The sequence below is a fragment of the Schistocerca americana genome, chromosome 6 (assembly GCF_021461395.2).
Source record: "Schistocerca americana isolate TAMUIC-IGC-003095 chromosome 6, iqSchAmer2.1, whole genome shotgun sequence".
NCBI lineage: Eukaryota > Metazoa > Arthropoda > Insecta > Orthoptera > Acrididae > Schistocerca > Schistocerca americana.
The window spans coordinates 500,277,909-500,566,266 of NC_060124.1; positions in this window are offsets into that span (position 1 = coordinate 500,277,909).

Below are 288,358 nucleotides of genomic sequence, written 5' to 3' on the forward strand. Positions count from 1 at the left end.
CAGTCAGAGATGGTTCAGTATAGCGCAGAGAAGACGCTTACAGACTGTCTGCTATGGAGGGCTATAGTGAGACAGTCAAAAACTGATGTGGCCCGATGACTTAATGTGATCTGTTCTGTTGTTTCTCGGATGAGGCGATAGTTTATGGGGACCGATACTGTATCCCGGAGGCCGGGACTGGACCGACCACGTGTGACATCAAAAAGAGTGGACCATTTTTTGGCTGTAAGGGGACGACGGTACCGCCTTAGTACTGCATTGCAACTGGCATCTCAGCTCACAGCATACCCTGGACGTATCGTATCAAGGCAAACGGTGTACAGAAGTCTTCAACAGAGTGGCCTTTATCGCTGGAGACCTGCTGTCTGTTTACCTCTGGCGTGTCTTTCCAGAAGGGACCGTCTATAGTGAGTCGTCAATATGCCACCTAGACGGTCGAACGGCGAGCCACTGTTATTTTCACGGATGAGTCCCGATTTGGTCTGGAGAGTGATTCTCGACGGATTCCCATCTGAAGGGCACTTGGAACACGATTTCGGGACCCCAAAATTGTGGAAACAGACCGATATCGAGGAGGAGCCCTGATGCTGCGGGCAGGGATTACATTGGCCACTCGAACACCTCTGAACAGGTGAATCGGCAAGATTTAACTGCTGTCAGGTACCGTGAGGAGATCTTGGGATCTCATGCGTTGTTGTTGCGAGGTGCTGTGGGTCCAGACTTGCAGACTTTGTATTGATGGACGATAATGCTCGACGTCATAGAGCACAGGTGGTTGATGTTTTTTTCTAAACGGAAGATATTGCAAGCTTGGCGTGCCCTGCTCGCTCTCCCCGTTTGAATCCCGGAGAACATGTTTGGGATGCATTAGGAAGACGGGTTACATCATGTCAGCATCCAGCGACTACTCCCCAAGTCTTGAGAGGAGCTCTGGGCGAATAATGGGCGTTGTTGACTCAATATGAGATTGATGACATGATTCACAGCATGTGCCGTTGTTATCAGGCCTTTATTGGTGCCAGAGGTGGTCGCACCCCATACCGAGCACCTCAACCAATTGTCAGAATATGTGTGGAAATCCGTTAAGCTGGGAAAAGAAACGAAGAACATTTTTGTCTGCTACTATACGTGTTGAAGCTAATTACGTTCTGTATTTTTTACATTGTATCTACTTTACTATCACCTGTTTATATTGTTCTACGACAAAATAACTGCAACCATGCTAAATTCCGTTTGTGGCTTCAATTTTGGACACCAGTGTGCATGATGAAGAAACGGCGAAGGATGGTGTCAGTGTTGAAAGTTTAGAAAAAATAATGGAGCAATATGAGAAGGGAGGTCAAAGATAAGCTCTAGAAGCACGTAATATATGACCGTTGGCGCAGAAGCGCATGACTTAAACATAGAGACGCGAATTACTAGGATCACGAACTAAATACCTCACAGCGGAGGGAACGATATTTAGAATTTACAGAATAAAATAAGGAAAGAAACTGTCACACGCGATCAAGAAATGTCGAACGAGGGATCATAGTGTTCAAAGCTTAAAAAAATAATGGAAGAATATGAGGAGTAAGGTGCAAAGGTAAATTACAGAAACGAACAATACTGTATACGCCCTTTGGATCAGAGGCGCAAGCCTTAAAAATTGTGAACGAGAATATTAAGATTACGATTTCAAGTGTAACGTTCCCTGGTAGCACACACACTATTAATAAAATGAAATGACATTTAATTGTACTATGTACGCCACTATGAAGCAATTCGTATGTACTGTAATTGTTTAACAAAAAATATTATTTAATTTTCTATAAAGGACATTCGTTATTATCGTAATATTTTCTGTAATAATATTCTCGATGTATTTATGATTGTAATATTTCTATACTCATAATGTAATTACGAAATATGTTAATGTCTGCGATGAAAAGAATGTAAAATACAGCCACAGAGGAAAGTAATGTTGTGGGATTGCAAAGAGACATTCACAATCAGCAATAGTATAAATAGGGATACATAATGTGTATTCTTTGTCGTCTTCCTCGAGAGATGAGAGAGAGAGGAACCTGTGACGCAGTATTTTATGAATGAGTAGACTTCTTTTGTCTGTATCTACCTTTAGCCGCCATTAGAGGAGAAATTACAAAGTAATGTAAGTTTAGTTATTGTTGTGATCTAAATACATTATAATTTATCAAAATTGTGTATTACTAATGTAAATTAGCTTGCCCATGTCATCTGTAATATTTCTTTAAAGAATTTTCAGCATTTTTAGCGATTATCGTTGGTGTTGCTGGGCTGTGCCGCGACCGAACGATTTGCTGCGGCGGCACATTTAAAAAGTTGTTCCGCTAAAAAATTAACCAAACCCGTAAATCGGGAGCAGATAAAATTAGCAGTGAATTACGAAATATTTTTCTTTTACAGCGATCGTGAGGCTGACGCAATTTATTACTGGTTTTACATTTGTTCATTCATAGGCGGATAATTAACGTTGAAGTTGTTAATCTGTTGGTTCTTTCAATTTCTAAAGCAAATAACTTAAACGTATAGTGAAGTGTGTTTTGTCAATGATAATTAAACGTTCAGGTCGGCTTGGCAATATTTAACCATTTTATGCTAACAGAGACAGTCTTGTGTTCGATAGCTAACGCCGGGAAAGAATTCAGTAAATATTTAAAAAACCACTTCATTTAGAAAATGTGTGACAAGGCCGAAATACGTAAAAAAATTAATTTATACAATTTTCAGATAAATGTTCTTAATCTGTTAGTATGAATTTATCAGCATGAGAGGGTTGCTAAGGTTCACGTAATTTTAAATGTGCTTAGTTCTGTCTAAATGAATTTTTATTATCACACGTAAATAAGGGGTTCTACAACAAAGTTCGTACTGAAATAGCAAATAACAAAAATATTTAAAGACATTTCTTCCCCATGTGTTCGATAGCTAACGCCGGGAAAGAATTCAGTAAATATTTAAAAAACCACTTCATTTAGAAAATGTGTGACAAGGCCGAAATACGTAAAAAAATTAATTTATACAATTTTCAGATAAATGTTCTTAATCTGTTAGTATGAATTTATCAGCATGAGAGGGTTGCTAAGGTTCACGTAATTTTAAATGTGCTTAGTTCTGTCTAAATGAATTTTTATTATCACACGTAAATAAGGGGTTCTACAACAAAGTTCGTACTGAAATAGCAAATAACAAAAATATTTAAAGACATTTCTTCCCCATTTTCATCCATTCATTTTCTCATAATAAATATATATATTTTCCTTTTTTTCATTAAACAAGGAAGTAAGCCGGTCCGGCTAGCTGCGTGGTATAACGTGCTGCTTCCCGGGCCGGAAGCCGTGCCGGTCATCCGGCACGAATCCGCCCGGCGCATCAGTGTCGAGGGCCGACGCGCCGGCCAGCCTGTAGATGATTTTTAAGGCGGTTTTCTATCTACCTCGGCGAATGCGGGCTGGTTCCGCTTATTCCGCCTCAGTTGCACTGTGTCGGCGACTGCTGCGCAAACACCGTCTCCACGTGCGCGTACACCATAATTACTCCACCACACAAACATTTGGGGCTACACTGGTCTAGTATGCTACGTGCCCGGGGGGTCGAACAGCACAATAACCCTGGGTTCAGTGTGGGGCGGCGGTGGGGTGAGTGGACTGCTGTGGCCTGATGTGGGGTTGTGAACCACTCAGGGCTACGGTGGGACGAAGCCTCTCCGTCGTTTCTAGGTCAATACATAAATACACACATACATCAAGGAAGTTAAAAATGGCTCTGAGCACAATGGGACTTAACTTCTGAGGCTATCAGTCCCCTAGAACGTAGAACTACTCCACCCTAACTGACCTAAGGACATCACACATCCATGCCCGAAGCAGGATTCGAATCTGCGACCGTAGCGGTCGCGCGGTTCCAGACTGAAGCGCCTAGAACCGCTTGGCCACTCCGATCGGCCATCAAGGAAGTACCTGACAGCGGACACAAGGATATTTAAGATCGACAGAATTAAACAAGGAAAGGAATGATCATAGCGAAGCAGCCAAGCCAGACCCATGGAACAACAACACCTCCAAACCCACAAATGAATGACTTGTCAAGATTTTTGTGCCGCATACTACAGAAGCATGGGTACTTACAAACAAAACGAAAGAACGACAACACTATGTAAATGATGTAATATAGAACGTGTGGCAATACGACAGTAGCTCATATATTATGGAACGATGACAACAAAAGAAAGATGAGAATAGAATTAACATTGACTTACATGACTTACTATCTTTCGTTCTAACCTTTGGACGTAAGGCTGCTACGAAACATTTGCAGTGGACAAGATTTCATGTCGTTGCCATCAGTCCCTCCACGTTCTTCCTGCTTCTGTTGCTTTTCGCTCCACTGTCATTTTCCTAGTTGTCCGCGGTCTTCCTCTTCTACGAAGGCCTTGGTTATTCAAATTCTTGTCTTGACTCTGAAGGGCCGTCTGATTTCTGCTCTTGTCTTTATCTGCATGTGCTCAGGCTTTTGTTTCATACAGTTGCACAGTTCTTCGTTGGATACTATATTTAGACAACATCACCCTCAGGAACCTTCATTAGAAGCGGGTCGTAAAAATTTGTACGAGGACATGCTGAAAAGAAATACTTGCGAATTTTTAATGGAAATACTCTTTAAGCTTTTTAAATAAAATAAACGTTACTAACATTCTACATCTTTACTCTTCATATCTAAATGTTCGCAGCCGTCTGCCGTTAGATGGCTTCGAATTGTGGCGTGTAGCATGTCCGCGTGTAACGTAACACTGGTGGTGGTGAGAAACATCGTGCTATAATGAAGGTAGCGAATTCGAAGAGTTCGTCTACACATGGAGCTCCCTGTCCTTCAGCACGACAATGCCAGATCACACACGTGTGCTGCGACAACTGCGACAGGTCAGTGCTTTGAGTGGACTGTCATCGATCATCTTCCAAACAGTACCGACTTACCCTCATCCGATTTTCATCTGTTTCCAATACATAAGGACATCTTTAAGGACTTCACTCGGATAGTGATGACGCATGTAAAAGAGATGTGAGGTTGTGGGTGTGGCAATATAGTCAGACATTCTATTGTGACGGTGTCAACGGAATCGTGTCTCTTTGGGAGAAATGTGTTAGTCTCCATGGTGACTATGCCGAGAAACAAATACATAGACAGAAAAAATAACCATTTTAAGAGCTGATAACGTTTGTTTCATTTAAAAAACTGTAAGAGTTTTTGCTTAATAACTTCGGAGAGACTACACTACAGGCCATTAAAATAGCTACACCAAGAAGAAATGCAGATGACAAACGGGTATTCATTGGACAAATATATGATACTAGAACTGACATGTGATTACATTTTCACGCAATTTGGGTGCATAGATCCTGAGAAATCAATACCCAGAACAACCGACTCTGGCCGTAAGAGCGGCCTTTATGCGCCTGGGTATTGAGTCAAACAGAGCTTGGATGGCGTGTACAGGTACAACTGCCTATGCAGCTTCAACACGATACCACAGTTCATCGATAGTAGTGACTGGCGTATTGTGACAAGCCAGTTGCTCGGCCACCATTAACCAGATGTTTTCAATTGGTGAGAGATCTGGAGAATGTGCTGGCCAGGGCAGCAGTCGATCATTTTGTGTATCGAAAAAGGCCCGGACAAGACCTGCAACATGCGGTCGTACATTATCCTGCTGAAATGTAGGGTTTCGCAGGGATCGATTCAAAGTGCCGTCAGTGCAAACAAGAGGTGACCGAGACGTGTAACCAATGGCACCCCATACCATCACGCCCCTTGATACGCCAGTACGGCGATGACGAATACACGCTTCAAATGCGCGTTCACAGTGATGTCGCCAAACACGGGTGCGACCATCATGATGCTGTTAACAGAACCTGGATTCATCCGAAAAAATTACATTTTGCCATTCGTGCACCCAGGTTCGTCGTTGAGTACACCATCGCAGGAGCTCCTGTCTGCGGTGCGGCGTCAAGGGTAACCTGAGCCAAGGTCTCCGAGCTGATAGTCCATGCTGCTGCAAACGTCGTCGAACTGTTCGTGCAGGTGGTTGTTGTGTTGCAAACGTCCCCATCTGTTGGCTCAGGGATCGAGACGTGGCTGCACGATCCGTTACCGCCATGCGGATAAGATGCCTCTCATCTCGACTGCTAGTCATACGAGGCCGCTGGGATCCAGCACGGCGTTCCGTATTACCCTCCTGAACCCACCGATTCCATATTCTGCTAACAGTCATCGGATCTTGACCAACGCGAGCAGCAGTATCGCGTTACGATAAACCGCAATCGCGATACGCTACAATCCGACCTTTATCAAAGTCGGAAACCTGATGATACACATTTCTCCTCCTTACAAGAGGCATCACAACAACGTTTCACCAGGCAACGCCGGTCAACTGCTGTTTATGGATGTGAAATCGGTTGGAAACTTCCCTCATTTCAGCACGTTCTAGGTGTCGCCACCGGCGCCATCCTTGAGTGAATGCTCCGAAAAGCTAATCATTTGCATATCACAGCATTTTCCTCCTGTCGGTTAAATTTCGCGTCTTTAGCACGCCATCTTCATGGTGTAGAAATTTTAATGGACAGTAGTGTACTTTTCAGTATGAAGTCGTATTTTCTTATAAGGGAACCTCCCCATCGCACCCCCCTCAGATTTAGTTACAGGTTGGCACAGTGGATAGGCCTTGAAAAACTGAACACAGATCAATCGAGAAAACAGGAAGAAGTCGTGTGGAGCTATGAAAAAAAAATAAGCAAAATATACAAACTGAGTAGTACATCCACAAGATAAGCAACATCAAGGAAAGTGTGCGCTCAGGAGCGCCGTGGTCCCGTGGTTAGCGTGAGCAGCTGCGGAACGAGACGTCCTTGGTTCTAGTCTTTACTCGAGCGAAAATTTTACTGTCTTTATTTTTACAACGTTATGATCTGTTCGTTCGTTCATTGACGTCTCTGTTCACGGTAATAAGTTTAGCGTCTGTGTTTTGCGACCGCACCGCAGAACCGTGCAATAATTATTGAAGTCGCGAGCTATATTTGCTGGATTCATATTGCCCACGGAATACACCTCACGTATTTAATGCACTCTCGTCCAAAGTAGCGAACAGTCAACTGCCAGCCAGGGAGCCTCGTTAGCAGGAATACTGTCTCTTCCGTGCGCTGTAGTCGAGTGACGTGTGTTTCGATGTTTGTTAAGGTGTAGCGCCCCATACTACGGCGCAGTTACCTCGCATCGCACGGACGGATAATAATTGTCTGAAAATAAAAATTTAAACTTTTCACACTCGAGAAGACTTGAATCAAGGACCTCTCGTTCCGTAGTTGCTCACGCTAACCACGGGACCAGGGTGCGCCTGAGCTCACGATGTTCTCGATGTTGCCTATCTTTCACATGGACTACTCAGTTTGTATATTTTGCTTATTTTCTTCAGTTCCATACAACTTCTTCCTGTTTTCTCGATTGATCTGTGTTCAGTTTTTCAAGGCCTATCCACTGTGCCAACTTATAACTAAATCTGAGGGGGGTGCGATGGGGAGGTTCCCTTGTTAGTAATTGATTTTCTCACCTTCGACGTATCACACACAGAGTAACACTGGCTTTACGCAAATGTTAAATATTCGAAGTTTCGTTCGCAGGGAAATCGCTCTGCTTTGAAGATGCGATGTAGTTGGATGAAGGCTGCATTTACTAACTATGCGATGTAGTTGGATGAAGGCTGCATTTACTAACTTGATCCGACGACAGACAACCTCCTGTGCTCGTCCAGTTTTAATCGCACTGATTCCGACATACGTGAAGTATTCAACATCCTCCACATTCTTTATATTTATTTGTAACTTCTTATCAATACCGAGCGACGTGGCGCAGTGGTTAGCACACTGGACTCGCATTCGGGAGGACGACGGTTGAATCCCGCGTCCGGCCATCCTGATTTGGGTTTTCCGTGATTTCCCTAAATCATTCCGGGCAAATACCGGGATGGTTCCTCTGATAGGGCACGGCCGAGTTCCTTCCCTGTCCTTCCCTAATCCGATGAGACCGATGACCTCGCTGTTTGGTCTCTTGCCCCAAACAACCCAACCCAATCTTATCAATAGTGCTATTTGGCCGTCTGGACTTGGAATTTACTACACTTACAGCGATCATAGCACTTATCGCCGGTTCCCGCAGCTCTTTCTGTGTGTAACTCTTATGCCTGCAGTTTGATAGAGGAGATATCAATCACGGGCGAAATTAATATCCTGCAGTTGGTCTGTGATGCTCCAGCTTCATCCTGTGGTTTTATTTATCTTTCTCATCGCTTCGTCCATTAGAGCTGAGACAGGAGATGGAGACAGGACACAAACCTCTTTATCTCCTAACTTCATTTCTCTTGGTGCATAACTTTGCAGTATTTGCTGCATTGTTCTATTCTTATCAGGTATACCACAGGTTGACATGGTTTTTCACAACAATGACTACTAGTCGAACGTCTCTTCAAAGCCTATGAACACTAGATATAGCCGGCCGAAGTGGCCGTGCGGTTAAAGGCGCTGCAGTCTGGAACCGCAAGACCGCTACGGTCGCAGGTTCGAATCCTGCCTCGGGCATGGATGTTTGTGATGTCCTTAGGTTAGTTAGGTTTAACTAGTTCTAAGTTCTAGGGGACTAATGACCTCAGCAGTTGAGTCCCATAGTGCTCAGAGCCATTTGAACCATTTTGAACACTAGATATAGCCTAACCATACATTTCATATGCTATGCCAGGACGATTCGCAGTCCGTTAATCTTGTAAGTAGGCTGTTTAGCGCTCTGTGTGAGAATCACTGGCTGTGCTGTGTGTTCATGAGACCTTGCAAGCTAAATTTGACTCAGTTGCATCTACCGATTCGGTTACGCAACTTGCAAAAGCTCAGGAAAACGTAAAGGACACAGTAGATACTATGAAACTTGGTTCAGAAAAACACACTGAGGAAATAAGTACACTATCGGAGAAGGTAGCCGAACTTTCGGATCAGTTCACTAATTTATCTACGAAGGTAGATGATAATCTGAATGACACAAAACCGGTAGTCTTTAATGACACAGAAGAGTGCGAACAAATTAGGAAACTGAAACAAAATCTGAATCAAATTAATACGCAACACTAAATAGAAATCCGGGAAGTACAAGATCAGCTGACACAGGTAATACAAGAATTACATATTTCAGAGGACACTCGCACTCCAGTACAGGAAGAGGGACATAGAAATACGGAACAGCCACAAAATAATAACACAGCGCATTTCGGAAGTTAAGAAAGAAATTGGCAAGGTGCACCGAATTTTGAAATGGAACCGCCGAAACGACGTAACAATGACCGATATGCGACTCGCCAACATGATGACTTTGACTATAAGCTGTTCATTACTACACGTAAATTCAAAACATTTAAGAATTCTGGCAACGACATTCATCCACAAACGTGGGTCCATCAATTCTCTCATTGTTTTCCTCCCAACTGATCATTAGAGCACAGATTAGAATTTATGTGTGGGTACTTAGAGAATGAACCAGCTGTAAGAATGCGATCGGTCATTCACGATTGCCACAGTGAAGGAGAGTTTTACCATGCCTTCCTCTCAGCATATTGGTCTCAAGCTACACAAGACCGAGTAAAACATGGCATCATGATGATGAAACACTTTGAACAATCTGAATTTTCCAGTCTTGTCAAATAGTTTGAAGACATGATGCATAAGAATCAATATCTTTCAAACCCATACAGCCCTTCAGAACTCATCCGCATTTGCTTAATCAAATTACCTGAACATTTACGACATATTATTTTGGCAGGACGTTGCAAAGACGACACTGAAGCTTTTCAGGGACTCTTACAAGAATTAGAAATTGACACAGACAGTCACGGGATGCGAAAACAGGAAAACAATCACTACAGGTCACATCCGTCACAATTCCGTGACGACAGAAACAATAACTGGACACGACAGGTCTATTCTTACAACGCAATCTGACTTTCAATAATCCCAGCAAAAGAATGGCCCTGAGTAACATTAGACTATACCTTTTAGAAATCACTTACCCCACAAAAATCTTCATTACTCGAACTACTGCAGTACAGCGAGCGCCACTACTGCCAGCTAAATAAAAGATTCAAACTACGGAAGGCACTAACTACTGATAGGGATAGTTAGCAAATGAAAGATATTAATAGAGAACAAACAATGTATTTACCTTAGTATCATCAAGAGTTATAATATATATAGCAGTTCATGACAAATTACAAAACTCCGCCATCTCTCTCCCCACATCCACCACTGCTGGCGGCTCACCTCCAACTGCGCAACGCTACGCGCTGTTCACATCCAGCTGCCGCTGCCCAACACTACAATGGCAGACTACAATGCAAACCAGCCACAGACTGCACACAGCACAGCCAGTGATTCTCACACAGAGCGCTAAACAACCTACTTACATAGCCCCCATGCTCCCCACAAAAAATTTTACAAATTGTTTTGGGCACTGGGCAATACATATTTGTTAAAATTTTTCATAATCGTAATTACAATAACAAAGATATCAAATGCACACACTTATTGATACATTGTTGGTCAAAAGCTAAACTTTCTCACAGTACGTAAAGACAGTCCTGATCATTCATCATAATAGTAATTACAGTTTTTTTTCACAAAGTCTCATTGGTAAAAGAAATTGCACACAGAAGTAGTGGATTTCCGTGCAGTCTTGAAGAAGTAGTGTTGTCCTTCCAGCGTAAAGACAGTGCTGACTCTTGACATGCAGACAGGTAATGGGTCACAACAGGGGAAACCCACAGCAGAGTCATTCGACGTTTTGAAGAATATTGGCAGGCAGGTCATCACAGAGTAGATCCACTTTAGTTCTGGTAGAGATTGTGGTATTGGTGGGCCACCAGAAGTGCAGACCCACTGCAGTCCTTCTAGAAATAATGGTACTGGTGAGTCAGCAAAGGTGTAGACCCACTGTAGTCCTTGTAGAAATAATGGTACTGGTGAGTCAGCAAAGACGCAGACCCACTGTAGTCCTTGTAGAGACGGACAGCAGCCATCTGTTGCGACTGTCCAGGTGCACAATCACCATCGAAGAGTCTTGCGGACAATATAGCAAGTCCATAAACCACCACTTGTGCACTCACAAAGTTTCTGGAATTGTCCTTAGATCCAGCAATGCTGTTACCCAGTCCCTTGCTGAATCATTAACACACGTGCAAACACTATCAGTTCCTACTTCTCACATATTGTCCATGTACTATGACCAACAGAAACGTGTGCAGTGAAATGTTACTTAATTTGAAGAACTGGTAACAATTACAATTTGATAACATAAAAATGCAATAACAAAGGTACAAAATACATCATTAAAGAAGATAATAATACAGATAACATTTGTAGTAATAGGGGCCTTACACAAGAATAGAAATAAACATATACATAAAGATCAGAATAACTTTCGAAACATCAACTTCACACATGAGCATTAAAACAAAACAGAATAAATACTGTCTAAACATCTTTACAAAGTAAATAACATATTATAAATGCAAATTATATTTGAGGATAGCAGTATTCCTCATCATAGTGAATATGGCTTAGTACTAGAAAAATTCTACAACATAAATCATATTAGCTAAACACATAAAGACAGGAAAAACACAAATACACAAGAGTACACACACACATATAGCGGAATAATACAAAAGGAAAGGACAGGGTTTGTTTTACTGCAGTATTTTGCAAACAAAACTTCCTTTACTTCTTGGAGATCTCCCTTCATCTATGTAAGAAGGTTGTTTAGCGCTCTGTGTGAGAATCACTGGCTGTGCGGTGTGCAGTCTGTGGCTGGTTTGCATTGTTGTCTGCCATTGTAGTGTTGGGCAGCGGCAGCTGGATGTGAACAGCGCGTAGCGTTGCGCAGTTGGAGGTGAGCCGCCAGCAGTGGTGGATGTGGGGAGAGAGGTGGCGGAGTTTTGTAATTTGTCATGAACTGCTATATATATTATGACTTTTGATGATACTAAGGTAAATACATTGTTTGTTCTCTATTAATATCTTTCATTTGCTAACTATCCCTATCAGTAGTTAGTGCCTTCCGTAGTTTGAATCTTCTATTTAGCTGGCAGCAGTGGCGCTCGCTGTACTGCAGTAGTTCGAGTAATGAAGATTTTTGTGAGGTAAGTGATTTCTAAAAGGTATAGTTTAATGTTACTCAGGGCCATTCTTTTGCAGGGATTATTGAAAGTCAGATTGCGTTGCGCTAAAAATATTGTATATCAGTTTAAGCACAGTCCTGTATAATTGTTCAAAGGGGACGTTTCAATCTGATCTACACAAGATCTGTCCTTCATTCTGTTCGGGACGTTTCGTGATATTACTTTCTTAGAGATGAGCCACAATATGATCCCTCACCAATTACAGCAATTTCTCGTCTCCCTTATTTGGACGTTTTATTAGGATGCCTGGCTTTGACGCCCTGACTTCCATCCTTCTGGAATCTGTTCCTTATTCCATATCGTCTCATACAGAAGGCGTAACTGGTCTATTGTCTTCTTCTTTCAACATTCGAGGTGGATTATTGGCTGGTCCAGGAGTCTTACCGCATTCCATATGTTCCATTTTATCTGTGGAGACTCCGATCTCTTCTTTGCTAGACACTCCGCTCTTGATTCTTCCAGGTTTACGCACATTTTTAGCTACCACATTTTCCTGCTCTTTGACCATCTGTTGTCCTTCCTGTAACTGCATCTCTCCATTAGCATATCGTCAGAGTGTTCATGCCATTCTTACACTTGTTGAATTTCATTTGTCATTTGTCAGTTGCATTCGCGTGATCTGACAGAGCTCTTTTCAAACCTCCTTTTCTAATGACCCTCGTGCTGAAAGATCATTTGTCCACTTCCTTCCGTCGGATAGGGCAGAAGCGTGGACACTGACAAACAGATATAAATAAATGCCCAACACTATGGAAATGAAATCGTAGAGAAGATGTGAGAATACCACAGTGGCATACAAGTTACAGGATGAAGAAATAAAATGAAACATGAAAATAGATTTAACATTGTTACATTGCAATCGACGCAGATAAACGGGTGGTATGGCCGTATTAGACTATGGATGATAACATTAGGCCTCAGGAAAAAATGGGCATGGAGACCTCCAGGAAGGAGGAAAGCGGTAGCGTTCTCGCTTCCCACGCCCATGTTCCCGGGTTCGATTGCCGGCGGGGTCAGGGATTTTCTCTGCCTCGTGACGGCTGGGTGTTGTGTGCTGTCCTTAGGTTAGTTAGGTTTAATTAGTTCTAAGTTCTAGGCGACTGATGACCTCAGCAGTTGAGTCGCATAGTGCTCAGAGCCATTTGAACCATTTGAAGGAGGAAATGTAGAATGAGGGAGGACGGGAATGTAGAAATCCCAAGGACCATACAGAAAAGAATCTGATGGACAGTTGTTGGATGAATTAAGAGGCGTGGAGACCTGGTTACGGGCGGCCCAGGTGGCCGAGCGGTTCTAGGCGCTACAGTCTGGAACCGCACGACCGCTACGGACGCAGATTCGAATCCTGCCTCGGGCGTGGATTTGTGTGATGCCCTTAGGTTAGTTAGGTGTGAGTAGTTCTAAGTTCTAGGGGACTGATGACCTCAGATGTTAAGTCCAATAGTGCTCAGAGCCAGTTGAACCATTTGAACCTGGTTACGATAGAAGGCTAACGATATTGTAAAACTTCCACTTCGTTCTTTCTTTTGCTGACGTAGATTGATAGCCATTTAATATGAGACAAAAGATGACTCTCTGCCCCTGCTGCATAGAAATACTGTTTCTTCTTTTACATTTCTGATTTTCCAACGCCGAATAAGGCAGGTATTCACGTCTTTAGCTTATAAGAAAGTGTTAATTGGTCTCTATTTATGCTACTGCAAAGTGTCCACTCTTTTGTTATTGCCTCGGTGTCCTTGAGATACGTGTGATGCCTACAGGGTAATGGTTGTCGGAGGTTGTAACCTGCCCACTCCTTCCTTCATCCAGCTATTGTCCACATCAAACAATGCCCAGTCCAAGTAATTAATAAGCAAAGTCTTTATGAAGATTTTGAGAGGAGCGAAGATTACAATAAACTTTCAAGTTTACTTAGCTTGTCATGTTGAGATGGCTCCAGTTATTCTTGTCTAGGGGTCTAATTCTTGAATCTGAAAATCTCACAATAGATTCGCACGCTTGATTTGAAATAAATAAATTTGAAGATTGTTGTTGCAGAAATTTTTTTTCGTAAATATATTTTCTCACATTGTAGTATACCATACAGTCTTTTAATTTTTCACTTTAACAAAACCGAAATTACACTGTTCGCTCCTGTAATACAAAAATAATTCCGATCACATCAGAGGCAAGCTTACGACTAATTCACTCTGAGGAAACCATATTCCTAAAGGTTTACACTTATTCTTAACAAATGAATTCCTACTAGCTTTCGCAACATTTTTAATTTCTGGCGAAGAGTTCTCGGGCTTCCAGCCGGGTGGCGGTGTCTTCAAACTGCAACGTTTCGACGAGTGACATACTCCTCATCTTCTGCCGAGACTTTGCGGATGCCGGTCCCTTCATACCTGGCCGCTGGAGGCTGGATCCAGAAGAACCGGCGGGCGGGGTGTATGGGGAAGCGGGTGCGCCGTTCGTGTCTCCGTCAGAGCATTCCGGTCGCGTGTCGTGAGCTGGACGGTTCTTGGTGCGTTCCTGGCGTATTGCGGCTAATGCTGGATTCCAGGCCGCGCTCAGTTGATAACCTTCGTCCCTGTTCACAAGATTCTCGTGGACCCAAACGCAAATTTCGATTCAAAACCGCAGTGCCTTAATAGTCGTGGATTACATTCCCTTGCTTTGCTCTGGTGGGGTACGCACCCAGATGCAGGGGGATCCACAGCTTAACGTGGACGCAGAGCCACGGTGAAACATGCCATTGCCCATAGTAACAAACGCAGCTAGATGTGACAAATAAGAATCCTAGTGACAGCACTAGTATGTAACCTTCGATCAGTGAGTTTATAGTGTGGTACCTAGCCACTGAGGAGACGAGTCACGGAATCATGACATTAGCAAGAGATTTTAATACGCACTTGGTAATGCCAGAACTGGCAGTAAGTTTGGCATGACTTTACTTTAATTAGCGACTGAGATTTTGCTAGAAGGATAGACCAACCCTTTCATAGACATGCCTATACTTCTCTTTGTCTTAATGAAAACGCAAAGAACGCCTTCTGCAACATAAAAGGCAACTTCGATTTGCATTGTATAACAGTCAAACATAAGGCTCCGTTAACGTCTGTACTTCAAATCAGATCAACTACCCACGTTAAGTGCGCCGTCCTGTGAAGTACAAAGGGTTCCTCCAAAATTGTTTTCATGCGCTTTTTAATAATGAAAAATGATAAAGGCTGTCCTCAGTGGCATCCGATGTCAAATATGACCTGTAGGTTTCTACGTACAAAGTGCTTAAGTGGGATGATAGATTTGTATGGGTTCTTAGATAATATTTTCTTGTCATATAGGTGACGTTCATACACATGCGAATAATTTCAGTAGTGACACTCTTTTGAAAATCTTTTTACTTATCCTAAAGTCGGACAACAAACGAAAAAATAATCTTTTTTCATGTCAAATAACTTAAAATTAACTATTTTCTGATTTTCTCCCTTCAGTTTTACTGTGAAGCCCAGCCTCTAAATAGAGTCCAGAGCTGGCCTACGATGCCTACGGAGTCAGAGTCTCGGTGACGACAGACGAACACTGCAGCTTGCAGACTCGGCGGTAACTGGAGGCAGTACACGACTTGGCGCACTGAAGAGACCTGTCCGTCATAGCTCAGTTCTCTGGTATATTACAGGGCATCGATCAGTCGGTAACCACACGCGTCATGCTCGTGAGTTGGCAACTACAGTCCCTGGCTGACATTGGTGTATTTCGTATAGTCTACCCATAGAGCAGCTTCGCTACGGGTGTTTCGAGTGTAGCTTATCGATTGTGGAGCGGTACTCTCTGAATCGACGCACCATCGTCGAGGAGAGCTATGGGGTGATCGTTGGCGTGGGAGGATGAGAGGGGTGGGGGCACCGCCAACCGCCACCCCGCTTCCCGACCCCGGGAAACCGTCGGCCGTGTGCAAGCCCGGGCAGTTCCTCATGGGCGCTAGGAGACGAGGCATCCCTGACGGTTCTTGAAGGCTGTCGGCGACGGAGATGACGTCAGGGCGTCCAGACCCGCAGGGGCCGGGTCGTCCGGAGACTGCGTGTCCACGTCCATATGGGCACGCAGGGGGAAAGATGGTGCTGCTGGTGAAGTCTGTTCGCAGGCGTGCGAAGGTGGCTGCACCCTGAAGGTGGGAGGAGACGCGTCGGAGACAAAGGGAGACACTGCGGCCCGAAGGCAGACTGAGCGGTCCACTGAAGGCTGGCGATCGGGTGGTAGGCGTTTAAGGAAATCTTGCGGCAGAATCACCGTAGTCATCATAAGAACTAGGCCTCAATTAGATCTGGTGTCGACGACAGATTGCAACCTGAAGCCGTTGTGACGTCGGTAACTTGGCCTAGTTTCCAGGCACATCGCTGATTGTATATGCAGAAGCCTATTTTATCAGACACTGAACTTGGCGTGAAATTGCCGAGGTTATGGTACAGTTCGTGGATGCAGTAGGCTGAAAGGAGTACCGCGAGAACGTCTGTATTCAAGCTCTGCTGAAGACTGTAACACCTATTTTTGACCTATTTTGTATCTGTATCGATGTTTCCATCCAATTTGTAGTATTGCTAATATATATTGATGTACCTGTCATGGAAATTCTTTGGCTATGAATACATATTTCACTTATGTGAATTTTTGAGCGATTTTGTTTAAATTATGTTTGTGAATTTAAATAACAACTTAAATGTTTGTTATGTAATGTACAGTAAATGATTTGGTCTATAATTAGGGAACGTGGGGTTATGTAAAAGATGTGGGGAAGCCCTGCAGCTACGGAAGCAGCCTGGCGGAGTGGAAAAGGTTTCGTTCGCACTAGTGGCAACTCGTCTTTTGTGACGGGTATGGAACGAACAGTGTTGTATTAACACCTCGCTAGCAGTAGGTGATCACTGTGGCTCATATTCCTGGAGTTTCGAGGCCAGAAGAGCTTAAAGGCAGTATTTATGGGCCTCGGATTCAGCATTTGATGATACCATTATCATGACATGGTTTTTGGCCATATAAATATAATTCCGACTCCAAGAAGATACTAACAGGGCGAGGCCAACAGTATCGCTATGACTGCATCGCTGCCAGGTTAACAGCCACTGCAAATAGCGCCATCAGTGCCTTCAGCTTTCCACTAAATTGTTTATATTTGGCACCCTCTACATGGACCAGGTATTTGTGAAATTTATTTGTTCCAGAAACTGAATTATCATCTACATATGTGGCACAACATGGAACATTACACAGTAACTTTCTAAGTACTTTTGAAATAATGTAGGAGCAGAAGAGCAGCCTACTGGTAAATGTTGAAACCGAAAGCTGCCAATGGAATACTGATCACGGTGAACTGTTGGGTTTCCTCATCCAGTGGTACCTGGAGGTAGGCATCCTGCAGATCTATTTTGGAGAAATATGTGCCAGACTGAATTCTACGAATTATATCGTCAGGGTCAGGCAGAGGAAAGGCGTCGCCTGAGGTTTGGACGTTTCCAGTATACCTGAAATCCAAACAAAATCTCCACTAAATTTAGTTCATAAGACGATAGGTGACGCCCACTACACTTGTCGTAGTAGGCTCCAAAACGTCATTGCTTTGCAAGCTATGGTGCTCTGTTGCAACTTTCTCATGAAGTTCATGAGGGACAGGGCGCTCCGTACAAAGCTTTGGACATAAATCTGGGCGAAGGGAAACATGTTCAGCATAATTTTTTGTGCAACACAGAGCTGCAGCTAATAAAATTGGGAATTTCTAACATAAGGCATTACCTTCAGTAAAATATGTATAAGAATCCAGGTGCAGCACATTGCCTTGTATTCACAGTCTAAACATATCCGAACCAAATGTGTTCTGTCTCGAGGCTCCACGAAGGAAAGTACACTGATGTGCCAAAGAAACTGGTACAGACATGCGTATTCAAATACAGAGATAGGTAAAGAGGCAAAATACAGCGCTGCGTTCGGAAACGCATATATAACACAAAAAGTGTATGGCGCAGTTGTTAGATCTATTACTGCTGCTATAAATGCAGGTTCTCAAGCTTTAAGTGCGTTTGAAAGTGATGTTATAGTCGGCGCACGAGCGATGGGGCACAGCATCTTCGAGGTAGCGATGAAGTGGGGATTTTCCCAAGCAGTCTACCAGGAACATGAGTAATCCGTTAAAATATCAAATCTCCGACATCGCTGCGGTAGGAAATAAATGCCACAAGAACGGGACCAACGACGACTGAAGAGAATCGTTCAACGTGACGGAAGTGCAGCCCTTCGGAAAAATTTTGCAGATTTCAGTGCTGGGCCATCAACAAATGTCTACGTCTGAACCATTAAACGGAACATCTTCGATATGGGCTTTCGCAGCCGAAGTCCCATTCGTGTACATACGGCACACCATAAAGCTTTACGCCTAGCCTGTGCCAATCAACACCGACAATGGACTGTTGATGACTGGAAACATGTTTCCTTGTCGGACGAGGCTCGCTTCAAATTGTATCGAGCGCACGGACGTGTACGGGTATGGAAACAACCTCACAAATCCGTGGACCCTGTAGGTCAGCTGAGTTCAAGCTGGTAGAGGCTCTGTGATGGTTCGGGGCGTGTACAGATGGAGTGATACGGGGGACGCCTGATACGTCTAGATATGACTCTGGCAGGTGACACGTAAACATCCTCTGTGATCACCTGCACCCATTCGAGTCCATTGTGCATTCCGACGGACTTGCGCAATTCCAGCAGGACAGTGTGACACCCCACACGTAAACAATTGCTACAATGTGGCTCCAGGAACACTTTTCTGAGTTTAAACACTTCCGCGGTTCACCAGACTCGCCAGACATTAACATTATTGAGCATATTTGTGATACTTTACAACGTGCTGTTCAGTAGAGATCCCACACAACCGTAGTCTTACGGAGTTATGGACAGCCTGCAGGCTTCATGGTGTCAGTTCCCTCCAACACTAATTCATTCCACGTCGTGTTGCGGCACTTTGCGTGCTCGCGGGGGCCCTACATGATATTAGACAGGTGACATTTCTCTGGCTCTTCAGCCTAAATGGCTCTGTTTTTGCGGTGTTCTTATAAGTGGCATTTAAGACACACGTTCTCAGAATGTTAGGCTTAGCACCATAATTTATGTATTTACACGTCAAGTTCCGTAGGACCAAATTGAGGAGCAAATCTCCAAGGTCATAGAACGTGCCAGTACATGGAATTACAACATAAAAGTAATAACAGATATAAGTAAATGTTTATGAATCCGAAAAAAGTCAGTTCAAAAGTTTAAATAAACGCAATCAGCAATACAACAACAATAAGTTTAATTTTTCAAGGAACTCCTCTGCAGAATGGAAGGAGTGACCCATGAGGAAACTCTTCAGTTTCGATTTGAAAGCGCGTGCATTATTGCTAAGATCCTTGAATTCGAGCGGTAGCTTATTGAAAATGGATGCAGTAGTATACTGCACATCTTTCTGCACAATAATTAAGGACGTTTGATCCAAATGCAGGTCTGATTTCTGCCGAGTATTAACTGAGTGAAAGCTGCTTACTCTAGGGAATAATACTGTTAACAAGAAATGACAGTAAGGAATACATATATATGGAGAGACCAATGTCAAAATACCCAGACTCCTGAACAGGGGTCGACAACTTACATCACTTATTGCCCGAACCTCCCGTTTCTGAGCTAAAATGATCCTTTTAGAATGGGGGGAATTACCCCAAAATATAATACCATACGACATGAGAGCATGACAATTAGCAAAGTAGACTAATTTTTGTGTCAAATGCTCGCTCACTTCAGATACCGTTCGAATAGTAAAAATGGCAGCATTAAGTCTTTGAACAAGATCTTGAACGTGGGCTTTACTGTCTATCTGAATACCCAAAAATTTGAACTGTTCAGTTTCACTAGTCACACGGCCATTCTGTGAAACGAAAACGTCAGATTTTGTTGAATTGTGTGTTAGAAACTGCAAAAACTCAGTGTCACTCTAATTTAGCGTTAGTTTATTTTCTACAAGCCATGAACATAGCTCATGAAACGCACTATTTGAAACCGAGGCAGCCGGCCGTTGTGGCCGAGCGGTTCTAGGCATTTCAGTCCGGAACCGCGCTGCTGCTACGGTCACAGGTTCGAATCCTGCCTCAGGCATGGATGTGTGTGATATCCTTAGGTTAGTTAGGTTAAGTAGTTCTAAGTCTAGGGGACTTATGACCTCAGATGTTAAGTCCCATAATGCTCAGAGCCATTTGAACCAAACCGAGCCAGTGTTGCACACAACATCATTTACAACCAAGCTAGTGCCATCAGCAAACAGAAATACATAATACTAGAGGGCGTACCATCTATATAATTAAGGAACTGGAGTGGCCCAAATACTAATCCCTGAGGCCCCCCCCCAACCCTTGACTGTATCCCACTCAGACCCCACATCACAGCCAGTTTCAACATTGACCTCTTGCTTTGTGTTGCTAAACAAAGAGGGGACCCAGTTGTGAGCTACTCCCCTATTCCGTAATGGTCATAAGTCGTCGCACATTTATCTGAAGGAAACAATGGCGGTTTGGCAAGAAATGTGTAAGTGTTTTGATTCAGCAATGTTAAAGATTCACCAGTGTCCAGTTGAAATTGCACATCGTGCTGACCAGTATGCAGTGAATTGAACAATTTATTTGAACTTATAGCAACTTTCCATAGGCTCTGGAAGAGGTTTTCTTTATTAGCAGTAGCAGGTGCGGGGTTAATTTTCGTGGCATTTGTAACATTTACATCCATGCGTTCTACGTGCTGAAGGCTTTTGCGAACGTCAGTTTTTAGAGCAGACTTCCTGTACATGACCAGGTTGTTACAGAAACATACATACAGCGTCATTATGAGGACAAGTTCGTTGCAGAGAAAGCTTTGTGAGCATGACATTAATTTATTTCCGGTGGGTACACCTAATAACTGTTTGTGTTTGTGCGCACGCGTCTCTTGTTTACGAGAACACTGTGCCTTTGCCGGCCTACAGGATCATGGCCGGCCGCAGTGGCAGAGCCGTTCTAGGTGCTTCAGTCTGGAAACGCGCCACCGCTACGGTCGCAGGTTCGAATCCTGCCTCGAGCATGAATGTGTGTGATGTCCTTAGGTTAGTTAGGTTTAAGTAGTTCTAAGTTCTAGGGGACTGATGACCTCAGATGTTAAGTGCCATAGTCCTCAGAGCCATTTGAACCAATTGAAGAGGATCATGGCTGTCCGCGCTTGATGGCAGCTGTTTGCCGCGGCACTTTGTCAACAGCAGCGATTACAGATAGTGTCATGTCTGTGTTTGCTGAATCACAAGCTTCCCATGCTTCGAGAATCTGCACAACATCTGACAGGGTTGGATTCCTGTGCTGCAATATTACAGAACGGATTCTTTTATCTGCAACACTGTGAGGAATTGCCTCTCGGAGCATTTCATCAGCAAATGATTATCCACATGAACCGTGAAATTTGCAATTTATTGTAAGAACACGTAGCTGAGTAAGTCATTCCTTGTAACTTTTCTGTGGTTGTTTCGTACACCGAAAGAACTTGAATCAAGCGTCAGCAGCGTGAATTTTGTTGTCATAGAAATCCGCAAGATATTTAGTAATATGCTGAAAAGTGCACTTATCCGGCTCAGACTCAGGGAAAATTTTGACAAGGAGACTGAACGAGTCCTTGCCAACACAACTTAAAAAGAATGTTCGACGGTCCTCACCTTTGATATTGTAGGCCACAAAGTGCTACTGTCGTTGCTGAAAATAGATTTTCCAGTCTTCTGCCTTCTCATCATAACTACGAAAAGGTGGCACAGCAATTTCCCGTCTTGTCTAAGCAGCAATGTTTGAAGAGCAGCCATGAGCTGTGTTATCTGTTGTCACTGAGACAAAAGCAAGTCATGTAAGTTCACGTTCTAGTTAGGCATCATGATGAGTAATGAAACACACTAACATACATGATAAATAATAAATACTGTTAAATTAAGTTCTGCTGTCCGCCTTCCTGAAACAGCAAACTGCCCACATGCACAGTAAAATATTTGCGTAGTAGCGTTACACATATTTTTCCGCTATCTCCTAGCGACTGTACAGAAAACAGTGCATCAAACAGAAAATACCGACTGCGCCATATCGTTGCGAATGGAGGACGGTGTAGGTCATCGTCGACTAGAAATATTCCCTACAAATAGCAATAAACAGATATTTATTAAATATGAAGAAATACTCAACTTAGCCGGCCTGAGTGGCCGTGCGGTTCTTGGCGCTACAGTCTGGAGCTGAGCGACCGCTACGGTCGTAGGTTCGAATCCTGCCTCGGGCATGGATGTCTGTGAAGTCCTTAGGTTGGTTAGGTTTAATTGGTTCTAAGTTCTAGGCGACTGATGACCTCAGAAGTTAGGTCGCATATTGCTCAGAGCCATTTGAACCATTTTGAAATACTCAACTTAAATGATAGTTTTTCTTGTGAAATGTCCACCACAGTTAAACGTTTGAAATTATTACACGTCCCTTAAAATATTGACGTCCTGTCACTGTGCCTCTGACTCATGGCTACATACAGTGCTGGCCTACGATGCCTACGGAGTCTAAGTACCGGAGACGACGGACGAACTCTGTAGCTTGTAGGCTTGGCGGTAACTGGTGACTCTACACGACTCGGCGCATTGGAAAGATCTGTCCGCTGTAGCTCAGTGCTCCGTTATTTAACAAGGCATCGACCAAGCTCTGCCACATACGTAATTCCCATGGGTTGGCAGCTATGGCCACCGCCGGACCTCGGAATAGTTTGTAGTACCGATCCATACAGCGGCTTTGCTATGAGTTTCGAGCACAGCTTATCGATATGATGCTGTACTCTCTGGAGTCCTGAGTAAAGTCACAACAGTGGGCAAGTATATTATGTGGAATGAATGTATACAAAATTGTACATATCTTTTTTGCGGTTCTAACATCCATTTTTCAATAAACGAATTTTGGAGATCCGACATGATTGGAGATAAAATGTACACGTTGGCATTTTCCCAGCAATGACAAACTAGCCCCAATTTTCCGTGATACCCGCTGTGCTTATTACCTTCTTTGAGGTCTGTGACTTACGGTAATCGATGATTGTCAACCAGGTTGACGATCTTTCACACAACTTCCTCATTTATTTTCTCTGTTGGTCAACGCAAGCATTTCCACCCACATGGTTGAATGTTGTCAAGGAATTAAATGATTCAAAATAGAACATGGGAACGTATGAGTCATGATTAGAGAAGCTAGTTAATTGTGAGGGGCAGTCAAATCGAACACTACTCACAACGGGACCATGGAATGGTTGTATTCAAGAGTAATTTCCACACGCTTTAGGACATTTACCCCTCCGGGGGACAAGATGAGTAGTTATTGTTCCGTAGAACGCTGTTTGAGGCTGACGGACCCAAAATCGCATCCACTCTTGTACTTCCTAGTCCAACAGAAACCGACGTCAACTCTTGTCCTTCCTCAGATCGCTGAAGATGCGAAAATCACAGTGCAGAGGATGCTGCAGTGTTTCTCTGAAGCATAGCCTTCGTCCGACTGGCAGTGTGGGAGCGAGATGATTCCGTCCGACAACATTCAGACAGCCAGAGGGCAAACGGCAGAACCAAAAGTGGGCACATCCCACATCTTCCCCACAAACTAAATCCAAAGCTGGTCACAATAATTCCGGTAACATTTTTTTTGTAAATAACTGGCTCTAAGCGCTATGGGACTTAACATCTGAGGTCATCAGTCCCCTAGACTTAGAACTACTTAAACCTAACTAACCTAAGGACATCACACACATCCATGCGCGAGGCAGGATTCGAACCTGTGACCGTAGCAGCAGCGCGGTTCCGGACTGAAGTGCGTAGAACCACTCGGCCACAACAGCCGGCTGGTAAATAAAAATCGCCTTTTTTTCTGCACTGTAATTTGCTTCTCCCTTTTTTGGACTCTAAGGCTTCTTAGGAGTGATCTAGAACGAAACCCAAGAGGATGAGCCTCATAGTGAACACACAATATTTACGCCTAAAAATGCACAGTTTTCAGCAAATATCTATAAATAGTGGCCGAAGAGTAATACTACACGATAAAAATCAGGATTAAACAAGATGAACGCAGCGAAGGAAAAAGTTCGGGTTATAAAAATGGTGCTTAGGTTTCGTAAACGAAATGGTAGTGCGACCTCCAGACCAGATGAGAGGAAACGTAGATGCCAACCAAACAAGCAAAAACCTGTAAATAATTACTAATTTACATGAAAAACGCTTTATGATCTAAAAATAACACTTATCAGGACAAAACTGTGTCGATCTAGATATTTCTGATGATACCATAGTATAAAAAACAGGCGAAACGCGTCTGGAAGAAATAAGTTTCAGTGCAGCAAGAAAAAGGGATTTTTATTTACAAAACAAACAAGTCTGTACTTGCTGCGGAGGTTGACTACGCAGAAGAACTTGAAATTCCGGTAAGGTCATGATGACCTTCTACTTCAAATGCAAGTGTCCTCTACTCGTCGAGTTCCTCGAACATGGAACCACAATCGTGGCGCAGCGCAATGAAGACACTTTGCGGAAACCGCGACGCGTTGTAAGTAGACTGTTTAGGTTTTTATGCTGTAACGCCACGTATCGCTCTGTATGAAAGTCACTGAGTATGCTGTGTGCAGTATGCGATTTTCATACAGTACGTTACGTGGCGTTACCAACATAAAAGCCTAAACATCTACATCTACACTTATACTCCGCAAGCCACCCAACAGCATGTGGTGGAGGGCACTTTACGTGCCACTGTCATTACTTCCCTTTCCTGTTCCAGTCGCGTATGGTTCGCGGGAAGAACGACTGCCGGAAACAGTCCGTGCAAGCTCGAATCTCTCTAAATTACATTCGTGATCTCCTCGGGAGGTATAAGTAGGGGGAAGCAATATATTCGATACCTCATCCAGAAACGCACCCTCTCTAAACCTGGACAGCAAGCTACACCGCGATGCAGAGAGACTTTCTTGCAGAGTCTGCCACTTGAGTTTACTAAACATCTCCGTAACGCTATCACGCTTACCAAATAACCCTGTGACGAAACGCGCCGCTCTTCTTTGGATCTTCTCTACCTCCTCCGTCAACCCGACCTGGTACGGGTCCCACACTGATGAGCAGTACTCAAGTATAGGTCGAACGAGTGTTTTGTAAGCAACGTGCTTTGTTGATGGACTACATTTTCTAAGGACTCTCCCAATGAATCTCAACCTGGTACCCGCCTTACCAACAACTAATTTTATTTGATCATTCCACTTCAAATCGTTCAGCACACATACTCCCAGATATTTTACAGAAGTAACTGCTACCAGTGTTTGTTCCGCTATTATATAATCATACGATAAAGGATCCTTCTTTCTATGTATTCGCAATACATTACATTTGTCTATGTTAAGGGTCTGTTGCCACTCCCTGCACCAAGTGCCTATCCGCTGCAGAGCAATTTTCTAATGCTAAAACTTCTCTGTATACTACAGCACCATCCGCGAAAAAAATTGTTCAAATGGCTCTGAGCACTATGGGACTTAACATCTGAGGTCATCAGTCTCCTAGAACTTAGAACTACTTAAACCTAACTAACCTATGGACATCACACACATCCATGCCCGAGGCAGGATTCGAACCTGCGACCGTAGCGGTCGGGTGGTTCCAGACTGAAGCGCCTAGAACCGCTCGGCCACACTGACCGGCTCATCCGCGAAAAGCTGCATGGAAATTCCGACAATAACAATGGTCCCATAACACTCCCCTGTGGCACGCCAGAGGTTACCTTAACATCTGTAGACGCCTCTGCATTGAGAACAACATGCTGTGTTCTGTTTGCTAAAAACTCTTCAATCCAGCCACACAGCTGGTCTGATATTCCGTAGGCTCTTACTCACAGGCGTCAGTGCGGAACTGTATCGAACGCCTTCCGGAAGTCAAGGAAAATAGCATCGACCTGGGAGCCTGCATCTAATATTTTATGGGTCTCATGAACAAATAAAGCGAGTTGGGTCTCACACGATCGCTTTTTCCGGAATCCATGTTGATTCTTACAGAGTAGATTCTGGGTTTCCAGAAACGACATGATACGCGAGCAAAAAACATGTTCTAAAAGTATGTATTTATATGAACGTTTTTCACATGTCCGAAAGAACAGACAACTGGGTCAAAACCCCCAGGAATGCTAACTGACGGAATCATCATGTAGCACGATAACGCCAGCCCCCATACTGCCAATCCGGCGAAGGCTAGGTTTCAGCGATTTGGTTGTGAAACAGTGCATCGACCTCTGCACACCTAAGATCTTTCACTGTCTGATTTTCGCATGTTTGCCGATCTGAAGCAAGAGAAAGACATGCATGAACGTCGTTTTCAGTCAGACGTGGAAGTGCAAGAACAGGTGTGATTGTGTCTCCCTCGGCTGCCGACCGCGTTTTACGAAACAGGTGTTGTTCATCTTGTCTTGCAGTGGGGTAAATATCTGTACGCGTGTGGTTCCTACTTTTGAATGGAGGCCCTCCATGGTCCCGTTGTGGCGGGTGTTCGGTTTTCGTTTTACTGCTACTTATGCACGGATTTATTTATGACGCTGTTCATAGATTTTGGCATTTAATACGGCATTATATAACGGATGTTAACGTATCGCTGAGCGGCGTTTGGCCATTAATATAATCCATATTTCAGCACAGTACAAATTTGATGCAGTTGCGGTATTTTCATGCAGATAATCGCGTGGCGATAAGCATATTGGATTTTACATTATAGAAACAGATACGATTCGTATAGAGTATAGGAAAGCTGATTTCGTGTTTTGTCTGTGATTAACTATCGTTCGAAAGTCGTAAATATTGTACTGCCTCGTTGGTGTACTTGTGTCTTTGTTTTTAACACAGAACTGGTGTGCTGTCATACAATTAGGTCGAATGCGTGGATAATATGTGTATAAAAAGCATTTTAGTTTTTAGCTGCGTTTCCGTCTGATCTGCCTTGTCTCTCCTACTGGAATCAGTTATTTTACGTCTAAGTTCTCATTTTTTTCTTAACCTCTACCGTAAACTTGTTGGTGGTATGAGTACTTTTTAATGAAGCGGCTCTAGGGTCTGTTATTCTACCCAGTAGTATGGAGTTTCTGTTTCTAGACGTCCTTCCCCACCCTCCCTCTCTCTCTCTCTCTCTCCCTCTCTCACACACACACACACACACACACATGCTAATTGTTCATTCCGTCCTTCCGCTGGATAAATCGGGTTATTATTTGCTTGATAATCTGGTTTTCTTTTGTCTCTGTTGTAATCTTTTTTCAGATTGCGAGGGTACGATGAATCACTCCAAAAAATTTATACTCAGTCAAATTTAACACACGAATAGACGACATCAAAGACCAAAAGATATAAATTAAATATTAGATATCTAACACTTACTAACTGTTCTGATGTACGTATTCACTATTAATCGTAAGACACGCTTCTACTTTAGACATATCGATAGAAAATAATGTATAAAAATAATTAAAAACTGAAGTGTACAGGTAAGAATATCATCCAAATGGAAGTGATCTGAGCTTGTGAAAGAACCCCCACGTGCTTGAAAGCGACTGCTCCTTATTCAAGTGTTATGCCAAGAAAATTTGAAGTAGCTATTTATCTGTTAATGTTCTTCCAAACAAGCGTATGCCACAACACCTTTAAGTGAAATACTAAGGTAAAGTATAAGATTTAGTAATGGGAAAAGACAAACATATCGAAAGGTAGAAACGTCTTTACGTAAATGTCACTAAAGATCGAAATTATGGACGTTGGGACGTATGCAAACAGTGAAAGGTCAGTCATCAAAACAACTCAGAAGTATTAGCTAGAGACGATCCATTACTGTCGTTGAGTGCCGTGAGAAATTGGTCGTAAGAAGAACAGCAACATATTCTATGCATAACAGCTTGAAGAACGTACTCGTAGATTGCAGAAGACGAAGGGTGGAATAAACTGAAGGATTCAAATTATTCATGATAAAATGAAATTTATGAAAGCAATAAAGAGGAAATTGTGACGCATAGTGACTACAAAGTTAGGCGTCAGAATTTCTTGCCGCTGGCGCTTTGGTGACCGAAGATTTTTGACGGCAGCAGGAAGAGATCCTTTTAAAATTTTAAAAATTTCCGATGTAGCACACACAAGAACTTAAATTGGTTTATATAAAAGTAAAGAATACTTAAGAATATTAATGAACAATAAGTCTTGTAGCTCATTACTGCATCAAGATCAACGGTTGGGCTTATTGTTGTAGGCCTGGAAATGAGAGAACGATAAGGCGACTAGGCAGAAAAACTGTCTCGTTTCTCGCGGTTCTCTTTGGAGACGACATTGTGGAGTCGTTAGTTCACAGAACAGAATGGATGTCTGTTTGAATTACTGGATAGACTATGAGTTGCCATTGGTAGTCATCACTATCTAGGGAAATCTTCATCAATGAATTACTTCTTACAGGGAAGATGCTTAGTTTAAATAACATAAATTTTCTAAACAACAGTCCTTTTGCATCAAAATCCACGCTTATACTTTCCTACTAAAGCCTTTCACTGATTCTACATGGACCTAATCAGTATATGGCGGACACTCATGTATTTATATGAACGTTTTTTCACATGTCCGAAAAAACAGACGACACACGGAATCCGCACTTGTGAAACATATTATGTAGATTGAAGATGGAGTGGGGAGAAAGAAAAGGAAATGGAAGTAACTAATGATATTAGCTGCATCGGGACATTATGCACAGTCAGCAGCGATGAGTAAAAATGTGTGCTGGACCTGCACTCGAACCTCAGATCTCTTGTTTAGTACACAGTTGCGTTAACCACTGCATCACCCGGACATAACACTATGACCAACGTGTGGACTGTCTCGGCACGCTGCCCAGTTGACGCGCACTCCCACTTAGGGTAATCTACACGTAATTCCCGTCCATGTCCTTCACGCTCGCTAATTTTTAATTCTCGCTCTAAGTCTAATGTAAACGTACATCCGCTCTGAAGGTTATGGATTCATACCCATCCAGGCAAATCAATTATATAAATGCATGGTGTCTACTTTTTTGGATCTGTCGGAAAGAGCAAGCAGCTGGATCTGTCGGAAAGAGCAAGCACCAAACAGAATCCATAGCTGTGATAAATATTACGTAAATTTAAGGTAGAGTGGAGAGAAACGGAAGTAAAGGGGGAGGAACTAATGATATCAGCCGTATCGGGACGTAAACGCGGAATCAGCACCCAGAGGTGAAAAATTTGAGTGAGACATGGACTTGAACCTGGGATCTTGTGCTTACTAGACAGTTACGTTAGCCATGTGCTACCCAGATACAGCGTTTGCCACTAATATATGGACTATGTCGGCATTTTCCCCAGCCGATTCACACTGCCAGTTGGCGCCGCCTTTCCGAAACTCCGACCATCTCCTCAATGGACTGAAGTTTGTGGACTCATTGCCCATCAAGGCGAATCAATTACGTGACTGCGTAGCGTCTGTTCTTTCAGAAATATTCGAAAGAACAGACACCATGCAGAAATCACAGCTGTATTACTTAATATTTAAACTAGTGGTATAAGGGGGGGGGGGGGGGGGGGGGAGAAAGGCAAGGGAAGGATCTGATGATGTCAGCTGCATCAGGAATCTATGTGCAATCAGCGGAAATGAGTGAAAATGTACTCTGAGAACAGCGCTTGAAGTCACGGTTTTTTTTTTTTTTTTTTTTTTTTTGTTTTTTTTTTTTTTTTGTTTACACATCTAGTGACGGCTGCAAGTTTGTCTTCTCGAATAATTGGATTCCACTGAGTCCACAATCATGTCCGGATTTTCTGTGCATCGTTTTCCAGATTAAGTTTACTATTGGGGCTTCTCGTAACTTTGAGCGCGCCACTCGTCCGACGGTGCACAATTGAAGTTGCTCCAGATAATGGCTAAGGTACTCTGTTCTTTCTCCTTTTTTAATTCAAACAGAAATGATAGTTTCGGTCATGCCTGTTGCCTAAGAGCTAAATGTGCCTTCATATTTCTCCAAAACACAGAACGTTATTCTAATGGCACTAACCGTGCGCCATGCACTCATAAATAAAACATTAAAACATTCTGAAAGTTGAAACATGGATGTTATGAGAGGATACATATCTTTCATTTAGCATAACAATGCTTGCGTTAAATCTAATTCCGTCTGTAGTGGGACAAGGCAGTAAGACACGACTACATAGACGGCGCTCTTGGATTTGTCTCACCGTGTTAAAAACTGCCGGCAAATAGTCACCCATCTGGGCCTTTCATTGTTTTTGCTGGGATATTTTCGCGTACTCTTGCATGAGGTCGTATTGAAATTCGACTAGAGATTTGCTCTTAGTTGCCAAACAGAATTCTACGAACTTACCCATGAGCCAACAGGTTAAAAGTCGTTTCTAATTTTGATACGGCCATCTTGTGGGAGCGAGCAATTCTTCAGGATCTACATCGTCGTCAGTCGTGGGATTCATGATTGCCAGTTTATGTCGTGTCCATAGCCATACCTCGTTAGCGGCGCCACAAGTAAAACAGTGAAGTACAGTATCAGTCGTCTGACAGTGCAAGCAATGGTCAGTGTTTGACAAGCCGACCTTAAAGAGACGCTCATTTGCGCTTATGGTGTTGAATAAAGCGCAATACCTTGTATCTCTTACATGGGACGGTAAGGGTGTAACAGGAATGTTTTGCCAAACTCGATTCCAAGTGACTGTGGGGAATTTCTTCGCTTATTTGCTTATACACTTATCGTCGGACCTTTATAAACTTCCTTGCTTTTGTAGTTCCTTACCCTTTGTCGGATGTAGCTGTTCTCAATAATATATGTTTTAATATGCGACAAGCTATAGTTTATATGGCAGACCGTAACTGGCACCCTGTTGTCTGGAGGAGACACTGCATTCAGTACGTAAGCTGTGAGATTTCCATCAACTGCTGCTAGGGCCTTTGCCGTCTGACACATCAACAGAGCTCAGCATTTGTTTCTAACGTTGGGGAGACCTAAACCACCTCTCGTCTCGGGTAGAGTCACGGTCTGATAGTCTACACGAAGGGTTTGCCCTGTCCATATGAGCCACGCTAGAGCAGATTCAATTCGTTTCTGTGTTGTTGAAGGCAACGGGAAAATATTTGCGAGGTAGAACACCTTAGGAACTATAGCGAGATTTATCAGGGTGATTTTTTGTATTATATCTAGAGAACGGGTGGAATTCTCTCGTAATACCTCCCGGAGAGTGCTGAGCATCATTTTCCAACTCCAGGCCCCTGTCTCGACGGGAAATTTGCTAAACCGTATCCCCAGAAGTTTGATGGAATCCGCTAGTTCAACTGGCCTTGCTTCTAGGAATCCTCTGCTTAACTGTAAAACGCTAGATTTACTTAGATTAATTTTAGCTTCAGAAGGAGAACTATATGTCTGAATTACGTCCTGCATCTCCACAACATCAGTCGGATCAGTCAGATACACGTCTAGGTCATCGGCGTAACATCTGCAGACAAATTTGTTGCCTCCAATTTCAGTTCCAGGGAGCCTGACAAGTAGTGATCGTAGAAGAGGCTCGATTGAGAGTACAAAATAAATTTCCAGACTTTGGAGGCAGTAACATCTGTCGAGTATCTGGGTGTGACTATTCTAAATGATCTCAAATGGAACGATCAGATTACACAAGTAACGGGTAAGGCCAACTCTAATTTGCGGTTTATTAGTAGAATCCTGAAGCGATGCTGTCCTTCAATAAAGGAAATTGCTTACAATACTTAAGTTGTCCAGTATAAGAGTATTGTTCGTCTGTATGGCACCCTTACCAGTTGCGTCTGATTCAAGAGATTGAAAAGGTCCAAAGAAGAGCGGCAAGATTCGTGACTGGTACATTTAGCCATTGCGAGAGCGTTACAAATCTCATAGAATGTTCGAAGTGGGACACACTTGTAGATAGACGACGCGCTAAACGGAAGGGTCTGCTCACTAAATTCCAAAATCCGATCTTCGCCGAGGATGTAGAGCATATATCACTACCACCAATGATCACTATTCAAGGATAAGGGATATTAGACCTCGTACTAAGGCGTTCAGACAGTCGTTTCTACCTCACGCGATCCGCGAGTGGAACGGGGTGGGGGTGTGGGGGGCGTCATATGACTTTGGTGCAAATAGTGCCCTCCGCCACACACCGCTGATTGACTAGCGGAGTTTATATGTAGATGTAGATGTATACTGATAACGAGAACAGCTGCATCGAGAGGGGGCAGCCTTGTCGTATCGACGCTAAGATGGCAATTCTCGCTGTCCATTGTCCATTGACTAGAATTCTTGAAGTTGCATGGGTGTATAATCGCCTGACGAAATCCACGATAGAAGGTTTAGTTCCCATTTTCGACATGACACGCAGCAGGTAGTTGTGATGGATCCCGTCAAACGCTTTATGTCTAACGACATTATGGCCACTCTGCATTTCGACGCCGAGGCGCCAGCCGTTACATTCCGGTATTCTTCCAGCGCTTGCTGTATTGTCCTCCTTGAGACGGCAACCACTGATATTGAACGATGAGGCGACCAGCAATGGTGTTCAATCGACGAAGCAACACCCTAGCAACTATCTTGAAGTCTGCGTTTAGGAGCGATATGGGACGCATGGTTTTCAAATCATGAGTACATGCACTATTAGGAACCAACATTATGTTGTTGTTGGTGTGGTCTTCAGTCCTGGACTGGTTCGATGCAGCTCATGTCCTACCAACCGATCCCTTCTTCTGGTCAAGTTGTGCCACAAACTTCTCTTCTCTCCAATCCTATTCAATACTTCCTCATTAGTTATGTGATCTACCCATCTAATCTTCAGCATTCTTCTGTAGCACCACATTTCGAAAGCTTCTATTCTCTTCTTGTCCAAACTCTTTATCGTCCATGTTTCACGTCCGTACATGGCTACACTCCATACAAATACTTTCAGAAATGACTTCCTGACAATTAAATCTATACTCGATGTTAACAAATTTCTCTTCTTCAGAAATGCTTTCCTTCCCATTGCCAGTCTACATTTTATATCCTCTCTACTTTGACCATCATCAGTTATTTAGCTCCCCAAATAGCAAAACTCCTTTACTACTTTAAGTATCTCATTTCCTAATCTAATTCCCTCAGCATCACCCGACTTAATTCGACTACATTCCATTATCCTCGTTTTGCTTTTGTTGATGTTCATCCTATATCCTCCTTTCAACACACTATCAATTCCGTTCAACTGCTCTTCCAAGTCCTTTGCTGTCTCTGGCAGAATTAGAATATCATCGGCGAACCTCATAGTTTTTATTTCTTCTCCATGGATTTTAATAACTATTCCGAACTTTTCTTTTGTTTCCTTCTCTGCTTCCTCAATATACCGATTGAATTACATCATGGAGAGACTACAACCCTGTCTCACTCCCTTCCCAACCACTGCTTCCCTTTCATGTCCCTCGACTGTTATAACTGCCATCTGGTATCTGTACAAATTGTAAATAGCCTTTCGCTCCACATTTTGCACTTCCAGTCGATCTCATTTTTGAGACGTTTGTATTCCTTTTTGCCTGCTTCATTTACTGCATTTTTATATTTTCTGCTTTCATCAATTAAATTCAATATTTCTCCTGTTACCCAAGGATTTCTACTAGCCCTCGTCTTTTTACCTACTTGATCCTCTGCTGCCTTCACTATTTCATCCCTCAAAGCTACCCATTCATCTTCTACTGTATTTCTTTCCCCCATTCCTGTCAATTGTTCCCTTATGCTCTCCCTGAAACTCTGTACAACCTCTGGTTCTTTCAGGTTATCCAGGTCCCATCTCCTTAAATTCCCACCTTTTTGCAGTTTCTTCAGTTTTAATCTACAGGTCATAACCAATAGATTGTGGTCAGAATCCACATCTACCCCTGGAAATGTCTTACAATTTAAAACCTGGTTCCTAAATCTCTGTCTTATTATTATATAATCTATCTGAAACCTGTAAGTATCTCCAGGCATCTTCCATGTATACAGCCTTCTTTTATGATTCTTGAAACCAGTGTTAGCTATGATTAAGTTGTGCTCTGTACAAAATTCTACCAGGTGGCTTCCTCTTTCATTTCTTAGCCCCAATCCTTTTAACCTACTACGTTTCCTTTTCTCCCTTTTCCTACTACCGAATTCCAGTCACCCATGACTATTAAATTTTCGTCACCCTTCACTATCTGAATAATTTCTTTTATTTCATCATACATTTCTTCAATTTCTTCCTCATCTGCAGAGCTAGTTGGCATATAAACTTGTATTACTGTAGTAGGCGTGGGCTTCGTATCTATATTGGCCACAATAATGCGTTCACTATGCTGTTTGTAGTAGCTTACCCGCATTCCTATTTTACTATTCATTATTAAACCCACTCCTGCGTTACCCCTATCTAATTTTGTGTTCATAACCCTGTAGTCACCCGACCAGAAGTCTTGTTCCTCCTGCCACCGAACTTCAGTAATTCCCACTATATCTAACTTTAACCTATCCATTTCCCTTTTTAAATTTTCTAACCTACCTGCCCGATTAAGGGATCTGACATTCCACGCTCCAATCCGTAGAACGCCAGTTTTCTTTCTCGTGATAACGACTTCCTCCTGAGTAGTCCCCTCCCGGAGATCAGAATGGGGGCCTATTTTACCTCCGGAATATTTTACCCAAGAGGACGCCATCATCATTTAACCATACAGTAAAGCTGCATGCCCTCGGGAAAAATTACGGCCGTAGTTTCCGCTTGCTTTCAGCCGTTCGCAGTACCAGCACACCAAGGCCGTTTTGGTTATTGTTACAAGGCCAGATCAGTCAATCATCCAGACTGTTGCCCTTGCAACTACTGGAAAGGCTGCTGCCCCTCTTCAGGAACCACACGTTTGTCTGGCCTCTCAACAGATACCCCTCCGTTGTGGTTGCACCTACGGCACGGCTATCTGCATCGCTGAGGCACTCAACGGCAAGGTCCATGGTTTATGGGGGGAGGGGGGGACCAACATTATAAGCCCTTCTAAAAACTCACAGGGATTAGTGTCAGACGCACGCAGTTCGTCAAACACTCCAGTCAGCGTACTACCAATTAAATTCCAGTAATTCAGGTAAAACTTCACAGGTAACCCACCGGGTCCAGGGGATTTGTTCCTCGAGCATCCTTTCAGCGCTTCGTACAGTTCTTCCGTAGTGATAGGAGCTTCCAGTTCTGCGTTTTCTGCATCCGTCACTGTCTTGTCAACGCAGTTAAAAAAGGCCTCACAATAGTCGTTGTCGCCAGTTCAAAAATGGTTCAAATGGCTCTGACCACTATGGGACTTAACTGCTGAGGTGATCAGTCCCCTGGAGCTTAGAACTACTTAAACCTAACTAACCTAAGGACATCACACACATCCATGCCCTAGGCAGGATTCGAAACTGCGAACGTAGTGGTCGCGCGGTTCTAGACTGTAGCGCCTAGAACCGCTGGGCCACTCCGGCCGGTGTTGTCGCCAGTGTCCCCTTCAGCATACAGTCTTGTGAAATAATCATGGGTAAACTTCTTCATGTCATGCTGGTGAATAAGTGGGATTCCTTCACTATTTCGGAGAGAACTTACGTGCAGCCGGCGTCCTCTTTTGAATTCGGCCAGAAGGTGGAGAAGAGCAGTTTTTTTCATTCGCAATGACTCTTTTGTCTCTCGTTCTTATTTTAACTCCCTCTGTTTGCTGGCGTTCCAGAGCGATTATTTTGGACTTGATTCGATTTATTCTCGTGGTGTGACGTGATACATTGGCGGTATCGGCGTATAGTTCCTTTGGGCACTGGAAGTAGATTTCCACTGTGTGTCTTTCCCACTGTTTCTTTTCAAAAGCGTAGCGTTTGGGTAAAGTTCGTATATTAGGTTTCGCATGTGTTACCCACCATTCCATTTTAGTTCTGCAACTCCGTATATTCCTTAAGCACATTTTCCAACCTCGCGTTAACTCGTGGTCAAGTCCAGTGTCCATCAGGTGCGAGGTATTGATTTTCCAGACACCCCTAACCTGAAATGTCCTTTTGCTTGTTCATGTTAATCGTAGCCACAACTGCCAAATGTTCAGAAAAACTTGCTGGAGACGTTTCAACAGTGAGAACAATTTTTGGGTGACGAGAGGCGTAGATGCGGTCTGTCGTACTCATGGAATGGCTAGTAATATAAGTGAACCCTGGGTTCGCTCTTGGCTGGCTTTGCCAGGTGTCGATGAGGTGCATTCCGTTCACTAAGTCTCCCAGTTCCAGCCATACGATAGGATAGGGCGTTTGGACGGCGGCGAAAAGAACACAGTTGAAGCCACCAGCAAGGATGATGTTCTCGTTTGCGGGAGTGATTATCTTAACTGTACTCTCCTGAAAGAAGGTAGATCGATCCAGACTCGCTTGCGAACCGGACAGAGCGTAAATATTAATAAACTGAGCTGTGTCTGTTTCGATAGAAATTCCTCCTCCACTTGCTAACGTTTTAACGCCCCTAGTTATTAATCCGTCCTTGAATAATGTGGCAGTGCCGCTTTCAGGTCCTCCACTGAGGATAGCATTGTATCCTCTGATATGTTCCACTCTATTCGTACACACTTCTTGCCTCATGACTAGGTCTGTATCGAAAGCATATATAAAATCACGTAGGCATTTAATTTCCGTCAAACTAGTGACTCTGTTAATGTGAACTGTAGCTATACTATACGATTCTAGATCAGCACTACTACACATTTCTGTCAGGCTTCGATTCACAGTTGTGTGCTAATACAAGTTTCTTCCATGTCTACATCAGTTCCACCGAGCTTGAACGGCTCGCGTCCGCCACCGTGTGTTGCCGGAGGATTACAATCCACCATATCCTCATGACAAGGTGAGTTGTAATGTGGTGTTGCAGACATGTCCATATTATTAGGAGGAAGATTGTCAGTATGACGATCTCTATGTTCTGTGCAAAAAGTCGCGGATTCGCCGCTTTGGGATTTGTTATGAAAGGTTTCTCCAGAGACGGTAGATCCAGCGTGTGCTGGTTGCGATGAGGGGGTCTCGTGTTGGACGGAGTCCTTCTCCTCCTATTCTTCGTGCCTTGCCTTCAGGTGTTGCTGTCATTGCTTGGTTTTGAATACCGGCTTCCTTATCCTCCTCCCATGCATCTAGATGGTTGGCTCTCCGTGGTTATTTCTTCCCCGTCGGTGCGTCTGTAGGTTGGTTTTTCGTGTTCGCTGGGCCTTTTTGAATCTTTATGGTATTTGTGGTTTCCTCTAATTTTGTTGTTCCTCGATCTGATAGCACCTCCCTTCTTGATTACTTCGACAATTGTTGATGTCCTTCCTGGCTGTCCGATGGCATGTCATGTAGTTTCTGTCGTACCTGGCTGCACTTTTTCTCTCAAGGTGGGCACAATTTTTTCAGCTCCTTGATGGGCGATCGTGCGTTTTTGTGTTCATCTTCGTTGGTGGAGCTTGCTGGTGTTTCGTCGTTTGTCTTCTGTGCTTCAGTTTCACCTGAAGACTGCTTCTCGTTGTTCGGAGCTACGGTCGTTCCAATGTCTACTCGCTGCCTCGTTCAGTGTTCAAATGGTTCAAATGGCTCTAAGCACTATGCGACTCAACATCTGAGGTCATCAGTCCCCTAGAGTTAGAACTTCCTAAACCTAACTAACCTAAGGACATCGCACACATCCATGCCACAGGCAGGATTCGAACCTGCCACCGTAGCAGCAGCACGGTTCCGGACTGAAATGCCTAGAACCGCTCGTCCACAGCTGCCGGCTCGTTCAGTGTCAATGGGATGAGCTGTAACTGTATCTCCTACAGTTTCTTCTGCAGTGGTCGTTCTCATTCGAGTATCCTCTTCGACGCGGCCTGTAGTGTTATCAGTAACTGCATCTGATGTCGTAGCTGGGGTTCCACTAGCTGCTGAAACGTACGTTACCGGTATCTGTGACACACTGGGTGGAACAGGTGCCTTACTCCGTCGGTAGTTGTGCCACTCGGTGCAGCAGGCACTGAGCGCGTCAGTGTCCTGTGGAGCCACATCCAGTGCATGTTCTAGGATGCCCCTCATAAATGACAATGGCCCTATACCAACAGACATTAACATAGGAGGGAATATTTCCAGAATGAGATTTTCACTCTGCAGCGGAGTGTGCGCTGAAATGAAACTTCTTGGCAGATTAAAACTGTGTGCCGGACCGACACTCGTACTCGGCCAGACACACAGTTTTAATCTGCCAGGAAGTTTTATATCAGCGTACGGTATGCTGCAGAGTGAAAATCCCATTCTGGAAACTTCCCCAGGCTGTGGCTAAGCCATGTCTCCGCAATATTCTTTCTTCCAGGAGTGGTAGTTGACCAAGGTTCGCAGGAGAGCTTCTGTTATGTTTGGAAGGTAGGAGACGAGGTACTGGTGGAATTAAAGCTGTAAGGACGAGTCGTGAGTCGTGCTTGGATAGCTTCGTTTCTAGAGCACTTGCACGCGAAAGGCAAAGGTCCGGAGTTCCAGTCTCGGTCCGGTACCCAGTTTTAATCTTCCAGGAAGTTTCCGGAGGGAATATGTTTTATCAAGTCAATTTTAACCTGCTGCACGCCATTTAATACCGGGAATTTATGTGCATCGGACCACTTCTCAGCAATTTTACTTAGAATGGTGCTATAAGGCTTCAACACTGTATTAATCTGTTCTGAGATTATTTCAAATGGTAGTTCGAAAACTCTAATACTTCTGATTCCAAGTCCAGCGTAAGTAACTTTAAGGTTAGCGACAAGGCCGTCGGAATGTTTGAACTTTAAGTTGTTCCAGTATATTTCTACAATTTGCTCACATTTTTTGTGATTCTTTAACTTAAGATAGGCGGCACTACTAACGATCGATAGATGAATTCCAATTATATCATCAGCTGTTAACTTGACTACTTCTTCCAGAAAGTCCTCTACTCAAAATGATTTAGGTCGTGCATAATTGGTGTCAAACATAAGCTTCAGAGTATGTATCTGCCATTAGAAAACGAATCTGCTCTGCGCGAATAAGGAACGAACGCTCTACGGCATTACAACGACAGCGCACGGCCTCTAGCAGCGAAGACGTAAACACGGCTCACTTTCGCACGCCACGGCCGCCACGGACCGACTGCTTTCTAGGCAGTTGCGTTAACCATTGCGCCAACCAGACACAGTGCTCACTGCAAATGCGCCATCTATTCTCCATCCTCGTCCGTGTGCTCCATACACGCTGATTTTAGATTCACATTGGGGATCGAATGTAAGAGTACATATGCACTTATTTTTGGGGATTCATTGCCCATTGAGACAAATCAGTTATATGAGTAGGTGGTTTCTGTTCATTCGTACATATCTGGGGAACGTGCTGAGATAGTCAACGCGATATACACAGTGTCCAGGTGGTATAGTGATTAACGCAACGCAGAAGTTTCAGAGTTTGAGTGCTGCTTCGCCACACCTTTTCAAAATGGTTCAAATGGCTCTGAGCACTATGGGCCTTAACTTCTGAGGTCATCAGTCCCCTGGAACTTAGAACTACTTAAACCTAACAATTCTTAGGACATCACACACATCCATGCCCGAGGCAGGATTCGAAACTGCGACCGTAGCAGCCGCGCTGTTCGAGACTGTAGCACCTAGAACTGCTCGGCCACCCCGCCCGGCGCCACACCTTTTCTTCCGTCTTCTCTGATTCTGCATTAAGTCCCGACGCAGCTGATGTCATTAGTTCCTTCTCTTTCATCTCGATTCTCCCCTTCCACCTCCAATTTACATAATACACTGATCAGCCAAAACATTTTGACCGCTGCCCACCGTCACGCTGGATGCTGCCTGGTGGCGTTGTGGGCATTAAAGTATATAAGCGGAACAGACACGGATTGGTCACCACCATATGGAAGGTATGGGCTTCAGATGCAGAAATCCATTGAGACAGGTGACTTTAACAAAGGGCAGATCATTACTACGCAGAGCTTGCGAATGAGTTTCTCGAAAACGGCGAAGCTGGTCGAATGTTCACGTGCTACTGTCGTGAGCATCAACGGAAGGGCGAAGACGGACAGTGAAACTACCACTAGGCAGTAAAAGCTGGACTCCACGACTCTACACAGAATGCAGGGTACGGAGGTTGGTTCAAATGGTTCAAATGGCTCTGAGCACTATGCGACTTAACTTCTGAGATCATCAGTCGCCTAGAACTTAGAACTAATTAAACCTAACTAACCTAAGGACATCACACACATCCATGCCCGAGGCAAGATTCGAACCTGCGACCGTAGCGGTCACCCGGCTCCAGACTGCAGCGCCTAGACCCGCACGGCCACTCCGGCCGGCTACGGAGGTTGTCTGCTGCGCAAAAAGCAAGTTAAATGATGATCTGTGGCATCTCCGCCGGAATAACACTATGCTGGCGCACGCACAAGTGTTTCGGAGCACAGCGTTCATCGCACATCGTTGAATAAGGAGCTCTGCAGCTGACCACTCCCACTTGTTCACATGGTGACTCAACAACCTCGTCAGTTACGATTGCAGTGTATTCGGGCTGTCGGGATTCGATCGTCGATAAAGGACACGTATCCGCTCTTCACGTGAATCACATTTTTTGCTACCTTTCGTCGATGTTAGTCTCCACAAACGCCGTCATTTTGGTGAATGGTGGCTCTAAACGAGCAGCGCGCCGTTGACACAGGCTGGTGGAGCAGTATGAAGCTACGCGAGACATTCTCCTGCGCTTGGATGGCATCTACGCAGTACTCGAAGACACGCCGACAGCTGCGACCCATCTGCACTTCTTCATAGTTGTTGTCTTAACCGGCGGCGATGTCGTCCTTCAATAGAACAACTGCCCGTGTCTCGGAGCCAAAACTGTGCTTCAGTGGTTTCAGAAGCATTATAGACGACTCGCGTCGATGTCTCGTCAGCCAAATTTGCCTGATGTAAAAGCCTGGATCGCATCTGGTTCGCTATCGGGGGCCATAAACGCATACGCAAATCAGTGGTCCGTTCTTTACGAGGAGTACACGACATCTAATGCCACCTACCTCCACAAACCTACCAACAACTGTGGGATCCCTGAAACGCAGAATTAGTAATGTATTCAGTTCCAAAGGCGGACAAACAAGACATTAAGCGGGTAGTCATAATGTTTTGTCTCATCAAGGTATGTAACGCAGCCACTTGACAGCAGTTCTTTCGGACCTGTGCAGATGAAGGGACACCACGCATTCATATAACTGTTCCGCCTAGACGAGCAATGAAGTAATAACCTTTAGGGTGGATGCAAATATACGTTCGACTTCCTATGGAAATCTAAGACTAGCGAGTATGAAGGACATTGACGGGGTCTGCGATAGGAGACGTTAAGTGTGAGTGTGAATCGTCCAGGGATCATGCTGAGATAGTTCGGCATTTGCGATAAAGGTTGTGTCCGGGTGGCACAGTGGTTAACGCATCTGCGAAGTACGCAGGAGATCCCGGGTTCGAATACCAGTCAGGTACACGTTTCCACTCTTCGCCACAGATCCCGCATAATCACCTGATGCAGCTGATGTCATTATTTCGTTCCCTTTCATTTTTCGCCCTTCACCTTCAGTGTGGATAAAACTCAAACGTTTATCTGCATTTCCACAACCATATCTTCCAGAAGAGTAATTTGCAAAGAACAGATCTCTGCAGTCATTTTGCCTGGTCATGGTGTAACATTCATGACCTACTTGTTGCAATGCCCAAAGAACAAATCGCAAGTGACGACTCAGAGATTTTAAACACACAGCTATATCTGAACTTAAATCTGATGCGTATGATACTTCTTGGCAGAAAACGGTAGAAAATACCTTCGACATTAATAATGATTTATCAAATTTTACTGCGAGCCTCAATTAACTTATACGATAAACATGCTCCTCTAACACAATGAGAGAAAGGAGTAATCCTGCACCATGGCTTGCACACCACATCAAACTGCTTATAAATGTCGGAGACGCAGCACACACGGCATGGAAATGATACTCGACCTCTGATAACCACGTCTCCTACTAGCAACTAGACAACCGAGGTGGTACAAAAGCACAACGCAGGAATGCCCACACGTCACTGTGGACATTCACAGACACGCGACCCTGTGGGAAAATCTGGGATGTCTAGGAACGGCCAGACATAGATCTCCTGCTGAACCTCTGTTCCCCATAGGCGATCTAAATGACTCTTTCGCGCTGCCGATATTTCGAACTTCACGACCGCAAAAGCAGGCAAACTATCGATTCCATTATAGTATCCGTGTCTCTCTTTTGAGTCGGTCAGCCTTAACACGGTCAGGAAGTCCACTTTCTTCGGTCGCCCAAAATAATGGATGTTTTTATCAGTCTCTGTCCTCCAGCATCTTCTCAACAGCGTAGAATCAGGGACTCATAAAACCATTTAACATGAAGAAATCTGCCGAACAAGCTTTCGACTACATACCCAATTGTACTGTACGGGCATTATCCTAGATTTTAGAATACGTAATCCCCAAGCACTTTACTAATCATTTAACAACCAAAAAAACATCGTATGTTTTTAGTCATAATTCTGTAACCATGTTACAGAATATAGACCATTCATTGATTTAAATTCTGATGGAGACACTCCTAGCATTGTTGAAACCCCGTTAATTCGTTAAAAATAGTGACCGAGGGCTGTTTGTCTTTCAATTGCATCTATTCACGGTCTCTGAACTTGTAGCCACGTACAAAACTTTGCGGTTCTTGCCTGCCCAAGCATCCAAGGCTGCCACCAAATACAAAGCTTTAAGAAAGAAAATACTAAATACAAGTATGGCTATTAATTTTAATAAACAATGTGAAATAAGGGGTTTAGTCCCTACCTACGCGAAAACTTATATGAACTTCGCTGTTTGTAAGAAATATCCTTCAGACCTATCATGAAATATCGCATATCTGATAGAAGTAAAAGGCTATATGCCAAAAAACATCTTCTTAACGATGAAGCTTATTACCTATATTTAGAGCTGACAAATATTTTTCATATTAATTACAATTTTAATGTTGAGTATCTCTGGATGATAATCAATGAACATTTAGAAACTTGTAAACTAGGCATAATACAGAAGCATGAAAAGAAACTCAGCAAACTTTTCTGTCTGTTTCCTAGCGAAAACCGTCATCAGAGTACGTTTAAAAAGCCTTTTACAAAAGAATTCTGACCAAAACTAACATTATTTTTAGACAAAATGAATCTGTCTTGCTGTACAAACGGCTGAAGTATAATGTCTCGCCCAACTTGTCAGATAGATATGTGATTGATAAAGTGCTTGTAGATCTTAAAGTTGCTCTCGATGGTAAAGAAAGAGATAATGCTTGTCAAACTCGTATTTCTTGTGACGTTGCTAACATTTTCATGAAAAATACAGCACCGATTTATAACGTTACGCATAATGATAGAACATTGGTCGTTTCCATTAATAATAAACTTAAAGAAACAAAAGCCCTAATTACTAAGTCAGACAAAGTTATTGCTTATAACTCTGGATATATTTCCAAAACCTTAGATTTCTTTAACGAAAATAATATTTCGGAACTGGACGAGGATCCGACTCCAGTTTTACAAAAAATAGGTCAGGTCAGCTATCAACAGCGCAAATTTCCTAGTTAAACCGTTTGAGAAGAAAATGCTCACTAACATGAACCCTCAGCCCCCAAAACATCGGTCTCAATTTAAAATCCACAATCCTAATCATCCGATACGCCCGATATCTAATAGTATGAATAGTGCATACCATGATCTGGCTGAATTTCTACATGAAACTCTGAGAAAATCATTCGTTTTTGTCACACCTTAGTTCAAAAAATAAAGGATATAGAATGCAGTTCAGACACCAAGTTAGTTTCTTTCAAAATGCAAAATCTTTATACTAACGTCCCCGTACAGGAAACGCTTACAATTGTAGAAAAAAATTTATGGCGGTTTCGAAAAAGATATTTCAGATGAACAAATGACAGACTTCATTAATCTCATCTCGGTCGTAGTCAAGTACAACTATTTCTAATTTAATGGACATTTGAAACAGCAATCCGACAGTCTCGCTATGCGAAATCCATCAACTGGTATGCTTGCTGATATTTTCATCAACTCCCTAGAAGAAAAAATTTTTAGTTGTTTTCCAGCTGCGTCACTAGGCATTCTTTCCTATCCCAGATACGTTGATGATGTTCTAATCATCTACGAAGGACCCGCTGACGGTGTTGATCGTATCATTAACCTATTCAACGATCTTCATGAGAAAATTTCTTTCGCTATGGAATTTGAAAATGAGGCCCGTCAATTAAATTTCCTTGACTTGACGCTTACTATAGGAACAAATAATATTTCTTTCAATATTTTTCGTAAAGTAACATATACCGACCAGATCGTTCCTGCATCTTCTACTCATCAACAATCGCATAAAATAGCCTTCTTTCATACTGCTGTTTACCGAGCCATTTCCATCCCACATTCTAAAGAAAACTTCAACGACTAAATCAATTTACTTAAAACAATAGCAGTTAACAACGGGTATAAACCTAACATAGTAGATGACGTCCTTAAAAAGAAAACTGCTAAAAGACACTACGCTAGGCACTTCTGTTATCGAGTCTAACTCAAAAAGGTATTTCTCTGTTCCTTTCGTGGGGCCTATCTGTTATCAGATCCAAAGCATTCTTCGAAAGAAATGCGATTGCAACGTTGCTTTTTATACTAATAACAATTTGAAAAAAAAATTCATTCATAATTTACATTGTATGCGTTCCCCTTTAGAAAATTCTGGTGTCTACAAAATTGTCTGCTATACTTGCTCTTCTTACTATATAGGACAAACAGGACGTGCCTTCACTACCAGATATAAAGAACACTTGCTACGAAAAAATGGCACTAGGCCCCAAAATTCGTGTTTTTCCGACCATCTTCTAATTAAAGGTCATTCACCTAAAGCCATCTGCGGTAGACATTTTGTACACCGAAAAGAAAGGGCGTAGACTAGATATTCTAGAAGAATTAGAGATTTTCAAGGATTTTGCTCGAAAGGATAGCCTCATCCTTAACGAACAGCTACAGCTACGTAACAAAAATTTTTTCAACTGCTTAAAGCCGTTACTCGATATATGATTTCGTGTCTCCTTGTGCAGGTTGCCGAAATGTTCTTTTCCTTCTAATGTAGTCCTACGTTTTTCAATTATCCGATGTTTCTTGGATGCATTTCACGTCAATATTGCTTTCTACAAGTTGTCATTCAGTCGCATCTACAGTTTCATAATGATGTTTTCGTGTTTTATCTTACTGATATAAACTTTGATGTAGAGAAAATGTTATGTTGTATGCTACTATCAAATAAACATTGCTTTCCATTATGTAGCAAATACTGTTTATTTATAATCATTTCTTCCTATATTTCAATGTGAAGTAGCCTAATTGTATCTACGGCTACTAAATGGCGCGCTCGTTGCAGTGCCATGTTCACCTGGCCGCATTTGTTAACGCGGGCTGTTTTCTTTCAATTGCATCCAGCATGTAATTGCTGATTTACTTGCCTTATCACAGTACCCAACACATCCTAATCCGTAGCAAACTTAGTCGTCCAAAAAAGACTTATTGTAACGCAGATCATAGAATCTCTTCCACTTTTAATCCTAAACGGCACAGAAATATCGTTTTCTTCTTCTGCAAAGAACTTGGGGGCAATTCTGGACCATCACTTAGACTTAACTGAACATACAAGTGCAGCCTGTAAGACGGTGTCAGCGCGGCTTCAGTCACTAAGGAAATGTCCTTTCGAGCTTAGAAAGAAGCTCGTAGAACGACTAATATTTACCATACTTGACAAAGATTATGCTGTTCTCTAAGACTGTCGTACGACAACCCGTGCAGTATCGAACTGGCTATAAGTGCGTGTCTATGATACATTTGTGACCTATGCCGTTTAGCCCATACAACTCCTACCTACGAAAAAGTGTTATAGCTACGTACCAGTAAGCGTCGAGACTGTTATACTCTATGTCTGTCCTAGCATCTTCTCAATCACTGCGCTCATCGTACTTACCTTGAACTCTCACACTCCTACCTGAACAGCACAGCAGAAATACTTGTTCTGAACAGAACAAAATCCCCTCTGTAGCATCGCGTGACACTGCCGTGTTCTCCAGGTAATTTTCTGTATCAGGAAACCAACTTTGGAACAATATTTCTCAAAGCATCACATCATAATAAATTACTTCCAAACTTCCGAAGACAATAAGTGGTCCACTTTTTATGCCAATTGCGATCTCTCCTATATACTAGTCTGCTGCTCACTTTTGTCAAATACACTTGCCCCGCAATTTTTCCTTCCCTTTTTTTTCATTTAAATTTTGTTCTATCTTAGTAGCCACTGTCACTGTCATTTCAGTCTTCTTTCCTTATCCGTTCCGCTAGTTATAATAATAAACATGGCTTCAAATGTGCGGAACTAACCTATATCAATTTTACTGCACTATACTACTACGGCTACTAGATGGCGCTATACTACTATTATTAATGCTGACTGTTCTTGTTATTCAAAAAAATGTTCAAATGTGTGTGAAATCTTATAGGACTTAACTGCTAAGGTCATCAGTCCCTAAGCTTACACACTACTTAACCTAAATTATCCTAAGGACAAACACACACACCCACTCCCGAGGGAGGACTGGAACCTCCGCCGGGACCAGCCGCACAGGCTACGACTGCAGCGCCTGAAACCGCTCGGCTAATCCCGCGCGGCTCTTGTTATTGTTGTCACTATTATTAATACTACTCTCGTGAGTGATTTTATAATAGTTTTGGAATAAATGATTCCTGATGATATATAAGAGAGGGCGTTAAAGCCATATATAATTACGCTAAATAACCAGTAAGAAAAGAAATAAGTAATAATAATTTGGAACCAGTACATGGTTGATGTAGCATTACGAATGGAATATAGTGTTCTCATATTCGCCAATTACGTAACTATTCGTTCATCTCCTTTGAACATGGAATTAAAGTTCACGAGTATGTGAGAACGTTGATTGAAACCTGGAAGCCTGCGTGGATCGTTTACCCCTTTGATTCTGAATCGTATTCATTTGGTTAGTAATGCTTTTATTAATATTAAATGAGTCATTCTTTCAATTAAGTTGTAAGTCAAATGTTCTCCACATTAAAGCAGATGAAATTTTAAGTGGAGGTACTCTTGAAAGTGATGTTAAATTATGTGTGGACATAAAGGATGCTAGTGGATGTTTGCTTGGATTTAATAAATATATAATTTAAAGAAACGACTGTTAATGATATCCCAAAAATTATTCCACTTACATTCATAAATATAAATTTTAGTTAGACTGATGCAATGTTTCTAAACTATACTGATCACTTTCCTTGAGAAACTAATATCACTGCAACATTCAAGTGTAACGCTGAAATTGGTGGACCACTAATCTGTGAACCACATTGTTATTGTTGTCGTCGTCCTCAAACCAGAGACCGATTTGATGCAGTTCTCCATGTCACTCTATCCTGTGCTAACCTCTTAATCTCTGTGTAACTACTGCAACCGACACCCTTCTGAATCTGCTTAGTGTATTCATCTCTTGGTCTCCCTCTAAGACTTTTACCTTTCACGTTGCCCCCTAATACTAAATTAGTGATCCCTCGATGCTTCAGAACGAGTCATACCAACCAATTCCTTCTTCTACTCAAGTTGTGCCACAATGCCCCAATTCTATTCAGTATCTCCTCATTGCTTACATGATGTACCTGTCCTATCTTCAGCAGTCTTCTGTAGCACCACATTTCAAAACCTACCATTCTCTTTTTGTCCAAACTATTTATCGTCCATATTTCACTTCCATACATAGCTACACTACATACAAACACTATCAGAAAGGATTTCCTGACACTTAAATCTATACTCGATGTTAACAATTTCTCTTCCTCAGAAACGATTTCCTTGCCATAGCCAGTCCACATTCTATATCCTTTCTACTTCGATCATCATCAGTAATTTTGCTTCCCAGATAGCAAAACTCGTCTACTACTTTTAGTGTCTCATTTCCTAATCTAATTCTCTCAGCGTCAACTGACTTAATTCGGCTATATTCCATTATCCTACTTTTATTGCTTTTCATATTATATACTCCTTTCAACACACTGTCCATTCCGTTCAGTGGCTCTTCCAAGTCCTTTGCTGTCTCTGACAGAATTACAATGTAATTGAAAACGTCAAAGTTTTTATTTCTTCTCCATGGAGTTTAGTTCCTACTCCAAATGTTTCTTTTATCTCCTTGACTGCCTGCTCAAATAACAGATTGAATGAAATTTGGGATAGGCTACAATTCTGTACCACTCCCTTCTCAATCGCTGCTTCCCTTTAGAATCTCTCGAACGTATAACTGCCATGTGGTTTCTGTACAAATTGCAAATAGCCTTTCACTGCATGTATTTTACCCATGCCATCTTCAGAATTTCAAAGAGAGATTTCCAGTCAGCACTGCCAAAAATTGTCTCTAAGTCTACAAATGCTAGGAACTTAGGTATGCCTTTCCTTATCCTGTCTTCTAAGATAAGTTGTCGTGTCAGAATTGCCTCGCGTGTTCCAATATTTCTACGGAATCCAAACCGATCTTCCGCAAGGCCAGCTTCTACCAGTCTTTCCATTCACCTGTAAAGAATTCGTGTTAGTATTTGGCAAGAGTGATTTATTAAACTGATATTTTGATAATTTTCACACCTGTCAACACTTACTTTCTTAGGGATTGGAGTTATTACATTCTTCTTTAAGTCTGAGGGTATTTCTCCTGCGTCACTCATGTTACTCATCGAAAGGAAGAGTTTTGTCATGGCTGGCTCACCCAAGGCTATCAGTAGTTGTAATGGAATGCCATCTACTCCCGATGCCTTGTTTCGACGTACTCTTTATCTACGATCTTTTGCATATCCATAATACTGCCCACAAGTACATCGCCGTTGAAGAGACTCTCTATATACTCCTTCCTCCTTTTTGTTTTCCCTTCCTTGTTTAGGACTGGTTTTCCATCTGAGTTCCTGATATTCATACAGGTGGTTCTCTTTTCTCCAAAGGTCTCTTGAAATTTCCTGTAGCAGTATCTATCTTACCCATAGTGATATATGCTCCCACATCCTTACATTTGTCTTCTAGCCATCCCTGCTTAGCCGTTTTCCTCTCCCTGTAGGTCTCATTTTTTAGACGTTTGTATTCCTTTTCGCCAGCTTCATTTACTGCATTTTTATATTTTCTCCTTTCATTAATTAAATTCATCTTTTCTCTTAACCAAGTATTCCTACTTGCCCTCGTCTTTTTACCTACTTGATCCTCTTCTGGCTTCACTACTTCATCTCTCAAAGCTACCCATTCTTCTACTGTATTTCTTTCCCCAATTCTTGTCAATCGCTACCTAATGCTGTCTCTGAAACTCTGTATAAGCTCTGATTACTTTAGTTTATCTAGGTCCCATCTTCTTAAATTCCTGTCTTTTTGCAGTTTCTTCAGATTTATTCTAGAGTTCATAACCAATAGATTGTGGCCTGAGTCCACATCTGCCACTGGAAATGTCTTACAACTTAAAACCTGGTTCCTAAATCTTCGTCTTACCATTATATAATTCATCTGAAACCTTCTAGTGTTTCCAGGCCTCTTCCACGAATACAACGTTCTTTCATGATTCTAAACCAAGTGTTAGCTATGATTACGTTGTGCTCTGTGCAGAATTCTACAAGGCACCTTTCTCTTTAATTCCTTACACCCAGACCATATTCGCTTACTACTTTTCCTTCTCTTCTTTTTCCAACCATCGAATTCCATTCCCCAATTACTATTAAATTTTTCTCTCCCTTAACTGTCTGAATCGCATCATACATTTCTTCAATCTCTTCATCATCCGCAGAAGTGATTTCGGAAGGTGATATTAATGTAATTTTTACTTGGAGTTCTTGCGCAAATGGTACCAATCTTCAGTCAGCTAACCACAAGGTGCTAAAAATGTGACCACTCTTCCTAAGTAAGGTAACATTGTTGATCAATCCGTGGAAATCTCTGTCCCTGTTTGTAGATATGAACCAGAACATTCACTCGAGCTAGAACAAGAAAGACTAAAGGATTCGAAGATTTCCATTTCTTTCTTTGAATCATAAACCACAGAGATTGCAAGACTAAGTGGAAAGAGAAATATCAGCTAGGCGTCAGCAGTTACTATAATTCTGTTGAATTTGATATGCCTCATTTTGTTTTTGCCGTGTTTCCAACAAATCAAGACCACAGTCAGAGAACTGACTTTTCCCTGCTCGATCATATCAAACTATAGAGTATCTATCTAAAGAATGGAAGAAATGAATTTTATCCTCAAGAAGTGTGGAACATAGATCGACCAAACAATTATCTGGGGGTTCGTGATGAGTTTTGAGATTTTGGACAAGTTGCACAATTGAATAGTGATGTTAATGTAAATTAATACGATTTCATAAGAAATTATCCTACCTATGACAGAAACATGTGTGGGAAAATCAATGCCATCGCCACCTAGAAGACTGTTATCTAAATTTTTGACACTTTCAACAAGAAAATTCCGAATAACACACTTGCCTTCATAGTCATCTATGGTAAGAAAGATATTGACATATAATACTCAGCATACGCTTTTGAGTTAAATTCTTTAACTGTAAAGCTGTTAACTTTGTATTTACATTTTATGGAACATAGAGCTATTTCTCTGTATAGGCCTTTTCATGTGCATTATATTAGGTTTTTTAATTTTTGAAATCACTTAGTATTTGGCTCAGACATTTAGGCAAAGTGATCTATTTGGATACAGATAGGCGACAGCTGCAGTACATAGATTCTGCATGCCTGAGAGAACAAACTAGAGTGACTGATCCAGGATGTGGGCACAACTAATACAACAATCCAGTCACGCCTTCTGCTTCACTCCACCTACTTACTTTAACTCGCTTGCTCTGTCTGTACCGTTCACACAGAAGTTAAAGGCTTCACTCAAAGATGGCACTGAGCAGTCTGTAGTCAAAACAGCATGGCAATATACTTGTTTTTTATTTAAATATTATTTTAAATCTTCAGTTTAGTGTTTACATACATATTTACTTGTTGTTTACAATTTATCTCTTCTGAAATAGCGCAGTAATGTAAATAAAACAATGCATTTGCTTCCAAAACAAATTGATGTAAACTTTTCGATTTGAATGAAGTTTATCACTGAAACTACATATACAAGCTTTGAGATGCTTAATTCTGTCAAACTCTACATGAGTACATCGACTGAATAATTTTGCCCATTATCTGATGGAGTCTTAACTGCGTCACATGTGGAGAGAGCTAGACATTTCATAAAACTTTTCCATCTTCGCTTCTTTATGACTCATCGTCATCCGTGGGCAGGTTTGATACCTGTCTTACTGAGGGGAGTGGCATATTCCAGCCCTAACTAAAAAAGTGCTTCTATTAATTCAGGACTCCGTGATGCATGGATGTAGAGAAGGCTGGAAGCCAGAAGTTCAGCCTATAGATATCACGGAGTGGAAGTTGTTCGATACGGAATGTTTTGCACTTTTTTAGCGTGAGGCATGCCACTCTCTGAATAAAAATTTTAGCTATACAAATGGAGGCTCTACTCAAGAAGCTCAATTATGCTAGGAATTCTAATTTCTTTAAAAAATTATCAAGTTAGAAATATGAATTATACTGCATTACAGAACCTGGAGATCCAATTAATTTACACTACTCGACTTTAAAATTGTTACGCCACGAAGATGGCGTGCTACAGACGCAAAATTTTACCGACAGGAAGAAGAGGCTGTGATATGCAAATGATTAGCTTTTCAAGGATTTCACACGACGCTGGCGCCGGTGGCGACACCTACAACGTGCTGACATGAGGAAAGTTCCCAACCGATTTCTCATACACAAACAGCAGTTGACCTGCGTTGCTTGAGGAAACGTAGATGTGATGCCTCGTGTAAGGAGGAGAAATGCGTACCGTCACGTTTCCGACTTTGATATAGGTCGGATTGTAGCCTATCGCGATTGCGGTTTAGCGTATCGCGACACTGCTGCTCGCGTTGATCGAGATCCAATGACTGTTAGCGGAATATGGAATCGGTGGGTTCAGAAGAGTAATACGGAACGCCGTGCTCGATCCCAACGGTCTCGTATCACTAGCATTCGAGATGACAGGCATCTTATCCGCATGGCTGCAACGGATCGCGCAGCCACGTTTAGATCCCAGAATCAACAGATGTTGACGTTTGCAAGACAACAACCATCTGCACGAACAGTTCGACGACGTTTGCAGCAGCATGGAATATCAGCTCGGAGACCATGGCTGCGGTTACCCTTAACGCTGCATCACAGGAGCGTTTGTGATGGTGTACTCAACGACGAACCTGGGTGCACGAATGGCGAAACGTCATTTTTTCGGATCAATCCAGGTTCTGTTTACAGCATCATGATGTTCGCATCCGTGTTTGGCGACATCGCGGTGAACACACATTGGAAACGTGTATTCGTCATCAACATACTAGCATATGACCCGGCGTGATGGTATGGGGTGCCACTGGTTACACGTCTCGGTCACCTCTTGTTCGCATTGACGGCACTTTGAACAGTGGACGTTACATTTCAAATGTGTTACGGCCTGTGACTCTATACTTGATTCGATCCCAGCGAAATCCTACATTTGCGCAGGATAATGCACGACCGCATGTTGCAGGTCTTGTACGGGCCTTTCTCGATACAGAAGTTGTTCGATTGCTGCCCTGGCCAGCACATTCTCCAGATCTCTCACCAATTGAAAACGTCTGGTCAATGGTGGCCGAACAAATGGCTCGTCACAATACGCCAGTCACTACTCTTGATGAACTGTGGAATCGTGTTGAAGCTGCATGGGCAGCTGTACCTGTAAACGCCATCCAAGCTCTGTTTCACTCAATGCCCAGGCGTATCAAGGCAGTTATTACGGCCAGATGTGGTTGTTGTGGGTACTGATTTCTCAGGATCTATGCACCCAAATTGCGTGAAAATGAAATCGCATATCAGTTCTAGTATAATATATTTGTCCAATGAATACCCGTTTATCATCTGGATTTCTTCTTGGTGTAGCAATTTTAATGGCCAGTAGAGTACATGGTGAAATAATTTGCGTGGAGCACGACGGTAAACTTAACTTTATTTTCCCAAACAGGTATCAAATATTAATTCCTGCCTGGGATTTTAAGTTTTTTGGAGATGGTAATTTGAGGCTGTGATATAAAGGTGGTAATAAAGTTAAAAATAACGATAATAAATTTCACAATCGTGAATTAATTTTATTATTTTTTATTTATGAATACACAGTTCTAAGTCTTGCATGCTAAATTGTAAATATTTTTTTTTAAATTTAGTACCCTAAGCCTCCACCTGATTCACAGAAAGTAGGGATCTTATTTTACACCTTGAGTGCACCCAACGTACCCACTTGGTAGTCATGGTGGCGACCTGGTTAGAGTTACACTGATTGGTCCAGAGGTGCATTAGGAGGCAGCGCTCCTACTCTCGTGACTTGGCCTATCCTGACCCCAGCAGTAGGTGACTGAGTTGCCCTGGGTCTGGGCTGATGACCAGACGGTGGTGACAGGTGACGGCGGGCTCCAGAGACTCGGACCTGAAAGGAATTCTGTGGTCACCCTGAAACGTTGGCAGCCTCACAGCGTAACCAAGCACACAGTAGACATCGATTTGCAGTGCATATGTGGCAACATGTTCAGCCAGGCCAGATGGGCAGGTTTTCTACATTGCAGGACAGGTCATGTTGTGGCTGAGGCAATGTTTTCGGTCTACCAAAGCCATTAATATATCTTGAAATATCAGATATTACCCTAGTGCTCAATGTGCAGTTACAGAGTCACTGAGAAACGTCCCCTTTGAAGAATGAAAAATGACAGTGCTGGAACACTTCTTACGTTATTTGGTTTTCAAACAGCTGAGCAAAACTGACCGTACTCAGACATTTCTCTCTTTAATTATTGTGATCATCTCTAAACTGACACACAATATTTTTAGCGGAACCCAATCTGACTTTCAATAATCCCCACAAAAGAATGACCCTGACTGACAGTATCCTATACCTTTCATGAATCACTTACCTCACAAAAGTCTTCGATACTTGAACTACTGCAATACAGCGAGCACCAATACTGCCTGCTAAATAAAAGATTCTAACCACTGAAGGCACTAACTACTGACAGGCATAGTTAACAAATGAAAGATTTAAATAGAGAACAAACAATGTATTTACGTTAATAATGTTCAAAAGTTATCATGTATATATATATATATATATATATATATATATATATATATATGACCTCCATCTTTACAAATTTCCTTTTTCTGGCGGACACACGTCCAGGTCGTCCACTTATAGCAACCTCTCAAAACTCTGGCATCTCTCTCCCCACATCCACCACTGCTGCTGGCTCACCTCCAACAGCACACCGCTATGCGCTGTTCACATCCAACTGCCCAGCACTACATAAGCGAATATTCCAACAATGCCAACCAGCCACAGACGGCCCACAGGACAGTCAGTGATTTTCATACAGAGCATTACGTGGCGTTACCAACATAGAAACCTAAACAGCCTACTTATAAGTGGTACAGCGTAAAAGATGCGGTTGCAGGTGGCTGCAAAAGCTTAGGTTTTAGCATCGGGCTCTAACTTATGTTTATGTCGCTACAAAAAAAACCTTATCGGCTTCTATAGTTCTAAAAGGAATCAGTGCACAGTACTATCAATATTCAGCTTTGCTGAGAAATAAATTGGTAACAGGATTAATAATTCCAGAGACGTGACAGAGAAGAATGTGTGGGATCAGCACTACAAACACCTACTGCAGCAGCAGAAAAAGCAAGATTGGCCAGAAGAGAAAGAATACTAATCTGAAGAATTTGGCTGCATTACAGTGAATGAGCTTAAGAAATCCCTAAAAGAAATTAATAGAAGAAAGCAACTGTAGAAGATAAAATAAACATATGGCTGTTAAAACATGTGGGCATCATGTTATATACAGAAGGTTGTTACACAAATTCGATCAGTTCTGGCAAGCAAGAGATATACCCGAGTCATACAAAATGCGGAAGTAATAACCATGTAGAAGAAAGGTGACAGGGAAGATTGTAAAAGATTGTTTCATGCAAAACTAATAAACAGCATTCTTAAAACAGTTTCGGAGATTTTCATTAGTGGAAAGAAGACTGGAGTTAGAAAAGGAAAATCAATCATAATCAACGCATCTAGTCTGAAAAATGTAATAGAAAAAGACGAGAACGCAACAGACGAACAGAATCTGCATTCCAAGAATTGGTTAAGGAATTTTACCACGTGAACAGAAATATATTTCGGACAATAATGGAAAACAATGAATGTCCAAACATATTAATAAAGGCCGTATGAAGCCTATACAAAGCACAAAGTAATATTTAAATAAAGGTCAATCAAGAACAGGAAAAATTTTAATAAATAAACGAATTCGACATGCATGCCAGCCATCATTCTTAGTGTTTATATGAATGACGTATCCCAAACTGAAGGCAACGCATAAAGGAAGGTATTAAAACATCAAAAGACACAATGTTAAATGTGTTTCATTATGCTAATGATTTTTTGATATAGAAAGAAAAAGAACACGACATGAAACGTGCGCTCTACCACCTGAATTAACTTCCTAAACAATTCGACGTTGACTTCTTAAAAACCAAGACTGAAGTGATAGTTTTCTGGAGGTAAAGAACTGATTAGATCTAAAATCATTGTGCACAATGTGACCCTACAACAAGAGTCACCTTTTATTTATTTGGGATGTCATATTCGCCTAGAGAGTTGTAAACATATACATGTAAAATTGGCTAGATGCTAAATATATAGAGCACCATTGATAATGTAACCAAACACGAATGCAGGGAAGAAATGAGAGTAAAATTTTGTAAAACTTATTTTTCCAGCAATGTTGGGTACCTACGAAAAGGACATTAAGTAAAACACACAGTACATAAATGAAATTTCTAAAAAGAGCTACAGGCTATTAAAGAACAGTTCACACAAAAAACGAAACTGCGACAAGAATAAAAGTAGAGCAAATTAAGACCAGAATACCCATTATCCCAACACTTGGTACGATCATGTCTAAAGAATGGACGGCATACCTAGTCCCAAACCAACCTTGGCTTACAAACCGGCAAAAGAAAGGATGTTAGAGGACATAAAAATGGATGGATTTGTGAAAACGAAATAGACTTAATACCTAAACCATTAAATGTAGAAGAAGAAGATTAATTCGTTGTTGAAGGATTTGGATAACGGCTGTAAAGTAAAGGGCGATCAAAAAGTCAGTATAAATCTGAAAACTTAATAAACCACGGAATAACGTAGATAGAGAGGAAAAAATTGACACACATTTTTGGAATGACATGGGGTTTTATTAGAACAAAAAAAATAATTCACAAAATGTCCAACAGATGGCGGATGAAAGATCTCTTGCGCGTGTCGTTTGGTGTGATAGTGTGCTCAGTCACCAATTTCGTCATGCTTGGCCTCCCAGGTCCCCAGACCTCAATCCGTGCGACTATTGGCTTTGGGGTTACCTGAAGTAGCAAGTGTATCGTGATCGACCGACATCTCTAGAGATGCTGAAAGACAACATCCGACGCCAATGCCTCACCATAACTCCGGACATGCTTTACGGTGCTGTTCACAACATTATTCCTCGACTACTGCTGTTGTTGAGCAGTGATGGTGGAAATATTGAGCATCTTCTGTAAAGAACATCATCTTTGTTTTGTCTAACTTTGTTACGCTAATTATTGCTATTCTGATCAGATGAAGTGCCATCTGTTGGACATTTTTTGAACTTTTAAATTTTATTTTGTTCTAATAAAACCCCATGTCATTCCAAGCATGTATGACAATTTGTACCTCTCTATCTACATTATTCCTTGATTTATTCAGTTTTCAAATTTATACTGACTTTTTGATCACCTGGTATATGAATGTCTCTGTTTTTGAAACGTAAGTTTCTACTCCAATTTAATCCACTGGGAACATTGAAAATTTTTTTGTTACAATCGAAAGAAACTCTCTTCTTCATTGATGCACAAGATGTTCGATACCGTTCCTTGACTGAATACTTTAAGAAGAGGAGGGATGTGTACTTCGTTTTCCGGTCTTCTTTAAAAACAGGGTCAGCCTCACGGAAGTAATTTTACACAAGACAGGACTGTGGATCGGAATTCTGAATCACTTGTGACTATATCTCACATACTTGCCAGTTATCTCTCGGCGCTTTCGTAATTTCCCAGCGCTGCATCCTGCAACTGAAATTCAGTCCTTTAACGTTTGATTTAATTTGCTGCAGGCTGGAGGAGTATGTACATAAGGATCACCACAATTATCTTATAAAGCTCCACGTGAAATAAAGGAAAGTAATTTGGGCTGCACCTTTCTTACACTGCTCACACAATAGACGCAAGTTGTAGTTAGTACATCAGCCTGAGTGGTCTACTTGGAAGACATTCAAACTGTAGTCACTTTCTTCAGACACACTGTTCTCTTACAGTTACCACAATCACTTACCAATCACTCTGCAGATAAATGTTAATTCGACAATCAGTATAGTTTCTTGCGGTTAACAGTAATTAATCCTAACGATGCTACCATTCACTTTCACGAGCGTGGACACAATGGTTTGGAGACGCGGGTGGCTATTAATCTCAACGTACAAACGAAAGTATCTTCAGTAGTATATTTTTCGTGCGGATAGTTCATAGGCCTCTATCTCAATTACAGTGGATTATGGTGAAATCAACGTTGACTGATTCTATAAACGTCGCGGTGCGTGTGATTGTTACCTCGGCAACATCCCACACGAACGGAGCTAATTTTAACCTCGACGAGACGCCAGACGAATGAGGGAAGTAAATTTTTCGGAGTAACTTGCAAACGCCTTTGCTGATGAATACAGATATACTCGCGGCGCCCACAACGAAAGCTCGCACACGACCTTCAATCTACCACAATCCGTGCTCTCGAGAGAGGCAACTATTGACTCCCAGGTGGGCAGTGATATTACAGTACGTTTACAGAATCCCATGTAGATGTAGAAGTAGGTGTAGTTTGAATATCTGAGTCGCGAAGGAAAAATGATTATTAAATGAGCTCTTGTGCGAAATAAGACGTTCCATTGAGTTCATTGTCCCAGTAGCCAGTAGTGAATATGAGACATAAATCTACATCTACATCTACAAAGATACTCCGCAAGCCCCGCTACGGTACGTGGCGGAGGACACCCTGTACCATTACTAGTCATTTCCTTTCGTGAGCACATAGACCGAGAGTAAAACTAGCCTCTGTATGAATCCGTACGGGCCCTAATTATTCGTATCTTATCTTCGTAGTCCTTCCGCGCAACGTATGTTGGCGCCAGAAGATTCGTTCGGCAATCAGCTTCAAATGGCGTTATCTTAAATTTCTCAATAGTGTGTCTCGAAAAGAACGTCGCCTCTCCTTCAGAGAATCCCATTTGAGTTCCCGAAGCATCTCCGTAATGCTTAGATGTTGTTCGAACCTTCATTTTTTTTTCTTTTTCTGGTTTGATGCGGCCCGCGACGAATTCCTTTCCTGTGCTAACCTCTTCATCTCAGAGTAGCACTTGCAACCTGCGTCCTCAATTATTTGCTTGACGTATTCCAATCTCTGTCTTCCTCTACAGTTTTTGCCCTCTACAGCTCCCTCTAATACCATGGAAGTCATTCCCTCATGTCTTAGCAGATGTCCTATCATCCTGTCCCTTCTCCTTATCAGTGTTTTCCACATATTCCTGTCCTCTCCGATTCTGCATAGAACCTCCTCATTCCTTACCCTATCAGTCCACCTAATCTTTAACATTCGTCTATAGCACCACATCTCAAATGCTTCAATTCTCTTCTGTTCCGGTTTTCCCACAGTCCATGTTTCACTACCATACAGTGCTGTACTCCAGACGTAAATCCTCAGAAATTCCTTCCTCAAATTAAGGCCGGTATTTGATAATAGTAGACTTCTCTTGGCCAGAAATGCCTTTTTTGCCATAGCGAGTCTGCTTTTGATGTCCTCCTTGCTCCGTCCGTCATTGGTTATTTTGCTGCCTAGGTAGCAGAATTCCTTAACTTCATTAACTTCGTGACCATCAATCCTGATGTCAAGTTTCTCGCTGTTCTCATTTCTACTACTTCTCATTACCTTCGTCTTTATCCGATTCACACTGAAACTATACTGTGTACTCATTAGACTGTTCATCCCGTTCAGCAGATCATTTAATTCTTCTTCACTTTCACTCAGGGTAGCAATGTCATCAGCGTATCGTATCATTGATATCCTTCCACCTTGTATTTTAATTCCACTCCTGAACCTTTCTTTTATTTCCATAATTGCTTCCTCGACGTACAGATTGAAGAGTAGGGGCGAAAGGCTACAGCCTTGTCTTACACCCTTCTTAATACCAGCACTTCTTACTTGATCGTCCACTCTTATTATTCCCTCTTGATTGTTGTACATATTGTATATGACCCGTCTCTCCGTATACCTTACCCCAACTTTTTTCAGAATCTCGAACAGCTTGCACCATTTTATATTGTCGAACGCTTTTTCCAGGCCGACAAATCCTATGAAAGTGTCTTGATTTTTCTTTAGCCTTGCTTCCATTATTAGCCGTAACGTCCGAATTGCCTCTCTCGTCCCTTTACTTTTCCTAAAGCCAAACTGATCGTCACCTAGCGCATTCTCAATTTTCTTTTCCATTCTTCTGTATATTATTCTTGTAAGCAGCTTCGATGCATGAGCTGTTAAGCTGATTATGCGATAATTTTCGCACTTGTCAGCTCTTGCCGTCTTCGGAATTGTGTGGATGATGATTTTCCGAAAGTCAGATGGTATATCGCCAGACTCATATATTCTACACACCAACTTGAATAGTCGTTTTGTTGCCACTTCCCCCAATGATTTTAGAAATTCTGATGGATTGTTATCTATCCCTTCTGCCCTATTTGACCGTAAGTCCTCCAAAGCTCTTTTAAAATCCGATTCTAATACTCGATCCCCTACCTCTTCTAAATCGACTCTTGTTTCTTCTTCTATCACATCAGACAAATCTTCACCCTCATAGAGGCTTTCAATAAATTCTTTCCTCTGCATTTAATAGTGAAATTCCCGTTGCACTCTTAATGTTACCACCGTTGCTTTTAATGTCACCAAAGGTTGCTTTGACTTTCCTGTATGCTGAGTCTGTCCTTCCGACAATCATATCTTTTTCGATGTCTTCACATTTTTCCTGCAGCTATTTCGTCTTAGCTTCCCTGCACTTCCTATTTATTTCACTCCTCAGCGACTTGTATTTCTGTATTCCTGATTTTCCCGGAACATGTTTGTACTTCCTCCTTTCATCAACCAACTGAAGTACTTCTTCTGTTACCCATGGTTTCTTCGCAGCTACCTTCTGTGTACCTATGTTTTCCTTCCCAACTTCCGTGATAACCCTTTTTAGATATGTCCATTCCTCTTCAACTGTACTGCCTACTGCTCTAATCCTTATTGCTGTATCTATAGCGGTAGAGAACTTCAAACGTATCTCGTCATTCCTTAGTACTTCCGTATGCCACTTCTTTGCGTATTGATTCTTCCTGACTAATGTTTTGAACTTCAACCTACTCTTCATCACTACTATATTGTGACTTGAGTCTATATCTGCTCCTGAGTACGACTTACAATCCAGTATCTGATTTCGGAATCTCTGTCAGACCGTGATGTAATCTAATTGAAATCTTCCCGTTTCTCCCGGCCTTTTCCAAGTATATCTCCTCCTCTTGTGTTCGAACCTACTGGTAACAAATGTAGCACCTCGCCTCTGAATTACTTCGATGTCCTCCTTCAATCCGACCTGGTACGGATCCCAAACGGTCGAGCAGTACTCAATAACAGGTCGCACCAGCGTCCTGTATGCGGTATTATTAACAGGTGAATCATTCTTACCTAAAATTCTCCCAATAAACCGAAGTCGAATATTCACCTTCCCTACAACCGTTCTCACATAATCCTTTGATCTCATATCGCTTTGCAACGTTACGCCCGTGTATTTAAACGACTTGATTCTGCCAAGCATGACGGTAGTAATACTGCAATCGAAAATTACAGGTATGATCTTCCTACTCAGCCGCATTAACTTACGTTTTTACATATTTAGGGCTAGCTGCCATTCATCACACCAGCTGGAAATTTTGTCGAAGTCGTCTTGTGTATTCCTACATTCACTCAACTTCGACAACTTACCGTACACCACGACTGTTACGGAGTAAAGTGAAGCACCGGTACGTCAGTGGGGAAGAACAGGGAAGGTAAAGCTGCAAGAAGAAGTCAGCCAATTGCACGCTAACCGTATCTCCCTCCAGGACGACAATGTGAAAGCAGCGGCTCCTATGTGAAGAGAATTTAAGCTGGTGACGGCCCAGCTGGATAGCAGCTTCGAGATACCCACTTAGATAGCAGCGTCAACTCGAGGCACTTCGCCAGCAGCTGCGGAAAATTTTTCGTCAGATAGTGATCAGCAGTCACTGAAAAGACTAATTATTTCGTACGTCGCCCTCTGCTTTGGACACATCTCTGTAATTGCCAAAGTCAGTTATTGTAATTGATCTTTTTGTAATAAAATTCGTTAATACGACTTGTTTTATTGTTTGTTTAGCGAAACGAGTATGCAGGCTTACTAGACACTATAAAAGCATCATCAGCAAACAACCACAAATTGCTGCCTACCCTGTGAGGCAAATCGCTAATGTTTATAGAGAACCACAGCGCTCCTTTCACCCTTCCCTGGAGAATCTCTGACGATATCCTTGTCTTTGATGACCACTCACGGTCGAGGACAGCACACTGGGTTCTGGAACTTCCTGGCAGATTAAAACTTTGTGCTTGACCAAAACTCGAACCCGGGACCTTTGCCTTTCGCTGGCAAGTGCTCTACCATCTGAGCTACCCAAGCACGACCGACGCCCTGCCCTCAAGGCTTTACTTCTACCACTATCTCGTCTCCTACCTTCCAAACCTCACAGAAACTCTTCTGCGGACCTTGCAGAACGAGCACTCCTGGAAGAAACGATATTGCGGAGACATGGCTTAGAGGAGTGAGATTCTCCTTTGGGAAACATCCCCCAGGCTGTGACTAAGCCATGTCTCCGCAATATCTCTTCTTCCAGGAGTGCTAGTTCTGCAAAGTTCGCAGAAGAGCTTCTTTGAAGTTTGGAAGGTAGGAGACGAGATACTGGCAGAAGTAAAGCTGTGAGGACGGAGCGTGAGTCGTCCTTGGGTAGCTGAGATGGTAGAGCACTTGCCTGCGAAAAGCAAAAGTCCCGAGTTCGAGTCTCGGTCCGGCACACAGTTTTAATCTGCCAGAAAGTTTCATATCAGCGCACACTCCGCTGCAGAATGAAAATCTCATTCTGGATACACTGGGTTCTATTAATTAAGAAGTCTTCGGGCTCTCACATATCTGTGAACGTATTCCACACGCTCGTGGCTTGGTCAAGAGCACCGTGTAAAATGCTTTCCGGACTTTAGAAATATCGAATCTGGCTGTTGCCCTTCATCCATAGCTCGCAGTATATCATGTGAGAAAAGGGCAAGCTCTGAGTTTCGCACGAGCCGTGTTTTCTAAACCCATGCTGATTGGTGAACATAAGCTTCTCAGTCTCAAAAAAGTTTATTACTTTCGAACTGAGAACATGCTCAAGGATTCTGCAGCAAATAGAAGTTAGGAATGCTGGTCTGTAATTTTGCGGGTCCTTTCCTTGTTCATTCTTATATAATGGAGTCACCTGCGGTTTTCTCCACTCGCTTGCGACTTTGTGATGGGCGAGAGGTTCACGATAAATTCAAGCTTGGTAAGGCGTCAGTGCCATAGCGTACTGTTTGTAATATCCAACTGGGATTCCATCCGGGCCTGGTCATTTATTTGCTTTCAGAATTTTCAGTTGTTTCTCTACGCCACGGACGCTTATTTCTACGTCGTGCATACGGGAGTCTGTCCGATAGCCAAATGACGGTATGTTTGTATGATTTTGTTGTGTGAACGAACTCCTGATCGTGTAATAGATAGCCGTACAGCAGGTTTTAGGACCTGTAAATAAAATGTATGTTTCTTTGATAGCTGGTTGTTTTAATAGTGTGCATTTATTTTATTATTTCTGTTTATCAAACAGCTTTATAACGAGGTATTAAACAATAGTCTGATCTCCCTTCCAGGATAAGCGTCAGTTCCAGCGGAGGAGTTTAAAACAACTACGCTAATAGGACGATTTCTCTAAATAAGCAAAGTAGCCGGCCGTGCTCATTGCGGAAAGGCAGGGAATGCGCCGCAGGAGTGGTTTATCCGCCGAGGAGCAAATGAAGCACAGGCAACCGGCAATACTCCGCTCTCACCGCGGGCGCAACTTTGTTCGCCTTGGAGCCGCGCGGCCTAACAAGCTCTATTCAGGGATTTGTATCGTCTCGGGAGGGTTTTACGAGACAAAGAGCACGCGGATAATTCAGAGCTCTAGAAGTTCGCTAATTATCCGCCATAAAGAGAAGGGTAATGAACGTGGCGCCGCGCCGGCGAGACGCGGTGCGCACTCCATCAGGAGCATCGAGCAGTTCGCACGGGCGCACAAAGCCATTTAGCCGCTATGGAATTGCATTTCGCTGCGGCTCCTTCCACCAGACGGCGGCCCAGTTCCCACCTCTCATACATCTTTCTTCCGAAGCATTGGCACTGACGTGCAGCAACGCACACGGAGTGGTCTGCTTGCTATTCCCATGTACGCACATGCGGCAGTAAGAACGTACGTTAACTTCCAAAAGTTAATTGCAGTGAAGAAACGGAAGCATATTTCTTAATAACATTGTCGAGCTACGAAGATTTACCTATGAAATTGTAGACTGGAGACGTAATACATAAGAGTCACCTGTGTACTGCCGCTAATAATTTGTGGAGCAGCTCGGCCCTCTTTGTCAGCTTTGTTATCTGACGGTTTGATCTCCTGGTGGCACGACGGAAACTTAAGTAAAGACCACCCGCGTGCCCTCGAGAGGTAAGTTCATCAGCGCACCTCATCGTAGTTGGCTTGATATCAAGTTATATTCATTACGTGGTGGCAGTGTGGTACGATTATAGGATGCTCACAACTGACGACCGAGACATCTAATAGTGAATGTAATCGTGTGCAACGAATGGCTGTCTTATCCGATTAGTACACACACCCTGAAGACGCTGTAACCAAACAAATGACTCCCGTAATATGGCCGATATTAGATATAAATAAAATATTTTGATCGATCTGTCACTCCATAAGATGTAGTCCCCATACTAACAATATATGTGTCAAGGCAAAAACTACACCTAAGAGCACTAGAAGAGCCTGTGGTACAAACAGGAGTTTAAACCCTAGTAGTATGTAGAGTATCCTCTTTCTGCGGCGTTAAAATTCTATTAATAAAACAAAAATTCAGTTATGATGCCGCTGGATTGATATAAATACAGCTACATACAACAGAAATGTCTGCCGGCCGGTGTGGCCGTGCAGTTCTAGGCGCTTCAGTCTGGAACCGCGTGACCGCTGCGGTCGCAGGTTCGAATCCTTTTGTGATGTCATTAGGTTAGTTAGGTTTAAGTAGTTCTAAGTTCTAGGGGACTGATGGCCACAGATGTTAAGTCCCATAGTGCTCAGAGCCATTTGAACCATTTTGAACAGAAATGTCTCTCCTATGACGTTCTTGTGATGTGCCTACACGAATAAACCTATGGTCGTGGTAAACGGGAACGTGAAGACCTAGGACATTACTAAGCCAGTACTCAAGGCGTGAAACGGCTGACGTGCTGCCGGTGCAGAAATGGACAAACTGGGCCTGGTCTGCGGGCGAGACACGTTGAGGCGAAACTGCTCGTATTGCCAACTTGTAGCGCTGCAACTGAACTGCTGCTGTGACCGGACGGAACTACTGGTACTGTCGATTTGAGGCGTAGGGCGTAACTTACTTAGTTTTCCTGTGTGTGGTCTAAGAGAAGTGCTGCCACTGTGTGGCTGGGCCTCCTGGATGGAAAGGTAAATGGGTAACGTTCTCCTTCTTTACTTGCAAGAAGGACCGCGGGCTCTGCGTCAATAAGCCCTTCTGTGATGTTGCTTTCTACACTTTTCTGTTGGTTAGCCGGCCGGTGTGGCCGAGCGGCTCTAGGCGCTTGTCTGAAACCGCGCGACAGCTACGGTTGCAAGTTCGAATCCAGCCTCGGGCATGGATGTGTGTGATGTCCTTAGGTTAGTTAGGTTTAAGTTGTTCTAAGTTGTAGGGGACTGATGACCTCAGATGTTAAGCCCCATAGTGCTCAGACCCATTTGAAACATCTGTTGCCGCGGGGGATTAGCCGAGCGGTTTCGGGCGCTGCCGTCATGGACTGTGCGGCTAGTCTCGGCGGAGGTTCGAGTCCTCCCTCGGACATGGATGTGTGTGTTTGTCCTTAGGATAATTTAGGTTCAGTAGTGTGTAAGCTTAGGGACTGATGACCTTAGCAGTTAAGTCCCATATGATTTTACACACATTTGAACACACGTTTTTGAACCATCTGTTGGTTACTGACGAGCTTCGACGATGGCCTGTGCCAGGCGAATGCGGTGCCAACGTCGTGGGACAACAGATCCGACGTAGTCCAGATGGCGGATGGTTGGCCAGAGGTCTTGACTGGTGGCCAGGAACTTACGTGTTGCCTTCCTGACGGCGTTCTGGGTGGGGTCGACGTCCTGTTCTTGATGAAGATCCCTGCCCCGAGCGCATCGAGAGACTTTGAGAATGAGCGGAAGATTGAGATTTTGCAACGCCCGTAGTTGATTCATGTTTGTGCTGCTTGTGACGCCACATGATGAGCAGCCATGCAGCATGGAGGGTAGGACCGTTGTCCGGTAAAGTTTAAGTTCTGTGCTAACATATGAGTACTAGTAACGAGAGGGTACAAGTAATAAGTCAGGTGCAATATTTTATCATTTTTAGTTTCGACTAGTCCCTTGAAAAGTAATTTTTTATCGATTATGACTGCCAAACAACGGTCGTGATCAGTGCAAGTGACTGGAACGTTAACTAGGCTGTCACGAAAGCTGGACGTCGGCACTGCACCGAATTGCCCTCGATTTTTCTGCACTATGTTTTGAACGATGTGTCATTGCCCAGTGTTCTGAGATCTTCAGCTGCCGCTATGAAGCAGCAAACTGCCGCGGTCATGCGCCGACTATTTGCTAATGACGTGGTGCCGATCTTGAACTGTCCAAGGACTACCTGTGGGAGTACCGGCATGTCATTCACGTACAATGTAAAGAGCATTGGGAAGAGGACGGACTTTTTGGTGAGCCCTTTTGTAATTGTAGCGTGTTGGACCGTTTTCAGTTTATCTTGACATATATGCGCCATCCTTGGAGAATATTGTCGACAGTTTTAATAGAATATCCCGGTATAGAACCTAAGGCGTTAAGTTTGACAACCAGTTTCTCCTTCCACGATCGGTGGTAGGCTTTTCGATATCTAGGAAATCAGTGGCAATGGACACTATGTGATCAAAAACATCCGGACACGTGGCTGAAAATGATCTACAAGTTCGTGGCGCCCTCCATCGTTAATGCTAGAATTCAATATGGTGTTGACTCACCCGTAGCCTTGCTGACAGCTTCCACTCTCTCATGCTTGCGCTTAATCAGGTGCTGAAAGGTTTGTTGGGTAATGGCAGCACATTCTTCACGGAGTACTGCACTGAGAAGAGGTATAGACATCGGTCGGTGAAGCCTGGCACGAAGTCGGCATTCCAAAACATTCCAAATGTGTTCTATAGGATTCCGATCAGGTCTCTGTGCCGGCCAGTCCATTACAGGGATATTATTGTCTTGTTACCACTCAGCCACCCGTGCATTATGAACAGGTGCTCGATCGTGGTGAAAGATGCAATAGCCATCCGCCAATTGCTCTTCAACAGTGGAAAGCAAGAAGGTGCTTAAAACATCAATGTAGGCCTGTGCTGTGATGGTTCCACGGAAAACAACAAGGAGTGGGACCCCCTCCACGAAAAACACAACCACATCATAACACCACCGCCTCCGAATTTTACTGTTGGCACTTAACACGCTGGCAGATGACGTTCCTACCCACACCCTGCCGTCGGATCGCCACATTGTGTGCCGTGATTCGTCACTTCACACAACGTTTTCCCACTGTTCAGTCGTTCAATGTTTACGCTTGTAATGGTTCTTTATTTACGTGACCATTATGGTACTCTAACCCCAGTTCTCGATACCAGTAATATCGTACTACTTTTCTGCGAAGTAACAGTCATATATTGCTGACAATATTCACATTTGGTTTTATTAATGTATAGGTACTCCGATGTATCGATATCTTACAGTGATATGGTTCTTGTGTGTATTCATATCTGTGAGACTGTCATAATCTTTAACTTACTTGTAACCGTCTTGACGCGAATGCGCACAGAGCTGTCTTTGTTTCACTTTGCAGAAGTTAAGTTGCTATTTCGCTTTGTAAAAGAGCAGTCAAGGCTCTTGTTTGGTTAAAGTGGAAATTAAATATATGAAGATTGATGCAAAACTGTTTTCTTGACGATGTGACAATTAAGAAGAAGTATATGTGAATTTACAAGAAGTTTAATAGAAATGTGCATCGTGAACAGCAAGTCAAAAATTATTTCTACCATACAATTGTTCTGATCTGGGATTGTTTGATCACTAAGAATTTCATGAAAAACGCATTTGTTAGGTCTTCAAATGTTGCTAAAATACAGATCTGGACCTTCTAGCAGTCAAACTGGAATCACCCTAGAATCAAAAATACAAGCCATAACAACTTCGACGAAATCTACGTGGGAAAACATTCAAGATAAGTGCCAAAATTAATGACTTTCTTACAGTGACTTCATTATTTCCGTTCTGACGATATCATCCAACCGAGCGAGGTGGCGCAGTGGTTAGCACACTGGACTCGCATTCGGGAGGACGACGGTTCAATCCCGTCTCCGACCATCCTGATTTAGGTTTTCCGTGATTTCCCTAAAATCGCTTCAGGCAAATGCCGGGAATGTTCCTTTGAAAGGGCACGGCCGATTTCCTTCCCCACCCTTCCCTCACCCGAGCTTGCGCTCCGTGTCTAATGACCTCGTTGTCGACGGGACGTTAAACACTAATCTCCTCTTCCTCCTCCCCGATATCATCCACAGTCAATAACTGTGTTGTTGCCCGATAAAGCGAACATATGCTGCGTAAGCAATATTATTAATCTGATTTGTAACCTACTGTGCAAGTGGTGGTATTGTTAGACGCTGCTTACACCAAGCGAGGCGTCGTTTGGCATATATCGGCGTGATGTGTGGCTTATGAGCAGCCCCTCGACCATGAAATCCAAGTTCTCTCACCTTCCACTTAACTGTCATAATACTTGCAGTGGATCCTGATGTAGTTTGAAATTCCTGTGTGACGGTCTGAATAGATGTCTCCCTATTATACATTACGACCCTCTTCAAATGTCGGCGGTCTCTGTCAATCAAGGTCAGCCTGTACGCTTTTGTGCTGCATATGTACCTTCACGTTTCCACTTCAGTATCATATCGGAAACAGTGGACCTAGGGATGCTTAGAAGTGTGGAAATCTCACGTGCAGACCTGTGGCACAAGTGACATCCAATCACCAGTCCATATTCGAAGTCAGTGAGTTCTGCGGAACGCCCCATTCTGCTTTCTCACGATATCTACTGAGGTCGCTGATGTGGAATACCTGGCAGTAGATGGCAGCACAATGCACCTAATACAAAAAAGGTATGTTTTTAGGGGTGTCCGAATGGTTTTGATCACATAGTGTAGTTCGATCGATTCATGATTGTATGCTGAATATTCCGTAACGCGCAGTTGTTGAAGTTCTGTTGATAGTCTTGGTTTACAGGCGAAAGGATCTGGTCTAATCATGTCCTGCATGGCGATGGGTTGTCGAAGTCATTTCCAGATTATCATTTAGAGGACCTTTGATAAAGTAGGTAATAAACTCGTTCATATGGCTCTAAGCACTATGGGACTTAACATCTGGGGTTATCAGTCCTCTAGACGTAGAACTACTTAAACGTAACTAACCTAAGGAGATCATACACATCCATGCCCGAGGCAGGATTCGAAGCTGCGACCGTAGCAGCAGCGTGGTTCCGGACTGAAGCGCCTAGAACCGGTCGACCATAACGGCTGGCAATAAACTTGTTGGCCGATAGTTTGTCGGTAGGCTGAAGTCCTTTCCCGGCTTGGGAGTCGGCATAAGGTGAATTGACTTACCGTGGCCTGGCAGTGGCGTAAAAAGTCGGGATCGGATGGAAATCCGTGTGGCGCTGCGAGGTTACGTGACCTGGCGTAGCGAAATTGTGCCCCGTTGGCAGCGCTCTCTGCTGCGACAGGCACTCTGCCTGTTGGCGGGACCGACATCCCCAGATGCTGTGAAGGAACACGTGTAACTCCGTGGTACGAAGGAGAGCCGTGCAAACGAGTGTGTGAACGCGAATACGCTGCGCGAACGTTGGAGGAAGTTGCCGAAGATTACTGATGTTAATTACAGACGTGTGCTCCCTGCCACATGGCTGGCACTGCCGTATGGGTACTTGCCCCCCCACCCACCCCCCCCCCCCCCAGCCAAGCAGATTTCATGTGCCTGCACTCACTTCCACATGGGCTGCGAATTTACAGTGTGTGCATGCGTGTTGAACATCCCTTACCAATAGAGTTCGATACGAATGACGAGTTACGAATACAGTTACAATAATTCGTGCCGGCCGAAGTGGCCGTGCGGTTAAAGGCGCTGCAGTCGGGAACAGCAAGACCGCTACGGTCGCAGGTTCGAATCCTGCCTCGGGCATGGATGTTTGTGATGTCCTTAGGTTAGTTAGGTTTAACTAGTTCTAAGTTCTAGGGGCCTAATGACCTCAGCAGTTGCGTCCCATAGTGCTCAGAGCCATTTGAACCATTTTTCAATAATTCGTGAATAACAAATGATATTCTAAACTTTATTCACTTACAAGAATAAAAACACTTATTCGTCAACTGTAAATAAAATGTGTTAAGGATAACAGGTAAGTTTGAAATCCAATGGCATTTATTGCTCCAATTCTTTGTCATTTATTAAACGAACGTACGTATTGTTTGTTTTTGATACGTGGCGCCGTTGGCGCTAGTCGCTTCTCTGTATTCATGTAAGGTCTCTGTGATCGACTCTATATCGCGTGGCCGCAGTTTTCCTCTTTGGTCGCTTCTGGACTATTTAAGCTCAGCTCGCGTGGAGATATGGGTGGTTTGGTCGTTGCCTGGCGCTCGGGGGTGCAGTCCGGTTGTCGGTGGTCAGTCTTTGCCTCTCCCTGCCTCTTTCTGTTACCTGGGCAGTGAGCCTGCGGATGGAGACGTGTGTGAGGTCGAGAGTGTGTACTGCCTCTAGCGAAAGAGCGATGGTCTTGTCTGTGCTGCTAAACGATGTGCACACGCAAAAGTGGCTTTGGAATGTATCAGCATGCAACCGGATACGCTACAGAATCAAACGGTGGAAATTATTCACGTTCTTGAAGTGCTGCTCTGTATATGTGTGTTCTTGAAGTGGCCAAAGTTGATTTTACACTAATGCGGCAACAGGAAACGAAACTATAGACGACCGGCCGATTGGCTATTCTGAGTCTCTAATTTTCAGTATGGAATCCTGTTATGGAAAAATTTTGTACCGCGCTTAACGGCTTCGCTTTCTTCTGGTTTTGTCTTTTCGTTACTACTTTTGGAATTTATTATAAACCAAGTTTCCGACGAGCTAGAGACTTCAGACTTTCAACATATCTCATATATGGTTGACAATGAAGCATTAACTCGCTTTCTTCTCCAGGGTGTGGCGAAGTTTCTTTTGTTTATTAACGTCATTTCCAATGAGTTACGGACTTGAAATTTTCAACACAGGTCAGAGATATATAGCAGTGCAGTATTTTCTCGTTTTCCTATCTGCCGGTAACCACTACCATTTCCCCCTTTTTCTGTTATAGTTTCGAATGGTTGGCGGAATGAACGACTGCTGGTAAGCTACCGTGTGAGGCCGAAGTCTAATTTTTACCCTTTGCAAGATATTCATAGGAGAAAGCAATACACTGAAAATAACTGTAAATCTATCACATGTCTCAGTAGTGATCTCATCGAGATATTCAAATTGATTGAAAAATTTCACACACACAAGACTTAGAGGCAGAACACAATTCAATCGTTAAGTTGGAAAAGAGGCCATGTCCCAGAAAGCAAATATTTCAGGAGACACAAAGACTGTTATACTACACAATGGGTTTAAGCATGGTGTAGCGGTGTGGCTGAGAGGTTCTAGGCGCATCAGTCTGGAAACGCACGACCGATACGGTCGCAGGTTCGAATCCTGCCTCGTGCATGGATGTATATGATGTCCTTAGGTTCGTTAGGTTCAAGTAGTTCTAAGTTCTAGGGCACTGATGACCTCAGATGTTAAGTCCCATAGTGCTAAGAGCCAAGCATGGTGTTGTGTAGTTGTCGTGTAGAAATTCGCCCCCGAGTGAAACAAATTACATCATTACAATATACATTAGCCATCAAGTGTTATCAGTAATCCAGTTGAATGAACTGGAGATGATCCTTTTTCGTACCCGATGACACTGATGAGGAAACTAACGTTCTGTTTGCAGCAGAAGATTTATGTTCTGCAGTTTCATATTAGTCATCTTTATTACAACAATAAATTGGTGTGTTTTGAGCGTAGAGGTTAGTTCACAATGCATCCAAAACATAATCGAAATCAAAATACAGCAAAATAGACAATGGTGGATTTTCTTCAATCATCTTTATCTTATCCATGCTCCGCTAGCCACTGGTAGATACTGTTATAAAATGGTTTCCGATCGTCAACTACGTATTGTAGAATTATCTTAATATCGTCAAATTTCTTTTCCTTCTTGATTAGAATGGATCTACTACATGCTTGTTTCTTACTTAAAGGGTGGCAATATGAGGGTTGCGACTATTGATAAATACAAATAATACAACTTTCTGCATCATTCATTTGTTTATTTCGATGGTTCACACCAACATCTTCGGCAGGAGAATTGTTTATTTACGTAGTTTCAGTGAAGAGTACAGACATATTTTCACAATCACAGGACGCGAGCCGTGTGGGTTATGTTACGTCCTTTGCCAATGATAAAAACTGTTTATTTAGAAAATACACTTTTGAGGTTACAAACATGGGTTTATGAATGTGAATTGTAAGATGGTAGAGTCGTAAAATGTCTGGATACTGCCGCGTGTTCTAAGTCCTCTTCACTTGGAAAATGTTGTTCATAGTACAGATGTACTTGTTTACACTGGATACAAGCTTAAATAACAGATGACTCTTCATACATACGTTTTTCTTTCAAAAAATAAATGAGCTGCAACAGTGTATGGACATGTGCACAATTTAGTTATTACATTAGATCCTAATATATACAGGAATATGTTTCCCCTGTATTTTTAAAAAGACAAGATAAAAGACTGTACGCTTATGTGCACAAATATGTTTTCCTTTTATTTAAGAAAATATGAATTGGCCTCACCAGAAAATGGATATGTGCAAAAATTAAATTACTATATTTATTACGCACATATAGAAACATTACATCAGAAGATACATATATGATGTAGGTTGAACTTACTGAGAAATCATTGCGAATGATTACATTAACTGATGTTCTTTGAACTGTAAATTATCAGCTTAGTTAAAGCTTTTGGAAACGTGGGTAGAGCCTGTTTCATTATGGTCGTTGACTAAATGTTCCCCAAGTTTCTTTCTGTGGGTATGGATTTCTAGTTCTTCATACAGAGACATTCCCTGTCCTCTGTACAGTTTATGTAGCATTTTAAGGTTGATATGTCCAGTGTCTTTTACATGGGAGGATACTGCAGATACTGCAGATTGGGTTGTACCGGCAACACTCTGGTGTAGAAGTTACGGCCAGAGAACGAAAATTTACCTTGATTGTTATTTTAGGTTATGAGGTAGTCTTTGGAAATCTTTATGGTTTGTTTGTTATGCAATTTTTATTGGGTGTCACTTGAAGATACTGACAATTTGAAAGAAAGACACTGGCCTCACCAGAATATGGATATGTGCACAATTCAATTATTACATTAATTTCTCACATATCGAACATATGTAAACATTACATCAGAATAAGTTGAACTTGTTGAGAAGTCATTGGGAATCATTACATTAACTGATGTAAAGATATTACTCCGGAAGGGAATTAATGTTGTTACTGTATTTTCCTGTTGCTGATTTTGTTCATTCTTCTTATTTTCTTAAATGATTTGTGTCTAATTATCTCGTAGTGTGGATTTATTCCCATTAGCGGCAGCTATCGGTTTCATGATTCTTGTTTCTTTTTGAATGTTCTCATCACTCAATGGGATTTTTAGAGCTCTATGACGCATTCAGCAGTATGTCGATCGTTTGTGCGTGTTAGGGTGGTAGGATGTAGCTTGTTGTTTATGACAGTGGTGATTGGTTTCGTGTAAATGTGGAAGATATATTTATCTTGTTTGCAGACGATTAATTCAAGGAAACTAATTGTGATATTTCATTCCTGCTCACAGGTGAATTTAATATTGTTGTGCATTTTCTTCGATGTTTGGAGGATGTCTTGGGCAACATCTTTGTTTACCCCATCAATGATCAGAAATTGAGGAATATTTCGGCTGTAATTCCTGATATGCTGACACCCATAAGTTCGGCCGGGAACCTCATTGAATGGAGCAGAACTGTCCTAAGTGATGATTCGCGCTTCGAAGTTACCCCCGATGACCAGCGAAGGTGTGTCTGAAGACGTCCCAGACAGCAGTGGGACACCAACCTGCTTGTCACCAGTCATACGGCCCGACAACAGGGAGCGGTGGTCTGGAGGCTGTTTCTTTTCGTAGCAGGACTCCTTTGGTAGTCATCCGCGGTACCCTTACAGCACAGTGGTAAGTCGCCGTTATTCTACGCCTCATTTAGATGCCATTCATGTCAACCCAACCTGGGCGAACATTTCGGCAAGATAATGTCCGCCCACACACGGTGAGAGGTTCTGCAACTTTCTGTGCTTTCCAAACCCTATCTTGGACAGCAATTTCGCCGGGTATCTCTCAGATTGAGAAAGCTTGAAACGTTGTGGACAGCGCCCTCCAACGATCTCGGGATTCTTACGATGTAACCCTCCAATTGGAGAGAATGAGGAGGGCATACGACAGCTCTGGTAATCAATGCCATGCCGAATAACTTTCTTCGTAAGGGACAGAGGAAGATTAACGCGGAACTGACTTGCCCACTTTGTGAAACTGTTTCTCTTGAATAAATTATGCAGTTGTTGTGAAATTGTAATCATTTGTTTGTCTGGAAATGTACATCACATCTGCCGAGCTCCATCCAATTCGGATAGTTTCTTCATGGTGCATATTTTTTTAGAGTGTACATTACCACAATAAACACGTGTGGTAGATGCCAAAACTTAAGGGATCTTGGAAGCATGGCATCTGCGTCGCTTTAGTACACATCTGTGGTCCAGAATGGTGGTTATCAGACGCATTAGACCATACTTTTCAACGGAGTAATTAGTAGGTGCTGCTTATTATCAAGATTTGTCATACAATTACCTGAAGCAAAGGATATTTGAACACCTCAATGAATGACAATGAATGTGGTTAATGCAAAGCGGAGCAATGCCCATTTGGCTCTGAGCACTATGGGACTTAACAGCTGTGGTCATCAGTCCCCACAATGCCCATTTCCTACGCATCTTCGGACTAGGGATACCTTAAGACCCAAGCGACGTAAGACGCCGATCGGGACGCCAAGCTGGGAGGGGAACCAGAGGCACCGCAACTGTGGGATTTTCCTGCGGGACTTACCAAAATCAGTAGCGGTCACTTGGGCGCAAAGCAGAGAGTGGCGCCAACTGAAAATTTATTAATACTGCATTTGATTATTAGTGGCTAAAACTGACTCGGGTGGAAGTGAACGAGTAAAAAGAGGTAGTTGGAGGGAGGGGGGAAGGAGGAGAGGTAAGCGCCAGATAATAAGTCGCTTGTGCGGAAAAGTGCTCTCCCACCGGGTCTCCTTACGACAATACCTAACACAAATAAATAATGCGCGATTTGTTGGAAAAGGAAGGCCAGTGATACTGCCTCCGTGTTTACCTGACCTGAATACCATACACTTCTTGGAACAAGGCCTCTTAAAGACATTGGAGTAATCCACACACACCGAAAAGTGCACACGTTTCATCACTGTGTCACCAGTGGACGTGACCAAGTCCAAAGTCAGTCAGCGGTGCTTTCGCGAGACGCGATTCTTGTGAGTATCGACGAACCTGTAAACATAATTGGTAACCACAATAAGAACGTCTTGTAATGTTGTACAATAAGATACACTGACCCATAGACGACATTATATAGAATTTTTCATAAAAGTTCATTTTTTTCTTTTGGACTAGTCCCGTTACATGGAACAGTAGTTTTAAAGACTCTATATAGATTTGTATGGAATAAACTTCGGGAACTGGACGTACTCGCCACAACTGCCATTCAATAGGACAGCTGGATTAGTAGTACCAAATTTAAAATGTCTGCCACATAATTTTGGTTTCCCAACATTCGTAGAAAGGAAAAGTGGACCGGTTCCACAATATATTAATTTCTCCTCTGCCATCTTAATTTTGTGCTACTGAATTATTGGTGTACTATATCAGAAGACGTTCGTTGAATTTGATATGGAAGTTATGGCCTGTATTACGTACGTATTGAGCAGGGCACTTAATAGATATGACTTTGTACATGCCAAAGGATGAAATTTATATTGACTGTTTTTTAAGTTACGAGGCAGCCTTTGGCAAATTTCATGATTGGTTTCGAATGCAATTCTTTTTGACATTGTTCTCACAAGAGAAAATTAATTTCCCATCTGTTACGAAGGGTCAGTGACATTTGTCTACCATCGTGAATATCTATTTTAGCACAGATGAGTTAGTTACGCCATCTTGTACTACTGTCTTTCAGTTTTCTGGAAGCAACGTCTTTAGTGTAAGGAATTTGAAATAATGGGTCCACAGCCCCTAACTGAACCACTTTCTTTGTTTTCGTTTAATTTCATTTACAGACAATTCTGCTTCATCGTCACAGACATCGACTGCATTATTTAACGTAATTCATTTTATCCGTAATGAAATTCAACTTCTCATGTTTCAAAATAATATGGTCTTCGCATTTACAAGTCTTCTTTATTCTAACGGCAAGCAGAAGTAAAGCTTTAAGGCACTAGTATGACACTATGAAACACACAGACAAGTGCCAAAACTTTATTGCCACCTGCCACCTTGGCGCCTTGAACCACAGTACAGCAGTTATGCTTTGTGCAGAGAATACGGAAAGTCCTTGGTAGGTTTCCGCAATATATAGCACCAGATGTCTGTGCACAGGTCACAGAATTCCCGTAAATTACGGACGGTTACTTCGTGGGAGAGGATACTGCGGCCGATATGGTCCCAGCTGGATTTCATCTGATTCAGGTCAGTCCAATCTGGCGGGCAAAACATCAACGCGAGTTCACTACTATACTCCTCAAAATGCTATATCATGAAAACAGCAGATGGACACAGAAGGACACCATTCTGCTGCAATATGCCATTTCCGACGAGGAAGACATCAAGCATTAGAATACAGGTGGTCCGCATACTTCTCAGGAAATTCGAGGACAAGGCGCCGTTCATTACTACAACAGTCCCTTGTGAACCCAGCGTAATATACCCCATAGAAGAACACCGCCCACACAGACCAGCCTCTTGAGGGCGTTGCGTGTTCCGAGCGTGCGTTCGACAGCATAACGACGTGCGCGGACTCAACCGCCGAGCTGGTATAACAATAATTTTCTGACCAGGCGAAACATTTCATCGATCTATAGCCCAGTCTCCATTATAGAGGACCCACCGCAGGAGTAACTGACATCGTCTGCTGCGGAGCTACATTTTCAATAGTGTGCGTTGAACGTTGTGCTCCGAAACACTTGTGCCCGTACCAGTATTGAACTCTGTCACTAGATCTGCAACTTCACTGAGCAGGTAAACTTCATGGCTCAACGGTTCGTGATGGGGCGTGGTCCAGCCAGGTCTTGCTTATTCGTACTATGACAGTCTTTGAACCACTTTCCATAGATGCTCACTGTAGTGCAGCAGGTTATCGATAGTGTCAGAGCCAGCGCCTCGAATATAACTGCATACACTGCGCCGCCAATGTAGAACCTCCAGGTTTCCGACCAATGAAGAACGCCAGGACGTTACAATAAGCATCGGCCACCAGGGTACCAGTCTTCGGCTTGTAGTTCTGTGCTTGTAGTGAAAGTTCTTAATATATCCGCCGTGCGCGGATAGGAAAATCTCAGAGTGTGAGTTACAGCGGTTTTATTTAAACTAAAGTCTTTCTTCAAAATTTACAAAACAATATTCGTGAGGTAGGACTGACCCTCCAAGCCTACCAATAACTAAATCAGAGATTCTTCCGAACATAAACTGTCTGTAGTAACCATACAACTTCACCAAACCAAGCCCCGGGCGTCTCGTGAAGAGCGGCGCGGAGTCCACGTTGCCGTCACCTGAGTCCGAGGACGAGTAGAGGCCATGCGAGGATGGCTCCGGTACGCTGGCGGCGGAGGACGATGACGCGGCGGCTACGATGACACCAATGGGCTCGCTCGGCGTGCACTGCCTCTCCAGGATTTTTTTTTTTTTCTTTATTGTTATTTTGATCACCCTATACAAAGACGGGCTGTCAGCAGCATATTACGCCGCTCTTCACCCTTGAGTGGTACAATAAGTATTGCATATAGGTGGCACAGATAAAACAATAAAAACGGCGGGCAAAAACTGTAGACACGAAAAACAAAAAACATGGAGCCAACCACGCTGGAGGAGAAAAATTACTAACACTAGTTGACACGGCGCACATAACATGGAAGACGGCGACGGCACACGTGAACAGTGGTGGCGTGACGGCGAAAGAACACTAAACACAAAACGAAAGCACACACACGAGACACTGATGGCGATGATCTCCAGCGCGCGAATGTTCACTGAGCGTGTGCGAGTCCGGGGACCTGCCAAGAGAGGAGGAGGGGGGGTGGGAGAGGGAGAGTGGAGAGCAGAGATGCCACGGGCAGGGGAGATAGGGGGAAGGGAGGAAGGGGGAGGGGAAGCCCGGGGGAAAAGGGTGGAGGAAGGGGAATGGGGGGAAAAGGAGAGAAGGGAGGGAGGGTGCCTAAAGGAAAAGACACAAGAAGTGGGAGGAGGATCAAAGTTGATAGGAGGGGTAGATGGAGGGGAAGAGGACATCATCAGGGAGGGGGAGCTGGCGGAAGCCACCTTGGGAGAGGGTTAGGAGGGTGGAGAGATGTAGACCAGGTGGAACGTGGGAATACAGGCGCGGCAGCGGGCAGGGGTGGGAGAGGATGGGCGAGACAAGCGGGTGAGGAGGATCGAGTTTACGGGTAGTGTTCAGGATCCGTATCCTTTCAAGGAAAAGGAGGGGGTGGGGGAACGGAATGAGATGGTACAGGATCAGCGTGGGGGAGAGAAGACGGATGTGATACGCGAGGGGGAGAGCATGGCGTTCAAGGATTTGAAGGGATGTATAAAAGGTAGGGGGGGCGGAGATCCAGGCCGGATGGGCGTAACAAAGGACAGAGAGAATGAGGGATTTATAGGTGTGGAGTATGGTGGAGGGGTCCAGACCCCACGTACGGCCGGAGCCTCTCCAGGCTCCTGAGCCAGCCTAAATACTGCTTGGCACATGGATATGGCTGGCTCTATTTGCAGTCACGTGTCGAGCGGAAGGAAGGAGGTCCGCGGCTGTAGCGACCTCTTGCGGCGCCGTGGACGTCCTGGTGGTCTCTGGGAAGCGTTTGTGTTTCCCGGACGACCGGCCAGGCTGATCCCTACTCGGTCCGGGGCCCGCTGTACCGGTCTGCTTCGCGGGGAGTGAGAATTGCAGGCGCTTAGTCTGGACACAGTAGTTCGTTGTTGCTAGTTGGTGCCGAACATTACACCCAGTTGTTGATTTTTAGCTCTACCAGCAAGTATTCGCTGTATACAGACGCACGACCATTTCAGTGCCCTGTTTATTTCTAGTCGCGGCTGCAGCAAGTTGTCAACGGTGCAGCAGTTCTCCAGAATGAGTCCAGATTTCTACGGTGACAGACTCTTTGACCACTTTCCATTCATTTGCCATTAGCAGCGAGAGCATAACCGTGGCCGATGCGCAGCACAACATTTAAGATTCGTAATTTCACTGTCATTCAACCACCTTCCTTAGGTGCTCATGACAGTGGCACACGAACAACCAATCAGCTTCGCAGTTTTGTAGATGGTCGTCTCAGGCGCCGGCCACAAGTATCTGTCCTTCGTCAAAGCTACTTATGTTAGTGGCTTCCCATATTTGCAGCCTGTCTCGTCGCTGAAATGATTACCAATTTCTCACTGCTCGCCCTATATATCGTCTGGACGTCCCACATCGTCAACAGGACGCATTCAACAAATTCAGTTTAGGATGCACTCTTAAACGTCTTCATTCATAAGCGTACCCTTTCACAGTCATATTCCATGCATTTCTGTTCCAATATGGACGCTTGAAACACTTAATTGTAGATTAAAACTTCAGTAAAGAAAAATGTTACGGTACGTAAGGTGTCGAATACCTCGGAAATTTGTAGGAACACAGGGTTGTGGTTCCTCTTTAGACAACATTCAAGACTGTTAGAAATCTAGCGACAGCCCAACTAACAAAATTCTGGGTGTGTAACATATAACTGGCCAGACGAGTATTTATAGCTCCTGGAGAGATATTCGGCCTGTGAGAATCAGCAAAGTTTCAGATATTACACATAATTCTCATTTCTCATTGCGTCTCAGGTGCACACTTTTAATACGATCACACGTTTCGATCACGCAGGATCATCTTCAGATCTACGTAGTCGAGTCAACAAAACGTCCTGTTTACGCATAACTACGTATCAAAATTCTGTACTCTATTACGCGTTTCTGAATAAACAAAATGAGTTTCTGAGGCATTTATTTAGATCCAAAGATTAACCTGAGTGATCAGAACATGTAATCTATACTGAAGGACCTACGAAACTGGTTTAGGCATGCGTATTCAAATACAGAGAGATGCAACCAGGCAGAATACGGCGCTGCGTTCGTCAACAAGTGTCTGGCGCAGCTGTCAGATCGTTTACTGCCGCTACAATGGCACGTTGTCCAGATGTAAGTAAGTTTTAACGTAGTGTTATAGTCGGCGCACGAGCGATGGGACACAGCGTCTCCGAGGTCGGAATGGGGATTTTTTCGTAGAACCATTTCGCGAGTGCATCAGGAATCCGGTAACACATCAAATGTCCGACATCGCTGCGGCCGGGAAAAGATCCTGCAAGAACGGGACCAACGACGACTCAAGAGAATCATTCAACATGACAGAAGTGCAACCCTTCCGCAAATTGCTGCAGAATTCAATGCTGGACCATCAACAAGTGACAATCTGCGAATCATTCAATGAAACATCACCGATATGGGCTCTCGGAGCCGAAGGCCCACTCATGTACCCCTGATGACTCCACAACACAAAGATTTTCGACTCGCGAGGGCCCGTCAACACCGATATTGAACTGTTGATGACTGGGAACATGTGGCCTGGTCGGACAAGTCTCGTTTCAAATTGTACTGAGCGGATGGAAGTGTACGGGTATGGAGACAACGTCTTGAATCCATGTACCCTGCATGTCAGCGGATGACTGTTCAAGCTGGTGGAAGCTCTGTAATGGTGTGGAGCGTATGCAGTTGTAGTTATGAGGGACTCATGACACGTCTAGATACGACTCTGACAGCTGACACGTAAGTAAGCATCTTGTCTGATCACCTACACCCACTCGTGCCCATTGTGCGTTCCGACGGACTCGGGCATTTGCAGCAAGACAATGCGACACCCCATACGTCCAGAATTGCTACAGAGTGCCTTCAGGAATACTCTTCTGAGTTTAAACTCTTCCACTGGCCAGCAAACTCCCCGGACGTGAACATTATTGAGCATATCTGGGATGCCTTGCAACGTGTTGTTCAGAAGAGATCTCCACCCCCTGGTACTTTTACAGATTTATGGACAGCACTGCATGATTCATGGTCTCAGTTCCGTCTGGCACTACTTCAGACATTAGTCGAGTCCGTTCCCCGTCGTGTTGCGGCACTTCGGTGTGCTTGCGGGGGCCTTACACGATATTAGGTAGGTGTACCAATTTCTTTGGCTCTTCAGTGTAATTAGAAATGTGCAAATGAGATGAAACAAGAGATAGGGTAATTATTTATAAGTATTTATAAGACTATTTCGGAATGTATCATCGGTAATGAAAAGAGGAACTACACATCAGAGAAAACACTGGAAACGTTCATTTCAAAGTACGATAGACTGCTATCATATGTTTGTGGAAGCGCATCTTTGGCGTACTCTGTACCGACTACATCGCTGTCATTATGTCTGAGGGATACAAGTAGACATACTTAGTGAGATGCAATACAAACTTGTGCCCACAACCAAACAGTGCGTGCGCATTATCGAGTATTATGAGAATTAGAACTGGTGGAAAATGTATACGGAAGTCTTGCGATAGAGCTTAAGGGCAGGAAATATTGAGCTTACGACCAGGAAAAAACCTCAACCGAAAGACATAGCGTAAAAATGGTGTGAAACGGACTTCTTAGCGAATAAAAATCGTATCCAAAATGAGTTTGAGATCTCAACGTAATTTATCTGAGTAAGTGGGAATTGAGGTTGTCGTCTCGAAACATTATGGAAATATACCTGCACATGAATCCTTAAAAAATTAGTGCAGTGCATTAATAAAAGCGTGCAGAGGTAATGTTGCATGTTGAATCTGCCGCTGGTGTGAGAGTTAAATGGAACTGGAGTTTCTGGGTCCTGTAATTTTCATTTCTTCAGGTGAGGCCTGGTTCACCTCTCAAGGTATGGTAAATCATAGAATATGCATCATTAACACATCAGAAAAACATCAATACTTTAAAGAACCACTGCATAATTTCAAGATATAAGTGGATCAATTCGCAGAAGATGAATGGCTGCATGGATATTTTTAGTAACACGGAGAGACTGCAGACATCCCCCCAACCCCCTAACAACCTTGTTACGAGTGCATAAGGTGTTCGGTGAGGAGAGGACAATCGGCAGTGGCAATGCAATTTCCTGATCGTTTGATTCCTCTTTCAGTAATTTTTACATATGGGGCAATCCTAACGTTCAGGTATCTCAAATAATCCTCACACTCTAGAAGAGCGCGCCTGTCACACAGTTTGATAAGTTCAGCACAGTTTATCGCTGTCGGTAGTGATCATTTCTACCGTCTTTTGTGATGCTCATTATCAACCCTCAATCCTGCCTCAGTCACAAACTTGCGACCCACTCTGCCTTATTTTTCTTTGCTGTTATTGCATGTCGCACCCCCCTTCACCTACTGGGGATTCGGGCAAAGCTGTCAGCGATAGGAAATTACACCCTCTACATCTACATCTACATCTACATTGATACTCCGCAAGCCACCCAACGGTGTGTGGCGGAGGGCACTTTACGTGCTACTGTCATTACCTCCCTTTCCTGTTCCAGTCGCGTATGGTTCGCGGGAAGAACGACTGTCTGAAAGCCTCCGTGCGCGCTCTAATCTCTCTAATTTTACATTCGTGATCTCCTCGGGAGGTATAAGTAGGGGGAAGCAATATATTCGATACCTCATCCAGAAACGCACCCTCTCGAAACCTGGACAGCAAGCTACACCGCGATGCAGAGCGCCTCTCTTGCAGAGTCTGCCACTTGAGTTTATTAAACATCTCCGTAACGCTATCACGGTTACCAAATAACCCGGTGACGAAACGCGCCGCTCTTCTTTGGATCTTTTCTATCTCCTCCGTCAACCCGACCTGGTACGGATCCCACACTGATGAGCAATACTCAAGTATAGGTCGAACGAGTGTTTTGTAAGCCACCTCCTTTGTTGATGGACTACATTTTCTAAGCACTCTCCCAATGAATCTCAACCTGGTACCCGCCTTACCCACAATTAATTTTATATGATCATTCCACTTCAAATCGTTCCGTACGCATACTCCCAGATATTTTACAGAAGTAACTGCTACCAGTGTTTGTTCCGCTATCATATAATCATACAATAAAGGATCCTTCTTTCTATGTATTCGCAATACATTACATTTGTCTATGTTAAGGGTCAGTTGCCACTCCCTGCACCAAGTGCCTATCCGCTGCAGATCTTCCTGTATTTCGCTACAATTTTCTAATGCAGCAACTTCTCTGTATACTACAGCATCATCCGCGAAAAGCCGCATGGAACTTCCGACACTATCTACTAAGTCATTTATATATATTGTGAAAAGCAATGGTCCCATAACACTCCCCTGTGGCACGCCAGAGGTTACTTTAACGTCTGTAGACGTCTCTCCATTGATAACAACATGCTGTGTTCTGTTTGCTAAAAACTCTTCAATCCAGCCACACATCTGGTCTGATATTCCGTAGGCTCTTACTTTGTTTATCAGGCGACAGTGCGGAACTGTATCGAACGCCTTCCGGAAGTCAAAAAAAATAGCATCTACCTGGGAGCCTGTATCTAATATTTTCTGGATCTCATGAACAAATAAGGCGAGTTGGGTCTCACACGATCGCTGTTTCCGGAATCCATGTTGATTCCTACATAGTAGATTCTGGGTTTCCAGAAATGACATGATACGCGAGCAAAAAACATGTTCTAAAATTCTACAAGAGATCGACGTAAGAGATATAGGTCTATAGTTTTGCGCATCTGCTCGACGACCCTTCTTGAAGACTGGGACTATCTGTGCTCTTTTCCAATCATTTGGAACCCTCCGTTCCTCTAGAGACTTGCGGTACACGGCTGTTAGAAGGGGGGCAAGTTCTTTCGCGTACTCTGTGTAGAATCGAATTGGTATCCCGTCAGGTTCAGTGGACTTTCCTCTATTGAGTGATTCCAGTTGCTTTTCTATTCCTTGGACACTTATTTCGATGTCAGCCATTTTTTCGTTTGTGCGAGGATTTAGAGAAGGAACTGCAGTGCGGTCTTCCTCTGTGAAACAGCTTTGGAAAAAGGTGTTTAGTATTTCAGCTTTACGCGTGTCATCCTCTGTTTCAATGCCATCATCATCCCGTAGTGTCTGGATATGCTGTTTCGAGCCACTTACTGATTTAACGTAAGACCAGAACTTCCTAGGATTTTCTGTCAAGTCGGTACATAGAATTTTACTTTCGATTTCAATGAACGCTTCACGCATAGCCCTCCTTACGCTAACTTTGACATCGTTTAGCTTCTGTTTGTCTGAGAGGTTTTGGCTGCGTTTAAACTTGGAGTGGAGCTCTCTTTGCTTTCGCAGTAGTTTCCTAACTTTGTTGTTGTACCACGGTGGGTTTTTCCCGTCCCTCACAGTTTTACTCGGCACGTACCTGTCTAAAACGCATTTTACGATTGCCTTGAACTTTTTCCATAAACACTCAACATTGTCAGTGTCGGAACAGAAATTTTCGTTTTGATCTGTTAGGTAGTCTGAAATCTGCCTTCTATTACTCTTGCTAAACAGATAAACCTTCCTCCCTTTTTTTATATTCCTATTAACTTCCATATTCAGGGATGCTGCAACGGCCTTATGATCACTGATTCCCTGTTTTGTACATACAGAGTCGAAAAGTTCGGGTCTGTTTGTTATCAGTAGGTCCAAGATGTTATCTCCACGAGTCGGTTCTCTGTTTAATTGCTCGAGGTAATTTTCGGATAGTGCACTCAGTATAATGTCACTCGATCCTCTGTCCCTACCACCCGTCCTAAACATCTGAGTGTCCCAGTCTATATCTGGTAAATTGAAATCTCCACCTAAGACTATAACATGCTGAGAAAATTTATGCGAAATGTATTCCAAATTTTCTCTCAGTTGTTCTGCCACTAATGCTGCTGAGTCGGGAGGTCGGTAAAAGGAGCCAATTATTAACCTAGTTCGGTTGTTTAGTGTAACCTCCACCCATAATAATTCACAGGAACTATCCTCTTCTACTTCACTACAGGATAAACTACTACTAACAGCGACGAACACTCCACCACCGGTTGCATGCAATCTATCCTTTCTAAACACCGTCTGTACCTTTGTAAAAATTTCGGCAGAATTTATCTCTGGCTTAAGCCAGCTTTCTGTACCTATAACGATTTCAGCTTCAGTGCTTTCTATCAGCGCTTGAAGTTCCGGTAGTTTACCAATGCAGCTTCGACAGTTTACAATTACAATACCGATTGCTGCTTGGTCCCCGCATGTCCTGACTTTGCCCCACACCCGTTGAGGCTGTTACCCTTTCTGTACTTGCCCAAGGCCATCTAACCTAAAAAACCGCCCAGCCCACGCCACACAACCCCTGCTACCCGTGTAGCCGCTTGTTGCGTGTAGTGGACTCCTGACCTATCCAGCGGAACCCGAAACCCCACCACCCTATGGCGCAAGTCGAGAAATCTGCAGCCCACACGGTCGCAGAACCGTCTCAGCCTCTGATTCAGACCCTCCACTCGGCTCTGTACCAAAGGTCCGCAGTCAGTCCTGTCGACGATGCTGCAGATGGTGAGCTCTGCTTTCATCCCGCTAGCGAGACTGGCAGTCCTCACCAAATCAGATAGCCGCCGGAAGCCAGAGAGGATTTCCTCCGATCCATAGCGACACACATCATTGGTGCCGACATGAGCGACCACCTGCAGATGGGTGCACCCTGTACCCTCCATGGCATCCGGAAGGACCCTTTCCACATCTGGAATGACTCCCCCCGGTATGTACACGGAGTGCACATTGGTTTTCTTCCCCTCTCTTGCTGCCATTTCCCTAAGGGGCCCCAATACGCGCCTGGCGTTGGAGCTCCCAACTACCAGTAAGCCCACCCTCTGCGACTGCCCGGATCTTGCAGACTGAGGGGCAACCTCTGGAACAGGACAAGCAGCCATGTCAGGCCGAAGATCAGTATCAGCCTGAGACAGAGCCTGAAACCGGTTCGTCAGACAAACTGGAGAGGCTTTCCGTTCAGCCCTCCGGAATGTCTTTCGCCCCCTGCCACACCTTGAAACGAACTCCCACTCTACCACAGGTGAGGGATCAGCCTCAATGCGGGCAGTATCCCGGGCAACCACAGTCTTAGTCCGATCAGGGGATGCGTGGGACGAGCTGGCCGTCCCCGACAAACCCCCATCCGGACCCCCACAGTGATGCCCATTGGCAACAGCCTCAAGCTGTGTGACCGAAGCCAACACTGCCTGAAGCTGGGAGCGAAGGGATGCCAACTCAGCCTGCATCCGAACACAGCACAAGAGTTTTAAAACATGTAACAAAGACGAAGACAAATATTACTAAACGGTGAAAAGTTTACAGATGCTCTTAAAAACTATAAAAAGGATGAATTTTGTTGGCATTTACATAAAATCAAAAGCCTGAAATATAAAAACGAACAAAGAAACATAAAAATTAAAGAAGGACAACAGACAGTCAAAAATATTCGTAATCTATTGCGCAGATCTAGATTTCGACTGTAACATATCATCGGTGGAGTACCAAAGAGTGATGTAGCTCCCAATGTGTCAGAGCAGTAGCATATTTCACAATGAGACTAACCTTAACATGGCGTAAGCAAAAGTTTTTCTGTGTCTGATATACAAAGGATACTGTGAGTTTGTCATATCTTTGTGCTCTGACACATTGGGACTTATATCGCTGTTCAGTAACGCTCCGATGATGACTATTCTATAGTCTAAATCTAGATCTGCTGCAATAATTTACGGATTTTTGCGGCTGGCTGTTATCCTACATTGAATTTAAGTATTCCAAGGTTGCTGCGCACACAGGCAGTCCAATGCATTCCAATATGGTTAAAAATGCATAAATTCAAACACACATAAAGAAACATGACATTCTTCTAAGAAACAGCACTACACATTCACGCAAAAGCTGAAGCATCCACATAGGGAAAAAAGAAATAAGGAGAGGGATGCTCTGACGTAGGATTGGGATGGGTGGGGAAGAATTATAGTAGGTAGGACAGGTAAATTTCGAGGCAGATATCGATGTCTGGGAGAGGGAGCTGCGTTGACTTAGGATGCGGCCTCAGGGATGCGGGTATAAAATATATTGAGGTGAACGTAGGTGTTGGGTTCTATAGCGAGAAGACACAGGTTGGGCATGAGTTTGCTGATTGGGGAGGGCAGCAGATTAAAGAGGAAGGGAAGAGCTAGAAAAGGAGAGGCATGCTCTGACGTAGGATTGGGATGGGTGGGGAAGAATTATAGTAGGTATGACAGGTAGATTTCGAGGCAGATATTGATGTCTGGGAGAGGGAGCTGCGTTGACTTAGGATGTGGGATGTGTGTAGGTGTAGGGACGGAGTAATGTGTTTGTAAAGGCACAGCAGCACACAAGGATTGGTAATCAGGAGGAAAACGAAAAGATTGTTGGAATCTAGATTGTGGATAGTGTAGTATATGTGCAGATGTTTGATGTGGGCGAGGAGGAGAAACAATTCGATGAAATGGTAGAGGATCCGCGTGGGGGAAAGGTAAACGGGTACGAAAAACACGCGCAGAGTGTATGACATTGAAGGATTTGGAGGGACATAGGATATGGCATATAGGCCTACATACGGACATTAGATATTGGGGGGAGGGGGGGGCAAGATTTCCACTGTGAAGATGGGTTTGGATGAAGGTTTTTCAGGCTTGTATTAGAGAGGTGTAATCCTGAAGTTAGAACAGTTAGTAGCTTTAGTAGTTCCAGTATGTTGTGGCTGCCCTTGCTTCGAAATGGTAGTACCCATGATCGAACCGTTTGTCTGGCATAGCGTAAGAAATTATGTCTATATAAACACGAAGCATTCTCGTCACTCACTCTATTAGAGAAAACCGTGTCAAAATCAGTACAGTAGTCCGCGAAATCTAGCTTCACACAGACAGAAAAACGCCCCAGAGAACTATAATTTAAAATTTGTGAATAAAATACGTATACGTATATATGTATGAGACGACGGAGAGGCTTCGCCCCGCTGTAGCTCTCAGTGGTTCACAGCCACACAACAGGCCATAGCAGCCCACCCAAGCCACCGCCGCGCCACACAAAACCCAGGGTTATTATGAGGTTCGGCCCCTAGTCGCCCCCCCCCCCTCCCTCCCCCCCCATCCGTAGTGTTTCATACCAGACGAGTGTAATCCCAAATGTTTGCGTGGTACAGTAATTATAGTGTACGCGTACGTGGAAACGGTGTTACAGCAGCATTCGCCGACACAGTGTAACTGAGGCGGAAATGGGGAACCAGCCCACATTCGCCGAGGTAGATGGAAAACTGCCTTAAAAACCATCCACAGAGTGGCCGGCACACCGGATCTCGACACTACTTCGCCGGGAGGATTAGTGCTGAGGACCGGCACCCCTTCTCCCTCAGGAAAGTATGCATAGGTGAATAGATTCTCCACAAGCTCCGCTGCTATATTGAGTTGCAGTGATTTACAGCGTTTCCCGCTAGATGCCACCTCCTTCGTAGCCGGTTTGCCAGTACCTTTGATCTCTCTCACGAGATGACACTCCAAAATGTAAATATGGAACAGAAATAGTTCAAATGGTTCAAATTGGTCTAAGCACTATGGGACTTAACATCTGAGGTCATCGGTACCCTAAACTTAGAATTACTGAAATCTAAGTAAGCTGAGAACATCACACACATCCATGCCCGAAGCAGGATTCGAACCTGCGACAGTAGCAGCAGCGCGGTTCCAGACTGAATTGCCTAGAATAGCTCGGCCACAGCGGCCGGCAACAGAAACAGTACATACATTTCACACTCATCAGTACTATATAAATTACATTCATAAAATTTTCTCATGAATGAGTCTCTCTACAAGCGATACCCGTATTAAAAACTCTGAAGTAGTTCCTGAGATTAATATTCTCATACAAACTGAAAAATGTGATTTGTGACTTTATGAAAGTAATAAGTATCGATGACACCATGGCGTGTTTTATTTCAAGCACCCAGTACAACAGAGCAGCTGTCCGACGGTATTTTCTACCTCTGTTCGTCACGAAAGAATTCCTGTTTCGTTCCTGGCAGAGTGTATGGGCTCTGCAGCGACAAAGCGACAGGGAAATTGAGGATGGTGGTTTCTTTCTGTGGAACAGGCTGCCTCGACAAACACCAGTCCATTCCAGAGGACAGTTAATATTTGACGAGATCGTTCGCGGCGGCGGCGCCGATTGCGCCCCCTGGAATTTGTCGTGGCGGCGTGTAGTTAACCGGAACCGGAATGTGCCGCTTCCTCTACGGACGACTGTGTGGTATACGGGCTTTTGTGGGTGGAGTGGAATTCTGCACACCGCAAATAAAGAGAAATCATATTTACGGCTCGCTCATAAAAACAGACAACGAGGGATTCTTGCGGCAGCGCCCTGTACATATCGGTCTTCCACTTGTGACGGGGACTCGGGAGAGGAAGAATGGAATGGTTAGCGGAATGGGGCCGAAAAGGACGCAGAGGAAGAAGAAAGCGGAATTAGTGGGGCCGAGAAAACCGCCCCTGCGAGTCTTCTAGCGCATTCTTTTGCCGGCGCGAACTTGGTGGCTGTTTATTACTGCTGTATTTATAATGAGGACGCGCTACCGCCGTAGCGATAAATTCTCGGCAAGTTTAGCCCAAGAATTTCTGCAGAGTAATGATGAAGTCCGTGGCCTCGCCTGTGCGCCCTGCCACGACAACCAGCCGCTCTCCGTGACGTTCGGCTCACGGCCGCGGATGTATTTTGTACAAAAATTCGCAGATAGAGATTCGATACAGCGCTTGGGATTCCACAGCGATGTTGTTTAGTATTCAGCCACTAATGGTTTAGCTCCAACCATACCGTGAGAGACTAAACAGACAGGGAAAATCTGGAAAATGAATGGCATCCCAGAAGAGATAAGTTTAGCATTGTCACTACTAATGTGTCATTACTCACGTATATTTTTTATTATTCTTTTTCTGTCACATCTGTCACGACCCTCGCTGCAAACCCAAGAGCATTATCTAAAGAAGGAAACCGGTAATGAAATGTTTGAAAATCCAATACCTTCTTTTTAGCCCTTTAGCCGTTCAAGATGTGCTCTTTCCATACCGCGCTAAGCTGGCTTTTGTTGTGGATGTACTGGTCGACAAACGCTGGGACCGAGAGGCGGCGTTCTGCCGATATGAAATACTTATCATTGAATTTTTCGAAAATTAGTACGTGAAAAAAAAATTAATTTGGCGCATCTTACAGTTTAATATATTCGCTCGACAAATAACTGAATTTGTTTGCGCTATCCATCATACTTACTGCGCTACATCACATTACGTAAAATGTTGCACAGAATTTTAAAAGGGTTCGCACAGGTATAAACGCAGAGCGGAAAATTTGCGTATCAGTGGTTTCAGCTCGTTGTTGTTGTGGTCTTCAGTCCTGAGACTGGTTTGATGCAGCTCTCCACCCTACTCTATCCTGTGCAAGCTTCTTCATTTCCCAGTACCTACTGCACTGTATATCTTTCTGAATCTGCTTAGCGTATTCATTTCTTGGTCTCCCTCTACGATTTTTACCCTCCACTCTGCCCTCCAATACTAAGTTGGTGATCCCTTGATGCCTCAGAACATGTCCTACCAACTGATCCCTTCTTTTAGTCAAGTTGTGACACAAATTTCTCTTCTGCCCAATTCTACTCAGTACCTCCCCATTAGTTACGTGATCTATCCATCTGATCTTCAGCATTCTTCTGTAGCACAACATTCCGAAAGCTTCTATTCTCTTCTTGTCCAAACTATTTATCGTCCATGTTTCACTTCCATACATGGTTACACTCCATACAAATACTTTCAGAAGCGACTTCCAGACACTTAAATCTATATTTGATGTTAACAAATGTCTCTTCTTCAGAAACGCGTTCCTTGCCATTGCCAGTCTTCATTTTATATCCTCTCTACTTCGACCATCATCAGTTATTTGGCTCCCCAAATAGCAAAACTCCTTTACTACTTTAAGTGTCTCATTTCCCTCAGCATCACCCGACTTAATTCGACTACATTCCATTATCCTCGTTTTGCTTTTGTTGATGTTCATCTTATATCCTCCTTTCAAGATACTATCAATTCCGTTCAACTGCTCTTCCAAGTCCTTTGCTGTCTCTGACAGAACTACAATATCATCGGCGAACCTCATAGTTTTTATTTCTTCTCCATGGATTTTAATAACTATTCCGAACTTTTCTTTTGTTTCCTTCTCTGCATCCTCAATATACAGATTGAATAACATCAGGGAGAGACTACAACCCTGTCTCACTCCCTTCCCAACCACTGCTTCCCTTTCATGTCCATCGACTCTTATAACTGCCATCTGGTTTCTGTAAAAATTGTAAATAGCCTTTCGCTCCCTGTATTTTACCCCTGCCACCTTCAGAATTTGAAAGAGAGTATTCCAGGCAACATTGTCAAAGGCTTTCTCTAAGTCTACAAATGCTAGAAACGTAGTTTTGCCCTTCCATAATCTAGCTTCTAAGATAAGTCGTAGGATCAGTATTGCCTCACGTGTTCCAGCATTTCTACGGAATCCAAACTGATCTTCTCCAAGGTCGGCTTCTACTAGCTTTTCCATTCGTCTGTAAAGAATTCGCGTTAGTATTTTGCAGCCGTGACTTATTAAACTAATAGTTCGGTGATTTTCACATCTGTCAACGCCTGCGTTCTTTGGGATTGAAATTATTATATTCTTCTTGAAGTCTGAGGGTATTTCGCCTGTCTCATACATTTTGCTCACCAGATGGTAGAGTTTTGTCAGGACTGACGCTCCCAAGGCTGTCAGTAGCTCTAATGAAATGTTATCTACTCCCGGGGCCTTGTTTGGACTCAGGTCTTTCAGTGCTCGGTCAAAGTCTTCACGCAGTATCATATTTCCCATTTCATCTTCATCTACATCCTCTTCCATTTCTTTAACATTGCCCTGAAGTACATCGCCCTTGTATAGACCCTCTATATACTCCTTCCATCTTTCTGCTTTCCCTTCTTTGCTTAGAGCTGGGTCTCCATCTGAGCTCTTGATACTCATATAAGTCGTTCTCTATTCTCCAAAGGTTTCTTTAATCTTCCTTTAGGCTGTATCTATCTTACCCTTAGTGAGATAAGCCTCTACAACTTTACATTTGTCCTCTAGCCATGCCTGCTTATCCATTTTGCACTTCCTGTCGATCTCATTTTTGAGACGTTTCTATTCCTTTTTGCCTGCTTCATTTACTGCATTTTTATATTTTCTCCTTTCGTCAATTAAATTCAATGTTTCTTCTGTCACCCAAGGATTTCCACTAGCCCTCGTCCTTTTTACTTACTTGATCCTCTGCTGCCCTCAATACTTCATCCCCCAAAGCTACCCATTCTTCTTCTATTGTATTTCTTTCCCCCATTCTTAGCTCATACACTGCAATTTATGAAAAGATGATAAGATGTTGTTGTTGTGGTCTTCAGTCCAGAGACCGGTTTGATCCAGCTCTCCATGCTACTCTATCCTGTGGAAGCTTCTTTATCTCCCAGTACCTACGGCAACCTACATCCTTCTGAATCTGTTTAGTGTATTCATCTCTTGGTCTCTCTCTACGATTTTTACCCTCAACACTGCTCTCCAATACTAAATTGGTGATCCCTTAATGCCTCAGAATATGCTCTACCAACCGATACCTTCTAGTCCAGCTGTGCCACAAATTTCTCTTCTCTCCAATTCTATTCAATACCTCCTCATTAGTTATGCGATATACCCATCTAATCTTCAGCATTCTTCTGTAGCACTACATTTCTAAAGCTTCTATTCTCTTCTTGTCTAAACTATTTATCGTCCACGTTTCACTTCCATACATGGCTACACTCCATACAAACACTTTCAGAAACGACTTCCTGACACTTAAATCTATACTCGATGTTAACAAATTGCTCTTCTTCTGAAATGTTTTCCTTGCCAAAGCCAGTATACATTTTATATCCCCTCTACTTCGACCATTATCAGTTATTTTGCTTCCCAAATAGCAAAACTCAAGATACCCGTATTTTATTTGAGACAGAAAGGAGAACGATACCTCAATTCGTTTAAGATTTATTGCGTTTTACGTACCATGGAAGGTTGGGTGCGATGCGTGCAGTTCCGTCTATGCGGACCTGGCAGCTGCTATGAAATTGTGGGGCGGCGGGTGGAATTATGTCAATTTTATGTTGTTTATATAAATGTTAGGTTTGTAGAATGTTAAACCAGTTCCTATTATTTAGAATGTTATTTATGATGTCCTTCGCCGTTCTCAACACTGACTCTCTAACTACAATATTGGCAACCACAAAGTGATTAGCAAAATGGGAAGCCTGTAATTAGAACTCCTAGTGCCCACTTCATCTGAGAATACACTTATAGTTACAGCCTATAGCTCTGATGAATTAGGAGATTGTCAGGGATTTATTAAAAAACGGTCGTGAAGAACGTTCTGTATTCGGAAAGTCACAGATGAAAACAAAAGAATCCACACAATCTAACTAACAGAGCAATTCAGAGTCTAATGCGCTGATGCAACTATAAATGTCCAAATTAAATGTTTAAATGAATGCTCGCCATAATTTGATGATTAGGTTCATCAAACGCCACGCTAAATAATGGTAGAATGTTTGTCCCGCGGCGGCACGTGAAAATACGACAATACGCAAACTGAAGATCGATAATTAAAGTCATCCCAGAATTAACACTTCACTCGAAAATGATTTCATGGTTACGCGTATCCCGAGTAACTTAATACGGCATCCGAGCCTGTTTGTAGCAATGATACCGACGCGACGCGACTCCCGACACAGATGGCGTGCTATTCAGCATCTGGAGAGAACTGGGGCCTTCCTCTCTCGCGCAGCGTTCTTATATATAAAGCCGCGGTGCGGACGGCTAAGGGAACGCCTGATCAAATCGGCTCTCCCGACTAGCTGCTGGACTAGTAATGCACCACATTAAGTTATTGAATAAATCACAGCTTCTTTTGCTGATGGCAAATGAAGCTCTCAACTTAAATGCACATTCAGCACCCAGGTAAGTAATCATAATAAAAATTTGACGTGGCTAAGTTAAATATTTTGGGCGAGAGAATTAATTTAATTACACTGCACGCAGTAGACGAGCCCTGAACTTGCCCTTTGGAAATACGCTATCGCTATAATTTTATAGTTATTCAAATGAAACTTCTCACATCTTTGAGGTTATAGCGGATCTCCATTCTACTTAAATATAAACATCCTAGCCTTATTTATTAGCCTACTTAATCTATCTTGCTTCCTTAAGTTTTAATACAAAAACCAGAAAATTATGAATTTCGACTAAAATCTTAATTTGTGAGATCCAAAGTACTGTTTCTATTAAATTATTATTGAAAAGGAATCTAAGTATAAATTTTTAAATCTCTAGCTCTTTTCTGTTACGCCAATGATTTTTACAGAAAAACGTCCAAATTTCGAAAATGGTTAAAGTTATTGAACTGATATTCAACACATATTAATTTAGTATTACTCCTGACATGTTAGAACCGTTTCAGGTTATTTGCTTGATTTTTAAAGTGTTGCGCAACATTTATGACGTCAGAGCTAGTTACGGCGAACTAGGCAGGCACACAATTGAAAGACTGATGTGAATTTACTATGGCGTGAGTAGGCTGCTTCCCTACAAAATCCTTAACACCCGTTTTTCGGAAAACTACTACGTGAACAAAATTTGATTTTTGCACGTCATATAGTCTGATATCTTCGCTTCATAAACGACTAGGTTCTTTTCGCTGTAGCCCATAGTTACTGTGCTTCTTCAAATTAAGTTAAACGTTGTGCGAAATTTTAACGATTTTGTAGAGGTGAAAATGCATGGAGTAAACTTTGTGGACGGTTGAAATGGTTCAAATGGCTCTGAGCACTATGGGACTCTACATCGTAGGTCATAAGTCCCCTAGAACTTAGAACTACTTAAACCTAACTAACCTAAGGACATCACACACACCCATGCCCGAGGCAGGATTCGAACCTGCGACCGTAGCAGTCCCGCGGTTCCGGACTGCAGCGCCAGAACCGCTAGACCACCGCGGCCGGCTGTGGACGGTTGATTCACGTCCTAGCGCATCGCCCTAAGATAGCATCATACTTCATAAACGATTTAAGATATCGAAACGACGCTTTTTACAAATGGATGAATGCAATGAGACGCATACGTTGAGGCACATACGTTGTATGATAAATACTAGAAAGTTATTTATTCACTGAGATTTCGGAGGGAACTCGTCCACAGTAGTGAGATGTCGGCTGCTCAGCACACCTTCTGACATCCTTATCACTGTAGGAAAACCCAAATGGCGCTGGTATACGCGTCCACAACACCTGGGGAACGGCGTTTCAGGATGTGTATACACCAGCACTGCAGAAGAAGGATTTAATGAATATTATTTTTAAATTCATAATGTCGAAGAGAACTGTAAAACACCAACTTTACATTCCGAAGAATGTATGTCTAAGTGATTGGGTGATTAAATTTTATGGTTTCAGGTGTAAACAGAAAAAAATTATCGTAAACCAATAAGCTTGAGAATGTCGGGCATGCACAAACTTTTCCAGCTGTTTTCGTAATCCCCCTATGTTTTGATGCTGTATCACATGTTTCTTAGCGAATTCCTTCAGTGGTATAACCTAGTAAGCTGTGCAATTAAAGTATCATTAAGATTGCTTGTTTATTCTCGTATGTTGTTTACCGCTCCCTGCTACCACTACCTCAACACTAGTGCCGCAGTTCCGCACATTTCCCTCGTCTCTCTGGTTGATTGTCTTTGCACTGATGCCGTTACAACCGGACTATACCGTATTTACATTTGTTAGGTTATCATTCATAACTATTAAGTTAATATCTGGGCCGACTGAACATGATATGCGTCCTGTGATATGGTTTTTGAACGAAAAGAATGTTAGGTCAAAAGAAAAACATCGTCAACTTATAGAGATTTATGGTGAAAATATGAAAACTGATGGATGAGCCACTGTTCTCCACGAAGCACGTAGGGGGTGCCCTTCGGTTGCCAGCGATGGTTTGTTTGAGATAAGGAACAAGACAATGAATGAAAACAGACAGTTCACAATACGTATGCTTTGTAATGAGTGTTCACAAATTTCAAAAACTGATATGCTCGAGATTATCACAATCAGCTTAAATTTTAGTAAATTGTCTCATCATTGTGTTCCTAAATGCCTGTGAATGTCAACAAAACAAAACGACTTGGCAGTGCATTGACATATATTACTCGGTGCCGTGATAATGAAGATAGAGTCTTAAACATAAATGTCACCGGCGATGAAGTTTGTGTTTGTTATGTCACTCACGATCCCACTAAAAACAAAAATACCAACATTGTCTGCTGCACAGAAAATCATATGTACTATGATCTAGGACAGACAGGGCATTCTGCTTATTGAATTTCTTCCCAGCGGTGAGAGTGTGATCGCAGTACAATATTTTGAAACACGGGAAACTTCCTTTTTCTTTTTTGTATTTCGACATAACTGTCGTCAAAGAGTGTTAAAGGATTGTGACTGAATCGAATTTAAAATGTTTATTGGATACCTCAAACGACTGTCAAGCCACTTTACTAATTTCGACGCACTGAGTCTGCATTTTGAAATTTAATCACAAACCTGGAGAACTGCATTAATATTTACAACCACACTTCTTTCAAATATTATGAAGAAAACGCTAAAGGCAGTAAACTGAAGCAAAGGCAGCATAAACGTGTCACAAGATGCCATGACAGTTTTTTAGTTCATCAGTCATTTGATTTCTTAATGCAGCGTAGATAAAAACTGTATCGGTATGAAAGATTTTATATAGCCTTGGACAAAGTCCTGCGCTGATACAACGATCATTTTGCCAACAAAGACTCACACATCTGAAAATGAAAACATACGTATATTTAACTAACATCATGGCGAAAGCACCCTTGAGATAAGTAGATATCATTCCCTCACCATAATCGTATAAAGTACGGCAAGCCGAAAATTAGAACACAGCACACAATCTTATTGTGTTCTATTAATGAAATCTTAAGAAGACGTTGCACTCCCATTTTGGGCTAAAACAAGGCTAAGCTGCAACCATGATATCGCTTCAGTTGCCTGGTTGCACATCAGCTCACTAGAGGGCATAAGTGAAGCATTCAAAAACAAAAGACAAAAATAGACCTACACAGAGTTTACATTAACAAGCACCAGAAGGAGCCACTGATGATGATTATGATATTTGGTTTGTTGGGCGCTCAACTGCGCGGTAATATCGTCTTTACAAAGCCCCAATTTTTACACAAACCTGGTCGGGAATGGAACCTGGGACTCCGTGATCCAGAGGCAGGAACGCTAGCCACTAGATCACGACCTGCGCACAGATGGTGCCACTGTCAAATTTCTACGAACATGTCTCTTGCTAAAACGTAAACACTATCAGAATGTGATATTCATATTTTACAACCTACAAAGACAGTTAACAGAGTGCGTGATTATAGTAGAGTAATTGCAACAGCTTAGAGAAAGAATTTTTCTTAGAGTGCAGCACTATGGCAACGCAAACATTGTTATAAAGACAGTATATAGTGATAATCCTACATTCAATAATATGATGCCACCTGTTACTCATTATTATACTGGTATGTTCAGAATAAGCAATTAATAAAAATGAATGATATCTCTAATGCATCTGTTGTTATTAAGCTATTGTCTTTGGTTTTAATATCACTGATACTGTATTTGTTGTTTACCCTAATAGTTGTTGTACAAATATGAAGATGAATATTGTCCTGATAACTATAATTTTGGAGATTACGTTGCATGGTGTGACACTGGTTATCTGTATTCACTTATTATTCATAAAAATATGTAGGTTGAGTAGCATGTTTGTAAATGTTAAAGTTATATGGCGTCGTGTACTGTGTTGCACAATGTACTTATACAACTGCCTTGAGCTGCCTACCATATGAATTGTTGTTGGATGTATGACCTACTTTTTGAGAAATAATGTTTGCTTGCGTTGCTTATAAGTATTTGTGTGCTATATTTGTACTTCGATATGGTTCTCTATTATGAATCAATGGATTATTACTCATTCTGTAACCACTGTCACAGGTAGTTTGTCCTACTTTAGAAGATACACTGGTGGTCTGCCTTATTTACAAGTGGTATAGTTATGTGTCACTTGTCTGTCCTACTGTACATGGTGCTGGTGTTCTGCGTTGCATGTAAGTGTTGTTATGATATGTCATATTGACACAGTTGTGTATTAAGAATCAATATTTTATTACATATTTAGTATTAACTATCAGTGAGTTGTTTTCTTCAGTTCACTTTTACTGCCATCGTACATCTTTATTTGTAGTTGTAGTTATTCGTGGCAACAAGAGAGATCAATATTGTCAAATAACTTATAATGTTTCACAGTATATTATGATATGCAGTTAATTAGACATCTAGCTACCTACAATACACAAGCAATAGCATAGACCTACTGCTTTTTGGTCTTCACTTGTTTTTATGTATAAAATATCAGTTTTCTACCTCATTTGTGAATGTTGTAGTTATATGCTGTTTTTAGACATAGTAATTTATTTTGTGTAGAATTACATATGCAATAGCATAGACCTTGAGCTTCCTACCACATTCATTTATGTCCTTACATATTTTTGTATTATTGTAGAACATATAGGTTCTCTGGTCTGTTTTGTATCCTCTGCAATATAGCGCAAACGAGACAGTGTTCTGTACTGGCTACACATTTGTTACACCTTAGACCAAACACAAAAAAATCCAATATGTATTACTTATCAACGCCCCCTTCCCCCCACCCCTCTACTTTCCTTTCACACTCTCTATAATGACTGTAGTTTTGTATTGCCACATCGCATTACACATATAATAAAACTGTATTGCCTGTTTATTCTGTGCATAATTATGTAATAGTGAGTAATAGACAGTATTTCAATGGTTACCACAGCATTTTACTCTGTTTACAACAATATTCAGGCTGTCATAATGATGCACTGTGATGAAATCCTACTGTCGCATTGTTATGTGCTTGCTGTACATTTTTCAAGTTCATTCAAAGATAAAATATCGAGTATGAATTAATTGTTTTCTCCCCCACCCCACGAATCCTTCCCGTCCTACTACCTGTGATAGTGATACTTTTGTATTAACATAGTACAGTAGAGATGTAATTAATTCGTACTAATTGCTTATTCTGTACATAACTACATAACAATGAATAACAGATGGTATCATAATAGTGAACATAGGATTATCACTTTATACTGTACTTATAAGCCGGCCGGAGTGGCCGTGCGGTTCTGGGCGCTACAGTCTGGAACCATGCGACCGCTACGGTCGCGGGTTCGGGTCCTGCCTCGGGCATGGATGTGTGTGACGTCCTTGGGTTGGTTGGGTTTGATTAGTTCTAAGTTCTAGGCGACTGATGACCTCAGAAGTTGAGTCGCATAGTGCTCAGAGCCTTTTGAACCATTTTTGTTGTACTTATAACAATATTCAGGTTGCAAAAGTGCTGCACTGTCAGGAAACTTCTTGCTGTAAGCTGCTACAATTAGTCTACTACGATCATGGACTCTGTCAGTCGTCTTTATAGGTTGTAATTTATAAATAGTATCTTCTGAGTAGAGACATTTTGACAGTGGGGTCTTCTGTAGCTTGTTATAGTAAACTCTGTGTAGGTTTCTTTTTGTCTTCTGTTTTTATATACTACACTTATGCCCTATAGTGAGCTGATGTCCTACCAGGCAACTGAAGCGATGTCATGGATGGAGATTAGTCTTGTGTTAACCCGAAATGCGAGTGCATCGTCTTCGTAAGATTTCATTAGCTGAACACGATAAGATTGCGGGCTGTGTTCTAATTTTCGGCTTGCTGCACGTTATAAGATTACGGTGAGGGAATGATAAGTACTTAGCTCATGGCAGCTTCCGTCATGATGTTAGTTAAATATACTCATTTTTTAATTTTCCGATATGTGAGTCTGTTTGCAAAATGATTGTTGCATGAGCGCAGGACATTGTGCAAGGTTATATAATATCTTTCATCACGATACAGTTTTTATCTTCGCTGCGTTAAGGAAATGAAATGAATGATAAACCAAAAAACTGTCATGATGTCTTGTGACACGTTTATGCTGCCTTTTTCTTCAGTTTACTGTTTTTAGCGTATTATTCATAATATTTGAAAGAAGTTTGATTGCAAATGTTAATGCGGTTTTCCAGGTTTGTGATTACTTTTCAAAGACTCAGTTGCTTTAGTGACTGCGGCTTGACGACCGTTTGTAGTGTCAACCATCTGAAACTGAAAACTTAGGTGTGAAATTCAAAACAAAAGGCGTCGATTTGTCAGTCAAGGCACTGTGTTGCTTCATGACAATGCACGTAGATGTTACGCTGGTGACACTCAAAATGTTACTCAGCAATACGCTTAGGAGCAGTCCGATCACCAGCCTTACAGCCCCGATCTCGCACCCTCTGACTAACACTTGTTCTTGAACTTGAAGCATGATTTTGGAGGAAGGCGCTTTGACAGCGATTAAGACGCACAAAATCACGTTCAGCAGTTGCTGTCTTCACAGGCGTTGTCTTTCTATAAAGAAGACACAGAAACTTTCTCAGTCAGAATCCGGAAAACCGCTGGCAAAATATAGAAAAACGTATTCCGATGATTCACTATGAACTACTGTACAACTGGCCAACATGATTGCAATGTAAGAGATAGCCCAATGAAAACGAGAGAGATGGAAAATAGTAAGTAAACTGTTTATTATATCAATAAAAATCGCCGTAAGTGTTAATAGCTTTATCCCACTTTGAGAGAAGAAAATTGTCTGCGGTTGCCTACACAAACACGTCTAAACCATTGACTGTTTTGGCTCCCAGTAGGATTAAGGTATAAACAGTTACAGCGATTATTTTTGAAGTACTAATCAGTCCACCTACTTTCTCATATCTGTCTCGTTTTCATTCACTGCCCAATATAGGAATCATGGGTAATCTATTACAAAACTGCACCACAATCACGCAGTTACAAATAATCATTCATATGAATTGCCCGTTCTTTCGGTTATGTCCAAAAGAAAAGACACAGTCGGTGATCATGCAGCCTTTAGATGACAATTAATCAAAGGAATAATTGCATTTGTAGGCAACTACCACTGAATTAAATCAGTGGAGAAAGTTGAAAATTTGTGCCAGACTGGGTCTCCAATCTTGATTTTTCCGTTTCTAGAGAACCGTCGCTTTGACCACCGCGGCTATCCAGAAACAAACCCCCACCAACCCACATTCCAAACTTATCCACACACTACACACATGAAGTGCTAAGTAATACTGACAAGGGATTTCAGATCGATTCCGTATTTCTGGATTTCCGGAAGGCTTTTGACACTGTAACACACAAGGGGCTCGTACTGAAATTGTGTGCTTATGGAATATCGTCTCAGTTATGTGACTAGATCTGTGATTCCCTGTTAGAGAGGTTACAGTTCGTAGTTATTGACGGAAAGTCATCGAGTAAAACAGAAGTGATTTCTGGCGTTCCCAAAGGTAGTGTTATAGGCCCTTTGCTGTTGCTTATCTATATAAACGATTTGGGAGATAATCTGAGCAGCTGTCTTCGGTTGTTTGCAGATGACACTGTCGTTTATCGATTAATAAAGTCATCAGAAGTTCAAAATAAACTGCAAAACTATTTAGAAGAAATATCGGAATGGTGCGAAAAGTGGCAGTATGAGGTCATCCACATGAGTGCTAAAAGGGACTCGTTAGACTTAGGTTGCACGATAATTCAGTCTAGTCTAAAAGCCGTAAATTCAACTAAATACCTAGGTATTACAATTACGAACAACTTAAATTGGAAGGAACACACAGAAAATGTTGTGGAGAAGGCTAACCAAAGATTGTGTTTTATTGGCAGGGCACTTAGAAAATGCAACAGACCTACTAAGGAGACTGCCTACACTACGCTTGTCGGTCCTCTTTTAGAATACTGCTGCGCGATGTGGGATCCTTGCCAAATAGAACTGACGGAGTACATCGAAAAAGTTCAAAGAAATGCAGCAGGTTTTCTATTATCGCGAAATATGGGAGAGAGTGTCACAGAAATGATACAGGATTTGGGATGGACGTCATTGGTGATTAGTATGGGCCCTAATGACCATTGTAGTTGTGCACCCTAAAACCACAAACAAACAAAAAATCATTAAAAGAAAGACGTTTTTGGTTGCTACGGAATATTCTCACGAAACTCCAATCACCAGCTTTCTCCTCCGAATGCAAAAAATATTTTGTTGACACATAAGAAGGAACTATCACAAAGATAAAATAAGGGAAATCAGAGCTCGTACCGAAAGGTATAGGTGTTCATTCCTTCCGCGCGCTATACGAGATTCAAATAATAGAAAATTGTGAAGGTGGTTCGATGAACCCTCAGACTGGCACTTAAATGTGATTTGCGGCGTATCCACGTAGATGTAGATGTAGATGTAAGGACGTTTAACGGGAACAGGCAATACGTTGACTAGATGCCATGTAGCCGGATTGGATAAATTTTGCTGTTTCATAATAATAACTAAATCATTGCCTTTGTTAGTTATCTAAGTTTCAAGTGCTTGAGACATATCAGAATAATAGAGACATCTTAAAGTGTTAAGTGCATCCAGTGGGTTCTTTACCTCAAACTGATTTGCAAATTGTAGCCGATATATGAGGGAGTTAACAACAACTTACACCTGACGTGAAGGAAGTTCTGTATGACAATAAGCGTGCACAGCTAAAGACACATCGCCAATTCGTTCTTTCCAGGAAATTCCAGTAACAGACTGGAGTTTGACCTACTTTCAGTACTGGGACGGCTCTCGACTATACCACGACTCTCTTGGCGTCCACTCATATCTGTCTGGGCGTTTAACCGTACTGCATGATTCCCTGTGATGTTACTCACTCAGTCGTATCACTGTTCCGCCTGATGTGTTCAGCTAGCCTTGCACGCAGGCTCGCACCAGCACCGTTGTCACGGCATCCTCGCTGAGAGCCCCCCGTGTAGTCGCTGCTGCAGTGACAACTCTGCTAGCAAAATTTTTCAGACTTCCATGGCTGAGTGATATCTCGTGACGGCACATCCTCCGTACCACGGTCTTCGAGGCTGAGTGTAGGAACGAAGCTGGAAAAGTCAAAAGCGTCATTTAGTAACATGAAGGCTCCTATAAGGTCCACAGTTTAGAAAACTTTATATTACAGAGAACAAACGAACTGGCACAGTGAAAATTTTGTTTTTAACAAAATAAAACCATGAGAAACTCAATATCATATGGCTTAATCTGGAACACATAAACGTTAAAAACACATCTGTTCTTCGGACATCTGTCAGTAAGGAATGGTAATGAAGCATACAATTTGGACCAGATCCTTGATAGGAGGCAAAAATTTGTCCATGGCCTTATCGATACCTTTACTCACAGCACGAAACCCTTTAACAAAAATCTGATCCTTGGCTTCAGTGACATTGGCCGTCTCCCTAGTGCTGAGCGATTCTTTCATCATTTACTCTTAAATTCCCCCTAACCAGTTTCTAAGTGTCTCGGATTTTTCCAGCGTCAACATTCTGCGTCAACGAACCATTCAGGAACCACAGATTGGAGAAGAGTGAATTAGGCTTCAATGTAAATATGGGATTGATTAGGATAGACTTTTGCACCTAATTGTCAGCGTTGTAAGTGGTTTCTTTAACACAACGATATATAATGATAGAAAGATATATAATGACAGAAGGCAATGAACATTGCTAATAAGTTTTGGGTAACGCGGTCTGTGAATCAGGGACTTAGGTACTAATGTGTTATAGTAGTATATTCCGATCGCGAAGCGGAAGTGTATAATCGCAATTGACGTAAAAGTGGTAACACTGTCCGACACTAGGGTCCTACTGGGTCCTAATTTTCCAACAGTACTCTTCAGATATTTGACAGCGGTCGTCGCGTTAATGTTCCTAGGGGAGAGAAGCCAGCGAGCGCGTACTCTCCTCTATAAACATGAGCCTTTATTTAGGAAATGGAGTGACGTAATCTATGTGCATCCCGTGCAATACGAGTATGACTTGAACGACGTCGGAGGATATTATACCTAATCGACTGTTCAACACCGGTTTACTAAGGCAACAATTGGACTGTACCAGCTTGTGAATCTGATTGTCCATCCTCTTCCCGACAAAAGTTTATAGGATCTTCATCCTGGTCTTAAAGTTACCTATATGTCCTCCTACACGTATTTCGTTATAATTCCTAAAGAAGCACAGTCCCAGTATCGATGGCAAAACGATTTTATTCCCAGGAGTCCCAAGCAGGGCAACAAGACATTACCGCTCATAAAATAAGGCTTGACCGTCTTCCCTTTCCACAAAAACTCTTTACTGGGAGCCAATTCACGGTGTCTATCTCGTTGCTAGGCAACGTCCTTAAAGGGGGGAAGATGCCCTCTCAAAATTGGGCAATTCACTTCACCAACTTAAGTACCTGTAGGAGAAGATTCCCTGTCAAAATCGGGCATACCACTTCACCGAGTTCAGTGCCTGTCACCCGCGTGTGTTCGTTTTCCTGCGTATCTCCGCACTGTCGTCGCAGAACATGCGGATCAGACCATCGGCGACAATGTCCTCCGTTTCTTGAATACGTTTAACCATAAAATGTAAGAATGATATCCTGAACGCCCAACTACAGATCTCGTCAGCCTCTGCTACACGAGCACCAAACTAGGGATATGGTTAAGCGTTTCTAGCTGAAAGGTCCCGTGCTCCAAATATATTTTTAACTTTTCTAAATAATATGGAAAATGTTTCAAGTTTCGCCATCACAAGAGCGCCTGCCAGACCCGATTTTAGACCTTCAAACGACGCCTGTTGGGAGGAATCCCACCTTTTTTTCCATTCTTTCCTCAGCTCTTTAACTGGGGCTGCCAACTAAGCTAAACTGCGGACGAACTTTTGGAAGAAATTCAACATCCTATGAAGTAGGAAACTACGTTCAAATTTGTAGGCGGTGGGTACGTTTAAACCGCTTCCAATCGAATCTGATCAATACCAACGCCCACTGAAGACACTGTATCTCCAAGAAAAGAAATCTCTGGCTGGAAAAATTTCGCCTTAGATGGTTTGACACTAAACCTTAATGTAAACGTTAAAGGACTTTCCTAACATGGACGAAGGTTCAAATGGCTATGAGCACTATGGGACTTAACATCTGAGGTCATCAGTCCTCTAGAACTTAGAACTACTTAAACCTAACTAACCTAAGGACATCGCACACATCCATGCCCGAGGCAGGAGTGGTCGCACGGTTCCAGACTGAAGCACCTAGAATCGCTCGGCCACCCCGGCCGGCAACATGGACGAAATACGCCTTAAAATCTCAGCTAAATATAACCAAATCAAAGTAGTGTTGAACATAACTATGCTCCAAATAAGAAAACAAAACATTACCTAAAATACAGGACAATACTTAAGTTCTGGTTGAGAGCCCAGAGAGAACATGATTCTAGTCAATCAGGTTCCCGTCAGTTACAAAGCGCTGTTACCGGTTTCGGCTTTTCCGCTAATAATAGATGGAAATAAGCCTCTTTAAGATCAAAAGTGGGGAACACATTAGCCATTTAAAATAACAAAAAGCAGGAGTGCCAATACGGCAACAGAATAGACTGCAAGACTATTTTGTTACCGAGTGTGCAGAACTCAGCCACAGGTCTAAACCCCACCCTGAGGATTCGGAACGAGAAAAATGGGTGGGGGGGGGGGGAGGGGAGGGGAAACTTAGATGGCCTGATTACTCATTCCCTCACCATATCTCCCACGGTGACCTACAGTTCCTTCGTGCAGGGAAGGGGGAGGGGGGGAGGCAGATGATATGGAAGATATCTTAAATGGAACAACATCATTTCGTTCTGTTTTATACTGCCTGCATTTCCCCGGCACTTACCAGTTACTGACGATATTCCTAAATTTTTCACATATATTCTGTAGCTGTTCCGACTGAATATGTGCAGCCTTGACGATGCCACTGTTATTTAATTTTAACCAGAAACGTGAAATATTTTCAGAAGAGGTTTTGGCATCATATCCTCTACAGCTCTACATATAGAAGCCAAGGTATGAATTATTTAATTTTCATTATTACAGTGTCGTTCTGTGACCAAGTGCCGGCCGGAATGGCCGTGCGGTTCTAGGTGCTACAGTCTGGAACCGTGAGACCGCTACGGTCGCAGGTTCGAATCCTGCCTCGGGCATTGACGAGTGTGATGTTCTTAGGTTAGTTAGGTTTAAGTAGTTCTAAGTTCTAGGGGACTGATGACCTCAGAAGTTGAGTCCCATAGTGCTCAGAGCCATTTGATTTTGTGACCAAGTGTGTTTTGCTCATTGTACTGATACTTACACCTACAAAGTATTACCGTTAGATATCAGAATCAATTTCATTTTTCTTAAATGTTAGCAGCGGCTACAGCAGTGGCAATGTTTTTTTAAATTTAAATTGTCAGAGTATCGCTTTTTTGCATCACTTGAGTAAAATCGATTTAGAAAAAAACGTTTCATTAAAAGTTTCAAGAGTATATTACTTTTATTCAAATGACAAGTATTATTTTTAACAGGATTTTGAAAAGACATGTAGTACTTGAAGCAATTCAATAAATATCTTCTGAGGTTCATTCTGATTTTCAAAATCAAATTTTAATCTTATTAAAAATTAACTTGCGTAACCATTCCCAATTGAATGAACAGATTTAACATTCAAATTCGTTCCTCCAGAACAAGGGAACCCACATAGTAAACAGAGGCTTCAAATTTAGGAAGGAATGTCTCAAGGTAAGCGTAGTGACAGTCCCCGTTTCAGGGCTGTGTGAATGTCACACTGTTTAGTGTATGAGTGTGTGTGAATTCATAACGGACCAAACTGCTGAGGTCATCGGTCCCTAGACTTACACACTATTTAAAGTAACTTAACGCTAAGGGCAACACTTAGACCCATGCCCGAGGGAGGACTCGAACCTCCGGCGGGAGGGGCCGCACGATAAGTGACATGGCGCCTCTAACCGCGCGGCAACTCCGCGCGGCAATGTTTAGTAGAAAGCAGATATTAAGATGAGTAGCGAACTGCTCTGAACACTCTCTTGCTAAATATAAAGACCCAACGGTATGTCTATTAAACAAATCAGAAGATGTTCGATACTAAAATTAAATTTTAATCAGTTAAACTTGCTGTCAAGAACAGCCAGAGAGTACACAGTACCTTGATATACTGTTAAAAGTGCTAATTTTGTTGTTTGGATCCGCTATCACCCTTGCTTAAGAGAGACACGGATCGTAGGAAGGTGAGAGAGCTACGAAGTCGAAAATAATGTAAAGCGAACGCCATATTTGGCTATAGGAATGGAGCTGATGGGATTGTTAAAAGCCATTTGGCACGGTGTTTACCACGTGGAAGTTGTAATCTACTCGCATGTTGGCTACTGCATGCTTGTGTCCAGTCAGGTGTAGTGCAGACGTAGTTTTGTTCTACCAACAAGTATGCTCCCTAATCCTAGTATTAAAATTTGTGTCTGTCTGTCGAATGTAAAATTATCACTATCATAACACTATGTTTAATAGACGCTCGAATTTGAAAGTTTATTACGCTGGTCACCTATCTTGCACCCGCCAGGTTAACCGAGAGCGCTGATACGCTGCTTCCTGGACTCGGGTAGGCGCGCCGGCCCCAGTTCGAATCCGCCCGGCAGATTAGCGATGAAGGGCCGGTGTGCCGGCCAGCCTGGATGTGGTTTTTAGGAGGTTTCCCAAATCCTACTAGGTGAATACCGGGCTGGTCCCCATGTCCCGCCTCAGTTCCACGACTCGCAGACATTTGAAAAACTTTCGCACTATTTCACGGTTTACACCAGACGCAGACAGCTGGGGTACACTTATTCCTTACCGGGAGGTATAGGGTGCTGACTGGAAAGCCATCCGGCCACCCTGTGAAACTAACATTGCCAAAACCCGTAGTAACAACCCCAGTCCGGCAGTAGTGGGAGCGGGCTCCGGATACGATGATGACCTATCTTGGAACTAAGACGCAGTTTGAAGAGTATTATTTATTTGCAATTCCCAATCTGACAACTGTATTCTTCAGTTGCTTCTCTAGCTGTTGAGAGACATTGTACGACCACTAATACACTGTAGAGCCTAACATTGCACATGGCCCTCGTGAGCACGCAGAAGTGCCGCAAAACAATGTGGCATGAATGCGACTAATGTGTGACGTATTTCTGGAGGGAATTTACACCATAAATCCCGCAGCGCTGTCCATAAATTTGAACAGCATGTTGCAAGGCATCCCGGATACGCTCAATAATGTTTATGTTTGGGGAGTTGGCTGGACAGTGGAAGAGTTTAAACTTAGAGGAGTGTTCCTGGAGCCACTCAGCAGCAAATTCTCGACGTGTGGGCTGTCGCATTGTCCTGCTAGAATTGCGCAAGTCCGTCGAAATGCACAATGCGCATGAATGGATGCCGTTGATCACACAGGATGCTCACGTACGTGTCACCGGTTAGAGTCTTATTTAGCCGCATCATGGCTCCCATATCATTCCAATTTCACACGCCCCACACCATTATAGTGCCTCCATAAGCACAGTCCCCTGCTGACATGCAGGGTGCATGGATTCATGAGGTTGTCATCTTACCCGTACACGTCTATCCGCTCGATACAATTTGAAACGAGACTCGTCCGACCAGGAAACATATTTCCTGTCATCAGCAGTCCAATATCGGTGGTGACGGGCTTAGGCGAGGCGTAAAGCTTTGTGTCATGCAGTCATCAACGGTACACTAGTGGGACTCCGGCTCCGAAAGCCCATATCGATGATGTTTCATTGAATGTTTAGCACGCTGATACTTGTTGACAGGAAAGCATTGAAATCTGCAGGAATTTGCAGAAGAGTAGCCTTTCCGTCACGTTGAACGATTTTCTTCAGTCGGCGCTGGTACCGTTCTTGCAGTACCTGTTTTCCGGGCGCAGCGATGTCGGGGCCTTTTGTTTTACCGGATTCCTGATATTCGCGGTAGACTCGATAAATGGTTTTTGTTGTTGTGGTCCTCATTCCAGAGACTGGTCTGATGCAGCTCTCCATGCTACTCTATCCTGTTCATCTTCTTCACCTCCCAGTACCTACTGCAACATACATCCTTCTGAATCTGTTTAGTGTATTCATCTCTTGGTCTTCCACTACGATTTTTACCCTCCACGATGCCTTCCAATACTAAACTGGTGATCCCTTTATGCCTCAGAACATGTTATACCAAGCCATCCCTTCTTCTAGTCAAGTTGTGACACAAATTTCTCTTCTGCCCAATTCTATTCAGTACCTCCTCATTAGTTATGTGATCTACCCATCAAATCTTCAGCATTCTTCTATAGCACTACAATTCGAAAGCTTCTTTTCTCTTTTGTCTAAACTATTTATCACCCATGTTTCACTTCCATACATGGCTACACTACATATAAATACTTTCAGAAACGACTTCCTGACACTTAAATCTATACTCGATGTTAACAAATTTCTCTTCTTCAGAAACGATTTCCTTGCCATTGCCAGTCTACATTTTATATCCTCTCTACTTCGACCATCGTAAGTTATTTTGGTCCCCAAATAGCAAAACTCATTTACAGCTTCAATTCCCTATCTAATTCCCTCAGCATCACCCGATTTATTTCGACAAAATTCTGGAAAATCCCCACTTCATCGCCACCTCGGAGATGCTGTGTCCCATCGCTCGTGCGCCGACTATAACACCACGCTCAAACTGATTTAAATCTTGATTACCTGCCTTTGTAGCAGCAGTAACCGATCTAACAACTGCGGCAGACCTTTGTCTTATACAGGGGTTGCCGACCGCAGTGCCGTATTCTGCCAGTTTACATATCTCTGTATTTGAATACGCATGCCTATACCTATTTCTTAGGCGCTCAGTGTACGTCAAATTATTTTACTTTGTCTCGTTGTATGATCGCATAATGGATCTCACTGTGTAAAAATTTTCCACAGTTGTCTCTCCTAATATGTTTAGGTCTTTAGGCATTTCTTGACTGTGTAATGGCAGGCGCATACATGAACAGGTGAATGTTGAAAAGGAATACAACTGTAAAGAAGACTAACCAGCAACATCTACTGCCTTTTGCAACCGTCTCTTACCGGAAAGGCAAGCAATAAAGATAAACGTAGGATAAAACAGTGGAACCCACTGTCCACATCATAAACCCAGATGTGGTTTCGGAGGGGTTTATGTCACTTGCAAGGTGAATTCTAGGCTTTTACAATGCTCCTCAAAACCCAAAATCAAGACAAAAGGCGTAAGGTTTCCTTATCACCTGAAAATAATTGGAGTCCAAACAGGTAACAAGCATTTATGTCCACTTAAGAGAGATTACGAAAAGTTCGGGAAAATAATTCCCCTTTATTATGCGCAGCAAAGATATCGAGTGAGTCATCGCATCTACTGATTGGTCACGTTAGCAAATACGCCTTTACATTCGCTGCGTTCTGTAATTTTTTGTCTGGTATGTACAGTAATAGAATTAAATAAAAAACTAATGCCTTCATCCAGATTTGACTAACTATTCAGAAGGTTCCCTTTGACTCTGAAACAAATGTGGATATTGGAAATCCCTTTCCAGATGCGACCTGTAATGCCCCGCCCCCAGTTCACCTGGAATTTGGCTGACAACTCCCTGACCCTTTAGAGGAAGCAAGAGCGGCCTATGCTGTCCCGGGGACCTGATCGCATACTTAAGCTTGCTGGCCGCCTCGTCGTGTGACGTGAGATTAGTGCTTCTAGTGCATGAAGTCAGAACTAGAGCGACGGTGATGTTTTTCGTGAACTAAAGAGCCGACATGTGTGGCACTCCTTTCCTGATACACCACGCCAACAAACTATGGCTCATAGCCCGCGGTTTTGAGTGTACGTATATTTTACGTTCACTTCGTCTTCAGACGTTTGTATTTACGCGTAGCGAACATTTTATCTAGACTTACGACGTTTCCCAATAGCTTGCTTAAAATCTTAAGTTTGTTAATTTCTGCAACGCCTTTACTAAAGAAACAATTTCACGACATGTTAGTAAATCCAAACATCTGAAGATGGCACCAGGCATCTCCAGATATCATCATGAAGAAACAGGAACCAGCAACTCGTCGCTGCTAATTCGTTATATTATTATCTTCAAACTCAAAAGTTGTAGTTTTGATACGTCCATAACGGACAGTAGAGCCAACGGCATCGCCGCAGTGGTAACACAGGTTCCCGTCAGATCACCGAACTTGAGCACTGCTGGGCTTTGCCGTCCGGTCTGACCGAGCGGTTCTAGGCGCTTCAGCCTGGAACCGCGCGACCGCTACGGTCGCAGGTTCGAATCCTGCCTCGGGCATGGATGTGTGTGGTGTCCTTAGGTTAGTTAGGTTTAAGTAGTTCTAGGTGACTGATGACCTCAGATGTTAAGTCCCACACTGCTTGGGTAGCGCTCGGGTCCGCCGAGCACTGTGGGCAAGTGCGGAGCACTCAGCCTCTTGAGGATACTTCACGAGTCACTTGACTGAGAAGAATCGACGCCGCTCACGAAAACTGACAATGGCCAGGAGTGCGATGTGCTGACCACATGCCCCTCCGTATCCGCATCCGGTGACGTGTATAATGTGTTCGAACATGATGAATTACCTCGAAGAAAACTATTTATTGGCAAATAGTCAGCACGGATTCAGAAAACGACATTCTTGTGAAACACAACTAACTCTTTATACTCATGAAGCAGTGATATCGACAGTGATGTCAACTTGATTCCATATTTTTAGATTTCCAGAAGGCTTTCGACACCGTTCCTTACAAGCGTCTTCTAACCAAACTGCATGCCTATAGCTTATTGCTTCACTTGTGCGAGTGGAATCGTGATTTCCTGTCAGTTCGTATTAACAGACGGAAAGTAATCGAGTAAAACAGAAGTAATCCAGCGCTTCCAAAAGAAGTGTTATAGGCCCCTTTGTAGTTCCTGATCAATATTAACGATATAGGAGTCAATCTGAGTAGCCCTGTGTGGTGTGCGTACTGTAAGACCTTCGGTACACACACCAACAGATTATTTAACTTGTCGCTCTAACGAAGTAGGCGAATGTCAGCAATATGTCTCGTGGTCTTATTGTGGCGTGTTTCTCTTCTGCCGTTAGGTCAGACGACAGGAATGCCACTTGCACGCTTAAAGTAGCAGATTGACGGTGACTAACTTTAAACACAACTTGATTAATTTTCACACACATTTATTAAAATATAACAAGCATAAAATTGACAATCTGAAGTTCCCTTGGTATTGGTACGTTAATCTTATTCTCACATATCTCTGATACTTGACAAAAGTGTCTATACATTTATCTTCATGGCTATGTACAGGAACATGATAATCTTATTAGGTGCAGACTGAAACTTGACTGTAGACTGGTACAGACAATTGTAGACTGGTACAGACTAATGCAGACTAATGCAGACTGACTAATCGGAGGTCTGTACACTCGTTATAATACCTCGCGCGTTCAGCTGCCACTGCACGAGTGTGATCTGCGAGGAGAAAAGGCTCTACGTTAGCAGCAATCTCATAGGCTGCGTTACATATTAATACGCGGATCGGCGGAAGCAGAATTTGGTCCGTCTCTAGGGCAGCGCCATCTCGTAGTGCGGACATGGACGAGCGCTGCGCCTGCGCTGTTGATCTTAGCGGGGTGCGCGCTAGTGGGAAAGCTGTGTGCGCGCTGACTACACGGAACTATGTACACAACACCCTGTTAAATCGTTTGCAGATGATGCTGTCATTTACCGTCCTGTAAAGTTATAAGATGACCAAAACGAATTGCAAAATGATTTAAACAAGATATCTGTATGGTGCGAGAAGTGGAAACTGCCCCTGAAAAGAAAAGTCTGAAGTTATTCACATAAGTACCAAAAGAAATCCGCTAAATTTCGATTACGCGATAAGTCACACAAATCGAAAGGCTGTGAGTTCAAGTAAATACTTAGGGATTACAATTACAAATAACCTTAATTGGAACGATCACATTGATAATGTTGTGAGTAGAACAAACCAAAGACTGCCATTCATCGGCACTTAAAAGGTGAAACATGTCTACTAAAGAGACTGCTTACACCACGCTTGTCCGCCCGATTCTGGAGTACTGCTGTGCGGTGTGGGATCCACATCAGGTGGGACTGACGGATGATATCGAAAAAGTTCAAAGAAGGGCAGCTCGGTTTGTACTATCGCGAAACAGGGGAAATAGTGCCAGAGACATGATACGTTAATTAGAGTGCCTATCATTAAAACAAAGAAGCCTTTTTTTGGGACGGGATCTCCTCATGAAATTTCAATCACCAATTTTCTCCTCCGATTGCGAAAGCATTCTGTTGGCACGTACCTACATAGGGAGACAAGATCTTCACGATAAAATAAGAGGAAACAGGGCTCGCACAGAAAAATTCAACTGTTCGTTTCTCCCGCGCGAAATTCGTGTGTACCGAGACAGCTTGAAGGTGGTTCATTGAACCCTCGGCCTGGAACATTATTGTGAACAGCAGAGAAATCACATAGATGTGGATGTAGTTGTAGGAGGGCTGAGGATGACACGGCGGCCAGTTGGCACCGTTGGGCCTTCATGGCCTATTCAGGCTTGTTTGTTTTGCTTTTATAACGGACGAAAACATTTACTAATGTTAATATGAGAAACGACAGGAAAACAAAATATGGTAATGAAAACAGGGAATCACAGCCGACCAACATTTAAAGGTAACTTCGGGAATTTTTTCCGCCGGTCGAAATGAAAACAGTCCCAAGCTTCATCCGGCCCGCGGGCAGCCGGCTACCCATCCATTCTTTAAAGGGTCATTATTCGAACAAAACTGTGTACTCTCCGGAGTTAGGGAGAACAAGTAATGACAGGAACAAAATGGGACAGTGCGACTAGGACTCTAGCTATGACGGGTCCATACAAACTTAGCTATGTATATTCTTTGGCGTCCAAAAGTAAAGCAATAAACCTAATTTAGCCCCTCCAGTGTAATTCACGATATAATCATATAAACCGTCATCAGATGTCTGTAGGGCCTTGTGCACGGATGACGGCATTCCTGTAACGGTCAAATGCGCCATCGCTGATGTCAGGGCACCTATCGAACGGGATAGTATTTGACCGGTAGTCCCACATCCACAATCACAGTGTGCGCTGCCGCAGACGGTGTAATATGGCAAAGAGATATCGCCTACCAGGCCCTCTGAGGTGGAGGGCCATAGGAAGAATGGAAGTTGGACTGATGCGGACCGATAGCTTAATGTGAAACGTTCTGTTGTTTCTCGGATGTGGCGACAGTTTGTAGAGACCGAAATTGTGTCCTGAAGACCAGGGAAAGACCGACGACACGTGACATCAGAGAGAGTGGAGCGTTATTTGGCTGTAAGTGTACGACGGTACCGCCTTAGTACTGCACGGCAACTGCCGTCTGATCTCGCAGCATTGAATGACGTGTTGTTGCGATCGAACGGTGTACAGAAAGATTCGGCAGAGTGGCCTTTATTGTCGCAGATCTGCTGTATGTGAACCTCTGAAGCGACTTCATAGAAGGGAACGTCTAGAGTGGAGCTGTCAACATACATGGACGGTCAAAGATTGGCCCAGATTTGACCTGGAGAGTGATTCTCGACGAATTCATCCTGGAGGGGACCTGGAACACGATTTCGGGACCCAAACATTGTGGGAAGGTAGGAGGATCCCTATTGTGTGGGCACGGATTATGTTGACTGCTCACAAACCTCTTCATGTTACTGTACGGGTGAAGTGACAAGGTTTAAATACTGTAAGGTATCGTTACGAAATCTTGTGACTCATGTGAGGCGAATTAGAGATGCTGTGGTCCTAGACTCTGTAGTGATGGACGATAATGCTTGACCTCATATAGCATTGGCGGCTGATGTGTTTTAGGAAACTGTAGATACCGTGGCCTGCTCTCTCTCTCGATTTGGATAACATCAGGCATGTCTGGGACGCACTAGGGAGGCGAGCTGCATCACTTCAGGATCCACCAACCACTCTCAAAACTTGCGAGCAATTTTGTGGAAAGAATGGTCGTTATTGACTCAACATGAGATTCATGACATCATTCGCATCATGCCCCGTCGTTGACAGGCCTGTATTGATGCCAGAGGTTGTCACACCCCATATTGAGACATTAAGCGGTTGTGCGAATGTGTGTCATATCCATGAAGTTGGAAAAAAATCAAGCACTTGTTGTCTACCATTATGTAGGTTTCAGTCGTTAATGTTCTGTATCTTTACGATATTTCAACTTTATTATCAACTATTTATACTGTGTTGTGCTAAAATACAAGCAACCTTGCAAAGTTTCCGTTTGTTGCTTTACTTTTGGACACAAGGACAGATAGAAATAATAATTTCGTGTGGCTGAGTGCACCGTTAGCGAATCTTTACATCCGGAATGGAGAATCCGCTACTACAGCTTTACGATCCTGTCGTCATAGGTGACGTAATCGTACGGGTAAAAGTCCTGTGACAGGTGTCGCTGTGAACAAAACGATCAGGAAGTTAGAAGCCCAGGATTATTCAGACGAGCGGCCTCGTAGTGTATGACGGGACTCGCATGCTACTGCTGCTCAGACGCTTCAGGAATGTATGGAGGCTTCGGGGGTTTATCTCCGAAAGGTGACATCAGTAAAAAAATTGTTCAAATGGCTCCGAGCACTATGGGTCTTAACAGCTGAGGTCATCAGTCCCCTAGAACTTATAACTACTTAAACCTAACTAACCTTAGGACATTACACACATCCATGCCCGAGGCAGGATCCGAACCTGCGACCGTAGCGGTCGGGTGTTTCCAAACTGAAGCGCGTAGAACCGCTAGGCCACACCGGCTGGCTGTGACGTCAGCACTCGTCGGTTTCCACTTCCAACGGGATTTAGCGCACTGTTTGGAGAGCACTAAGGAGAACCTTCAAATGCTCCAATTTCAAAATTCAGCGACATCATCAGCTCGTAGGTACCGATTTTGTGGCGCGGAGATGGTTTCGGGTGTGGGCACTGTAACAGTAGAGGAAGAAGACGATTCGTTGGCTAACGTGTTGACCTTATCACACTCCGAGAATCTGTCAGCACCCAAAACTGCAGAATTTGGGCTTCCGAAAATCCCAGAACTCTCGTGGAATACCTCGCGCGATCAGAGAGTGGAACAGAGGGGGGGGGGGGGATATGACTTTGGCGCGAATTGTGCAATCCGCCACACACTGCTTGGTGGCTAATGGAGTATATATGTAGACGTAGATGTAGAAAGCGTGGTGATGGGACCATTTTGCTTCGAGGAAATGGGGGTGCTGCTTTTCTAAGTATCAGCGCGATAAGTGCAAGGTACGTCGGTATGTTACAGAATAGCTTCATCGCTACCCTGGCAGCTAAACACCTGCTGGAAGATACGACTTTGATTCAGGATGATGCTCCATCCATATTGCTCCACATGTGAATGATCTCTTGCCGACTTGTTTTGGTGAGGTTCGTATGCTGAACCAGCACATCCGTCAAGCGTGATTTTCCAGGTCCCCAGATATAATCCGCTTGATTATGGGGTTACCTGAAGTTGCAAGTCTTCCACTATCATCCTACATCATTAGAGCTGCTTAAAGACAACATCCGACGACAGTTTCTAACCATACCTACTTATATTGTGTTGAGTGCTGTTCATAATATTGCCTCTTGACTAGAGATATTGTTGATGAATGACGGCCGACATGTTGAGCTTTTTCTTATACAGAACGTTCTCTTTGCCCAGAATCAGTTGTTCCGGTTTCCAGAATGAAATTCAGTCTGAAGCGGAGGGTGCACTGTTATGAAACTTCATGGCAGATTAAAACTGTTTACCGGATCGAGACTCGAACTCGGGACCTTTGCCTTTCGCAGGGACGTGTTCTATGGGGCCATGTGGATGAAGGCAGCATGTATTTCGAAAATATCATTTTACAATGGTGCGACAAGAGGTGAGAGGTTCTGCTGCTTCACTTGCCCATTCCGCAACCCTCGTGATGCAGAAGTTATGTTATCTGAAGTGGGAGACCTTCGAACACACACCCTATAGACCTGATGTTGCTTTCCCCCCGCCAAGCGATTTATAAAAGGCCTTGGGGCGTCGAAGATTGATATTAGACAGAGATGTGCAGCAGCAGTTCCGACTACTTCACGGAGAGCAATTACAAAGTACTTTACCAGACAGGTGTATTCAATTTGGTGCGTCGAAGGGACGATCGTCTCAATCAAGACGACTTGGTCTGACTGGCTTACCGAATCTGGACGGTACGGCCTTCGAATGGAAACGACAGTTTGATCGTCCCTTATAAAATACTCACCTTCCCAGGCAACAGACTTAACTCTCTATTTTTATATAGCTTACTTTGCATAATCGTGTTTCTTGTATTACTGATGACTATTGTTGGTTCATCGTTCGCATTACACCAGAGTCTATTTTAACAGCTATCAGCCAGTTCCTGAGAAACGGTTTGTCGTAGATATATACATATTCAGATGGACACGTACTCGAAACTTTCTCCAAATCGATAAAGTCTGTATGTAAACCTAAACGGTTGTCTGTCAGCTGTTTTGGTGTGAAAATTGTGTTTAGGTAATGGCATTTGATGCTGTATACAATTAGCAACTCATTTTGTAATTTCGGTCTTTAGGGCGTGTCTGAACAACGTGACTAACGAACTGTTTTTGCAGAATAACGCTTTTCATCTACTAAGTAGTTTGGGCTCATTTACTTAATAGTCTATTCGTACTGCGTATCATACAAATCTCAGAAATATTTAAAAAAACATATCGGCCCAACCACTTGTTTATATTGTAAAACACTAAGAATGAGACGTTTCGGAAGTCAAGCTTCCATCATCAGAATAATAAAAAGTAAAAGAACCTGTTAAAACTCGTTAAAATGGAACATGCACCAGGCACAATACAATTGATAATAAAATTAAAACAACGTGACTACTTCCCTTGTTGCAGCCGTGTCTTCCAATGTGCATCTCCACATAGTCGTCAAAATATTAAACACTCTAAAATGGTGCCGCCTATGGTGTTCAACATCTAACCACATGGCTCTCTCCTCCATCGTCGTAAACCGCCCGTGCGTCTTCGTTGATACCACACACCACGCAGCCAAACTCGACACTGAAACGCGAGTCAACTCTCGCGCAAGTAAACAAGGAAGTCACAGAGATGTCTACACAAACAGATAAGATATATATGTTCAAAGGACCTCATGAAATGATGGTATCCTGCCAATTGCTAAAAATGTGGTTACTAAAAGAAACCAGTGAAATGTTTGAAAAAGTTATTTGTGTCACCAGTTAGCTGTTCATTCAGTGTGTTCTGATTATCCACGCTATGTATCGTAATTTCCAGCTGTTCAAGTAGATCCAGCTTTTTGCCTTTGTCCTTCTATGTAAAATAACGAGATCCTGATCTATTCCCAACATGGGGTGTCCCGCTTCCCAAATATGCATGGCTACAAATGACTTTTCGAAATTTTTAAGCTGGAAAGCATCGCTATGTTCTTTATAACGTACTTTAAACTAAGAAATAATTTACAACAGGAAAGCGATAAATATGAGAGGGTTGGGATCTATAAAATTCAGAGTAACACGTGCAAGGCAAGCTATGTAGGCCAAACTGGTAGGTCCTTTAAAGTACGTTACAAAGGACATAGCGATGGTTTCCGGCTTAAAAATTTCGAAAAGTCAGCTGTAGCCACGCATATTTGGGAAACGGGACATCCCATGTTGGGAATAGATCAAGATCTCGTTATTTTGCATAGATAGGACAAAGGCAAAAAGCTGGATCTACTAGAAGAGCTGTAAATTACGATACATAGCGTGGATAATCAGAAAACACTGAATGACCAGCTAACTGGTGATACAAATAACTTTTTCAAACATTTCACTGGTTTCTTTTAGTAACTACATTTTTAGCAGTTGGCAGGATACCATCATATCATGATGTCCTTGGAACATGTATACGTTATCTGTTAGTGCAGACATCTCTGTGACTTCCTTGTTTACTTGCGCGTGAGCCGACTCACGTTTGAGTGTCGTGTTTGGCTACGTGGTGTGTGGTATCAACGAAGACGCACGGGTGGTTTACGACGATAGAGGAGAGAGCCATGTGGTTAGATGTTGAACACCATAGGCGGCATCATTTTAGAGTGTTTAATATTTTGACGACTATGTGGAGATGCACCTTGGAAGACACGGCTGCAACAAGGGAAGTAGTCACAATGTTTTAATTTTATTATCAATTGTATTGTGCCTGGTGAACGTCCCATTTTAGCGAGTTTTAACAGGTTGTTTTACTTTTTATTATTCTGATGATGGAAGCTTGACTTCCGCAACGTGTCAGTCTTAGTGTTTTACACTATAAACAAGTGGTTGAGCCGATATATTTTTTTACATTGACATTCACAACCACGACCTCTCATCCAGTATGGATAAAATCAAAATCTCAGAAAGTCTGAACGCAGCAGCTTGGAGAAGGTACGTCACTGGCTCAATAGGAATATCTCCAGCCCTTTAAGTTTTTCGATTCATGGATACCTTCGATGTTTGCCTTACTTGTAATTGTGATAACCTTTCGGTTTATTCCCATTTTCGCATCGAAAATGAACTCACTGCAGTCTCTGATTCTGAAGTCATATGTACGGTCACATGTGCAAAGATCAGAAATATGTGTACCACTTATGATGGTAGCTGGTGATTGCAATATGTAAATAACCAGAGTGGAGGTACTGCACTCGAGTTCATTTCAATGCTTTTGGCAGTAACAGTATAAGACTCAGCAACCTCACCCATACGTCATCACTAAAGCGATGAAGAAAGCAACCACAGAAGCTCGAGTGAGACGTAGAACTACACTGACTGGAAAAATCGCAGCATCTCAAAACAGTTTCTTTAGAGAAATGAAATTTCAGGATCACATTCGTCTTGATTTGATATTTCACTGATTAACATTGCAAGATCACAGATTAATGAAAGTGAAAGATAAGACATTTTAAATGTGGAATGGTGGTATGTTAATAACTATTGTAGCCGAGGAATGCTGTTCGAGAACGGCAGCACAGCACATCGAATCACCAGAATGACTTACAAATTTGCAATTGCGGTGAATGGAAAAATCACGAAAGTGCTGCTGCTGTCATACGAAATCGCGCACCAGACCATAACATCAAGTGTACGTCCAGTGTGTCTATCACGCAGACAGGTTCGCTGCAGGCCCTCAGCTCTCCTCCTCCTAACCGACAAACGGCCTTCACTGGCACCGAGGAAGAACCAGCTTCCATCAGAAAACCCAACACATTCCACCCTGCTCTCAATGGGCTCTCGTTTGACACCACTTTAGTTGTAAATGGCGGTGGTTTGGACGCAGAAGAAATCACGCTACACGTGTCTGGCTCGGAGCTGCCCTTAAAGTAACCCTTTTGTAACAGATCGTTGTGTTACTGTGGTGCCAACTGCAGCTCATGTTACTGCTTTAGACGCATCACCATGCGCCAGAGGCAGATACTGATCACAATGATATTCCCTCTCGGTAGTGCTTCCTAGCCATCCGGCGCCGGATCTTCTTGCGTCAGTACATCCTCGTGACATTCGCTGTTATATTCCTGGCAAGTCTTTCTGCAGTGTCACAGAAGAAATATCCAACTTCTCGTAGCACTATTACACAACCTCATTCAAACTCGCTGAGATGTCCATAATGGCATCTTCGTCATCTTAAAGGCATTGTTGACTAACATCAACTCACCACGTCCTATGTCAAAGGTAACTAACGCACACTACCGTTAAAAGCATATCTTATTTGCATCCACACAGCTGCGCTGCTAGCGCCGCTCTTATGCGGCTTGCGCGAAATTTTGATAGATAGCTTGCTTCAGATCTAGAAATGCTCCTACCAACTTTCGTTTCCGTCGCAGAACTCGTTCTTGGCGATGCGATTTTTTTCTCTCAGTGTATTTACAAATTTTTAATAGCAGATTCGGAGAAATTTAGAGGCGGAAATTCGTGGAATCTTCCCGTATGGCAAGCTCGAGATTTGGATATTATACTCAAGTTCTTGTCAAAGTTTTAGACCCTGATCCAACGTGAGACAGTCGAGACAACGCCTTATACCAGTTGACTCCATAGACTCTAGAGACTCGGGTGAAGATTGCACCAGAGGGGCTTTGATGTGCCAAGGAGCGCAATGGTAGCAGACCTACGCAGGTGGAAAGCGCACTTCCTCAAAAAGAGGAAAAAATAGTAAGAAGAACACTAGAATTTGTCACATTTCAGCAGACCTTTCTTTCCACTAACCTGAAGCATCAGTAGAATAAAGGCCGAGTTCATACTCGTCGCCTGTTTTGTAAAAGCATTGTCACTACTGCTGTGGAGGCCGAATTGACACTGTTGATATGGCAGGCCGAGTTCAGGAGTTCGTGAAACGGCTTCTGGTGCGTACACTGCTAACTTAATTTCTCCCTGTCACTATTACAAAGCTATGCCACAAGGTCAGGTAACCGGGTAGCAGAACAACATTCCAAAAAATTAATAAAAAGGTCACAGAAATGAGATATAAAAGTTTACTTACCTTGAGACTGTTTGAATAAGGAAGTCTGCAACTCTGCTTGCAATATAACGCAAAAAGGCCCTCAATGGCTAGGCGCAAATAATCGTAGGTACACTTCACAGTACATAGTGAATGCAATGGACAACAACTGTCTGTTCACTTCTAAGAGCTCACTACACGACGTGACCTACCTAAGTCAGCCCTGGACGATGATGTATAACCAAGTGGGAAGGAGCTGCTCTTCTATCTTCCGAGTAGGCTTTTGTCCGTTGTCGTCCGCTCATTGGAGGCTTGTACTCGCCAGCAATTGTCCGACGCGTGGTCGATATCTTCATCCTCAGCGCTGTCCATGGCGCTGGTGGAACTCGTGCAAGTGGCGAGTCTCTATCGCACTGGCACCAGCTCGCATCTTTGCGCCTGTGGTGCTTTTGCCCTGGCTGTGTCTCGTGCGGACGACATAGCACATAATGAGCTACTTCAACCCCGAGGCCACGCAGAAAACTGATATTGAACTCCATAACGTCACAGATTCTACAGCTAAGGGTGGTGTCTCCCATCAGTAATATTAGTGAACGAATGAATTGGTGCAAACATAACCTATATAACTTCATCTGGCTGGAACAATTTGCATATGCTTTCAGTGGTTTCGTGAGATGCAAAAATGACTGTAAAAAGGAAAATTTATAGAACGATGGGGAGACCAGTGCTGGATGGCAGTGGCATCATAAATGAGTTAGTAGCAGAAGGTCCATACAACAGTAATACGATGAGTGGGAAGAGTAACAATGAATGACAAAGTGCACAATGAAGCCGTGTGACGTAATTTTACATTCCAGCAAATTAAAAATGAAGCAGGAATACATTTAGAAATAGCTTCTAATATAATATGTGTTATGTCTCTTCTTTCGGACGTGTCCGTAAGAAGAGACACCAAGCATACACGTAACTTGATTGGCCTAGCTGGGCAATGGCTCCACCTTCTTCGCTGCGGAAGTACAAGTACATCCGATCTACTGTGGGAATCTCAGAGTAGCGAAAGGGAGTATAATGGACAGGGACTGCAAATAGGTGACGCTAGATAGTAGTGTGGATCGGCCGTGAGGCGTGCCGAGATATTCCGAGCAGTGACGATAACGCTTAATGCATCTGCCTAGTAAGCAGGAGCTCATACGTTCGAATCCCGGTTCAGTGCAAATTTTCTCTGGTCACTGTTGATTTTGCGTAATGTCCCGCTGGAGCTGGCAGCAGTGATTCACTTCAATTTACGTACCTCTAATACTCCCACTGGGACTGTAAAATCAACTGAAGGAGGTATTTAAGATATAAAAGATATCTCCCTGTAATAACTCTTCACAAACCTGTCATTCGAAGGTGTGAATTCCTGTAAGCAATAGACTGTTAGCGATATACTGATACTGCTGTGTGTACTTTAAAACTGCAGATGGCTCGGAGCACTATGGGACTTAACTTCTCAGGTCATCAGTCCCCTAGAACTTAGAACTACTTAAACCTAACTAACCTAAGGACATCACACACATCCATTTCCGAGGCAGGATTCGAACCTGCGACCGTAGCAGTCGCGCGGTTCCAGACTGTAGCGCCTACAACCGCTCGGCCAGTCAGGCCAAATTTAAAATTGCAGAAATCCCCTTAAAAGTAATATGAAGTTCACATGTCAATGTATTTGTACTGGAGTGAAAGACAGCAGGAATACTAATTATTGGTAAACGTCTTGAGTAACCGTTGGTGGCCCATCGTCATTCCATAGTAAGATAAGTTTTCTCACACTAATACCGAAGGAGGGGGTTATTGGTTAAAATTCCTGTTGCTACATTTGGTGAGACAATGTCATTCGCCGTAGGTAGGAAAGCAAGGCCCAGGGGCTGCTGGAGTAGAAACGTTGAGTTCTATAGGGTATCCACTTTTTACTTCATTCCAAAAGACATAAAACAAGCTTCACTGCATTTAACAGCTTCACTGGTATTAACAGCTTCACTGGTATTAGCTTAAATGTTGTCTGTCTTAATGTCCAACATGATGAACTTATTACAGTTAATCAGCATTAAGTAAAACTACAAGGCAGAAGCCTTACGAGAGAGCACACTCTTGAAAAAACATTCCCGAATTTAAAAAAAAAAAACTTTAACTGCTATTAAACAAGAATATTATTGCTCCTACATTCTGTTCTTGCCACTAGCATTTAGCTAGATACCATTGTTGCTCAATTTTATAAAAATAGTTTTAGACAAGTAATGGCATGAAGTTATCAGGTAACAGCAACAAACGTTACTACTTATCACTCTGTTTAAGACAGACATTCGTCCTGGAAGATGTGTGCATGACAATTTACAATGAACTGCAATCATCGAACAAACACTGCCTCGTTCTCATTAAAGTCAATGAGACGTCCTGCTAAACCTGGTGGACAGGACAGGTTGTTTAATTTGTTGAAAGAGGCCAAAATAAGCGGCTCTCCGTTACACCCTAACATACAACCTTTTATTTGATCAAACATTACAAGAGCTAAGAAAAATTCTATAAAAACAAACACAGCTTTAGTTTTGGAACTTAATTAAGGGCTCAATGAGCCGTATAATCTCATGCATTAAGGGCAAGGCCACTTTAATTTAAAAACGGTTGATGGCCAATAACTTAATAACTTAAAACTCAACCAACATCAGAAATTTAAAAGGGAAAGCCTAATCTTAAAACAGTTCCTTAACTAGGCTGAAGGCGCAAAGAATCTGACACTTTAAGAGCAAACAACTCAAATTCAAAATCGGCTGAAGGCCCAACACTTAAGTCTCAATAACATTAATTTTAAAATGCCAAAGATTTTACGTAAAAGAGTTCTTAAATTAGGCTGAAGGCCCAAACCATCAGATGCCTTAAGGGCAAAACAACGTTAATCAAAAAATCGGCTAGACGCCATACAAGTACAAACAACAAGAACCAACAAGAAATAGCAGTACACCCAAGGGCGCTCAGAAGTTCCGAGGGTTGGCCCAACCATTCTCGATCCGACGACAACCCAACCGACAGACAACGGACCCACCGACAAGATAACCTCCGCTTCACCCAGCCAGCACATAACAGGAGTTCGATGGAAGAATGTAAAACAATGTAGAAGGTATTGGCGCCCACAACCAGTTATACCGGTTTTGTCAAACTACACACCATGCTGGACGGCCACAACACGATGAGGGAAATACACTGCCTGAATTTACGTCAACAGCCAGGACCGGTAACCAGAATGTCAACAGCCACAAGGCAGAAGATTCCGCTGGAGCACTTCAGTTCAAATTACCAGGTACAGTTAAACGCCACCGGAGGGTGGCTAAAATTTGCCAATTTGAAAACACACATTGTTGCTCGCGGGAATATCCCAACAGATGACAACGAACTCCAAACGACCCAATGTCAAGTCGTGACTTGCTGGTAGATTAAGTCTAAGCTCAACTTTCATGTGCAGGATCGGTGAGTCACGACACTCATAGCAATGGGAACAGCACCACACATACCGACATGCCCTAGAGGCCGCCAGCAGACCTGGCCAAACTACGCACCGCGGAGATTTTCTCGCTGCTCCACGTCAACCGACCAACTGCCCAGGCCCGGAATTGGTGAAAGGACCAAGTATACGGCAAGTAAGGCAGGAAGTTAGTGATGCCCGTAAATGAAATAAGAAAACGAGGCGGTAGTACCGTAATAGAAGATGACACAGAATAAATAGGATAAACGCGAGCTGTGCACAGCTCAGTCAAATTAAGAAGCGGGGAAACAACCATTTTCCAATTAGGCACGAACTAAGTGCTAAAAATTTTCCTGATTTCCATACATTAAACAAATTGGCGTAAAATAAGTTACAGTTGAATAGGGAATCTAGACTCCCACCATTTGCTGTTAATTAATTTCTTCTTTTACAAATTTTTTGTCTTAGGGACATTCTACAATTACTAGTCACTGTAGCAAAAAAAAAAAAAAAGAAAAGTTCTTAAAAAACAAATAGAATAGAGGCTCTCTGTGCGTGGCCAGTTAGACAGCACAAGATGTTTACCAACTTAGCCCCACAACCGAACACTGTGCCCTAGCCAGGACAATTAGACTATGAACAGCTAGATCTAAAACATAAGAACACAATATTAACACACTGATGTTGCTTAAGTATCTAAGTCTTGCTACATTCAGTCTACATTCTTGAGCGAACGAGTGGTTGAATTTGAAACGTCTCCTTCGAAAAATTTATTGATTTACTGTGCTGGTAAACCACTTACGTTATTTGATTTTCAAACAGGTGAGCAGAACTGAACGTACTCACACATTTTGCTCTTTACTTACTCTGATCAACACTAAACTGACACACAATATTTTTTAGCGCAATGCAATCTGACTTTCAAAAATCCCTACAAAAGAATGGCCCTGACTAACAATAACCTATTCCTTTCATGAATCATTTACCTCACAAAAATCTTTGTTACTCGAACTACTGCAACACAGCGAGCGCCACTACTGCCAGCTAAATAAGATCCTAACTACTGAAGGGACTAACTACTTATAGGCATAGTTAGCAAATGAAAGATTTAGATAAAGAACAAACAATGTATTTACCTTAATAGCGTTCAAAAGTCATAATACACATATATCAGTTCATGACATCCAGTCTTACAAATTTACTGTCTCTGATGGACACATGTCCAGATCATCCGCTCTCAAAACTCTGCCATCTCTCTCAACACATCCACCACTGCTGGTGGCTCATCTCCAACTGCGCAACGCTACGCACTGTTAACAGCCAACAGCCCAGCACTACAATAGCAAACAACAATGCAAACCAGCCACAGACTGCACACAGCACAGCCAGTGATTTTCATACAGAGCGCTACGTGGCGTTACCAACATAAAAACCTAAACAGCCTACTTACAAATTGTCTGCACAATTGTAGCTAGTTCTCGTATTCCCAATTATTTTTCAAGGGAACAGAGTAGCAAGAACTTTAAAGGTGCCACCGAATACAAATTTTGCACCTGTAACTTTGAAGTATGTTTTTCTCCGCGATTTTTGTACATGTCTTACACGACCATTTGAAATATTAACCCTCCGAAAAGTTTTGAACTCTGCATCAACAGTATTTGTTTAACATATTAACTGGGATGGTCTCACTGTAGCAACTATCAAACGCAAATTTTCACAACTCTCAACAGAAATATCATAGAAAGATATAGGTGCTCTTAGTACAATAAGAAAGCACAGTCAATTTCCTTTCTGTATTCTTAACGATTATTCACCCTGTTGAGACAACAACCCACGTCTAATTCTTCCTGCTTACTGACACCGTAACTACACTGAAGAACCAAAGAAACGGGTACACCTGACTAATATCGGGTACGGCCCCCGAAAGGACTCGAATAATGTCTGAAGTAGTGCAGGATGGAACTGACACCATGACCCCTGCAGGGCTGTCCATAAAACCGTACAGTACGAGGGGGTGGAGACCTCTTCTGAACAGCACGTTGCTAGCCGTCCCAGATGGGCTCAATAATGTTCATGTCTGGGGAGTTTGTTGGCCAGCGGAAGTTTTGAAACTCAGAAGAGTGTTTCTGGACCCACTCTGTAACAATTGTGAGCGTGTGGGGTGTCGTATTGTCCTGCTGCAAATGCCCAAGTCCGTCGTAATTCACAATGCACATGAATGGATACAGGTGATGAGATAGGATGCTTACTTACTGTCACCTGTCAGAGTCGTATCTTGACGTATCAGGGATCCCATATAACTCCAACTGCACACGCCCCACACCATTCCAGAGCCACCACCAGCTTGTTGACCTGCGACAGACACTTCTTGCCTTATATAGGCGTTGCCGACCGCACGCCGTATTCAGCCTGTTTATATATCTTTGTATCTGAACACGCCTGCCTATACCAATTTCTTTGGTGCTTCAGTATAATATTTTCAATTCTGACCGATAATTTGCCTAAGTCAGTGAAACACAATGGCTTCTCATAAAAGAGATCCCTGGATTTGTCTTCTGGTCACATCCCTTCCAGGATAGTAGCCACAGCCACAGCTTCAGAAATTTCTACACACAAGGCTAAGATGGCAGAACGTAGTTCGCTAACATAAAGCGCTAAGTATTCGTTATTGCCTTTCACTTGATACATTTTTTTTTTCAATTTGTTATCTTCGCGAGTCCTAAACCATAGGTTCAAAAGTGACTTCCGTAAATCCCATAACGTTTCCTTATTCTCTAGCACCTCTACAATAACCCTGGCCAAGCGACCGGTGGATAATGGGTAAACCAGTTTCAACACCATACTATGATCTACCTGCTTCACGTTCTCCTGTTTATGTAACTTAACCAATAACGACAAACCTTCCATTAACTGGTTAGCTCTATCAGCAGATAATCTTATCTCTACTTGGAGAGTAACCATTATTGGATTAGGTATTCATCCGAACTGACTCTCGAGTTTTAGTTCACGGCTACCGTCACTGAAACTAATACCAGAGTTTGATTTCTCAGCATACCAACTTCACAATTATATCTGCTGTCGCAGAGAGAAAATTTCATCGTGCAGTTTTTTTATTTTGTTAACACCGCGGGGTCTCTCCTCATACTACGAACATCACGGACTATGAGCCAAAAGATCAAGGAGGGACTGTACTCGGAAAATTTTGTTACGTGAGAGGGAGGCAACTTCGAATGCCGACTCATCATCCTGGAGATCCCCTACCAAATTTTTACAAAATGGCATCGCGTCACTCACTTCTGTGACTGATTTAGCCATAATATTTATGTGCAAGTTCATGGCAGACAGGCAGCGTTGACAGGAGTCACTAACGCTCCCTTCTTCATCTTGTTCACGTTTACGCAACTCATACTGGAGATGTACTGGAGACTTGGTTTTCGATGGCTGGAAACACTGATAACTTTCCTTACCGCAAGGATACCCACACTGACACACACAACATTTCAACAGACCTAGAGGTCGGCAAGAAAAGAGCAAATATATCATACAACAAAAACTATACCGACCTTATACTAGTGCCAGTGTAGAATTTTTTTTTCCTAATTCCCACGAAATGCAACAATGCGCTCTGATACAAGTGATAGGTAGAAAAGTAGGACACAGGGTCTGCTGGAGAGAACACACTCAGTCCGTTAGAGGATACATGTTTTAATTTTATATTTCTTTCAAAAGACATAAAAGAAGCTTCTTTGGTATTACTATGAACATTGAGTGACTAACATCCATCATGTTATAGGTAAGTCAGCATTAAATAAAGCCGAAACCCATTAGCCTTTCTGGAGGCTCCACTCTTAAAAAAATCTCTCTTTTATTTCTTTAAAGAACATTAACAGAAGTTAAACAGCAGTATTACTTACTTTATTTTCCCTTGCGCCAGCAGCATCGTGGATGTCATGCAATGACATAATAAAAAACGGTGATGTTCAAAAATGCTAATTGTTAACTGCTAGAGGTTTTAGATTAGCACTAAGCCTATTTCGGCATTATTGCCATCTTCAGACTATCTGTAACCAAATATTGTTTTGTTACAAATTGTGACATTACAACGAACGAAAATTTTATTTTACTCTGTGCTAGCGCTTACTTTCAGATTTCATCGTGGTGCTGTCGCTGTCTTTTAATGTTATTGCTGCATATGGCAATTCCAACTGCAGCCGAATTTTTAAATATTTAACTTAATTATCTCTATTACCACTCTTGCTCTCAAAAGTACGCTGGGTCTTTTATCGCTTGTATACACTGTTGTGATTTTGACAGCTACGATTGACAGCAAATCTAACGATGCAATATGGATAAAATATGTATTTTCATCTGCCTATGTATCGTAATTATCACTGGCGTGATATTAAAATGTTATCTTTTTCTTCCATTAGCCTTTAACTAAATACAGTTGTTGCCCAATTTTCCAAAAATAATTTCAGACAAGTACTATCACCAACTCTTAGGCGACAGCAACAAAAATTACTATTGAGCACTCAACTCAGCGAGTCATTCGTTATGAAACATTTGTGCATGGCAACTAATAAGCGATAATCGTCACACGAACATTGCCTTGCTCTGATTTTAATCTGAGTAATGTCAAATTCAGGAGTGTGGAAGCAATCATTCTACAACTAGGCCCAAACTCCTAAAAACCCTTCTGATTACTGTAGGTTAAAGAAATTGGTATAAGGGAAGTTACAGGTGAACAGTCTGTAATAACTCCCACCACTTACAGTTAATAAAAAACAATAAACTCCTTTCCCATTTTACAAATTTTCATCTTATGGACAAACTACAATTACTAATACTATTAGCAAGAGCAAATAAACTTTCTTTTTCAACCCTTTACCTACCATCAGGCCTCTGAGATACTTCCGTCATTGTTTAATATTTATGGAAAAAAGTTATCATAATATATATATATAGCTTTGTGTTAAAGTGTTGGTACACGATTCCTCCCACACGGGTCTAGCAGGGCCGTGCTGTTAGAAGCAATTTTTCGACAACCAGATGTCAGCCTGCGCAGCGTCTGTTACGTCATTTGTCACTATTAACTCGCGCTGTTATTCTTTCAGCGTTCAACAGTCATCCTTGTGATGAGCACATGTTTATTTTGGTGCAATATTTCATAAAAGTTGTCAGACCTGCAAACATTGTTTTCTCGTAAAGGGAATGAAATACTGGCTACAGCTCCTGAAGCTGGAATTTCTGATAGGAGGAGCAAAACGTATGTATTGGAAGAAGACCAGGTACCTACGAGTTATTAGGTTAGGAAATGTGATAGAGAAGAATCTCATGTTGTTCTCTCGTGTACACCTCACTGAGAAAGTTTGTTGTGGACCAACAAGGAAAGTCCTATCGTTTATGGCGGGGCTGGTCCCGGCGGAGCTTCGAGTCATCCCTCGGGCATGGATTTGTTTGTGTTTGTCCTTAAGAGTGGTTCAAATGGCTCTGAGCCTATGGGACTTAACATCTGAGGTCATCAGTCCCCTAGAACTTAGAACTACTTAAACCTAACTACCCTAACGACATCACACACATCCATGCCCGAGGCAGGATTCGAACCTGCGACCGTAGCAGTCGCGCGGTCCTTAAGATAATTTAGGTTAAGTAGTGCGTAAGCTTAGCGACTGATGACCTTAGCAGTTAAGTCCCATATGATTTCTCACACATTTTAACATTTTTGTTTATGGCGGCTGGATGGATATACACTCCTGGAAATTGAAATAAGAACACCGTGAATTCATTGTCCCAGGAAGGGGAAACTTTATTGACACATTCCTGGGGTCAGACACATCACATGATCACACTGACAGAACCACAGGCACATAGACACAGGCAACAGAGCATTCACAATGTCGGCACTAGTACAGTGTATATCCACCTTTCGCAGCAATGCAGGCTGCTATTCTCCCATGGAGACGATCGTAGAGATGCTGGATGTAGTCCTGTGGAACGGCTTGCCATGCCATTTCCACCTGGCGCCTCAGTTGGACCAGCGTTCGTGCTGGACGTGCAGACCGCGTGAGACGACGCTTCATCGAGTCCCAAACATGCTCAATGGGGGACAGATCCGGAGATCTTGCTGGCCAGGGTAGTTGACTTACACCTTCTAGAGCACGTTGGGTGGCACGGGATACATGCGCACGTGCATTGTCCTGTTGGAACAGCAAGTTCCCTTGCCGGTCTAGGAATGGTAGAACGATGGGTTCGATGACGGTTTGAATGTACCGTGCACTATTCAGTGTCCCCTCGACGATCACCAGTGGTGTACGGCCAGTGTAGGAGATCGCTCCCCACACCATGATGCCGGGTGTTGGCCCTGTGTGCCTCGGTCGTATGCAGTCCTGATTGTGGCGCTCACCTGCACGGCGCCAAACACGCATACGACCATCATTGGCACCAAGGCAGAAGCGACTCTCATCGCTGAAGACGACACGTCTCCATTCGTCCCTCCATTCACGCCTGTCGCGACACCACTGGAGGCGGGCTGCACGATGTTGGAGCGTGAGTGGAAGACGGCCTAACGGTGTGCGGGACCGTAGCCCAGCTTCATGGAGACGGTTGCGAATGGTCCTCGCCGATACCCCAGGAGCAACAGTGTCCCTAATTTGCTGGTAAGTGGCGGTGCGGTCCCCTACGGCGCTGCGTAGGATCCTACGGTCTTGGCGTGCATCCGTTCGTCGCTGCGGTCCGGTCCCAGGTAGACGGGCACGTGCACCTTCCGCCGACCACTGGCGACAACATCGATGTACTGTGGAGACCTCACGCCCCACGTGTTGAGCAATTCGGCGGTACGTCCACCCGGCCTCCCGCATGCCCACTATACGCCCTCGCTCAAAGTCCGTCAACTGCACATACGGTTCACGTCCACGCTGTCGCGGCATGCTACCAGTGTTAAAGACTGCGATGGAGCTCCGTATGCCACGGCAAACTGGCTGACACTGACGGCGGCGGTGCACAAATGCTGCGCAGCTAGCGCCATTCGACGGCCAACACCGCGGTTCCTGGTGTGTCCGCTGTGCCGTGCGTGTGATCATTGCTTGTACAGCCCTCTCGCAGTGTCCGGAGCAAGTATGGTGGGTCTGACACACCGGTATCAATGTGTTCTTTTTTCCATTTCCAGGAGTGTAGTTTTGTATGAAATGAAATAGTTTGTTGGTTTTCTGATCGTGACTGTAGTTTGCCGGTCAAAAACCGACGACATCAGGCAGCCTTCGAGTGCTGGGAGTGGCCAACCATCGATCAATTAAATTATGTTTCGTAAGCTCTTCGATGCTATTCTGAGAGTGCTGCGCTCTGACAATGTAGCAGCCCCACGTGAAGGTAGGTCACATGACAAATTGGAACCAATCAGAGACGTTCTTGACATGTGGGAAATTACCTTGAGGGATGCCTACATTTCAGGATGGTGCGTGACAGTGGGTGAGCAGTTGGTCACATTTCGTGGTCGCTGACCATTTCGACAATGCATTCCACTAAAACGTGGCAGATATTAATTTTTTTATTCGGAAATAGTTACAACATTATGATATTGCTTATTAAGTTGACATAGGCCTGAAGATAATCTTCCACATTACTGGAAACTTTCGCGAATACAAAATATTGTTCAGCACAATTTGTGACAGTGCAACAAGCTACTGCTCGAAGATGAAAGTATTTGGGGATGGAAGTATAAACCAGAGCTGTGCGACTTGGAATGAATGCTGTAAAAATCCTTGTGAGTCTCGACACGTTATCGCCTGTAGTAATTTTTCAGTATCCCTCCATTTAGCTTACAATTAAATGTTTCCCTGAGACATTTAAGTCTCTTCGTTATCTACAGTAATGATCGAAGCAGAAGAAAAGAATAATACTCTGTGCTGCGGCCGGGACTCGAACCCTGGTCTTTTTGCTTGTTGGGCACAAATGCTAACCATTACACCAACACAACACAATGGTCAACAGTGCTGCTGAAAGTACCCAAGTTGATTGGCCTCCCTAACATGAACTTCAGTTCATATCTTCAGTTTATTTTTCCGTACATTGTCTTCTGCTTCGATCATTATCGTAGATAACGAAGAGATTTAAATGTTTCAGCGAAGTATTTAATTAAAAGATCTATAAGACCACCTATGGTGGAGGACTTTCCCATTACGTCCAACACTGGGGTGTTATTCCAATGCTGGAGTCCCCTGGAAGTTATGTTCGCGGTGTATCTAAGAAAATTAAATTTTGACCAAAAATTTTTGCCAGGAAACTACAATACTAAGGGCCAGTTGTACAGCACTCGGTTCGCAGCCACTTAAGTTCTATTCTCGGAACAGCGCTTTGAACAAACAAGTAATAACGCCTAACCGGAGGATTAACGTGGGATAACTAAACCGGTGTTTCTGGCAGGGTTAGCGAACTTAACAGGAGAATTAGTTTTGACAATGGCAGGATTAGTTCCACAATTATTCACGAAACGTTTGTTGGGTAGAGCGAGGAAGGAGAAGAAACGGGGACATCACACAAATTATGTAGAAGAAAATAACGATTCCCAATTTATATATAAATTTCGTACTGCTATTTTCCGATTTCATGCTTGAGAAACTGGAGCGTATGAATGAAATGTGAAACTATTTCCTAAGATAAGACATTTTCCTTCAAGTAGGCCTAAAGGACATTTGATATTGGTACTTCATGAACTATATTCTGTCGTGTTATTTCTGTAAATGAGGTACATAAAAATGACCACTTGCGCCAAAACAGTCTCGCTTATTTGGTGTACGTTACAATTGTTGCAGTATTAGAAATGCCTATTTCGTTTTATCTAGCAGACCCTGACAATATAGAGGTAATCAAATCGAGAAATCACACTAGTCTTGGTTAGTACTCATATTAACAGCTTTATCAGTTTTACACAAGGAAATTTTTATTTTCTCGCAGCAGAACGTTTGACGGACTTCGATGAGCCGATACGGTTGCAGGTTCGAATCCTGCCTCCGGCAAGGATGTGTGATGTCATTATGTTAATTAGGTTTAAGTAGTTTTAAGTTCTAGGGTCTGATGACCTCAGAAGATAAGTCCCATACTGCTGAGAGCCATTTGAATTATTTTTTTCTTCAGAAGGATGTGCGCTACAAAATTGGAGAATTTTTGAAAAATCGTTTTTTTTTAATTTTTGGCGTCCTATCTCCAACACCCGATGGGGTGGTGGCGCGGGGGGGGGGGGGGGGGATGGAGGGAGGCGGGAAGCGTCACTTCAAAAATTTTGGCCCGGTTTGGAAATGGGGTAGGTCTGGGGCTGGCGTAGAGCACAAGCCCGCTATACAGTGAATGTCGCTCAAGGCAGCAACTGCGCCTGTTTCCTGGGCAGGTTACGGTGAGCGCAGACACTGACATCCCTTGGCAGCAACCACGTCTGATTCATGCCCAGAGTCAAACACAAGTTCCGCTATCAGGGAGACGCCACAACACGTTGTCCGACAGAGCCGTGCTGCCGAACTTACGACCGGGCCACTCGCCGACCAATGCTCTGTTCCGATTGCCTCTTCGTGAGCCGCCGCGCCCTCTAAGCTGCCGCCAACCAACCACAGCGGTTGCCAGCAAACTCTACGTTTTCGCAGACAAACCAACGCGAACCAAGGGCATCGGCCGTAGTTACGGCTTAGTTGGTTAGAAAGGGATTTCTCCTGCACTTATGCTGATGAAGAGTTGTTGGTTAAACTTCCCTCTGCTGCTATTGGTGGGCTCACATCATTGGCTAGATGTGAAACGGGCAGACGACGAGAGAGAGAGTGTTTGTCCGCAGAGATGGTTTCGCGGGCGTTGTTTGAATCACTCGCACGCCGTAGCTGCGTATTCACTTCCTCGATGGCGAGGAGCTAATATGTCGCATGCCTATAGCCGTCCTCTCTATTGAGTTATGTATGCACTTAGATACACTCCTGGAAATGGAAAAAAGAACACATTGACACCGGTGTGTCAGACCCACCATACTTGCTCCGGACACTGCGAGAGGGCTGTACAAGCAATGATCACACGCACGGCACAGCGGACACACCAGGAACCGCGGTGTTGGCCGTCGAATGGCGCTAGCTGCGCAGCATTTGTGCACCGCCGCCGTCAGTGTCAGCCAGTTTGCCGTGGCATACGGAGCTCCATCGCAGTCTTTAACACTGGTAGCATTCCGCGACAGCGTGGACGTGAACCGTATGTGCAGTTGACGGACTTTGAGCGAGGGCGTATAGTGGGCATGTGGGAGGCCGGGTGGACGTACCGCCGAATTGCTCAACACGTGGGGCGTGAGGTCTCCACAGTACATCGATGTTGTCGCCAGTGGTCGGCGGAAGGTGCACGTGCCCGTCTACCTGGGACCGGACCGCAGCGACGCACGGATGCACGCCAAGACCGTAGGATCCTACGCAGCGCCGTAGGGGACCGCACCGCCACTTCCCAGCAAATTAGGGACTCCGTTTCTCCTGGGGTATCGGCGAGGACCATTCACAACCGTCTCCATGAAGCTGGGCTACGGTCCCGCACACCGTTAGGCCGTCTTCCGCTCACGCCCCAACATCGTGCAGCCCGCCTCCAGTGGTGTCGCGACCGGCGTGAATGGAGGGACGAATGGAGACGTGTCGTCTTCAGCGATGAGAGTCGCTTCTGCCTTGGTGCCAATGATGGTCGTATGCGTGTTTGGCGCCGTGCAGGTGAGCGCCACAATCAGGACTGCATACGACCGAGGCACACAGGGCCAACACCCGGCATCATGGTGTGGGGAGCGATCTCCTACACTGGCCGTACACCACTGGTGATCGTCGAGGGGACACTGAATAGTGCACGGTACATCCAAACAGTCTTCGAACCCATCGTTCTACCATTCCTAGACCGGCAAGGGAACTTGCTGTTCCAACAGGACAATGCACGTCCGCATGTATCCCGTGCCACCCAACGTGCTCTAGAAGGTGTAAGTCAACTCACCTGGCCAGCAAGATCTCCGGATCTGTCCCCCACTGAGCATGTTTGGGACTGGATGAAGCGTCGTCTCACACGGTCTGCACGTCCAGCACGAACGCTGGTCCAACTGAGGCGCCAGGTGGAAATGGCATGGCAAGCCGTTCCACAGGACTACATCCAGCATCTCTACGATCGTCTCCATGGGAGAATAGCAGCCTGCATTGCTGCGAAAGGTGGATATACACTGTACTAGTGGCGACATTGTGCATGCTCTGTTGCCTATGTCTATGTGCCTGTGGTTCTGTCAGTGTGATCATGTGATATATCTGACCCCAGGAATGTGTCAATAAAGTTCCCCCTTCCTGGGACAATGAATTCACGGTGTTCTTATTTCAATTTCCAGGAGTGTATTTCAATCGTTTCTCGGACTGTTCTGCAATAAATTTTGGTTTAAATATTAACGTGAGATTCCGTGGCCATTGTCACCGTCAATAAAATATTTCTGAGTCTCTGACCGCATTGTCAATACGTAAAATTACCGACGTTTCGGTCACTGTTTCTTGTTACCTTCTTCAGCGTGTTTTTGTATACTCACCCCGAAGAAAGTCGCTTGCAACAGTGACCGAAAAGTCGGTAATTTTACTTATTGACAATGAGGTCGCAAAGTCAGAAAAATTTTGCAAACTGAACTGTTGTTTTCCTTGGCCACCAGTTGTTTGTTACTGAAATATATGTGAAGGCCGCAGTTCTAGTGATGTTTCGCTACCGCCGATTTCGTACTTTGTTTCAACTGCCTGTAGCGTTCGTGTTCCTGACAGCCCAGAAAATTTTTAACTTCGACAGCATACATATTTTAGAGCGATTCGTGTCTATACTACACAAGGCGTAATTTGTCAGTTCCAAGGAGAGTGAAGGATGTGGAGGAAGAAACGAAGATTAATCCCATTAACAACGAGGTCTTTAGAGATGAAGCAGAAGCTCTGGCTAAGGAAGGAAGGAGAAGGCTGTGGGCTTTGAAAGGAACTATCCCAGAATTTCCAAAATGAATTTACTCTCTGGCAAATTTAAACTGTATTCCGGCTCACGACGCGAACCAAGGACCTTCGCCTTTTGCAGGTAGATGGTATACCGACTGAGCTAACCAAGCACGTCTCATAACCCGCAATTTCCCGTGAAAGAAAAGGTCCTATGTTCGAGTCCTAACCCAGCAAACAGTTTTAATTTGCCAGTAAGTTTCACATCCCTCAATTTGCCTTAAGTGATTTAAGAAAATAAAACTTAAAAACTAAAAAACGTTTTAGTGTCTCCATATTCTGATTCTGCAACTGGTTGTTCAATTAATGAAATGCCACGCAAGTAATCTTGAGAACTTTATTTATTTTACTACCTGTTTCGACCTTTGTATTACGCCATTTTCAACTGGTTCTGAAAACTGCTATGAGTGTGAGGTATCTCGGACAGCAGAATAACAGTTCCACATTCTGCAATAATATCAAAGGGATATTAGGAAAGGATGTTCCTCATCATACAAAATTTTTACAGTAAGATATCTGATGGAATAGAAAATATAATTTAATCATGAAACTTGCATCAAATTTATAGAATTTCAAAATTCCTTTCGAATGAGTTGAATTAAATACTTTATGGGCAACAATAAATGACAGTGGTTAGGCAGCATACCTTAAAGCCTACGAAAATCTTACATCTTGAAAAAAAGAATAGTATTAATACGGCACAGAAAGGACCAATGAACGAAAATTCAATCATGGAGTGATACTCTGTTCTTATCTTTTACAGGCTCTTTATAACATTTATATTATAATAATCGTTAGAAAGGGATCTTTGGATCTCAGCACGTAATCTGTTTTGTTGCTGTGTTCATTTTGATCATGTCCACTCATATGTCCACCATTGTTCATTAGCACCTGTAGTGTTGTGAAATATAAAGGACTCTACATTCATAATCTGTCTAATACCTAGACACATAATCAGTTTTTATTCTGTTTCGGGATACGAAATTAACATTATTTTGCTTAGTTTTCTTACACTCACTCACATGTCTATCAAGGTGCATGTAGGTCTCAAATGGTTGCTAAATGAATAGATCTCAACTTTCTGAGTAAATACCTAATACCTGGACACGTTATTAATTGATATTCATTTCTGAGATATGAAATTAACATGGTTTTTCTTAGTTTGCGGATTTCCACCCACGTTTCTAGCAAAGTACACATACAAAGAGTACTAGAATATTTCACAGTTTTATTTACTTAATTTCTCGAAGTAATTTTCGCGACATTGAGTACACCTCTGCGTCCTCCGAAACCAATCCCTAAACCATTTCCCCCAAGTTTCTGTAGGGAGTAAGGCATAGTCGTTATCCCAAGCCCTCATGAGGTCCTCATCCCTTGGAAACTTCACTCCTTGCAGCTTCATTTTCTCATGTGGGAATAGTGAAAAATCACGAGGAGAAAGGTCTGGACTGTTAGGAGCGTTCTCAAGTAGTTTCAGTCCCGTATCCCGCAAACATTCGGTGCATGCTTTGGTGCGCTGGGCCAGAGAATTGTCGTTATGGAGCAACCAAGTGTCCATTTTTGACTTGACTTGACAAAACAGCTATGATTTTATTCTTTAGTGATCGGGGTTTTCTAACAGCTACTGGTATGTCGTCATTTTCAAAGACCAAAACTTTGTTTTTCTCTTGGTCGGCACGTCATAGTAGTGTGGCCAACTCTCGTCAGCAGTGACGATGTGATTCATACACTGATATTGTCCCTTGGAAAGCTTGTGTAACATCTCCCAGCACCAAGTCGCAAGTCGTGTCATCTGATCTTCCGTCAGTCTATGCGGCACCCGAGGACAACAAAGTTTCGTAACTTGCAAAAGATCTTGCAGAATCGAACGACATGCTGGTACATTCAGATATAAGGTATTCCAATCTGCTTGACGTCACTCACCTGTCTTCGTCTAACATTTTCCTCACAGCATCAATGTTTTCCTCGGTAACTGATGATCGTGGCCTTCCCGTCCTCTCAGCCTCCTCTAGAGTGAAATTTCCTCTTTGGAATTCTCTGCACCACCTGAATGTAGTTGTACGATGTAGACACGCATCTGTGCAACAGTCATATTTTCAAGTGTCATAGTGCAGAACGTCCCTAGTACACTTTGCATACAACTCAGTTTTCTGTGTCATCTAAGACCTGTATGTATGTACAATTGTTATTCAGTTTTGAGACACCAATTTATCGTCATTTTCTCCGTTTGGTTACGTCCATCCATACTGTGTTAGCATGCACAGAGGGTCCAGTAGTAGTGATAAATGAATAAAACTTCAGTTTCTGAGTATATCTAATACTTATGCCCATTGTCAATTTTATTTAGTTTACATATTTTCGAATTAATGAAATTTGTCGCGTCTTGCCACCTCTTCAGAAACACAGTCCAACTTCTCTACCAAACATGCTGTGTAGTTTTATTGAGTTTGATTTGTCGTAGAGAAACATCCCTTCTTAGTTCTAACTGTCTAAAGCAGGTATGAATGAGAATTTTTCTTCTGTGGACTAGGATTATATATTACCACCTGCCTGTCTTGATATGCAACTGCACAAATGATTATTTTATTCGATGTGTGGGCCGACTCAAATTATTCACAATATTGATGCTTTGTGTTTGACATAACCCACCCTTTTATTGTTTAATAAATTTAACGTGTAATTTCTCAGATATCTCTGTATACTTTTTCACAGTCACACACGAGACCCTACTGATTGTACCCAGTACGCGTACTTTGATAAGGATGTCTAATCACTGGATGCCGTTCAAAAGAAAATGACTTAGGAGGACTCAATATCTGTAATTTTGAGGTCCTTATCTAGGTCGTAGGCTGTTCCCAGATTTAAATTCATTTAACAGTCATCTCATTTACTTAAACAAGATATCCTATTAAATAATACTAGACATGCATTTGGTCCAGTAACTGTGTCAATAAGTTGACCCTCCGGGAAGACCACTTATAATCAATATTCACCCATAGAATCAATCATATCAGCTCCAGAACGTTTTTCGGTCGAGTCATACCTTGAATAAAATTCTCATTAAAATGAAAGTAAAAGTCACAATTTTCCTTCAATTTTAGAAATCAGTTACTCATAACTGAAATTAGTTAACACATTAACGTAAGTGAATTATTATTTGGAGATAGTAAGGTAACAATACAAGAATATAAGGACAAACTCCAGATAGCAATGCATCAGCTAAAATGAAAAATAAACAGAATACAACCCTAAAATTTCATAACAGCGGACGAAAGCTCTGGTCATTCAAGGGAAATTGGCAGTACAGTAGAAAATACTAATTAATAACGAAATTCTGAATATGTGGATAAGTACAATACAGAAGGTAGTTATGCCGCTGAGCGTGGACGAAATGAGAACAGAAAAGAACTGCTGACAATAGTCATGAGCTTTTAATGATATGGGCTAATAAGTGCATTGGCATGAAGCGGTGCCGTTAAAGGCACGTTCGCATCAACCGCATCCATAGCAGCTCGAGCATACAGTTACAATGGCGTCTCACCAAATGACAAGGGACGCCAGCTGGAAGTTGAAACGACTTGAGTTATTCAACGAGAGACGGTGATTATTCCAGTCTGACACAGATCAAATCTGTAGATCTGTAACTATGACCAGCTTAGTGCTGTGTGTTACACCGTCTGGTACGTATATGTAAGAGCTATGTAGTAAGACCGTAAAATAGAAGAAAATATTTTTGCAGTAACTATATTCGATCACTCTAAATGGGGAGTTTACGCCAAGAGCTAAATAGTGTCTCAAGGACACAGTTTCTTTCCATTATTTTAAATATTCGTATTGTAAAATTACGATCATGTACAAATACAGTTACTCTTATACCTTTGCCACCTACTATTTTTTTTAGTACTCCTTCATTAACGCATATGTTGTTATTTTCTTTCTCCTGTGCATGTTGTTCCTGTTTCCTTATTTCTTCTGCCTTCAAAATATTTTGTTCACTCTAAAAATTTTGTTTCTATTACTTCTGATTCTTTGAAGTACTAGCCCTTTCCTTATGTCTGCAAGCCATGTTATTGGCTATTTCTTTTGCTATTAGTGCAGAAATATTTGCTTCGTTAGTTCAGTCTCATACACGCGGTCTGATATATCAGTATGTCTCCTTGTTACTTCTGATTGTAAATACGTGTGTGGTATGTACTGCACCCAATATATTTAAAGTATCGTAAGTTTCAACTACCTCCAGCGTTTAGTACATCGCTAAGTATTCACATGCGCGTAAACCTTCTCGTCTTACCATTGTGGCATAGTGCTCCATTTTGTATTACTAGAAGTGAATTTGTTATTAAAGATATTTTTTGTAGAACCATATGCCCTTTTTTTATGAACTTCAACGTCTACTGCAAAATTTTGTAGTCCATTCTGCTGTATGGTTTCTCTAAGACATCTACATTTTCTGACTTACTCTATTTTATCCATTTGCGTTTCCATGCATTTAGGTACATTTTTTTTATATTTGCATGATTCCTTATAATTACTATTTATAATAATAATTATAATTGTTATTATTGATATAATAATAACAATTATTATTATTCAGCTGGGATTCTGAAACTGGTTCTGTTGGCTATAATTTTAAGAACTTTTATCTGAGGTAGTGATTCTATCAAATATTCTGAAAGTACTCTAAAATGGTCTGAAAAACGCAAAGCAGTCCTTTAATTCCACTAAATTTCCTTCCCAGCAATATTGGTTCAATTTTGTGATGTTTTAGCTCCAAGGTCTATTTACTTATATTTTTGTCTAAATCACAGTTACGTTGTAAATGTGCCCTTTCCGGAAACAAATTTTCACTCTGCATCGGAGTGTCCGCTGATATGAAACTTTCTGGTGGATTAAAACTGTGTGTTGTATAGAGAATTGAACTCGGTACCTTTGCCATTTGCGAAAACGTGGTCTACAGACTGAGTTACTAAGTACGACTCATGACTTGTCCTCACAAGACAGGCAGGAGCGAGATACTGGCGGAAGTAGAGATGTGAGTGCGGGGCGTCAGACGTGATTGGGTAGCTCAGACGGTAGAGCACTTACTTGCGAAAGGCAGATGTCCCAAGTTCGAGCCCCAGTTCGTCACATAGCTTTAATCTGCCAGCAAGTTCAATGTGTACTTTTCTCTTTAGACATCGTATTTCATCTGCATCTATATGGATACCCTACAAATCACATTTAATGGTCTGGAAGAGGATTCATCTACCCACCTTCACAATAATTCTCTATGATTCTAAACTCAATCAGCGTGCGGAAAAAGAGAACACCTGTATGTTTCCGTGCGACCTCCAATTTCCCTTATTTTATTATGATCGTTTCGCCGGATGTACGTCGGGGTCAACAAAATATTTTTGCATTCGGACGAGAAAGTTGAAGACCCGCAACGAAAAATGCCTTTGTTTTAATTATGTCCATCTCAAATCCTGTAAAATGTCAATGACACTATCTCCCCTGTTTCTCGAAAATACAAAATATTCTTCTCTTCTTCGAATTTTCTCGATGTACTCCGTTAATTCTGTTCGGTAAAGACCCCACACCGCGCAGCAGTACTCCAAAAGAGGACGGACAAGAGTTTTAGAGCGTAGTAGATCAATTGCATCTTCTAAGTATTCTGTCAATAAAGTGCAGTCTTTGGTTTGCCTTCACCACAACGTTTTCTGTATGTTCTTTCCAATTTAAGTCGTTCGTAATTATAATTCCTAGGCATTTAGTTGAATTTACAGCCTTTAGATTTGACCGATTTATCGTGTACCCTAAGTTTAGAGGATTTCTTCTGGCACTCATGTAGATGACTTCACACTCTTCACTATTTGGGGTAATTTGTCGGTTTTTACACCGTACAGATATCTTTTCTATATCGTTTTCATTTGTTTCGATCTTCTGATGATTTTACTAGACGATAAACGACAGCATCATGCGAAAACAACCTAAAACGTCAGCTCAAATTGTTTCCTCGATCGTTTATATAGATATGAAACAGAAGATGTTCTATGCCGCTACCTTTGGAAACGCCAGAAATCACTTCAGCATTACTCGATTACTTTCCCTCAGTTACTACGAACTGTTACCTCTCTGTCAGCAAACCACGCATCCAGTCACATTACTGAGACGACATTCCATAACCACACAATCTCCGAAATCCCATGTCGATAGTACTCAACACTTCGTGTGTGTAAAGAGCTAGTTCTGTTTCAGAAGAACGATGTTTTCTCAATCCGTGTTGACTGTGTATTAATAGACGTAATTCATAAAGTTCGGACACAATGTACACTATGTGATCAAAAGTATTCGGACACCTGGCTGAAAATAACTTGCAAGTTCCTGGCTCCCTCCATCGGTAATGCTGGAATTCAATATGGCGTTGGCCCACCATTAGCCTTGATGACAGCTTCCACTCTCGCAGGCATACGTTCAATCAGGTGCTGGAAGGTTTCTTGGGAATGGCAGCCCATTCTTCACGGAGCGCTGTACTGAGGAGAGGTATCGATGTCTGTCGGTGAGGCCTGGCAGGTCAGGAATCAGTGCAGGCCAGTCAATTACAGGGATGTTATTGCCGTGTAACCACTCCACCAGAGGCCGTGTTTTATGAACAGGTGCTCGATCGTGTTGAAAGATACAGTCGCCATTCCCGAATTGCTCTTGAACAGTGGAAAGCAAGAAGGTACTGAAAACCTCAGTGTAGGCCTATGCTGTTATAGTGCCACGCAAAACAACAAGGGGTGCAAGCCCCCTCCATTGGAAAACACGACCACGCCATAATACTACTGCCTCCAAATTTTACTGTTGGCACTACACACGCTGGCAGATGAAGTTCACCGGGCATTCGCCATACCCTCACCCTGCCATCGGATTGTCACATTGTGTACCGTGATTCGTTATTCCACACAACGTTTTTCCACTGTTAAATCGTCCAATGTTTACGCTCCTTACACCAAGCGAGGCATTTACCGGCGCGAAGTGTGGCTTATTAACAGCCGCTCGACCATGAATTCAAAGTTTTCTCACCTCCCGCCTAACTGTCATATTACTTGCAGTGGATACTGTTGCAGTTTGGGATTCCTGTATGATGGTCAATGACACAAGTGACAACCGATCACCTGAGCACGTTCGCGAAGGGCCCCTTTCTGCTCTGTCACGATGTCTAATGACTACTGAAGTCACTGATATGGAGCACCTGGCAGTAGGCGGTAGCACAATGCACCTAATATGAAAAAGTATGTTTTTGGGGTGTCCGGATACTTTTGATCACATAATGTATATTCCAAAATCCAGCTGCATATCCACGTTAATGAGATAGGCCTGCAATTTAGTGAATTAGTCCTACTAACGTCTTGGATATTGTTTAGTGCTATGGTTCATGCTGTTCACGTAAACTAAACTGATTTCCTATTCTTCTCTTTTTGTATATGTCTGTGTTGTTATGTTAAACTGAAAAATGCAAATGGTGTGATGAGGTAACACTATTTGATACAAAGAGTCGTAAAGTCCAATTGAAAGTGCATAACGGTATTTCAGTTAACATTTACTAACAATAATTAAAATCGAAAAACTTTGTCCTAAATGAGATATCCTGTGACACAGTGTATTTAGCTGTGCAGTGAACAATGCTACAGTGTGTGAAGCCACAGCAAGTTATTTGCAGTTCTAATACAGAAAATTAACAGGATAAAAATTCTACATAAGAATTCTAAATGTCAAAAATGATTTTATTAAAATGCCCTGTAAATTTGCATACAGAAACTGACTGAATGAAATTCGAAATTGTAAATGATGCACACGCAAATATAACATAGCACTATAAGAATAACTGCATCCACATAAGAAATTAAATATGAACTGTACCGTACCTAATCTGAACATGATAATAATTCTGAAACGCAATGCTTATTTGTGAATGATATAATTAGGTGCTAGCTGATGTTAAGCTGGAACTAGCAAATTTTGATGAGTTACCTTATGGCAAAAGAAAATCTCTGCTGCTCGCAAGAGGTAAATATTAAATTAAAACACTGCAGCACATCCGGCTAAAGGAAAGAAACTTTGCCCCGAACAATGCAAGGAAAAGCAGCTGTGCTAACCTGATTACGCTTTACTTTGTTTCTTGAGAAAACAGTGATAGAAACTCGACTTACCAAATGACAGAAAAGGGACTGTCATTCAAAAACTGCTGCAAAATTTTGATTACTTAACAATTACAATAACCTTTTCAGAAATCACTTCTTACTGAAAAAAATAATTGCTCTCCCATGTAATACATTACTGAATTGTAAGGGAGTGGTGGGAGTAGAACTCTGAGTGTGCTCAGATAATTTTATTTAGTCACGTCTTTACCATCAAACTAATTGACCTTAACATACAGAGAGGAAGTTGTCGAGTATTTGTCTTCCGTAAATTCGTGATAAATTAATGGCGAGAGAGCAGTGCAGCGACAAAATTACCTGACAGTCTTTACACGTCTCAAGTAATTCTTTCCAAATTATTTTTCCTAAAAGAAACATCCTATGCATCTGTATTTCTGTGTTCTACACGTTATTTCCATACCGCACAGCAGAGTAACCAACACTACCAAAACTTGACTTCGCGTCTTACTTCTCACTGAATCTTACTGGAAATGACAATGCTACTGATAGCTAAAGATCTCATTGCGTGGACTCAGAATCTCTGTGGCGTAACATATCAACTACTGAAAACATTTGTTTCAAAAAAACGAATGTACAAATATGAGCTATGACACATAGAATAAAAGTAGAGCTCACGTCGCTTTCATTGAATACCAAAACATAAGGTAGTGCTCTTACAAGTTTCACAAATTACGTTTTCTAACCTTGCTTTAAGAACAAGTAACCTACTGTTTTCCGTCTACAAAGTCAGATGCTTTCATCTAACACATAAACGATACTATTACACGTTTTGTGGTTAACATTTTTCGCCAAACCATTGATTTTAAGTTAGAAATCTCTTCTATGCCCGATATTACCTTTTTAAAACCACAGTGATATTTTCTGATTTCCTTGTCTGAAATTCCTTCCTTTCCAATCAGGAGAATTTTGGATAATATTTTGTACTCCACTGGCGGAAGTGAAACCTCTTTGTTTTCTCCCTTTTTATGTAAAGAGTGCATTAATGCTGCCATTCTTCTTAAACGATTACTCTTTTCCGCATCTCAAAAAGCAAGTAAAGATCTCTTGCAACCTTTGGTTACGAGCATTTAAATAATTCTTCTCTAATGGAGTAATCGTCATTTGGTTTGCTGTTGTCTTATGGTTATTATTAGATTATTATCATTTTACGCAGTGGGATGGCATTATAGAACAGACGAAGTGTTCTTACATTAAACTACTTAATACTTACGCACATCCACTGACGCTTACATCACTGAGTCAAAGACCAATGTTTCCGGTGGAAACGACCAACTGACTTTGACTATTAGTATCTTATCAGCCATAAAATCTCGTTCTGTGTGATCCACATCCTAAAAGACCACGACCATCTGTTCGTAGTCTCCTTCTAATATTACAAAGGATTTCAAACAATTATCTCTGTGTCCGGAATCGTTTTGCAGTTATTTGCAACAATATGTTAATCAAGATTTATTTCTCTGTTCTCTTTTGTCTCAGTCTTCTTCTCTAGCATGTAACAATGTTTTTTTCTGTCACAGGATGCAACAAAATGTACTTTCTGATATTCCGTGATAGGAAAACCAGAATTTTTCATTTTTTTGGTCCTTTGCACATCACGTTTTAGTTTTGTACAACTTTGATGAGAGCTATATGTCCCATGTAGTTGGAAAATATGTGAACTGCTTCCCCTCAAAATAATGTATATGTAACTTTCGGAGAGTAATGTTCCAGGGAAATAGTTATGGTTGTCGTAGAGTGTGTAGATTGTGGACGCTCTACTGATAGTGTTTCACCTGACACCCAACCATACGAAGATGAATTGTATTGATGTAAAACTGCGTAGCACATTATGAAAAACAAGAAAAAGTTATATTACATTGAAAGGGTTGGTGCTGTTTGTAAAAGTGATCGACGGTTGGTATTGAGCCGGAAAGCAGTGACAGATGCTCGGATGAGCAACAGAACAAAATTGGTGCAATATGCGAATGCAAGGGGAAGGGGGCACTTGCCCTTCCTGGAATTGGCGTGCTCGAACTGTTTCTTCATTGCAGAGATATCAAGCATTTATAGATATTATTATCTGTGATTGCTGTAAACCACGGATCTGGCACTGCCTAGCACCTTGAGAAATACACATTAAGAAAGAGAAACGAAGGAATTGTCCGAATGGGACGGAAATCGCTAGATGTAGTGTGCGTGTAGAAACAAACAAATGACTACAGTTTCAGAAAAACTGGTCATTTATCCATCAGCAATGGCTTCTAAACTGAGCAAGTCAATAACGCGTTGGTCTACCACTAGCACTTATGCAAGCAGTTATTCGGTATATTTACAGAGTTGATGTATGTTCTTCTGAGGGATATCGTCCCATATTCTGTCCAATTGGTGCGTCTGATCGTCAAAATCCAGAGATGGTCGGAAAGCCCTGTCCATAATGCTCCAAACGTTCCCATTTGAGCAGAGATCCGGCGAACTTGCTGGCCGAGGAGGGGTTTGTAAAGAACGAAGAGAAGCAGTAGAAACCCTCGTCGTATGTGGACGAGAATTATCTTGCTGAAATGAAAACCCAAGATGGCTTTCCGTGAAGGGCACGAAAACGCGCCGTAGAGAATAGTCGGTGTAACGTTGTGGCTCGGACGACAACCAAAGCAGTCCTTCCATGAAAAGAAATGGTACGCCAGATCATCATTCCTGGCTGCCGAGCCGTATGGCTTCAGACCGGGGCGTTTCCGGACACGTTTTCTACCTGGAATTTCATTGCCTCAAGTAGAATCGTCATAAGTGACAGGTCCCACTTCCAACTGAACCCCAGTAAAAAGATGTCGCTGGATTTGCGGCCATTCGGAAATTTCATTCATTTTTGTTTTTGTTTTGTTTCTTTGTCTTTGTGTACTGTGGCTTTACAGTCCTCCATAGGAGTGTTATGCTGTTGACGCCAAGTTATGCCTTTGCCTTGGCGCGGTAGTGATTTTGGCGCAGTCCTGAACTCAAAGCCGATACCCATTTTAAGAAAACAATGCCGAAGCCGTATTCTGTATCTTTTCCCTCTCGTATTCTTACACAATTCCCGGCGAGCTGCAGGAAGTACCGGTCCAGCCGCCTGTGGCTCAATGCGTCGTAATTTCCCAGGACGCTCTTCTGTAGAAGAGAGCAAATAAAAATTGTCAACATCGAAAATACGTCCTCCTCAGAAGTTGACTCCTTTCATCTTTCTCCGAAATGCAACCGAAAGCAGCATGGATTTTACTCTCTTCCACCGCCAGAAATCTCATTTATTTTTTAGAATGCTGCATTTGTATCCGTAGATGCTGCATACAGGAATGCGCTTCAGTACAGTACCATCACCAGTAAAAGTCACAAATACAACAAAAGTGAGCATTTTTGTGAGAATTTTACTCTTTTTCAACGTAACGTTATCCATGTCAGTAGTGCGACATTTAATTTCCAGAAATAAGAACTTTTATCATCATTATCCTTTAATATTGTCGACAGCAAATATGTTATGAGCAGCGAGCAGCGAGGTATTACACACGTAAAAAAAGTTTTGCATTACTCCAGTTCCCAGAAGTCCTGAAGACAGACATTAACTGTGGATACTGTATCACAGACACTGGCCCTTTGACTGTTCAGAGATGTCACTAAACCGGCCAAAAGATGTAAACAACCATGCATGAGCAGCGCCTATTACATAGAGGGGCCCAACACCAGGAAGGAGGAACACGGCTCGTGTTGTCTGTAATTCAACTATGCCTACACGGTCAATATAGCGGTTCGACTGCGTCCGCATTGTTACTTCGAGCCAGGAAGGGCTCTCAACAAGAGAAGTGTCCAGAAGTCTCGGTGTGAACCAAAGCGATATTGTTCGGACATGGGGGAGATATAGAGATACAGAAACTGTAGATGACATGTCTCGCTCAGGCCACCTAAGGGCTACTACCGCAGTGGATGACCGCTACCTACGGATTATGCCTCGGAAGAACCCAGACAGCAACGCCACCATGTTGAATAATGCTTTTCGTGCAGCCACAAGACATCGTGTTGCGACTCAAACTGTCCGCAATGGGCTGCACAATGCGCAACTTCACTCCCGACGTCCATGGCGACGTCAATCTTTACCACCACAACACCATGCAGCGCGGTACGGAGTGGCCCAACAGCATGCCGAATGGACCACTCAGGACTGGCATCATGCTCTCTTCATCGGTGAGTGTTGCACAAGCCTTCAACCAGACAATCGTCTTAGACGTGTTCGGAGGCCACCTGGTGTGGCTGAATGCCTTAGACACACTGTCCAGCGAGTGCAGCAAGGTGGAGGTTATTCTAGGGTGGCATTACGTGGAGGCGACGTACCCCGCTGGTGGTCATGGAAGGCGCTGTAAATGCTGTACGATACGTGAATGCCATCCTCCGACCGACAGTGCAACCATATCGGCAGCATACTGGCGAGGCATTCGGGCATTCGCGCCCTCATCGTTCACATCTGGTTCAAACGGTTCAAATGGCTCTGAGCACTATGGGACTCAACTGCTGAGGTCATTAGTCCCCTATAACTTAGAACTAGTTAAACCTAACTAACCTAAGGACATCACAAACATCCATGCCCGAGGCAGGAATCGAACCTGCGATCGTAGCGGTCTTGCGGTTCCAGATTGCAGCGCCTTTAACCGCACGGCCACTTCGGCCGGCCGTTCACATCTGGTGAATGACTTCCTTCAGCATAGCGACATCGCCCGACTACAGTGGCCAGCATGTTCTCCAGACATGAACTCTATCAAACTATGCCAGGAATAGATTGAAAAGAGCTGTTTATGAACGACGTGACCCACCAACCACTCTGAGGGATCCACGCAGTATCTCCATTGAGGAGTGTGACAATCTGGACTACCAGTGCATTGAAGAACTTGTGGACAGTATGCCACGACGAATGAGGCATGCATCAATGCAAGAGGGCGTGCTACTGGATATTAGAGGTACTGGTGTGCGCACGGGACCACCATCTCAGAATGTCTCGCAGTATGGTGGTACAACATGGAATGTGCGGTTTTCATGAGCAATAAAAGGGGCGGAGATGATGTGTATGTTGATCTCTATCCCAATATTCCGTACAGCTCACGACAACATTGGGATATAGCGTCTAAAATTGGGAAAGTAGAAATAAATTCATCTGTCTAAAACATGGCTGATCTACTGTTTCTGTATGACTCACAGGTACAACTTAGTTACACATATGCGTGGATATACAAGGTTTGTTTTATCAATACACACAAAAGCGTTACTCACGAACTTTGCCAATTTATTGAAATTTATTTTTCTACTTTCCTTAAAATTCAAGTAATAACAGGTCTGTCCCTACTGAACCGAAATACGAATGCAAAAAGAAGATAACCTGTCTTGAAAAAGTAATTAACTTTTTCACACTTTTTTACGGTTCTGTTTAGCTGAATTCTGTGAGGAAAAAAAAATCGCGATTCTTAGATTTAACAGAACATCCTCTAGGCTAAATGATTAGTTCAGACTGTTAGACAGTTACACGTTCAGTGATACAACGAAAAAGGGATGTCATGACACATGTATTACAATATTAGTAGTAATATTATGTTATTTTTGGAAGCAAAGTTATAATGCGAAATAAAGCTTTGTCTTTTTTACCAAAGCATTCACAGAAGTCTCTAATTTCATAAATGAATAAATGAGACTTGTCAGTTCCAGTTGTCACTGCAGTAGTGGCGCCTCCCCTCCGCACACCTGCCCCCCCCCCCCCCCCCCACACCACCACAACCACCAGCCCGCACGCTGTTGGTTCGTCAGTCGACTCGACTGCAATGAGTTATCGAGAAGTTGAATCGATTTATGGAGTAATTGTACTTTCCTTTGTAGCATTATCATTTAAAATTGAACACACTTTTGCCCTGCCACTTACTGACACATGAAGGTAATGATCTGGAACATAAATTGAATCAGTGCCTAACTGAACTACCGTTCCTTGAAGAAGAATCACTGTTTGTGATTAAAAAGAGACTAATGAGAGAGATTCTTCAATACAAGCAAACGAGCATAATCGCCCTCAATGATCGTGATTCTATTATGCAAGTGGTGTCTGTTTGTCCTAGATCTGACTATCCTACTTTGCGCACGCTGTACCAAATAAATGCTTATCTACCTCCATCTATTGCTACAGTAGAAAGACGTTTTTCAATACTGCAGCGTACAAAGACATGGCTGAGGTCGACAATGAAGGAGGATCGACTTAATGGCTTAGCTCTGTTGAATACTCACCCTGACATTGATTGTCCTATTGATGACGAAATTAACCAGTTTGCCAGGAAGAATAGATGCATAGAATTCATCATTTAAGGAAGAGAACCACAATTGTAACTTTTTTATATCATAAGATGGCATTGTCTCGAATATGTGTATAGTATGTTTAAATAACACTTTCTTAAACTTTGCATGTTACTTGATTATTTTTTATTACAGTAAAAGTAATGGTAGTTCAAAGTATCTTTAGTGCCCCCTCTTTGAGGTTTTTCTGTATCCGTCACTAAGATTCTGGTTTGTGTACTGTCACAAAGTTATCTCTATAATCTACGGAAAATTATTTCGCTTTCCTAAGGCCAAAGTAGTTATTCGTAAAATTTAACTCCTATATGGAATGAACTGCACAAGTAACTTGTTTATATCAATTTATCTTCAGCTAGTGAGCTCTTCAAATTTATTGGTGGTAGCAGAGAGATTCCAGTTTATCAACAAACACGTTTTTCTACGCGCAAACTAATTCGCTTAGTTGGAAGCTCATGAGTAATGTATGTACATCTAGCTTGCATCACTAATGGCAGCACTATGCAACGACACACTTCAGCTGAGGTATATTCTGAATGTAGACGCGAGTTAAAGTACTTAAAGGTAAACAACTATTGTGCGCTGTTGTCACAGCGTAACAGATTATCCAAGTCACAAAGCTGCCAACTTTTACCGTAACATTACCAACAACCGAGGACTGACAGATAAACAATATTAAATATGAAAGGATGTACTTCGTTTATACTACTGAAATGTGTTTACATCTACATCTACATCTACATCTATACTCCGCGAGCCACCTTACGGTGTGTGGCGGAGGGTACTTATTGTACCACTATCTGATCCCCCCTTCCCTGTTCCATTCACGAATTGTGCGTGGGAAGAACGACTGCTTGTAAGTCTCCGTATTTGCTCTAATTTCTCGGATCTTTTCGTTGTGATCATTACGCGAGATATATGTGGGCGGTAGTAATATGTTGCCCATCTCTTCCCGGAATGTGCTCTCTCGTAATTTCGATAATAAACCTCTCCGTATTGCGTAACGCCTTTCTTGAAGTGTCCGCCACTGGAGCTTGTTCAGCATCTCCGTAACGCTCTCGCGCTGACTAAATGTCCCCATGACGAATCGCGCTGCTTTTCGCTGGATCATGTCTATCTCTTCTATTAATCCAACCTGGTAAGGGTCCCATACTGATGAGCAATACTCAAGAATCGGACGAACAAGCGTTTTGTAAGCTACTTCTTTCGTCGATGAGTCACATTTTCTTGGAATTCTTCCTATGAATCTCAACCTGGCGCCTGATTTTCCCACTATTTGTTTTATGTGATCATTCCACTTCAGATCGCTCCGGATAGTAACTCCTAAGTATTTTACGGTCGTTACCGCTTCCAATGATTTACCACCTATGACATAATCGTACTGGAATGGATTTCTGCCCCTATGTATGCGCATTATATTACATTTATCTACGTTTAGGGAAAGCTGCCAGCTGTCGCACCATGCATTAATCCTCTGCAGGTCCACCTGGAGTACGTACGAGTCTTCTGATGTTGCTACTTTCTTGTAGACAACCGTGTCATCTGCAAATAGCCTCACGGAGCTACCGATGTTGTCAACTAAGTCATTTATGTATATTGTAAACAATAAAGGTCCTATCACGCTTCCCTGCGGTACTCCCGAAATTACCTCTACATCTGCAGATTTTGAACCGTTAAGAATGACATGTTGTGTTCTTTCTTCTAGGAAATCCTGAATCCAATCACAAACCTGGTCCGATATTCCGTAAGCTCGTATTTTTTTCACTAAACGTAAGTGCGGAACCGTATCAAATGCCTTCCTGAAGTCCAGGAATACGGCATCAATCTGCTCGCCAGTGTCTACGGCACTGTGAATTTTTTTAGCTTTCATACAACAAATTAATCTACGTTCAAAAGAATATTAGAATGAGTCCTCTGAGAAACAGTATATTTTGTGGAAGTTCTGTCATATCCATTTCTTGGGGTACGACAGGCCCTGAAACAAACTGAATAAGCAGTGCAACAAATGAGTTTTAAAATCTTGACCGTTGCCCCCCTCCCATTTAGAAAATTTCTGTGAACGCCCAAAAGTACTGCGGTTCTAATAAGGATTTAGAATAATGTGGTGTGGTTATGCTTTAAATAATTTGGTCTTTTCCTGTAGTCCAATAACTTGGTATTGTAATATATGGTGGTCCATTGATAGTTACTGGGCCGAATATCTCACGAAATTAGCATCAAACGAAAAAATTACAAAGAACGAAACTCGTCTAGCTTGAAGGGGGAAACCAGATGGCGCTATGGTTGGCCCGCTAGATGGCGCTGTCATAGGTCAAACGGATATCAACTGCGTTTCTTTTTAAATAAGAACCGCTATTTTTATTACATATTCGTGAAGTACGTAAAGAAATATGAACGTTTTAGTTGGACCACTTTTTTCGCTTTGTGACAGATGGCGCTGTAATAGTCACAAAGGTATAAGTACGTGGTATCACGTAAAATTCCGTCGGAGCGGACGGTATTTGCTTCGTGATACATCAACCTTGTTAAACTGGACAGGAAACAGGAAGTGTTCAGCCACATGTGATACGTCTACGACGACCTGTAACAAATGATGATGCCCAAGTAGGTGTCTTAGCTGCAGTCGCGGTTAATCCGCACATCAGTAGCAGACAAATTGTGCGAGAATCGGGAACCTCAAAAACGTCGGTGTTGAGAATGCTAGATCAACATCGATTGCACCCGTACCATATTTCTATGCACCAGGAATTGCATGGCGACGACATTGAACGTCGTGTACAGTCCTGCCACTGGGACGATGACAGATTTTTTCCACGCATTCTATTTAGCGACAAAGCGTCATTCACCAACAGCGGTAACGTAAACCGGCATAATATGCACTACTGGGCAACGGAAAATCCGCGATGGCCCCGACAACTGGAACATCAGCGACCTTGGCGGGTTAATGTATGGTGTGGCATTATGGGAGGAAGGATAATTTCCCCCCCCCCCCCTCCCCCATTTTATCGATGGCAATCTAAATGGTGCAATGTATGTTGATTTCCTACGCAATGTTCTACCGATGTTACTACAAGATGCTTCACTGCATGACAGAATGGCGATGTACTTCCAAAATGATGGATGTACGGCACGTAGCTCACGTGCGGTTGAAGAGGTACTGAATGGCATATTTCAAGGCAGGTGGATTGGTCGTCGAAGCACCATAACATGGCCCGCACGTTCGCCGTATCTGACGTCCACGGATTTCTTTCTGTGGGGAAAGTTGAAGGGTATTTGCTATCGTGATCCACCGACAACGCCTGACAACATGCGTCAGCGCATTGTCAATGCTTGTGAGAACGGCGAACTACTCGCTGTTGAGAGGAATGTCGTTACACGTATTGCCAAATGCTTTGCCGTTGACGGACATCATTTTGAGCATTTATTGCATTAATGTGGTATTTACAGGTAATCACACTGTAACAGCATGCGTTCTCAGAAATGATAAGTTCACAAATGTACATGTATGACACTGGAACAACAGAAATAAAATGTTCAAACGTACCTAGTTCTGTACTTTAATTTAAAGAAACCTACCTGCTACCAACTGTTTGTCTAATATTGTGAGCCATACGTTTGTGACTATTACAGCGCCATCGATCACAAAGCAAAAAAAGTGGTCCAACTAAAACATATATATTTCTTTCGTACTACACGAATATGTAAAAATGAATGGGGGTTCCTATATTAAAAAAAACGTAGTTGATATCCGTTTAACCTACGTCAGCGCCATCTAGCGGGCCAACCATAGCGCCATCGGATTTCCCCCTTTAAGCTAGACAAATTTCGCTCTTTGGAGTTTATTCGTTGACGCTTATTTCGTGAGATATTTGGCCTGGTCACGATCAATGGACCACACTGTATATATAAAATTCAGCGTGTAAACCGGTTCCAAACTGAAAATGATATTATTGGCGAGGACTAGGGAGCTTCATCCGGAAAAATGGGAGACCATATATCGAGTCTGAAAATGGACGGAGTATTTTGTGTAATAAGTACAATATTCGAACTGTAGTCCACATTCTAGGGAAGAGAGTGCTGGTGCTGTTGCCTTTGATAATACGTGACTGTGTAGACTACTCTCCACTGTTGAGAATAATATACCTCGACATTATATCCCGCAGGCAAATACCTGTGTATAAGTTTGCAACTGGATGTGAGTGGAATGACCAGCGGTTAGACGTGCAAGGAACTACGAACGGAAAGACTATCTCTTCTTTGGAATTGTCAACATATTAACCATTTCCAACCGTATCTGCTGCGCATATTGATTGTAAGAAGGAGACCCATATTACGTTGCCATCTTTATAGAAATATACATGTAATTTTCTACGAATGGAATGACTAGTTCCTTCCTTGGAATTGTCAACATATCAACCATTTTCAACCGTACCAACTGTATAGATTGATTGTGAGAAGGAGACGCATGTTACATTGGCATCTTTATAGAAATATACAAGTAATTTTAATCATCGTAACAACGAGAATAAAGACATCGCAGTTTGTATTTGTTGGTGTAGATATGAATTTATTACCAATGATGCCGTTCATCAATATGATTCAAGTCATTTCGTAATATTCTTTAACGATGAAGTGGCTGATAATTATTTCTAATGACGGCAGATGAATCTATGTACGGTGGAGGTTAGTGGATTCATTTTATGACGGTGCGTACCATACGCTGATCAAAGCTATCAACCGGCATTGTTGTTGTTGTGGTCTTCAGTCCTAAGACTGGTTTCATGCAGCTCTCCATGCTACTCTATCCTGTGCAAGCTTCTTCATCTCCCAGTACCTACTGCAACCTACATCCTTCTGAATCTGCTTAGTGTATTGATCTCTTGGTCTCCCTCTACGATTTTTACCCTCCACGTTGCCCTCCAATGATAAATTTGTGATCCCTTGATGCCTCAAAACATGTCCTACCAACCGATCCCTTCTTCCCGTCTAGTTGTGCCACAAACTTCTCTTCTTCCCAATCCTATTCAATACCTCCTCATTAGTTACGTGATCTACCCACCTTATCTTCAGCATTCTTCTGTAGCACCACATTTCGAAAGCTTCTATTCTCTTCTTGTCCAAACTGGTTATCGTCCATGTTTCACTTCCATACATGGCTACACTCCATACAAATACTTTCAGAAACGACTTCCTGACACTTAAATCTATACTCGATGTTAACAAATTTCTCTTCTTCAGAAACGATTTCCTTGCCATTGCCAGTCTACATTTTATATCCTCTCTACTTCGACCATCATCAGTTATTTTACTCCCTAAATAGCAAAACTCCTTTACTACTTTAAGTGTCTCATTTCCTCATCTAATCCCCTCTGCATCACCCGATTTAATTGGACTACATTCCATTATCCTCGTTTTGCTTTTCTTGATGTTCATCTTATATCCTCCTTTCAAGACACTGTCCATTCCATTCAACTGCTCTTCCTAGTCCTTTGCTGTCTCTGACAGAATTACAATGTCATCGGCGAACCTCAAAGTTTTTATTTCTTCTCCATGGATTTTAATACCTACTCCGAATTTTTCTTATGTTTCTAATACTGCTTTCTCAATATACAGATTGAATAACATCGGGGAGAGGCTACAACCCTGTCTCACTCCTTTCCCAACCACTGCTTCCCTTTCATGCCCCTCGACTCTTATAACTGCCATCTGGTTTCTGTACAAATTGTAAATAGCCTTTCGCTCCCTGTATTTTACCCCTGCCACCTTCAGAATTTGAAAGTGAGTATTCCAGTTAACGTTGTCAAAAGCTTTCTCTAAGTCTACAGATGCTAGAAACGTAGGTTTGCATCTTTCTTCTAAGATAAGTGGTAAGATTAGTATTGCCTCACGTGTTCCAACATTTCTACGGAATCAAAACTGATCTTCCCCGAGGTCCGCTTCTACCAGTTTTTCCATTCGTCTGTAAAGAATTCGCGTTTTAATAAAAAATTAAGTCTATTGTCAGATTATTTTTTTAATCTTTGTCTCAACTTGTTTTATGTTTTTCGAAGCAGAAGTGGCCTCTGGCTTTAATACGCTCACAGCACAAGAGAACTGACTAATACGCTCACGGCTACGTCCGTGAAACAAGAGTTCACTGAAAGAGCATCTTAGTTATTCATCTCTGCAAGGGTTTATTTGATGTACAATTGTGTCTTACTTATGTTGTCAAGGAATTGTGGGAGATATCACGCAGAGTGACACAGTCAACCAACCACTACTCCTTAGAGCTGTTTCGCACGGCAATTGACAGCAGATAATAAGACAGCAGAGATAGAGAGATCTTTTAGCTTTTTTCTACCCTTTAATTTACATACAACTCAGATAAAGTAACCCACAGGGACACATTTCCGGAGTAGAGGTTAGTCCTTTTCCGCATATCGTGAGAACAGAGCTGTTCCTTACTTCTTTTGAGACAGTTTCTTTTCCCTGAGTGAGTCACAGTTTTGTTCCCCACCTAGCGATAGATTATTGTTCACCATCAGTTTCGTATCGTTATCATTTTGGGAAGCACTAAATCGTCACATTCAGATGAGATGATCATAGTCCTACAGTTCGTCAAAGTCTGCTTCTGCAAGTCTTGTGCCGCACTTGAAAGCCATTCCCACTGATAGGCTTCATCATTTCGCTAACGGCTGCCATTGTCTCTCGGAGCACCACTTCCTGAAGAGCACGAACGAAATTGCACTTCATCGACCGCCTCCCTGAATGGCTGTACTCCGCCGCGGCTTCGGGCAGACACTCGACAGACGGCAGCGAAACGCGCCCCTCCAGTTCCTCGTCTGCTTCTGAAATATCCTAGCAAATTCCGTAATTAGGCGGTAGAACACGAGGAAATATCGAATGTGTGTTATGCACATTATATCCACCTAGATAAAGTTGATTACTGTATGTGACCATGGTAACTTGTTCATTCATGTACGGGTCCCTTGTCTTAGACAATTTCAGTATCATTCCATATATACAATTTGAAACGGTCATTTGGAAGAGGGGTATGTCCACTTTGTTCTCAAATTACTCCGTTTACCGGAGTTACCTGATATTTAATTTGGTATAACAAGTGGTTGTATCTCATCAATAGAAATGCTCGTTAAATGGTACTGAGATGCAGAAGCGGCCATGTCCGCAGCTGACTCAAGGGAAGTATGAAAGCATGATAAGGTCGTCGTCTCAGAAGCAATGCTTCAGCATCACAACTTGGAAACAGAAGGTATTCTGCACTTCAAGACCTGGTGGCCTAACTATTGCAAAATGCATGCTGCCTCATTTTGCTCTTACAGTTTCAGTTATCTATATACAGACACTCCATTTTCCTTAGTGATTCTCATGGGATTATTGAAGCCAGGATATTCATTGATGTAGTCACTGCTTTCCTGTTTCCACTGCTCAAAGTAGGATGCAAGACAGACCTTCCAGATAAACAACCATATAGTGGACCTGTCTCAAAGAAAAAAGAACAAACTAGAAGATGTAAAGAAAATTGTAAAATACATACCCGAAGCGTAGAAATCATTTTATGATGGTTTCTGTGAGTGACCAGCGATGAAAGGACGAGATGATTGAAGCGTATCCCCCTTTGTCTGCTTCGCTGTGTTTTGATTGTGGTTATATTTTGAATGCATAGTGAGTAAACCTGTAAGCTCATAACTCACTCTTTTATTGTTATAATAAATACGAATAGTATGAACTTCTACAACACAATCCTTCTGCTGGAAACAGAACGCTAGTTGCCTCAGCAACATTATCAAGTTTTTAAAACGGTCGTTTCCAGTAAATTCAGACTCGATCGCTGACTACACTGTACGGCTAATGTTGTAATTGTGTATATTGTTTCACCTGGGGCCAATTGGTACACGGCAGCTCCTCAACACCGTGTTTAAGCTCGTTGTGTGCTAAAACAGAGTTTTTTTTCTTGAAAAATTCACTATCTGGGACATGACCCATTTTTCAACACACAGTTTCAATTCGGTCTCCCACTAGCGCATTTAGACGATCACAGAAATAGAATGTAGTATTGAAGCTACTATATCTACATTATAATCCGCAAGCATTAACAGTGTTTGGTGGAGGGTACTTCTAGTATCACTAAGTGATGCTCCCTTCCCTGTTGCACTCGCGAATGGCGCGTGGGAAGAATGATTTTCGACAAGCCTCCTCATTAGCTTAAGCCTCTCGAATTTTCTCTCCGTGATCTTATCGCGAGATGTATGTGTGAAGAAGTACTATGTTACCCGACTCTTCCCGGAAAGTGGCCCCTCGAAACTTCAATACTTCTCCGTGGTGCAAAACACGTCTCTTCTCTGCCACTGGAGTTTGTTGAGTGTCCCTGTAAGCTATCACACCGCCAAAACGATCCCGTGACCGAAAGACGCTGCTCATTGTTGCATTCTCTCTCTCTCTCCATCCCTCTCTCTCTCTCTCTCTCTCTCTCTCTCTCTCTCTCTCTCTCTCTTCTATCAGACCTAACTGGTAAGTATCCCAAATTTGCGAGCAATACAAAAGAATCGTTCGATCAAACGCCTTCTAAGCCACTTGTTTCGTGGATGAGTTACATTCCCTTAAGGGTACTCCTATGAATCTCAGTCCTAGCATCTGCTTTTCTACTGCTTGTTTTATGTCGCCGTTCCACTTAAGGTCGCTATGGATAGTTACCGCCGGCTAGTGTGGCCGTGCGGTTCTAGGGGCTTCAGTCTGGAACCACGTGACCGCTACGGTCGCAGGTTCGAATCCTGCCTCGGGCATGGATGTGTGTGATGTCCTTAGGTTAGTTAGGTTTAAGTAGTTGTAAGTTCTAGGGGGCTGATGACCATAGATGTTAAGTCCCATAGTGCTCAGAGCCATTTGATAGTTACCACTAGATATTTTACGGTATATACTGTTCCCAGCACTTCGTCATCAATTTCACGTTTTTACAGTTCGGGATTTCTTTTCTTATGTATGCACACTATATTACATACATTTACGTTCATCTTCAACTGCCATAACCTGCATTTTTCATCAGTTCTCTGCAGGTGATTCTGAAAATCGATACTGTCTTTTGGCGTTGCTGCTTTCTTACTGACATCGTCTGAGAACAGTCGTAAAGAGCTTCCGACACGTTCTACTGGTTCATTTGCATGCATTGTTAATAATAACGGTGCCATCAAATTTCCTCAGGACACTCTGCAAATTACCTTTACACGTGCTGTTTATGATCCATTAAGGGTGGCATGTTGAGATCTGTCTGCAAGGAAATCTCGGATCCAGTCGCAAATGTTGTCCTATACTCGGTGGGCTAAACTGCAATATAGGACGGTGTACCTACTGTCAAGGAACACTGCATCATTTTGAGCGTCGTTGTCTTAAGCGCTATGGATCTCATGGAGGGACAGACGGAGCTGAGTTTCGCAAGATCTCTGTTTGCAGAAGCCATGTTGATATTTATACATGAGATTTTCGTTCAGTAAAAAAAGTCATAATTTTGAAGCATAAAACGTGTTTCATAGTTCTGCAACAGATTGACGGTAACGATACAGGTCCATAATTATGTGCATTTGTCGCACGATTCTTCTTAATAAGGGGCATGATCTACGCTTTTATTCCACTCTCTAGGTACCCTTCGTTGCTCCAGCAGTTTTTTCACACAATTTTCAGCAGTCATTATATGGTTCAAAAAACTCATGACACTGAACTGCAGTAGAGCACTACTGATTCCGGCCGTAAATCATCATCTGATACGAAAATCATCCAAGACAAATCAAATGTTTTAAGTGATTTTCGTACCAGATGGTGGCTGACGGCTGAAACCGGTAGCACTAATAAAATCCAGTTCATACGGTTCACTGTCATGATAGTTTTGCTTTCATAAACTGCTTCTGGAAGCGGAGAAAGTTCTTCCGCGTAATTTTTTAAAATCTTATAGGTATCTCATCTAGTCCTGATGTCTTTCCACTACTAAACAGTACTACTTGTTTTTCTGTTCCGCTATCGGTTATGTCACTATATTCCACTTCGAGGTCTGTACGACGATTGAAAGGAGGGATCATGTTATGATCTGCCGTGGTGAATATCATCCGCGGTGAAACAAGTTAGCTGAATTCGGTATTTCGGCCGTCCCTCCATCATATTTCATTTCGGTGCCAGTGTGGTCACTGAGTGAGTGAATAGAGGATACCGAACCGTTTGAAGATTTTACGTAAGACCAAAACTTGTCTGGGATTTTTACGCAAATTATTTGACAACCTGTTACTTTGAAAATCATTTGCGCTTCTCTCATTTCTCTCCTTTCACCCACTTTGTCTTGGCTCAGTTTCTGTTTGTCAGCTAGGTACGGACTTCTCGCCAATCTCCTTTTTCCCTCAAGGTTTTATTTTTATTTCAAGAGGTGGAACCTCTCGACGCCCACGTCGGCATGATGGCCAACACAAAAGGTCTACTGCCATCGCTGCATAATGGATAGCTTTCACTAAAGTGAGGTCTTGCTGGTTGGCCGGCCAGAGTGGCCGAGCGATTCTAGGCGCTACAGTCTGGAACCACGAGACCGCACAGGTCGCAGGTTCGAATCCTGCCTCGGGCATGGACGTGTGTGATGTCCTTATGTTAGTTAGGCTTAAGTAGTTCTAAGTTCTAGGGGACTGATGGCCTCAGAAGTTAAGTCCCATAGTGCTTAGAGCCATTTGAACCAATCTTGCGGGATGTGGTTACTGCGATGTTCGCGTACGTCTGGTTAAGATTAACCATTAATACGCGCTCATGCGGAGGTAGATTTGGTCGAAAGTTGAACAAAGGGTGGCGGAGGGGTAAAAAGTGCCAAGGCAAGAGCCAAGGGAAAAAAACGTCTGTGATAGTTGGGTCGGGTTGTATAAGCAGTAGCGGTTTTCTTGCTGCCTGCGACAGGTCATGAAAGGTCGGCTTTAATAGTAGTGGGTATTATGCAGGTAGATAGCTTTGACGTTGTGCCGTGGTGTTACTCTGGCGTCTGTCGCTGGGTGCCGATGTTGATTGCTCGGTCAGCGTCAGCACACCTGTATTAGTTAGGTTCATCGTTTTGTGTCCGATAGGTCATATATCGGATTCACGGTGTAGGGTAGTGATTGCGGTTTGTTTGTGCGTTAGTGTGCGAGCTTGTCGGTTTCCCTTCTGTAGCTTGTTGGTCGGCTCTAATAGCAGCTGGCATATTCAGTAAATGTTGCTGATATGCAGGTGCTTGCCGGTGTTGTCGCTTGTGGATTTATGTTAGCTTTCCATAGGTGGTTATGCCCTTACTAGTAGAGTCTGCGGCCGCTTATACTTCCCCCTGTGGTGGTTGTTGTAGTAGTTGTTGTGGTCTTCAGTCCTGAGACTCGTTTGATGCAGCTCTCCATGCTACTCTATCCTGTGCAAGCTTCTTCATCTCCCAGTACCTACTACAACTACATCCATCTGAATCTGCTTGGTGTATTCATCTCTTGGTCTTCCTCTACGATTTTTACCCTCCACGCTGCCCTCCAATGCGGGTGATCCCTTGATGCCTCAGAACATGTCCTACCAATCGATCCCTTCTTTGCCACAAACTTCTCTTCTCCCCAATAATATTCAATACCTCCTCATTAGTTATGTGATCTACCCCTCTAATCTTCAGCATTCTTCTGTAGCACCACATTTCGAAAGCTTCTATTCCAAACTATTTATCGTCCATTTTTCACTTCCATACATGGCTACACTCTATGCAAATACTTTCAGAAATGACTTACTGACACTTAAATCTATACTCGATGTTAACAAATTTCTCTTCTTCAGAAACACTTTCCTTGCCATTTCCAGTCTACATTTTATATCCTCTCTACTTCTTCGACCATCATCAGTTATTTTGCTCCCCAAATAGCAAAACTCCTTTACTTCTTTAAGTGTCTCATTTCCTAATCTGTGGTTGTGATCATAGTTTTCCAGAGTAAGGATGATAGGATTTTTCAAGTGTCTCGAGTTTCTGTATAGCCGTGTGGCTTGTTTTTTGAATAATTCCCGGGCATGGATGGATGTGACGTTATTAGGTTAGTTATGTTTAATTAGTTCTAAGTTCTAGGCGACTGATGACCTCAGAAGTTAAGTCGCATAGTGCTCAGGGCCATTTTTTGAATACTTCGTTGAAGGTTTCAAATGTTCAAATGTCTGTGAAATTCTATGGGACTTAACTGCTAAGGCCATAAGTCCCTAAGCTTACACACTATTTAACCTAAATTATCCTGAGGACAAACACATACAGCCATGCCCGAGGGAGGACTCGAACCTCCGCCGGGACCAGCAGCACAGTCCATGACTGCAGCGCCTGAGACCGCTCGGCTAATTTTCACGTGGCAAGGGTTTCAAGGTGGTATTCATTGTGGAGGTCCACGGTGCGTGTGTAGACGGAGCGTTGCCAATGATATGTAACACTTTTTCCTGTATGGTCTGCAGGCGGCGCAGGTGTGTAGGAGCTGCGTATTCCCAGATGGAAGCTGCGTACGTTATCAGAGGCCTAATCAGTGTCATGTATATGGATGTCGACACGCTACAATTCAGTGAACTTCCCTTGTTAAGAGTTGGCTAGAGTTGTTTGAGCCTCGCTTGCGCTCGGTTGGGTGCGTATCGATGTGGTCTCCCCATGTAAGTTTCCGGTCCAGCCTGACACCGATATGTATGATTTTCCCTCGGAATCGTATGGGGCCTTCATGTAGTGTTACCTGTCGACAGCGTTGATATTGGCGCAGTAGCTTTGGTCTGCGTGTGTGCATGCGAATAGAACTGTTTCGCACTTATCGACGTTTGCTTTAATACGCCATCGTTTCAACAAAGGCTCTACAGTTTGTAAAACTTATACTAATTACGAGTCGGTTTACTTTAAGTAACTGTGTATCTGCAATTTAAGAAGTGTACATTCTCTGTTGTTTAAGCTCCTTGATGTATGAAAAGAAAATTAGAGTTTTGCGATGTATGTATGAAAATTGGAAAATAATATGTTGAAATTTTAAATTATTATAAAACGGATATGTTTCTGAACGAAGTATGTTTGTTAAAAGCCGGTTCATGCTTAGGGCACCAGTATTTGTAACATGTAAACGTTGTAGGGAAGTCCCCCTCCCCCCGCAACCACAGTAGCATGGCGCGATGTAAAAGGTAGGTTTGGCGGTCGAACTGAGCAGCTCCTTTGTGTGAACGGCACGCAGCATGTGGCTAGGCTTAGTACGGTACACCTCGACGGTGCTAAGAGGGGCAACTGGAATCTGCATTAGAAGGAATTGGCCTCGGATTTATTTGGTATTCACGGAATAATGGAATGCCCTAATTTGTTGGGAATCCGACGCTAAGAAAAGATTTTATAGAGTATTCGCACATCAAGAGCCGTGCATACAGTTAGCCACCATTTCGCCTGCTACTCACCTTCTCCACTGCTTCACAAACTTCATACAGTCAGTTATGTAATGCATATTGGCATGGACCAGTTAATTTGTGTGTTGCTTCAATAGTAATCACACAAAACCTCAATTCGTGTTCGAAACCATAACTTCAATCCTGATCATGAACCTACGCTGGGTCATCACCTATGTGCTACTAAAACCGAGTATACTGATTCAAGTGAACAATTCTGGCAATCATGTGTTTAGAAGCAATTTCTGTCTAAAGTAAAAGGAGTACCAAAAGTTAAAGTAAGAGTAAAATTTGGATGCTTTGTTTATGGACGATTCCAAGTGAAACTGTTAAGGTAGGAAGAAATTGGTTCACATGGTTCTGAGCACAATGGGACTTAACATCTATGATCATCTATGGTCATCAGACCTACTTAAACCTAACTAACCTAAGGACATCACACACATCCATGCCCGAGGCAGGATTCGAACCTGCGACCGTAGCAGTCGCGCGGCTCCAGACTGAGCGCCTAGAACCGCTAGACCACCGCGGCCGACTAAGGTAGGAAGTTCAAGTACAAAAATTCAACGATCAATCAACAGGAAAGTGAAAACCTTAATTATCTCGAAGCTATAACCATAAAAGTGAAGTTGGATGGACTTTTGCTATAGTATTCTTAGGTTATTATAGTATATAATTTTGTAGGGTTACAGTGCAAGATAGTGTAAATATTATTGCCAAGAATAACTGTTTCACAGGTGATTAAAGCACAAGTACATATTAATTGTTAATGAACCGATTTGCGGTAGTACTGCAAGAAGTGAAGTTATGCACAATTTCGAAGATAGTGCAGTTTTGGTACTCATATGGATGGTTTCTTTTGAAGTTAATTAAGCCCAGTTGAACTGTGCGTTACTCACGGTTCGATTCCTCTGCTTCTTAATGTCGCTCGCAGCGTTTATTTCAATTCGTGCTACGTGCCACTTTTTGTTTGCTAGCGATTCCAAGGGAGCGGTGTGTGCTCCGAGCGGGGCGGTTCCTCGTGGCACGCGCAGCATGGGGGAGCGGAGGGCCGCCAGAGTGGCGAGTGGTCACGAGTAGTGCGACGGTTGTCGACGCTTGATGCCCAGTGTGGACGTGGCCTCGATAAGTTACTGGATCGGGTCGTAATAGAGGTGTCTGATTCAAGACGTTATGGAAATTCTATTAATTCTGTTTCCTCTATGTTCACAACATACTTTGAGTCTCTTCTTTTCCCGTTTTCCTGCATTACATGTTTCACTACCATACAACGCTGTTCTCCATAGGTACATTATCAGAAATTTTTTCCTCACATTGTCTTTGTCTGACTGTTGTGTGCATTGTTCCGCGTAGTCAGCGCGTACACAACTTTCCCAATAGAGCGCGCCCTGCTAAGCACAACAGCGCAGGCGCAGCGCTCGTCTGTCTCCGCACTACGAGATGGCGCTGTCTTAGAGACGGACCTAATTCTGCTTCCACCGATCTGCGTATTAATATGTAACACAGCCAATGAGATTGCAGCTAACGTAGAACCTTTCCTCCACGCGGATCACACTCGCGCAGTGATACCTGAACGCTCGAGGTATTATAGCAAGTGTACAGACCTCCAATTAGTAAGTCTGCATCAGTCTATAGTCAAGTTTCAGTCCGTGCCTAGTAAGATTATCATGTTCCTGTACATAGCCATGAAGAGAAATGTATACACAATTTGTCAAGTTTCAGAGGTATGTGAGAATAAGATTAACGTACCAAGACCAAAGGAACTTCAGAATGTCAATTGTAAACAGCATCCAGAATCAAGTTACATAATATCTATGTTTTTTATTATTTTAATAAATGTGTGTGAAAATTAATCAAGTTCTGTTTAAAGTTGGTCACCGTCAATCTGCTACTCTAAGCGTTCAAGTGGCATTTCTATCGTCTGACCTAACGGCAGAAGATAAACACACCACGATAAGACCATGAGACATATTGCTGACACTCGCCTACTTCGCTAGAGCGACAAGTCAAATAATCTGATGGTGTTGGTACCAAAGGTCTTACAGTACGCACACCACACTGATATTAGTAGAATTCTATTGGCCAGGAGTGTCCATTTTACCAGTGCTGGTCCGCTTCTTAGATCTTACTTGCGCTATCAAACATGGGTTATTGTTTTGCCCACGTAGCCCGGAATTCCTCAACTCCATATACTTCGTCATAACAAGTGCTAATAATAAAAATCTTCTCAGGTTGACAGCCGAGTCAATGCATTATTCTCTGGCAACGTTTCAGCATAGTTTCTTGCTTGCCATCTTGGCATCTTTCTGCAGAAGGCAAGTAAGAAACTTGCTGAAACGTTACTGGAGAACAACACATTTACTCGGTTGTCAATCAGAGCAGATTTTATTATAGAGATTCGCCGAGAAAGCCTGTATTCTTTTATACCAGTGGTGATGTTTTTTTTTCTCACTGTTGTCATTTCTGATACTTCTCATTACTTTCTTTTATCTTTTATTTACTCTATACCATATTTTGTACTAATTAGTCTGTTCCCTCCATTCCGCAGATACTGTAATTTTTCTTTACTTTCACTGAGAATAGCAATGTCGTCAGCGAGTATTATCGTTCATATCCTTTCACCCTGAATTTTAATTCCACTCTTGAAGAGACTACGTCGCTGTCTTACACACTTTCTACCTCGAGCACTTCGTCCTTGGTCGTCCACTCTTATTACCCCTCTTGGTTCTTGTTGATATTGTATATTGTATATTGATTCTTCTTTAGTCTTGTTTCCAATATCAACCGAAATGTGAGTATTGCCTCTCTGATGCCTCCATTTTCTAATGAGAAACTGATCGTCATCTAACACATCCCCAATTCTCTTTTCCATTGTTCTCGATATTATTTTTGTCAGGAACTTGGATGCATGAGCTCTTAAGCTTACTGTGTGGTAATTCTCGCACGTGTCGACTACTGCAATCTTCGGAATTGTGTATATGATATTTATCCGAAAATCTGTTCCTTCTGCCTTGTTTGATTTCAAGACCTCCAGAGCTCTTTGAGATTCAGATTGTAATACTGATTCCCCTGCCTATTCTATATCGACTGCTGCCCTTTCTTGCATTAAGCCTTCGGACAAGTCCTCCCCCTGATAGAGACCTGCAATGTATTCTTCCCATCCATCTGCTCTCTCCTCTGCATGTAACACTGGTATTCCCACTCACACTTAATGTTATCGCCGTTGCTTTATTTTCAGCGAACATGGTTTTGACTTTTCTACATGCTGAGTCAGTCCTTTTGACAATCATTTCGTTTACGATTTCTTCACATTTTTCATCCTGCCATTTGGCCTTGGCTTTCCTACACTTCCATTTTATTTCAACCCTAAGTGACCTGTATTTCTGTATTCCTTAATTTCATGGAATAGTTTTATACGTGTTCTTTCACTGATCAACTAAAGTATATCATTTGTTAGCCATAGTTTTTTCGCAGCTACTTTCTTGGTACTGGCGGTTTTTCTTTCCAGCATCTATGACTGACGTTTTTAGGGATGGCCATTCGCCTTCAACTGAACTGCCTAAAGGGCTATTCCCTGGGGCAGCATCTATAGCCTCAGGGAATTTTAGGCATGTCTGTTCATTCCTTAGCACGCCTGTATCCCACTCCTTTGCACATTTATTCTTCCTAACTACTGCGTTAAACGTCAATCTACTCTTCATCGGTACTAAATTGAGATCTAAGTCTATATCTGCTCCTAGGTATTCATTACAATCCAATATCCGATTTCGGAATCTCAGTCTGAATAAGATGTTATCTTCTAATGTACTCCCACGGTTGTTATGACTTGTTCTTACCACTTGCCATGCACGGAGATATCTGATAGCACTAAAGTTCTGTGAACCTAGGTCCTGCAAGGTAAGGAGATCCCACATGAAGTCACGATTAGACATCAGAATAACAGCTGTCGTACATGCCCTACAATATTTCAGTGAGGATGGGTAACCTCTACTCTAGAACACAGGGACAACTGTTACCTGTACTAAATCTTTTTATTACAGAATCACCAAGACACTGGGTTCAAATGTGTAGTTCGTGACGTTGGAAAATCCTGTACAATTAGGAAGATCCTTGAAACGAATTCACAAACTAAATGAAATTAATCGTGACAGTCATTAACACATAACAACATTTCAAAAGCTCTCCTACATGAGAAAAGAACCCCTACCATAACTTACGCTTGGCACAAAATAATCTACCCGACAAAATATTACACTCACCACACTTCAATATTCCATATTTGTCTATGTTATTTCAGCTGGACAATTACGTATATTAACCGATACCTATCTCAACTTTTAAGCCGTATTAACACACACGCGATGTGTGGCTAGCATAGACACGAGGTAGTAGGAAGAAAATACGTAACACAACTCCAATCTCCAATAGAACTGATGTGCACATACAAGCCAGTGACTCCCTTACTGAGCGCCTGAGCAAATGCGATATTGACCGTGCTTTGTCGGCGGCTGCTGTGGCCGGCAGTGGCGTATGATGACACCGGCTCGTCGACGCTGTCAGCACCTGTAAACCTCGATACTATTCTGGCCTTGACTGTATCAGCAGTCGGAAACCGCCCTGAGCTTTCACGAGGCGAAAAACAGAGTTTTCCTCTAGCTAAACTATTGGCAATGTCCGCTCGCTCTGATTTAGCGGCTTGTACACCTCTGCCCTCTTTAATTGTCCCGCAAAATGTAAGTAACTCGGGTCTAAATCCGTAATCTGCACTCCAGAGATGTTATGAGATTTTCGAACCCTGTGAACGTATGTGTTCACTAATAAAGTCTTCTAGGCCGACAGAACAGGAAGTGTACCGTCTACCTATGGCCCTGGTTTGAAGAGATGTCCTTCTTCTACCCACGGCCCCGGTCTTTATATCCTTTTTGGTTTCCCTCCACTGTACCTTGTGTTCGTGCCCTACCACAATTCGTAGCGGCCAATGCTGATTGTGGTAGACCTGCGTCGTTTCTTCTCCCAATGAAGGTTGAGAAGCTCATTAGTGTGGAAACTACTCGTATTTTCCTTCTGGCCTATCGCATTCATGTTTGGCTCCTACACACTCAGTCTCCGCCCATAAATGAGTTGTCCTCGTGGACCCTCGTGTTCTCCACGCCATCATCACGTGATATGCGATTATTTGTTAAATATATCGGTGTCGTCCACTATGGCCTGTTTCCTGTTTTGTAGAAAAGAAACAAAGCAACAATGTTTTTCGTGCTTTTCAAAGACCTCCCATTATGATTATGAAAGAATTACTTCCCTAGAAGCTTTCCCAAGCAACAGGTGTGGTCCTTCTACGCGTGTTCTGTCCTGTCGTCACTGCCCCGCTGTTAACTTCATTTTGTGCGACTTAACATTTTTCGTAAATGCGAATTCCGTGTATTGATCCTCTTTCTATTGTGTGCAGGTGTGTCAGAGAAGCTCGCTTAATGGCTTATAGTTAGCTAATGGAGCCTGCCTTTCGGCTGCGAATCGTCGGCTTTTATTGCCCCTCTTGAAATGCGTTCCATGTTCTACTTCTCTCTACGGCTGGAAACTGACTGCGTCCAGCTCAGTTCAAAGTGATTGCGTTACTACGTAACTATTAACACGCAGTGTAGGGAATGTCGGCCACGTGTGAAAGATTACTCTCTGTGCTATGTAAATTATTATCACTTTACTTGAAGTGGAGCATGTGTGGTATCAAACTCCTTGGCTTGGTAAGTAGATTATGTTTCTATATTTAAAATAAATGTTAAAGGGCTAAATTAAACCGTCACCTCACAGTCTTACTGAAATCTTCCCGTATCTCCCGGTTTTTTTCAAGTGTACTTCCTCCTCTTGCCATTCTTGAACAGAGTGTTCGCTAGTACTAGCTGAAATTTATTGCAGAGCTCGGTTACTCTTTCTCCTCTCACATTCCTATCACCAAGCCGATATTCTCCCGTAACCCTATCTTCTGCACGTTCCCTAAGACTGCATTCCGATCTCCCATGACAGATTTCCATCTTTCTTTTCGTATTGAATTAGCAATTCAATATACTCACACACTTCGTCCGTCTTTTCATCTTCGGCTTGTAACGTCAGCATGTATATCTGTTTTATTGTCCTCAGTGTTGGTTTGCTGTCGGTTCAGAAGAGAACCACACAATCACTGAACTGTTCACTCACTCTCTACCCTACATTCCTATTCATAACGAATCCTGCTCCCGTTCATACCATTTCCTACCGCTGTTGGTATTACCCTACACTCGTCTGACAAGAAATCCTTGTCTTTTTTCCATTTTACTTCATTCACCTCCACCATATCTAGACTGAGTCTTAGCATTTAACGCTTCAGATTTTCTAGCTTTTCTACCGCGTTCAAACGTCAGACATTTCACACCCCGACACGTAGAACGTTATCTTTTCGTTGGTTATTCAGTTTTTCTCTATGATCATCTCAACTTGGCTGTCCCCTCCCGGAGATCCAATTAGGTAATAATCCCCAATGTTTTTCCAATGGAAAGATCATTACGATACTTTTTCAATTACAGGCCACATGTCCTGTGGATACACATTGCCTCTTTAATGCAGTGATTACCATTGCCTTCTGCATCCCATGCCGTTGACCACTGATGATTCTTCCACCTTTATGGGCAGTCTCCCACAGCCCTGGAACTCTGTCGGGTACTCTGCCCTCTTTGACAAAATGCCGTTGGGTGAATGGGACGTGCCGGCCGCGGTGGTCGTGCGGTTCTAGGCGCTGCAGTCCGGAACCGCGGGACTGCTACGGTCGCAGGTTCGAATCCTGCCTCGGGCATGGATATGTGTGATGTCCTTAGGTTAGTTAGGTTTAATTAGTTCTAAGTTCTAGGGGACTGATGACCTCAGATGTTGAGTCCCATAGTGCTCAGAGCCATTTTTGAATGGGACGTGATTCCCTACGGCGGAAATCTTCGGCCGGCACTGCTGATAATTTTTATTCAGATTTTAAGCGTTGGTGGTCTTCGAACACCGGACAGAGGATGCTTTGATGATTAATCAATGGTGCTACCCCTAGATAAGTAATGATTCGTATGAGTTGTTTCTTTCAGTGTTTCAACAACTGGTTCTGAACCATCGGCATGTTTTGCCTGCACACCGCCAGGTGTGGTCGATTGGACTACTGAATCTTGCAGCGGCTGCATACGTCAGCTTCATACAGAGAACAGGGCAGTGGCCTGCGGACTCGTCACAGCTTAACTGCAGGACGCGCCTCCTTGAACATCCTGCGGAAATATGCTCCGCGGAGTAACGTCCTCCGTTGGCCACCATACAAAGTAAGAGCACAATAACTATAAATGTTAAGAAATGGGGATATGTTTCTGCAGTTCTATATAAATTTTTCAAACGCTGTTCGGGACAGGGAAATATATGTGCTTCGGATCGTTTATTACTCTAACGTAAAGTCGGAGGGCAGTATTTTTTCTTCCGGCGGACTTTCGAAAGGGAGTATTCCAAAGCCAGTATGGCTGACTTCACTGACATTTCTGTCTGAGGGATTAAGCTTCACTGATGTTTCACATCTATCTACAATTAAATAACATAACTCGGGACTTTTAATTTTAAGATACAGAGCATTGGTCACAAATGATAGATATACTCCTACAACATCATCCTCATTTATCAAAACTTTTTCCATGAACCATGATTTTATCCCATAATCGATCCACCGGAAACTTTGATTGAATCTTCCATAAGGTTATACGTAATATTCATTCTAGTAACTCACGACTGCACTCGTCAGTCGAATTGCAGTGTAATGAATAGTAAATGGGGAAAGATCTGAAACAGTTGCGGCGAATTATTAATTCCGAGAATAGTATGAACTGCCTACGAGAATTGGACGTTCCGTGCTACGGACTCATCTCTCCGGAATAAGTAACCAAAAATGTATATCGGAGGATTCTGTGTGAAGCGATTGCACAAAATCGGACGCGTTGGAGAGATTTTGTTATTGTTGTGCGATGCCATTAAGCTCCATTGAGAATGTTTACTTAGTCGTTGCCAAAATAAACAAATTCAAGAAAATAATACTCCTTCGAAATGTGTATTTATGAATTTATAAAAGATTTGACAAACATTCTTCAGATATCACGGGACGTGGATCGATTGAAGGTGCAGTTGGAATGATAGTGCGAGCCTGTATATTTTCACGGTCAATATTCTTCGAGAGAATATCTCAGAAGCAATAAACTTTTCGTTTATAAAAAGTTAGACACATCAGTCCATACGCATCATACAACTTAAAAAAAAAACCAGTTGTGCCGAACGATCTTCGTAGCGAAATAAAATTTTAGAGATTTCTGTTGGATCAGTTCCGCCGAGGCGTATCAGCGAAATCGACGCTGCAGGACATACTGTATATCTAGCTCTCGTGTGGTATTTAAAACCAGAGACTTATATTGTTTAGCTTTTAAAAGACTAAAGCTAAAACCTAAATAAAACCATTGGAAATAATAACTAAAAATACCAAAAATTAATAAGAAGCAGAGAATTTTCTTAAACAAATTTCCTAAATAATTAAATTGATTACTTAAAATATAATAAAATGGCCGTCCTGTTCTCGGACACCATTTTATTATATTGTACGTAATTAATTTACTTATTTAAGATTATATATACATATATATATATCCACCGCAGAAGTTCACATCGCTGCAAGCTGGATAAGGCAAGCACTCACAAATGTCAGCAATCTCACCTCAATCTGGTCTTTTAAGCTGAATATTCTCAATCTGTATAGTGTAATATAGTTCTATATTTTCATTTCATTTCCGTATTTTCTTCAGAAGTAGTTATGGGCACTTAATTGGTGCATTCTTTTCAGGTGGAATTTTTATATGAGATAGTGCAGTTAAATGTGCACAAACATATATGTATTTTGTGTTTTCTAATTTTCTTATGGACAAAACTAGATCACAATTTAAAATTGTTAAGAGGTAGTGTTAGATGTTCAGGAAATTGGTGAAAATACGAGTGTAGAGGAGATAGCAGCTTCGTCTGAACAGGAGACAACTCCTATGACTCAAATCTTAGAACAACTAAGACTTTTGTCAGTAACGATAGCGACTATGTAAGGTGTGGTACAAGCAGTGTCACAAAAGCAAGAAGACATGTCACAGAATCAAACTGATATGTCATTGGTGGTACAAACAGCATCACAAAAGCAAGCAGACTTGTGTCAAAAGCAAACAGACATGTTAGCTGCAATTCAGGCATTAGTTAGCCAATAACAATAAATCTCATATGAGATAACCGAGTTGCGAGATGCGCAAAAGCAGTTTCCTTTGGAAATCGAAAGCATTACGAAAGAAGTGCAAAAATGAAATTGAAGCAGGTGGAAGCAGAAACTTCCGAAGTCGAAGTAACAGGAACTGTGACTACCAGAGCTTCTGGATGTGATCAACTGATACGAGAGAATTTAAGTAAACATCAAAAGGATTTCTCAAATAAATTAGGTGAATGGGCGTCCGCTACGGAAAACCAGGTGATGCTGTGTGTAGATGCAAGCATAAAAGAAGCGGCAAGCAGATTGCTTATTGACAGCTTACCAATTGCAGAGAATATTAAAGAAGATGTGAAAGAGGTAAGAGAACAATAAGGGGCGAATTTTAAACAATGGAAGGACGAAACAGTCCATTATGTTGAAAATATGTCCAGAGATATGGAACAGATGCGAGGGGCTGTAAAAGACTGTAGAAACGGGCTGCGTGATGTAGAATGAACGCAGCGCTCAGGGCATGATTCATGTTGTGGTAACGGACATGATTCTGCCGATGGAAATATTAATTATAATGGAATACACGCAGCGCCGCGAGGTAACAATACCTACGCTGCAATGCTAATGGAGGAAAAAGTTTTGAAAAATAGGCAGTTTCAGGCGTTCTCACCGAAAATCTACAAACCCAATGATATTTATATGAAGATTTCATGGAGTACTACCATGAGCATGGACTAAAGCGCAAAAGATCAGTTACGTTTCAGGATATATTAAAGATGATGGTACGTTATGAGACACGGATATGAATGATACATGCGAAACGTTCGAGGAATCTGAGAAGGCGTTTCTTACTAAATATTGGTCTGCGTTATGGGCCATAGATTGATGGATATATGCGAAACGTACAAGGAATTTGAGAATGCGTTTCTCTAAGTATTGGTCACGGGGTGTCCAAGAACGATTAAGAAAAGAGGTCTCTCACCCGGAGCCGTTCTGTGTAGAAACAGGAAGTCTACGGCGATACTATGAGAAATAAAGCAAGATACTGGGATGAACCTATAACGCACGAGGTTATTCTGCGGATTTTGAAGGCGAAACCTCTGGGTGAGTCGAGAGAGGAGTTAATAACGCATCAGAGCAGAATTTAGAAACGTTTATATCAGTCTTCGACTCCACTGATTTGATCCAAGAAGATGTTAAAGCAACACCAGACTGACACAGCACGTACTCGCAGTCGAATAATGCTTACGGCAGCCGAGTGAGTGATCAACTGATTCAGGAGACAAATGCAAATCGCGCTCCGTCACACTGCAATAATAACGACCAACATCGTAATTCGCGTAGCAGTAACGGAAACAATTTCAGATACGGGAAAAAAACAGACAAAAGCGATACGACGGAATGTAAATTCCAGGTTACAATGTGAACTCGAATTCTACGAACTGGCAAAACAGCAATAGGCAGACACAGTCGTCTGTGCCGATGGATAATGATTGGAGGCAACGAACACCAGTTGCTACAGAAGTGAGAGTGGCTGCAGTTCATGGAAATGAATCGCGCTCGGAAAATTAATTCCGACCAAATCGTGCCCCGGAGTTGCGGTCGTGGGAAGGTATAGGGGCTATGAGGAGAATGTAAATATTATTGGATGTGAGGTCCGCCAGTTACGCAAAACACCGTGTTTCTCAGTACCCAAAAATGTTTCGGCACCATTGTGCTATCATCAGTGGGTTCTCGTTTTTATTTATTATGCAATGTGAACATTTTTGTTAAATGATTATAGAATTATGTACATTTTTAGTTCAAATAACAATTCATTTCTTTTTGTAAATACCTTTACATTTGGTGTGCATAAATTTTCTGGATCACTTGTGTGTAAATTACTACAGGTAATGTGTCATCTGCAACCAAACGATGTTGATGAGATTTTTTTTTTCTAGGAGTTAACCTATCTTTTAGAATGTAATTCAGTTTTTCGCGCCGTTTTCGCGCCTATATTCGTTTTTACTTACTTTTCCGTTTGGCAAGTACTTCCATTCTCCGCATAATGCTGAGGTGTTGTGATGCACACGTAACTATAACAACTATTTTTCACAAATAACGTAGTAAGACACCTATCACTTCACCAGAATACAGTGTGATTGTGGTTTGTTATGTGTCCCCGCCCAGTCAGTGTTCATTTGTTCACCAGAAAGTTCGGAGCCAAATTTGTATTTTGTTTGCATTTTATCTTTGTGTGTGTGTGCGTGCGTGCGTGCGTGTATGTGTGTTTTCTGTGCGTTTCTTAGCTGTGTGTGTTGACTTTTATATAATATTCCTTTTGTGTGCAAATGGTGCGTCTTTGCAGATTTGCAGATTTTAGTTTATCTAGTTTTCTTGTGTGTGTGTGTGTGTGTGTGTGTGTGTGTGTGTGTCTGTGAGTAGACTTTATCCGTTTGTGCAGTTTTTATTTGTAAAGTTCCTTTAATGTGTTAAATAATGCGCCCTTGGAGAATGTAGTGTATTGGTATAAGACCTGTTTTCCTTTTGCTGTTGCCGGCCCGAGTGGACGTGCGGTTCTAGGCGCTACAGTCTACGACCGCTACGATCGCAGGTTCGAATCCTGCCTTGGGCATGGATGTCTGTGATGTCCTTAGGTAAGTTAGGTTTAATTAGTTCTAAGTTCTAGGCGACTGATGACCTCAGAAGTTGAGTCCCATAGTGCTCAGAGCCATTTGAACCTTCTGCTATTGCCTTCTGTATACGGAAGTTTTCTTCAATGGTCAGTTTGCTGTATAGGCCGTGGCTGGGTTTTAGTATTCTTAGGTCTGTTTCTATTGTGGTTGGGTGGTGATTGTTGGCTACAGGGTGGTCAGCAAATGTGCTCCGGGAGCTGTTGCTTTTTAAAGCTCTGAGATGTTCTGAATATCTTTTTATGATGTTTCTGCATGTTTGTCCTATGTACATTGACTGGCAAGTGTTGCATGTGAGTTCATATATTCCAGATCTGTTAAATTTATCCATCGGTGTTTCTGGTGTTCTGATCTTTTTCTGTGTTGTGTTCTCTGTCCTGTATTCAATTTCGAAAAATAGATGGCAAGCCCACGTTTTACCCAATAGCTTTCGCTAGCAGGACACTGTCAAGTTGCGAGAGATCGTATACTACCATGGAGCAAGAGGCTCTTGCAGTAGTGTGAGCATTCAAGAAGTTTTATTATTATTTATATGGAGCAAGAACAGCATTCAAGAAGTTTAATTATTATTTATATGGAGCAAGAACCACTGTGTATTGTGACCATCAAACTCTTTGCATTTTACAAACTTGTAAGCTATTACATGTAAGTTCAGGAACATGGACAGTCACTCTTCAATAGTACCAATTTTGTATTGTGTACATACAAGTGAAGGAGAATGTGATAGCAGATGCATTATCTCGTCTTCCAGAAGGATTAGAAGAAGGCATCTTCTTGGATAAAAATAAAGACAAATTTCCAATATTATTGATGAGAGATCAAGTAAACCGGAGATACTATTTAGAGTTATGTAGTGATATGACGAGACTCCAATAAAATGATCCAAGATGGATGAAGATAAAATCAATCAATACTATAAGGTAGTGAATGATGTACTGTTTCATCGTCAGAGTAATGTGAGTCAGAATTGGTTTGTATGTATACCCGAAGATTATGAGGAAATGTTAATAACTTATTCTCACAACACTTTGGGACACTTTGCTCTTGCAAAATGTGTGAACAAATTGAGAATGTACGGTAAGTTCCCAGATTTACGTAGACAAATATGGAGGGTACAGAGAAAATGTGTAATATGTTAGAAAACCAAACCAAATAACAGACGCAGTAAAGGCCTATTAAATTCCATTATTCCGGAAAAGCTGGTAGCTATTTTATCAGTGGATGTATGTGGACCATCACCGAGTGCTAGAGGAGGCTGTAAATACGTTGTAGCTTTCTTGGACATATTTACAAAATATGTAAAACTCTATCCAATGAAAACTTCTACAGCAGCGCCAATTATGAAGAGTTTATTCAATGACTACATTCCGCACGTTGGAAAGCAGAACGCAGTGTTGTTTGAATATGCTACAAATTTTATTGGATATAGGTAGAGGCTTGCATTAGCTCCAGCCAACATCACACAAATATTAACATCCAGATATAAACCGTGCGCGAAACCGATCGAGAGAACTTTTCACGAATTCAGTAGATTTATGCGAATATATTGCCAACTGAAGCAGACTAGAGGGATAGAATATTTGAGGAAATCATGAACAATTTGCCTCATATGACCACAAACTTTACACCTGCTGAACAAATGTTAGAGAGAAGAGAAAGAAATGAATGAAAGATAATGTTCCAAACCCAATGGCAGTATAAGATATGAACAGCTTTAATAAATCTGGCCCAAAATGTTAGAAAGAGGAACGTAGATTTTGACAAAAGAATATTACTCAGACAATCCTTTGGCGTTGGTGAAAGAGTATTGTTACGTATACATGCTCGTGCGTTGCTGCTAAACAATACAAATAAAAATGGCAACCGATGTAAGAAGGACTATTTGAAGTAATTAGGATACCAAATCCTGGAGCATATGTCTTAGTACATCCTGAGAGCGGATATACACTCCTGGAAATGGAAAAAAGAACACATTGACACCGGTGTGTCAGACCCACCATACTTGCTCCGGACACTGCGAGAGGGCTGTACAAGCAATGATCACACGCACGGCACAGCGGACACACCAGGAACCGCGGTGTTGGCCGTCGAATGGCGCTAGCTGCGCAGCATTTGTGCACCGCCGCCGTCAGTGTCAGCCAGTTTGCCGTGGCATACGGAGCTCCATCGCAGTCTTTAACACTGGTAGCATGCCGCGACAGCGTGGACGTGAACCGTATGTGCAGTTGACGGACTTTGAGCGAGGGCGTATAGTGGGCATGGGGGAGGCCGGGTGGACGTGCCGCCGAATTGCTCAACACGTGGGGCGTGAGGTCTCCACAGTACATCGATGTTGTCGCCAGTGGTCGGCGGAAGGTGCACGTGCCCGTCGACCTGGGACCGGACCGCAGCGACGCACGGATGCACGCCAAGACCGTAAGATCCTACGCAGTGCCGTAGGGGACCGCACCGCCACTTCCCAGCAAATTAGGGACACTGTTGCTCCTAGGGTATCGGCGAGGACCATTCGCAACCGTCTCCATGAAGCTGGGCTACGGTCCCGCACACCGTTAGGCCGTCTTCCGCTCACGCCCCAACATCGTGCAGCCCGCCTCCAGTGGTGTCGCGACAGGCGTGAATGGAGGGACGAATGGAGACGTGTCGTCTTCAGCGATGAGAGTCGCTTCTGCCTTGGTGCCAATGATGGTAGTATGCGTGTTTGGCGCCGTGCAGGTGAGCGCCACAATCAGGACTGCATACGACCGAGGCACACAGGGCCAACACCCGGCATCATGTTGTGGGGAGCGATCTCCTACACTGGCCGTACACCACTGGTGATCGTCGAGGGGACACTGAATAGTGCACGGTACATCCAAACCGTCATCGAACCCGTCGTTCTACCATTCCTAGACCGGCAAGGGAACTTGCTGTTCCAACAGGACAATGCACGTCCGCATATATCCCGTGCCACCCAACGTGCTCTAGAAGGTGTAAGTCAACTACCCTGGCCAGCAAGATCTCCGGATCTGTCCCCCATTGAGCATGTTTGGGACTGGATGAAGCGTCGTCTCACGCGGTCTGCACGTCCAGCACGAACGCTGGTCCAACTGAGGCGCCAGGTGGAAATGGCATGGAGAGCCGTTCCACAGGACTACATCCAGCATCTCTACGATCGTCTCCATGGAAGAATAGCAGCCTGCATTGCTGCGAAAGGTGGATATACACTGTACTAGTGCCGACATTGTGCATGCTCTGTTGCCTGTGTATATGTGCCTGTGGTTCTGTCAGTGTGATCATGTGATGTATCTGACCCCAGGAATGTGTCAATAAAGTTTCCCCTTCCTGGGACAATGAATTCACGGTGTTCTTATTTCAATTTCCAGGAGTGTATAAGGGGATTATATCCTCATCACGATTTAAAAATGTTTCATTCCTGAAGGGATAAAAAATTATAAGAAAAGGAAGATAATTTTTCTAATAGTAATATAAGCAATTTTTTCATAATTTCAGATAATATTATGGTGGGTCGAAAGGGGTCCATAAGAGATGAATTAAAATTATTATGTAAATATATATGTTTTCTTTCAGCAACGTGATTTTGTATATTCTTAAGGAAAGGTAATTATGACGTTTTTTAATTTCAGTAAAAATTTCATGTAATTGTTAGTAATAGGTATATGGGAATATTCATGTTGAAGGCATATGTAGCTGATTAATTATTTTAAAGAATAAAGTCAGTTCACTGGGTGGAGTTTCAGGAAATTGCTTGACCTGATTGAGAGGGATATGTGTGATCGTTGTGGGGTGTTTGGTATTAAATTGTTATTATTTGAAGTATGACAAATCATGAAGAGAAACGACTGGGCTGAATTTGTGTAGCTTTGAGGGAAGTAGATAAATGTAATTACATTCCGTAAAGGTTAAAGCTAATTTCGCAGACTGATAGAAGTGCGGAGTAGTGATGGATTCCGTGAACAGCAACGAACTTCACGTGAAGTATTGTGTGTTTCCAGGTATAAAATAAACTATGAACACGTGCTGGTGCAGTGTCATAAAAAGTAACTAGCGTTGAGACACAAGAGTTGTTATTTGTGTGCTAATAAGTAAGGATATACTCATATGCGTCATTTTCGAAAACTATTATGTGCTTCATTGCAGAAAAAGGTGAATTATCACAAGAGTTTACCAAGGACAACGGGTGTGGACATGGTATTCTGATATTAACAAACAAATGTATAAAGGAGAAAAGAATTGACAGTGGTGGCGAAAGATTACCCGAGTAATAAAATGTATATTACTTCTCCCGAATCAGTAAATTCAGACCACTAGCGTGAGAATGAAGAGCATATGTACTAACCCGTTCTCTTACAGTGCTTTCCCATCAGTAATGATTAGCATTGATACTTGTCCCTCGTTATGTTACATGTTCACATACCACTGCCCTGTGAATGGCATTATGAGGGTATGATTCAGCCGTTATCTACCTGAGGGTCAGCCTTGTTCCTGATCTTCCTTACGATACCACACACACTAGCAAGAGGGTCATCCTCCGTCTCTACACACACCTGTCCTGCACCTTCCATCAGACGTCGTGCTGACGTAGCTACCAGGACATCTGCACATGTACCTGACTCCACCAATGCAAAAACACCCTATATAAAGACAATGTCAGACATGTTATTTAAACATTTAATTAAACTTTTTAAATTACTGGGTGGAACATAACGTTAAATTTTACTTGTACCAGAATTTCCATGGTTTGCGTCAGGAACCCTTGCCCGAATGGGAAGGCTCTTCTGATCGAAAGTCCAAACCTTATGACAAGTAGCGAGTGATTATGAAAGCTGCACAAAATTCATTAGCGGCGAAAATTTAGATCAGCCACCAACATATTCCACTTGATAATATTGCAAGCAACAATAGGACCAATTTAATTAATTTTAGCCCCGTATCCGCCCATCAAGAGATACTATGATGGATCCTAATTAACAAAAGATTTTGTCGCAGAGTATGAACTACCTGCAAGAATTGGACGTTCCGTTCTACGGACGCATCTCTCTGGAATAAGTTACCAAAGATGTATATTTGAGGACTCTGAGTAAAGTGATTACAGAAATTGCACGTGATTCATGTTGGAGAGATTTTGTTATTGTTGTGCGATGCTATTAAGCTCCATTGAGAATGTTTAGTTGGTCGATGACAAAGTAAACAAATTCAAGGAAATAATACTACTTCAAGCTGTGTATTTATCAATTTTAAAGGATTTGACAAACATTCTTCAGATATCACGTGACGTACATCGATCGGAGGTGCAGTGTGGAATGATAGTGCGAGCCTGCATCTTTTCACGGTCAATATTCTTAGAGAGAATGTCTCAGAAGCAATAAACTTTTCCTTGATAACAAAGTTCAACTCATCAGTCCATACGTATCATACAACCTAGTTGTGCCGAACGATCTTCGTAGCGAAATAAACATTTTAGAGATTTCAGGTGGAGCAGATCAGAGAAGGAGTATCAGCGAGATCGACGCTGCGGGACATACTGTATATGTAGCTCTCGTGTGGTATTTAAAACCAGAGACTTATATTCTTTAGCTTTTAAAAGACTGCAGCTAAAACCTAAATGAAATCACTGAAAATCATATCAAAAAATACCAAAAATAAATAAGAAGCACAGAATTTTCTTAAACAAACTTCTTAAATAAATAAATAAATTAATTAATTAATTAAGATATAATAAAGCGGTCTAACAGCTCACTAACATCGAATTAAGAGAATTCGCCATTGTTTACATCAGCTAGACGTTGAACTCCGCTACACATTATTCCCGCTCAGCGGCTTCTACACAACTAAGAGCTGAGGGCTAGAGGGTTTGCGTCTGACGTTTATGCTCGCTCGAACTGCACGGTCCACGTAGTTCCGCGTAAGTCCGACAGGTGTCGATGTCACCGTTTGGGACAGGGTGGAGCAGCTGCGCTTGAGTTCCATGCAGATAGTTCGACCATTCCACGCTCGAGTTACCCCATTGTCTGCCACAATTTCTCGAGCGACGCTCAGTCGCCCGCTGTAAGATCACAGCGCGTGAAGGAGAGTGACTAAATGAAACGTAACTGTGAAGAATACATGCTGAGTGCAAAAGACGCTGGTCGTAACAACGTCGCGGAGAGATATGCGTTAGTGACTAATAAGGATGTAGACTATATGAACTGTAATAAGTGCTCTGCTCTCCTCCCTTACAAATGCGCCAAAAGATAACTGAAGACATATATCTGCAGAATACGACAAAGTGTGTGTTCTGAAGCATTACCGGTTATGTTGAAAGCTATGGTAGTGAAAAAGGTGCGTTTATGTGTGTCAAAAATCTTCGTTCATTTACATTAATATCAGGTGTAACTTTTCTCATTACTTCAGGAACTTGTAAAAGTCGGTTCATAATTGGAACATGTAGACGTCCTCAAAATTTTGGTTCATTCTACGACAGTATCACGGAACAGTGGAAACTAAGTATCTGAAATATGGACCAGTATGTTGCCCAGTATTATACAGGCCGTAGACGTAATTGAAAGTACAACGGATGTATGAACTGATACACATAGGTAAATGTGTTACATATCTACTACTGCGCACTTTGTATATCAAGTTTAGGCACCGCGAAGTACGACGTATTGACTACTCTCTTTTCTGAGAAGATAAAACTCTGGGAAATTTGTTGAGAGCTACATTAAAGAAACATTTATCAAATTGTTTGGCGTAAATCCCCATTATTTCAGTAAGAGGTCAGTCTCACTGACCGAGGCTGTAATATATGCAAACAACAGTATGCATTACACATGCTATGAACATTGTCCTGAAACATATTTTCGTTGACGATTATTTGATAAATAACGTTGCAGTAGTTTATTCCACTACTTATGAGATATTGTCCGTTTCATGGAGACAACTGGTGACCTGAATTCGATACAGACAAGAATGAAGCAAGTAACGGAGTACAGGCTTTAGTGTGCTGCACTCTAATTAAACAGGACGTTAAAATGCGGAAATGCTTCCAGAGAAAGGCGTCTATCAAAAACTTACTGCTTACGACAGCAACATTGCAAAGAACTCGTGATACTTTTGGAGCCACCAAAAGATGCAACACAAGTGTTGGAATGTGATAGGTTTCCGACAGTTTAGTTTTTGTCATGCGTGCAAAAACTGAGAAGTTATTGTAATGCTGGTCACGAGATAGAGAGGGATGTTTAAATTACTGTAGGCCCAGTTTTCTTGTTTAATACATACAGCGTGTCCAGCAAATGAAAATTGTAGTTCATTGCAAAACGCCAGCTTCAGTGTCACCGGTATTTAGAAAATATATTGTCGTATATTAGCTCTAGATACTACGAGTACTGAAAGGGCGCTATCGCAGTCTCACAGAGGACACAGCCGAAATTCGGACGTTGCACAGAACAGTAACATTTTTGTGGTCGCCCATCCGATTACTGAAAATGTCTGTGTCAGACAGAAATGAGACGGTAAATAATGTGCGTCAAATATGTGATGAAATATCTGTAAATATTAGTTTCTGACCGTTAAGCGAATGTCAGACGCACTCATCAGACCTCAAGCGAAATCTTTGTTTTCGGAGTGACTTGTCTGTAGGCCATACCATGTTCTACGTACCGGTGGTGTTGACCTGTATTAAACCCGAATGGATAGTGCTGACGACGATGATTGGCTTGAGAGGTGAAAGAGTAACTGCAGTCTCTTTTCCAAGCTATCTAGCTTAACGAGAAGAATGTTTTGTGTTCCAGCCTCAAATGCGACAGACAAAGAAATTTCCGTGATACGTGGAACCTTATCTCGGACAGAAGAAGCAGACTTGATTTAAAAGGAGTTGATTCATTATATTACGGCTCCAATGGATAATTTGGAGATAATTTTGCTCGCGTTAGATTTCTAATTTCTTAGGTGATCAAGTTCACATATTTCTACCTAGATCAATAAATCAGATGCTGTTACAAACAACAGCAGTGTGATATTTAATTACCATCACTACAAAAATTGACACTTTCATAATTTCCTGTAAAATTCGAAACTATTTCCTAATTTTCGTTACTGCATATACATTGATCAGCCAGAACATTATGACCACCGATCTAGTATCGATACAAACCCGTCCAGGCGAAAGAAGCCTTACTTGGCAAGGAATGACTGCGAGTCAGACATACGCACGGTGCCTGTAGTATCAGTAATCGTGCTGGCAATGTGTAGAAAGGGATGGCCAAATGATCTATCTGAATTTGATCGAGGGCGAGTTGTGATGGCCCGGATGCTGGGAACTAGCATTTCGGAAACTACAAGACTTGTCAGATAGTCTAGGAGTGCTGTTCAAATGGTTCAAATGACTCAGAGCACTATGGGACTTAACCTCTGAGGTCATCAGTCCCCTAGAACTTACCAAACTACTTAAACCTAACTAACCTAAGGACATCACACACATCCACGCCCGAGGCAAGATTCGAACCTGCGACAACAGCGGTCGCACGGTTCCGAACTGTAGCGCCTAGAACCGCTCGGCCACATCGGCCGGCGAGGAGTGCTGTCGTGAGTGCTTTCAAGACTTGGTGAAACCAGGGTGAAACCCCGTCCAGACGTCGTGGGGTTGGGCGGCCACCCCTCATTGTAGATGTCGGTTGTCGCAGGGTGTGTAGAGTCGTAAAATAGCACGAATCGCAAACTGTGGCTGAAATAATATCAGACGTTAATGTTTGGCAGAATACAAGTGTGTCTGGACACACAGTGCAGCAGACACTAAAGATAGGCCTCTGTAGCTGATGTTAGCACTACGACATTGGCAACTACGACTGAAATGGGCACGTGACCATCGGCACTGGACGTTTGCACAGTGACTAAGTGGTGCATAGTCTGATGAATTCTGATCCCTTCCTGTGTAAGCGGAGGCTTCCGTGGCCGTTGTCAAGGTCAATGAAATTCTTCTGGGCTTCAGGCCGCATTGTGTTGCAGTTAGCAATACACCCTGAGGAAGGCGTCTTGCAATTGTCGCCGAAACGTCGGAATTTTATAGTTGACAATGCGGCCCCAAACCCAGAAGAATTATATTGACCAATACCTTCTTCATCATGCCGATAGGAGGGCTTGAATATCGCCTTCCAGGTGTACAGCTCCTTGACAGGTGTACCTCGGGACGGAGACGAGCTGACAGCGGCTACATTATTCCCTGAGGAACATTCACGTGGGCGTCCATGGATCCAGTGGAGCTCGTGCAGGGCACCATGAAGGTCCAGGAGTATCGCACACTGCTTACAGACCACGTACACACCTTCATGACGATCATATTTCCGTTCAATGGCATTTTTCAGCAATACAATGCGTCGTGTCACACGAACAGGAGTGCGATGCAGTGGTTCAAGGAACACAGTGGCGTGTTCCAGTTGATGTGCTGGCAACCAAACCGGAGTGATGTGGAACCGATCGAACACTTCTGGGATGGGACTGAATGTGGCGTCGGAGCTCATCGCCCCTTCCCCCAGAATTTACGGGAATTAGGTGACTTGTGTGTGGAGATGTGGTGCCAACTCCCTAAAGTGGCATCCATGCCACGACGTGTCGCCGCTGTTATCCGTGCAAAAAGTGGACATATCGGCTGTTAGGTAGGTCTTTATAATGTTCCGGCTGATTAGTATACATCTATCGCGTAACTTTATTGATGTGAGTGTAGTTCCGACAGCAGGTGATAGTATGACAGAAGAAACACCAAGCTGCAGGCACACAGAGCTGCTAATAAAAAGATCGCAATAGCTGCGCAGCGAACGCCCCTATGGCGTCTCGTTCGACAACAACCTGTCGCTTCGAGCATTCGTTCTCGAGCAATCCGAGCCTGAGCGCGGTGGGCTGGAGCTAGTATGAGCCAACTAGATGCCCTATTCGCGATGTCTGTGCGATTTACGAATGAATTATGGTAGGGCTGCCGACATTAAGATACCTCTTACCACTATTGACTCCACATCACGAAATGACACGCCTTTATAACGCTACATATTACACTGCGCAGTTTTCTTGATTGTTTTTAGAAGAAGCATACGCATGCTAATGGTGAAGAAGATGTTAATCCTTCCACTACACACCCAATGTCAATGCTGAAAAATTTCGACGCTGAGTATTTTATGCGAAAATTCTTACAGCTTCTTCAAAATAGAAACTTTATCAACATTCTACACCTTTATTCTGCATTTTATATTATTTATTTCTCAACGTAGTCACCTGACGACAAACACAGTTAGCTCAACGAGAGATCAATTTGTTCATACCGCCGGCCGCGGTGGTCTCGCGGTTCTAGGCGCTCAGTCCGGAACCGCGCGACTGCTACGGTCGCAGGTTCGAATCCTGCCTCGGGCATGGATGTGTGTGACGTCCTTAGGTTAGTTAGGTTTAAGTAGTTCTGAGTTCTAGGGGACTGATGACCACAGATGTTAAGTCCCATAGTGCTCAGAGCCATTTGGACCATTTTTGTTCATACCGTGACGGTACAATGTCTGACATTGTTGAGAGAGGCGAAACCTCATCTCTACCAGCACCGCTACAACACTATCATAGAAACGTCCTCGACGATGTCCTTTAAGTTTTGGAAACAGATTGAAATCGGATGGGGCCAATCCGGGCCTGCGTGGAGGATGATCGATTACAAGAGATCCAAGGCTACGGAATGCTGTAGAAGTCGCAACGCTCGTATGTGGTCTAGCATTGTCAAGATGAACGAGAGGATACTCCCTGTGTGGGACAGTGTTTTCTGCAATTTGAAATTCGATTACAGCACACTCTTCCTCAAGCACCGGTAAAGTTAAATTACAGAACCCAATGTTACACGATACAGTTCTCCTCTAGCGGCAGAGGGTTGGAACTTATGATAGCGAAGCGGGAAAATCCACCGAGTAATGTACATGACATGGAAATGCCTCAAGCCATATTGAAAACGGAATTAAAAATTCATAGGCAATACTTTTAAGCACGCCTTCGTACAAGTGTTCTCTAATTTTGTAATTAGATCTGTACACATTGCAATTTGATGTGCTTCTGCGCAACATGGTGGGGAATTCAAATTTCAGCCACCGCCATATTTTGTGATACATGAAATGTATTCGCAGTTGCGAATGTGGACCACCATCAGCTGTGTAATGGAATGACGGCACTGAAAATGCCGGCCATTGTGGCCGAGCGGTTCTAGGCGCTTCAGTCTGGAACCACGCGACCGCTACGGTCGCAGGTTCGAATCCTGCACCGAGCATGGATGTGTGTGATGTCCTTAGGTTAGTTAGGTTTAAGTAGTTCTAAGTTCTAGGGGACTGATGACCTCCGATGTTAAGTCCCATAGTGCTCAGAGCCATTTGAACCTTTTCATTTGCACTGAAAATCTGTGTCAGGTCGGGTCTAGAAACCGGATTTCGCGCTTTTCGTGATCTGTCGCCTTACCATTTGGCTATCCGAGCACATGTCTCGGCCAGATCCAAACTTCCGTATGTCGCCAACCATGTGAGTACAACCTGTACTCGCATATCCTTTGTGTATATTCCCATAGAGGGGAGACATTTTACGTGAAAGTCGCTTTCCCAATAACCAATGGCATCGTAATGTGGAATAACACAGGCACTGCAATATCGTATCGCATCGTCTTATCATATTTTGTGATGTCCAGTGAGTGTCTTACGTAACAAGGGTGAAGGGGGGGGAGGAGGAAGGGGGGCAAGTTTCAGAAATGCTTTTACCAACTTATGGGTCAGGTTCATTACACTAAATCAAGAAAAAAAGTCTGGTAAACACGGGCTCTTTGACGTCTATCTTAAGATCTATGAGTGCTCTTTTATCTTCGATACTGTGAAACACATTGTTGTGGCGTAGCAAGACAGCCACGCCACTCGGAAGTAGCCGAAAGGCACGCGTTAAGCTCACGCAGATTGGCGTGAGCTCTGAAACAGGATACGTAATGTATGCTATAAAGAAAAGTACGTAGCTTCTGGAATACTTAACTTTAATCCATCATTTGTATACATCGTTCTTGTTGAGACATGCTTCATACGATAACTATCAATTGCTATGGCGCCTTGCTAGGTCGTAGCCATTGACTTAGCTGAAGGCTATTCTATCTGCTCTGCAAAGGAGCGAGGCTTCGTCAGTGTAGTCGCTAGCAAAGTCGTCCGTACAACTGGGGCGAGTGCTAGTAAGTCTCTCGAGACCTACCGTGTGGTGGCGCTCGGTCTGCGATCACTGACAGTGGCGACACGCGGGTCCGACATGTACTAATGGACCGCGGCCGATTTAAAGCTACCACCTAGCAAGTGTGGTGTCTGGCGGTGACACCACACACATCTCGTCCGCTGCAAGGTCTTTAATTTCAAGGTTTTTGATTTCCATATTTTGGGAGTAGGCAGTGTGGACTACCACAAGAGGAAAACGTCCAGTAAACATAGGCTATAAGATGCATGTCTTAAGAGTTATGAGCACTTGTTCATCAGATGTTTCTCAAAGTATCACTGAAGTTAGGTATCGTCTGCTGCAGTTCGAGTGTTCAGGGCAACATCTTCTAGAGAGAATGGGAGGAATGCAGGACACGTTGTATGTTGTAGCACAAGAGGTCTCCCTGGGGTCATCTTTCTTTTCTTCTTCTACCCTTGCGTTATACGCTTTCCCATTAAGCTCAGGAATGTGTTAGAATGTGTTAAAGCGGGGCATTGCCAAGTGTCCTTTTGTGAATTAAGGCTTTGCGAGAGAGGACATATATCCGTTTGTGTGGAAGTCATGGTTTCAGGGTATCCAGAAAAGGTACTCTCAGGGTTTATATCCATGTAGGTCCACTAAAACATTTACTGTGTTGTTGTTTTCCTAAATATCAGGTTTCCAGAGCAAGCAGTTACCTTAACGAGTCATATAATAGCCGGTGCCTCTGCTGTAAATGCTGTCGTGAGAACTAGATTGTGATCGTTCTCATTGGAGAGAAGGACAAAGCAAGTAGCCACCCGCAGATGGCCATTCTTTTATGTCTTGTAGTTAGGAAGGCGTTTTTACTTACGATATATATGTTGGTTTCTCAACTGCTGTAGTGTTAATGTTTGACCTATTTGGCAGCGGCTTCCACTGGTTAATTCGAGAAATACTGTTTTGCAAAAAGGAAAGAAAAAGTTGTATGGTTGGGAGTCTGAGCCATAGGCCCATTCGCCCAAACGCAAAGTTTTTTCTTCTGCAGGTATAATGACCCACGGAGTGTTAAATTGTATCTACAGGGTGGTCCATTGATTGTGACCGGGCCAACTATCTCACGAAGTAAGCGTCAAATTAAGAAACTACAATGAACGAAACTTGTCTAGCTTGAAGGGGGAAACCAGATGGCGCTATGGTTGGCCCGCTAGATGGCGCTGCCATAGGTCAAACGGATATCAACTGCGTTTTTTAAAAATAGGAACCCCCATTTTTTTACTACATATTCGTGTAGTACGTAAAGAAATATGAATGTTTTAGTTGGAACACTTTTTCGCTTTGTAATAGATGGCGCTGTAATAGTCGCAAACATATAAGTACGTGGTATCACGTAACATTCCGCCAGTGCGGACGGTATTTGCTTCGAGATACATTATCCGTGTTAAAATAGACCGTTTACCAATAGCGGAAAAGGTCGATATAGTGTTGATGTATGGCTATTGTCATCAAAATGCCCAACGGGCGTGTGCTATGTATGCTGCTCGGTATCCTGGACGACATCATCCAAGTGTCTGGACCGTTCGCGGATAGTTACGTTATTTAAGGAAACAGGAAGTGTTCAGCCACATGTGAAACGCCAACCACGGCCTGCAGCAAATGATGATGCCAAAGTAGGTGTTTTATCCGCTGTCGCGACTAATCCGCGCATCAGTAGCTGACAATTGCGCAAGAATCGGAAATCTCAAAAACGTCGGTGTTGAGAATGCTACATCAACATCAATTGCACCCGTACCATATTTCAATGCACCAGGAATTGAATGGCGACGACTTTGGACGTCGTGTACAGCTCTACCACTGGGCACAAGAGAAATTATGGGACGATGACAGATTTTTGGACGCGTCCTATTTAGTGACGTAGCGTCATTCACCAACAGCGTAACGTAAACCGGCATAATATGCACTATTGGGCAACGGAAAATACACGATCGCTGTGACAAGTGGAACATCAGCGACCTTGGCGGGTTATGGGAGGAAGGATAATTGGCCCCCATTTTATAGATGGCAATCTAAATGGTGCAAAATATGCTGATTTTCTACGTAATGTTCTAACGATGTTACTACAAGATGTTTCCCTGCGTGACAGAATGGCGATGTACTTCCAACATGATGGATGTCCGACACATAGCGGTTGAAGCGGTATTGGTTCAGAATGGCTCTGAGCACTACGGGACTTAACTTCTGAGGTCATCAGTCCACTGGAACTTAGAACTACTTGAACCTAACTAACCTAAGGACATCACACACATCCATGCCCGAGGCAGGATTCGAACCTGCGACCTTAGCTGCCGCGCGGCTCTAGATTGTAGCGCCTAGAACCGCTCGGCCACTCCGGCCAGCAAACGGTATTGAACAGCGTATTTCATGACAGGTGGAATTTTCGTCGAAGCACTATATTATGGCTTGCACGTACACCGGATCTGACGTCCCCGGATTTCTTTCTATGGGGAAAGTGGGAGGATATTTGCTATCGTGGTCCACCGACAATGCCTGACAGCATGCGTCAGCGCACTGTCAATGCATGTGCGAAGATAACGGAAGGCAAACTACTCGCTGTTGAGAGGAATGTCGTTACACGTATTTGTCAAATGGATTGAGGTTGTCGGACATCATTTTGAGCAATTGTTGCATTAATGTGGTATTTACAGGTGATCACGCTGTAACAGCATGCGTTCTCAGAAATAATATGTTCACAAAGGTACACGTATCACATTGAAAGAACCGAAATAAAATGTTCAAACGTACCTACGTTCTGTATTTTAATTTAAAAAACCTACCTGTTACCAACTGTTCGTCTAAAATTGTGACCCATATGTTTGTGACTATTACAGTACCATCTATCACAAAGCGAAAAAAGTGGTCGAACTAAAACATTCATATTTCTTTACGTACTACACGAACATGTAATAAAAATTGGAGTTCCTATTTACAAAAACGCAGTTGATATCCGTTCGACCTATGGCAGCGCCATGTAGCGGGCCAACCATAACGTCATCTGGTTTCCCCCTTCAAGCTAGTTTTTTCCTTTGACGCTTATTAGTGAGATATTTGGCCCCGTCACTATCAATGGACGACCCTGTATATCTGTTGAGTGCAGGTGACTTTGGTAATACACAGTGTGATGTCACGTTTGCGTTGGTAGACGGTGAGAGAAGGATGATGGTCAAACTCTACTCTTCTCAAATATCGTCAAACGGTCGCACGTCTTGATGTCCCGAGGACGGATGACCACCAACAGTCTAACATGACCTCACTGCTTTTGAGTTTGGCATCTATTGCAGAAGATTGTTGCAAAGTCTAATGACCCAGAACATTGTGCCACCACCTCTCCTTCTCTTGTAGACCAAATACTAGTGGCGAGATTTCTTCGACCATCTGGAAATCAACCGCCTACCTTCGAGTCCAGCACCACAAAATAAGAGTGCGTTCCTGTGCCTAAAATCCATAACAAGCGAACGCGGTCGCGACCTCGGCTAGGGAGGGTGTTATTTGACAAAGATTTGTTTACAATTCTATACATAGCAGATTGAAATTATTTTTACCTTCGAGATGCTTTCCATTATAACGTAAGCTTCACTTGGCAAGTCTTACATGTATTTCTTCTTGCAACTACGCCGCTTTACGGTTAGATTGCTCAACTCTGTCAAACGAAAATGACGTGAGAATCTGTGATGCCCGACAGCTAATGCTAGACTGTAAACGCAGTTCTCACAACTCGCGGTTAGACAGCTCGGGGGATTGCCGTTAAGTAGTGGAAGCCAGTTTCCATCTGTGACAAATTGCAACTGAGAGTGTTCCAATTAATATTTTAACTTAATATTGATTCTCACAGAATTTATCTCTCAGGGCGCGAAATTTGCACTTTTTACAACCAATAAACGTTTTGACAGTGGTTTAATTTAGAGTAACTGAGTACTGAATATTTGCTATCGTACACGATTTACTTCAGCTTACCCCGTCGGGAAATTATCATGACAGCGGCGAGTTCAAACATAGGGAGTAACCCACGGTTCTCCTACGTCTTTGATGAGCGGCCGCACTCGAATGATGTAGTCTGCCCCAAGAGAGCTGTGTGAAGCCGTGTCTCCAGTGTGGCGCGGCGTAAAAAACTTTACCAACATTGGGATAATTACGTCTGCCGTCCAGTTCTGTCATACACAAGCAAGCCACATGCACTGTGTGACGTTTACATCAAAGAGTGGGCCGTAAACATCTGTAGTTCAGGATATAACAAGCGTAATTAAAAACTTATTACTTATTTCTTTTGTTCGCAGATGTTTCATATATTTATACATGTTTCAATCGTTACTGTAACTCCAATAACAAAAAAAAAAAAAAAAAAACATTCTTGCGTTTTATAAATAAGCTAGACTATTAGAAAAAGTCTTATACCTACATATGGTCGTTTTTTTCTTCTTGTTTTGTTTTATTTTAGAGTCTCAAAATTATTCAACGTTGAAATAATTCACTGTCCAATCATTGTGAGAAGTAAAATGGTCCCTTTCCTTAAAAATAACCGTTCATATAATGATAACATTCTTTCTTTATCGAACCATAGCTCTAACATACAGCAGCCAATTCATTTAGAACAACAGATTTCCTTTTATTGCGGAGAAAACAGCGGATGTTGCGAGATGCATTTCCTTTATTTAACTGAAGAGCGTTCCCTTTTCAAGAACCTCGACATTTCTGTCACACATGGCTATAGAAAGTCTCTTGTTTTTAGGTATTCCATAAATCACACTTCTGCATACATTTTTTTAGGGTAAAACTCAAAAGATTTCATTTACATTGTACGATATTGGTCTTTAGTTAGATAAGAAATCCCCAGACCGGGCTGCTAGTTGACGGCAGCAGTCTGGCTAAAACTACTTCAGACATAGTCGACACTGTTTGAGTCCATTAAAAAGAAAAAGAAAAGGAAAGAACCAGGGGATAGCTGCTGAATAGCTGAATTACTTCTGCCACTTACGTCACATCAAGTTAGATTTTTCAGGTATGTAAAATGATACTTAATGATAGGACAGATTATGTTCCGTGTCTCTGTAGCTGAACGATTAATAATAATTATTATTATTTTCGGTTTGTAAATATTAAATAAATCAAAATTAAATCAAAATTTATATTTTCGGGCTGTTACTTCCTACTTTGTGTGTCAGACCCTATCGCTAGTTTTTTAAATATAAACTGATTTCCCAGGAAAAAAAAGTGACATATTACGGGGTTAAAAAGTCAAGCCTGGTGTGGAAGCTTCCATGCTTCTCAGTGTTTATAATTCCACAACTTCTGAAGTATGTGTCACATAAGCATATAAATTTAGCAGGTACATTCACTAGTAGATGTTGATATTGCCTGAGAAATGTGTTGCAAATTGAGGTAGAAAGAAATATGTAATAAAATAAAGCGTCATGTCTGATACTGCAGATTTTCAAGCACTTCAATACTTATGTCGTCTTGTCTCCTGAACTATGTGTCGTACAATGACGTACATGTATAGCTTTGTAGGTATATTAATTTGAATATGCAGATACATTTGGCGAAACACGTTGTGAGTAAAGTTAGTAGTAAAAATATAAGAAACTGAAACGTTGTGTCTGATGTGGCAGCGTTGCTGCATGAACAGCGAAGACAGAGTAAGCTTAAAATGTTTTAGCCGTTATCATTTTGTGGGTGACTGTCAGTGGGAAAATTTTCTTAGAGCTATGCAATTATGCGTAAAGTTTCTTGTAAGCCGCTAAGTGCTGTCATTCTGAGATGAAAGATGGTGAAGTGTGGGTATTTGAGCGCCGTTCGTTAGACTTCTTTTTCAACCCCATCCCCCACCACTTGGGGAAGTAGGTGGTTCTTACTCCTAGAGAGCTACTTTGCAGATAGCAAGTAATTTGGGTAGCAAGTTTGATCGTGTAGGAGGAGATCTTGAACGTACATATACTCATACATTATTGTAAGGAGTAGTGATACCATTTTTTGAAGGAGAAATATAACTACAGTCAGCGAACCTCTCCTCAAAGTGGCGGGAATGATATAATTTCTCTGGCTATGTACTTAATGCCGATTGTGACATATGTACTTGTTTTAGTGTGCGTTGAAGATTGTTTGTAGATTCACAAATATACTTTATACTACAGTCAATGAACCGGCCGCTGTGGCCGAGGTGTTCTAGCCGCTTCAGTCCGGAAACGCGCTGCTGCTACGGTCGCAAGTTCGAATCATACCTTGGACATGGATGTGTGTGATGTCCTTAGGTTAGTTAGGTTTAAGTAGTTCTAAGTCTAGGCGACTGAGACCTCAGATGTTAAGTCTCATAGTGCTTGGAGCCATTTGAACCATCTACTTGAGTTAGTTCAAAAACGTTCAAAAGTGTGTGGAATCCTATGGGACTTAACTACTAAGGTCATCAGTCCCTAAGCCTACACACTACTTAACCTAAATTATCCTAATGACAAACACAACACACCCATGCCCGAGGAAGGACTCGAACCTCCGCCAGGACCAGCCGCACATTCCACGAATGCAGCGCCTTGACCGCTCGGCTAATACCGCGTGGCACTTGAGTTAGTGTGCACACGCTAATGAATATAGTCTTCCCAGAACGTGTACTGTATCTCTGTGCATACTACAAAATAGTATCCTGTGCACATAGTGGTCAACATCCCATTGTGATTACAGGATCGGAATGTGCACTGCATGGTTCAAATGGTTCAAATGGCTCTGAGCACTATGGGACTTAACATCTGAGGTCATCAGTCCCCTAGAACTTAGAACTACTTAAACCTAACAAACCTAAGGACATCACAGACATCCATGCCCGAGGCAGGATTCGAACCTGCCACCGTAGCGCTCGCGCGGTTCCAGATTGTAACGCCAAGAACGGGTCGGTCACCCATGCCAGCATACAACGCACTGCATGGGTCACTGGCACCTTCCGTAATCCATAAGCTGCCGCATTATTAATAGAAACGCAAAATAACTATCAGATTTCCATATATAAACTGTTATTCTGATAATTAACGATCTTTTCTTCATTTTTAGACTAGAACAGCTCTCTCTGAATTATGTAACATTAGCTCGTGTTGTCGCTCTTTGAGACTCATTTCCGTCCTGTCCTGCACAGTATATTGACAGCGTTAGCGATTCTGCCATGATCTTTGACGTTAATACAGTGTTAGTGGTTTGAATTCGTTCTTCCAAAACAAGCCACATCACATGAGATAGTGACCGGAGAATTTTATGTTTTAAGGGACAAATGGCTGTTCTGTTCTCACCATGAGTACTGGACTAAGAGGCTTTGATCTAGTGACGTGCGGATGTATCATCAATGACGTGTGATTTTCAGACACTAGCGTCGTTAATGTACAGCCCCAACTCAGAACAGTGGTCGTTGTCGTTCATCCTGTCACTTTCCATACAGGTTAAAACTAAAATAGTTTTGGCTGTAACAGATGAAAGAAAGAATGTTGCAGCATCAGGTTACCAGTGTCTGAGCTGGAACGACTTCCAAGTACTAAACTAGGTATTAAAGGCAAACCATGATGGAATTTCGAATGCCTTTCATGTAGACAGAAAACGAAAATGTAGCAAGATTTCTGTTAAACTATCGTGAATCAGAAACGTGGTAATGTAATTTTGATATGGGAAGTGTTGCTACAAATCAAAAGCCCACGTCCTGTGATGTACTCGTATCTTTACTGAGTTACCACGGGAATATTCAAAATTCTGTTTCCTTATTGCGACAGTCACGTAAAGAAACCCGTTTGGGGACTCATACTACAAGGTTTCCATACAATTAACTTAATTATGTACATAGACAGATCTTCCATCCCCGAAATCGAGAATCCCGACAATTTTTGCCTGTTATCGATATCGATACACGGAGATATAGGTCCTGTGGACCCCAGAAAAGTTTAATTTTAATTTCTAAGTTTAAATTTCTCTGTATTTTCGTATTCACTATGGCAATTTTTAATTTACCTTTTTAATTTTGTAGATATGTATATGCTAATTGGCAATTGGAGACGTAAGGACTTCGTCCGCTCTCGTCCCTGAACGAAAACGGTACAGCCGGACATAGGACTATTGTGACATAGGACTATTTTCGTTATGCAGATGTCAAATTGTTGACTTTAATGCCTGACATGATTTTTTATGGGGTGTCGTAACCCCGTCCTAAACAATGGAACTACAATTCTGCGTCAGTTACCAGTATTATTTTCTTCTGAAACATTACAAGGGCTGTACAGGGTGGCAGCCATAGACTGTCAGGGAAAGTTTGTATGTAAACTGAGCTGTTCATAAAGGAACTGTAAAGCTAGAGCCAATGTGGTGCGTTAATCGGGTGGCCTTATGCCTCTCAATGGTAGATGACAAAGACATCGTTCTTACAGCAGTAGGGGAATTCACTTCATCGTAACTGAGACAAGTAGCAAGAAATATTTGTAAATTGTAAACAGGAAGATTCTTCGTGAATCATTCTACGGATTACGAATGCAATGTTAGTGATTGAAAAATTATGTTTCTGGTATCATTTTAAATTAACATTTTTCCGACTTCTTACTTTACTTCTGCTATGAAATCTTAGTTCCCAACAGATTTTATCATTCAGGTCAATGGGAAATATCGTGTGTGTTCTGATGTGTGAGTTTGCAAGTGTTAAAAAACGGCCATATGACTTGATTGCACTGATTTTAAACACCGCGAAGGAAATGTAGACCTTAATATGCGACCCATATTTCAATCTGATGCCTCTACCCTTTCCTGAGGAAATCTTCTTTTAACAGTCGAACGGACACACAGACGGACAACAAATTGTGCCGATAAATATCCCGTTTTTAGCGGTTGAGATAAGGAACCTTAGAAACCCAGTATATACACTATGTTATCAAAAGTATCCGGACACCTGGCTGAAGCTGACTTATAAGTTCGTGACGCCCTCCATCGGTAACGCTGCAATTCAATATGGTGTGGGCCCACCTTAGCCTTGATGACAGCTTCCTCTCTCGCTGCCATACGTTCAATCACCTGCTGGAAGGTTTCTTGGGGAAAGGCAACCCATTGTTCACGGAGTGCTGCACTGAGGAGAGATGGTCGGTTAGGCCTGGCGAAAAGTCGGCGTTTCAAAACATCCGAAAGGTGTTCCATAAGATTCAGGTCAGGACTCAATGCAGGCCAGTCCATTACAAGGATGTTATTTCGTGTAACCACGCCGCCACAGTCCGTGCATTACGAACAGATGCTCGATCGTGTTGAAAGACGCAGTCACCATCCCCGAATTGTTCTTCAATAGTGGGAAGCAAGAAGGTGCTTGAAACATCAAGGTAGGCCTGTGCTGTGAGAGTGCCACGCAAAACAACAAGGGGTGCAAGTCCCCTCTATGAAAAACACGACCTCACCATAACACCACTGCCTCTGAATTTTACTGCGGGCACTAAACTAGATGGCAGATGACGTTCACCAGGCACTCACCATACCCACACCCTGTGACAGTGGAGCTGCCATGGAAACAATAAATCACATTGTTGGTGAATACCCGAAATGAGCCTTCGGGGGATCAATAAATGACAATCACCATACATCACCTGAAGGGCTCGACGGGATCAACAGACTGGACTTAGAAATCTAAGAAATTGTGTAATGTGTGCATAATTTAGTATATTATTTTAGACATTTGATTCTGTACCTGTATTTTGCTTGTCATTTCTTACACCGTACACAATTAAAATTATGTATTTTATCCAAGCTTTGTATCGTAATATGACGAATAAACAAAATCAGATCGCCACATTGTGTATCGGATAGATGTCTGCTTATTACACATAACGACGCTCTTCAACTGCCGGCGGTCTCTGTCAGTTCAAATGAGACAAATGGCTCTAAGCACTATGGAACTTAACATCTGATGTCATCATTCCCCTAGACTTAAACCTAACTACCTAAAGACATCACACACATCCATGCCCGAGGCACGATCGGAAAAAAAAGTTTCAAATGGCTCTGAGCATTATGTGACTTAACTTCTAAGGTCATCAGTCCCCTAGAACTTAGAACTAATTAAACGTAACTAACCTAAGGACATCACACACATCCATGTCCCAGGCACGATTCGAACCTGCAATCGTGGCAGCAGCGCGGTTATGGACTGAAGCGCCTAGAACCGCTCGGCCACAGAGGCCGGCTCTCTGTCAGTGAACAGAAGATGTCGTCCTGTACGCTTTTGTGTTGTATGTGTCCACACTTCACTGTCACATCGGCAACAGTCGACCTAAGAATGAGTAGGAGCGTGGTAATCTCGCGTACAGACGTATGACACAAGTGACACCCAATCACCTGACCTCGTTCGAAGTCCGTGAGTTCCGCAGAGCGCCCCATGCTGCACTCTCACTATGTCTAATGACTGCTGAGGTCGCTGATATGGAGTGCATGGCGGTAGTTGGCATCAAAATGCACGTAATATGAAAAACGTATGTGTTTTGGGGCGTCCGGATTCTTGTGGTCACATAGTGTAAAATGTAGGCTAGATGTGGAACAGAGGGTTGAAGCAGACACTGATTGCAGTACGTTCTGTACACGCAATGGGTAATTTGTATGCTTCATAATACTTATCTTTGTGAATGCGGAGAATGTCGTAATATCTCGCCCAAATTTTCAGATGTCTCAAGACGTAAATGTAGTGTTCCGTTACAGATTAATGGTGCAAGTCTTTTATTACTTTATGGGAGTGTCCTTTCCTTTCAGCCGGCAACAGAGCCGCAGTTCCACCCGGACTCCCTCGCGTATAAAACACGCCTGAGGAGAGACATTTACGACATAAAGATATTTGTGACGTTGTTTATAGCGTGGACGGTACTTGTGAGTGAGCCATTCACTTCACCAGCTACCACCCTAAATTCGTAAAAGCGGCAACATTTAGGAGCATTATGTTGCACTGAAGACGGCATTACGACAGTATTAACAATCTCCGCTGCCTCTGAGGGTGCTTTACCTACCTTAGAGAGAATATTTCCGTCTCCACTGAGACCATCGTCCGTCTTTATCTTGCGCAGATCGGCGGCTGAGGTCGATGTTTCCTTCTCCTGTCCAATATTTCGTCCAGTACGGTAGTTGTTCTGTTTTATCGGTAGTCGCGACGTCTGTCTCCCACGCCAGACGTCGATGTTGCGATCTCCTAGGGCGGTGGCCTGGTTTTTCATTTCTCTGTCTATCCACCCAGCCTGTTCTCGAATATCCTCCCCTTCCCTCCTCTCGTTAAAGCTTTTGATCATTTCCTGCGTTTAAGGTAATCGAATTTAATTGAAACTTCGTCTCTGCAATAATGGGCCTCACAATTTAGCGTCCTCTTTTTTTTCTTTTTCTTTTGTTCATCTGCCGAGTAGCGATCGACATGAAGAGACAGGGGAGGAGAGAGAAACAGAGCGCGAGAGGAATGAATGGTGCGGTATGCAAAAGACAGAGACGGGAAGCGACGCATGCGCTCTCGGTGCGTGCTACTGGCAGAGTTTAAAACGAGGCTATTGAGCGCTCGCTTGTGGGACGGGAGACGGCTTAACGACGCTGGAGGAATTGTTGCGTCTGGCGGCGGGCGGGGGATGTAGTCGCTTCCGTCCGGTAATGGGTGGTAGATACGGGGCCCCCAGGGAGGAGTGCGGTGCGCGCGCGCGTGTGTGTGCGTGTGAAGGGAACAATTTGTGCCTCCCGGTGGCGTTGGACCGCCCAGTCGGTGTCCGCAAGAGAAACCTGGTTACGCACCAGGCACGCGGGAGTTGGAGCGTGGCGAACCACCGGCTCCCATTTCCTGAGCTGTAATAGCTTCTTGAACGCCACAGCCCGCGGCCATGCGGTCCACTCTGGCGGTTACTCAGCTAGAGGACTTCTCTAGTTCATTTTCACGAGCATCTACGAGGGTCAGTCAAATGAAAACGTTAAACATTTTTTTTAAATTTATTGTGCAGAAGTGCCACAAAGCTGTATGACTTTTCAACATAATCTCCCCCACGCTCAATGCAAATCCACCAGCGCTTACAAAGTGCATAAATTCCTTTAGAAAAAAAATTCATTTGTTAGTCCGCCCAACCACTCATACACCGAGTGCCGCACCGGCCGCGGTGACCGAGCGGTTCTAGTCGCTTCAGTCCGGAACCGTGCGACTGCTACGGTCGCAGGTTCGAATCCTGCCTTGGGCAACGATATGTGTGATGTCCTTAGGTTAGTTAGGTTTAAGTAATTCTAAATTCTAGGCGACAGATAACCTCAGATGTTAAGTCCCATAGTGCTCAGAGCCATTTGAACCATTTTTGAACCGAGTGGCGTACCTCTTCATCAGAACGGAACTTCTTTCCTCCCATTGAATCTTTGAGTGGTCCAAACATATGGAAATCACTTGGGGCAAGGTCTGGCGAGTATGGTGGATGAGGAAGACGCTCAAAATGCAGGTCTGTGGTTGTTGCAACTGTTGTATGGGCAGTGTGGGGCCTTGTAAAAGGACACCTGCTGACAGCAGTCCACCTCGGTTTGATTTGATTGCACACCGCAGATGATTTTATAGGAGATCTGTGTATGATGCACTGGTGACAGTGGTCGCTCTATGCATGTAATGCCCCAAAATAACACCTTTTTCGTCCCAAAAGAGAGTCAGCATAACCTTCCCTGCTGATGGTTCTGTTCGAAACTTCTTCGGTTTTGGTGATGAGGAATGGCGCCATTCGTTCAAATGGCTCTGAACACTATGGGACTTAACTTCTGAGGTCATCGTCCTCTAGAACTTAGAACTACTTAAACCTAACTAAGGACATCACACACATCCATGCCCGAGGCAGGATTCGATCCTGCGACCGTAGTGGTCGCGCGGTTTCAGACTGTAGCGCCTAGAACCGCTCGGCCACTCCGGCCGGCATGGCGCCATTCCTTGCTCGCTCTCCTCGTTTCCGGTTGGTGGAAGTGAGCCCAGGTTTCGTCCCCAGTAACGATTCTTGCAAGGAGGCCATCACCTTATCGTTCAAAGTGTCGAAGAAGTTCTTCACAAGCATCAACACGTCGTTCTCTCATTTCAGGAGTCAGCTGCTGTGACACCCATCTTGCAGACACTTTGTGAAACTGGAGCGCATCATGCGCAATGTGGTGTGCTGACCCATGACTAATCTGTAAACATGCTGCAATGTCATTCAGTGCCACTCGGCGGTTTTCTTTCACTATGGCTTCAACTGCTGCAATGTTCTGTGGAGTCACAACTCGTTGTGCCTGACCTGGACGAGGAGCATCTTCCACTGAAGTCACACCATTTGCGAACTTCTTAAACCATTCGTAGACTTGATGCGGTGACAGACATGCATCACCTTACTGAACATTCATTCGTCTATGAAGTTCAATAGGTTTCACACCTTCATTACGCAAAAACCGAATAACAGAACGCTGTTCGTCCCTGGTGCAAGTAGCAAGTGGGGCGGCCAACTTAATACCGATACTGCGACGGTATGTGTGCATCTGCACTATGCTGCCACCTACAGGCCATTATGCACGCTGTTTGTAGTACGAACTCCAATTTACAGGATAACGGCGAGAAATTTCTATTTGTTATTACAAATTTAAGGTTTTCATTTGACTCACCCTCGCACAAATATAGTCTGAAAGTTTACGGTTCTTTGAAGGAACACAGCATAACTTGCGTACAGTGTAGATTTGGTCTTTCATGCCACTGTCGAGTGTAGTGATCTTAGAACGCTGACGTATTTTGCTGTACACTGTCCATCATGACATATGCACAGTGCTCCACATTTGCCTAACATAATATACAGAGTATTCGGAAATCCCCTTTACAAACTTCTAGGGGAGAGAGTACATAATATTGTGAATGGAAAACCAACACTGGAAACGTACCGATTCCCGTCTACAATGGTTTCAGTTTAGATGTTCAACTCATCCATTTCTGCTTGAGGAATTGATTTAGGCATAGCACAGTACAATTTTTAGGTAACAATTCGGAAGGAAGCATAACAAAACACCCATTTATCACTTGAGCAGGTTTGTTTGCATTAACACTAAAACGTTACGTTATGTATCATTCAAAGACAAAAAAGAACTGAGCAGACTATACAATGGAAACAGTGCTGATGCATTACAACAACGGCTCGGTGTGGCGTGACTGCTACGGTCGCAGGTTCGAATCCTGCCTCGGGCATGGATATGTGTGACGTCCTTAGGATAGTTAGGTTTAAGTAGTTCTAAATTCTAGGGGACTGATTACCTCAGATGCTAAGCCCCATAGTCTTCAGAGCCATTTCAACCATTTTTGAACCGAATGGCGTACTTCTTCATCAGAACGGAACTTCTTTCCTCCCATTGCATCTTTGAGTGGTCCAAACAATGCGAAATTAGCGTTGTTACAGACATTGTATGAGAGGCTTGTTTTTGTACACACTGGTGTCTCTTCAGTTTCTAGTGCAGCGGCCAGAACTCGTGCCAATATATCTTCCTCTGTCTCTACAGGAGTCTTATAAATTAAACTTTGCTTACGATTCTGCAAGAAATACACCTCATCCTGTCTACCATACTGCATATCAGGACAAGCAACTCTGAGACTTTTCTGTTTCCCACAGCAGTCGAGGACGTCTTGCGCATCTGAACTGAAACAGTTGTAGAAAGGAAACGGTCCGTTTCGAGACGTATGTTACTTTTCGAAATATTATGTAGTCGCTCCCCTCTATGTTCTAGAAGTTTGTAGCGGGAATTTCCGACCACCACGCGTAACATTGGTGCCACTTGTACCATGTAAAGAAATTGTGGTGAACTGTGTACATGTCATCCAGCACAGCACCCTGCAAAATGATGTTGATGGTCTTAGAACATTTTACTCGACAATGGCGTGAAATTATATGTCATCCCGTACACTACACAGATAAATACGTTAATGATCCAACATCACTGTACTCGAGAATGGCGTGAAAGCCGAAATCTGTATTGTACAGAGGAAATATAGGGTAACATACAGGTAACATACAGTTTATCCCTCCAGGAAGTACTATATGGGTGTGGCTCAGCACCATCGAGAGCTTTTTAGCACCTTGTAGTGTTTTACGGAGGATACATCCTATACGTTCCGCATTCCTCTGTCCCCCTCACTCATCACCCATCTCTCACTGTTTTCCTGATCCAGTTTAAGATGAATCGCTGAAAAAAGGGTTGTTGGTAAGCGTCTGTGTGAGCTTAATATCACTCATTATATCATGATCTTTCAGTGACATGTACGTAACGCGAATCGACACACAGGGTTCTTCATAACTATCTCTAGGGTTTCAGAAGACGGCTGTGCAAAAAACACAAGACATATAGTAAAATTACACACTCCAGTGGATAGGGCATCTCTCCCACGTCCTGGTGTATTTGCGTTAGGGAGAAGGACGGTCGGAGCACATAGACAAATTAAAGATTCTTCATAACCCATCTGGGACATAGCGATCTAAATTCAGTTACTAAAAAAATTCAGTCATGATCGCTAGTCAGAATTGGCTAGTTGACAAAGATGCCTTCTGGCGCAGTCTGATTCCGTTTAAGGCCTCTGCAGATCACTGAGTGCTAACTACATAAGTTCCAACCTGTCACCACCAAAATCATCTTTTCATTGCGAAATTTATACGTTGATTGTGAATTCTTTGACATCAGCAGTATTAAGTATAGATATACTACCAGGAGTCGGGCTTCATTGCTAGGTGGTTGTGAGCGGTCGCCTTAGAGACTTCGGCCATCCGTGCACGCTTCCTGGACCGATCCAGCCCTTCATACGCCGTACTGTGTACGTTTCGTCATGTTCGTAACCGTACTTAAATTCGACGTTATTATCGTCGTTTCTACCGTCTACGTTCCTAATACATTTTTTACAATATCTGTTCCTTCAATCATGCTTCCACGTCTGAAGGAACAGACATCGGCGACGATTCACAACTGCACTAAATATCACAAAATTTATTCGCTGATTCTTTTCTTTGACACAGCTGTATTACGTATAGATACACTATATGTTAGTGATATTGTGGCGTATTGAGCGTTGGATCTGTCTGGGGAGCGTGTACGGATAGCTGATACAGTTTGGGTGACCGCTCGCTGGGGAATCTGAGTTCGAGTCCCTGTACGGAAAAAAATTTTCATGTGTCACTAATAGATAGAGTATGGAAACCTGATACAGCATGTCTAAATGAACAGATATTGTGAAATAATTAACTACTCCATATTGCCGAAACCGAGGAGACTAAGAGAACAATTTTCCAAACCCACGCGCTATACTTGGCATTTCGTGTCAGTAACTTCAATGGATTGCACCCACGTTGTAGTATCTCTTATTTCCGCCTCCAGCTTAACAATAAACCATATTGATATCTACATATTATGCAGATTTCAGCACCTTCAATATCGTAGGCCAAAGGTTCACATTATTCATTGAACATTCCTTTGCCTGCCTCCTTCCGATGATGCAGACAATATCAGGGAAGTTAGTTGTAGTTCGGCGTCGGAAGCAATAAGACGCTGTTTTTTTTTTGGCTCGTCCACCATTATTAGATATTCGCAGTCACAACAACACGTGTGAAAGCGCCAGCTTAAATAATATACTATAAGAAAAAAATACATTTTACAGCAAGTGTATATTTTGAATTACGGTAGGAACCAAGTATAAATACACTAAGACAATTTGAAAAGTTGTTCTGTGTCGTCTTTGTGCAATAAATACTAAGAATTTTTTTTTTTGTTCCCAGTACCATATTCACAGAGAAAGAACGAAGTATTTTCTCGTTATTGTTTTCCAAGTCCCAAGTCAGAGGTGACACAGTACACAATTATACAAGGTGAGATAGATGAGACAGGCCACACCAAATATATCCGGAACGAACAAGTATACCGTGGTGCGGTTTTCGCCAAGTTATAGTAGACAGTAGAGTTGATTTCCTGATATTGCAACTAATTTTTATCGTTTACAGGCGCCATATTACGACATCGTTTCTTTCGGTGGGACTATAAGCTTTTTACTCTGACGTTTGAATGGAGCTCCTAAGAGTTCCAGATACTTTAAAAACTAGGGCAACCACAGCTAAAATAGTTATACGTGATTGATGGAGACTTAACACAGTAAATAAATTTTTAATGCAGGTGTTAGTAATATTAAAATATGAAAGTGAGTGAAAAGTCTAATTACACGATGTAACTGCATTTATTCAAGTCGATTACAGATGCACTCGACCGGTCTCGCAACTTTTAAGTTACCTCTTTCGGTATATAGAAATGCTTTGTCATATAGTATAGGGAGTAGTTTCAGAAGGCCGCAGAGTAAAAGTTGGCGTGGCTAGGCAAATTTGTCATCCCTCGTCAACTGAAAAAGAAAGGATAATCAGTGATGCATGTCATGTCTGTGTTAAAATAACGAAGTGTCGTCACTTTACCGGTTAAAATTTGCACTTGTCAGCCCATGTCAAGCAACACCGTCTCAGTACCCAGACGGCAACCACTGCACACGGCTTCGACAGCACACGGGACGCTCTCAACTTATTATGTCAGCTGTTGTGATGGCGACAAACGCGCTTGACAGTGTCGGCTTTTGGACCCAGTACTTTCCTTGATAACGTGTAAGAGGGGCATTGTCTGTCGCTTGACATAGGCCGACAACAACATATTTCAATCGGTACAATGACTGCAGTTCGTGAATTTAACACAGACATGATATTCATCACTGATTTACCTTTTTTCCAGTTGAGAGGGGCTGAGAAATTTGTCTAGCCACGCCAATTGTTACTTTGCGACCTTCTGTAAATGGTGCAGCATTTACATTCAGCAGAAGATGCAAGTTAGAAGCTGCGAAACCGGTTGTTTAGCTATATAATCGACTTAAATAAATATAGCAACAGCAGACTGTAGGCCATTTCATTCAGATTGGTGTTTTAATGGTTTTAATACCTATATTTAAACAATAGTTTACTGTATGAATTTTGAGAGTTCTGCAACGACTTAATGTCTATGGGACTTGATGAAATAATATCAAAATAATAGCACCGCAAACCACTGTCCTGCTGTCAGGACAAGAGTCTGCCTATTATACCAAATGCAAGGAGAAACGTAGCTCAGGTATGATTCTTCTAATTAACTGCACGCTTGAAGCCGATCAGTCTGTGTTCTGCTGTGGTAGCAGTCACATAACTTTCTCGTAAAGCAATTGAGAAGTTCAAAGTGTATGCGACAAACGAAAAAGCGTATATCGTTAATGGAAAATGTCGGCAAACTATTAGAACGGCGGTGCAATTGTATGCTGAAGACTATCCAGGTAGTGCCAAGCACTCACGATCTGTCTTTGCTAATATTATAAGTAAGTTCTAGAAACAGGAATTGTGGAGAATAAAATACTCCAAGAGAAAAGAAGAGCAACTGATGAAATAAATGAATCAACATTTTAGCAGCAGTAAAACACAATGCAAATATCGCTACGTCACAACACGGAGGAACGAGAGGCATCAACAAAACAAGTGTTCTGCAAACTCTACATTCTGCCACCTTTCATCCTATTCACATATCGCTGCATATACAGTTCCATGGCAATGGCTTTAAAATTTAGCTTCTGTCCTCAAACAGTTATCTATGAAAAATGCAAAGTGATGTGGAATATCTGTGCTAAATGGTTTTGAAGGAAGGAACATTGTTTGCAAATCATGGGCAAGTCAATCTTCGCAACATGCGCCAATCGTCAGTTGAAAATCCTCGGCCGGCCGGTGTGGCCGAGCGTTTCTAGGTACTACAGTCTGGAACTGTGCGTCCGCTACGGTCGCAGGTTCGAATCCTGCCTTGGACATGGATGTGTGTGATGTCGTTGGGTTAATTAGGTTTAAGTAGTTCTACGTTTCTTGGGGACTGATGACCTTAGAAGTTGAGTCCCATAGTGCTCAGAGCCATTTGAACCATTCTTTAAAATCCGCGCTGACTCAAAGAAGTGGATAAAAACAACGTTCTTTGTCAAATTCAAATGTTCAAATGTGTGTGAATTGTTAAGGGACCAAACTGCTGAGGTAATCGGCCCTTAGACTTACACACTACTTAAACTAACTTATACTAAGAATAGCACACACACCCATGTCCGAGGGAGGATTCGAACCTCCGGTGGGAAGGGTCGCGCAGTCTGTGACATGGCGCCTCAAACCGCACGACCATTCCGCGCGGCCGTTCTTTGTTAACCGACGCTTGGCACATGGTTCTTTAGACCCCCATAATTGGTATCTGCTTTATTCACGGGACTCTAAATACAATCAAGTATTTTGAGTTCCTAAAATATGCTGTCTTCGGATTTATTGGGAGGCATCCCACTCGAATTACGGCAGGCAATGTGAAACCAGTATAGTGGATGTCCCTCCCATTCCGCTCATGTAATGATAGCTGGTCTTGAGATAAAATCTGTAGGGCGTTGGAACGGTCTGTGTGCACACTCGCCAAACTTAACAGTTCTGTATCTTCGTCTGTGGTGAATATTAAAAGAAGAAATCTTTACGGAACAACGAAGCGTCCCGTAGCCATGAAATGCCTCATAACGCTGCCCTGTGTTGCCGTTAACTCCAGATGAAATTCAGTGTGTATTATTGATTCACCAAAATCACTTACCAGTGCGTAGCAATGCTCAGGGTAAACAAAAAAATGGTTCTGAGCACTATGGGACTTAACATCTGTGGTCATCAGTCCCCTAGAACTTAGAACTACTTAAACCTAACTAACCTAAGGACATCACACACATCCATGCCCGAGGCAGGATTCGAACCTGCGACCGTAGCAGTCGCGCGGTTCCGGACTGCGCGCCTAGAACCGCGAGATCAGGGTAAACAATTTGAGCACTTAGTAGGACACACGAATCGTGCCTGAGCTTCGTATTTGCTTACATTTGGTACAATATGGCAGGTGTTTGTGGAACCTCTTCTCCTGACGACGGGACAGATGTCTCCGGCGCTGTTATCTTCAAACTGTTTGATCTAGTGACACACATGTTTTGTCGCTAAAGGTCTCTTAGAATCCTCTTTCAAATTCCATAGAAGAAAACTATAATCTATACTTCTAAAATGCAGGGGCTAGGTCGGTGTTGTAATTCCAAAACTACAAGCAGAATAACTACTTGCGAATTTAACCATAGCGTCCGCTATAACTTGGCAAGAACAGCAGCTCGATGTATCTATTCATTCTGGATACATGTATAGGGCGGGCTCTGATTTTGCTGCCTCACCACGTGAAACTTATATGAGACAAGTAAAATGAAGAATATTACGAACTCTTCATATGAAAGGTAACATTAGAGGTAGAGAGTAAGGAGAGAGTACCATAACGTACTGACGTTTGCTGCGTCACACACGGTAGCCATACTGAGCACTTGTAGTGCAAGTTGGAAACTGGAGACATGGTCTGTCCGCTATTTTTGTCGTTGCTCTGTAGGTCTTGTAGTTTCCACTCATTAGTCCTCTGTACCCTTGGAGTAACACATGAATAAAGTGTTTGGCTGATTGTTCTACAAATGACTACTCTCGGAGTTTCAGCACTATGACACTAAACCACACCGCGATGAGAAACGTTTGTCTAGGTTCGTTTGTCGCTGGATACGAATGACCAGCATTTCCATGTTTTCGATTCAGTAGAACCAGCCATGACAAAAATCGCTGTTCTTCGATGTATCTTCTCTGTCTTGTGTAGCAAAACTACCTGATCTAAACTCGGAACTGTATAGGGGACTTCCAATCAAGCATCATTTTTTTTATAGTGGTAGGTCAGGCTTGCACCGTCATGAAGTTACGGCTATGAAACGACAGCCAATCAGCGGTGAGCAAGAGGTGGTGTGTGTATTTAAAAGAAATTGCTCCGGCCAATATTTGTTATGCTATAGAATGCAGCTACTAATTAAGTTAGGTAAAGGTAATTCGTATAGTTGAATAGTACAACCTATGCAAAGTTTAAATTCCTTTACGTTGCTGTTTACGTTATACACGATATTTCTACTTTATTTATTGGGTACAGCTTGTAAGGCTTCTAATTTATTTTTCGTGTTCAGGGAATGTGGTGTGAGCTTTATATTTTCGTTAGGTGTCTCATATTTCATTTTTGTATGATAAACATTTTTCAAACAGTAGTTTTCAACAGTATATTTATTACGCCAAAGAGCTTATGAGTTCAAGCAGTGTAATCTTTGGCCGGCCGTCGTGGCCGTGCGGTTTGAGGCGCTACAGTCTGGAGCCGAGCGACCGCTACAGTCGCAGGTTCGAATCCTGCCTCGGGCATGGATGAGCGTGATGTGTTTAGGTTAGTTAGGTTTCATTAGTTCTAAGTTCTAGGCGACTGATGACCTCAGAAATTAAGTTGCATTTTGCTCAGAGCCATTTCAACCATATTTTTGTGATCTTTGCTTGTCAGTAGCACGGTCGTTCCAGCAGGAATTTTAAGCGAAACTAGCGAGAGAATAGGGTGTTGGCTTTGCTATTGAACGGATGGAAATGACTTGCTGATCAAAGAGACAAAGTTTCAGAGGAGAATGAATCGTGAGTTGCAATTTTGTAAAGATTAATTGGAAAAGTCAAGATTATGAGCTAATGTAGTTGCTGCACTGCATGCTTGCGTTTAGTTATGATGCGTTTTAATGACGGAAGGTTTTAATGGAACAGTTCTTTATTGGCTTGGGTTTGTAGGTTTCATTGTTCAGACGAGGGTAAGTAAAGCGATTTACTTATTAACAGGGCTTGCATTCACAAGTTATAGATTTTACCATACATTTACCATGTCCAAATTTAATTACTTAGCGTAGTAGAATTTATTATAAAGTAAAAATCTGTAAAGATGATTGTAATAGTCAGACAGTTAGTGTCAGTTTTCGCAATTCAGTTTTCCAGTGGTTTGGATCCATTTAATTACTTAGCATGTTCAAATTCCACCGCTGCCCCTCACATCAGAATTTCATTTTTTCTGATTGTGTTTGTCGCCGCATTGCACTCTACCGAACAGAGTGTCTGAAACCAAGACGTGATCTCTGTAGAATAGTTGCACGTCCTTGCACTGCACTGCCTCAAGGCATTTGTCTGATTTAGCTTGCTTGCTGCCCGCCAGCATATTTTTTATTTATCATTTCGAGCAGTACCAAGTTTCCGCTGACACTTGTAAACTACAAAAACTGGTTAGGATGAGTTGTAGTACAGTTAGAATAAAATAAGATAATTCTGAGTTACATGTTGTTTTTCAAATTATTGTCAGATGCAGTTTAGGTTAGCTTCAGTTCAGATTACTTTTGTTACGCAGACAGTTTTTATTCTCACAATAGAGTGGGCATTATTCATTGTCCAGAATTTTGCCAGTCAGATTGTGTACGCAGTTTCATAGAGCATTTTTAGAGAAATATTTTGGCGATTCACTATTTCGAAATTCAGATAGTAATTTTATGTAGTATTTTCATTCTGTATTCTTTGAGTATTGGAACTGAAAGTCACGTACTGTGACTTCACACATTGTAGCACATCATTTTACTGCACAACAGACTTTCAAAGAACAGCTAATTTAATATACAGTTACGTTTTCTAATCATTTGGGTAAAGTTAACAAAAATACAGTTATGCGGTTTTGGCGACTCATTTTAACAGATAGTGTTCCCCTAATTACACTATTTGCATCTTTCAAGATTACAACAGAGACATACACGAATATAAAGAACACAAGTTTACTTTACTCCCTACTGAGTTCACAAAATTAAACATAGAAAAGTTGCAAACTTTACTTTTAAATCAACTACCGTAGATGTACCGTAATGCCAGTAATTCGTTAAGATAATAAGCTACACTGCAGGAACGGGACCACAGTAAAACGGTCCACTAGTGGTACTCTACGGTGCAGTGTTTTTAGCAATGAAACCTAAAGACCATACGTTTAATATTTGACAATATACAGAGACTGTGAACGAACTATTATTCTGCCAAATACACTTTCGATATGCGTAAACTGAGACAATACTGACAAAGAAATAAGAAATAAGATGTCAAACTTCCTTTTTGTCCTCAGATCACATTTTTTAACCAAATGCTTGAAACTGCTGCGTCCAACCACACATCACATCACAGTAGCACCTTAGTCTGAGAAAACTGCACTGTTGAACACACCTAGGCACTTTCTGTTACCACCCGTATTACTGCGCTTGTTGCTGACTGGCTGTCAACATGTGGATGTAGTTCTACACTGGCGTATTTCTGACTTTGCTTAAATTTTACACTTTTCAGTTCACTGTACTACGCTGACCTTACTACCTAATTATTTTTCTCCACCTTCTAAATCCTCTATGGATCACTCCTGGTAATAGATCCAGGTGGACTAGGAACTAGGTTTAACAGGCTACCTTCTTGGCAGATGGACTAAATTTCTTTAGTGTTCTTCCAATGAACCTCGTCTACCTATCTTTCTTTTACTTATTTCTTTATTCAGAAGTTTTTTTTATATTGGGGCCACTAATGTCTATCTTACATCTAACAAGGCAGTTTGCATATTTGGCATTACATTTATACGTCAAGTATGTAATGGAACACATACAGAACATTTACAGTTTTATTTTTCGTTTTATGTAGTAGTGACTTAGAAATAGGTGTTGTAGTTATTTTAGGGGCACCAGATCTGTTGTGCATACATGAGCATTTGAGACGGGTAACAACTTTGAAACAATTATGAACAAGTCATTTAATAAAGCAAAAGAATACTGGAGGCACTGAAAGATATCCCCTGCAGTTAATTTGCGACTTGAAATAACATTGAGGGGCATCATAAGACCTTTACTTTTTCTCGACAAAACTACCAAAGGTGACGTGTACGTCGACTTTCTGCAGAAATCCGTTGAAAACGTGTTTGACGATGATGAAATTTGCTCCTACTATAATGTGGTATCATCCCACCGATAGAGCAAGTGTTTATAGTGATTCATATTCATCAACAGACGAAATAGGCTAAGACGTAGTGTAGAAATCCCTCAACAATCGCAGATCCAATAGCCATTGACTGGCTCACATGAGTATTATTATTACTATTATATTAGCAAGCATCACAAACTCCTGAACTCTCTTCGCTGCTCACATAGTTATATATTGGTATTTTCCAGTTCATCGAAAGTAAGATTTTCATATATTTTCAAATGTCGATGTAGCGTAATCTGCGTCTTCACAGGGACGTTCTTCATTGAGGATGTTCTGTACACATACTCCTCTCTTACGGAGCTCGAAATGTGTGCCCAATCGAATGAAGTTTCATAGCTTTCATTCAGAATAAACTGTCTGGTTATCCATAAAGGGTGATTCTAAATAATGTTCCAGTTTCAAAACGCTTTAAAAAAAGGGAACTATGCTCAAAACGACGTCAAATTTGAACGGAATGCTATCGAAGAAGGAGGAAAACAATATGGGAAGAAGACGAAAATTTTCCCAGTAGATGGGGGCAATGTAATCGGCAGACTACACAAAGAAAATACGCGGGGTGCACGGCTGTTCCTCAGTTTGCGTCTCAGACGGTCGGCAAGACCGTCTCAAGGCGCAATTGTGCGCTGCTGGTCAGGATCTTTCGGAAGAACGGCAACTGTACGCTAGGTTCCAGGCGTTCAGGGCTATGAAAAAAGGCGTAGTTCCAATGTCTGTCAATGGCGTGAAGAAATGATTACGAATTTAAGAAACACAGGTTCGCTTGAAGTGCAATGTGGCAGAGGGACGGAAACAACTGATCTGAGGTCAAATGAATATGTGACCACAGCATTGAAAAATGGGTGAAGCGGCAGTGTGTAAACCTACAGTTCACCGATAATTTCTCGAGCATCGGACATGCCTGTGAGGCGTAAAATCTACATATCATCCTGTATTGCTATCCATACAAAATTACTCATGTTCAGAAGTTGATTCGGGCTCTCCTACCAGTAAGACAGAGCTTAAGTTAGAATCACTCGCTTGTGTGGAAGTGGACAATGAATGGCCATGGAACATTCTGTGGACAGACGAAGCCCATTGCCATCTTCGCGCACATGTCAGTACACAGAACTGCTGAATATGAACAACGGAAAACCTGCTCACGCATCAACCGGTACCACTCCATTCCGCAAAGGTAACTGTTTGGTTTGGGAGCGTCTAGCAAGGGAGTGCGACATTCCTGCATTACCAGAGGGTGCTCTATACTAAAATATAAATGTGGATAGGTACGCCAAAGCGCTGGTGAGGGCGTTTACCAGAGCAGTGAAAGTAGCCGTACCGACAAGGAGGATGGCCATAGCGGCCTTTCCGTCACCATGGTCTGCCGGACTGGAGCATATGGGCCAGTCCAACAGAAGAGTAAGGAGGCACTACCAGCGTAGTGTCGTCTGGTGGGAAAGGCAACGATGGTTGCAACAGTATAGGGAATTAACGGAAACATCCCAGGAGGAGCTTCGAGCTGTTAGAGTTCGAAGTCGAGAGAGGTACGTTATAAATCAACTAACTACTGACGCATGGGGAGTGCCCTATAAGTTGATGAGAGAGAAGATCCGCTCTCCAATGGTGATATCCACAGTCATGCATGGAGACAGAAGGAAGGGGAAACAGAAGGCCAGCGCCAAATTAGAGCAGATGATCGTGTAAGATATACAAATGACAGGGCAGCATTACCCTTCTCTGAAGAGGAGGTGGCTGCCCAGATAAAATCTTTAAAGAGAAGAAAAACTCCTGGGCCAGATGGTTTTGTTGCGGAGGTAGTGCGTTTTCTCGCCCCTCATTTGGTAAAGCAACGTACCAAATTGTTTAACGAGTACCTCAGATTTAAAAAATTTCCCAAAATCTGGAAAACAATAAACGTGGTCGTAATGAAGAAAGGACCTGAGACCAAGCCGAGACCAAGTTCGAATGATCGATATGTTTGTTAGATCTCCTCGGGAAACTATTCGAGAACTTTATGTCTGATAGACTGGCTGCACATCGAGTGCTGTGTGGGTTCAGTGACAGGCAATTGTGCTTTAGGCCCGGGCAGTCGTGGTCGCGGCTGACGCAATCACCCTGGCTGCTGAGGTCTGTGACTCAGCCCCGTACAAGTACATAGTTGGTATCTTCGACCACCTGTGGTGGCCTTCGATCTTCACCTGTTTACGGGGAAGGAATGTCCAGTGCCGCTATACAATTATCTGAGGAGTTATAGCGCGGATCGGGAAGTGTGGCTATCACCCCCTAGCGGGAAAATTAGAAAATCAATATCAAAAGAGGAGTTCTGTGTTGGGCCCCTTGTTTTGGGACATCCACATGGAACCATTACCAGACATCTTGCAACGGAGTGAAGATGTGGTAGAGGTGAAAGAAGGACGTACAAAAATGCTCAGAGAAGAACAAGTCGCTGAGGAATGAAATACATAGGAAGTGCACAGAAGCCAAGACGAAATGGCTGCATGAAGAATGTGAAGAAATTGAAAGAGAAATTTGTTAAAGCCTGCCTAGTCGTCTTATATGGTGTGTGTAGGAAACCTGCTTTCTCGGATCGTTGGACAACATTCTACAGTTAGTATGAGTTTTATTACAAAAGGAAAAGATTACAATACTTAGCTTTGTCCATTACACAGATTGGTCACAAGCAAAGAGTGACATGCAAAATACGCAAAGTTCTGCGGTATAAACAATTCCAAGTCCATGTTACATAGATTGTACAAGGGAATGATTAGAGTTGGCGCTTCTACCCAAGCTGCTAGTTTTGAAGCTGCTGTAGAACTGGGCTGCGACCAGTCGGGCACGGTGCTTATGTCCTCTTCTCATAGGGGCAGCTGATGTCGCGTTGTCGTCCTGGAGAGGGGTGGGTCAACCTGCAATTGGCTGACGGCTTCTTACAGCTCTCTCTGCTTTATCGTTCCCGACTAACGTGTCGGCGCTTGAATTTACGCCGTAACAAAATGATCGTCGGAAGAAGTGACTCACCATATAGGAACTTCAAAAGAACCTTCGGTGAAAATAAAGAAACTTCACAAGAACCTTCGATGAAAATAAAGGAAGGGTGATATCATTAAGAGCTCAACGGGAATTCCACTGATGAATGCCGAGGAGAGAGTGGATAGGTGGGTAGAGTACACTGAAGGCCTCTTACCAAGGGGAGCATTTATCTGTTATGATAGAAGAAGAAACAGGGGTCGATTTAGAAGAGGTAGGGAATCCAATACCAGACTCAGAAGTTAACAGTGCTTTGGAGGACTTAATATCAAATAAGCCAGAAGGGATAGACAATATTCCACCAGAATTTCTAAAATCACGTGGGGAAGTGGCAACAAAACGACTATTCACGTTTGTGCGTAGGATGTATGAGTTTGGCGCTGTACAATCTGACTGTCTGAGAAACATCATGCACACATTTCCGAAGACTGTAAGAGCTGACAATTACGAGAATTATCGCACAATCATCGTAACAGCTCATGCATCTCAGTTGCTGACAAGAATAATATATGAGAATGGAGAAGAAAACTGAGGAGGTGTTGGATAACGATCTGGTTGGCTTTGGAAAAGGTAAAGGTACCAGAAGCATTTCTGATGTTGCAGTAATAAGGGAAGCAAAACCTGGAAACAGAGTTCGACAATGTAAAATGATGTAAGATGCTCGAAATGCTGAGAAAATTAGGGGTTAGCTATAGAGAGAGACGGGTAATATACAACAAGTACAAGAGCCAAAAGGGAATGATAAGAGTGGACGACCAAGAACGTAGTGCTCCTATTAAAAAGGGTGTGAGACAGGCATGTAGTCATTCGCCGCTACTGTTCAATCTATACATTGAAGAAGCAATGACGGAAATAAAAGAAAGGTTCAGGAGTGGAATTAAATTTCGAGGTGAAAGGATACCAATGATACGTTTCGCAGATGACATTGCTATCCTGAGTGAAAGTGACGAAGAATTATGTGATCTGCTGAATGGAATGCACAGTCTAATTAGTACAGGATATGAATTGAGAGTAAATCGAAGAAGGACGAAGAAAGTAATAGGAAGTAGCAGAAAAGAGAGCAGAGAATTTTAACATCTGGTTTGATGGTCACGAAGTAAATGAAACTAAGGAATTGTCCTACCTAGGTAGCGAAATAGCCAATGACGAACGGAGCAAGGAGGGCATCAAAAGCAGACTAGCACTAGCAACAAGAGCATTCCTGGCCAAGAGAAGTCTACTACTTACAGTATCAAACATAGGCCTTAATTTAAGGAAGAAATTTCTGAGAATGTACGTTTGGAGTACAGCATTGCATGGTAGTGAAACATGGACCGTGGGAAAACTGGAACGATGGGGAATCGAAGTAGCTGAGATTTAGTGTAACAGACGAATGTTTAAGATTAGATGGACTGATAAGGTAAGGAATGAGGAGGTTCTCTGCAGAATCGGAGAGGAAAGGAATATGTGGAAAGCATGACAGGAAGAAGAGACAGGACGATAGGACATCCGTTAAGACATCGGGGAATGGCTTCGATGGTACCAGAGGGAGCTGCTGAGGGCAAAGACTGTAGAGGAAGACAGAGCTTGGAATACGTCCAACAGATACTGGAGGCTGTGGACTGCAAGTGCCACTCAGAGATGACGAGTTTGGCCCAGGAAAGGAATTCGTGGAGGGCCGCATCAAACCAGTCAGAAGACTGATGACAGTAAATTCTCCTTCTTCTGCAACTCTATATATCTTCATTTTTTTCTATAAATGAAATTTATGATTCTTTATAAATGGAAATACTTCTGTGATTTAACACAAGTAACATAGTGAACAAGAGTAGTAACTGGACTCGCATTCGGGAGGACGTCGGTTCAATCCCGCGTCCGGCCATCCTGATTTAGGTTTTCCGTGATTTCCCTAAATCGCTCCAGGCAAATTCCGGGATGGTTCCTTTCAAAGGGCACGGCCGACTTCCTTCCCCGTCCTTTCCTAATCCGATGAGTCCGATGGCCTCGCTGTCTGGTCACCTTCCCCAAAAACAACCAACAACCAACCAACCAAGAGTATTAAACTTAAATAAAAGATAAAATATGGGGGACTCGCCGTTTGTTTCTCTTTTTATCTCAGAAGTACGTATACCATACTTCCCCGCAGTTTGGAAAACTGTCTTCATGTTTTAATTTTTCCGCAGTACATTATGTACTGTTTTAATTTACGTCCAGTGTTTATGAAGTCATGAAGTAGCGCTCAAGTTTGCCTGCTAGCCAAATTACCATTATGCTTTTTTTGGTGGCGGTATCGCGTTTGGGCCAATGTCAAAAATTCTTATGTGTTGATGTGTTGCGTTCGAGTCCTCAGTAGTTATATAAGTTATGATGATTCTAGACCACGAATTCATTCCTTGAATTGTTATATCATAAATTACTATCAAGTCGTCAGTATCCGTATAAATAGATACTTTGTAGGCAAGATGCCAACTTAACATGCATGGATGCACCTGAGCAGCTGAAAAAAGTTAGTAAGATCATGTAAACGAAACATCCAACTTGCTGTAGAAGACATCATTAACTTATTCATAAAATGTAGTGCCATTGTGGACAGTCGACTTTTTCTCTGATCGACAGCTTTTAAATGGAGCCAGGAAGAACATCCGCGCTCACCCTCTGTATGGATTTTGCGAAATCGCATATTGTTCTTTCGGTCACACCACGTGGGCCGTTAGCGGAAGCTCTGCAATGGTAGACTTTTCCTGAGTGCAGATGTTACCGTTTCAACGAGCAATCGTTTAGGGTGCGTTATTACTCACTGAATTGCGATAAATTGTTGGGTAAACAACGATGAAATTTTGGCATTTTGGAACATCCAAGACTGCTATTCAAATGACAGTCAAAAGTAACAGTCCAAGTAGCTATTTGGTTTTTAATTCCTAGCATGATGACTGTCATCGAACCAAGACTTAGCACTGTAAGAAGAGCGGGTTATTCGGAGTCGCTGTGCAGTGATATATCCGTCACAATCTGCTGCAAAGTATTTTAAATTTCACCAGATTGACGCAGAAGAATATTATGTCACGCATGACCAAAACCTTGTTATGTGTGGTGCTTTCACACGTATTTAAGAGCAAGTGGTGGTATACTTTTTCAACTTCGTACAGTTCTTGCAACGTACGCGGCTCCTCTTACACAAGAAAAAAATTTTTGTTCGGCAATTAATCAGAGACTTTAAGAGACAATAAAATAACTCACTAACTACGTCTTAGTTGCTCTGTGAAATACTACGCGTGAGCAGTGTCACGCTCGTGATAGCCTGTGTATGAAACAGCAGTTTTCGAGTCCCTCGCCGATTCTGCTTATGCAGAACCGAGCGCGTCCACTATTCAACCTCTGACGGGACTGTCGAGAGAAGCGGAAACTCATCAAAATGCCTATCTGCATTCCAGGTTCACTGAAAGCCGCATTCACAGCACAATGCGGCGCTCGCCCCGGGACTCCAACTTGGCAGCATAGGAGCGCGGTCGCTGGCTGGCTGCATACCCCCGCTCACCCCTGACTACTAGGTCTCACAGGCTGCCGCCGGTGGAGAAACTCGTCTGGTACAGAGAAAGGTTTTTCTATCAACGGCGTCGCTACAGCGCCGTTTGCAAAACGTGACGAGTGGAGTTCACCCTGTGTACGCATGAGATGGCCAATTCGTCACCAATAAGCACTTTTCATAGCAGCAGCGAGCATAAAAAGTGGCAATCACTGGCGTAAAAGTTTTTACCTTTGACGGCGCAGGTGCAGAGCAATTTAGTAATGTTATTTTTGTTGGTGACCCTGCATTAGGACTGATGCCATACGGGCTGCAATAACAGTTTTATGTGCTCTGACGATCATTTCAGTATTTATTTAAACAGCAGCCCTGGCTCTTAACAAACATTCCTTCCAGTTAAATGCTTTCCCGGAGCAAAGGTGAACGTTTGATATTGTGATATTACGGACAAGTACAACATCTTACTTACGATTTGCTCATATGTCACTAACATAGTTATAAGCTGATCCGCGTGTATACAAGATATCTGAATCGCCCAACAAACTTCATAATAATGCGTAAGTCATGTCGCGAAGATCATTTGATGTTGTGACCCCAGCCATGTGTTGTCAAAATAAAAATCTGGCTGCTGGCAATAATCTTTGTAATAGAGTTCATCAGATCATCATCAACGTCAGTCGTTACGGGTGTGGTTCATTGGTGTCATCAGTACTCAGCTGCTGTCTCTTCGTGTCACTCGCTTCTTCCATTTGCTCCGACACCTTATTATTGTCTCATTCAAATTAAATAGGTTTTTTATTTATGTACGGAACTGAAAACCCGTGAAGTCAAAGTCGCACATAATTCTTTTTTTTAAAAAATTAGGATGTATTACACGTTTCGACTGAGAATGTAGCAATCTTCAGAACATAAAACATCCTTTATTACTGTTGGTGACATTGCGGCTTCACACATCGTTAAAATTTTATTAAACTGACAATATACATAGACGAATTAGTTAAAAACAGGTTTTTATCGTTCGTGGCCAACTGACGCAATCAGCATTTACATCATCTCGTTAATACTGACTGTGCCACTTACCAACCTTTAATGGTATAACGTCTTTGTTTTGTGGCCCTCGTTCAATCACACTTGTAAATAATCACTTACCGAATTTTAGTGGTATAACGTCTTTGTTTTATGGCCATCGTTCAATTACATTGATCACGAACGACGAATGATATGTTTAAAGAGAAATTGTAACGATGTATGAGACAATAATGGCCCCAAAGTTACACAAGAATGTTTCATGATCTGAAGAGGGCAAGATTGTTAACCGAAACTAGTAACCCAACCAAATAAAAAAGATTTTATGTGCGGCTTTTACTTCATGGGTTTTCAATCGCTAACATAAACAAAACAAATTGCAACGGATGGTGTATCTCTTGGTTGATCATGCCAAGAAGCGTGATAGAGATCTTCCCTTTTCCAAATATTTTCCTGTTTATTTTCGTTCAATAGTACATACTGCAGCTACGTCATCATTGTTCTGTCTATTCTGAAGGTTATGTCAACAGCTGACATTCATTTTTGTATGGGGGTCGTAACACTGCTATCGTTTTACATAATTTAGGCGTTACCTCCTATCTTCTATTCCCAAAGGTACTCGAATTATTTATATTCTTCTATTAGTGGCATCTTTGGATGTGTATTTCATGCAGTTAAAGTAGATGCCAAGATTTTTTTGGGTCCATGTTAGCAGCAGTAGACTTCCCTGTATTGGTTAACGTACTTTGAAAGGTATTTTTTCAAACTGTTCAAGAAATTTACATTATTCTGCTACGCATCTTTCTTCAGCGTGTTCAGCCTTTAGTGAAGATCATTCTTTGAATTTGTAACTTAGCTTGTCAACAGTATTAAGCATTATACTGTAAGGCCACTGTTAAGTAACTTTGTGTAAGCTGCATATGCTGTATACAAATTTTTGTTCTACCCAGATTGCAGATTTAGTTAACTAAATTTTTATAAACAGTGTTCATACGCAAACCAAATTCAATGAGACAGACTGACTATAGTAATTTACTTTGATGTGCCCCTAAAATCCACAACATGAAGTCATTCGGTGTACTAGTTACAGAGATAATATTTACGCACCATATGGCTATGTACAGGTTACGTAGTTCCCATCAATTACGTGCAGTTGGTTTGTGGGCGCATATCTGGTATGCCGTAGGGTCCCAGATGTGCTCCATCCGGTCCTCATCGGGCGAATTATGGTCGCCAAGATAATTAATGTGGTTTTACTCTCATGCTCCTCAACACAATGTGGCACGATTCTGCCATCGTGGCGCCGATAGCTATCCTGTTGGGAGATGCCATCGTCTTCGCTGATGGCACTTAGCATGTGTGATGCACGTACTTTTTTATTTTCGCAAAAATATATAGTTTCTTCAAACTGCTGATGTCAGTTGCGAATGTTGTTGGACTTTGGAGGTACTTGATTGTATCGCAAACGAAATCCTCTCCTATCGCTTTAGGAAAAAAAAAAGTCTCTGTTGCCTGCACTGTGATGACAGAACGGCAACTGTTACAATCTAATGCGCAGACTGTCGTAGGTACGATTTTAATTCTCGCTTATGACATGGGACTTTTAACTCATTCTTCACCGTGTTCGTGCCTGCTTTCGAATCAGTGCTTCTGCACAACTATAGAAATACTCCCTGTAATTATTTGTAATTTATCGCAAAGTCTTACATAGTAACAGCTGCTTATGATTGCTATAATCAGCTTCAATTGCTATACATGATCTACATTCTCAGAGGCCAAACAGAGCGAAATTTGAATTCCTTAATTATGATATCAACTATACCCCGACTTACATTGATACAGATGTTGAATGACAAGCGCAGTATCCATATACTCCCGATATTATGTGCTTCTACCTGTCACTTACCAACATTTGGTTTATAGGTTTGTTTTGTAACTCACCACTAGAGCTTTTGAGGACGTGCTCAGAGTGAGAGTACAAGATGTGTTCCTGTAGCTTCATTTTCCTCATCTGTCACACAGCCGGTCGTCTTAGTCTTGGTGGATGTGAGTCTGACGAGGGAACCACAAGCGACCGCCAATAAATGAAACGTCGGTGAACAACACGACCAATCTAAAATCTAGGCATTGTATTCAGAAACACAAAGTCTGACTTGCAGGTGGGGCACAATGTGCGGACTTTGTTGGGTCATGAGAGAGAGAGAGAGATCAAGACCCAAACTGATATGTCGATATCCTTGGTATGTAGTAGGCAGACATGGATGACTACTTGCAACAATGCGCCACGGTATCGCAGCTGGCTTGCCATGATACACTGTCTGTATAAATATTAACTGCAGCGCCCACACTTCTGCGAACCAGTTGAAGTTCTAATTTCACAATTACTCCATGTTCTTACGTGAGCCGTGGCTTTCGATTCGGTATATCGCTAGCAGGCTGGTTTCTTGACCCCTACTTGCGGAAATGGCTGGCTGGTAGCATGAGCAAAATGTGAGAGTGGGCTTGAGTGGTACGTCGGCAACGAGTAACGTCGCGGAATATAGAAGAGGCGTCACGCTGTGAAAACGGGAGGAGTTAGCAAGCTGGAGTGGATTAGTGACTGGCGTGTGTAGAGCTGAGGAGAGGGACCTTGCCGTGGTCGATGGGGTTGTTACCTTCATATTGGTGTGTGTGGTGTTTGGACGTCGATATAACAGTTGAGAGGAGTGCCAACCTTCAGATGCTGATATCCATCCAGGACTTCTCAGCAACCCATGTGGCCAACTCCAGTTTCTGAATCTGATGAGACATTTCGTCAAAGGGCATGTTTATATATAAAGGCCAATGTCCTGCGCTGCTTCCAATGTTTAGTGGAACTTGTGAATACGAATCCTATCATTTTTGGGGTGTAATAAGCCGCCACTTGGGAAGACAACGTTCCGAAGCAGTATAATATGTAATAGTTAAAATGTTATATAGTCGTGACTGTTATAAACTTAATACTCTAACTCGAAATTTTTTGCTGTTGTTATTTTTCCGGTAACAACAACAAATACCTGACTTGCATTTGAGTTCTCAGTTTCTTACAGCTTAAATTCAAAGCCATTGCTAATATGAGTAGACACTGTTTGTGGGGAGCAGAGTAGGAATGTCTCTCTCACTTCCCTTAAGCGGAATTGCTTTGTTATCCATCTGTATTCGTTCGTCCTTGTGTTTAACAGTTTTCTGATATAGGATTTTAGTATGTTGTAGTTAAGTCCACAAATGGGACTGTCTCATCTCTCCAGGTAACGGGCGACAACTTACGGTAGCTTTCCACTGCGCTAGTCGGTCACTGGTAAGGCGCGGCTCTGTTATGACCGACTGAGTGTTAGAAAAGGACAAGCCATCTCATGTCGGTCTGCTGACGGTCCGAGATCGGAGCTGTAAGTTAATACTTTCATTGTACACACACCAAAAAAAGTTTCGTGTCACCTCCGTTCCAAGAGTTCCTGTACCTCTAATACCCAGTAGCTCGTCCTCTTGCATTGATGCATGCCTGTATTCGTCGTGGCACACTATCCACAAGTACATCAAGGCACTGTTAGTAGAGATTGTGCCACTGCTCAACGGCGATCCGGCGTAGACTCCTCAGGGTGGCTGGTGGGCCACGTTGTCCATAAACAGCCCTTTTCAATCTATCCCAGGCATGATCGATAGGGTTGATGTCTGGAGAACAAGCTGGCCATTCTAGTCGAGCGATGTCGTTGTCCTGAAGAAAGTCATTCACAAGATGTGCACGATGGGGCGCGAATTGCCGTCCATGAAGATGAATTCCTCGCCAATATGTTGCCGATATGGATCCACTATCGGTCGGAGAATGGCATTCACGTATCGTACAGCTGTTACGGCGCCTTCCATGACTACCAGCGGCATACGTCGACCCCACATAATGCCACCCCAAAACAGCGGGGAACCTCCGCCTTGCTGCACTAGCCGGACAATGTGCCTAATGCGTTCAACCTGACCGGTTAGCCATCAAACATGTCTCCGACGCCTGTCTGGTTGAAGGCATACGCGGTACTCATCGGTGAAGAGAACGTGATGCCAATCCTGAGCGGTCCACTCGGCAAGTTGTTGGGCGCATCTGTACCGCGCTGCATGGACGTCGGGAGTGAAGTTGCGCGTCATGCAGCCTATTGCATACAGTTTGAGTCGTAACACGACATCGTGTGGCTGCACGAAAAGCATTTATTCAACAAGGTGGCGTTGCTGTCAGTGTTCCTCCGAGCCATAATCCGTAGACATCGGCCGTCCACTGCAGTTGTAGCCTTTGGCGGCCCGAGAGAGGCATGTCATTGACAGTTCCCCTCTCTCTGTATCTCCTCCAATGTTAGAACATTATCGCTTTGGTTCACTCCGATACGCCTGGACATTTTCCTTGTTGAGAGCCCTTCCTGGCACAAAGTAACAATGCAGACGCGATCGAACGGCAGTATTGGCCGTCTAGGCATGGTTGAACTACAGACAACACGAGCCATGTACTTCCTCCCTTGTAGACTTAACTGATCGGCAGTTGGACCCCTCCGTCTAATAGGCGCTGCTGATATATGGTTGTTTACATCATTGGGCGGGTTTCATGACGTTTGTGGTCAGTTCAAATGGTTCAAATGGCTCTGAGCACTATGGGACTTAACATCTATGGTCATCAGTCCCCTAGAACTTAGAACTACTTAAACCTAACTAACCTAAGGACAGCACACAACACCCAGCCATCACGAGGCATTGTGGTCAGTCAAAGGAACTGTGTCTGTGATACAATATCCACAGTCAATGTCTGTCTTTAGTAAATCTGGGAAACCGGGTGATGCAAAACTTTTTTTGATATGTGTATGCATTTCACTTTCGTAAACACATCTGGCTGTATTCTGATGGCTCTTAATATTTACTTCACACTGACCTGTTGATATTGAATTAATTACTTATTGAGTGCCATGGTGCGTTTTGATCTTACATATGTTCTAACCTGAGCAGCTATCAGTTAAAATCTTTCTTGAGCATGGTGGTACATGTTTGTTAAATACAACTGTTAATTGGAAGATTATTAATAATGTTTGGTAAGATCGAGGTCCACATATTTCACAAATTGGGAATATTATTAAAATTGTTTTGAAAAGATAAATTGCTATTGCCAGATGGTTAAGTAAGTGCCAGGCACGGCTTTTTCTAAAATTGCAGATTTCTTTTCAATTGTTTACAAGAGATAAATTGTTACCGACAGATAGTTTAGCAAGCGCTAGGTGCATATTTCATTAAATATAAAATTCACTCAAATTCCTATGAACATCTGCTTTATTTGGTGTGGTGACATATTTTTCGTACTTGAAAATTGTTTTCTATGTGACCAGCATTTCATTCAAATGTTTCATGCAGGAAGCAATTTGCTTAGTTATTCCCATGCAGACAGTGGTTAAACTGCACCAATAAATAGTCATCATGCAAACGCTGACTGATGCTGAAACTTCCTGGCAGATTAAAACTGTTTGCCGGACCGAGGCTCGTACTCGGGACCTTTGGCTTTCGCGGGCAAGTGCTCTACCATCTGAGCTGTGGCTAAGCCATGTCTCCGCAGTATCCTTACTCTCAGGAGTGCTACTTCTGCAAGGTTCGCAGGAGAGCTTCTGTAAAGTCTGGAAGGTAGGAGGCGAGGTGCTGGCAGAAGTAAACCTGTGGGGACGGGGCGTCAGTCGTGCTTGGGTAGCTCAGTTGGTAGAGCACTTGCCCGCGAAAGGCAAAGCTCCCGAGTTCCATTTTCGGTCCGGCAGACAGTTTTAATCTGCCAGGAAGTTTGATATCAGTGCACACTCCGCTGCAGAGTTAAAATCTCATTCTCTGACTTGTGTTGCAGTTGCTGGGGTAACCCGCCCACTCCACAGCCTTGTGTACTGATCGTTGTTGTGCAGGAAGGAATTTGCTTAGTTGTTCCTATACACACAGTGATTACACTGAAACAAATAAATTGTCATCATGCAAACTCTGACTGATGTTGCTGTTGCTGGGGTGACCCTCCCCCTCCACAGCCTCGTTTACTGATCCTAGCGGCCTGTATTTATGACAGTCATTTCTTTCCGGTCAGGAAATTGGTGCTTATTCCGTTGGAGATATTGACTATCAAGCAATTTTGAGCTGTCACTATCCTAAGACGTGAGGGACACTTCCTCTGGATTCTCCATAGAGGCTTATGTGAAACTGCTAGCCTGCTGCACCCTCCGTTACTGCTGACGCAGCCCTCAGCGTCATCAAAGCATGCAAATTCAACTGCACAGAAACAGAAAGTTTATCTTGGTTGCGAAAATTATATTCAACAGTCCAAAAACAGACAGAGCTGATAAAATTAGTGGATTCACAAAATTAATAAAAGCTAACTAAACCATACAATACCTTTCGTTGGAATATTTTAGAGTAATACTATAATACTTTTACACATGAGTAAGAATATGCATTGTTTTCTGTAATACCCTGTGGAATTGGCAGGTATAATTCATAATAGCTATCGGTAAGTGTAGAATAACAATTCATTTGGCATGAAGACGATACAATAGACTGCAACATCGACTCTGTGTTAATTGGGTAATGATTTGGTCAGTGCGTTTGTTTTCAGCTGGTAATACGAGCGATTAGTTTTGATAGAAAAGAGTGACAGGTGGCCATTCACCTCGATACTAGTCAGGTGACTGTGTAACATTGTATTTTACGCAACTGGTTTGGCCAAGTGTAGCGCAATAGTTATCCATAATAAGGTAAACGTCCGCAGCTCGTGGTCGTGCGGTAGCGTTCTCGCTTCACACACCCGGGTTCCCGGGTTCGATTCCCGGCGGGGTCAGGGATTTTCTCTGCCTCGTGATGACTGGGTGTTGTGTGATGTCCTTAGGTTAGTTACGTTTAAGTAGTTCTAAGTTCTAGGGGACTGATAACCATAGATGTTAAGTCCCATAGTGCTCAGAGCCAATAAGGTAAATTGAGATCACAATTTTCAAAACACAGACTGTTTGAATCCTAATCTGTGCATTTCTGTTGGCCAAATTTATTATGTTTTGTTCTCTGTACTAACGATCAGTACTCCCTTATTTAATTCTCGGCACAAAACTTAAATAAATGTTAACTTTCAAGTAGGGAAATCTCACACTTCTTACAATATTCCAGTCTATTACGCCATACTCTAATCTTTTGATTCATCGGAAGGAGGAGGTTGTGGAACTGTTTCCCGATGCTGAAGAAGATATGTACCACTGTTATATCATTGGCCGATAGCAACAGCGCCGGCCGTTGTGGCCGAGCGGTTCTAGGCGCTTCAGTCTGGAACCGCGCTGCTGCTACGGTCGTAGGTTCGAATCCTGCCTCGGGCATGGATGTGTTTGATGTCCTTAGGTTAGTTAGGTGACCTCAGATGTTAAGTCCCATAGTGCTCAGAGCCATTTGAACCATTTATTTTTGACAGCAACAGCAGATGACAGAAACCAACTACTACGCACTACTCTCGTGCGAATGGGACCTTCGTAGAAGCTACAACCCTGTCTGAAGACAACATCCTCAGATAGGGACGGAACATTGGGTTTGTCGAATAAATAAATTCGACCACCATTTACTCGCACAGATTTTTGTATTTTTAAACAGTGAAAAATAAGATTCATTATCCCCATTTTTAATCATCTAACTGTAATTTTAATAAGCAGTTTTGAAAAAATACTATCATTAAAGACAACACTTACGTTTAGAACGCTTGTATTGATTGGTACCTTAGTGAATATATTTATCGATGGTATTACTTGATATTTTCACATAGGTTCATCCGTTTCTACACATGTGTTTATAAACCTGTGTTATCTTCAGTGATACAATGGCAGAGAGTGTCCAAATTCTCATGTCTCTCAATTTTTGTACGTTATTTAAGTCCTTTCGGATTTTGTAGTTTCGTTTGGTTCTTGACATGTGCACCAATGCTGAGTGCCCCGTATTTTCATAGTTCATATTTTCTTGAACACAACATAGTCATGTACTTACCAGAAGCACCTGTTCACACAGTCAGGCGGTTGATAGATTGTATGATTTCATATGTATTCGGGTATCTCATTTCTTTTACTTTTGTTATGTGTTGATATCTTATATGAGAAACTTTTTGATGTTAACACTCACGTATTCGAGTTATTTCATTGTATTTGGAATCGGAATCGTATTTCGATTCGTGTGGGTGGATCGGTTCGAGCTTCTACTAGGTGACGCTCTTCAGGACTCTGCGCTCGTGCATATTGGTGTTCTCTTCGGCCCTGTGCAAAGTTTTCGAAGATTGGCTTTGAACGTAGGCGCATCTGCGGCGAGTAATAAGGTGTATGAAAGACCCGCGGCTCACCCCAGCAACGGTTAGCAACGGCTGCAGTTCGGCCCACCTTGACATGTCGGAAATTACCTTGGTGGCAATCATGGTAAGATTGCAATTGTAATGCACATTACCGACATCAGGACTTGCGATTTATTGACGGAAGAGGAGTTTATTTCTGTTTTCTATTTCTTCTCTCTCTCTTTCTAGTTTCTTGTTTTCTTTTTTTGTTTTCCGAACTTAATCTACAGGCTTCAAGCATTGGTACACAGGTTTTGTTTCAATTTAATTCTTGTTTCAAAGGGGATTTTTTTTTTTTCATAATCACTCGTATTTGTTACGCTATTGAGTTAACTAAGTGGAGATCACCTGCCCAGTGAAGTTTCTTCCTGATTCTTCGTTTATTCATTGATATTTCTATGCTCTACTCAATTTCATAACCTTCGTTGAGTAAATTGAAATTTTGCAATCACGGTTGAACGCATAATTTGTGCTCTTTGTGAATGGTCACCATCTCAACCGTAACTGTCCAGCTCATATTGGTGGCGACCGTAACAAATATTCATTTCGTTATCTTCGGTCAATATCAGTTGGTAAATTCATTCTTAAATTGTTTTATGGCGTCGAGGTATGTGTCATGAGTAATTATTACACACTATTTGAATAAATATTATTTTAAAATAGTTGAGGCTTTCGTGACCACTTGTTGACAAACTGCCTGTTGGCTTCTGTCTCGGGTTCTTTGCCTGACGTTTGTCTGCTGATTTTTCTGACGTTTCGACAGCACGAGTGGCTTGCATTGTCAAAGTCCACTACCAGCAATGGCAGGTGAAGCTTCCTCAGTGCCAGCCACTCGTGCTGGAGAAACGCCAGGAAAATCATTAAACGGCGTACTAAGAATTTGTCAATGAATTTATTCACAATGTAATTCCACGTAGTGTTGCTTTGTCGTGCATTGTGCCGTATTCCAAAGATATGCAATGCCTAAAATTCACACACGTTTCTGTGCATTTGCTGTGATTGGAGCACTAGCATTTATTTGCTTATTAAGAGGCATGACAGGATAAACATGTAAATTGAGTTTAGTTCTGATGTACTTACAGTAAGGCAATTAACATGACTTTTCATAAGGTTTCTTAGTGAACAATCCGACTGGTCCCGATGGTTGAATCTGCTGCTTTTTGTCAGACTACCACAGGAAATTAATTTCCTTAATTCTTTATTTCGTCGTCTTAAATGTTTAATTCCTGTAAAAACACAATTTACAAACATAGAGTTTTGGAACTCGTTTTGATTGAAGACGTTCATGACCTTAAGATAAAAGGTCGCCGTGTGAAGAACGGAATTAATTACTCAGTACTGTACATCTGCATCACATGCGTACAAGTCAATCAATATAGTTGTAGGCATCATTGTGCAACCTCCCTATAGACGCTACCTGTTATGCAAAATGGTAACAGATTCGTGGACAGCAGTGAGAGTAAGAATATATTGTAGAAATTTGGTCAACATTACACAAAAATAAACTACAGTTTCTCTGTCCGAACACGTTTCTGGTCATGCAGCTGCATCCTGTTAAAATTGCCTAAAAATTTGAAGTAACGTAACCCCGGTTCGAAACCTCTTTGAATCCATTAAACACATTGGGGGTCATCAGTTTTCCATCTCACTGCATAACGTCGTACCAAGCGTAAGCATAACTTCCAATTTTTAGTTTTGGTGTACTGTCGCACATCCGCAAATATATCGCCTTAGCATTTACCTACACATCCTACTTTTCCTATCGTACGACACGTTTCCTTAGTCTGACACTTTAATCGGTTCTTATGGCTACCCTTCCAATCACAAAGGATTTTCTTCTCCCATTCTACCCTTCTCACATTCGTCCTACTCATCATGACTAATTCTTCTGCTGCATAAACCAGATGCTAATTACTCCAATGACATAATCTTGTTCCTTCACACTGCATGATTTTCCAGCTCAAAGTACTCTTCAATCCGAAAACTTACATCTCTTAGCTAACTCTCAAGCCATTCACATTTCCACATGTCCAAGCAGGAGGATGGTGTGTATAGTGTATTGAACCGGGCACCCTCACTGGTTCACAATCCCACAACAGGCCACAGCCAACAACCCAGGGTTACTGTGCGGTTCGGCCGCCAGTGGACCTCCCACCCCCCTCCCCCATGGCAATGTCTTATACCATACCAGACGAATGTAGCCACAAATGCTTGCGTGGTAGAGTAATTATGGTGTACGTATATGTGGAGACAGTGTTTGCACAGTCATCACCGAGATAGTGTAAATGAGGCGGAATAGGGGGAACCCGCCCGAATTCGCCGAGGCAGATGGGAAACCGCCTTAACAACCACCCAGAGCCTGGCCGGCACACCAGACCTCGACACTAATCCACCGGGTGGATTCGTGCGAGCCGGCAGGTGTGGCCGAGCGGTTCAAGGCGCTACAGTCTGGAACCGTGCGACCGCTACGGTCGCAGGTTCGAATCCTGCTTCGGGCATGTATTTGTGTGATGTCCTTAGGTTAGTTAGGTTTAAGTAGTTCTAAGTTCTAGGGGACTGATGACCTCAGCAGTTAAGTCCCATAGTGCTCAGAGCCACTTGATTCGTGCCGCGGACCGGCACGCCGTCCCGCTCGGGAAACAGCGCGTTAGACCGCGCGGCTAGCCGGGTGAGCTCAGCAAGAGGATAATTACACTCTTTCTGGATCTGACCTCATTATTTTGTTACATTTTAACGAATCAACGTATTTTCATCTAATGAATTCATTGGCATCACCAGTACAATTAAGAAAATAATAAATCATGATCTCACTTGGTTTTGCATAAACATTTATTTTCAATTAATAAGTGCGTGTCGCTTAGTAACGCAGGCACTAGAGATATGGGTTGTCATACGAGCGAATCCTGTTCCAACGAAAAGGACCTCTAGGCAATGTGGCAATTAAGGCTAATCGAAACACAAAAGTGTTTTGGGATTGCGGTAAGTGAGTGGTATGAGTATCGCTGACTATATTATGTGGTAATTCATGAAAACATAGTAGTAAGTATCTATAGCGAGGATGTAGTGTTATGTACCTTAGTCAGCACTCTACCCTTCAGGTATAGAGAGTGGAGCTCAAAGAGACAGTGCTGCGTAGGCGAGAATGACGGAGTTATGAGTGGACGTAACATATCATTAAATTCCCACACTACTCATGGATCTATGCCTAGTGCACCGCCCACCATACTGTCCGCCCTCATATTACCGACTTAGTCTCAATGAGTGCATGTGGACAAGGTGATTCGTAGAAACAGGGGTACTGAGATGTTGCTTGAAGTCCCACAGCCCAGCGAGACAATCATGTGATAATCGTCTGTTACAAGACAGTAACTTGATAAATGTCAGCAACAATGTGATAATTAACCATAAAAAGTCAGACTCAACTTATTATACTGAAAATAGTTTAACTTGCTCGTGGAAATTCAGTATTTTATTTATTCCAAAGTTGTATTTTTCCAGAGCGGAATGTTTCTGCAAGGAATGGAAATGATTATTCTATCTGTGAATAATTTAAAAACATGACAAGAGATAAGTAGACAGAAGAAATTGGATACAGCGTTAATAACAGAGAGAAAAGGGAACTATTGGTTTCAAAAGATTTAGGAATACTTCGTCATTTGATTTGGAGTCCCTCAGTAAACAAGAACATCATCAGGAGTAGCAGTTTTTACGAACAACATGTGGAAAGAGGGGTTATACTCATGGAAGAATGAGAGGATCGTAAGAATTCGATGTAAGGTGGAAAAAGGATCTTTAAGTTAGTATGTACATACTGACACGAAGATGGAAGAAAGAAGCATTCAGAAAATTTCTGTGAGTTCTTGCAATAGACATAAAACACCCCAACCAAAATGACTGTGTCATTCTAGAGTTGGTAACAACCCAGTATTATGTGAAATAAAGGAGAGAATGTGTTAAATACGAATAACAAATTACTAAACAACTTGTCATGATTTAATGACTTCCGTATAATGAATATATTTTTTCCGGCTCACCAGAAAAACCTTTGCTGAGAGAGGACAACAGTAGAACATAAGACTATTTTTCGGAATTGAATGCAGCCCATTATGGGCTAATGGTCAAACGAGTTGGATTGTGCAACAACAAAGCTTGTTCAAAATGGTTCAAATGGCTCTGAGCACTATGGGACTTAACTGCTAAGGTCATCAGTCCCCTGGAACTTAGAACTACTTAAACCTAACTAACCTAAGGACATCACATACATCCATGCCCGAGGCAGGATTCGAACCTGCGACCGTAGCGATCGCGCGGTTCCAGACTGTAGCGCCTAGAACCGCTCGGCCACTCCGGCCGGCAACAAAGCTTGCAAAAGTCATTATTAATTTGCTTTACTTTAAGAACAGCACAATTGAACTGAATTTAACATACATAAACAGTCACGTCTCTTGATAACTGTTAATACACGTTAGCTTCCCAATTACAGCAAAATTACAGAAACCTGACTGAACTGTGCACACTGTACAACTTTCCAATCTGACGTAATAGAAGACAAAGGCGCATTATGTGACACAACATTATAAAGAAAATCTTTAACAGAAAAAACGTTCAAAAAAGTACCTACCTGTACATGAACAAATAATGCCACTAGTGCTTTTAATGAATAATGTTTTCATAACTGCTTGTTAAAAGAACAGTTAGATGAGCAAAAATCGAGCTATCGATTTTACTTTTCATGCTTCCAAAAATATATAAAAAAGTTCTGTGTTATTGCAAGGAGACCGAATGAATTTCTTAGACAAATCCAACTTTCTGTCCTCATCTGAAGACGACTTCTTCAGACGGTGTTGAAGTTTCTAAGAAGCTGCGATTCATCCCCTGGCCCGATTAAGAGGTCAAATAAAATTTCGTTTCTTCATGATCCCTCGATGAGGCGCGATGTCACAAAATTTCAAAACTCGAGTGCAATGCATTGAAGTTGTTTGCTATCACCTATTATTGCTATTCGTTAGCCGATGCATCGTAGTCTCTAATCTCTACGTAGGACAGACTTGTGTATGTCTATTCTCAAGAAGACTGATTATTTTGTATGTCGCCCTTTGCTTGCGACACAGCTATCACATCTAAGTATTTGGACTTGTCTTGTTGTAATAAAACTCATTAATGCAACTTGTTTGGTAGTCTGGCGAACCGAGTATGCATGTTTCCTAGACACAACAGTGAAAAACTTTAATTAATCGATTAAACAATGCAGGATCAACTGTAAAGACAGTCAGACAAGAATAGAAGACGACAGAATACCAAAATTAATGATAAATTATTATCCACTGGGCAGGGGATTATTGGAAAGAGCGGTGATAAGGTGGCAGGATCAGTAATTTCAACCAAGAGTCCGTAACAGGTAAATGCCTAAGACATGCAGAAAGAGGAAGGACATGTCATAAGTCAGTCTTACGCCCGCCACGGAATCCAAAGATTGGATAGTGTCTTCACTAATCAATAACAGCTGAGTTATGTAACTGCTGTAGCAAAACTTCTTCATTTCACTCATTTCGTTTGGGTGCCAAATTTAGTTACTTCCTATTTAATATTTTGTGTTTCATAAAAAATTCTTTCATTTTTTCGCTATGTCTCTTTCTCTTCAAATTATTTCGCAAATGTCCATTCTTTCCAAGCAGTTCTTCCTTATTTCCCAAGACATTTGGCTGGCGCAGCCTACCTAAGTTTCTCTCTCTCAAAACTGGCCATACTAGAAAATTTCACATTTTACACCTATAACCGCATTTAGCATCTGACTACTTTCGTTACTTACTGTAGACGACATATTCATCCTCACAGATTCAGCAACTGCGTTGATATTTAAGGCAATCCTGATTTATTGTTCCGTATCAGTTGCACATTTTTAATTAGGTTACAAGTTTCTATCACTATGGATCATACAGTATGTACTCTGAAACGTGGTTCTGAATAGACAAGACGGGCTACTGACGCAACTACTCAAAGCTGAAGATGATCCTGAGCAATCGAAACGTCTAACATAACTATAAATGTGCAACGGAGACAGAACAATAAATGAATATTTTCATACACTCAACCTATTATTGTTATCATTATTATTACAATTACGACTTTGGCAGTTACTGTTATAATTATTATAATAAGCTGCAGCGATTCTGTTTGTACCACTACTAGTATTATCCCTCCTAATATTTAATTATCTGACATATTTACACAGTCAGTACACGGCTTCAAATCACTTTTCAATCGATTTTCATTTATATTAATACCATTTAGTTAGTAGTCATCATATGGTGAAGAGATGCTGGGGCTGGACTTCAGTTAAATAGTTTTAATTCGACGTGGTACCACGGTACTATAGGATTTAATTTTAATGTTAACTGTGCCTTACTCTGGCATGTTATAGAAATTTTATGCTTCTGAAAAAGGCTAAATTAATTTAGCTGAAACCTGGTAAAGACCAGAAAATTTGCACAACTGAGGCTGACTCTTCAAAATATTAATTTTTTTTCTAGTTTTCACAGAATCCACCCTTTACATCCATATTTCAAACTCTTGCAAACAATTTTTTAATACATTTCTTTCTCGTTCTGATTGAAGGTGGATGTTCATTAACAAACTGCTCTCACTTCAGAAAGGTTGTTTAGCCACTGCAGCGGCTTTATGGTTCCGTACCTTACTCGGTAAAAACAGAACCCTTACAGGATTACTTTATTGTCCGTCTGTCTGTCTGCCAGTCTGTTCGACCAATAAAGACCACTTTTCTCAGGAATGGATTGACGTAGCAAGTATAAATGTATGTCACAAACTAAGACGTACAGTCCACGTGGCGGTGTAAGCAACTGAAGATCCTACATCGATGCAGTCAAACGATACGGCCACTTATGTCCATACTTTGACACTCGCAAACCCACTTATTGAAACCTACAGGATACTTAACTTGGTCTAGAATCATTAAATTAGGCAAGAAGCAGGATTTTACAGTACAAGTGAACGGAAAAATCCTAAAATTGGGTTAGATAGAGCAGCAATCAGTCGTGGAATTACGTTCCTTTAATATGACATTTATAGTCACAGCGCAGATCAGATTTCGACCTGTGTCAGGTGGACTATAAATGTCATTTTAAAGCAACTTAATTCCACGACTGATTGCTGCTCTATCTAACCCAATATAACCACCGTCGTTGCGTGCACCCACACCATGGAGGGCAACCTGATGAATTCTAAAATTGTTAATTTTAAAAACATATTAATTTTGTTATTTGTTATCAGAAGTCGAATTTTAAATTAAAATATTCTGGAAAGATTTGGAACCCTGGGATCGATATCTTTCCATTATCAATGACAATAACAAGGTAAAGTGGGTGAACAGATGAACTGTTTATCCACATAATTTTGTATGAAAACCTTAGTGTGCGATACTTAAACCTGGCTGTTTTTTAACGTACATTGTATTCTTGTTGTCACTGTTACCTCTTAGGAAAATAAATAAACACATGGCACCACGGCAACATTTGTGGAGTGTACGTTATGCACAACAATCACGGGAAAAGCGAACTACATGAGTGTTCGCTTCCGTTGTCTGTTTGTAAACGTGCTCGCCTTACTTGTCACAGTGCTGTGCGCCACTGTGCATATCCACTTGTCCCCAGGGCGCGCAGCTGACGCTGGGACTGGGGGTGAGGGATATCCCGTTTCGGCCCGAAGAGACAGCTGCCCAGCTGCCTGCCGAGGCGCGCCTCGCACCTGTCGCCCCCTCTCCACCACCCGCCCCCCACAGCGTTGCTGGTCCACTGGCCATGGGCACGCCGGCCACGTGCGAAACGTGAGCGGCGGCCTAATGCGGCGCAAACAAGCTAATATCCCGGGTAATGGCCGCCCGTGTCATTACCGAGCGATACTCGACCGCCCCAAACGACTGCGCCCTGCCGTGGCCCGATAAATCCAGCGCGCCACAACGCTCTGCGCTTCCAACACTTGCAGCCATGACCTTCAGCGTCCTCTGTCCTTTGAAGAACAGAATTGCCCTTACCCCGAGGCATCGTTAACGAAAGTTTACCGTATATATCTACCGCACCGTCATATCGTTTTGCAGTCCAACGTTTCATCCATATTATATTCTTATTGGTCTGTTGTGCATTATAAGCCTCTTAAGGACGTTGTATAATAATTATGCCACGGATTTTAATTACCTAAAAAAGAGTGAAATATGCTAACATTTTTGACTTAAAACGTACATAAATATTACCTTAAAATTAAAATATGACTTAACAGAAATTTATTTAAAGCATTCTTGTTTGCTTATTTAATTTTTTATGCACCATGAAGTAATACAAAATTCAGTTCTCAAAATATTGTAAGTATAGTTCTTTCTTTCTGTAGGGTTTTTGGCTAATTTGCACATATTTTTGAATGTCTCAATGTTTTATTTTTTAAACACAACATCATCTGTCGAAACAGTAAAACAATGTTTTTATTTCTGCATAGTATTTAAAGCATTTCACATTATTTAATACCGTATGTCAATCTTCAGTATCTGCAAAGTTGCACTGGATCACAAAGTGCATTTTCAGGTTTTCCATTGTGAAATATCCAAGGTTGTCAGTGTTGATTGTTTTGTACCTGGAAAAGCTCTTCTCCACTTCACAAGACGTTAACGGAGCGTATTTGAAGGCAGCCAGGTCGCTACAGTTCACCTTTGTTTCAGTATCTTCAGATGTTGCGGCATTCCCTGAAAGACTGTCACAAATTTTGGACAGTGTAGAATATCCAGGATTCCGATAGAGAACACTTTGCAATTTGGTTTTCACTTTGTCATCCACATGACCACGAGCTCGACCCAACTAACTCTGCAGATGTTGCACAGTACTCAGGGTCTCACATAGCTGAGTGCCAACAGCTTCCAGTCGTTTGATGGCTTTTGATATGACTGAAATATTGGCGTTGACGTTACGAGACAATTTATCTGTAAAAACTTTTTTCACAATTTTGATAGAGCTTGGTTCATCGCTGTCAAGCTCACAGAAGATTGTCTTTATTTGGGTGTAGTTGGTGCAGTAATACTCAGCAGCATTAAGCCAAGAACCCCATCGTGTAAGAACAGATTTAGGTGGGAGGGGCATTGAAGGTGCTTGCCCCTTGAATTTCTGCATCCGTAGCGGAGCCTTCACATTCATTTTCTTGCCACAGGGAATTTATTTGTCCACGTCACGGTAATTTGATCGCACCTCTTCGGCAACTCCGTGCAACGCATGTGCAAGGCAAGTGGCGTACACCACACTGTGGTACAGAATCTCAAGCCCTTTGGCTGCTTTAGCCATATATGGAGCACCATCTGTTACAAGCAGCAAAACTCTTTTCACACCATCCAGCCACAGTAGCTTCAGAGAGTTGTCAAACAAAGTAGCAATCGTCGAATTGTTAACTCTATCGAGAGCTTCACATGTTAGTAAGAACATATCACCTTTTAGAACAACAACAACAACATCTGCAATACACCACCCACTAGTATCCGTAGTTTCATCTATCGACAGCCAGATCTTTTGTTCAGCAATAGTAATTCGTATTCTGTTAAGCACATCATTGTAGCATAAGGATAAAAAGTTCTATCTCAGTGTAGATTCATCTAGAACTGGATGTGTTGTGTACTTCTCCGAGAACCGTCTGAAGCGTGGATTCTTCAGCTTTTCCAATGGTATGTTGCAGGACACCATCATCTCACACAAATCCTTGCAGAATGATAGCACAGTTGACGATTGACTTGTCTGTTCAAGCAACAGCGTTTGCCTGCTGTTATTTTCAGCACGTCGTTTCACACAGCTGCTGTGTTTAGCGGTATTACAGTGTGGTTGCACATTAAAGCGCTTTTCTGCACAAACTTTAACTGCACACAATTTACAAAATACAATTTTCCCATCAGTACTAAAGAATTTCTCTCCAAATTGGCGAACGTATCCTCGCAGCTTCACGCTGTCGGAGCACTTTGCTTTATAGGCATGTTGAACAAGGCAAAGGCTGTATTCGAACTGGTTACTGGCAACACCTGTGCGACTGCGATGATTATTACGGCACAAGCCGCCTTTGTTGGCTCTGAGAGCGGATTGTCGACTCTTCGCAACAATGTTTTATGTTCGAGAAACGACTGTTGTGGTACACCGATTTTCTGCTACAGTCCTGAGAAATAAAGCTGTGTACTAATTTATTTGTTTATCTTTCATAGTAGCACGTTAAATATTGTCTCGTATGTAACATATTAATTTTCTTATTCGTGTTCCCGTAAGATACGAGAAAAACGGCATATGCATTTCTGGCAAAAGTTGACGGAAATATGACCTATTATATTAATAGTTAACCGCAGTATGACCTATAACTAAAATTTGTTGAAATATGACTTTATACGCACAATCAAAATACATTTTTCGACATTAAAATGCCTAGATTTGTGTATAAATTGTTCTAAAATTCACCCTATAGTTCAGAAAAACATATGACTTGTCATCAAAATCCGGGACTTAATAATAACACACTGAAAAAGCACATACAGATGGCGGTAGTATTGCGTACACAAGGTATAAAAGGGCAGTACATCGCTGGAGCTCTCATTTATACTCAGTTGAGTAGCGTGAAAAAGTTTCGGACGCGATTATAGGGCCACAACGGGAACTGACAAACTTTCAACGCGGAAATGTACTTGGAGCAAGACGTCTAGGACATCCCATGTCGGAAATCGTTAGGAAATCCTGTATTCCGAGATCCACAGTGTGACAACTGTGTAGAGAATTCTAAATTTCAGGCATTATCTCTTCTCACCACAGACAACGCAGTGGCCGCCGTCCTTCACTTGAGCTGGCCGGGTGGATGAGAGGTTCTAGACGCTACAGTCTGGAACCGCGAGACTTCTATGGTCGCAGGTTCGAATCCTGCCTGCGGCGTGGATGTGTGTGATGTCTTTAGGTTAGTTAGGTTTAAGTAGTTCTAAGTTCTAGGGGACTGATGACCTCAGAGGTTAAGTCCCATAGTGCTCAGAGCCATTTGAACCATTTTGAACCTTCACTTGACGGCCGAGAGCAGCGGCTTATGGTTAGAGCTGTCAGCGCTAACAGACAGGCAAGAATTCGTGAAGTAACCACACAAATCAAAGTGGGACATATGATGAAACGTATCCTTTAGGACAGAGCGTTGAAATCTGGCTTTAATGAGCAATCGCAGCAGACGACCGACGTGAGGGCCTTTTCTAAGAATACGACGCCAACTGAAGTGCCTCTCCTGGACTCTAGACGACTGGAAAACCGTGGTGTGGTCAGATGAGGTCCGACTTCAGTTGGTAAGAGCTGATGGTAGGGCTCGAGTGTAGCGCAGAGTCCACGACGCCATGGACTCAAGTTGCCAAAAAGGCACTGTGCAAGCTGGTTGAAGCCCCATAATGGTGTGATGTGTGTTTCCATACAATGACGTAGGGTGTCTGGTGCAACTACACCGATCACTGACGGGAAACTGATACCGGCTACCTGGGGACTATTTGCACCCGCTCATGCATTGCATGTTTCTACTGGCTTTCTTATGGATGAAAATGCGCCAAGTCATTGTACCATAATTTTTCGCGATGGTTTAAAGAACATTCTGGTCAGTTCGAGGGAGTGGACTGCTACCCAGATCGTCCGACATGATTTCTATCGAAAACTTATGGAAATTCATCGAGATCTCAGTTTGTGGGCAAACACCTGCACCGGCAACACTTCCGGAATTCTGGACAGCTACAGCGGCAGCATAGCTCAGTATTTCTGGAGGTGACTTCCAACTACATCGAGCTTCTACACAATACTGGGAAAAAGCACGTCCGACACGAAATTAGGAGGTATCCCGTGACTTACGTCACCTCAGTACAACTCCAGGTACGCTGCTACGTTCGATTGCTTTAATTTTTACAGTACTCCTATTTTGGTTGAATTACCATCATCAGTTTATTTGTATCTAATGGTACATAACTATGGTACATCAGTTTCAAATTTATATGCAGTTATTAAATTGATTTCATTTCCATAGATTTTTACACACGTATCACTTTTCTTTGACATCCTTGTGGTATCGATGGTTTTGTCACTGCCTATTTGCTTCTTAGTTAAGTACCATTGAGGTCAGTGGAGTAACAATGATTGGTCATCACCTTACCAGACTTATTACTTTATATACTGTAGTTGTCAGATTAGCCCTATAATCTTCATATCAGTATTTTCGTGACAGCTCTTTGACAGATAATCCAGCGATATTGTATGGTTACAGACAGCTCAGCTCATCGTTGGTGATGTGTGGATGTAGCTACCGTTACACTTCTTCTCTGTATTATATTATAGCTATACATTTTCATTTTTATTACTGTACTTCTTTTTAACTTTTGGTATTATTTACAATTTTTTAGTCATATTTTTTTAGTTACAACATGAATTACTTATTATTTGCGTGTCGAGATGATGTCTATTGAAAATTACCTATAAAATTACAAATAATGTACTTAAATTATGTATCATTATTTACAGATAACCTAATGATGACGATTCAGCCGAAATTAGCCAACCGTAAACATAAAACCAATCAAACGTATATTGTACTTGAAATTACAATTATACAATGTTTCATGCATTATTGCTTGTGATCTTTGTCAGGGTGGTTTTACATTCTTATTCGCGATGACGACTGAATCATAATCCTTTGCTTTCCCGGAGGAATTGTGGCAGGAGGTGAAAGTAAAGCGGGAAACCAATCTTTTGTTCATTGTTTAAAATTTAATACCGAGAGGTTTCAAAAATATAAGAATGTTACCAGTGAAATGTACGGCGTCAATTGCGGCCGCTGTATTCTCAGATTCAGTTTCAATTTGAGAATAAAAGATTCTGCACGAGACAAGCCCGAAGTCACACTTTATGCTGATTTTCTTGTGCAAAGCTTTATCTCAATATACTCACCTTTAAAATTTATATAATTTGGTATATACTCAAATTAGTAATTTTTCCACTCTGATCGTGGTACCTCAATAATATTTTGAAAGGATTCAATATCATCTTTACGAATGAAATTCACTGCGTACTCATATTTTTGTTTGAATCAAGGGAAAACAAAAAGTCGTTGGGTGATGAATGCGATGAATACCGATAATAATGTGACATTAGTTCGATGTCTTTCTCTCTTAAATAACCGATTGTTGTTTAACGTAAGTTCACACAAATGACACTGACATGATAAAGAATAATGTGACGTTTCTCGCAGATTCAACGATAGGTTGGGGCAAACACATTATTGTGTACCAACCAGTATTACCTGTTCCTCGCTCTTTTAAGGTAATGGTCGTCAAGTGTTCCGTATAACCAAACAAACGCAACTGTTCGGGAAACCCCTATATTATATTAATATATCTAATCGTTTATGGTTGCTTTGTACACTGAGGAGCCAAAGAAACTGGTACACCTGCCTGTATCGTATAGGGCCCCCGCAAGCATGCCGAAGCGCCGCAACACGACACGGCATGGATCTGACTAACGTCTAAAGTAGTGCTGGAGGGAATTGATACCACAACGTCTTAAGTAGTGCTGGAGGGAATTGATACCATACGCCGTAAGAGTACGGAGGGTATGGAGATCTCTTCTGAATGGCATCTTCTAAAGGCATTACAGATATGCTCAATACTTTTCATGTCTGGGGAGTCTGGTGGCCACCGGAAGTATTTAAATCCAGAAGAGTGTTCCTGAAGCTACTCCGTAGCAGTTCTGGACGTGTGGTGTGTCGCATTCTCCTGCTGGAATTGCTCAAGATCTTTGGAATGCACAATGCACATGAATGGATACAGGTGATCAGATTGTATCTTACGTACGTTTCACATGTCAGAGTCGTATTTAGACGTACCAGAGGTTCGATATCATTCCAACTTCACACGCCCCACACCATTACTGAATCTCCACCACCTTGAAGAGTTTCTTGCTCATAGGTTCATGGATTCATGAGGTTGTCTCCATACCCCTTCTCGTCCATCCTCTCGATACAATTTGAAAGGAGAATCGTCTGACCAGGCAATGTGTTTCTCGTCATCAGGAGTCCTATGTCGGTGTTGACCGGCCCAGGCCACCGGGCTTTACGCTTTGTCTCGTGCAGTCATCAAGAGCACACGAGTTGGCCTTCGGCTCCGAAAGCCCATATCGATTATGGGCATTAATATTTTCAGCGTCCATTGTTAGTCTTTATACTGCTTGTATTCTGCAGGGGAAAACTTTAGTGAGGTGTGTGAGTGTGTCTCGAGGAACGGCAGTTCGTTCTACAACAGCTGCTGAAATCAGAGAAGGGAGAGATGTTAGACACTAGCGTCTGGAGCGAAACCGACGTTCTGACCCATCCCGAAGATGCTCCATTGTGTTCAGGCCGGGGCTCTTGACGGGTCAGTCCATTTCAGGAACGTTACTGTCCACAAACCATTGCCTCCCAGATGCTGGTTTATGAGTGGATGCATTGTCATGCTGATACAATAATCCTCCTCGATCTGTACCTCTACTGTACTCAGTACACAATGCTGAAAAATGTGTTCATCGTCATCAGCATTTAGCGTTTCCTTACAACAATAAGAGGAACACACTCTAACCCGAAAAAGACTGCCATACCGTTCACCACATCCTCAGTATTTCACTGTTGACACTAAATACTGTGGGAGGCATTCGCCAATTCCAAACATCTCCACCGGACATGACACAGGTCATTGGTCACAACAAAGCACTCGTTCCCAATCATCCACTGTCACGTGACGTCCCTCATGACTCCCCTCTATCTATCTATCTGTCTGTATCCGGATCCCACTCCAGCTACTGCCGGGTCTGGATGCTGTCGAATCCTCTCCATTTGACTCAGTCTTCCCATCACTTTTCTTCCTCCATTTGCTGCCACGTTTCACCTCTCCTGTCCACAGATATTCTCACTCCCATTTTCCACCGCGTTCTTGGGTGCCCTCTAGGACTTTTCCCATCCATCTTTCTTCCATAATTTTGGGGAGTCTCTGCCCATGCTACCTCTTAATATGCCCACACAATCTTAATCTCTTTTTTTTCAATTTCTTCTCTCATACTTTCTTGTTTAAGGTCCTTTCTAATCTCTACATTCCTTACTCTGTTCATTAAAGTTTTTCCCTTAACTGCTCTGAGAAATTTCATTTTCCCTGCTTATAGTCTGCTCCAGTCCCTTTCTGTCATTGTCCATGTTTCTCCACCATAGGTGACAGTAGGGAAGTAATAATTCTTATACATAAAAAGTTTTGCTTTTTCTGAAACATTCATATTCCAAATCAGGTGTTTTCTTTTTTGGTAGAAATTGTCTCCCTTCTGTAACCTCCTAGATATTTCACTCGCTAAATAAGAGAAACTTTCTACCACTTTGAGGAGTTCTCCATTCAAGGTAATATTTCCCTTGATCCTTTTCTCTCTTTCAAATACCATTACTTCACTCTTATCTTTATTTATTTTAAATCCATACCTTTTCATTATTTCCTTCCAAGCATCAAGTTGTAACTGTGCATCTACCTCTTTATCACCCCATATTACCATATCATCTGCAAAAATCATCTTTTTGTCTTTTTATTTTGCTATATCTTTATCTGCCCTTTTCATTCCCTCCACACAACATTAAAAATTGCAGTAAATAGAATACATTCTTCCTTATTGCCTTGTTTTATTTCGAAGTATTCAGAGTTCCCCAATGGTGTGCTACTTCTACAATTATGTCCTCTGTACACTGTCTTTATTACATTAATGTATCCATCTTCTATATCTATCTTCTTCATTTCTTCCCAGAGTCTTTCCCAGTTAACTGAGTCACATGCCTTTCCTGTGTCTATGAAAACCATTATCACCCTTTTGTAATACTCCCAACTTTCTTCCATCGGTTGACGTATAGGAAATATGAGGTGGCTCGTGCTTCTTCCTTTCCTAAACCAATGCTGTTCATCACTCAGCATCTTTTCTTTCTTTTCACTTATTCGATTTAGTAAAATTCTTTCAAAAATCTTGGCTGTTTAACTCATAAGGGCTATTCCTCTGTAGTTTTTACAAAGTCTTTTATTGCCTTTTTTGAAGATGGGAACAATGTCTCCTGTACCGCGGCTTAATACTGATTGCTGAAATGCCTGGACTATGAGATGGCCCTCGACCATCCTGGCTAGATTGCGGGTAGCACTTTCTAACTCACGACTGACCCTCCTCCTGATTTCCTGTAACTTTATATAGCACTTTCCGCAATGTTCTGTTGTCCACGTCCTTAAGTATATAAGGTCTGTCTGGTCTTGGTTCCTGGTCCACTTCACAATCACATCACCAACAGTCGACGTGGGCAACATTAGGCAGGATGTAATGTCCCTTATGGAGTTGTTAGCCAGTTGGTATCCAATGGTTAGTCCCTGTTCGAAGTCACAATTTTCCAATCATCCCATTCTGCATTTGCTGCTTTTTCTACTGACAAAACAGTACTCCCCGCCACCTTTTACACTGGGGGGTCCGGGTTTCGTGATATCTAGTGTTCAGTTCAACATTAGACTGGAGAGGCCGGATACATTTCATCACATAGTGTAAATGGTTGAACTCTTCTACAGTGTCCCTGGACGAATTTGTAGTAGGCGATGAGGGCGTTAGTACAGCTCCGACTATGACAGATGAAGATTTGGACTCGTATTCTGGAGGACGACGGCTGAAACACGCATGCGGCCATCCCGATTTAGGTTTTCCGTGATTTCCCGAAATCGCTTCAAGCAAATGCGGGATGGTTCCTCTGAAAGGGCAAGGTCGATTTGCTACCCCATTCTTCCGTAATCCGAGCTTGTGCTCCGTCTCTAATGATCTCTCTGTCGACGTGACGTTAAACACTATCCTCCACCTCCTCTTCCTCCTCCTCCTCCTCCGCCTCCTCCTCCTTGACGATTTAGGGGTAGGTCAGGCGTCGAAAGATCTCATCGATAACGGCGATGAAGGTGAATTTAGCAATGAATCCAACGTTGCAGTTCCTCTCGCCATGATATTAGTTCCTCGTTAAACAATTTTCACTTCGTAAACAAGATTCTGCCATTAAGACACAAAATTTTTATTGTTTTCTCGGCTTAAGTTTTGGCATAAACATGGCTAATGACACCAGTGTATTAGCAACATTGTAAAACACTATGACCTCTTCAATAAAATTATTTCATCATATTCAGTCATGTGCTGTCTGGAAAAGTAAACAAGACAAAATTGTCTGTGTAGTCTGAAGTTATGAAAAATGTCAGACTGAGGCATGAAATATATCACCAGTTTGCAAGCGTAACATATTCGTCAGACTCAAATGATCTTGCTTTTGTGAAATTTTTTCGTCTGCAATCCACAGGCATGCTACTGATATACATCTGTTATTTTATTTTGCACGTCTAGTTCCACACAGGAATCAGCTTAATTTGTATCTTATGGTAGCTTATTGAGATTGGATGCAGCTTTATACTGCACACCTTTCTGTACAAGAGACAAGGAAGTGCGATCCAAATGCATACTGGATTTCCCCCGAGTATTAAATGAATGAAAGCTGCTAATTCTTGGAAATAAGCTGATACTGCTAAGAAGAAACGATACTAAAGAATATATACACTCCTGAAAAACGAAATAAGAACACCGTGAATTCATTGTCCCAGGAAGGGGAAACTTTATTGACACATTCTTGGGGTCAGATACATCACATGATCACACTGACAGAACCACAGGCACATAGACACAGGCAACAGAGCATGCACAATGTCGGCACTAGTACAGTGTATATCCACCTTTCGCAGCAATGCAGGCTGCTATTCTCCCATGGAGACGGTCGTAGAGATGCTGGATGTAGTCCTGTGGAACGGCTTGCCATGCCATTTCCACCTGGTGCCTCAGTTGGACCAGCGTTCGTGCTGGACGTGCAGACCGCGTGAGACGACGCTTCATCCAGTCCCAAACATGCTCAATGGGGGACAGATCCGGAGATCTTGCTGGCCAGGGTAGTTGACTTACACTTTCTAGACCACGTTGGGTAGCACGGGATACATGCGGACGTGCATTGTCCTGTTGGAACAGCAAGTTCCCTTGCCGGTCTAGGAATGGTAAAACGATGGGTTCGATGACGGTTTGGATGTACCGTGCACTATTCAGTGTCCCCTCAACGATCACCAGTGGTGTACGGCCAGTGTAGGAGATCGCTCCCCACACCATGATGCCGGGTGTTGGCCCTGTGTGCCTCGGTCGTATGCAGTCCTGATTGTGGCGCTCACCTGCACGGCGCCAAACACGCATACGACCATCATTGGCACCAAGGCAGAAGCGACTCTCATCGCTGAAGACGACACGTCTCCATTCGTCCCTCCATTCACGCCTGTCGTGACACCACTGGAGGCGGGCTGCACGATGTTGGGGCGTGAGCGGAAGACGGCCTAACGGTGTGCGGGACCGTAGCCCAGCTTCATGGAGACGGTTGCTAATGGTCCTCGCCGATACCCCAGAGGCAACAGTGACCCTAATTTGCTGGGAAGTGGCGGTGCGGTCCCCTACGGCACTGCGTAGGATCCTACAGTCTTGGCGTGCATCCGTGCGTCGCTGCGGTCCGGTCCCAGGTCGACGGGCACGTGCACCTTCCGCCGACCACTGGCGACAACATCGATGTACTGTGGAGACCTCACGCCCCACGTGTTGAGCAATTCGGCGGTACGTCCACCCGGCCTCCCGCATGCCCACTATACGCCCTCGCTCAAAGTCCGTCAACTGCACATACGGTTCATGTCCACGCTGTCGCGGCATGCTACCAGTGTTAAAGACTGCGATGGAGCTCCGTATGCCACGGCAAACTGGCTGACACTGACGGCGGCGGTGCACAAATGCTGCGCAGCTAGCGCCATTCGACGGCCAACACCGCGGTTCCTGGTGTGTCCGCTGTGCCGTGCGTGTGATCATTGCTTGTACAGCCCTCTCGCAGTGTCCGGAGCAAGTATGGTGGGTCTGACACACCTGTGTCAATGTGTTCTTTTTTCCATTTCCAGGAGTATATATATATATATATATATATATATATATATATATATATATATATATATATATATTGACAGGTCAATTTCAAAAACCTGGACTAATGAACACGGGTCGACAAGAGGTTCGCGAACTTATTACCCGAATATCCCGTTTCTGAGCCAAGAATATATTTCGAAAGAGGGAAGAGTTACCCCAAAATACAACACCATACGTCAAAAGCGAATGAAAATAAGTAAAGTAGACAACTTTTCGTTTAGAACCATCACTCACTTCAGGCATAGCTCGAATAGGAAAATTTCAGCATGAGGTCTTTGAATAACATCCTGAACATAGGCTTTCCACGACAGTTCTCTATGCTCATTCTGCGAAATTAAAACGTCGGGTTTCGTTGAACTGTGTGTTGGAAACTGTAAAAACTGAGTCTTACTGTGGTTTAGTGTTAGTTTACAATCTACAAACTATGTACTTACGTCATGGACTGCACTATTTGAAACAGTGCCGATGTTGCAGACAACGTTCTTTATTACTAAGTTAGTGTCATCAGCAAACAGAAATATTTTCGAATCAGATGTAATACTAGAGGGCATATCATTTACATAAATAAGGAATAGGAGCGGCCCCAGCACTGATCCCTGCTGAATCCCCCATTTGACCATGCCCCAATCAGACTCCACATAACAGCCATTCTCAGCACTGTGCATAATGACCTTTTGCTGTATGTTGCTAAAAGAGGTGAACCAACTGTGAGCTACTCCCCTATTCCATAATGGTCCTGTTTCTGGAGCAATATTTTGTGATCAACACAATGAAACGCCTTGGTTAAATCAAAAATGATGCCTAACGTTCGAATCCTTTTGTTTAATCCATCCAGTCCCTCACAGAGAAAAGAAAATACAGCATTTTCAGTTTTTAAACCACTTCTAAAATGAACTCTACATTTGACAGCAAATTATGTAAAATAAATTATCGGTTATCCTTACATACACAGCCTTCTCAGTAACTTTAACAAACTCTGATGGAATAGAAATAGGTCTAAAGTTGTCTACATATCCCTTTCTCCCTTACTATAAAAGCGGCTTTACTACTGAGTACTTTAATGGTTCAGGAAACTGACCATTCTTGAAGGAAAAATTACAAATATAGCTAAGTACTGGCCTTACATATGCAGCACAGTACGTTAATATTCTGCTAGGTACTCCAAAATAGCACTCCATCTTACCCATGAGAGTCCTTTGTCTTCAGTGATTTCGTTATTGACTCAATCTCCCCCACGTCAATATCGCAGAGGAGTATTTCAGACATCAATCTCGGAAGGCATTTTTGAAGAGAGTTATACGATTTCCTCTGGAAACTGAGTTTTTATTTCGTTCGCCAGCAATACTCAGAAAGTGACTGTTAAATACTCTGCATATGTCTGACTTATCAGAAACAGAACTATTTTTACTACGAACTGACTTAACATCGTCCACCTTGAGCTACTGACCAAACACTTTCTTCACGACTGACCATACGGTTTTAATTTATCCTATGAATCAGCTATTTTATTTGCGTACCACAACCACTTTGCCTTCCTAATAACATTATCAAGCACGTTATTGTACTGCTTCTAGTGGGATAGCGTAGCTTGATTGTCACTACTTCTGACATTTTGATATGATTCCTGCTTTGTTTTACGTGCTATCCTTATCCCACTAGTCAGCCACCCAGGCTGCCTTTTACTGCTAGTACCCTGTTTAGAACGTTCTAGTGGAAAACAACTTCCAAAGAGCTTGACAAATGTGTTTGGGAAAGCATGTATTAGTCATTTATGTAATTGGCACTACGAACATTCTGCTACTCTTGTTCCTTAACAAGATTTAAAACACACTCTATTACTGTCAGAATACCTTTTTTACATAGTTTGAAATTATATACAACATTAGTTTCAGTACAAAAAACTCTTAGTGTTAAAATTTGTGCATTATGGATTCAAGGACCATTCATCCTTTTGCTAACAGAATGCCCATTTGGTAATGAAGAATGAATAAAAATATTTCCTATCTGGTACTGTTTTCCTGCACCCTGGCTGGAAAAAACACAGTCTGCATCAGATCAAAAGATTTTATATCTTACTTTTTCTTGCACAGTCACATATAAAATTAATATTGAAGTCACCACATATAACCAATTTTTGGCACTTCCTATAAACTGAACCAAGAACCTTCTCTACCTTGAGCAGAATTGCTCTGAAGTCAGAGTTAAGGGACCCATAAACGACAACAATTAGAAGTTTAGTTCCACTAAATTCAGCTGTTCCAGCACAACATTCAAATACCTGTTCAGTGTTATACCGTGGTATATCTACGGACTCAAATGGAATATTGTTTTTTACATAAACGGCCACTCCCCCAATCCACAAAGAACTCCTCGAGAAACAGCCAGCTAATCTGTATCCTAGTAAACGAAGCTTCTGAGTTGTCAAATTATTTAAGTTGTGCTCTGGTATATCAATAATGTCAGAGTAAACATCTATAAGCTGTTCACTAACGTTATCTCTAATGCCTCTTATATTTTCATGAAATATGCTAATTCCTACTCTACTTCGGTCCTGATCTCCTCTGAATTTGATTTCTTTGTTAGAGAGACTTCCTTCAAGCAGGCATGCCTATCAGGTGACTTCAATCTAAAAAATGTCCAGCTCTAACACCAAATACTACAAGAATTTTTCAATGAATGGTCACACCACCGCCCACTACGCTGTCACATGTAAGCTTTGCCAGGCCACTCTTCCCATACCTATTGAGGGAGAAGCCATGTCTAGTGAAACCCGATCTATTGATAGACTCAGCCGCCAACCCTGCAATGTGAACCATGCCCTCCGCTATTAGTGCCCTCTCCAGCCCTATGTTAACATGCCTAACAGCAGCATTAAGGTGAGGTCGATCAAGACGCTGAAACAACTGCACGAATTGCACATTAGTGCCACCAGTTTAATTAGCTATCTTTTCCAGATCACCACCTACATCATACTCCCCGTCCCTATCAAGACCATTCCAGCCTCCACCTACAGTCACAACATGATCCTCTTTCGTAAAATTCCTACATAACTCCCCTACGTGAACATTCACTTGAGCCAACCCAGCACTAGGCTTCACAATGCTGGTGGCCTGGTACTCAATGCCCAACACTTGCTACAACTGCTTGTCCACCCTTCTGCCATGGGAAGTACCTAGCAGCAGAACCCTTTCCTTTCTGTTATAATTTTCACGTTACTTACGCTCCCTAACAGCTGAGGGCGGTCGCATGTTTCCTGCACCAACAGGTAGAAGAGGCTCCTCTCTACTGAATTGTGACAGTTGGTCAGATCCCTTGGTTATAAGCAAAGTACAACTATTTGAATATCTCCTCCTTCTAGCTGCCTTCTACAAACCACCAATTCCCATTTCCCAGCACCCTTCATCCCCGTCAACCTACCTAATTCCTCTCTTGCGTCTTTTAACTGCACCCTTGAGTTCCTCTATCAACTTATTCTGCTACAAATTCTGAGTTTCCAGTAGAGGATCTCGCTAAAATGCTCACTGTCATCCCCAATGCATTCGCCCCCCCCCCCCACCCTTAAGTAAAGACGAGACTTCTCTCTCATGGTAAAATTTTAACAGTTACTGAAAAAACTAAGCGTCTACGTTACCTAAGTTCAGTTACAACAATAGAACTATGTAAAGAACTAACATAATGATCTAGAATTTAAATCTCTACTAAGAAAGCAACCTCTTTTGTTAATAATTCTAAACCACAATTGATACCAGTACCACAAAAACCTCACACAATTTCTTATATAAATCCAAAATTTCAAGCGACCACTGGAACATCAACGACATTAAACCCAGTGAACGGAAGTTTTACTGAAATATTTCGCTATAAACAATAAGAAACGTCAGCTGAAAACTACCGTACTAAATTGAATAAATAACTTCAACGCATCAGATACTGTAAAAATTGCAGTGGGCGAAGGTTTCCGAAAGTTTATTAAACCGCTTTTCCGTCAGAAACAGAACGAGACTCCGTTGAAAATTACTAAATTTAATAAGTGAATAACATTGAGCAAACAACTTTGTCAGGAACTAACTTTAGAGCCGCTACTGCTGTAACCGGACGCCGCGAAATTTAAACACACGGCTAATATTTGGCTAAACGGTTGAAAACTACTAAATTTAATATTCGAATAGAGCACATGTGTTATACACACATTTAAGAGTCTTATAAGTTAAAAATGACTATTAGGTTAATTTTACCATTGTTTTCCAATTAATAACGAAGGTTGTTGGCATACAATTGCAGCTTACGTAAATCAGAACCGGTCTTTTTGGCATTTCGCAACGGAAGTGTGTAATTTTTATGCGTTTCATTAATATTTTTTCCTTCCAAATATTTCTGGAATTCGAGCAAGGCTTTGGTGAATGTGAAGCCCCACAGAGAGAAATCTGTGAAATAAGTTTCAGTTGAAATGGAAAAAGGGATGGGTCCTCAAACATGTTATGATCGTTAACATCAATACAGCTCTATGTTTGTAGTTCCTCTTTCTCTGAAGCGATTGATACTTTAGAAAAGAACTGAAAGAATGAATATTTGTGAATATTTATTCTGCTAATCTGACTGAGACCTGGTACCAAGGATGTCAGGACTGGGTTACGATTGTGTATGGGGCGGTAATCAGTTGCTGTTGATTAGTTTATTTTTCAGTCACGTACACTTCATTTGGAAACAACAGCAAATAAAAGGTGACAGTAAATTAAAAAGAAGGCCTTAATGACAACAAATTGAAAACTATATCTCGGCTGAAGGCCACAACATAGATAATTTAAAACTGTTTCACGGCTAAAGGGCCCGCATCTCGTGGTCGTGCGGTAGCGTTCTCGCTTCCCACGCCCGGGTTCCCGGGTTCGATTCCCGGCGGGGTCAGGGATTTTCTCTGCCTCGTGATGGCTGGGTGTTGTGTGCTGTCCTTAGGTTAGTTGGGATTAAGTAGTTCTAAGTTCTAGGGGACTGATGACCATAGATGTTAAGTCCCATAGTGCTCAGAGCCATTTGAACGGCTAAAGGCCTGACTAGCAATCCTTTAAGAACCAGTTAAACATCCACAAACTTGGAATTACAGTTATTAAATTTTTTTAAATAAAATACAGTCATTAAATCTGACCAACCAAGGAGCGATGAAGGGGGGGAGGGGGCTCAGACGTTGCTCCAAGGATAGACCTGGGAATGTCCCTCAAAACTTAGCAAGTGATGAGATACGCACCCAACAGTCGCATTCACTTCACGAGATGGTGACTCAGGCTAGTGGCAGTTAAAACGCATGGCCAATAATCATTTGCCAAATCGACCTAACGTCCGACGAACAATGCAACGATGGAATAATACAGCCAAGCCGGAAGGGCGGTCAGCACTACGTCTTCAGACTCCGGTGTTCATAGTATCCAGTGGCAGAAAGGAACCACTACTACCAGAGAAGAGAAAAAACACACACACATCACCGGGACCACCAATCAAGCAAGCTGTCGAACTACATGCCTTACCGGAGAGCAGTGGCAACGTGATGAAATGCCCACTACCGTAACATACAGAAGCTCCAGGGCAGGTAACTGGGGCGTTAGCGGCCACTAGGCGGGATAAATACCACTGGTCGAACTTCACCGATAGTAACGTATAGAATGCAACAATTAATAATAAGAAGTGGAGGAAGGCTAATTAGGTTCGCCTTCTCCAAACGCTCCATTTCTGCTCTTTGTCTCGGCGACACTGCGAGCAGCAACACACAAGTAAATGGCGAGATCTTACAATGGTGGAGGTTTCACTACTTGAACTAAGGTCCACTCAACTTAAATTTCTAGTGTCCGATTGACTACGAGGTCCCGGGGTCGATTCCCGGCGGGGTCAGGGATTTTCTCTGCCTCGTGATGACTGGGTGTTGTGTGATGCCCTTAGGTTAGTTAGGTTTAAGTAGTTCTAAGTTCTAGGGGACTGATGACCATAGATGTTAAGTCCCATAGTGCTCAGCGCCATTTTTTTTTTTTTGGGCTAAGAGGTTGTACCCCATGCGACTGCAGTCCTTCCATCTGGCAGTGCACGCATGCCGCCAGTGGTCCCGGGGTGTTCTGGCACTGCACAGTCCTTGCTGCTCATCCGTCCCCAACCGAACTGCCGATTCAGACCACACGGAAACACCACAACGCCGCTCTGAATGTAGTACCACCGTTACTAGATATCGATAACCGCCGCTGCTGCCACTAGCGGCCAGACAACGCTTGCAAATGGAGAGGCGCCAATGAACACAAGAAGAAGAAGAAATCCGTAACTGTACCAACTAAACGATGCCAACACCCCCCCTCCCTTGTCTGGCCACACTCAAATACACACCCGGGGGCAACACAACTAGAAGTCTGGAAAATTTGATTAAGATGGACCGTGTATTGCTTACTGGTATTGCTGCCCTGAATCAGAAGATTGATTGGGCCTTAAACACGCATAATTATACACATACACAGAAAAAGGGTAGTGAAGTTACCAAGGTTGCCAACACGCACCTCCCTCCCGGGAAAACTATGTACATACACCTGATATCCCGCCTCACCTCTGAAGGTTCTTCGATTGGAGTTATAACGATCAGCTTGGCTGTTGTGGGCCCTGAGAATATTGCGCTTCGCGTGGTTCTAATTTTTCTTGACGGCCTGAGGAGTAATGTACACAGGAATAAGGCCTTGTAGTCCAAATAAAACCCGTGGTCTAGGGGTAGCGTCTTTGATTCATGATGAAAACGTCTTCGGTCCCGGATTCGCTCCCCGCCACTGCCTAAATTTTGATAAATAATCAGCATTCGCGGCCGAAGACTTCCGGCATAAGAAGTCAGCCTCATTCTGCCTGCGGCCTTGTCAAAGAGGGCGGAGGAGCGGATAGAGATTCAGGGCACTCTCTTGTCCTAGGGGTGGGAAATTGCCCCTAAAGGCGGAAGAATCGCAATGATCAACGACATGAGGATGCGGAAGGCAATGGAAACCACTGCATTAAAGACACGTAACGTGTATCCACAGGACATGTGGCCTGTAATTGAAGAAGTGTCATGATGATCTCTCCATTGGCAAAAGATTCCGGAATAGTCCCCCATTCGGATCTCCGGGAGGGGACTGCCAAGGGGGAGGATACCATGAGAAAAAGATTGAATAATCTACGAATGGATAACGTTGTACGAGTCGGGGCGTGGAATGTCAGAAGCTTGAACGTGGTAGGGAAACTAGAAAATCTGAAAAGGGAAATGCAAAGGCTCAATCTAGATATAGTAGGGGTCAGTGGTTCAAATGGTTCTGAGCACTATGGGACTTAACTGCTGTGGTCATCAGTCCCCTAGAACTTAGAACTACTTAAACCTAACTAACCTAAGGACATCACACACATCCATGCCCGAGGCAGGATTCGAAACTGCGACCGTAGCGGTCACGCGGTTCCAGACTGTAGCGCCTAGAAACGCACGGCCACTCCGGCCGGCTAGGGGTCAGTGAAGTGAAGTGGAAGGAAGGATTTCTGGTCAGATGAGTATCGGGTAATATCAACAGCAGCAGAAAATGGTATAACAGGTGTAGGATTCGTTATGAATAGGAAGGTAGGGCAGAGGGTGTGTTACTGTGAACAGTTCAGTGACCGGGTTGTTCTAATCAGAATCGACAGCAGACCAACACCGACAACGATAGTTCAGGTATACATGCCGACGTCGCAAGCTGAAGATGAACAGATTGAGAAAGTGTATGAGGATATTGAAGGAGTAATGCAGTATGTAAAGGGGGACGAAAATCTAATAGACACGGGCGACTTGAATGCAATTGTAGGGGAAGGAGTAGAAGAAAAGGTCACAGGAGAATATGGGCTTGGGACGAGGAATGAAAGAGGAGAAAGACTAATTGAGTTCTGTAACAAGTTTCAGCTAGTAATAGCGAATAGCCTGTTCAAGAATCACAAGAGGAGGAGGTATACTTGGAAAAGGCCGGGAGATACGGGAAGATTTCAATTAGATTACATCATGGTCAGACAGAGATTCCGAAATCAGATACTGGATTGTAAGGCGCAGCAAGGAGCAGATATAGACTCGGATCACAATATAGTAGTGATGAAGAGTAGGCTGAAGTTCAAGACATTAGTCAGGAAGAATCAATACGCAAAGAAGCGGGATACGGAAGTACTAAGGAATGACGAAATACGTTTGAAGTTCTCCAACGCTATAGATACAGCAATAAGGAATAGTAGGCAGTACAGTCGAAGAGGAATGGACATCTCTAAAAAGGGCCATCACAAAAGTTGGGAAGGAAAACATAGGTACAAAGAAGGTAGCTGCGAAGAAACCATGGGTAACAGAAGAAATACTTCAGTTGATTGATGAAAGGAGGAAGTACAAAAATGTTCCGGGAAAATCAGGAATACAGAAATACAAGTCGCTGAGGAATGAAATAAATAGGAAGTGCAGGGAAGCTACACACGTTGGTGTGTAGAATATATGAGTCTGGCGATATACCATCTGACTTTCGGAAAAGCATCATCCACACAATTCCGAAGATGGCAAGAGCTGACAGGTGCGAGAATTATCGCACAATCAGCTTAACAGCTCATGCATCGAAGCTGCTTACAAGAATAATATACAGAATAATGGAAAAGAAAATTGAGCCGGCCGAAGTGGCCGCGAGGTTCTGGCGCTGCAGTCTGGAACCGCGAGACCGCTGCGGTCGCAGGTTCGAATCCTGCCTCGGGCATGGATGTGTGTGATGTCCTTAGGTTAGTTAGGTTTAACTAGTTCTAAGTTCTAGGGGACTAATGACCTCAGCAGTTGAGTCCCATAGTGCTCAGAGCCATTTGAACCATTTTGAAAAGAAAATTGAGAATGCGCTAGGTGACGATCAGTGTGGCTTTAGGAAAAGTAAAGGGACGAGAGAGGCAATTCTGACGTTACGTCTAATAATGGAAGCAAGGCTAAAGAGAAATCAAAACACTTTCAAAGGATTTGTCAAAAAAATGGTTCAAATGGCTCTGAGCACTATGGGACTTAACATCTGAGGTCATCAGTCCCCTAGAACTTAGAACTACTTAAACCTAACTAACCTAAGGACATCACACACATCCATGCCCGAGGCAGGATTCGAACCTGCGACCGTCGCGCGGTTCCGGACTGAGCGCCTAGAACCGCACGACCACCGCGGCCGGCTAGGATTTGTCGACCTGAAAAAAACGTGCAAGCTGTTCGAGATTCTGAAAAAAATAGGGGTAAGCTATAGGGAGAGGCGGGTCATATACAATATGTACAACAACCAAGAGGGAATAATAAGAGTGGACGATCAAGTACGAAGTGCTCATATTAAGAAGGGTGTATGACACGGCTGTAGCCTTTCGCCCCTACTCTTCAATCTGTACATCGAGGAAGCAATGATGGAAATAAAAGAAAGGTTCAGGAGTGGAATTAAAATACAAGATGAAAGGATATCAATGATACGATTCCCTGATGACATTGCTATCCTGGGTGAAAGTGATCTGCTGAACGGAATGAACAGTCTAATGAGTACACAGTATGGTTTGAGAGTAAATCGGAGAAAGACGAAGGTAATGAGAAGTAGTAGAAATGAGAACAGCGAGAAACTTAACATCAGGATTGATGGTCACGAAGTCAATGAAGTTAAGGAATTCTGCTACCTAGGCAGTAAAATAACCAATGACGGACGGAGCAAGGAGGACATCAAAAGCAGACTCGCTATGGCAAAAAAGGCATTTCTGGCCAAGAGAAGTATACTAATATCAAATACCGGCCTTAATTTGAGGAAGAAATTTCTGAGGATGTACGTCTGGAGTACAGCATTGTATGGTAGTGAAATATGGACTGTGGGAAAACCGGAACAGAAGAGAATCGAAGCATTTGAGATGTGGTGCTATAGACGAATGATGAAAATTAGGTGTACTGATAAGGTAAGGAATGAGGAGGTTCTACGCAAAATCTGAAAGGAATACGTGGGAAACACTGATAAGGAGAAGGGACAGGATGATAGGACATCTGCGAAGACATGAGGGAATGACTTCGATGGTACTAGAGGCAGCTGTAGAGGGCAAAAACTGTAGAGGAAGACAGAGATTGGAATACGTCAAGCAAATAATTGAGGACGTAGGTTGCAAGTGCTACTCTGAGATGAAGAGGTTAGCACAGGAAAGGAATTCGTGGCGGGCCGCATCAAACCAGTCAGTAGGCTGATGAAAAAAAAAAAAAAAAAAAAAAGTTCGAAAGGAGGACTGAGTATGATAAGCAAAGAACTGGAAAACTGGGTTAGCTTTCAAAGCTTCATGGCTGGTGTTATTAAAGGCCAAGCTAAGCCGAGGGAGAATAGAATCCCACTTACTGAGAGACTTCTGATGAAAGACAATCAAATCGGATTTAAGGTTAGCTGGCCGCAGTGGCTGAGCGGTAGCAGGCGCTACACTCTGGAACCGCGCGACCGCTACTGTTGCAGGTTCGAATCCTGCCTCGGGCATGGATGTGTGTGACGTCCTTAGGTTAGTTGGGTTTAAGTAGTTCTAAGTTCTAGGGGACTGATGACCTCAGCAGTAAAGTCCCATAGTGCTCAGAGCCATTTGAACCGTTTAAGGTTACGACTGACCCTTTCCGCGAAGGAGCTCTGCGGACAATACGGAGTGTTAGTCCCGTGCTTCACACTGATTTGAAAACGGAAGACGTTGAAGGGGGCCGAAATAAAGGAAGGTGCATTATCACAAACGATTTTCTTAGTGGGTCCAAAAACACTAATTACGTTAGTAAAATGCGCAATGGTGGTAGCGGCAGTGACATTACGACTCGGAAGAAGCCAGGCAAACCTCGACAACGAGTCAATAATAATTAATATGTACCGATGGTCGGCTTTGGTTCGAGGTAATGGCCCCACATAATCAATTTGGAGCTTGTCCATGGGGCAGGATTCGCTCTAAGAACTCAGGAGCCCCTGTTGAAGAGGATTCATGAGTTTGGCCACATGACACAACTGAGACCGAGAAACCATATCTCTAGCGTCTCGGTCCATAGACGGTCACGTCAGATGCTCCTCAATCATCTACAATGTCTTATAGGTTCCTAAATGCCCGACAATCAAATAGTTGCGAAAGTATTGGAAAACCGGACGTACTAGGATGGCTAGTAGGCAGATCCTAATATCCCTGGCACGAGTAATTATGGTGTACGTATATGTGGAGACAGTGTTTGCACAGTCATCACCGAGATAGTGTAAATGAGGCGGAATAGGGGGAACCCGCCCGAATTCGCCGAGGCAGATGGGAAACCGCCTTAACAACCACCCAGAGCCTGGCCGGCACACCAGACCTCGACACTAATCCACCGGGTGGATTCGTGCGAGCCGGCAGGTGTGGCCGAGCGGTTCAAGGCGCTACAGTCTGGAACCGTGCGACCGCTACGGTCGCAGGTTCGAATCCTGCTTCGGGCATGTATTTGTGTGATGTCCTTAGGTTAGTTAGGTTTAAGTAGTTCTAAGTTCTAGGGGACTGATGACCTCAGCAGTTAAGTCCCATAGTGCTCAGAGCCACTTGATTCGTGCCGCGGACCGGCACGCCGTCCCGCTCGGGAAACAGCGCGTTAGACCGCGCGGCTAGCCGGGTGAGCTCAGCAAGAGGATAATTACACTCTTTCTGGATCTGACCTCATTATTTTGTTACATTTTAACGAATCAACGTATTTTCATCTAATGAATTCATTGGCATCACCAGTACAATTAAGAAAATAATAAATCATGATCTCACTTGGTTTTGCATAAACATTTATTTTCAATTAATAAGTGCGTGTCGCTTAGTAACGCAGGCACTAGAGATATGGGTTGTCATACGAGCGAATCCTGTTCCAACGAAAAGGACCTCTAGGCAATGTGGCAATTAAGGCTAATCGAAACACAAAAGTGTTTTGGGATTGCGGTAAGTGAGTGGTATGAGTATCGCTGACTATATTATGTGGTAATTCATGAAAACATAGTAGTAAGTATCTATAGCGAGGATGTAGTGTTATGTACCTTAGTCAGCACTCTACCCTTCAGGTATAGAGAGTGGAGCTCAAAGAGACAGTGCTGCGTAGGCGAGAATGACGGAGTTATGAGTGGACGTAACATATCATTAAATTCCCACACTACTCATGGATCTATGCCTAGTGCACCGCCCACCATACTGTCCGCCCTCATATTACCGACTTAGTCTCAATGAGTGCATGTGGACAAGGTGATTCGTAGAAACAGGGGTACTGAGATGTTGCTTGAAGTCCCACAGCCCAGCGAGACAATCATGTGATAATCGTCTGTTACAAGACAGTAACTTGATAAATGTCAGCAACAATGTGATAATTAACCATAAAAAGTCAGACTCAACTTATTATACTGAAAATAGTTTAACTTGCTCGTGGAAATTCAGTATTTTATTTATTCCAAAGTTGTATTTTTCCAGAGCGGAATGTTTCTGCAAGGAATGGAAATGATTATTCTATCTGTGAATAATTTAAAAACATGACAAGAGATAAGTAGACAGAAGAAATTGGATACAGCGTTAATAACAGAGAGAAAAGGGAACTATTGGTTTCAAAAGATTTAGGAATACTTCGTCATTTGATTTGGAGTCCCTCAGTAAACAAGAACATCATCAGGAGTAGCAGTTTTTACGAACAACATGTGGAAAGAGGGGTTATACTCATGGAAGAATGAGAGGATCGTAAGAATTCGATGTAAGGTGGAAAAAGGATCTTTAAGTTAGTATGTACATACTGACACGAAGATGGAAGAAAGAAGCATTCAGAAAATTTCTGTGAGTTCTTGGAATAGACATAAAACACCCCAACCAAAATGACTGTGTCATTCTAGAGTTGGTAACAACCCAGTATTATGTGAAATAAAGGAGAGAATGTGTTAAATACGAATAACAAATTACTAAACAACTTGTCATGATTTAATGACTTCCGTATAATGAATATATTTTTTCCGGCTCACCAGAAAAACCTTTGCTGAGAGAGGACAACAGTAGAACATAAGACTATTTTTCGGAATTGAATGCAGCCCATTATGGGCTAATGGTCAAACGAGTTGGATTGTGCAACAACAAAGCTTGTTCAAAATGGTTCAAATGGCTCTGAGCACTATGGGACTTAACTGCTAAGGTCATCAGTCCCCTGGAACTTAGAACTACTTAAACCTAACTAACCTAAGGACATCACATACATCCATGCCCGAGGCAGGATTCGAACCTGCGACCGTAGCGATCGCGCGGTTCCAGACTGTAGCGCCTAGAACCGCTCGGCCACTCCGGCCGGCAACAAAGCTTGCAAAAGTCATTATTAATTTGCTTTACTTTAAGAACAGCACAATTGAACTGAATTTAACATACATAAACAGTCACGTCTCTTGATAACTGTTAATACACGTTAGCTTCCCAATTACAGCAAAATTACAGAAACCTGACTGAACTGTGCACACTGTACAACTTTCCAATCTGACGTAATAGAAGACAAAGGCACATTATGTGACACAACATTATAAAGAAAATCTTTAACAGAAAAAACGTTCAAAAAAGTACCTACCTGTACATGAACAAATAATGCCACTAGTGCTTTTAATGAATAATGTTTTCATAACTGCTTGTTAAAAGAACAGTTAGATGAGCAAAAATCGAGCTATCGATTTTACTTTTCATGCTTCCAAAAATATATAAAAAAGTTCTGTGTTATTGCAAGGAGACCGAATGAATTTCTTAGGCAAATCCAACTTTCTGTCCTCATCTGAAGACGACTTCTTCAGACGGTGTTGAAGTTTCTAAGAAGCTGCGATTCATCCCCTGGCCCGATTAAGAGGTCAAATAAAATTTCGTTTCTTCATGATCCCTCGATGAGGCGCGATGTCACAAAATTTCAAAACTCGAGTGCAATGCATTGAAGTTGTTTGCTATCACCTATTATTGCTATTCGTTAGCCGATGCATCGTAGTCTCTAATCTCTACGTAGGACAGACTTGTGTATGTCTATTCTCAAGAAGACTGATTATTTTGTATGTCGCCCTTTGCTTGCGACACAGCTATCACATCTAAGTATTTGGACTTGTCTTGTTGTAATAAAACTCATTAATGCAACTTGTTTGGTAGTCTGGCGAACCGAGTATGCATGTTTCCTAGACACAACAGTGAAAAACTTTAATTAATCGATTAAACAATGCAGGATCAACTGTAAAGACAGTCAGACAAGAATAGAAGACGACAGAATACCAAAATTAATGATAAATTATTATCCACTGGGCAGGGGATTATTGGAAAGAGCGGTGATAAGGTGGCAGGATCAGTAATTTCAACCAAGAGTCCGTAACAGGTAAATGCCTAAGACATGCAGAAAGAGGAAGGACATGTCATAAGTCAGTCTTACGCCCGCCACGGAATCCAAAGATTGGATAGTGTCTTCACTAATCAATAACAGCTGAGTTATGTAACTGCTGTAGCAAAACTTCTTCATTTCACTCATTTCGTTTGGGTGCCAAATTTAGTTACTTCCTATTTAATATTTTGTGTTTCATAAAAAATTCTTTCATTTTTTCGCTATGTCTCTTTCTCTTCAAATTATTTCGCAAATGTCCATTCTTTCCAAGCAGTTCTTCCTTATTTCCCAAGACATTTGGCTGGCGCAGCCTACCTAAGTTTCTCTCTCTCAAAACTGGCCATACTAGAAAATTTCACATTTTACACCTATAACCGCATTTAGCATCTGACTACTTTCGTTACTTACTGTAGACGACATATTCATCCTCACAGATTCAGCAACTGCGTTGATATTTAAGGCAATCCTGATTTATTGTTCCGTATCAGTTGCACATTTTTAATTAGGTTACAAGTTTCTATCACTATGGATCATACAGTATGTACTCTGAAACGTGGTTCTGAATAGACAAGACGGGCTACTGACGCAACTACTCAAAGCTGAAGATGATCCTGAGCAATCGAAACGTCTAACATAACTATAAATGTGCAACGGAGACAGAACAATAAATGAATATTTTCATACACTCAACCTATTATTGTTATCATTATTATTACAATTACGACTTTGGCAGTTACTGTTATAATTATTATAATAAGCTGCAGCGATTCTGTTTGTACCACTACTAGTATTATCCCTCCTAATATTTAATTATCTGACATATTTACACAGTCAGTACACGGCTTCAAATCACTTTTCAATCGATTTTCATTTATATTAATACCATTTAGTTAGTAGTCATCATATGGTGAAGAGATGCTGGGGCTGGACTTCAGTTAAATAGTTTTAATTCGACGTGGTACCACGGTACTATAGGATTTAATTTTAATGTTAACTGTGCCTTACTCTGGCATGTTATAGAAATTTTATGCTTCTGAAAAAGGCTAAATTAATTTAGCTGAAACCTGGTAAAGACCAGAAAATTTGCACAACTGAGGCTGACTCTTCAAAATATTAATTTTTTTTCTAGTTTTCACAGAATCCACCCTTTACATCCATATTTCAAACTCTTGCAAACAATTTTTTAATACATTTCTTTCTCGTTCTGATTGAAGGTGGATGTTCATTAACAAACTGCTCTCACTTCAGAAAGGTTGTTTAGCCACTGCAGCGGCTTTATGGTTCCGTACCTTACTCGGTAAAAACAGAACCCTTACAGGATTACTTTATTGTCCGTCTGTCTGTCTGCCAGTCTGTTCGACCAATAAAGACCACTTTTCTCAGGAATGGATTGACGTAGCAAGTATAAATGTATGTCACAAACTAAGACGTACAGTCCACGTGGCGGTGTAAGCAACTGAAGATCCTACATCGATGCAGTCAAACGATACGGCCACTTATGTCCATACTTTGACACTCGCAAACCCACTTATTGAAACCTACAGGATACTTAACTTGGTCTAGAATCATTAAATTAGGCAAGAAGCAGGATTTTACAGTACAAGTGAACGGAAAAATCCTAAAATTGGGTTAGATAGAGCAGCAATCAGTCGTGGAATTACGTTCCTTTAATATGACATTTATAGTCACAGCGCAGATCAGATTTCGACCTGTGTCAGGTGGACTATAAATGTCATTTTAAAGCAACTTAATTCCACGACTGATTGCTGCTCTATCTAACCCAATATAACCACCGTCGTTGCGTGCACCCACACCATGGAGGGCAACCTGATGAATTCTAAAATTGTTAATTTTAAAAACATATTAATTTTGTTATTTGTTATCAGAAGTCGAATTTTAAATTAAAATATTCTGGAAAGATTTGGAACCCTGGGATCGATATCTTTCCATTATCAATGACAATAACAAGGTAAGGTGGGTGAACAGATGAACTGTTTATCCACATAATTTTGTATGAAAACCTTAGTGTGCGATACTTAAACCTGGCTGTTTTTTAACGTACATTGTATTCTTGTTGTCACTGTTACCTCTTAGGAAAATAAATAAACACATGGCACCACGGCAACATTTGTGGAGTGTACGTTATGCACAACAATCACGGGAAAAGCGAACTACATGAGTGTTCGCTTCCGTTGTCTGTTTGTAAACGTGCTCGCCTTACTTGTCACAGTGCTGTGCGCCACTGTGCATATCCACTTGTCCCCAGGGCGCGCAGCTGACGCTGGGACTGGGGGTGAGGGATATCCCGTTTCGGCCCGAAGAGACAGCTGCCCAGCTGCCTGCCGAGGCGCGCCTCGCACCTGTCGCCCCCTCTCCACCACCCGCCCCCCACAGCGTTGCTGGTCCACTGGCCATGGGCACGCCGGCCACGTGCGAAACGTGAGCGGCGGCCTAATGCGGCGCAAACAAGCTAATATCCCGGGTAATGGCCGCCCGTGTCATTACCGAGCGATACTCGACCGCCCCAAACGACTGCGCCCTGCCGTGGCCCGATAAATCCAGCGCGCCACAACGCTCTGCGCTTCCAACACTTGCAGCCATGACCTTCAGCGTCCTCTGTCCTTTGAAGAACAGAATTGCCCTTACCCCGAGGCATCGTTAACGAAAGTTTACCGTATATATCTACCGCACCGTCATATCGTTTTGCAGTCCAACGTTTCATCCATATTATATTCTTATTGGTCTGTTGTGCATTATAAGCCTCTTAAGGACGTTGTATAATAATTATGCCACGGATTTTAATTACCTAAAAAAGAGTGAAATATGCTAACATTTTTGACTTAAAACGTACATAAATATTACCTTAAAATTAAAATATGACTTAACAGAAATTTATTTAAAGCATTCTTGTTTGCTTATTTAATTTTTTATGCACCATGAAGTAATACAAAATTCAGTTCTCAAAATATTGTAAGTATAGTTCTTTCTTTCTGTAGGGTTTTTGGCTAATTTGCACATATTTTTGAATGTCTCAATGTTTTATTTTTTAAACACAACATCATCTGTCGAAACAGTAAAACAATGTTTTTATTTCTGCATAGTATTTAAAGCATTTCACATTATTTAATACCGTATGTCAATCTTCAGTATCTGCAAAGTTGCACTGGATCACAAAGTGCATTTTCAGGTTTTCCATTGTGAAATATCCAAGGTTGTCAGTGTTGATTGTTTTGTACCTGGAAAAGCTCTTCTCCACTTCACAAGACGTTAACGGAGCGTATTTGAAGGCAGCCAGGTCGCTACAGTTCACCTTTGTTTCAGTATCTTCAGATGTTGCGGCATTCCCTGAAAGACTGTCACAAATTTTGGACAGTGTAGAATATCCAGGATTCCGATAGAGAACACTTTGCAATTTGGTTTTCACTTTGTCATCCACATGACCACGAGCTCGACCCAACTAACTCTGCAGATGTTGCACAGTACTCAGGGTCTCACATAGCTGAGTGCCAACAGCTTCCAGTCGTTTGATGGCTTTTGATATGACTGAAATATTGGCGTTGACGTTACGAGACAATTTATCTGTAAAAACTTTTTTCACAATTTTGATAGAGCTTGGTTCATCGCTGTCAAGCTCACAGAAGATTGTCTTTATTTGGGTGTAGTTGGTGCAGTAATACTCAGCAGCATTAAGCCAAGAACCCCATCGTGTAAGAACAGATTTAGGTGGGAGGGGCATTGAAGGTGCTTGCCCCTTGAATTTCTGCATCCGTAGCGGAGCCTTCACATTCATTTTCTTGCCACAGGGAATTTATTTGTCCACGTCACGGTAATTTGATCGCACCTCTTCGGCAACTCCGTGCAACGCATGTGCAAGGCAAGTGGCGTACACCACACTGTGGTACAGAATCTCAAGCCCTTTGGCTGCTTTAGCCATATATGGAGCACCATCTGTTACAAGCAGCAAAACTCTTTTCACACCATCCAGCCACAGTAGCTTCAGAGAGTTGTCAAACAAAGTAGCAATCGTCGAATTGTTAACTCTATCGAGAGCTTCACATGTTAGTAAGAACATATCACCTTTTAGAACAACAACAACAACATCTGCAATACACCACCCACTAGTATCCGTAGTTTCATCTATCGACAGCCAGATCTTTTGTTCAGCAATAGTAATTCGTATTCTGTTAAGCACATCATTGTAGCATAAGGATAAAAAGTTCTATCTCAGTGTAGATTCATCTAGAACTGGATGTGTTGTGTACTTCTCCGAGAACCGTCTGAAGCGTGGATTCTTCAGCTTTTCCAATGGTATGTTGCAGGACACCATCATCTCACACAAATCCTTGCAGAATGATAGCACAGTTGACGATTGACTTGTCTGTTCAAGCAACAGCGTTTGCCTGCTGTTATTTTCAGCACGTCGTTTCACACAGCTGCTGTGTTTAGCGGTATTACAGTGTGGTTGCACATTAAAGCGCTTTTCTGCACAAACTTTAACTTCACACAATTTACAAAATACAATTTTCCCATCAGTACTAAAGAATTTCTCTCCAAATTGGCGAACGTATCCTCGCAGCTTCACGCTGTCGGAGCACTTTGCTTTATAGGCATGTTGAACAAGGCAAAGGCTGTATTCGAACTGGTTACTGGCAACACCTGTGCGACTGCGATGATTATTACGGCACAAGCCGCCTTTGTTGGCTCTGAGAGCGGATTGTCGACTCTTCGCAACAATGTTTTATGTTCGAGAAACGACTGTTGTGGTACACCGATTTTCTGCTACAGTCCTGAGAAATAAAGCTGTGTACTAATTTATTTGTTTATCTTTCATAGTAGCACGTTAAATATTGTCTCGTATGTAACATATTAATTTTCTTATTCGTGTTCCCGTAAGATACGAGAAAAACGGCATATGCATTTTTGGCAAAAGTTGACGGAAATATGACCTATTATATTAATAGTTAACCGCAGTATGACCTATAACTAAAATTTGTTGAAATATGACTTTATACGCACAATTAAAATACATTTTTCGACATTAAAATGCCTAGATTTGTGTATAAATTGTTCTAAAATTCACCCTATAGTTCAGAAAAACATATGACTTGTCATCAAAATCCGGGACTTAATAATAACACACTGAAAAAGCACATACAGATGGCGGTAGTATCGCGTACACAAGGTATAAAAGGGCAGTACATCGCTGGAGCTCTCATTTATACTCAGTTGAGTAGCGTGAAAAAGTTTCGGACGCGATTATAGGGCCACAACGGGAACTGACAAACTTTCAACGCGGAAATGTACTTGGAGCAAGACGTGTAGGACATCCCATGTCGGAAATCGTTATGAAATCCTGTATTCCGAGATCCACAGTGTGACAACTGTGTAGAGAATTCTAAATTTCAGGCATTATCTCTTCTCACCACAGACAACGCAGTGGCCGCCGTCCTTCACTTGAGCTGGCCGGGTGGATGAGAGGTTCTAGACGCTACAGTCTGGAACCGCGAGACTTCTATGGTCGCAGGTTCGAATCCTGCCTGGGGCATGGATGTGTGTGATGTCTTTAGGTTAGTTAGGTTTAAGTAGTTCTAAGTTCTAGGGGACTGATGACCTCAGAGGTTAAGTCCCATAGTGCTCAGAGCCATTTGAACCATTTTGAACCTTCACTTGACGGCCGAGAGCAGCGGCTTATGGTTAGAGCTGTCAGCGCTAACAGACAGGCAAGAATTCGTGAAGTAACCACACAAATCAAAGTGGGACATATGATGAAACGTATCCTTTAGGACAGAGCGTTGAAATCTGGCTTTAATGAGCAATCGCAGCAGACGACCGACGTGAGGGCCTTTCCTAAGAATACGACGCCAACTGAAGTGCCTCTCCTGGACTCTAGACGACTGGAAAACCGTGGTGTGGTCAGATGAGGTCCGACTTCAGTTGGTAAGAGCTGATGGTAGGGCTCGAGTGTAGCGCAGAGTCCACGACGCCATGGACTCAAGTTGCCAAAAAGGCACTGTGCAAGCTGGTTGAAGCCCCATAATGGTGTGATGTGTGTTTCCATACAATGACGTAGGGTGTCTGGTGCAACTACACCGATCACTGACGGGAAACTGATACCGGCTACCTGGGGACTATTTGCACCCGCTCATGCATTGCATGTTTCTACTGGCTTTCTTATGGATGAAAATGCGCCAAGTCACTGTACCATAATTTTTCGCGATGGTTTAAAGAACATTCTGGTCAGTTCGAGGGAGTGGACTGCTACCCAGATCGTCCGACATGATTTCTATCGAAAACTTATGGAAATTCATCGAGATCTCAGTTTGTGGGCAAACACCTGCACCGGCAACACTTCCGGAATTCTGGACAGCTACAGCGGCAGCATAGCTCAGTATTTCTGGAGGGGACTTCCAACTACATCGAGCTTCTACACAATACTGGGAAAAAGCACGTCCGACACGAAATTAGGAGGTATCCCGTGACTTACGTCACCTCAGTACAACTCCAGGTACGCTGCTACGTTCGATTGCTTTAATTTTTACAGTACTCCTATTTTGGTTGAATTACCATCATCAGTTTATTTGTATCTAATGGTACATAACTATGGTACATCAGTTTCAAATTTATATGCAGTTATTAAATTGGTTTCATTTCCATAGATTTTTACACACGTATCACTTTTCTTTGACATCCTTGTGGTATCGATGGTTTTGTCACTGCCTATTTGCTTCTTAGTTAAGTACCATTGAGGTCAGTGGACTAACAATGATTGGTCATCACCTTACCAGACTTATTACTTTATATACTGTAGTTGTCAGATTAGCCCTATAATCTTCATATCAGTATTTTCGTGACAGCTCTTTGACAGATAATCCAGCGATATTGTATGGTTACAGACAGCTCAGCTCATCGTTGGTGATGTGTGGATGTAGCTACCGTTACACTTCTTCTCTGTATTATATTATAGCTATACATTTTCATTTTTATTACTGTACTTCTTTTTAACTTTTGGTATTATTTACAATTTTTTAGTCATATTTTTTTAGTTACAACATGAATTACTTATTATTTGCGTGTCGAGATGATGTCTATTGAAAATTACCTATAAAATTACAAATAATGTACTTAAATTATGTATCATTATTTACAGATAACCTAATGATGACGATTCAGCCGAAATTAGCCAACCGTAAACATAAAACCAATCAAACGTATATTGTACTTGAAATTACAATTATACAATGTTTCATGCATTATTGCTTGTGATCTTTGTCAGGGTGGTTTTACATTCTTATTCGCGATGACGACTGAATCATAATCCTTTGCTTTCCCGGAGGAATTGCGGCAGGAGGTGAAAGTAAAGCGGGAAACTAATCTTTTGTTCATTGTTTAAAATTTAATACCGAGAGGTTTCAAAAATATAAGAATGTTACCAGTGAAATGTACGGCGTCAATTGCGGCCGCTGTATTCTCAGATTCAGTTTCAATTTGAGAATAAAAGATTCTGCACGAGACAAGCCCGAAGTCACACTTTATGCTGATTTTCTTGTGCAAAGCTTTATCTCAATATACTCACCTTTAAAATTTATATAATTTGGTATATACTCAAATTAGTAATTTTTCCACTCTGATCGTGGTACCTCAATAATATTTTGAAAGGATTCAATATCATCTTTACGAATGAAATTCACTGCGTACTCATATTTTTGTTTGAATCAAGGGAAAACAAAAAGTCGTTGGGTGATGAATGCGATGAATACCGATAATAATGTGACATTAGTTCGATGTCTTTCTCTCTTAAATAACCGATTATTGTTTAACGTAAGTTCACACAAATGACACTGACATGATAAAGAATAATGTGACGTTTCTCGCAGATTCAACGATAGGTTGGGGCAAACACATTATTGTGTACCAACCAGTATTACCTGTTCCTCGCTCTTTTAAGGTAATGGTCGTCAAGTGTTCCGTATAACCAAACAAACGCAACTGTTCGGGAAACCCCTATATTATATTAATATATCTAATCGTTTATGGTTGCTTTGTACACTGAGGAGCCAAAGAAACTGGTACACCTGCCTGTATCGTATAGGGCCCCCGCAAGCATGCCGAAGCGCCGCAACACGACACGGCATGGATCTGACTAACGTCTAAAGTAGTGCTGGAGGGAATTGATACCACAACGTCTGAAGTAGTGCTGGAGGGAATTGATACCATACGCCGTAAGAGTACGGAGGGTATGGAGATCTCTTCTGAATGGCATCTTCTGAGGCATTACAGATATGCTCAATACTTTTCATGTCTGGGGAGTCTGGTGGCCACCGGAAGTATTTAAATCCAGAAGAGTGTTCCTGAAGCTACTCCGTAGCAGTTCTGGACGTGTAGTGTGTCGCATTCTCCTGCTGGAATTGCTCAAGATCTTTGGAATGCACAATGCACATGAATGGATACAGGTGATCAGATTGTATCTTACGTACGTTTCACATGTCAGAGTCGTATTTAGACGTACCAGAGGTTCGATATCATTCCAACTTCACACGCCCCACACCATTACTGAATCTCCACCACCTTGAAGAGTTTCTTGCTCATAGGTTCATGGATTCATGAGGTTGTCTCCATACCCCTTCTCGTCCATCCTCTCGATACAATTTGAAAGGAGAATCGTCTGACCAGGCAATGTGTTTCTCGTCATCAGGAGTCCTATGTCGGTGTTGACCGGCCCAGGCCACCGGGCTTTACGCTTTGTGTCGTGCAGTCATCAAGAGCACACGAGTTGGCCTTCGGCTCCGAAAGCCCATATCGATTATGGGCATTAATATTTTCAGCGTCCATTGTTAGTCTTTATACTGCTTGTATTTTGCAGGGGAAAACTTTAGTGAGGTGTGTGAGTGTGTCTCGAGGAACGGCAGTTCGTTCTACAACAGCTGCTGAAATCAGAGAAGGGAGAGATGTTAGACACTAGCGTCTGGAGCGAAACCGACGTTCTGACCCATCCCGAAGATGCTCCATTGTGTTCAGGCCGGGGCTCTTGACGGGTCAGTCCATTTCAGGAACGTTACTGTCCACAAACCATTGCCTCCCAGATGCTGGTTTATGAGTGGATGCATTGTCATACTGATACAATAATCCTCCTCGATCTGTACCTCTACTGTACTCAGTACACAATGCTGAAAAATGTGTTCATCGTCATCAGCATTTAGCGTTTCCTTACAACAATAAGAGGAACACACTCTAACCCGAAAAAGACTGCCATACCGTTCACCACATCCTCAGTATTTCACTGTTGACACTAAATACTGTGGGAGGCATTCGCCAATTCCAAACATCTCCACCGGACATGACACAGGTCATTGGTCACAACAAAGCACTCGTTCCCAATCATCCACTGTCACGTGACGTCCCTCATGACTCCCCTCTATCTATCTATCTGTCTGTATCCGGATCCCACTCCAGCTACTGCCGGGTCTGGATGCTGTCGAATCCTCTCCATTTGACTCAGTCTTCCCATCACTTTTCTTCCTCCATTTGCTGCCACGTTTCACCTCTCCTGTCCACAGATATTCTCACTCCCATTTTCCACCGCGTTCTTGGGTGCCCTCTAGGACTTTTCCCATCCATCTTTCTTCCATAATTTTGGGGAGTCTCTGCCCATGCTACCTCTTAATATGCCCACACAATCTTAATCTCTTTTTTTTCAATTTCTTCTCTCATACTTTCTTGTTTAAGGTCCTTTCTAATCTCTACATTCCTTACTCTGTTCATTAAAGTTTTTCCCTTAACTGCTCTGAGAAATTTCATTTTCCCTGCTTATAGTCTGCTCCAGTCCCTTTCTGTCATTGTCCATGTTTCTCCACCATAGGTGACAGTAGGGAAGTAATAATTCTTATACATAAAAAGTTTTGCTTTTTCTGAAACATTCATATTCCAAATCAGGTGTTTTCTTTTTTGGTAGAAATTGTCTCCCTTCTGTAACCTCCTAGATATTTCACTCGCTAAATAAGAGAAACTTTCTACCACTTTGAGGAGTTCTCCATTCAAGGTAATATTTCCCTTGATCCTTTTCTCTCTTTCAAATACCATTACTTCACTCTTATCTTTATTTATTTTAAATCCATACCTTTTCATTATTTCCTTCCAAGCATCAAGTTGTAACTGTGCATCTACCTCTTTATCACCCCATATTACCATATCATCTGCAAAAATCATCTTTTTGTCTTTTTATTTTGCTATATCTTTATCTGCCCTTTTCATTCCCTCCACACAACATTAAAAATTGCAGTAAATAGAATACATTCTTCCTTATTGCCTTGTTTTATTTCGAAGTATTCAGAGTTCCCCAATGGTGTGCTACTTCTACAATTATGTCCTCTGTACACTGTCTTTATTACATTAATGTATCCATCTTCTATATCTATCTTCTTCATTTCTTCCCAGAGTCTTTCCCAGTTAACTGAGTCACATGCCTTTCCTGTGTCTATGAAAACCATTATCACCCTTTTGTAATACTCCCAACTTTCTTCCATCGGTTGACGTATAGAAAATATGAGGTGGCTCGTGCTTCTTCCTTTCCTAAACCAATGCTGTTCATCACTCAGCATCTTTTCTCTCTTTTCACTTATTCGATTTAGTAAAATTCTTTCAAAAATCTTGGCTGTTTAACTCATAAGGGCTATTCCTCTGTAGTTTTTACAAAGTCTTTTATTGCCTTTTTTGAAGATGGGAACAATGTCTCCTGTACCGCGGCTTAATACTGATTGCTGAAATGCCTGGACTATGAGATGGCCCTCGACCATCCTGGCTAGATTGCGGGTAGCACTTTCTAACTCACGACTGACCCTCCTCCTGATTTCCTGTAACTTTATATAGCACTTTCCGCAATGTTCTGTTGTCCACGTCCTTAAGTATATGAGGTCTGTCTGGTCTTGGTTCCTGGTCCACTTCACAATCACATCACCAACAGTCGACGTGGGCAACATTAGGCAGGATGTAATGTCCCTTATGGAGTTGTTAGCCAGTTGGTATCCAATGGTTAGTCCCTGTTCGAAGTCACAATTTTCCAATCATCCCATTCTGCATTTGCTGCTTTTTCTACTGACAAAACAGTACTCCCCGCCACCTTTTACACTGGGGGGTCCGGGTTTCGTGATATCTAGTGTTCAGTTCAACATTAGACTGGAGAGGCCGGATACATTTCATCACATAGTGTAAATGGTTGAACTCTTCTACAGTGTCCCTGGACGAATTTGTAGTAGGCGATGAGGGCGTTAGTACAGCTCCGACTATGACAGATGAAGATTTGGACTCGTATTCTGGAGGACGACGGCTGAAACACGCATGCGGCCATCCCGATTTAGGTTTTCCGTGATTTCCCGAAATCGCTTCAAGCAAATGCGGGATGGTTCCTCTGAAAGGGCAAGGTCGATTTGCTACCCCATTCTTCCGTAATCCGAGCTTGTGCTCCGTCTCTAATGATCTCTCTGTCGACGTGACGTTAAACACTATCCTCCACCTCCTCTTCCTCCTCCTCCTCCTCCGCCTCCTCCTCCTTGACGATTTAGGGGTAGGTCAGGCGTCGAAAGATCTCATCGATAACGGCGATGAAGGTGAATTTAGCAATGAATCCAACGTTGCAGTTCCTCTCGCCATGATATTAGTTCCTCGTTAAACAATTTTCACTTCGTAAACAAGATTCTGCCATTAAGACACAAAATTTTTATTGTTTTCTCGGCTTAAGTTTTGGCATAAACATGGCTAATGACACCAGTGTATTAGCAACATTGTAAAACACTATGACCTCTTCAATAAAATTATTTCATCATATTCAGTCATGTGCTGTCTGGAAAAGTAAACAAGACAAAATTGTCTGTGTAGTCTGAAGTTATGAAAAATGTCAGACTGAGGCATGAAATATATCACCAGTTTGCAAGCGTAACATATTCGTCAGACTCAAATGATCTTGCTTTTGTGAAATTTTTTCGTCTGCAATCCACAGGCATGCTACTGATATACATCTGTTATTTTATTTTGCACGTCTAGTTCCACACAGGAATCAGCTTAATTTGTATCTTATGGTAGCTTATTGAGATTGGATGCAGCTTTATACTGCACACCTTTCTGTACAAGAGACAAGAAAGTGCGATCCAAATGCATACTGGATTTCCCCCGAGTATTAAATGAATGAAAGCTGCTAATTCTTGGAAATAAGCTGATACTGCTAAGAAGAAACGATACTAAAGAATATATACACTCCTGAAAAACGAAATAAGAACACCGTGAATTCATTGTCCCAGGAAGGGGAAACTTTATTGACACATTCTTGGGGTCAGATACATCACATGATCACACTGACAGAACCACAGGCACATAGACACAGGCAACAGAGCATGCACAATGTCGGCACTAGTACAGTGTATATCCACCTTTCGCAGCAATGCAGGCTGCTATTCTCCCATGGAGACGGTCGTAGAGATGCTGGATGTAGTCCTGTGGAACGGCTTGCCATGCCATTTCCACCTGGTGCCTCAGTTGGACCAGCGTTCGTGCTGGACGTGCAGACCGCGTGAGACGACGCTTCATCCAGTCCCAAACATGCTCAATGGGGGACAGATCCGGAGATCTTGCTGGCCAGGGTAGTTGACTTACACTTTCTAGACCACGTTGGGTAGCACGGGATACATGCGGACGTGCATTGTCCTGTTGGAACAGCAAGTTCCCTTGCCGGTCTAGGAATGGTAGAACGATGGGTTCGATGACGGTTTGGATGTACCGTGCACTATTCAGTGTCCCCTCAACGATCACCAGTGGTGTACGGCAAGTGTAGGAGATCGCTCCCCACACCATGATGCCGGGTGTTGGCCCTGTGTGCCTCGGTCGTATGCAGTCCTGATTGTGGCGCTCACCTGCACGGCGCCAAACACGCATACGACCATCATTGGCACCAAGGCAGAAGCGACTCTCATCGCTGAAGACGACACGTCTCCATTCGTCCCTCCATTCACGCCTGTCGCGACACCACTGGAGGCGGGCTGCACGATGTTGGGGCGTGAGCGGAAGACGGCCTAACGGTGTGCGGGACCGTAGCCCAGCTTCATGGAGACGGTTGCTAATGGTCCTCGCCGATACCCCAGAGGCAACAGTGACCCTAATTTGCTGGGAAGTGGCGGTGCGGTCCCCTACGGCACTGCGTAGGATCCTACAGTCTTGGCGTGCATCCGTGCGTCGCTGCGGTCCGGTCCCAGGTCGACGGGCACGTGCACCTTCCGCCGACCACTGGCGACAACATCGATGTACTGTGGAGACCTCACGCCCCACGTGTTGAGCAATTCGGCGGTACGTCCACCCGGCCTCCCGCATGCCCACTATACGCCCTCGCTCAAAGTCCGTCAACTGCACATACGGTTCACGTCCACGCTGTCGCGGCATGCTACCAGTGTTAAAGACTGCGATGGAGCTCCGTATGCCACGGCAAACTGGCTGACACTGACGGCGGCGGTGCACAAATGCTGCGCAGCTAGCGCCATTCGACGGCCAACACCGCGGTTCCTGGTGTGTCCGCTGTGCCGTGCGTGTGATCATTGCTTGTACAGCCCTCTCGCAGTGTCCGGAGCAAGTATGGTGGGTCTGACACACCTGTGTCAATGTGTTCTTTTTTCCATTTCCAGGAGTATATATATATATATATATATATATATATATATATATATATATATATATATATATATATATATTGACAGGTCAATTTCAAAAACCTGGACTAATGAACACGGGTCGACAAGAGGTTCGCGAACTTATTACCCGAATATCCCGTTTCTGAGCCAAGAATATATTTCGAAAGAGGGAAGAGTTACCCCAAAATACAACACCATACGTCAAAAGCGAATGAAAATAAGTAAAGTAGACAACTTTTCGTTTAGAACCATCACTCACTTCAGGCATAGCTCGAATAGGAAAATTTCAGCATGAGGTCTTTGAATAACATCCTGAACATAGGCTTTCCACGACAGTTCTCTATACTCATTCTGCGAAATTAAAACGTCGGGTTTCGTTGAACTGTGTGTTGGAAACTGTAAAAACTGAGTCTTACTGTGGTTTAGTGTTAGTTTACAATCTACAAACTATGTACTTACGTCATGGACTGCACTATTTGAAACAGTGCCGATGTTGCACACAACGTTCTTTATTACTAAGTTAGTGTCATCAGCAAACAGAAATATTTTCGAATCAGATGTAATACTAGAGGGCATATCATTTACATAAATAAGGAATAGGAGCGGCCCCAGCACTGATCCCTGCTGAATCCCCCATTTGACCATGCCCCAATCAAACTCCACATAACAGCCATTCTCAGCACTGTGCATAATGACCTTTTGCTGTATGTTGCTAAAAGAGGTGAACCAACTGTGAGCTACTCCCCTATTCCATAATGGTCCTGTTTCTGGAGCAATATTTTGTGATCAACACAATGAAACACCTTGGTTAAATCAAAAATGATGCCTAACGTTCGAAACCTTTTGTTTAATCCATCCAGTCCCTCACAGAGAAAAGAAAATACAGCATTTTCAGTTTTTAAACCACTTCTAAAATGAACTCTACATTTGACAGCAAATTATGTAAAATAAATTATCGGTTATCCTTACATACACAGCCTTCTCAGTAACTTTAACAAACTCTGATGGAATAGAAATAGGTCTAAAGTTGTCTACATATCCCTTTCTCCCTTACTATAAAAGCGGCTTTACTACTGAGTACTTTAATGGTTCAGGAAACTGACCATTCTTGAAGGAAAAATTACAAATATAGCTAAGTACTGGCCTTACATATGCAGCACAGTACGTTAATATTCTGCTAGGTACTCCAAAATAGCACTCCAACTTACCCATGAGAGTCCTTTGTCTTCAGTGATTTCGTTATTGACTCAATCTCCCCCACGTCAATATCGCAGAGGAGTATTTCAGACATCAATCTCGAAAGGCATTTTTGAAGAGAGTTATACGATTTCCTCTGGAAACTAAGTTTTTATTTCGTTCGCCAGCAATACTCAGAAAGTGACTGTTAAATACTGTGCATATGTCTGACTTATCAGAAACAGAACTATTTTTACTACGAACTGACTTAACATCGTCCACCTTGAGCTACTGACCAAACACTTTCTTCACGACTGACCATACGGTTTTAATTTATCCTATGAATCAGCTATTTTATTTGCGTACCACAACCACTTTGCCTTCCTAATAACATTATCAAGCACGTTATTGTACTGCTTCTAGTGGGATAGCGTAGCTTGATTGTCACTACTTCTGACATTTTGATATGATTCCTGCTTTGTTTTACGTGCTATCCTTATCCCACTAGTCAGCCACCCAGGCTGCCTTTTACTGCTAGTACCCTGTTTAGAACGTTCTAGTGGAAAACAACTTCCAAAGAGCTTGACAAATGTGTTTGGGAAAGCATGTATTAGTCATTTATGTAATTGGCACTACGAACATTCTGCTACTCTTGTTCCTTAACAAGATTTAAAACACACTCTATTACTGTCAGAATACCTTTTTTACATAGTTTGAAATTATATACAACATTAGTTTCAGTACAAAAAACTCTTAGTGTTAAAATTTGTGCATTATGGATTCAAGGACCATTCATCCTTTTGCTAACAGAATGCCCATTTGGTAATGAAGAATGAATAAAAATATTTCCTATCTGGTACTGTTTTCCTGCACCCTGGCTGGAAAAAACACAGTCTGCATCAGATCAAAAGATTTTATATCTTACTTTTTCTTGCACAGTCACATATAAAATTAATATTGAAGTCACCACATATAACCAATTTTTGGCACTTCCTATAAACTGAACCAAGAACCTTCTCTACCTTGAGCAGAATTGCTCTGAAGTCAGAGTTAAGGGACCCATAAACGACAACAATTAGAAGTTTAGTTCCACTAAATTCAGCTGTTCCAGCACAACATTCAAATACCTGTTCAGTGTTATACCGTGGTATATCTACGGACTCAAATGGAATATTGTTTTTTACATAAACGGCCACTCCCCCAATCCACAAAGAACTCCTCGAGAAACAGCCAGCTAATCTGTATCCTAGTAAACGAAGCTTCTGAGTTGTCAAATTATTTAAGTTGTGCTCTGGTATATCAATAATGTCAGAGTAAACATCTATAAGCTGTTCACTAACGTTATCTCTAATGCCTCTTATATTTTCATGAAATATGCTAATTCCTACTCTACTTCGGTCCTGATCTCCTCTGAATTTGATTTCTTTGTTAGAGAGACTTCCTTCAAGCAGGCATGCCTATCAGGTGACTTCAATCTAAAAAATGTCCAGCTCTAACACCAAATACTACAAGAATTTTTCAATGAATGGTCACACCACCGCCCACTACGCTGTCACATGTAAGCTTTGCCAGGCCACTCTTCCCATACCTATTGAGGGAGAAGCCATGTCTAGTGAAACCCGATCTATTGATAGACTCAGCCGCCAACCCTGCAATGTGAACCATGCCCTCCGCTATTAGTGCCCTCTCCAGCCCTATGTTAACATGCCTAACAGCAGCATTAAGGTGAGGTCGATCAAGACGCTGAAACAACTGCACGAATTGCACATTAGTGCCACCAGTTTAATTAGCTATCTTTTCCAGATCACCACCTACATCATACTCCCCGTCCCTATCAAGACCATTCCAGCCTCCACCTACAGTCACAACATGATCCTCTTTCGTAAAATTCCTACATAACTCCCCTACGTGAACATTCACTTGAGCCAACCCAGCACTAGGCTTCACAATGCTGGTGGCCTGGTACTCAATGCCCAACACTTGCTACAACGGCTTGTCCACCCTTCTGCCATGGGAAGTACCTAGCAGCAGAACCCTTTCCTTTCTGTTATAATTTTCACGTTACTTACGCTCCCTAACAGCTGAGGGCGGTCGCATGTTTCCTGCACCAACAGGTAGAAGAGGCTCCTCTCTACTGAATTGTGACAGTTGGTCAGATCCCTTGGTTATAAGCAAAGTACAACTATTTGAATATCTCCTCCTTCTAGCTGCCTTCTACAAACCACCAATTCCCATTTCCCAGCACCCTTCATCCCCGTCAACCTACCTAATTCCTCCCTTGCGTCTTTTAACTGCACCCTTGAGTTCCTCTATCAACTTATTCTGCTACAAATTCTGAGTTTCCAGTAGAGGATCTCGCTAAAATGCTCACTGTCATCCCCAATGCATTCGCCCCCCCCCCACCCTTAAGTAAAGACGAGACTTCTCTCTCATGGTAAAATTTTAACAGTTACTGAAAAAACTAAGCGTCTACGTTACCTAAGTTCAGTTACAACAATAGAACTATGTAAAGAACTAACATAATGATCTAGAATTTAAATCTCTACTAAGAAAGCAACCTCTTTTGTTAATACTTCTAAACCACAATTGACACCAGTACCACAAAAACCTCACACAATTTCTTATATAAATCCAAAATTTCAAGCGACCACTGGAACATCAACGACATTAAACCCAGTGAACGGTAGTTTTACTGAAATATTTCGCTATAAACAATAAGAAACGTCAGCTGAAAACTACCGTACTAAATTGAATAAATAACTTCAACGCATCAGATACTGTAAAAATTGCAGTGGGCGAAGGTTTCCGAAAGTTTATTAAACCGCTTTTCCGTCAGAAACAGAACGAGACTCCGTTGAAAATTACTAAATTTAATAAGTGAATAACATTGAGCAAACAACTTTGTCAGGAACTAACTTTAGAGCCGCTACTGCTGTAACCGGACGCCGCGAAATTTAAACACACGGCTAATAGTTGGCTAAACGGTTGAAAACTACTAAATTTAATATTCGAATAGAGCACATGTGTTATACACACATTTAAGAGTCTTATAAGATAAAAATGACTATTAGGTTAATTTTACCATTGTTTTCCAATTAATAACGAAGGTTGTTGGCATACAATTGCAGCTTACGTAAATCAGAACCGGTCTTTTTGGCATTTCGCAACGGAAGTGTGTAATTTTTATGCGTTTCATTAATATTTTTTCCTTCCAAATATTTCTGGAATTCGAGCAAGGCTTTGGTGAATGTGAAGCCCCACAGAGAGAAATCTGTGAAATAAGTTTCAGTTGAAATGGAAAAAGGGATGGGTCCTCAAACATGTTATGATCGTTAACATCAATACAGCTCTATGTTTGTAGTTCCTCTTTCTCTGAAGCGATTGATACTTTAGAAAAGAACTGAAAGAATGAATATTTGTGAATATTTATTCTGCTAATCTGACTGAGACCTGGTACCAAGGATGTCAGGACTGGGTTACGATTGTGTATGGGGCGGTAATCAGTTGCTGTTGATTAGTTTATTTTTCAGTCACGTACACTTCATTTGGAAACAACAGCAAATAAAAGGTGACAGTAAATTAAAAAGAAGGCCTTAATGACAACAAATTGAAAACTATATCTCGGCTGAAGGCCACAACATAGATAATTTAAAACTGTTTCACGGCTAAAGGGCCCGCATCTCGTGGTCGTGCGGTAGCGTTCTCGCTTCCCACGCCCGGGTTCCCGGGTTCGATTCCCGGCGGGGTCAGGGATTTTCTCTGCCTCGTGATGGCTGGGTGTTGTGTGCTGTCCTTAGGTTAGTTGGGATTAAGTAGTTCTAAGTTCTAGGGGACTGATGACCATAGATGTTAAGTCCCATAGTGCTCAGAGCCATTTGAACGGCTAAAGGCCTGACTAGCAATCGTTTAAGAACCAGTTAAACATCCACAAACTTGGAATTACAGTTATTAAATTTTTTTTAATAAAATACAGTCATTAAATCTGACCAACCAAGGAGCGATGAAGGGGGGGAGGGGGCTCAGACGTTGCTCCAAGGATAGACCTGGGAATGTCCCTCAAAACTTAGCAAGTGATGAGATACGCACCCAACAGTTGCATTCACTTCACGAGATGGTGACTCAGGCTAGTGGCAGTTAAAACGCATGGCCAATAATCATTTGCCAAATCGACCTAACGTCCGACGAACAATGCAACGATGGAATAATACAGCCAAGCCGGAAGGGCGGTCAGCACTACGTCTTCAGACTCCGGTGTTCATAGTATCCAGTGGCAGAAAGGAACCACTACTACCAGAGAAGAGAAAAAACACACACACATCACCGGGACCACCAATCAAGCAAGCTGTCGAACTACATGCCTTACCGGAGAGCAGTGGCAACGTGATGAAATGCCCACTACCGTAACATACAGAAGCTCCAGGGCAGGTAACTGGGGCGTTAGCGGCCACTAGGCGGGATAAATACCACTGGTCGAACTTCACCGATAGTAACGTATAGAATGCAACAATTAATAATAAGAAGTGGAGGAAGGCTAATTAGGTTCGCCTTCTCCCAACGCTCCATTTCTGCTCTTTGTCTCGGCGACACTGCGAGCAGCAACACACAAGTAAATGGCGAGATCTTACAATGGTGGAGGTTTCACTACTTGAACTAAGGTCCACTCAACTTAAATTTCTAGTGTCCGATTGACTACGAGGTCCCGGGGTCGATTCCCGGCGGGGTCAGGGATTTTCTCTGCCTCGTGATGACTGGGTGTTGTGTGATGACCTTAGGTTAGTTAGGTTTAAGTAGTTCTAAGTTCTAGGGGACTGATGACCATAGATGTTAAGTCCCATAGTGCTCAGCGCCATTTTTTTTTTTTTTGGGCTAAGAGGTTGTACCCCATGCGACTGCAGTCCTTCCATCTGGCAGTGCACGCATGCCGCCAGTGGTCCCGGGGTGTTCTGGCACTGCACAGTCCTTGCTGCTCATCCGTCCCCAACCGAACTGCCGATTCAGACCACACGGAAACACCACAACGCCGCTCTGAATGTAGTACCACCGTTACTAGATATCGATAACCGCCGCTGCTGCCACTAGCGGCCAGACAACGCTTGCAAATGGAGAGGCGCCAATGAACACAAGAAGAAGAAGAAATCCGTAACTGTACCAACTAAACGATGCCAACACCCCCCCTCCCTTGTCTGGCCACACTCAAATACACACCCGGGGGCAACACAACTAGAAGTCCGGAAAATTTGATTAAGATGGACCGTGTATTGCTTACTGGTATTGCTGCCCTGAATCAGAAGATTGATTGGGCCTTAAACACGCATAATTATACACATACACAGAAAAAGGGTAGTGAAGTTACCAAGGTTGCCAACACGCACCTCCCTCCCGGGAAAACTACACTCCTGGAAATGGAAAAAAGAACACATTGACACCGGTGTGTCAGACCCACCATACTTGCTCCGGACACTGCGAGAGGGCTGTACAAGCAATGATCACACGCACGGCACAGCGGACACACCAGGAACCGCGGTGTTGGCCGTCGAATGGCGCTAGCTGCGCAGCATTTGTGCACCGCCGCCGTCAGTGTCAGCCAGTTTGCCGTGGCATACGGAGCTCCATCGCAGTCTTTAACACTGGTAGCATGCCGCGACAGCGTGGACGTGAACCGTATGTGCAGTTGACGGACTTTGAGCGAGGGCGTATAGTGGGCATGCGGGAGGCCGGGTGGACGTACCGCCGAATTGCTCAACACGTGGGGCGTGAGGTCTCCACAGTACATCGATGTTGTCGCCAGTGGTCGGCGGAAGGTGCACGTGCCCGTCGACCTGGGACCGGACCGCAGCGACGCACGGATGCCCGCCAAGACCGTAGGATCCTACGCAGTGCCGTAGGGGACCGCACCGCCACTTCCCAGCAAATTAGGGACGCTGTTGCTCCTGGGGTATCGGCGAGGACCATTCGCAACCGTCTCCATGAAGCTGGGCTACGGTCCCGCACACCGTTAGGCCGTCGTCCGCTCACGCCCCAACATCGTGCAGCCCGCCTCCAGTGGTGTCGCGACAGGCGTGAATGGAGGGACGAATGGAGACGTGTCGTCTTCAGCGATGAGAGTCGCTTCTGCCTTGGTGCCAATGATGGTCGTATGCGTGTTTGGCGCCGTGCAGGTGAGCGCCACAATCAGGACTGCATACGACCGAGGCACACAGGGCCAACACCCGGCATCATGGTGTGGGGAGCGATCTCCTGCACTGGCCGTACACCACTGGTGATCGTCGAGGGGACACAGAATAGTGCACGGTACATCCAAACCATCATCGAACCCATCGTTCTACCATTCCTAGACCGGCAAGGGAACTTGCTGTTCCAACAGGACAATGCACGTCCACATGTATCCCGTGCCACCCAACGTGCTCTAGAAGGTGTAAGTCAACTACCCTGGCCAGCAAGATCTCCGGATCTGTCCCCCATTGAGCATGTTTGGGACTGGATGAAGCGTCGTCTCACGCGGTCTGCACGTCCAGCATGAACGCTGGTCCAACTGAGGCGCCAGGTGGAAATGGCGTGGCAAGCCGTTCCACAGGACTACATCCAGCATCTCTACGATCGTCTCCATGGGAGAATAGCAGCCTGCATTGCTGCGAAAGGTGGATATACACTGTACTAGTGCCGACATTGTGCATGCTCTGTTGCCTGTGTCTATGTGCCTGTGGTTCTGTCAGTGTGATCATGTGATGTATCTGACCCCAGGAATGTGCCAATAAAGTTTCCCCTTCCTGGGGCAATGAATTCACGGTGTTCTTATTTCAATTTCCAGGAGTGTATGTACATACACCTGATATCCCGCCTCACCTCTGAAGGTTCTTCGATTGGAGTTATAACGATCAGCTTGGCTGTTGTGGGCCCTGAGAATATTGCGCTTCGCGTGGTTCTAATTTTTCTTGACGGCCTGAGGAGTAATGTACACAGGAATAAGGCCTTGTAGTCCAAATAAAACCCGTGGTCTAGGGGTATCGTCTTTGATTCATGATGAAAACGTTCCCCGCCACTGCCTAAATTTTGATAAATAATCAGCATTCGCGGCCAAAGACTTCCGGCATAAGAAGTCAGCCTCATTCTGCCTGCGGCCTTGTCAAAGAGGGCGGAGGAGCGGATAGAGATTCAGGGCACTCTCTTGTCCTAGGGGTGGGAAATTGCCCCTAAAGGCGGAAGAATCGCAATGATCAACGACATGAGGATGCGGAAGGCAATGGAAACCACTGCATTAAAGACACGTAACGTGTATCCACAGGACATGTGGCCTGTAATTGAAGAAGTGTCATGATGATCTCTCCATTGGCAAAAGATTCCGGAATAGTCCCCCATTCGGATCTCCGGGAGGGGACTGCCAAGGGGGAGGATACCATGAGAAAAAGATTGAATAATCTACGAATGGATAACGTTGTACGAGTCGGGGCGTGGAATGTCAGAAGCTTGAACGTGGTAGGGAAACTAGAAAATCTGAAAAGGGAAATGCAAAGGCTCAATCTAGATATAGTAGGGGTCAGTGGTTCAAATGGTTCTGAGCACTATGGGACTTAACTGCTGTGGTCATCAGTCCCCTAGAACTTAGAACTACTTAAACCTAACTAACCGAAGGACATCACACACATCCATGCCCGAGGCAGGATTCGAAACTGCGACCGTAGCGGTCACGCGGTTCCAGACTGTAGCGCCTAGAAACGCACGGCCACTCCGGCCGGCTAGGGGTCAGTGAAGTGAAGTGGAAGGAAGGATTTCTGGTCAGATGAGTATCGGGTAATATCAACAGCAGCAGAAAATGGTATAACAGGTGTAGGATTCGTTATGAATAGGAAGGTAGGGCAGAGGGTGTGTTACTGTGAACAGTTCAGTGACCGGGTTGTTCTAATCAGAATCGACAGCAGACCAACACCGACAACGATAGTTCAGGTATACATGCCGACGTCGCAAGCTGAAGATGAACAGATTGAGAAAGTGTATGAGGATATTGAAGGAGTAATGCAGTATGTAAAGGGGGACGAAAATCTAATAGTCACGGGCGACTTGAATGCAATTGTAGGGGAAGGAGTAGAAGAAAAGGTCACAGGAGAATATGGGCTTGGGACGAGGGATGAAAGAGGAGAAAGACTAATTGAGTTCTGTAACAAGTTTCAGCTAGTAATAGCGAATAGCCTGTTCAAGAATCACAAGAGGAGGAGGTATACTTGGAAAAGGCCGGGAGATACGGGAAGATTTCAATTAGATTACATCATGGTCAGACAGAGATTCCGAAATCAGATACTGGATTGTAAGGCGCAGCAAGGAGCAGATATAGACTCGGATCACAATATAGTAGTGATGAAGAGTAGGCTGAAGTTCAAGACATTAGTCAGGAAGAATCAATACGCAAAGAAGCGGGATACGGAAGTACTAAGGAATGACGAAATACGTTTGAAGTTCTCCAACGCTATAGATACAGCAATAAGGAATAGTAGGCAGTACAGTCGAAGAGGAATGGACATCTCTAAAAAGGGCCATCACAAAAGTTGGGAAGGAAAACATAGGTACAAAGAAGGTAGCTGCGAAGAAACCATGGGTAACAGAAGAAATACTTCAGTTGATTGATGAAAGGAGGAAGTACAAAAATGTTCCGGGAAAATCAGGAATACAGAAATACAAGTCGCTGAGGAATGAAATAAATAGGAAGTGCAGGGAAGCTACACACGTTGGTGTGTAGAATATATGAGTCTGGCGATATACCATCTGACTTTCGGAAAAGCATCATCCACACAATTCCGAAGACGGCAAGAGCTGACAGGTGCGAGAATTATCGCACAATCAGCTTAACAGCTCATGCATCGAAGCTGCTTACAAGAATAATATACAGAATAATGGAAAAGAAAATTGAGCCGGCCGAAGTGGCCGCGAGGTTCTGGCGCTGCAGTCTGGAACCGCGAGACCGCTGCGGTCGCAGGTTCGAATCCTGCCTCGGGCATGGATGTGTGTGATGTCCTTAGGTTAGTTAGGTTTAACTAGTTCTAAGTTCTAGGGGACTAATGACCTCAGCAGTTGAGTCCCATAGTGCTCAGAGCCATTTGAACCATTTTGAAAAGAAAATTGAGAATGCGCTAGGTGACGATCAGTGTGGCTTTAGGAAAAGTAAAGGGACGAGAGAGGCAATTCTGACGTTACGTCTAATAATGGAAGCAAGGCTAAAGAGAAATCAAAACACTTTCAAAAGATTTGTCAAAAAAATGGTTCAAATGGCTCTGAGCACTATGGGACTTAACATCTGAGGTCATCAGTCCCCTAGAACTTAGAACTACTTAAACCTAACTAACCTAAGGACATCACACACATCCATGCCCGAGGCAGGATTCGAACCTGCGACCGTCGCGCGGTTCCGGACTGAGCGCCTAGAACCGCACGACCACCGCGGCCGGCTAGGATTTGTCGACCTGAAAAAAACGTGCAAGCTGTTCGAGATTCTGAAAAAAATAGGGGTAAGCTATAGGGAGAGGCGGGTCATATACAATATGTACAACAACCAAGAGGGAATAATAAGAGTGGACGATCAAGTACGAAGTGCTCATATTAAGAAGGGTGTATGACACGGCTGTAGCCTTTCGCCCCTACTCTTCAATCTGTACATCGAGGAAGCAATGATGGAAATAAAAGAAAGGTTCAGGAGTGGCATTAAAATACAAGATGAAAGGATATCAATGATACGATTCCCTGATGACATTGCTATCCTGGGTGAAAGTGATCTGCTGAACGGAATGAACAGTCTAATGAGTACACAGTATGGTTTGAGAGTAAATCGGAGAAAGACGAAGGTAATGAGAAGTAGTAGAAATGAGAACAGCGAGAAACTTAACATCAGGATTGATGGTCACGAAGTCAATGAAGTTAAGGAATTCTGCTACCTAGGCAGTAAAATAACCAATGACGGACGGAGCAAGGAGGACATCAAAAGCAGACTCGCTATGGCAAAAAAGGCATTTCTGGCCAAGAGAAGTATACTAATATCAAATACCGGCCTTAATTTGAGGAAGAAATTTCTGAGGATGTACGTCTGGAGTACAGCATTGTATGGTAGTGAAATATGGACTGTGGGAAAACCGGAACAGAAGAGAATCGAAGCATTTGAGATGTGGTGCTATAGACGAATGTTGAAAATTAGGTGTACTGATAAGGTAAGGAATGAGGAGGTTCTACGCAAAATCTGAAAGGAATACGTGGGAAACACTGATAAGGAGAAGGGACAGGATGATAGGACATCTGC